We start from the raw sequence: 288,358 nt of genomic DNA, 5'->3' as shown, positions 1-288,358 counted from the left end.
ATGTAAATCCCATTTCCTTTAGGCGGTTTCTTACAGTTCGGTCACAGACGTTGACTCCAGTTTCCTCCCATTCGTTCCTCATTTGTTTTGTTGTACATTTTTCGATTTTTGAGACATATTGCTTTAAGTTTTCTGTCTTGACGCTTTGTCTTCCTTGGTCTACCAGTATGTTTGCCTTTAACAACCTTCCCATGTTGTTTGTATTTGGTCCAGAGTTTAGACACAGCTGACTGAACAACCAACATCTTTTGCAACATTGCGTGATGATTTACTCTCTTTTAAGAGTTTGATAATCCTCTCCTTTGTTTCAATTGACATCTCTCGTGTTGGAGCCATGATTCATGTCAGTCCACTTGGTGCAACAGCTCTCCAAGGTGTGTTCACTCCTTTTTAGATGCAGATCCACTTGGTGCAACAGCTCTCCAAGGTGTGTTCACTCCTTTTTAGATGCAGACTAACGAGCAGATCTGATATAATGCAGGTGTTAGTTTTGGGGATGAAAATTTACAGGGTGATTCCATAATTTTTTCCTCAGAATTGAGTGATTCCATATTTTTTTCCTCTGCTTGGTCTAAAAAAGTAACCGTTACTGACTGCCACAATCTTTTTTTCTTGATTTCTTATAGTGTTTCTTAAAGCCAGAAACTTGCCATTTGAAATTACTTTAGTTTTGTGTCATGTCTGTGATCTGCTTTTTTTCTACAAAACTAAACAACTGAATGAACATCCTCCGAGGCCGGTGATTCCATAATTTTTGCCAGGGGTTGTAACCTAGAAAATTGTTCACAGGCTGGCACCTCCCATACATAGCTGACCTAATTAAACCCTACGTACCAGCCCAGGCTTTGCGTTCTCAGGGTGTGGGATTACTTTATATCCCTAGGGTGAGTAAAAAGTCTGCGGGTCACAGAGCTTTCTCTTATCATGCACCTGTTCTATGGAATGATCTCCCTGCATCAATAAAACAGTCACATTCTGTAGAGACTTTTAAGTCCAGACTTAATATGCACTTATTTTTCCTTTCATATGGCTAGCATGTTACTATGCTTTTGACTCTTAATTAATTTTATTAGGAATTGATTTTGTAATTTGTGTCGCTATTTGTGTCAGTAGCATGGCCCAAGCAGATGGTCACCCCTTTGAGTCCGGTCTGTTTGAGGTTTCTTCCTCACAGGGAGTTTTTCCTTACCACTGTCGCCTGTGTGCTTGCTCTGGGGGTTGGTAAGGTTAGACCTTGCCTGTGTGAAGTACCTTGAGGGAACTTTTTTGTGATTTGGCGCTATATAAAATGAAATAAATTAATCGCGAGTTACATGACTAAGTGTGTGAATTTGTGTGAGAAAACTATGAATCTATGTGCACAGTACAGTAAATATAATGAGGTATGTGATATCGTGAGTCAAAAATTACTGTGTAGAGTTGCATCAGCGCCACTTAGCCCCAAAACTGTAAGCATTACCCCACAGGCCCAGGAAGTACCATGTGGTACAGAGCGCCAAACTGCAAAGAGAGAAAACATATAAAGCAATATGATTGCTATCCTGTGCTACCAGGAGGAGAGAAGCGACCACAGGTACCATAGAGCAGCCACCCAATGGTAACGAGAGGGTACACCCAACCACCCCACAGGTGGGTGAAAACAGCCTCTGGCATGTAATTTGGGACAGTGGACCCCACCAGACACCAGCCAGCGTTCAAAAACCAATACAGAGAGTGAGCCAATGTCTCACCTGAGACCACCACTACGCACCTCAGGGGTCGAACTCCCCACATATAGACCCCACATCAGCAGGCATACTGTGTACAGCACCATGGAAGGTGACACACACAGCCTGGAGGGGCCCCCAGACAGCCCACCACCCCCACAACACTATTCCAAGCAACCCTGGGCTGACCCCCTACCCCACCACCACCCTCATACAAAAGATAGAAGGCAAAAGCAAAACCACCAAACGACATCCAATCAAGGGTCCACACCCCCACTCTGAGTCATTACCCATGGGGTTGGATTATTGGATTGGATTAGTTGAAGTATTGGATTGGATGGGTTGGATTATTAGATTATCGGATTGGAGGGATTGAATTATCGGATTGGATGGGTTGGATTATTAGATTATTGGATTGGATTGGTTGGATTATTGGATTGGATGAGTTGGATTATTGCAAATGTTGTTGGCTATATTTGTGATCTCTGTGTTCACAAGTATTTTCTGAATTTAAAAGACATTTTTAGTTAATTGATGCAGGTGTATTTTCATATTTGTTCTTTCTGTATTTGACTGTGGTATCTTAATTTGGAAGCGGTGCTGCCTTTTTCAGCAACCGTAAAATACAAACTGATGGAACATTGTCTTTAAAAAAAAAAAAGATGCGTCATATATATACAAAAGTCTCAGTAGGAAGAGTCATTCGAGGTAAATCCTATGTTACCATCCAGGCGGCACATACCTGGACAAAAATGTGATGAGATGATCCAAAGGTGATCAAGTCAGTGTTTAAAAATGTTTGTCACTCAGCAGCAGCAACCTCACATCCCGACATGCCGCAGAAGGAAATTTAAAAGCATCCATGGCTTGGCTTTTGATTGTCCCAAAAGGCCAGAACAGCTCCTGTGACACTTTTTTTAATAGAAGTTCTTTTGATTCATCCTCACTTGGAAATTTCTTTCATTTTGTACTCTTTCTTTACTTTTGGATGTCAGCATCCACTGTGGAGACACAAAGCCAGCCCTGAAGATGATCAGTGTAAATATGTGAGAAAATCACATCCCATAGATTCTCACATTTCTCCTCTACATTTGAACAGTTGCCGGCCACGAATGTGCTTGCTCATCATCCACAGGCGAATATTAGAATCCCAGCCTGTGCCTTCTTCTCTACGGGGAGCTGAGCTTTCTCAACTTCACATTCCCTGGATCTGCAAGAAAATGCAAATACTTTTAAAAGTCAAAAAAAAAAAAAAAAAAAAGTAAGAAAAAGAAATCAAAGAGACAGGAGCATGTGAAAGTGTAACTTTGGATAAGCGTGTCGTTTGTTTACCGCTCATTCTGGAGGAACGTCCTCGACTGTTGTCTCCTGTAATCAGCTGGAGGTTGGACGCGGATATGAAGCCCTCTTGTCGACAACTGAGATTTTTCACAAAGCTGAAGGATGGAGAAGAAAGAGGAGATGGTGGAGATTTAAAGTGAAAGAAGATAAGAAATAACAGATTCAAACATTTATTCCTAGAATTTGGAAAAGCCTTCATAAAATACAGCGAGGGGATGAATGAATGAATAAATACATTCCACAAAAAGTGACCAGAATATCAAGCTTAACACATATACACCTATTCCGCAGTGTTACTACAAACACCACATCACATATATGTATATGACTGCAAGAAAAATGCAAATTAACTAATTATACAGATAATATACTTCTGTGCACATACATGCCACATAATTACTGAATATGTCTAAAAAAAAAAGAAGTAAAACTTATCTAATCCTACCCCTTCTCCATCATTTCGACCTAATCATGGCAAAGTCATCCTGTTTCCAGTTAGTCATGTGAGTTTCATGTGAGTCTCTCCAGATTCCAGGTCGACAGCGTGCAGGCGACCTGGCTCCTGGATTGCATCATCCACTCCTCGCTTTGGTACCAATGTCTTCCAGACTGTGGTTCCCTGCTTCCACCGCCATGCGGGCCCTGTATCCACTCTGCAAGGCTGCCGATCCATCCACATACACATTCCTTTGTTAATAAAACCAGTGTTCTGATCCACTCCACTCTCATTTCTGCTCCCAGCACTCGGGTCCTCCGTTCCACTCCATTCCAAACAATTCATCTAGTTTATATCATTTAGGTTTTATATAGGTATAGGTATATGGATATATCATCCTGGCATCCGTCCATCTGCAGCAGACGATGGTGTAGCATCCAATTTGTCTTTTCTTTTTGTTTTTTGTTTTTTTTTTGCACTTTGTCTTTTGTTTCTATGTGCACCTGTGCGAATGACTTATCAATCCAATGTGCGAGTGACATTTTCTGCTGCATTTGTCGCACGTGTACTGTGATGCCTGCTGAGGTTTCCACTGTTGCTCCTTCCTCCTGGCTCGTTGCTCAGCAAGGCATTGGTTCCTCTCCTGCTCAGCCCTCTGTGCACCTGTTCTGACAGTAAGGCACCAGGCTGCACGGTCCTCTGCACAACACTCCCACGTGTTGACATTGATGCTGCACTTTTTCATGTCCTTCTTGCAAACATCCTTGAAGCGCAGACGTGGTCGACCAGCCAAATGAGTGCCCTCTGCCAGCTCACCGTACAGTAGATCTTTAGGAACGTGGCCCGGATCCATTATTCTGACATGGCCAAGCAAACGAAGGTGTCTTTCACCAAGAATGGTGAACATGCTGCTCATGTCGGCATGTTCCATGACCTCTGTGTTGGGCACCTTCTCCTGCCATCTGATGTGCAGGATTTGTCTAAGGCAGCTCAGATGGTAGCTGTTGCGCTTTTTCTCATGTCTGGCATAGGCGGTCCATGCCTCACTACCGTAGAGGAGTGTCCTGAGCATGCAGGCCTGGTAGATGCACAGTTTTGTCTTATCAGTGAGGCTGGAGTTGTTCCAGACTCTGTGGCTTAGTTGTGTCATAACTGCTGCAGCCTTTGCAATCTTGATGTTCATCTCTGCATCAATGAAGAGTGAGTTAGAGATGGTTGACCCAAGGTATGTGAAGTGCTCCACGACTTCCAGGCTGTACCCATCAATGTCAATGTTAGGGGGAGGAACTGTGCCCTGCACCATGATGTTTGTCTTCTTTAGACTGATGGATAGTCCAAACTCCTTGCAGGCGTGAGAGAGGAGACTAACAAGCTGCTGCAGACCGTCTTCGGAGTGTGATGTCAAGGCTGCATCCTTGGCAAAGAGCATCTCACGGATGAGTGCCTCCACTACCTTGGTCTTGACGTGAAGTTGGGCGATGTAGAAAAGCTTGCAGTCGGCCCTGGTGTTAATGTACATGGGAACATACACACACATACATGCACAGGTTTCCCACTCTAATACTTCTAATGGGATCCTGTCTCTCCCCAGGGCCTTCCCACTAGGAAGGCAGTCAATGGTTTTTCCGAGCTCTTCCATGACCAGCAGATCTGGGATGTCCTCGAGGGCTGTAACTGTGACAATGTTCTGGATTGCGTACAGCTCGAGATAGTACTCAACCCAGCACTGCAGCTGCTTCCCCTGGTCTGTGATGACTTTGTGTGTCTTTGTGTTTTATGTATATACACACATACATACATATTATGTGTGTATGCATGGGTATATGCAAACACATACACGCACATATACATACATATGTACACCCATTTATACACACACAAATATGCATGTATGTGTGTGTGTATATATATATATATATATATATATATATATATATATATATATATATATATATATATATATATATATATATATATATATATATATATGAGGTCTGTTAGAAAAGTATCCGACCTTATTATTTTTTTTAAAAACCATATGGATTTGAATCACATGTGATTACATCAGCCAAGCTTGAACCCTCGTGGGCATGCAAGAGTTTTTTCATGCCTGTCGGTGACGTCATTCGCCTGTGAGCACGCCTTGTGGAAGGAGTGGTCCATCCCCCTCGTCGGAATTCCTTTGTCTGAGAAGTTGCTGAGAGACTGGCGCTGTGCTTGATCAAAGTTTTTTCAAAAACTGTGAGGCACATCTGAGTGGACACCATTCGAGAAATTCAGCTGGTTTTCTGTGAAAATTTTAACGGCTGATGAGAGATTTTGGATTGTTTCTATCGCTGTAAGGACTTCCCATGGAGCGGGACGTCGTGCAGCGCTCCGGGGACAACGTCGTCATCCTGTTTCAAGCTGAAAACCTCCAAATTTAAGCCTCTGTTGACCCAGGACGTCGTGAGAGAACAGAGAACTTTCAGAAGAGGTCGGAATCAGCAGTTTATCCGGACATTCCACTGTTAAAGGAGATTTTTTTAATGAAAGACGTGCGGACGGATTGGCGCATTGGCTCGCAGCCGGCGCGCCCGCCACAGGAAAAACACCTCCGTTGGAAGCCTTAAGGACAAGTTGGAACATGCCCTGCTGTTAAACAATTTCTCAGATACTCACTCAACTGAAAGCCACCAAAAGCCGCCTGGATTTTACAAATGGTTATCAACAAATGGTTATCAAAACAGCTCTCCACAATTTCACTGATACTTACTGGACTGGTAAGCATTGAAAGCCGAGATAGACATGTCCAAACTTGTCCTCTGACACTCCGAAACGGAGGTGTTCCTTTGTCTCGCTTCCAAAGCGAATCGGTCTTTACGCGCGAAGCCTCCGCACGGCTTTCCATGACAAAATCTCTTGTTAAAAGTGAAATCTGCCAGAAAATGGCTGATGTCCAGCTCTTGTGATAACCAGAGAAAGAGCACGATGGTCTCGTATCCACAGAGCCATCCGTTTAGAAATGGTCTGGTGGCTTGTGCCGTGTCATCTCAGCTCGGAGCACGGTGCGCCGAGCGTCCTTAAAGGGGTCCTTAAAGCTGTACTAACAGATGTTATTCTCTGTGAAGCCCGTAAAATTTTCACAGAAAGCCAGATAAATTTTTCGAATGGTTTCCAGGTGCCAGTCTCTAACAGCTTCTGAAAAAATTCTGATGGAAAAAAAAGTCCTTTTCATTCCGCCATTTCCAGACAATGAAAATCCGACAAGGGGGCGGGACCACTCCTTCCCAAGGTGTGCTCACAGGCGAATGACGTCACCGACAGGTGTGGAAAAACTCGCGCGTGCGCACGAGGGTTCAAGCATGTCTGACGTAAAAACATATGAATGAAATCCATATAGTTTTTGAAAAAAATAAAAAGGACCGTTACTTTATTGACAGACCTCATATATATATATATATATATATATATATATATATATATATATATATATATATATATATATATATATATATATATATATATATATATATATATACACACACACACACACACACACACATACATATTCTATTTCTACCTCATTTCTTATGTCTTGTACTGTTACAAGTATTATTATTATTGCTTATCTTGCACATGCTGTTTGATGAACATTTTCCTCTACTTGCACCCACCATGTTTGTTTTCTTAAGAGCTGACGTAACGTGAATTTCTCCTCTGTGAGATCAGTAAAGTTTATCTTATCTTACCATCACACCCAGAAATTTAATTTTCTTTATTTTTTCAAAATTCCCACCATCTAATTTAACTTGCACTTCACTATTTCCTTTATAATTTCCAAATAGCACAAACTTACTTTTATCTATATTTAAGGACAATTCATTTATATATCAAACCACTTTTTTTTTTATTTACTCATTTCTGGTGTGATTTCTTCAAAGAGCTACTATAAATTCTAACCTGTACAAAAAATATTTTTATCATCTGAGAAAAGAACAAACTTTAGTATTTTTGAAACCTTCCATATGCCATTTATATAGAGGAGAAACAGTTTTGATCCTAATTCTGACCCCTGGGGAACTCCACAAACGATGAATAAATAAATGAGGCCATGCCCAAATTTTCTACACAACATCTAAAAGATAGTAAAAGTCATCATCTTTATAGTCATCAAATTAAAAAAGACAAAGGTCAATAAGCATTTAGACAGTCCCTCTTTCTCTTTCTATTATATATATATATATATATATATATATATATATATATATATACACACACACCAGCAGGATGAGTGGGTATCATCAAACATGGGACTTTTTTTGCTTTTAGTCTGACATGAAAATTCATTTCGGTTTCATAAAGATGGTGACTGCTATCACATATGTTAATAATTGTTAATTGTGGAATGTTTTCTCTGGAATTTACAGTAAGTGTACAGGTAGGTGGAGTAACCTGCTGAGCATTACTACCTGTCGCACCTCCTCTGGTGCCCATGGATCAACTGCAGGGTCATCAGCCACGAACTCTCATTCATCAATGATTCACTCCTTTAATCCAGGAACATCTCCTGGTGGAAGAGCAGTGATAGGGACGTCTCCCTGTCACCCCCTGCAGCTCATAGATGTTATCCCTCTGCTGTGACTACTGTCAGGATGCACTGTATGTCAGGGTGGAGAGAAGTGGTGGTAAGTTTGGCGGGGAACTAGAGCTGCCTCATGGTCAACCCTCATGTTCCACTCCTGGTCAGAAGGGAACAGCCTTGTTGTTTCTCTAGGCTTGGTGTTACTTCTTCCCCCGCTTTCTGTGACAAAGCTGATGTGGCCTTCTGCTGGTGGTGGTCCTTTACTGCCCCGTCAATGCCTCTCCAGCACCTCGGCTACCTCTCTGAGGACTTGGTCATGGCACCATCTGTAGTGCCCCTGTGAGAGAGTGATCTTACAGCCCAAGAGGATGTGCTGGAGGCTTGCATTGGGAGCTTTGCAAAGTGAGCAGCATTTCTCATTTCCAAATCAGTGGTGAAGGTTCAAAGGACAGGGGAGCGTGTCATAGGTTGAATAGATTAGGAAGCTGATCTGACCAACTGATGTTTCGGTCGATAACTCCTTCCCAGGTAGTCCAGCTTCCTTGTCGGTCCTGCAACACAGCCTTGATCTTACAGCGCTTTTCCTCCATCCTTGTCACCTCTGCCACCACCATCTGCTTCCTTTCTCTACTCTTAGCTTTGGACCAAAGCCATGGTGCCGTCCCCCACCCTAGCCTTGCTCTTCCTGTCTGGATTCTGCCGATCATCTCTTTATGCTGCAGCCTACTGACTGCTTGGTCCACCTCAGTTTGGGCATTCCACTTCCAGCCAGTAAGGACCTTGGCATTTGTATTCCTCACCAACTGGTCAGTGGACTCTCTAAGTTTGAGACTCAGCCTGATCTTCTCCTGAATGTAGGACAAGCTGATTGATTTCAGTAGAAGCTGCAGTGTGTTCTGCCTAAAGAGGCCCATCTCTGAGATGCACTGTGGTAGCACCAGCCACTTTCGGATGAATGATTTGGCTTTTCCATCTATCTTTCTTGCAGTGGATGAGAGGATCACACTCATCTTTAGTGGCCACATCGCTCTCTTGTAGAGTATGAACTGTTAGCATCAGACCTTGTACTGTACTTCCCAGGTTGTTGGCTTTGGTCATTCCTTCATAGGCCTTCTGAGAACTGTTTCATCACAGTTCTTCCCATCTGTTTGTCAGACAGATCTGCAGCATACTGCCTCCCCAGGCTTGTGTTGGGTTGCTCAGACAGGAGTGGGATTTTCTTTCCACCTTCGACAAAGATGGTGCCCATCTCGTCTAACTCCTTTTCTGAGAGACAGGTTACGTGATTTGGAGGGCCCCTTGATCTTCATTCTTGCCCATGACATCAGCTCATCCACCTTTTTCAGCAATCTGGATGTGCATGCTGCTGTCTTTAGGAGGCTGGTGACATCATCGTTGTAGCTCCACAATGGGGTAGCCTCTGTCCAGACGGTACTTTGAGCCCTCTAACCATCTGTTTTGCTTTGATGTGGACTATCTCAAAGGCCTCCACAAATAGTACAGGAGAAATGGCACATCCGATTGCAATTCCTACCTCTAGCTGCTGCCATCTGGTGGTGAAATCTTGAAGGGTGAAGCACATCTTCAAATCACCGAAGTAAGATGCGACCAGGTTCTTGATGTAGGAGGACATGTGGAAGACCTCCACTGCATGGTCGATCAGCTGGCGTGGGACTGAGCCATATGCCTTGGTCAAGCCAAATGATGTGCAGGTCTTTCATCTCACGCTTGGCCTTCTGTATTTGGTCCCAAATCATAGTTGTGTTCTACACACCCTGGGAAGCCTAGGACTCCTGCCTTCTGGTAGTTTGTGTCAATGTACCCATTCTCTAGTAGGTAGCTGGTCATCCTTCTGGCTAGCACTGAGAAGAAGATCAATGTTTGTGAAATGGCAAATGTCTTTAGAATTTGCTTCCATGGGGATGAAGACCACTACTACTCTTTGCCACTGAGATGGAATGAGTTTTTTCCAGGCAGTTCTCATTAGGTACCAAAGCAGTTCTCGTACCCTGGGGCAGTTCTTATAGAGCTTGTAGGGAACTCTGTTGGGGTCTGGTGCTGATGAGGACCTTGCCTTCTGCATGACTTGCCTGACTTTACAGAGCTTGGGGGGGCATGGTGTTGAATGCGGCTGTCTGCGGTGCAGGCCTGGGCACTGACCCCGGTGTTCCTAATGGTATGTTCCTTCTGGGGTCACTGTATTGCCTTTCCATATGCTGTAACAGTTGCTCCCTGGTGGTTTCAAGCTTCCCGCTCTTCTTCTCCTGCAGCGGTTGTCTGACATGCTTGAACTGATCCTTGAAGAAGCTAGATCGTTCTTTAATTTCCATTTGCTGACCCTATGGATGCATTCAAACTTGCAAAGCCTGGATAGCCTTTGTCTGACCTCTTCCCACAAGGATTTAAGGCCCTCTTTCTCTGCCAGCATTGGTTTCCTCCAGTTCTTGCGGAGCTGTCAACGACTTTCGACCAGCTGGTCAATCTCCTTTTCTCTCCTCCCCTTCTCTATTGGAGGAGTCCTCTGTTTGGGGGGGGAGGGGTAACTTCACCAAACTCGTCTTTGCAGTTCTGCTGTAGGATGTCCCCATACAGATTGAGCTTAGATTCAACGCAATGCTCCTTCCAGTTTCTTGATCAGGTCTGTGTCCAAATGTGCACCATACCTCTGCTTCCTTTGCCTTTGGACATTTGATTTCTTGGTCTCTGCCTTTGGATCTGTTCTGTGTGAGTTGGTGGGGATTGGATCTTGGAAAACTCATGGGGGCTCACTTCCCACCAGTGGTCCTTCGTCCCCTGTAACATCTATGCCTTCAGCAACAATGGATCCATCAACACTGTGGTTTTCAACCTGGCTTTTGGTCCCTCTTGTCTCACCTGGCTGATATAGTGCAAGGTGGCCTATCTGACCTCACTTTGCTTTCCTCTGGTAGATTCACAACCCCTTGAACATGGTCACCTTTTCCCATCCACATACACACTTCGGGAGGGTTTTCTCCTTATTTAGTGGAGTTCTGATGTTCTCATAGTCTGTGTCTATTGCCATCTTTGTTGCATGGCCCGTCCTGGTATGCCCATCTTTCATCCCACCTCTCGGAGGTCCTACGGGTTATCTTCTCTTAGAATTCTTTGTAGTTAGGGTTGGGTGTTAATCTTCCGAAAGACTAGTGGGTTAACTAGCTGCCTGCTCCCAGTGTGGTCTTTCCCTGCTGTCATCCAGTCTTTCCTGGCTGTCCTCCAGTCTTCACTGGACTCCAACTGCTGTATTTACAGAAGTCACTGGGTTACGAGAAGTTCAGTAAGTGTACAGGTAGGTGGAGTAACCTACTAGGCAATGCTGCCTGTCACATCTCCTCTGTTGCCCATGGATCAGCTGCAGGGTGATCAGCCAGGAATCACCATTCATCAACATTTCACTCCTTTAATCGTGGAATGCCTCCTGGTGGCAGAGCAATGACAGGGATGTCTCCCTGTTATCCTCTGAAGCTGTTTTCTGGATTAGGTGTTCTTTCCCCAGCTCTTATTCTTCTTCCTCAACCATATCCAAAAGCTGCCTTTCTCCATCTCCTCCACCAATTCCTTTGTTGCCTTCAGTGATTTTTATTAATGATAATGTTCAACAGACCGAAAATAACAGCTTTTCTGTCATTTCTTTTTAACAAACTAACAAAAATAAAAAAAAACTGGTCTTCACTCTGAAAGGGTAATTACAGCTTTCATCAATGCTTAGACAAAACAATAAATAAATAAAAAAAATATATACACCACCACCCATGAAAATTCCATAATTAGTGGCGAGACTGCATTTAATTGTACTGCTTTTTTGTTTGTTTGTTTGTTGACATTATAATTTGTCTTGGGTCATTACTAATCCACCAAGGCCTGTTTACATCAGGCTTCTATCTCAGTCTGGAAACTTACCACAAACCCTTGTCGACTTCACTTTGAAATTGGATGACGTCTCCACAAGTGATGGTGATGCTGTCTGGTCCATTTTGAGGACTGTTAGCCGAAGCTCTGTATCTTCCTGGAGCCTAAAACAAACAGTATACCTCATAATGAGGTATACTCATCATTTTTAATTGATTTTTTAAGCAATACTGCACAAAGTAGTATTTTAAAAACCCAGCGGGTCTTTGTCTCACCAGCTGCACCAAAACCTCGTCCTCTACATCAGAATGATGGAAGGTGTCCCGACCTCCAGACCACTCCCCCAGGTCCTCACAAATATCTACTGAGTGATGCGCTCCGGGCCAACCTGCCACCATGCATACAACACATTACTCACAATTCTTGATACATGCAAACTTCAGAAGACTAAACCAGAAGTCACCAAGTAGATGCGTAGTAACTACACAAACCTTTATCTGTCAATTAACAAGAGTGCAGAATTAATGGCTAATATTAGTACAACAAAAGGATGATGTTAAATCAACTGATAGAGTTGTTTTAACACATGTTCAGAGTTAAATTAACATTATCCAGAGAGTTAAACAGTCAATGCTGTGCCAGAACTCAAATTTCAATTTATAAAAGTGTAATTTTCAACATAATAGAGAGTACTTCAAGTATTTAGATTTAAAAATGTAGTTGGTGTCCCACAGACTTTCAGTCAAACAACTTTCTAGTGGTAACAGCATGGTCACAACTCCACCACTGAAAACTCACAGGGCAAAATGTTCTATAAGCGATTTACCACCACTAGATGTCACACTAGCAAAGGTGCAATGGATCACAAAACTTACAGTTCGGATCATAGTTTTTAAGTCAAAAATCCAATCGTTTTTTTAGATCAGCAATAAAAGTGGTGATCAATGTAACTTCGCTTTCCAAGTGGCACACCACTCGGAAAAAGTTGGGGAAAATTATTTTATTCTGACATCAGTGGACTCTCAGCCACCATAGCTCTGCCCTCAGTTCCCTCAGAGAGCTCAGGATGGCACAAGGAAAACATGGTGCACACTCTATTCTAAACTGATATTTTGGAGTAATTCATTTTGTGCTTGGGTCCAGACATGTACTGAGCCTGCACCAGGCTGACTCCATTCTGAGCCAAGCACAAGGTGGCCAATTGTATTTGCTTTTAACATGCTTTTTTTTCACAAAAAACAACTGCTATTTCCCCACTCATGTGAACAAACAACTGTTTTGATTTCACTGCAATTATACATTCAGATTTACACAATTACTACTTTAAACACATTTAACCTTGACAACAAATCTGTATTTCACACTATTATGTAAACTTTGGTGTTATTCCACAGATCATATGCCTGCCGAACTGTTGGGATTGCAGTATGGATCAGCTACGGTCTGTTACACTACTAGCAGCAGATACTTAAGTTAAAACATCTTCGGACACTCCTCCCACCATACTTCGTCTACACTGAGGAAGGAACACCAGTTGGAGCATTTCAGCAGCCTGAAGGACCCTCTATATGGGAAAACCAGACCTGTGCTAATTCTACAGGCTTTTTTGGTCAGAGGGGGAACATGGGGCTGGGCCAGTTCTGAATCCATTAAGCAAAAAAGACCAAATTTCAATGCAAACAGAAGGAATGTTGCTTCATTCTCTGCAGCACATCATTACACCACAAAATTTTTTACAAAGAAAATTTGTTGGCTGCTATATTAATGTTTAAAATGTCATTCAAGCACCTTTAAAATGACACCTTCAGAGTTAAGTGACTCAACACTGACACAATCACCTCTGAGAAATAGGAGATTATATTTGTATTTACATTTTGCAAATTGTTTTTACTTCTACTTTTGATGCTCTGTGTGCTTGTTACCCTGTGTGCTGCTATACAATGCTGCTGGAGCCTCAATTTCCCTGAGGGAGTCTTCCCAAGGGATTAATAAAGTTCTATCTAATCTAATCTAATTTCCAGTAGTGTGCAAGGATCAATACTGAGTGTTCATACTATGAGAGTTAAAGTGTAGGTGACAACAACAACAACAAAAAATTAGGTCAAGCTGTTTTCGGACAATTTTTTTTTTCTAGTGTGGAGCTTTTTAAGTCCAGTCTGAAGGTTTTTCTGAAGCAGCCGTGGAGTACACAGCCTTATTTAGACCACAATGAGGGAGAGGAAACCTTGGAGGAAAACCTTCAGTCTGACAACATTTGATTATAAAATAAATAAATAATGCAGGCAATTCCAACATGTAGCAGATGATAAACTTTTTTCCCAGCTCTGTGGTCATAATTGACTGATTAAAAAAAAAGAAGTTTGTTTTACTGTCCTTGACATCAGAAAAACGTGATGACGAAGTGTGGATTTTTTATTTCGTTTTTTTTCTTAGAAAAAGGTACATACATTTCAAATCTGGAAAATGACAAGGGACTGAAAATATCTGTTATTTTTAAAATAAATATTGTTTAGTAGCATAACACGTTATTATTAAATATTAAAACCATTCACACAAGGACTAAATTATTTAGTCTTACCTGTCCATTTTAGTCAGATCATCTGAAAACTTATCTATGTTTACAAAACGATGTCTGAAAATAATTGAATTCCTTCTGTCTTGGCTGAAGAAAAGTCCATTTGTCACACTGGAGTTTGGTGCCAGGTTACAGCACAGGCTGTAATCTGTTATTGCGGCTGATGGACTGAGTCTTTGCTCTTAACAAACCACTTTGCACTGCAAGTTAAAAGACTCCCAGAGTTCCTCATCTGCCCATAACGTCTCATGCGACAAAATTATGCCATGATCCACAAAAGAATAAAATAAACTGAAAATACTCTGTTTTGCCTCCGTGTTGAATGGAGAAGCCGAGGACACTGTGCAAGTGCACACTGGGCAATATAAGTGTTTCCACCTGCCAATGAAAAGGATTCTGCTGGCGAGAATTAACCGTTCTCACACCGAAAACACGGTGCAGCTCCAGCCCGAACCATTTGGTGGAAACGGTGCTGCAAGTAGCCTGTAAAAGTCCATTAATTAATGGGGCTATTAAGACAATGCTTCTTGTTCTGATCTGATGTCACTTCCTCCTTCTTCTCCAATGTTGTGACTGGGTCAGAGGTTCCTGGTTTTTAGTTATGCGCGGTTCAAAATCCGAATATTTATCTCTTCAGAAAATGCGTACCAGGAAAGGATGAATTTCAACCTGCTGTTTAATTTTAGTCTCAAATATTCAATAAAACATGGCATAATGTGTCACCTACACTTTAAAATCAGCTTTGACATACACTACCAGCCAAAAGTTAGGACTTTTTTTTTTACTGTTACTGTATTCAGCTGAGATTTTAACACTCCACTTTTACTGTGTAGTTAGATCCCCCCCCCCCAAAAAAAGAAAACTGTACCTGGTTTTTCAGGTCAACTTAAACTTGAACTACTGAGGGAGAAAAAAGTAAAAATAAAATTGTTTGGGATTATGATAGGAAAAAAACATCAATGAACATTTGGTCTATTAAGTGTCTACTCACAACAGTGTTTTAATGTGATTTACTCACTCCTACGGTTGCGCAGGTGTTTTGGGGAGTGAGGCTGGAGGTCTGGACTGCTCCTCCCTGACTCTGTGTCCTCTGAGCTCACTGATGCCCTCTGCTGCTTGCTGCAGAAAGAAACGATACAAATCACAGCTCAACAAACACCAAAATCATCCAACTCCAAGGACAGAAGTCATCCTCAGCCTTACAGTCTATGGTCAGCTGTGATTTTATGAATCGATTTCATGATGGGGAAATGGTAAAGCTGGCCCCAGATCAGTGTCAAAGAACAACTCTGTCCTGGTGCTTATCGCACAGCCATGAGCCAGTCAGTGCCACACAACAGAGCAGCAATGTGCAAGCTGAGTCTCTGGATGAGACTCAAACCTCAAAACCAGACACATCAACACAAGAGAAGATCTGATCTCGACTTACCAAGATCCACATTTGCAAATTTAGTCTCTGTATTAACAGAAGCTAAGTAATGAGTTCTCAAATAAACAAAAAGCTGCTGTCATGAGAAAAAGCAAGAAAATTTATGGAGCAAAACCATTTTTTCTCTTTGTGATTTCTCTTTGCATTACATGCAAAACTGTAAGTCTGACATGCAGAAATGACAGCAGTTATTTCTGATATCAAATGAAAGAGCTGCTGAGATCCAGGCCTGTATCAGTTATGAACCAGAAAACAATCCATGAAAAAAATTATGGAATCACCACATGTAGATGATTTTCACCTAGTTTTCTTGCTTTGGAGCAAATAAACAAACCAAAGATAGAAATATATGTTCAACAGCTTATCATCGTGGCTTCTTGAAATATACTGTACTTGAAATAAATTTGAATTAATAATAAATTATGGACATACGTAATGTTGAAAATGTTGACATTTTTGCCTGGTGCTTTTCTAATGACATACTGTACTTGTCTGAATATAAGCCTGTCCCAAATATAAGCCAACTACCCCTTTTCGAGCAATATTTTTTGGAGAAATGTTTTCTGAAGACCAAGTCTTATTTATTTCTTTTTTCTTTTCTTTTTTTTTTTTTTTACAAAGAAAATGCTTTTATTTGAAAAGTATACTCATAGAAGTACAATGAGAAAGAGTGAGAAAATAACAGGCTGTATAAACTTTGCATTAGGTCAATACTGGCTCCTAAGATTATCATGTAATCAGTGAATTCTCCCCAGACAAAGGTTTCTGGACATGCTCACTGCCTTTGTGATGGTGCAAGTTTGGTGATATATTCGGACATCTCTTTAGATCAGTAAATACCCAAAAGGTCTTCATGGATTCCCATGACGGGATATGATAATAAACTATAGAGATTTTTAAAGAATTTAAAAAAAAAAATCTTGAACTGCTTCAAGGTCAGAAACAAACAGAATGAGGAGTTGTTCTTTAATGTGAAATAACCAACCGAGCTTCTGTTGTAGAGTCTGGTTCAAGGAGGAGAAAGTTGGCAGCAACAACTGCACAATGTGGTGTGATCCTGCTTTTCTCTCTATTAATATAAAATCTCTCCTGATGCAGTTTGAGCAGTGAAAACAATGCGGGTCCATTGTTAAAATAAAGTTTCAGGTGGACAGCAAGACCTGTTTTGTGCGTATGTCAAAATAGCCATATTGTCACATTCAGGGGGATATCACTGACATTGGAACAGGAGCACAACGACCCCTAGGAGGATTGTAAATATTTGTAATTTAATGAGTCATGCTGGTTCTTATGATGACCTCATAAAAATTGTGTAGATAACTGATTATGGTGTCAAAACACAGAGCATTGTAAGTGTAATAGAACCTGAGCGTTGAGTACTTCTACTCAGTGCTAACCACAAAGTGCAAGCCACTTTGCCAAAGGTCCTTGGATTCCTTCGCACCTGTTCCTTCCTGTGTGGAGTTTGCATGTTCTCCCCATGTCTGGGTGGGGTTCCTCCCGCTATCAAACACATGCTTATTAAGGGTCTGCTTATTCCCCAGCCCCTGACTAAGCTATCATCTCTACATCTGGAGTTGGTCCCCAGGCACTGGACTATGGCTGTCCACTGCTCCTAGTGGTTGGATTGTGTCTAACTGTAATTAGAATGAGTTAAATGCAGAAGGCAAATTTCCTTTTACGTATTCATCAATGACAATGAAGGCCCTTCTAATTATTATTATGCCTTGAAACAAGCCAGTCAGCTTCAAGATGAATCATGACCACAAAAAGGTTTGATTTGGATCAAAAAATAAAGTAAAAAAAGTGGACAAAAAAGGCAAAGGTACAAGACTGGATACATAAATACATTCATAATGCATTGCAAATCACAGGATCAATAGCGAACCACTTTTAACGTTCCCACTCTTCTTCTCAACCTTCTTCAAATCCTTTTCATTACTGTACTGTTTATATAGTAAATAGTAGTATATAATAATAGTTTTGTATTTATTTTGTAGGTTATCTTGTATGTATAATAAAATACAGTCCAGTTACCGCCCAGTGCTTCGTTCCTGACTGCAATAGCCCACCTGATTCAGCATACACTCACAAACGCATTACTGGTCACTGACGAGTTGCATATCACATCTCCTGCAGTAAATATGATCATTTAGTTAGTAGTAATTTACAGCGATACATGACCAAAAAAAAAAAAAAAAAATCAAAACTATAAAAACGGGAAAAAATTAAAAAGTGTGGAAACACCTGTCGAGATGGATTCAAACTCAGCGCAGCAAAAGCATTTACATGTCCACTATGTGAGGTGCTATTAACTGAGCACACCAGCAGCAAAACTGGTGACCTGCAGTTCACAGAGTTTAAAAAATAATTTATCTCGTAACAGTTACATCTACCAATCAGAGAAGTCGCTGTTTCACTTTAAGAATGTGGATGGTGTCCTTCTTTTAGTGACATCTCAAAGAAACCACATTTTTCTTAAAATACGGTGAATATCATACAGACTTGTGACTTCTACAAAAGCATGTATACTTTTAGTGAGTCTGTTTTGGATGGTAACAACCTTTCAGCCCATAATCTAAATTCCTGTGGATAACATGAATGGGATTTTTATTTCAAGGGCTGTACTGTTGAGCTCTTTACATAAAGATGGTTGCTATAAGTAAAGAAGATGCTTCCCTACATATGTATGTTATGGGATCACATGTCAGATGAAAGACCAGGGAACATAGTAATCACTACCTCAACAGTTAGTGCACAGATGTACAGTGGAATTGGTGTTTGGGAAGCAAGCACACTAACTCCTTGAACAAATGTGCTCAGAAAACAATGTGCCATTACTTCAAATAAGTGATTCCATAATTTTTAGCTAGGGGTCATAGAGGCAATAAAAGAGGGTGCAGGTGACAATCAGTGTGCAAACACAGCAGCCCTGGGTGTGGTTCCCCAAGCAGGGCCATATGGGTCATGCCAGGACGAAGCGAGATGAACCAAGCTGAGTTTACCACTGAGTGTTAGGGCCGGTCAGTGGCGCTGAGAGCGGTGGCAAGGGTGTAGCTGGGGCCGTTGCCGGGGGCTTTGAGGACGAGGGCTCCCGGAACGCAGACACAGAAACACTTCAGCTGATAGAGAGACAAAATCCAACCCCGGCAGACAGCCCCTGGGGACCCGTCTGGATGGCCGCATGCCCCTGCAGGTGGGGGAGGGGAGCAGGAATTGGCAACCTGACACGAGTGGACAAAGTGCAGCTCCACCCCTTTCTCGCACGCCGCCATATATCATACCTTCTACCAGGGAACCAGCAAATAACGCAGCCACATCCACACAAGGTGTGTGTGTGTGTGTGTGTGTGTGTGTGTGTGTGTGTGTGTGTGTGTGTGTGTGTGTGTGTGTGTGTGTGTGTGTGTGTGTGTGTGTGTGTGTGTGTGTGTGTGTGTGTGTGTGTGTGTGTGTGTGTGTGTGTGTGTGTGTGTGCCATGGTACATATGTTATCCTGGATGTCTGGAGGAGGCCGAATCCAAATCACAGTTTGTTTACCCAAAAGGCTTCTTCAGTTCAAATTTGTGTGGATAACTACCAGCATTGACCCATTTAAGGATAAAACATCGAACAAACCTCATAGTGATTTGGATTGTGTACTTATTAGCTGTGGTGCTGCCCGTAAGAAACAAGAACAGACTCTGACCTCTCAGAAAGTGGTGGAGAAAGCGACATGTGCTCAACCACTTGTCCGTGTTGATACACTTCATCTATGAGAAGAGACAAAGAGATAGAAAGACAAGTTTAGCTTTTAGGGAAGAAATAGATCTTGCAAGCATGAAGGTAACTCCACATCTATCCCATTTGGCCAGTATACTGGACAAACCCTCACTACCATCAATAATAGGTTTTCTAAAGTGCAGTTTTAAATCCCAAAATTGTGTTTCTTTTTGTTCAGTAAAGACTTTAAACATTTTTTTAAATCTTGAAGGTCAAATAGTGCGGCTCCATACATAGATAGGTAGAGCTTACCCTGTAAGTAAGTAAGCTTTATTTATAAAGCGCCTTTCACAGACCAGGGTCACAAAGCGCTGCATATGGCATACAAAAATAATCTAAAAATAACATACGAAAACAATAAAATACAATATTAGGCTAAAAAGCTAACTTAAAGAAATGCGTCTTTAGTTGCCTTCTAAAAGTATCTATACAATCCAGAGAACGAAGGGCACAGGGAAGCTCATTCCAGAGGCTAGGCGCCACCCTTCAAAAGATCTGTCCCCGCGAGTTTTAAAACGGGTCTGAGGAACCATCAACAGGTTCTGATTGGAAGACCTGAGGCTCCTGGAGGAAGCATAAGGCTGGATCAGGTCCCTGATGTACTCCGGTGCCTGTCCATGCAGAGCTCTAAAAGTCAATACCAGGATTTTGTAATGAATCCTGTAGGAGACGGGCAGCCAATGCAAAGTATTAAGAATAGGAGTAATATAGTCCCTCCTGCGGGTGCGGGTAAGAAGGCGCGCAGCAGAATTTTGCACAACCTGCAGGCGGGCCAACTCCTTCTTATTCAGACAGGTGAAAAGACTGTTACAATAATCCAAACACGATGAGATGAACGCATGAACAATCATCTCAAGCTCTTTTAAACCCTGCCTAAGTTCCGACAAACCCAGAAAAAGGGTAAAGAGATGGCGCACGGATAAGACCCTGAGTGACCTGGACGAGACAAATGAAACCCGAACATGCCCCCATCTCAGAGTTACCAAACAACACTTGGTTTGGAGGTTTTTGGTGGTTTGTACGAGGTCTATTAGAAAAGTATCCGACCTTATTATTTTTTTCAAAAATCATATGGATTTGAATCACGTGTGATTGCGTCAGACAAGCTTGAACCCTCGTGTGCATGCGTGAGTTTTTCCACGCCTGTCGGTTGCGTCATTTGCCTGTGAACAGGCTTTGAGTGAGGAGTGGTCCAGCCCCCTCAGCGGATTTTCATTGTCAGGAAATGGCGGAATGATTTGGGCTTTTTTTCCATCAGAATTTTTTCAGAAACTGTTAGAGACTGGCAGCTGGAAACCATTAGAAAAATTTATCTGGCTTTCGGTGAAAATGTTACGGGCTTAGTAGAGAATAAGGAGTGTTACTGTCGCTTTAAGTACGGCCCCCAGTGGCTGTGGGGCGCGCCGCGCTCCGAAGGCACCATCGACAGGCTGAACGACCATTTCATTTCTAAACGGATGGCTGTCTGGATCCTTGACCATCATGTGCCATTTCTCTTGTTATCACAAGAGCTGGACATCAAACATTTTCCGGCAGATTTCACTTTTAACAAGAGATTTTGTCATGGAAAGCCGAACGGAGGCTTCGCGCGTCACGATGGATTCGCTACTGGAGCGAGACAAAACCACCTCCGTTTTGGTCTCACAGGACGGCTTTGAGATGGCGTTCAGACAGCTGTCGGTGGTTTTTCCATCGAGTGATTATCCGAGAAATTGTAGATGTGCCTGGACATGCCAGAACATGTCCCGTGTGGCTTCATCACGGCGTTGCTGTGCGCCATGCAGCACCACTGCGACGTGCAAAGCCTCCGCTCCTCTTTCCATGACAAAAACTCCTGTAACAGTGGAATGTGCCGTTCATTTCCAAACTGGACGCTGTGTTTTATCCAGGACGTCGTCTGACTAGCACAGGAATTGTGAAAAGATGTGGACATCAGCACTTTTTCGGCACACTGAGACAGATGTGCGGAGGAATTCCGCGAAAATGGTTGATGTCCAGCTCTTGTGATAACCAGAGAAATGGCACACGATGGTCACGGATCCAGACAGCCATCCGTTTAGAAATGAAATGGTCGTTCAGCCTGTCGATGGCGGCTTCGGAGCGCGGCGCGCCCCACAGCCACTGGGGGCTGTCCTTAAAGCAACAGTAACACTCCTTATTCTCTACCAAGCCCGTAACATTTTCACCAAAAGCCAGATAAATTTTTCTAATGGTTTCCAGCTGCCAGTCTCTAACAGTTTCTGAAAAAATTCTGATGGAAAGAAAGCCCAAATCATTCCGCCATTTCCTGACAATGAAAATCCGCAGAGGGGGTGGACCACTCCTCACTCAAAGCCTGCTCACAGGCGAATGACGCAACCGACAGGCGTGGAAAAACTCACGCATGCGCACGAGGGTTCAAGCTTGTCTGACGCAATCACACGTGATTCAAATCCATATGGTTTTTGAAAAAATAATAAGGTATACTTTTCTAATAGACCTCGTACTGTATGTTAAGTAACTTGGGTGAAGATATTGAATTATGACTGGCTTATTGCCTCAATAACTGTGGAATAACAGGGGCGCTATCATCACCAAGCTACAACGCCAATGATAATATCACAATATTCTCAATGATATCGTTTTAAGACCATTTTAGCGTATTGACATAATACTGTATAAAAATGCAAGTACATTCTTTCAAAGTACAATGAACAACAATGAAGAACAATGAAGAATATTCAACATTGGAATTGAAATGTAAAAAAAAAAAGAATAATTAAATAAAATATCATAAATCAGTGATTCATATTTTAAAAAGGGGTGCTATGGGCTAATGGTCCCTTAGTGCTTGAAGTAATGGACCATTTTCCCCATATGATGGCCCCTTCTCAGACATCAGTGGGCCTATGCCAAGTGAAATAAAATGAAATAAATAATTCAAGATTTTTCATGGTTTTAACTATTGTAAGAGCCACAACTTGAGCCAATTCAAGTTAAAGTTAAATACAAAGACAAAGCATGTATGTTTTTCTATTAAACATTTATAAATTGGATGACATCTCATCATTTGCATTGGATGAATTTACTGTGCATTGCATTTTTTTTTTATGTTGCGCAATGCATCAAGCCAGACCGCCAAGGCCAGCTAAATGATCATGTTCATCTTTATTTATCAAGTGATAACTCAATATACAGTGAGGAAAATAAGTATTTGAACACTCTGCGATTTTGCAAGTTCTCCCACTTAGAAATCATGGAGGGGTCTGAAATTTTCATTTTAGATGCACTGTGAGACATAGTCTTAAAAAAAAAAATCCAGAAATTACAATGTATGATTGTTTAATAATTTATTTGTATGTTACTGCTGCAAATAAGTATTTCAACACCTGCCAATCAGCAGAAATTCTGGCCCTCAAAGACCTGTTAGTACAACTCTAAAAAGTCCACCTCCACTCCACTTATTATTCCAAATTAGAAGCACCTATTTGAGGTCGTTAGCTGCATAAAGACACCCCACACAATCAGTAAGACTCCAACTACTAACATGGCTAAGACCAAAGAGCTGTCCAAAGACACCAGAGACAAAATTGTAGACATCCACAAGGCTGGAAAGGGCTATGGGGCAACTGCCAAACAGCTTGGAGAAAAAAGATCAACTGTTGGAGCAATTATTAAAAATTGGAAGAAGCTAAACATGACTGTCAATCTCCCTTGGACTGGGGCTCCATGCAAGATCCCACCTCGTGGCGTATCAATGATTCTAAGAAAGGTGAGGAATCAGCCCAGAACTGCACAGGAGGAGCTGGTCAATGACCTGAAGAGAGCTGGCACCACTGTTTCCAATGTTACTGTTTTGTAATACACTAAGACGTCATGGGTTAAAATCATGCATGGCACGGAAGGTTCCCCTGCTTAAATCAGCACACGTCCAGGCCTGTCTTAAGTTTGCCCATTTGGATGATCCAGAGGAGTTATGGGAGAAAGTTATGTGGTCAGATGAGACCAAAATAGAACTTTTTGGTCTTAATTCCACTCGCCGTGTTTGGAGGAAGAAGAATGCTGAGTACCATCCCAAAAACACCGTCCCTACTGTGAAGCATGGGGGTGGAAGCATCATGCTTTGGGGGTGTTTTTCTGCACATGGGATAAGACAACTGCACTGTATTAAGGAGAGGATGACCAGAGCCATATATTGCGAGATTTTGGGGAACAACCTCCTTCCCTCAGTTAGAGCATTGAAGATGGCTCGTGGATGGGTCTAACAACATGGCAATGACCCGAAGCACACAGCCAGGATAACCAAGGAGTGGCTCCATAAGAAGCATATCAAGGTTCTGGAGTGGCCTAGCCAGTCTCCAGACCTAAACCCAATAGAAAATCTTTGGAGGGAGCTCAAACTCCGTGTTTCTCAGCGACAGCCCAGTAACCTGGCTGATCTAGAGAAGATCTGTATGGAGGAGTGTACCAAAATCCCTGCTGCAGTGTGTGCATACGTGGTGAAAAACTACAGGAAACGTTTGACCTCTGTAATTGCAAACAAAGATTACTGTACCAAATATTAACATTGATTTTCACAGGTGTTCAAATACTTATTTGCAGCAGTAACATACAAATAAATTATTAAAAAATCATACATTGTGATTTCCGGATTTTTTTTTTTTTTTTTAGATTATGTCTCTCACAGTGGACATGCACCTAAGATGACAATTTCAGACCCCTCCATGATTTCTAAGTGGGAGAACTTGCAAAATCGCAGGGTGTTCAAATACTTGTTTTCCTCACTGTAGTAATTATCGCAGCAGGCCTAGGCCTAACAAGACTAATTAACCTATAAGCTGCTAAATAATTAAAAATTGGCAAATCTGTGAGGAAGTGCTGTGCACCATCCTTAGATCTACAAAAAAAAAAGAACAAAAAGACCAAAAACTGACAAAGAAGACTTTTTTTTTCCTAAAATGTGGACCTAACAGTCTAATTCACGTATAAATTCCTAAATAATTAAAAATGGGCAAATCTTGGAAGATGTTCTGTGCACCATCCTTAGATATATAAAACAAAACAAACAGAACAAAAACCCATCAGGAATTGACAGAGGAGAAGCATTTTTTTTTTCTAAAGTGTGGACGACAGACTACGACGGAGTATAGACGATGAACCCCGTATTTCTTAAAAAATAAAAAAGACAACAAAATAAGAAGATGAAAGAAAAGGAAATAGACGAAAAGAAAGAAGAAAGATGAAACAAGGAGTAGAAATATGGTTATAACACAAGAGAATATCAACTTTAAAAAAGTTAATTACGAATGTTAAATTGAATTGTTCACACACCTCGGAGTAATTTCTGTTGGTTAATCAGGATTCTGCGCAGCTCATTGAGCCAAGCCATTTTTACCTCCACTGTAGGAGCCTGGGAGAAAACAAACATTACGTTCTGTCACAAACACAGCTTTTGCCACTTTTCATTTTAACCACAGTCCAGCTATTGTATAACCAGTGCTTCTTTTCCATCTATATGACACTGTATTCTAAATCAAACTGCTGAAAGTGTTTAAAGTGAAATAACTAAATTATCACTGAGGTAATAAGTGGTAACATTTATTATTCTTACCTGAACTATGTAGACTTCCTCCCTGCCACTGTACCAGATCTCAAATTTTTTAACATCCCCTTTGACGTTTTCTGTGATTCCTACAGCTGTCATCTACCAAGAGAAATACAGTGTTTATACACAGAGACATATGAGGAAAAAAAAACACACACACACACACAATTACAAGACACACATCAATTTGCACATCTGTCCTGTCAAAGCAGAGACATTCACACAAACACACCTCCGGTGTGCGGCTGCTTCCTGCCAACATCCTCAATAACAAATCAGCAGCAGGCAGCTGTTAGAGTGACGCCATTCATACCAACACATCCTGCACACAACCTTTAGGTGACTCATGGAAATGGATTTATAAAGAAAGAACGTGCAGCGGCAAGGTGCAACTCTCATGCACACTTTATGTGCACACATGGTTTGTTGTAGTGATCTGAGCACCAGCTAATAAGAGAGAATGAGTATGAATCCGACTGCTCGGATAGGCTCCAGCCATGACCCTTGTTTGGAGTAAGTGGGTATAGAAAATGGATGGATGGATGTCACCCTGTATGTATGTATCATTTGTTATGGTGCACCGATTATGATCTGGAATCTATCACTATTCTAAATCGAAGTAGCATGTCTGACTACACAAAATGGTAATCACAGGCTGATGCCAACCACAGTCAAGGTGACCGTATACAGTCAGGTCCAACAGTACTTCATTCAAAGAAGCAGAAATAAGTCCTGTATTGATCCCAGTGGTGGGCACAGTTCCGATAATCTGATAACCGATAATTATCAAAGCTAATGTTTTCATTATCGGATTATCTTTTTAGATAACTTTAATAACTATTATTGGACTAATTATCTTGCGATAAATTTTTGTCTGATAATTTTTAGACTGATAACGTGGTAAATAAAATTGAACAGCTACAAATATTTATAAAACCTAAAATCAGTTGAGCACCTACCTGTTAAATGTTTCATAGCTAATGTGTAGTTCTACCCTCTGCAAAACAGAGAAGAGCTGCTTTAAGAAGAAACCGTTCCATCCTCTGTAGACAAAGGAGAACTGGTCTAAAAAAAAATTAAAACTCATTTCTCTTAACCCAACACTGATATGTGAGCAATATCACCCAAGTCATCCAGAGGCATACATTTTTAACTTATGGTTCAACTTTTAACCAAACTAATGTTGGACAAGTTATTTAAATTAATGTCATGTCTGACGTTTAGTGAAAATATCAGATATATGTTTTAGTTTTAAAGTAATGCGCTAATTTTTAAGGTTTTAGTGTCCAGCAGTGCATTATGGGTAGGCTAGGGTAATCTCAGTACATTCACAACATGAGAAATGCATTTCAGACACTCTGATCAGGCTCCACGGACAACAGCATTAAACTCTAGTCTATTCACAAGAGTTTTAGGCACAATATAAAAATAGTTTTATGTTGCGATATTAACGGTGTTGTCTGTGTGCAGCAGTTAAAGTGCAGCCCGATCACAGCGTCTCAGTGCAGTTCTCAATGTTACTGAGATCTCACAGCGTGGCGACCTCTCCGAGGTTTTGTGGGATTTGAAATGTCAATAGGGCGAATAGCCAACATTTATGTGTCAAGACAATATTGAGTGCACGTATTACAATATCATAAAATGTGCGCACATTCTCTCCATATGCAAAACATTTTGCAGTGACACTTCCAGGGCTCTGTAAAAAGCCTATTTTTACAAATAAAAAAAATGGAATATTTTACAAAAGCACATTTATCTGTAAACACCAATACACAACACACATCACATTAACGTGTTGGTTTACATAATGAATGACTGAACCAATCAGTGTTTAGCAGAGGCACATTTTACCCAGAATCCTTTGCGATCTGTCTGTGTTTGTTACAAAACCTCAGAATTAGTGCATTATTCAACATTAAAAGATATATGTTATATTTTAATATATGTTATATTTTAACTTTGTACAAATGACAGAATTGACATTAATGGAGTTATTCTATCGGTATTAATGTTATTTATAAATCAAAACCATAAGTCAGCACTGCTTTATTTTCCAAGACCTCCGCCTGACCGGAGCATTGTGATTGGTAGAGAGCTGGGCTTTGTGGCTGCTCTCAGGTCTCATCTGTGCTGGAAGCCATGTGGTAAACAAAAGCTTCCAGCAGGAGGCAAGATGTTCAAAGACAGAAGGGTGGGCTCATGGTCACTTTTGTTGTTACCAGAAGCGATCGTGGTGTTAAATCTCAAATTCAGTTTATTAGTAGTTGCAAATGTACCAGAGACAATACTGGAATTCAGGCCCGGCGCTAGAAAAAAAATATTAAGGGGGCGATGAGTATATCACAGGGGGCGGGGTCGCCCACCCCCCCAAAAAAAAGTACGCACTGGAGTGTACGTGCCTCTGAGTGTGCGTAATGAATTGGGTGCGCTCCTAGAAAGCTCGTGTATTTAGGCTATACCATTGTAAGAGACTGACTAAGAGTTAAGAGTGATGACAGTATTTTTTAATTATTATTTGAACGTATAGACCCTCGGTCAAGTGATCTCCTGCATACCACAAAACCAAACCAACAACTGATCTGAGAAACAACACGAGACAGTAGATTAACCCCACATACAGCCCTCCATCACAAGCGCAAACACAGCGCAATTGGGCATGACAGTCACACAACGGGTCAAAGATAAACCTTTCATGTAGATACACAGTGGTCCCTCATTTATCGCGGGAGTTACGTTCTAAAAATAGCCCGCAATAGGCGAAATCCACGAAGTAGACAGCGTTATTTTTTACAATTATTATAGACGTTTTAAGGCTGTAAAACCCCTCACTACACACTTTATACACTTTTCTCAAACAGGCATTAACATTTTCTCACTTTTCTCTCATTTGTAAACACTCTCAAAGTTCAAACCTTAGTAGAAAAATAAGACCAACCTGTTTTCAGGCCCAAACATTTGTTTGAGAAATAAAAATAGAACGTTTTCCTATAAATAATTATGATGGCTTTTAGAACTAATGAATTTAATTTTAACGATCAACCTACGAGGTTGGACACATAAGAAATTATTAATAGTGACTGACCAGTATTTCATAGTTCCTCTGATCGTGCCTCTTCGTCGTGGCGCCGCTCCGCTGAAGGCCTCGCTGCAGGTGTCTTTTTAGGAGTGAAGAACACAGTTATGGGTAGTTGTTGGCGCTCTTTTTTGTTCTGGGCAAGAAGATTCTTATAAACAGCAAACCACAATGCGCGTACTCTCCCTTCGCGGTGCCGCAACAGGTGTCCCGTCATCTCGACAGAACACCGGCCTGCTTGATGAGGACGCAGAGCACAATGCACTGTAAAAAAAAAAAAAAAAAAACATGCAAAATTGGACTAAAAAAATCCGCAAAACTGCGAGGCGCTATATTTTCCAGTATTTCTTTTTCTTTCTTTTTTATTTTTATTTTTGATAACTCTCACATCCGAAGGGGTGAGGTTGATGACGTGAAGGGGCGTCGCCCCCAAACGCCCACTCGTGGCGCCGGGTCCGCTGGAATTTATCGGTTATCTGTAACTTCCGCTACATTTTTGGGTGGTTTATCGTTTTATCTTTATCCAAGATAACTTTTCAGTTATCTGATTATCTGTTATCGAAGTTAATTTTTTGGTTATCTGTGCCCACCACTGATTGATCCTGAGGCCTGTTGGTGTTGGTGCTTATTCCTGGATTTCATAGCGTGAAGCAGGTGAACTGGGGCACAAACAACATACATGAATATTCTACACACAGACAGGTACCCTGACTGGGAATCAAACCCAAGTCTACATGTTGGTCGACCAAATAGTGCATGAACCATTTTCTGTAGTATAAGTCGCACCTGCCAAAAAAAAAAAAAAAAAACACATCTTGAAAAGGGAGAACAAAAACATATACAAGTCACACCAGAGTGAACTTTTTCTGTGATTTTCTGTGCTCTTCAACATTTTTTTGTGTGTGCATTTGTGGTGTGTGCATTGTTTTAGTATATGTTTTTTTTATTATAGGCATTTATTCTTTTATCATTTGAGTTTATTTTTTTAGTGCTTTGATTCCTGGAAAAGTCTTATACAAATAGTTGTTATATAATAATATTATTACTAAAAAAAAATTGTAATTTTGCAGGATACAAATTGCACCAGAGTATAAGCTGTAGGGGTCTCCAAAATTAGTAAATAAAATAAAATAATAATAATTAATCTTATAGTCCAGAAAACGTGGTACTTCGATTTTGCACAAATACTCTCTTCATTTTCACAGCCCATGTAACTGACAAATTAAATGTGTGGATTTTTTTTTAATAAAAAAATCTTCACTTTCTCAGTGGAGTTGAGCTACCAATCTATAAACCTGGGTTTGACTCCTGGTCATGCTATCTGTCTATGTCCTGGGACAAGGGACTTCGTCTGCATTGTACCAGTCCACCAACCTGTCAGTGATTTTTGGTTTTGGCTGGCAAAGTACCGTGTTGTACACACTCATTCACTTCATGCTACAGAATGCTGGTGATAAGCACCATCTTGTTGGTCACTTTTTTCTAAAAACAAGTCGGAGAATGTATAAAAATGCAGTTTTTTTTCTGGAAACACGTAACCACGCTCAACCAAAATAAACACCAACCTTCAGACAATGCTTGAAGCTGTAAGATGGTGTCTTGTTAGCACTGTCTCCGTGCTCCTCCCTGCGTTTGCAGAAGAGCAGAGCTCTCTCGTACAAGAAGAGGTGCCTCTGCATAGGCTTGAAGCGAGCCAGGTCCTTCATGCGCGTGGGACCTTTTTTATGGCTGATCCACACACTGAAGGAACCCTGCATCAACACACGGCCCAGCTCGCACAGATCTCCCTGCGCACAGCGACAGGAACATTTCTTTCACATTTACTTCAAATGGATATTAGATCATGTTAGCACAAAATAACCACATCAGGAAGCTCCCCAGGACCCACTGTGTTCACCTCATATCCTGTGATGGCTATCTGATGCATGGAGTCATTTACTGATTTGAGTAGATCCAGCATTGCTGTTAGCGCCCCCTGCAGTTCAGAGGCCCCCTCACAATCTGTACAATATTTCAGGAGCTCCTGAAAGACAAAGGGCATGCACTTGCAAATAAATGAAAATCTGAAAGAAAAAAAACCCCTACCTGTCAGCAAGCAGCATCTTTAATCAACTCCTGATGCCTGAAACTACTCTGAGAATGTTATTTATAGTGGAGCACTCTTGTTTGTTAAATATTTTAATAGTGATGCAAAAATGCTTGACAGCAGACAGCGGTATTAGAAAAAAATGGGATCTGGACTGTGTTTTATATAGCGCTTTTCAATCTGCATCAGACAGAGTGCTTTACACATCAATGTTTCACATTCTGTGCTCACTGCAAAGCTGCTGCTATACAAGGCACCCACTACACACCGGGAGGAACTCGGGGATTAAGGACCTTCCCCAAGGGCCTAGTGATTTTCTGGTCAGGCTGGGATTTGAACTGAGGATCCTCTGGTCTCAAGTCCAACACTTTACCACTAGACCAGGGGTCGGCAACCTATGGCACACGTGCCACTGCTGGCACGCGGCGGCATAATCACTGGCACGCACAACACCGGACCAGCATCAGCAAAAAAAAAAAAAAAATCTGAGTGACAGCACGATCTTCCAACCGCATTCGCTCCACAGCGCTCTGCAACCAGCTCCCACCCACTTTTCTAGAGACCCATGTGTAAAATTAGCCTAACGTGCATCAAAATCAAAGTTACCTGATAGCGTTACAAGTGCAGAGATGACAGAGCCTCCGGCTAAATAAACTAAAGCTAGGGCATTCCAGCCCTCCTGGACGGAATAATATGGTTTTGTTTTCGTCAAAGATCGCACTGTATGTACCTTGTGCTGTGACAACATTGTGTGCCAAACATCCAGCTTTAAGTTGCATTTCGAGATGAAACATCAGAAGACATATAAAGACCCGGCCGATAGAGCCAAAACCATCAAACGTGCAGTGGCCAGGTATGGGAAACAATCCAGCTCTCTTAAAGTGTTTGCGAACACCCAAGGCCATGTCACAGAAGCCAGTTATAATCTGGCTAATTGCATCGCTAAACATGGGAAGCCTTTTACTGATGGGAGTACATAAAGGAGGCTTTTCTCAGCTGCGCAGAGACTCTTTTTGACAACTTGCTCAACAAAGACACCATCAAAACCCAGATAAAGGACATGCCCACGTCAGCTCGTACTGTTCAGCGACGCATCGATGAAATGGCAAGTGATGTTAAATCCCAACAAACGGAGGAACTGAAAGATGCTAATGTTTTTAGCCTAGCCCTTGATGAGAGTGTGGACGTTAATGACATCCCACGATTGGCTGTCATTGCAAGATACTGCGATACAACCGTGAGAGAAGAACTCTGCTGTTTGCAGCCCATGCCGGACACAACTAGAGGCGAGTACGTAGCCACGGTGATTATGCAACATTTTGAGGAGAGAGGAGTTGATATGAGGAAGGTGTTTGCTGTAACTACAGACGGCGCTCCCTCCATGGTCGGGAAGCAGAAGGGAGCCGTCAAACTAATTGAAGACAATTCGGCCACCCCGTCATGAAGCTCCACTGCATAATTCACCAGGAAAACCTGTGTGCAAAAATGTCCAATTCAGATCTCAATGATGTCATGGCTACGGTGGCAAAGGTGATTAACTTCCTCGTCAAACGATCTGCACTGACACACCAACAGTTTCGATCCCTGCTCGAGGAAATGGACAGTGTATACACAGATCTCCCTCTCCACTCGGCAGTGAGATGGCTGAGCTGTGGAAAAGTTCTGGAGCGCTTTGTCAGCTGCATCGATGGCATCAAGGTGTTTCTGGCTGAGAAGGGGCAACATTATCTGCAACTGGAGGACGAGAAGTGGATTGTGAAACTTTTGTTTCTTGCGGACATCACCGGGTACCTCAACGAGCTCAATCTCAGGCTGCAAGGTGCAGGACAAACTGTTTTGGACATGTTTGAAACACGGGCTGCTTTTGTTGCCAAGCTTGCAGTATTCTCAGGTGACATTGCGTCCTCCGCCTTCCACTACTTCCGACACTTGAGGGAGTTGTCCTCACAACGCAACATCAGCACCGCTGAAATAGCCGAATACATGCGTGAGCTGGAGGCGGAGTTCACGACCCGCTTTGTGGATTTTAAACGGTACGGTCCGATGTTCTCCTTCTTGATCAAGCCTGACAGCTTTGATGGACATGACCTGGACGCAGCTCTGATCGACTGATGGATGTACAGGACGTGGAGATGCAGCTGATAGAGCTGAAGAGCTCATCACTGTGGGTGACGACATTTGCAGAGCTCCGAAAGCAGTTGGAATCCACCCCTGTGCAACAGCATGGAGCCTGCATCCTCGCATGCTGGACGTCTGCACCAGAGAAGTTCAGCTGTCTCAAGAACATTGCATTGGCCCTCTTGTCAGTGTTCGGCTCAACATACCTGTGTGAGCAGGTATTTTCGCACATGAAAAGTGTGCTCAGCCCCATCCGCAGCCGTTTGACGACGGACTATTCTGAGGCATGTTTACAATTAAAAGTGACAAACTACGAACCCCAGATAAAAAAGCTCAGCCAAGAAAAGCAAGGACAGGGATCACACTGACTGGTAGGCAAGATATATTAATTGAGACATAGCCTATGATTTATTTTAGTCTCAGCCCACACTGATTAGTTAAATACGTTGCTGTTTGCTTATATAAAATGTGTGGCCGTTTCGTTTGTGATGCATTTTTATTCGTCATTGGCCTTTGTTAAAATGATTTATGAGAGGTTTATTTAATTGTTGATTCATAAGATGTTAATAATAAGAAGTTTATATATATAAAAAAGATTAATACAGTAAGATTATATGTGAGCACACACACACACACACACACACACGGGTGCATGAGGGTCCTCCTCAGCATCACAGAGGAGAAAACAGAGACAGAGAAGTTGAATCATTCAGAGAAAAAAACAAAAAAAAACAAATCCAACTATCAGTTCTATTGGGTTATAAAATCATCTGGTTATCATAGTCTTTGGTAGATGTATTTTTTGCTGTTTACTGTTTTTTTTACATTGATTTTGGAGCAGATTATAGACCTACAAGCAAAATGTGAAATTGTGTCTGAGCACAACAGTCTATCTGTAAGGAATACTCATATGCATGCCTATGTAAAATAAAATTCCAAATTTGTTGAACGTATTCTGAAACTCCTCAAATAGACCATTCCTCTGCAGATGATCAGTTAGCTTGAATGTATTCCTGTAGTTTGTGTCATTTTTACCATTATTGTTGATAGTGGCATGCTCATTGACTAGAAAATTTGAAATTGGCACTCAGTGTCTCAAAGGTTGCCGACCCCTGCGCTAGACCATCACCTTTTTTGTTTTGTTGTTATTGTTGTGTTGTGTTTTCTTTTTTTGGGGGGGGGGGGGGGGGGGGGGCTACAGTAGATGGGTGCTGCTGCAGATTGAATGAATGTCCATGCATCAGTTTCAAGGCATTTGGGGGCCCAAAGCAAAATGGACTTGGAGGCCCCCTGCCCCTCCACACCTCACCATCCCACCCTATCTGCCCAAAGCCTACACAAACCACAGCATAGACACACTGTTTATGCTCACACTTTATATCAATAAAATATTTCTTTGACAGTGCATTTGAACATTTGCAAAAATCCCATCACCATCCCATAATAACTAACATATAAAGAGAGCGCAAATTCTGTAGTACTACAAAATCCAAAATACTTCAAAAAATGTTCACAGTAACTAAATCAAACATACTTTAATAATGTTATTAAAAATAAGTTGTTAACTTAAGGGGGAGGAGATATCATAGATGATGTTTGTATGTCTACATGAGTCCTTGGGTGTTATGCTCATAAGACTCCAGCAGAGGGAGATGCGAGACCAAGGAAGTTGAGCGTGGTTCAGTAGATTACTTTTTGGGGAAACTACTTTTTGGGAAACTAAGTATGTACTTTGGGAAACGAGTGGACATTAATCATTTATGAAGATGCAACACTGTTAATATAACACAGCCAGGCAAGTAGCTAACATAAACATTATATTTGTTAACATGTAGGCCTAATTTATCCAATCTAAATTATCACTTACCACTGTTCTGTTTTTTTCTTACTCTTCCATTCTTTTCTTTCTTTTCTGGCTTCCTGATAGATAACTCCGCTTCATGATTGCTGAAGTCTTGTATTTTGCCGGTGTCCTAAGTCCTGTATCAACTAGTACCCGTCAAGATGAGCACAGAATTTAAAGTGGCGCTGCCACAGTTTGTTGTTGTATAACATTCATAACCAGTCTTTGTCTGGGGGTCCCAGGCCAGGTCGGGGTCTGAGGCAATTGATCACTTTGCTTGCCTTGTAGCAACGGGCCTGTGCATCAATGCAGCTGTGGAGTCTAGTGTGTGTGTGTGTGTGTGTGTGTGTGTGTGTGTGTGTGTGTGTGTGTGTGTGTGTGTGTGTGTGTGTGTGTGTGTGTGTGTGTGTGTGTGTGTGTGTGGGTGGGGGGGGGCGTAATAACCTTAAGCAGCAGCTGGTATTTGGTGAGGCGTTGGACTGGCTTTAACAAGTAGGAATCTAGGCCAAGTTTGTGCTCCAGCTTTTTTTGACACTCCTTAAAAAAGAAACATCACAAACAATGAGTGCAATATCTTTGAACAAGACATCAGCATTTTGTAACGTTGAATGCCAAACTCTGCTCTGATTTCATTAGGTCTGGTCAGGAAATGTGTGCTGCTCCATGGTGCCATGTGCCATCACATTCATCACATGGCAGAACCACCCTGGATCCTGATTGACAACTACCCAGGAAGACACCTGATCCAGCCCCACCTCTGAAGTAGCCTGGTGAAATGTGGGTGTTCCCTTGGCCTTTTACAGTAACTGGGATTCTCAAAACTGAGGCAACAGTCCAACAAAAAGAAAATTATCATGACATTTGATCATTTAATACCCTGATTATGTATGTGCGCTCAAGCAGGTGCCACCAGGGGGTGTTTTAAGGCTGTAGTGTAGTAGTGTAGACCGTACACCACTGTACCCAAAGAGTTTCACTCTACATGTGATTGCAAAATGTTATATAGATTTGCAGAACCTTTGTCTATCATTCATTAGGTGAAGGGTTCAGTGTGAAGTAGCTCCTTATATCGTCTGCTGGCTGGAAAAACTGGAAACCACACTTACAGTAGTGTTCAGAATAATAGTAGTGCTATATGACTAAAAAGATTAATCCAGGTTTTGAGTATATTTCCTATTGTTACATGAGAAACAAGGTACCAGTAGATTCAGTAGATTCTCACAAATCCAACAAGACCAAGCATTCATGATATGCACACTCTTAAGGCTATGAAATTGGGCTATTAGTAAAAAGAAAAAAAGTAAGAAAAGGGGGTGTTCACAATAATAGTAGCATCTGCTGTTGACGCTACAAACTCAAAACTATTATGTTCAAACTGCTTTTTTAGCAATCTTGTGAATCACTAAACTAGTATTTAGTTGTATAACCAGTTTTTCATGATTTCTTCACATCTGTGAGGCATGGAGTCAACCAATCTGTGGCACCTTTCAGCTGTTATTCCACTCCAAGATTCTTTAACAACATTCCACAATTCATTCATATTTCTTGGTTTTGCTTCAGAAACAGCTTTTTTGATGTCAATACACAAGTTCTCAATTGCATTTAGGTCCGGAGATTGAGCAGGCCACTCCAAAACATTAATTTTGTTGGTTTGTAACCAAGATTTTTCTCATTTACTAGTGTGCTTGGGGTCATTGTCTTGTTGAAACACCCATTTCAAGGGCATGTCCCCTTCAGCACAAGGCAACATGACCTCTGCAAGTATTTTGACATATCCAAACTGATCCATGATACCTGGCATGCGATATATAGGCCCAACACCATAGTAGGAGAAGCATGCCCATATCATGATGCTTGCACCACCATGCTTCACTGTCTTCACTGTGGACTGTGGCTTGAATTCAGAGTTTGGGGGTCATCTCACAAACTGTCTGCGGCCTTTAAACCCAAAAAGAACAATTTTACTCTCATCAGTCCACAAAATATTCCTCCATTTCTCTTTAGGCCAGTTGATGTGTTCTTTAGCAAAATGTAACCTCTTCTGCACATCTTTTATTTAACAGAGGGACTTTGTGGGGGATTCTTGCACATAAATTAGCTTCACACAGGCATCTTCTAACTGTCACAGCACTTACAGGTAACTTCAGACTGTCTTTGATCATCCTGGAGCTGAACAATGGGTGAGCCTTTGCCATTCTGGTTATTCTTCTATCCATTTTGATGGTTGTTTTCCGTTTTCTTCCATGCATCTCTGGTGTTTTTTGTCCATTTTAAAGCATTGGGGATCATTGTAGATGAACAGCCTATAATTTTGTGCACCTGCGTATAAGTTTTCCCCTCTCCAATCAACCTTTTATTCAAACTACGCTGTTCTTCTAAACAATGTCTTGAACGTCCCATTTTCCTCAGGCTTTCAAAGAGAAAAGCATGTTCAACAGGTGCTGGCTTCATCCTTAAATAGGGGACACCTGATTCACACCTGTTTGTTGCACAAAACTGATGAACTCACTGACTGAATGCCACACTACTATTATTGTGAACACCCCCTTTTGTACTTTTTTTTTTTTACTAATAGCCCAATTTCATAGCCTTAAGAATGTGCATATCATGAATGCTTGGTCTTGTTGGATTTGTGAGAATCTACTGAATCTACTGGTACCTTGTTTCCCATGTAACAATAAGAAATATACTCAAAACCTGGACTAATCTTTTAATCACATAGCACTACTATTATTCTGAACACTACTGTAGGTTATAGGTAACATACACATTAACTTAATTTCACACTTAAAAAAGACATTTTATCATCCGTAAGATGTGGGATACCTTCATTACGAACATTAATTTATGAAATCACCACCAGGGGGCATTCATATCATGTAAAAGCAGATGCCATCATCTACAGTTGTGCTCAAAAGATTACATACCCTGGCGGAATTTTTTTTTTTTTTTTTTTACCATTTTTCAGAGAATATGAATAACAAAAACTTTTTTTCACTCATGGTTAGTGGTTGGGTGAAGCCATTTATTGTCAAACAACCAGGTTTACTCTTTTTAAATCATAATGACAACACAAACTACCCCAATGACCCTGATCAAAAGTTTACATACCTCTGTTCTTAATAACATGTATTGCCCACTTTAACATCAATGACAGCGTTTTGTCTTTTGTGGTAGTTGTGGATGAGGCTCTCTGATGGTTAAACTGCCATTGAATATGTTTCAGACTTTATTTACATTAATTACAAAGAAATACAAACAATATGGCACTTTATGGTAAATCTGCATGGAGTAGACAGTTCTCAAAAACTGAGTGACTGTGCAAGAAGTAGAAGAGTGAGGAAAGCCACCAAGACACCCAGACAACCCAGAAGAAGTTATGGGCTTATGTGGCTGTGATTGGAGAAATTATGCGTCACCATTTTGTATCACCAGTTATCCATCTTCATGATGAAGTGGTATAGAGGAGGATTTTCTTAAAAAGAAGACCTGAAAGTTTAGCTACAAATTGCCAGAAGGTACATCTGAGATGCAAGTCTGGATTTGATCTGTTTTGGTGAAAGAAAATCCTTCTCTGCTCTACTCCACTATGAAGCTAAGAGCAGTGATGCAAAATGCAAAGCTTGCACTGTGCACAATTTCTCAAATCACAGCCACATAAGCTACTAACCATGAGAGAGAAAAAAGTTTTTGTGTTGTCATTCATATTTTCTGAAAAATGGCAAAAAAAAAAAAAAAATCTGCCAGGGTATGTAAACGTTTGAGCTCAACTGTATACAAGTATGTGAATTCTGTGTTTTTATTACATTATTTGCAAACTGTGACAATGTCAAATCCAAGGAACCATCATCTACAAACCTGGACTGTCAGAGGCAACACAATCACAGATGCCTCCAAAGTCTCACACCTGAGCATCACTTGGGTACACTGCTAGTCTGTTAATACAACCCTTGGCAAAAATTATGGAATCACCGGCCTCGGAGGATGTTCATTCAGTCGTTTAATTTTGTAGAAAAAAAGCAGATCACAGACATGATACAAAACTAAAGTAATTTCAAATGGCAACTTTCTGGCTTTAAGAAACACTATAAGAAATCAGGAAAAAAAAATTGTGGCAGTCAGTAACGGTTACTTTTTTAGACCAAGCAGAGGGAAAAAAAATATGGAATCACTCAATTCTGAGGAAAAAATTATGGAATCATGAAAAACAAAAGAACACTCCAACACATCACTAGTATTTTGTTGCACCACCTCTGGCTTTTATAACAGCTTGCAGTCTCTGAGGCATGGACTTAATGAGTGACAAACAGTACTCATCAATCTGGCTCCAACTTTCTCTGATTGCTGTTGCCAGATCAGCTTTGCAGCTTGGAGCCTTGTCCTGGACCATTTTCTTCAACTTCCAACAAAGATTTTCAATTGGATTAAGATCCGGACTATTTGCAGGCCATGACATTGACCCTATGTGTCTTTTTGCAAGGAATGTTTTCACAGTTTTTGCTCTATGGCAAGATGCGTTATCATCTTGAAAAATGATTTCATTATGCCCAAACATCCTTTCAATTGATGGGATAAGAAAAGTGTCCAAAATATCAATGTAAACTTGTGCATTTATTGATGATGTAATGACAGCCATCTCCCCAGTGCCTTTACCTGACATGCAGCCCCTTATCATCAATGACTGTGGAAATTTACATGTTCTCTTCGGGCAGTCATCTTTATAAATCTCATTGGAACGGCACCAAACAAAGGTTCCAGCATCATCACCTTGCCCAATGCAGATTCGAGATTCATCACTGAATATGACTTTCATCCAGTCATCCACAGTCCACGATTGCTTTTCCTTAGCCCATTGTAACCTTGTTTTTTTCTGTTTAGGTGTTAATGATGGCTTTCGTTTAGCTTTTTTATATGTAAATCCCATTTTCTTTAGATGGTTTCTTACAGTTCGGTCACAGATGTTGACTCCAGTTTCCTCCCATTCGTTCCTCATTTTTGAGACATATTGCTTTAAGTTTTCTGTCTTGACGCTTTGTCTTCCTTGGTCTACCAGTATGTTTGCCTTTAACAACCTTCCCATGTTGTTTGTATTTGGTCCAGAGTTTAGACACAGCTGATTGTGAACAACCAACATCTTTTGCAACATTGCGTGATGATTTACCCTCTTTTAAGAGTTTGATAATCCTCTCCTTTGTTTCAATTGACATCTCTCGTGTTGGAGCCATGATTCATGTCAGTCCACTTGGTGCAACAGCTCTCCAAGGTGTGATCACTCCTTTTTAGATGCAGACTAACGAGCAGATCTGATTTGATGCAGGTGTTAGTTTTGGGGATGAAAATTTACAGGGTGATTCCATAATTTATTCCTCAGAATTGAGTGAGTCCATATTTTTTTCCCTCTGCTTGGTCTAAAAAAGTAACCGTTACTGACTGCCACAATTTTTTTTTCTTGATTTCTTATAGTGTTTCTTAAAACCAGAACGTTGCCATTTGAAACGACTTTAGTTTTGTGTCATGTCTGTGATCTGCTTTTTTTCTACAAAATTAAACAACTGAATGAACATCCTTCGAGGCCGGTGATTCCATAATTTTTGCCAGGGGTTGTAGGTTTGACTGTCACTGAGCACAAATCCACTTTTTCAAATTCAGGAAGTCATTGAAAGCCTCAATCTCAGATCCAGGAAAATTACAAACTACATTGCACTATAAACCACAGATTACTGTACCAGTGATTAAAAACATCAGGGAGAACTGACCTGAAAGAAGGCACAGTTGGAAAATTGTCTCCAGAGGGCCTCAGAGCGCAGCTTATTCTGACAGTAGCATTCATACATTTGAAAATGCTCTTTCTGGAAAAATTGTGACAGAATAAGGGAAAAAACACAGAAAAATAAATAAAACAAATTTGCTCATAATATAGAATTAAATATTCAAGAAGATGTAGAAACAAAATCTTACCCTCTCTAAAAAACAAGCCCCCACATTTTCTGGAACATCCAGACATCCCTCCAGGTCCTGAAGAAAAACCCTGGAATTCCAAAAAAAGATGGTTATAAGCTTTCCATAAGCCAAAAACACACACACACAACAGAGTGACTGCACGCCTCGAAGAATGACACATCCTGGCAATATACTACATTTTTAAATAACAATAATAAAAAACACACCAAAAAACATTTCCAGTGACCTTGTCCTTCTGAAATAAAAATGATAAGGGTTCATGGTGTCAGGAGAGGTGATGCAGATGCCAGTTTGATAACACTGGACAAAAAAGTAATAATAATAATAATTTTCTTGCATGGACTTTGAGTACTAATGTGGGGTCATTTTGGGGTGCTGAATCCAAATCTGTGCTCAGATTGACTCCAACACACGTTTTTTTTTTGCAATTTGCGTGTTCTGTACTGATGGATTACACAAAAGTTGCTCATTCACTCATCAGTTTGATGTGACTAATCACACACTAAAGCAGCTTCAAAAGCATAGTTTTTAAACCAGGTTTGTGAAATTTGAACAAAGAGCCGTAATATCGTTTATGGTGCCGAAGAGGTGTGAGAGACTGCAGCTTTTGCTTCAATGCTTGATACGAGAAATATGTTTTCACATCTCAAAAACAAACACCAAATTACCCCAAATCCACTGAAAAACTCCATGCAAGAAAAATAGTGTTGACCAGTGGAATCAGGAATGTACAGTCGAACTTTATCAAGCTCACAAGCAATCAGAGGTGGGACGAAGTCACCATCAAGTCACTCTCAAGTCATCAATCAGCAAGTCCCAAGTCAAGTCTCAAGTTATAATGACCAATTGTTTGCAAGATGACTTGAGACTTGACTTGGTACTCGATGATTGATGACTTGAGAGTGACTTGATGGTGACTTCGTCCCACCTCTGCAAGCAATACAAGGCTCTTAAATTACCAAATTTTACAGGTTCTGACCTCTAGCTCAGGGATAAATGCCTTGAACACTACGGCGGGCCGGAATTTCTGCTCAGAAATGCATTAAGTAATTGAGCAACCCGACGTACCCGCTTTAACGCCACAGCGGCCCCCTTTGAGACTGGTGAGACAATGTCACTAATGCTGAAAATACATCTTTAAATTAATTTTTAACGAGACTGCTGCTATATGTAACATATTCACATTCTATGTACTACTAGTTACAGTTCCAGCACCACACATCAGCAAAAACAGAGAGAGAGAGAAAACAGGAAGAGTTGCTTGTTGAAGCTACTACGCTGAATAAATAAAGTTTAAACCTGCTGTGAAAGTTGTAGAGCTCCGGCATGTTTCCAAAGAGGATGTCTCTCTTACTGCGGAGGATGGGAGGCAGCAGACCCGAAAGAGCTGGGTTATCCATCTCAGCCCTGTATCCCTGCAACATTTGAAGAAAGAACAACGGTTGTGCAGGTGTTTACAAATGTATTCTGTAGACAATGAAAGCAGCTGTGGCAATTTCGCATTCAGTGTTTTTAATATTATTATTATTGAGCATCATAAGAAAAGTGACTTTTGTTCCTCACCAACAGCACTGACAGCAACTCTTCCACATAAATCCTCTCTGTCTCGATGAGTTCTCTCATCACACAGCTGTATACACACACACGCGCACACGCACGCACACACACACACACACAAGGGGTGCCAGAGGGCATCATTAACACTGAACAAAGAGAATCACAAACATCAAGAGCAGAGAGGACAGGCAGATGGTTCAGATAGACACCTCCTCCTAATCCTCACCGCTTCAGGAGATCTGGGCTGTCCTCCCCCTCCACACTGTAGGACACACAGCTCCTGCTCTCCTGGTAGTCGTGAATCACCTCTATCTGAAACATAACACACACACACACACACACACACACACAATACGAACTGTTTTGAGTCGTCAATCCAGATAGATACACACCTGCTCGACGAATTTAGCATTAGCCTAGGGTTTAGAATTGCAAGGAACTCATAAGAGATCATCTCTGTATGTTAGACAGAGAATTATATCTTAGTATTTGACATTTTATTGGCCTTTTATTTCTATATTCATCAAGCTGGTGTTCATCTATCTGGAATGAAACTGTGGAAGATTTGTCCCCCCTGACATTTCTGGGATATTATTGGTGTCCAAGCACAAATAAATAAGTAAAAACCAGGCATTAATATTGGCACTGATCCTGCTGCCTCACCTTTCTTTGGTTGGGGCTCTTACGAGATGTTTTCTTCCCAGGCAGCGAAATGTCAAATGTGAATTTCAATCCATCACCTGCACAATTCAACAACTCATCAAAACATCACAAATAGTGGCAAGAGTAATATATTACTGTGAAAATGTTTTAGGCACATAAAATAAAGTAAGACGTTTGACAACTTTTCCCAATTAAAATATATTTTTTTGAGTCGATCTTCTGCAACCTATGACAAAATCAGGTTGTATTTATTCAGGTTTTGTGGCTGAATGATGTAAGAGTGTTCCATGATGCATGACACAAAATGGCTGACGCACATCCAAAATGTCCTTGTAACTATCTGATCTTAACCTAACTGCCTTTCAAAATGGCTGATGCACAAAAATGTCCTTGTATTTGGTAAAACTATCAGATCCTTTTACAGCTGTCTAATTGATAAAACCATCTGATCCTTTTATATATGTTTAATTGATAAAACCAAAGTATTCATGTCTATTTGGAAAAAGAATCAGCATGATGGAACACTATTTTTATTGCATGAAACTACACTACATACATAAACACACATAAGATTTTTACATAGCAACCAGGAACACACCACAAACAGACACCACCCATTTTTCACCACTGCAGCCAGCTCACATAGACACTGACTCAAGCCAGGTTAAGGACTGCCCATATGGGAGTGGTTTAGGCTGAAGTTATAAAAGTTAGAGAACAAATGAAGTCTGGGTTCTTTGTTCCTGGTGTTTGCATGCGACCGGTTCAATATCCCAGCGCTGAGATAACTCTATACTCTTTACAATACAACATCTAAACTTTGAAGTCCGTTTCCTGTCCAATTCTTTTTGGAGGTCTCATTGTGATAAAAGAACCTAACAATGATCATTGGTAACTGTCTTTGTGTTGTCCTGTTCCAGGCATTACATCTGTGCAGACATCAAGTTTTTTTATTTTTATTTATACAGTCTCCGCCTTCCTAAACAACCATTTCTATAACATAGCAATTAACTCTTATTAAGTGAATTTTGGTCTGAACTCTATGAACACTGTGCCTTGACATGTGCCATGATGATTTAACTGGTTGCATGCATGTGTGTGCTTGCACATATGTGTAGAAGTGGGTCTCCTCCCAGATGGATGTGCCTGGAAAACCTCCCTAGGAAGGCACCCAGGGGGCATCCTTACCAGATGCCCAAACCACCTCAGCTGGCTCCTTTCAACGCGAAGGAGCAGTGGCTCTACTCCAAGCTCCCCACAGATGACGGGGCTTCTCACCTTAGCTCTGTGGGAGACACCAGCCAACCTCCTAAGGAAACCCATTTTAACCACTTGTACCTGTGATGTCGTTCTTTCGGTCATGACCCAACACTCATGACCATAGGCGAGAGTAGGAACGAAGATTGACCAGTAGATCAAGAGCTTCGCCTTTTGGCTCAGCTCCCTTTTCGACACAACGGTATGGTAGAGCGAATGCAATACCACCCCTGCTGCGCTAATTCTTAAGCCAATCTCACGCTCCATTGTACCCTCACTTATAAACAAGACCCCAAGGTACTTGAACTCCTTCACTTGGGGCAAGACTGCATTCCCTACCCGAAGTAGGCAATCCATCGGTTTCCTGCTGAGAACCATGGCCTCAGATTTAGAGGTGCTGATCCTCAACCCAAATTCTATCAAGGTTTGTTTGAATAAAACCAAAGCAACAGGAGTAGGTGAGACCATAACCGTCTTGGGAGAAATATTCCATCAAAGTTACATATTTTCCATTTTTCATGTGAAAAACAAAAACCTCAGCTCTAGTCTCCTGTGTGTCTTCTGGCAAACTGTAGGTGAAATTTCACATCTACCTTTTTTAAGAAAATTTTTTTCGTCTTTCTCTCCAAACCTTTATAACTGGAGATGCAACAGGTTGCAGTGTGCACAGCTTCTTCTGTCACAGCCACAGAAGACTGTAACTAACCTCTTGGGTGTCTTTATGTCTTCGCAGACACATTCATTGTCAAAAATATTCATATATCCATCTTCTGCCTTGTCTAAAGAAAACTGGTTGTAAAAGAGATGATTTGTAATAAATATAATCCTTATATTGAGTGTTTTCATATACGTATGGGCTCCAAAAATGGACAGACTGTGTGTACACATGGATGCAATTCCTAAACCTTTAATGGAATTTTTTTTTTTTTTTTTATTAAACCCCATGAATTAAAGCACACCCTGATCGTTTTATTTCAAATCTGTAGTGGTATGGGTTGGCACGGACTTTACACCAAGCGCCCTCTGGTGGCCATTTTTGGACAATGAAAACATCCTAGAGCTCAGCTGGTTTGGTTTTGTCTATAACTTGTTTCTAACAGCCAGCTGCTAACTAACATTGTCTGGAACGATGAGATTTATACACCAAGCTGAACTGAAATGTTTGAAAAACACTTGGGTTAGTGCAACCATGCATGGACACCACTTACAGTATGTACATCTCCATTTATACATGCACATCCTGTAGATAAAATTTCTATTTTAATTGTCAAAAATAATTTTGTAGTTTGATTATTTGTGATTGTGTGTTGGCACTGCACCGTGTTTTGGGGAGAAGAGTGGGGACTTGGATCGTGGTGGATTCTCGGGTCTAGGGGCCACCAGTTGGATGGGTCGCACGTGTTTATCGGCCAGCTTCCTCAGACAGGCCTGCCGGTTCTGGATCATCTGCTGCACAGCACCGTGCTTCTCAAAGGTTTTCACTATCTCAGCCTGACAGATGTGAGGAAAATCAAAGACAAAGTGTTAAAACATAGTTACAGGACATCATTTATGTTTTAAAACCTATGTTAACTGAAATTAACAGCACATTGAAAGTATATATATATACACGAGTATATATATGTGTGTGTGTGTGTGTGTGTGTGTGTGTGTGTGTGTGTGTGTGTGTGTGTGTGTGTGTGTGTGTGTGTGTGTGTGTGTGTGTGTGTGTGTGTGTGTGTGTGTGTGTGTGAGAACTTGAAATCACCTTTGAGTTGAATTATGAAAAAATTAGGAGAGCTGAAAGTGTTTGACCTGCAGCTGAGGGGTGATGACAGCCTCGAACTCCAGAACCAAAATGTCAATTCCTGAGCTCAGCATAGATGGTGCTCCCTCCAGGAACTTCTCAATGTCCCTCAAGGCAGCCTGAGCCCCCTCCTTGGACTGGAATTTATCCACCAGCTGATTGGCTAATAGATATGCCACATCGTCACACCAGCTCTGGGCCTGAAGGCAGCAAATGCACATATCTCAATACGTGTACACACACTTGTGGGCATGCATGCATGTGCACATGCAAACAGGTCTCTGGCTACCTGTCCAAGACAAAGGAGTAGCTGGTGCTTTTGCACCAGGTGACCACGTTTGCTCTTGAGTGCAGCGCTGAGCTTATCACAGTGGTGGCGAAGCTCATTGCAGCGTTGCATAATGAGAGCGGTGGCGTAGTGGTGACCGGCTGCCAGCTGGTGTCCATGAAGGATAATGATCTGGCCTCGACTCATTACCTCCTGAGGGTTCCAACGAAGAAAAAGAACATTTCAAACTGCTGATAAAAGAGCTATGCTGGTGAATGAAAGTTTTCTCATCAAGTTTAATGACCAAAATACATTTTGGGTTCATCAACAAGCAAGAGTTGCTTTTTTTGGGGGGGGGGGGGGGGGGGGGGGGGGGGGGGGGGGTAATCTGGTCAACTGATTGGTTGGCAGCATTAATGAGTTAGACATGTGGCTCCTGAAACACTATACTATATCTAATTATATATAGTAGTAAAACACCAAGAGGCATGCGCTTAAAACTTTACTCACTGGACAACGTTGACAAAATGTACAGTGATGAAGGTTTTCCAGGAATTTCACCAGTTGTAGTTGTCGAGTTACGGGTATTTACACAGTGTCTGATGACTTGTGATGTTAGAACATGTCGTACATTCACAGTTCATATAGGCATCAACCACGGTTAGCTTAACTGCACACGCCAACATCACACTGCAAAAAAGTGCTGTCTAAAAACAAGATAACACTAAATCTGAGGGAAATTTATCTTGCTGCATGGACAGATAATTTCCTAAGATTTGACAAGATGTCTTGAATCTAGAAATAAGCATGTCAAACTCTTAAAATAAGTAAAAATAGCAGTTGTGCGCACAGCCAATCCTAATTAAGCCAGGTGCAGGATAATCAAGAATAGTAGACAAAAAAGAAAATCCACACACTGGTAAAGCTCCCAAAATCTTTATTTGACCGAAAGCAACGTTTCGACCCTGAGGTCTTCTTCAGGCAACTATAGAAGAAGCATGACAGAAGCAGTGTATTCATAACCCAAATAATCCACACCAGCTGTGTCTTAATTAGCATCAGCTGTCTGTTAACACAAAAGCACCACACATGCACATAAGTATGCAGTAGAAAGAAAAAAAAAAAAAACTGCAAACACATTTCATATAAAAACATACTTCGTAATGTTGGTACAAGAATATATCATTTATCATGAAAAACCAACTGATAGAAATTAAAATAGCCCAATTTCTGAAAAATCATAGAAAGGGCTTGAAATCAAAGTCCTCATTTAAACCACTGGGTGATATTAAGAGAATAAATCCAGTATGTCTCCCTTTGAAGGAGTCTTCTCTCAATGTCACCTCCTTTGAAATGTGGTTCCACTCTCTTAAACTCTTAAAATAAGAAATTAACTAAATTATCTAGCACCTCAGACAACTTTATTGATCCCAAAAAAGGGCAATTATGTTTACACTCCAATTACCTCAGACAAGATACAGCAATTAATCCACAATTATTACTTGTTTACCGTAATAATGGCACACATCAAAATTAAAGACAACACATATACATTTGACATTGTTTATGTGCACTGAACTTGAAGCAGTCCGTCATCCGAATTGAGGCAAAGTGGGTGAAGGCTGCAGCAGGAGGGGCCCGCGCCGCCCAGCCTGGGGGTTGAAGGCTGCAGCAGTAAAAACTGCGCTGCCTTCAAGGTGGCAAGGGTGAGGGGAGTGGAGAGACATGGGGGGGGGGGTAATAGGGATGGAGACGTGTCGTGTGCAGATGAGTTAAATTTCTGTCAATTTCTGTCTGTGTGTGTGTGTAAAGTCTCACAGTTTCTGTCCGTGTGTGTGTAAAGTCTGATGTTGCTAGGCAACAGCAGGCTGGGGGGGGGGGGAATAGATGAGGAGGGGGAGCCGAATTCCTTCACCAAGGCCATAGATCCTTCTGGGGGAAGAGCAGGGAATTTGGCCTTCAGGAGCCGATAAGGCTGCCATGTTGATGTTTGGCGGAGAGATACAGAATTCTATTTACTGCACCCCTGACTGTTGAGAGTCCAAATTTATGAAGACTATTCTCTGGTCCTCAGCAGTACAATCCTTTGCAATGCAGTGATTTGCTCCTAGATTGAATCCATTTTGCGTTTGAGTTCAAGAGTTCATGCAGTCTGAGATTACACAGCATTGCCCAACTCATTAAACATGACGGACTGATGAGGGGACAAAATTCTGGAAGCAGCCGTCTTGCTAATATTCCTGTGGGTCAGGGCAGCGCACAAACCAATCAGCACCAAACCTCCCACCATAAAAGCGAATACGAATGAATCCTCAACATCTTCCACAGAGAGTGGAGCCACATGTCCCACTCCATTCTCTCAGGCGTCAAGAGCATAGCCCGCTGGGTAGATTCCATCAGGGCATGCAGGGTCCCCCAACCCTGATCTCCTTGTCGAAAACCAATGGTGTCAATGGCGTTGAGAGACCAGCTGATCAATTCCATAGTTAATCCAAATCATAATTTGAAGAATTCACAGTCTGGTGAAGCTGGGACTTGGAAGGTCGGATATAGAGATATAGAGAGCAGAAAGGAGGAGAGGAGAGGGGAGGGGAGGAATGCGACCGCCCTTGCCGGAGTCCCAAGCTGAAAAAATCTAAATCTAAATTGTTTTTATCTTGGTAAGAACCAAATAATTTGCAGTGCATTGATCATTTGTGTCATGTAAATAGTTATACCTGCACATCCAGAAATGTTGCAATTTCTTCACACTTTTGTTAACATTAGTGTATACATCACCCATGATTAGCTTGACTGCTTATGCTAACGAAAAATAAAGGCTTTATTTTGATTATGGGTGCTGAGAAGAGATCAGACAGCACAAATACATTTGGGGCGTAACTGTAAGTGAAAAGATTTTCATTGCGTTAATGTATTAGCACAACCTGTCACAGCACACAGTGGCCACCAAAGCTCCCTGAGGTGATGCAGTGCAGCAGCAAGATGAACTTTTGGATTTTTTTCCTCAGAAATGTTCCAGCTTATTTTAGTTAATGGTTGTTTTTGAGTCTCTTTCATCATGTATTTTATGTCTTATAATGTTGCTCATGTGTTTAGTTGGGGGAGGGAATCCGGTGTTTCCCATCAAGTACAATGTGCCTAATGTGCACAAGTGACATGCAGTATCTTTAAACATGTATTGCTAAAATATTTATATTGTCATTATTTATCATATGTATTTGCTGAATCAGTAATGAGTGAGCGAGTTAGCTCTCTCATAGGTATTTCTTTTGTCCATTCTCTATCTTTATTTCCCCCCTACAGTGCCCATAATGTATCACAGTAAAACTTGCAAAGCAAGGCTGCCACATTAATACTTCACATGTTTCCTTTCTTATGATGGCCACCACTAGGCTGAGTATCTGAAACCTAGCATATGTGAACCTCACAGATAGAAGTGATACTTGCTGCTGTGGATTCTACCATGCTAAATCCTTACACATGTTTGAGGTTGGGCTTGGTGACACAGGTTAGGGTCATTACCGCTCATGTTTACTCCAACTGTGATGTCCTCCAACTAAGGGAGTACTTGAGAAGGAGTCATTCAACTGATGCATTTTCATTATGGATAAAAGCATAAAATTAGTTCACAGAGTGGTGACTGTTACCTTCATACTTATTCAAAGTCCCTCTATCAGTAACAGGTTGAAATATGTCAACATGTAATGCATCATCAGGGCTTATATATGCATTTTTTTTTTTTTTTACATTACTGGACCATGATCACAGATGAATTTGATAAGTCAGGTGTTTTGTATGGCTGTCATAACACTGTGGCAGTCTACCCACAGAATAGCTTAATAAATTTTCTTATTTGCAGATGATGGCATTGTGTTAAGCACTGACCTGTGCATTTGATTCCAGACTTTCCAGTTTTCTGAGAGACAGTTCTGTTTGTGCCAGTGTGTATCCCGATATGGACACTTCTCTCTCTTGAGACAGCAAATGCTCCAGACACAACCCCAGCTAAAGACAGAGCATGAGCCATCAAAGGTACATAAAGTTTATAGAAGAAAAGAAAACTTGTTGAACCCTGAACATTCTACAGATATCATTATCGTGTTAATGTTGGTAATTTGGTTTGACAGAAGGCAAAGTGCAGGAAATTAGTTAAAAATATTTAAAAACCTATGTCCAACTGCCCACTTTTTTTTTTTTTTTTTACTTTTTTTGCATGCAGTTTTACACTATGATTGGTGGTTGCCATCTGGGATCCAGGACAGTTTTGTGGTACAGTGAATGTGTGTGGCACCAGTGCATACTCCCAGACTAGACTTGACATCAATATTAAATTGATGATCATTTAAAGCCAGGCAAATTGACAGATTACTAATTTTCAGAATGTACTCTGTTGAAAACCCCATTCAAACAATTTACTCAACAAAAATATAAATGCAACACTTTTGGTTTTGCTCCCATTTTGTATGAGATTAACTCAATGATCTAAAACTTTTTCCACATACACAATATCACCATTTCCCTCAAATACTGTGCACAAACCAGTCTAAATCTGTGATATTGAGCATTTCTCCTTTGCTGAGATAATCCATCCCACCTCACAGGTGTGCCATATCAAGATGCTGATTAGACACCATGATTAGTGCACAGGTGTGCCTTAGACTGCCCACAATAAAAGGCCACTCTGAAAGGTGCAGTTTTGTTTTATTGGGGGGGATACCAGTCAGTATCTGGTGTGACCACCATTTGCCTCATGCAGTGCAACACATCTCCTTCGCATCATCCGTGAAGAGAACACCTCTCCAACGTGCCAAACGGCAGCAAATGTGAGCATTTTCCCCACTCAAATCGGTTACAACGACGAACTGGAGTCAGGTTGAGACCCCGATGAGGACGACGAGCATGCAGATGAGCTTCCCTGAGACAGTTTCTGACAGTTTGTGCAGAAATTCTTTGGTTATGCAAACCGATTGTTCCAGTAGCTGTCCGAGTGGATGGTCTCAGATGACCTTGGAGGTGAACATGCTGGATGTGGAGGTCCTGGGCTGGTGTAGTTACACGTGGTCTGCGGTTGTGAGGCTGGTTGGATGTACTGCCAAATTCTCTGAAACGCCTTTGGAGACAGCTTATGGTAGAGAAATGAACATTCAATAAACGAGCAACAGTTCTGGTTGACATTCCTGCTGTCAGCATGCCAATTGCACGCTTCCTCAAATCTTGCAACATCTGTGGCATTGTGTTGTGTGATAAAACTGCACCTTTCAGAGTGGCCTTTTATTGTGGGCAGTCTAAGGCACACCTGTGCACTAATCATGGTGTCTAATCAGCATCTTGATATGGCACACCTGCGAGGTGGGATGGATTATCTCAACAAAGGAGAAGTGCTCACTATCACAGATTCAGACTGGTTTGTGAACAATATTTGAGAGAAATGGTAATATTGTATATGTGGAAAAAGTTTTAGATCTTTGAGTTCATCTCATACAAAATGGGAGCAAAACCAAAAGTGTTGCGTTTATATTTTTGTTGAGTATATATAAACAATCATTTCCCATCTGCATTGCATAACCTTACAAAACAATGTTATTTAGCATTCTCTGAAATTTCTCACTTACATATGGAAAAACACATTCACTGAAATAGCTGACTTGTTGCAGAAATAAAATAAGGGGTCATTTCAGAGTGAAACATCAAAACGGGAATGTCTGATCATTTTGAAGAAGCTGTTTAATTGACTCATATAGTATCTGGGATTTCTCTGGCTTCAGTGCTTACAAATGTCTTGCCTAGGAGGATGCCATCCAGGACCCACGGTGCTTCTGTAGTGTGGTGAATGCAGTGATGTGCAGCAATGCCGCAACCTCCCAGACCCCACCTGACCATGTATCGATATACAACCGGCGCCAGTTTCATTGAAAGTAAAAGTCTATACAGGTATTTCAGGGAAAATTCAAGAAAAATCTTTAATTGAAATACATAAAAAGATACATGAAAGCATCAAATAAGAAACTGTGAAATATAGTGCAGAACATGTCATGTTTCAGGTTGGTAAAGAGGTGTGTAGTTATTAACTGCACATAAGCGTGCACAAATAGAACATGATAGAAGTACACTTTACCTCCTGAAAGCTTTGCTCGTATCTGAGCAAATGGAGGTATTGATGAAGTTTCAGGTGATGCTTCTCGAAGAAGCCGTCAAAGGCTGACTCCATGTCTCGGAGTTGAGCGAGAAGCCTAAAGAAGAAAACAGCACGGCACTGGAGCTTAGACATGGAGCCGAAAGGTTATTTTCTCTATAGTCAGGAGAAAATAATGAGAGACTTTTTGAGCCTTATTGCTAACATAGGACTTATAGAACTTCAAATCAGAAAAAGTTGGCATGATATGAAAAGAAGGGGAAAAAACCCACTATAATTGTTACATGTACTTGGACTTCTATTTCACTGCATACTGTATGAACCAAAGATATTTCATGCTTTGTGTAATCAGTTTAATTTCATGTTAATGACTCACTACGGGCATTTTGTCTCCCAATTTTTTTCTGATGGAGGGTTGTAAAAGTGGAGTTTAAAATTGTAGTTGTAATGTTGAGAAATCAAAATCTTGAGGTTTACAGTTGAAATGCGAGTACTAGTCCCTTTTTAACATATGTCAGAACTCTAAAAATGTAGTATTTGATACAGCGTGAAAAGTTCTCACCTCTGTACGGTCTCCCAGTCCAATTTTATGTCCCAGTGAGAGTCATCCTCCTTCCCTGAGTTCTCCAGACTTGAGAGAAGGTAGCGACCCTCTTTTGACACTGACCTAATGGTCTCCTATCCCACAGAGGATTTGTAGAAAGACTTAACAACTGACCGTATTACTTTGACTGACATCATGTTTCAAAGTTCCTACTTCTCACAAAACTAAATAATAGATTCACTACAAGAAAGAATTTAAAACCTTGAGTTTGCTGTACTTTTCAGTGTGAGACTGGAGCAGATGTTCAATGGCTTTGCCCTCATTGGGCAGTTCTGCCTCTTCCAGCTCAGAGCCAAAGGCCTGAAGCATTTGAGCCATGTCTTTAACTGTTACAGCAAAACTTTCAATAGCCTGTGGAGGTGGAAAAAAAACACACCAAGAAATACAGGAAACTGATTTAGCAGAAGTACAGAAGGAAACTTAATGTGTGTTCAAAGGAGAATCAACCATTAATCAGTCAAGCTAGTTTATAGCTTGACTGATTAATGATTAACGTCCATAAGTGTTGATAAGTATGATACTGTCTATAGACAGTATCATAAATGTGTCATTTAAATCAAATTTAGGCTCAGCTCTCCCATGTGCCTTCTGGCAAACTGTAGCTGAAATGTACGCCTGTATGCATTAGCCTTGTGATTGACTGCTGATCTGCCCAGGATGCATCCCACCTCTCATCCAATCTATGCTGATTTACACATCACAAACACCCCGCGACACCCCCACCCCCCAAACAGGACAAGATGGATGAGTATGTGAATGAGTGGATCTGCCAATAGGACACAAATCACTCTGGTACAATAAAAAGCTCGATTTCGTAACACTGTTGGTGAAAGAGTTTTTCTACACTTGAGTTGATTCACTTTACGAAAATAACAGAATAATACTGGAATCTGGTGAACTAATCCAGTGCACAAAGAAAGCACTGCTTTGTGCATCTGTTATATGTACAATTATCGTCTGTCTGCATGAAAATAACAATGACACTCCACGGTTCAAAGAAACACTAAATTACCCTTTCCAAACAAACGCAGCGTACCGTTCGTAGAACAATCCAGTCACTGTGACAATAGTCTAAAGTGCCTCCAAACTCTGAGGTCAGCTGGTTCTCATTGATGTAGCGCAGCAGGTCTGTGACAGAGCTCAGCATCACCACCTAAACGTGCAGACAAAACCTTAGCACTCAACAACACTGTGCTTTCCAGAGATGTGCAGTCAGTGGTTTCATTAGGCAACTATCATTTGATTTATTATCTTTACTGACTATTATTTAGGGAAATCTGATATGATAGGTCAATTACAGACAAATCCAAATGCCTCCTGGGCACACTTATAGTATGAACATCACAGGGGAAGAAGCTTGCAAAAAGTAAAAGTTTTTGTCATGTTTGGTCAATTGTCTGAGTGACTCCCTGGGAGGACAGCACTGACAATTAGCAAGAGACCAAGAGCACCCCCTCTGTACCCCCCATGAAACCAAACCTACTTTATCAGGTTCCTGATATGACGCCAATACAGAATCTAGCAGAGCAGATATGTGAAATGATTGTGTGCTTTATGAATCCATTCTAACCCCAGTTACATTGATTTTTTTAAAAGAGCTTTTTTGAATGGTATCTTTTTTTTTATTATACAGTGAGGAAAATAAGTATTTGAACACCCTGCAATTTTGCAAGTTCTCCCACTTAGAAATCATGGAGGGGTCCGAAATTTTCATCTTAGGTGCATGTCCACTGTGAGAGACATAATCTAAAAAAAAAAAATCCAGAAATCACAATGTATGATTTTTTTAATAATTTATTTGTATGTTACTGCTGAAAATAAGTATTTGAACACCTGTGAAAATCAATGTTAATATCTGGTACAGTAGCCTTTGTTTGCAATTACAGAGGTCAAACGTTTCCTGTAGTTCTTGACCAAGTTTTCACACACTGCAGCAGGGATTTTAGTCCACTCCTCCATACAGATATTCTCCAAATCTTTTAGGTTTGGAGTTTCAGCTCCCTCCAAAGATTTTCTATTGAGGTCAGGTCTGGAGACTGGACAGGCCACTCCAGGACCTTGAAATGCTTCTTATGGAGCCCCTCCTTAGTTGCCCTGGCTGTGTGTTTGGGGTCATTGTCATGCTGGAAGACCCAGCCATGACCCATCTTCAATGCTTTTACTGAGGGAAGGAGGTTGTTTGCCAAAATCTCGCAATACATGACCCCATCCATCCTCCCTTCAATACGGTGCAGTCGTCCTGTCCCCTTTGCAGAAGAGCACACCCAGAGTATGATGTTTCCACCCCCATGCTTCACGGTTGGGATGGTTTTCTTGGGGTTGTTCTCATCCTCTAAACATGGTAAGTGGAGTTGATTACAAAAAGCTCTATTCTGGTCTCATCTGACCACATGACCTTCTCCCATGCCTCCTCTGGATCATCCAGATGGTCACTGGTGAACTTCAAACGGGCCTGGACATGTGCTGGCTTGAGCAGGGGGACCTTGCTGCCCTGCAGGATTTTAAACCATGACAGCACCATGTGTTACTAATGTAATCTTTGTGACTGTGGTCCCAGCTCTCTTCAGGTCATTGACCAGGTCCTCCTGTGTAGTTCTGAGCTTTCTCAGAATCATCCTTACCCCACAAAGTGAGATCTTGCATGGAATCCCAGACCGAGGGAGATTGACAGTCATCTTGTGTTTCTTCCACTTTCTAATAAATCATCATAAGTTATTGTCTTCTACCAAGCTGCTTGCCTGTTGTCCTGTAGTCCATCCCAGCCTTGTGCAGGTCTACAGTTTTGTCCCTGGTGTCCTTAGACAGCTCTTTGGTCTTGGCTATGGTGGACAGGTTGGAATGTGATTGACTGAGTGTGTGAACAGGTGTCTTTTATACAGGTAACAAGTTCAAACAGGTGCAATTAATACAGGTAAAGAGTGCGGAATAAGAGGGCTTCTTAAAGAAAAATTAACAGGTCTGTGTGAGCCAGAATTCTCGCTTGTTGGTAGGTGTTCAAATACTTATTTGCAGCAGTAACATGCAAATAAATTATTAAAAAATTACATTGTGATTTCCGGATTTTTTTTTTTTTTTTTTTTTTAGATTATGTCTCTCACAGTGGACGTGCACCTAAGATGAAAATTTCAGACCCCTCCATGATTTCTAAGTGGGAGAACATGCAAAATCGCAGGGTGTTCAAATACTTATTTTCCTCACTGTATATCAAACAATATCTTTTCAAAATATGGTGCTTTTGCCATAAAAAGCAATCAAATTGATATTTTAGACATATCTGCCTCACGAATTGGGTTGTTCAAAAGAATAAAAGCTCACTTGAAGCCAGATATTCAAGATGTTGCCCAGAATTCCACCAAGGGCTTAATTTTCAAAAATGTTTCTATGAGATGTTATAGGTTACAATAAATATGATTGTGCCTAAATATAATAAATATATTCATTCATAAGTTTTAAATTTAAAACACCATCCACAATGGCCACTAAACAACAGTTTTCTATTAAGATGGTCTTAAAATACATCATTGCAACCAAGAATAGCAACAATAATTACAGAAAATATTTTGGCACCGATTTTGGACGCCCCTTTGAGACCTGGCTTGAGGCCTATTTTTATTTTTGGGTACATCTTGATCGTGTTTTGGGGTCATTTAAGAAACCTGAAAAAATGTCAGTTTGGTTTAAGGGGTGCAAAGGAGGTGGACTTAGCTCTCCTACTAGACTGACTAGATGCTGTCTACTCTCCAACTGTGTCTTCAAAGTTAAAACTATTTGTGTTCATGGTCATGCCCAACAGTGATCATTAGCCTGATGGAGATAAAGGTCACAGTGAGTCAGAGGTTTATGAGTATCTTCCTGTTTATGTGGGACATGTTTGGTAGTATGTCTGAGGAGGCGCTGCTTTACTGGCATCTTCATCATGAAGTCCTCCTGGCTGAAGCGAAAGCCAATATCAGTAACCGTACGGTGAAAGAAGCTGGTAGGTCGAAGCACCAGAACCAGGTGGAGATTCCCAGGAAATGAAACCTTAAAATGGGGAAAGAAAAGTCATTGTGATATTGTTGCAGCATACAAAGTAATAGTCAATATTTTCTAAATGAAAAACAGGCTTTCTAAGCTCCTATTCATGAACACTGAAAGAGGGCTGAGGAACCACAAACACTCTCCTCCACATCATTCAAGATGTTCAGTCACTCAGACGATTTCTGTTAGGTGGACAGATTAAAAGTTCAGTCAGCACAATCATGTGGTTCATATCTTCATAATCCTTAAGATTTACAAGACATTTTACAACCTCATGTCTCATAGTTAGAGCTGAAACCATTATTCATAAATCATTCAATAACTACTTTATCAAATAATGGTTTAAGTATTTTACTCAGGTCCAAGGACACAGTCCAGAAAATGAAAAACTGAAAAATGTGTGATTGGTGAGGACAAATTCTAACAGAATTTCAATAAATAAATAAAACAAGTTGGAAGAACTGGCTAACGGGCGTCCTTGTTCTCTCTCAGTATAACAGATGTGCATCTCACACACAAATATGCAGCTTTTAAATCGGCAACTTTAATTTATTCACTATTTTACATACCCCAGATATGTGGCAGAAATTCCAGTGTACAACCCCAATTCCAATGAAGTATGGACGTTGTGCAAAATGTAAATAAAAACAGAATACAATAATTTGCAAATCCTCTTCAATTTATATTCAATTGAATACACCACAAAGACAAGATATTTAATGTTCAAACTGATAAACTTTATTGTTTTTGCGCAAATATTTGCTAATTTTGAAATGGATGCCTGCAATACGTTTCAAAAAAGCTGGGACAGTGGTATGTTTACCACTGTGTTACATCAGCTTTCCTTTTAACAACAATCAATAAGACTTTGGGAACTGAGGACACTAATTGCTGAAGCTTTGTAGGTGGAATTCTTTCCCATTCTTGCTTGATGTATGACTTCAGTTCAATAGTCCTGGGTCTCCATTGTTGTATTTTGTGCTTCATAATGCGCCACACATTTTCAATGGGTGCCAGGTCTGGACTGCAGGCAGGCTAGTCTAGTACCTGCACTCTTTTACTATGAAGCCACACTGTTGTAACACATGCAGAATGTAGCTTGGCATTGTCTTGCTGAAATAAGCAGGGACGTCCCTGAAAAAGACGTTGCTTGGATGGCAGCATGTGCTGATTCAAAACCTGGACACACCCCCATACCATCACAGATGCTGGCTTTTGAACTTTTCGCTGGTAGCATTCTTGGTCTTTTTCCTTTTTTGTCCAGAGGACACGACATCCATGATTTCCAAAAATGTGGACTCATCAGACCACAGTACACTTTTCCACCACCGTCCAGAGAAGGCGGGGGTGTTTCTGGATGTTGTTGGATCGAAGGTCATGGGCATTCAATGTTGGTTTTTGGCTTTGCCACTTATGTGTAGAAAGTTCTCCAGATTCTCTGAATCTTCTGATTATATTATGGACTGTAGATGATGGAATCCCTAAATTCCTTGCAATTGAACATTGAGAAACATTGTTCTTAAACTGTTGGACTATTTTTTCACACAGTTGTTCACAAAGTTGTGATCCTCGCCCCATCTTCAGCTTGGGACTCCGGCAAGGGTGGTCGCATTCCTCCCCTCTCCTCTCCTCCTTTCTGTTCTGTATCTCTGCTCTAACCTTCAAAGTCCCAGCTTCACCAGACTGTGAATTCTTCAAATTAAGTTTTGGATTAACCATGGAATTGATCAGCTGGTCTCTCAACGCTATTGACAACATTTTTTTCGACAAGGAAATCAGGGCTACCCAGTGGGCTATGCTCTCGATGCCTGAGAGAGATGAAGTGTGACATGCTTGGCTCCACTCTCTGTGGAAGAGGTTGAGGATTTATTTCTATTCACTTTTATGGTGTGAGGTTTGGTGCTGATTGGTTTGTGCACTGCCCTGACCCACAGGAATATTACCAAGATGGCTGCTTCCAGAATCTCGTCTACATCTCGATACCATCTTGGAGCATATTGCTGCATTGCAAAGGAATGTGCTGCTGAGGACCAGAGAATATTCTTCATAAATTTGGTCTCTAGACGGTCAGAGGTGCAGTAAATGGAATTCTGTATCTCTCCACCTAACATCAACATGGCAGCCTTATCGGCTCCTGAAGGCCAAATACCCTGCTCTTTCCCGAGAAGGATCTACGGCCTTGGTGAAGGAATTCAGATCCCCCTTCTCACCTATCTACCCCCCTCCAGCCTGCTGTTGCCTAGCAATGTCAGACTTTACACACACATGGACAGAAAATGACAGAAACTTAACTCATCTGCACACAGTGCATGTCTCCCTCCCTCCATCCCTATTAGCCTCTCCCCCCCATGTCTCTCCACTCCCCTCACCCTGGCTTCCTCCCTGCCACCTCGAAGGCAGCATGGTTTTTACTGCTGCAGCCTTCAACTCCCCAAGCTGGGTGGCGCGGGTCCCTCCTGCTGCAGCCTTCACCCACTTTGCCTCAATTCGGATGACAGACTGCTTAAGTTTAGTGCACATAAACAATGTCAAATGTATATGTGTTGTCTTTAATTCTGATGTGTGCCATTATTACGGTAAACAAGTAATAATTGTGGATTAATTGTATCTTGTCTGAGGTAACTGGAGTGTAAACGTGATTTTGTTGTTGTTGCACTCGTGTAATGACAATGGCAATAAATCTCATCTCATCTTTCATCTTTGCTTTTGAATGACTGAGCATTTTAGGGATGCTCCTTTTATACCCAGTCATGACACTCACTTGTTAAACAGGTGTTCTTTGAGCATTTATCAACTTTCCCAGTCTTTTGTTGCCCCGTCCCAACTTTTCTGAAACGTGTTGCAGACATCCATTTCAAAATTAGCAAATATTTGCACAAAAACAATAAAGTCTATCACTTTGAACATTAAATATCTTGTCCTTCTGGTGTATTCAATTGAATATAGGTTGAAACGGATTTACAAATCATTGTATTCTGTTTTTATTTACATTTTACACAACATCCCAACTTCACTGAACTGGGGTTGTAGGAAAACAGCTGGAAACACCAGCCACAGTTTCAAAGTCTAAAGCAGAGGTGTCACAATTCTTTATTTCAAGAGCCATAAATTAATCTGGAAGTAGAGCCATGGGCCAAAAGTAAAGGCTGACGTTATGTGAATTATACACATTTAATTCTATTACATTACACTGATTAACATGGCATGAGTGGCAGCACTTTTCCCTGAAAGTAACAGAGTCAGTGCCCTGATTTCCTCATACATCTGCAGTTGGGTCATGAAACATGTTTGGTGTTCAAATCAATAGATACATCCATACACAATCCACTGCCGTCAGCAAAGTAGAAGCCACAGAAAGAATCTTACAAAGTTAAATTAATTATAGAAAAGTAACATTCTGAATCTAAAACAAAAGGTCTGTGAAACTCACAAAATAACACCCGATCACAAACATCACATTAGTTGCTTGCATATATTACAAATGCTTCAGTAAATCTTTTGCAATGAAACATGCAGGTCAACCTCTGCATGTGCAATTGACAAATATGATGCAAAATTATTTTTTTAAAGTCTGCTCATCTTCTCTTCAAAACATCAGCCCAGAGTTTCATAGTGTGTTGCACATATGGTGATTCCTATATAACCACCAATATATATATATATATATAAAGTTAAAGAGTGAGACAAAGTGAGAATTTTCTTACGAGATACACACAGTTATTATTCGGAAACATTCTGATCAGGTGCACCAGATGTACATAAGTCACACTTCCTTATAGTCAGTGTATATATATATATATATTTCGAGGATTTTTGAAAGCATGGGTGTTTAATCATCATAAAAGAATATTATTAATTCTGTTTTCAGTGATGTATAAGACAGAAGAGTAGTAAATTATCATATTTGATCACGTGGAAACAGAAAGTACACAAAGAAAACAAAGTTTGATATTTTCTATACCAGTTGACTCCAATTAAGGGTCACAGGGTGGGGGAGCTGGAGCCTATCCCAGCAGATGTAGGGGATAGGGGGTACACCTTGATCAAGATGCCAGTGTATCGCAGGGCGACATGTAGACAAACAAACACATTCACACCTGCACGTACCCTCCAGTCAATTCAGAGTACCGAACCTGCACGTCTTTGGATGTGGAAGCCAGAGCACCCGGAGTTAACCCGTGCAAACATGGGGAGAACATGCAAACTCCACACAAAAAGGCCCAGGTGAGAAGCAATCCCATAACCTTCTTGTGAGGCAACAGTGCTAACCACTAAGCCACTGTGCTGCTCAAATTTTGGATTTACATGATATAATTATTGGTTGAATGCAAATCTAATAATTTTTATTTTTTAGTGCATTTGGTCTTTTTGTGGTTAGCACTGTTGCCTCACAGCGAGAAGGTCATGGGATTGATTACCATCTGTGGTCTTTCTGTGTGGAGTTTGTCTACATGGCGCCCCGTGACAGACTGGCGTCCTGTCCAGGGTGTACCCCACCTCACACATTATGACTGCTGGGATAGGCTCCAGCCCCCTGTGACCCTTAATTGGAGTAAGTGATTGATGATGAGTGAGTTTTTTTGTTGTTTTGTTTGTTTTTATGAGCAATCAATCAAGAATTAGAGTTGATTATTGATGTTTAACAAATTTATTAAACAAATTATTCCAACTCAATAAACAGCTTCTTTTATTTGCTCACTTTTATCTTTGAAAACTTGATTACATAGTTAGATTGATGTTTAATTTGTAAAAACATCAGTACAGAAACCAATATATTATCAACAAATTAATTAATACTAACCATTGATTTATGTGGTTGGTACTTTGTCCTGTTCATTGTATTTAACTTTGCATGTGCAAATGAAAGTGTTACATAAATAATAATTAGTTATTACTACATTATACAAATATTGCCACCCCTCCCCGTGTCATCTCACATCGAAAAAGAAAGCTAATAAATTAAATACAATTCTGAAAAAATAAAATAAAATAAAGAAAAGCTAAATATAGGAGTAGTGATTTAAATGTTTAAATTTTTCAGGCAGATGCAGACATATCTGCAACTTCAGCAGTAACGATGCATTTACGTCATCGTTGTGTTGGGTCACTGGGTCAGAGTCCTGACCTTGTGTGTACAAGGTCGCCGGGTGGATTCCGGGCTGGGACCCAGAACACCGGCACCCGATGCCTTCCTCAGCATCAACAGTGGCATCGAGCTTTGGTCCAGGACTGTAAATCTCCGCGGCACAGAAACTAAAGCCATAAACAGACCTGACGCTACTTTTCACATTCATTTGGCCTCCTCAGTCACTGCTGGGTCGATACCTCAAGCTGATACTTTCAGGATCACCATGCATTAAAAGCCGCGCATCGATCGGGTTCGGTTGCGTTCGGATTTTACGCGCACACATTACATGACTAAGCAGAAGCGGCTCTGCAGCGCCGCTGCCGCAGTCACCCACAAAAACTTCAACACAACTCTTCAGACGCTCCATGCAGCGAGCAGCGGCGGGTTACCGGACTCCTCCGCATCCTGGGTATGTTCCGCCGTTGAAAGGTCCCTGCCATGGTGCCGGGTGCCGTGTCGGTTTGGTTCTGGTTCTGTTTGCAGCTGGCTGAGCGCAGCCGCAGCGCTGCGGCCACACGGCGCAGAGAGGCAGCGCCTCCTTCACCCTCCTCATCCTCCACAGCGTCATCACGGACGGGAGCAGGCTTTTGCTTACTCATACATTTGCAGCAATACGCAACAGAATCGGCCGTCCTCACTGCGCACACTTTGGACTGAAGACACGCGAAACAAAAGAGAGATTCATGTTCCTTGTGTTTCAGCACCAAGGACAGCGAATCTTATTAAAACAGCAGCGCATTTACAAACCATCAGTGACATCTGACGAACACACACTAGCATTGAAAAAACCCACGTATAAAATGTATTACCAAGCGCCCCATTTTCGTGACGGTATCACGAACCGCCGTTAGACTGGTTGGTAAACCACTTAAGGGCCAAATAACATACTTGAGTTGGAGCATGCAACTAATTTTACTCATTCTTGACATGAACATTGGACATATACTGGAATATTTTTAAAGGGTCATAAATCCAAATAAATTGACAGGACAGAACATAATTTTAATAGGCAAGGTAACAGTGGCAGATTTAGGAGGAGAGTTGAGGGGGTTGTGACTCCACTGAGCCACTGACCAAAGGTGTGATAAAATATGAAAAAGGTCGTGCATAATCAAAAGCTGACTGATGAAAACGTCTGTACGCTGAATTAGACGATTCCCAGTGTTTAAAAAAAAAATGTATGTTAAAAATGATTACCAGAGAGTCAGTATTTACCCTCCCAGATTGCCTGAGAATGCAGCAAAAAAATTACAGGTTTTGCTCCCAGACTACCCTAAAGGGGAGGGCCTTTGGCACACACCCCCACCCCCCCCCCCCCCCCCCCCCCCCCACCCTCAAACCTTAAAGTAGACCAAGCCCTGAGAAATAAGGGGTAGGATTGAGTGGAAGACCAATAGATGGCTCAGTGCTGTACCTGACGTCCTCTGAATGCTGGACTAGACTGCCATGGTGCCTTAATGTGAGGCTCTGGATTTGTAGTCTATTTATGATCCTATCCTCCTCTACAGTGTGGTCACAAGCTTTAGGTGATGACTACAAGAAAATGGTCATGAATACAAGCAAATGAAATGAGGATCCTCCATAGGGCATCTGAGCTTAAAGCAGCAGAAAATTAATTAACTCCGCCAAGGAGGTTATGTTTTCAGTTACGTCCGTTTGTTTGTTGGCTGGTTGGCTTGTTGGCAGGATTACTCAAAAAATCCTCAACAGATTTCAATGAAATTTTTACCAGGGGTGTATCTTGGCCTAACTTAGAAGTCATTAAATTTTGGTGATGATCCAGAACACGATCCGGATCCAGTCATTGTTTTAAGGATTCTTTATCATTGCAGGATAGGGCCAATTTCAACATTTTTGCATCTAACTTCATGAAGACGAGTCACAAAGGCTGAACAAAAATTAAGTTACGTCACAACAATAATTTAGCATTTCTTTCTCCTCATTGAATAAACTTGTTATTAGAAAATAAAAACTTGTGAAGTTCATGCAGTTTCTCTTTATACAGTAATGTTCAGAATAATAGTAGTGCTATGTGACTAAAAAGATTAATCCAGGTTTTGAGTATATTTCTTATTGTTACATGGGAAACAAGGTACCAGTAGATTCAGTAGAGTCTCACAAATCTAACAAGACCAAGCATTCATGATATGCACACTCTTAAGGCTATGAAATTGGGTTATTAGTAAACAAAAAAGTAGAAAAGGGGGTGTTCACAATAATAGTAGCATCTGCTGTTGACGCTACAAACTCAAAACTATTATGTTCAAACTGTTTTTTTTTTAGCAATCCTGTGAATCACTAAACTAGTATTTAGTTGTATAACCACAGTTTTTCATGATTTCTTCACATCTGAGTCATTAATTTTGTTGGTTTGGAACCAAGATTTTGCTCATTTACTAGTGTGCTTGGGGTCACTGTCTTGGTGAAACATCCATTTCAAGAGCATGTCCTCTTCAGCATAAGGCAACATGACCTCTTCAAGTATTATGACATATCCAAACTGATCCATGATACCTGGTATGTGATATATAGGCCGAACACCATAGTAGGAGAAACATGCCCATATCATGATGCTTGCATCACCATGCTTCATTGTCTTCACTGTGAACTGTGGTTTGAATTCAGAGTTTGGGGGTCGTCTCACAAACTGTCGGTGGCCCTTGGACCCAAAAAGAACAATTTTACTCTCATCAGTCCACAAAATATTCCTCCATTTCTCTTTAGGCCAGTTGATGTGTTCTTTGGCAAATTGTAACCTCTTCTGCACGTCTTTTAGTTAGCAGAAGGACTTTGTGGGGGATTCTTGCAAATAAATTAGCTTCACACAGGCGTCTTCTAGCTGTCACAGCACTTACAGGTAACTCCAGACTGTCTTTGATCATCTTGGAGCTGATCAGTGGGTGAGCCTTTGCCATTCTGGTTATTCTTCTATCCATTTTGATGGTTGTTTTCCATTTTCTTCCACACGTCTCTGGTTTTTTTGTACATTTTAAAGCATTGGAGATCATTGTAGATGAACAGCCTATAATTTTTTGCACCTGCATATAGGTTTTCCCCTCTCCAATCAACTTTTTAATCAAACTACGCTGTTCTTCTGAACAATGTCTTGAACATCCCATTTTCCTCAGGCTTTCAAAGAGAAAAGCATGTTCAACAGGTGCTGGCTTACATAGGGGACACCTGATTTACACCTGTTTGTTCCACAAAATTGACCAACTCACTGACTGAATGCCACACTACTATCATTGTGAACACCCCCTTTTCTACTTTTTTTTTTTTTACTAATAGCCCAATTTCATAGCCTTAAGAGTGTGCATATCATGAATGCTTAGTCTTGTTGGATTTGTGAGAATCTACTGAATCTACTGGTACCTTCTTTCCCATGTAACAATAAGAAATATACTGAAAACCTGGATTAATCTTTTTAGTCACATAGCACTACTATTATTCTGAACACTACTGTAAATACATTTGCTGAAGATCTACGGGTTTAACCCTCTGGGGCCGACGTCATCATATACGATGGCTGAGACCAAGCTTTACTAAATTATAAATAACTTTTTAATGATATGAGATAGAAACTTACTCTTTTTTTTTTTTTTTTTTGACTGAAAAGTTAACTCTGCGGACTTCAAGCCACCGTCCACCATCTTTGTACTCCTCATAGAAGCTGTGTGATGACATGAGCAATGTGAGTGTCCAATCGGAATTGGTGCACCGTCACATGGTTTTCCAAAATCCAATCGTAGGGCAGATTCACCTCACGTGACACATCAAAGATTGTTTTTAGGAGTGATGTGTTACTAGTTTATTATAGTTTGCTGTGTGTTTTGAATAAATGTGTGTGGAAAATTATTTCTGCTTTACTTTTTCCTTTATTTCTGATCGTAAACCTTTGTTACACTTAGAAAACACAACTATTGCATATATATTTTGAAAGTACAGGCTGTCCTGAAAAAAGAGACATAAAACTTGATTGTGGGATGCAGGGAGAGCTGTTAACAGCAATAATAAAGCATTTATGCCATGCGAGTGAACTGTCCAAAAATGCCCTCGAACCCCAGAGGGTTAACCACTGAATCTGAAACATGACGGTAGATGTGTGAAACGACGTGGAATAAGTCTCTTTGCCAAAGGGTATCCCATGTGACGTCAGTGACCCTATGGCCTTGGCGGAGGTTTGCGCTCTCTGAGTGTTTCTAATTCATGAATAAATTGGGCTAATTTGTCATTAAACACTGTGAAAGTGTTGTAGAGATGGTTCTGCGGCATACAGTCGAATTTGAACGATCAACCTATAGACTAGAGTTCGAGTCCATGTGTGTTAGCTTAAGATTTGCATTGCCCCAGTCCACCCAATTGGCAATGGGTTCCACTCTCTGCTGGAGAGTAGCCTGCCATCCAGGGGGAGTTTTAGACTCATCTAGTACATAGTACACACACTAGGACTGAGCAGTGATCTGATGTGCCACAGATGGTGTGGAAAGCATTTACTCTTTTTGAAAAATGTTGGGTCCAACCTGCAAATGGAAGCATAATGGTGCGGTGCTAACATGGTTGCTGTCAATCAAAAGGGTCATAGGCTTGGTTCCCACCAAAGTGCAGTTCCTTTCTGGATGGAGGTTGGATATTATTTCCAGGTCTACATGAGTTTCCTGCTGCTTTCAGTACATTCACATTAGGTTCATCTACCAACAGGGGCTGGCAGTAGGATTGGCACTCCAGTCACTGCACCAGCTGTCATCTTTGGGGGCATCCTTGTTGAAGCATTGGCAGATCTCTCTAAAGTGTTCACTTGTAGTTAGTAAGTTTGACATTTGTTTTTTTTGTTGTTGTTTGTTTTTGTTTTGGTGGGTGATAGACATACTTCATTTAAGTTTCTAGCAAGACTGCAAAGTCAGAGGACAAAAAAAGAAGTTTTAATAATCACATTTAATAGCTTGTAAGTGAATGGACAGTATTCCTGTAACATTTTTCCATCTAGTGCAAAGAGCTTTACAATGACGTCTCACACCCACACACACCCACACCCACACACACACACACAAGTACCAGCATGCTGAAAGCTTCCCAACTGCACACCTGGAGAAACTTCAGGATTAAACACTTTGCTCAAGGGCATTATAGTGAGCTTCCTGTGCAACAGGGAATCACTGACCACAGACCCACCTCTTCAACCACCACTTCCCTGACCCCCATATACCAAACTGAACAACTGGTCAACAAAAGCACACAGGTTACAAGATCAAAATGCTGTGCAGCACCGGACAACAAAATGTGCCTTTGTCAACCTAAATTAGTTCCACGTGCATACAGAGCAAAGTGTTTAACATGTGAGAAAATATGCTTTTCTATAATATTTTAAAAGAACCACACAATAAATGAACTGAGCTTGTGATCTTTTATTACTCAGTAATATCAATGATTATATGCAAAAATGGCTTCAGTGAAAAAAAAGAAAGATGTAGTGCTCACCGCTATCCTGGCGAGTGCAGTTTTGATAGATGCCCATGTGTCCAGTCTCCGGTCTAATATGATGATAAATTTGACTCCAGGTTGTCTTGTTCTGAAAGCAAAAATTAGGTAATTGTATTTGTTATTTGTGTATATATTAATCTTAAAATAAGCAGATGAGAGCTGATAGAATAGCTGTAATTTGTCATGGCTTCACTGAAAGCAGACAATTTTTTAAAAAGCTCTGAATTTAAGCTTTCTTTCCCCATTTGGAGAATATTTTGCAGATCAAGGGCAACAGACATTTGACACTATGAGCCAGAGGACAAGTTGTGTTCAGCTTTGGTGCACAGGGAGAGACAAAGCACGAACAGACTAGAGAGGATACTTAGAGTTTGCAGCACTGGAACCTGTTTGACACAGATTAATGAAAATGATTTCTTTGAGATTCTGTGTAATATATGGCAAAGCAGGTGGCTCAGTGGGATGAGGAGTTGGTAGACCTGGGCTTGACTGTGGTCCCTGCCCTCCTTCACCAGAGCAGCCTCTGGGTTGGGGTTGGAACTTGGGAGTGTCCTAATTTTTGGTGACTGCTCTGGCACTGGGTGGCACATTGGCTTAGTGGTTAGTACTGTTGCCTCACAGCAAGAAGGTTGCGGGTTCGCTTCCCACCTGGGCCTTTCTGTGTGGAGTTTGCACGTTCTCCCTGTGTTTGTGTGCGTTCCCTCCAGGTGCTCTGGCTTCCTCCCACATCCAAAGACATGCCGGTTAGATGAATTGGAAACTTTAAAATGCCCATAGGTGTGAATGTATTTGCCTGTCTATATGTGGCCCTGTGATAGACCAGCATCCTGTCCAGGGCGTACCTTGGCGTGCGCCATATAACTGCTGGGATAGCCTCCAGCACCTCTGTGACCCTTGACTGGAGTAAGTGGGTATAGAAAATGGATGGCTGGATGAATGATGATGGCACTGGTGCAATCCCTGATTGACTGGTGCAGTTAGGACTCTTATCTTTACGTCCGGGTTGTCCTTCCAGATCTTCTGTCATTGTGACTGGACTTCACATGGATGACTGGGTTTGAATTTTATATCACTGTGTGTTCTGTCATTTTGTTTAATGTGTTACTATGGTCTGAGCAGATGCCTCCCCCACATAGTATGGCCTGCTTGAGGCTTCTTCCTGTAATCACAACTACTCCTGGAGGCATTTCGCCTTTCCACTGTCACCAATCTCAATCTATTTAGAAAGCGCTTTAAAATCAATGACAATGACCAAAGTGCTGTACACAAATAAGAACAAGCAAGTTAAAATACATAAAAATAAATAAATAAACCGCAGTTAAAACAAGAAATAATAAGAGCCAACATGTCAAGCTGAGTTAAAAGCCAAAGAGAAGAAATGTGTTTTAAGAGAAGATTTAAAAGCAGAGAGAGAATCAGCCTGCCTGACCCACCCCATGAGCAAGCACACTGGTGCTTGCTCATGCTTGCTCATGGGGTGGGTCAGGTTTAAATCATTCTTGTATGTGGCACCGTGGGGAGACTTTTGTTGTGATTTGGTGTCATCAAAATAAACTAAACTGAAATGAATTAAACATCACCTATTGGACCAAATTTTGACCTCGACATGTAGTTATTAAAAAAAATAAATAATCAAGTCACTTCGTCCTTGGCTGATCCTCAATATTTCCACCAAGTTTGGTCCAAATCAGATCAAAACTCTGAGTTGTGTTGTTCAAACTCAGACATGCAGAACCAAAAACTGCACACAAGTATAACAAAGAAGACACCTAGGAATAAGAGTGAGGTATGTAAAGACTTTGGCTAAAGCTTCCTCTGGAATGTCACTGAAGTCAGAGCACTCCGGGAGAGTGATGATGACACTGGAGTCTTCTCCACGGCCCCCTGGAACAATAAAATTCAACAATCACTTTTTCTGTCAGTAAGTACAGGAGGAAAACAGTCATAGTCCAAAAACAATCCCGATGACAATGTCAATAAACTCTTCAAACCCTGCCATATTTGCTTTTAAGCTAAGTGCCATCGCTGTTAGTGTGAGCATGCAGTGGTCGCACAAAATGTGTGGAACCAAAATTGCATGCTAAATAGAACAAAATGGCAAATGGTACGAATGATCCATATCACATGACATCCAAACCACCAATGAAATGACAAGGATCTACTTAGGATCTATTTAAAAAAAAAAAAAAAATCAACTCACCTGATAGGTACGCCACCTGTTTTTCAATGTAGCCGCCGACCTCCTTCATGCTCATCGGGACAGTCACCTCTTTAAAAAAAACAACCAAACAAAAAAACAAACAAAACAAAGATCAAGTTAGATGGATTAGACATTTAAAGGTGCAATAACATTCACATCAATGCACAAGTTAAAAGCACTTACATCACACCAGCATACTCAGGTGTGATGATCGAAAGTAACACTATCCATTTCCTCATGGAAGTACAGTAAACACAATGGATCCCATACCAAAAAGTAGTACATGCAAGTATGTTTCAAGTATACTTCCAGTTTACTTTTTATATACTTATCAGTACTATTTTTTGGTAAGGGTAAGTATTGTAACATACAATAGCAGGTTTAGCTATTGTATAGTATTTCAAATTTCAAATTTATTAATTTATATAGCGCCAATTCACGACAAAATCGTCCCAAGGCGCTTCACAACATAAACAATTAAAAATTTAAAACACAATAAAAACAACCATAAAGGAAAGACAGCAGTAAAAGAATACAAGATTAAAAACACATCATAACACTAATGATAAAACAGGAAAAATAAATGAGTCTTTAAACGTGATTTAAAGGTCTCCACAGTGTCCGACTGCCGATTGTGTGCCGGCAGATCGTTCCACAGAGCTGGGGCACAATACGAAAAAGCTCTGTGACCGGCAGACTTTTTATTCACCCTGGGAACACACAGAAGTCCTGCACCCTGAGAACGCAGGGCCCGAGCTGGTACATAGGGGCTTATCAAGTCAGCCAGATAGGGAGGTGCAAGTCCATGAACATTTTTATAAACTAAAATCAGTACTTTAAAATCCGATCTTGCAGAAACAGGAAGCCAGTGCAGGGATGCCAAGATTGGTGTAATGTGGTCAAACTTTCTGCTCCGTGTCAAAAGTCTGGCAGCAGCATTCTGAACCAATTGAAGACCCCTGATCCTGGACTACGGTAAGCCAGAGAATAGAGCATTACAATAGTCCAATCTAGAAGAGACAAACGCATGAATCAAAGTCTCAGCATCAGCCATAGACAGAATAGGACGAATCCTCGCTATATTTCGCAAATGGAAGAAGGCAGTCCTTGTAATGTCTCTAATGTGGAGATCAAAGGACAACGCAGGATCAAAAATTACTCCAAGGTTCCTCACTTTATCCGTATGATGTATAACACACGGACCTAAGCTAAGTGCTAGCTGATCAAATCGATGCCGATATCTCGCTGGACCAAAAACCATAACTTCAGTCTTATCAGAATTTAAAAGTAGGAAGTTACTAGACATCCAACTTCTTACTGATGCAAGACAATCTTCCAAGGATTTTATGTGAGTAAGATTACCAGCAGTTATTGGCATATACAATTGAGTGTCATCAGCATAGCAATGAAAGGGAATCCCAAAACGCCGCAATATATTCCCGAGGGGTGCTACATAAAGAGAAAAAAGCAAGGGGCCCAAAACGGATCCCTGAGGAACCCCAAACGTCATGTCTCTATGATTGGAGGAGGTTCCATTACACAATACACAGTAGGAACGACTGGACAGGTACGACGTCAACCATGCAAGAGCAGTTCCAGTAATCCCAGAGTGATTCTCCAGCCTATTGAGTAGAATATGGTAATCCACAGTGTCAAATGCAGCACTAAGATCCAGCAGCACCAGGACCGTAGTGATATCTGAGTCCATTGCTCGCAAAAGGTCATTCACTACTTTAGTAAGTGCTGTCTCTGTGGAGTGAAATTTTCTAAAAGCAGACTGCAGTGGCTCAAAAAGATTATTCTCAGTGAGGTAGTCCACGAGCTGTCGCGAGACCACTTTTTCCAGGATTTTAAAACAAAATGACAGATTTGATATCGGTCTATAATTCTTCAATACACTAGGGTCGAGATTAGATTTTTTAAGTAATGGTTTGATCACTGCAGTAGTATTGTATTTAGTATTACAGAAGGGAGACAAACATTTTAATTTTATTTGTTATTTTGTTTTCAATGCACTGAAGAGTAGACGTTCGTTTAAAAAAAAAATCTTCCGGGACAGAAACCACTGTGTTATCACTTCTGTTGTTGTGGAGCTTTGCAAAGTGCTCGAGTCTTTGGGTGTATTGTGTCAATTTTCAATAGAAGAATAATAAAATTAAAGTGTTGCATATATTGTAGTTTATATTTCTATACTCTGCAAGAGTTTTGTATAACAACTTACAGGGTGTTTTGCGATGCAGCCATTGTATGTATTTAAGAGGTTCTTGCACAGTCATTATGTTTATCATCAAAGTCTTACAACAAAAGAACAAGACAGGCACCACCAGAACCCTACATGCTTGGACTTCCATACTCCAACAAAGATATCGGCATCATCCAACACCTCTTTCCAGCAAACCCATAACTCATAAGTTAGGACCCAGAGACATGAACATTACTGCTGAGATAAGTGAAAGTCTCTCCAAGTTCAACACTTTCACTATGTACAGATTCACTCCTGATCGCAGAGTGCAGGAAGCCTTGGTCCTTCAGGACAACTGCAATCACAGATGCTGGGACTGCCCACTCAGCTTCTAAAGTGCTGCAAGGCGGGTATCCATTGATTCCACAAATTTCTTTTTTTTCTTTCTCGAAAACTATCCATTTTAATCCTTAAATAATATCCACAAATAATCTGAATCTGAAACTTTTCCTAAGACTGAGTAGAAGTGAAGCTGGTATCATGTTAGGTTCCCAGATGGCTGATGAGCCAGTAAAACCGGTCTGTAGAGAGTAGTTTGTGCAGATCAGCCTAGAAATCACTTTAGGGGAGGTGATGGTCTAGTGGTTAAAGTGTTGGGCTTGAGATCTCGGTTCAAATCTCAGCCTGACTGGAAAATCACTAAGGGCCCTTGGGCAAGGTCCTTAATCCCCTGGTTGCTCCTGGCGTGTAGTGAGTACATTGCATGGCAGCACCCTCACATCGGGGTGAATGTGAGGGATTATTTGTAAAGCGCTTTGAGCATCTGATGCAGATGGAAAGCCCTATAGAAATGCAGTCTGTTTACCATTTCACTCTGCTCTGAAAAGCAGCATTACATTATGCTTGCACGTTTGTCACATTTGCTGCACTGAATGCAGTTATCTTATGAAGCTGCAAAATAGAAGGTTTTCAGAGACTCATCCTATGCTTACTGGATATGTTACTTATACAGCTGGCTGCTGAGCAATTTCTTGACCAGTTGTGTGTAGTTACATTTTACTGGTAGATGAGCAGATAAAAGGTATGAGGTCTGACTGTGAGAATCTATAGCACATGGTAATACAGTGCATAGTGTTCAATTCACTCCACTTTACTGTTTATAGTCCAAGTGCAAAGCAAGGTGCAGAGTGCAAAGGGGTTTTAGTTCATCAACTATTCGTGTGTGTCAAAGGGGGCAGCTGTGTGAAAGTTATGTGTTTTATGGAGAAGACATGGACGTTGCTTTGTATCTAATAATAAAATCTGCCATGCTGAGTTTTATTTTTCCTCCATGTTTTTTTTATGCGCTTGTGGTTGGAATGGATTCAGCATGTAATAAAACAGAAAATTACTTCATTGTGTGAGCTTTGCATGATATCCAATTATTTTTATTGTTTAATTAGCTTACTTTTATTCAGTTTTAGTTTATTTTTTGTTCAGTGTTTTTGTTGTTTGAGGAGTGAAGTGGTGAAATATGACTATTGCACCATATTAATAGCAAATAAATAAATGAATAGCTCTGCGCTTGACTTTAGACAGCCTGTCGTTTGTGGTGCAGTCGTTTTCTGCTAGGTTATGCAGCACTGGCACCTTACTGCACTTCATTTTAACACCAACACTCAACCACTCCAGCAATGACACACTGCACTGCTTCACCCTTTATGAGTTAAGGGCCCCTTGAGTTGGTGAAGCAGTACTCTCACCTCCAAGCAAGAAGGCTTGGGGTCCAAAACCTTGTACATAAGGTGCCTCAGGACAGAACTTGTGGCAAATTGAAATGAGTCATTACTGGATCAAACAATGGAAAAATCATTCAAATGATGTCATAAGCATGGAGCTGGCCTTAAAATTTCACACCAAGGGGCTTTTCAAATTGTTCTGATGGGCCAAGTGAAAATCTTAAAGCCACCATTTTCAAGCTGGCCATCACATTTCTAGTCAAACTTCCATTGTTCCCCACATCGCTGAAGACTTGAAGGATTTGAATGATTAGATTATTAGAACATGGAAAATGACAACATGTAAATATTTAAATGGAAAAGCATTTTATCAGCATCAATTAAGAGTTAAATTTCTGTAATAGGACAGGTACAAAAACATTTTATGTGCAGTAATTATATGAACAGCTGGCATTAAAACTGAACAAAAACTACAAAGGACCCTGTTTCAGTTTAACATGACAAACTTTATTATTCATTCACTGTTACAGTACAAAAAAAACAAAAAAAAAAAAACAATAAATTTAGTGGGCAGAATCTTCCTTTAGTGCTCAGTCACTGACAGGTTAGATATGCAGTACCAGTCAAAACTTTGGACACACTTTCCCATTCAGTTAAAATGGGAATGTGTGGAAGAAAACAGCATCTATGACACCACAGAAGCTCCTTGGGTCCTAGATGGCAACCACCCAAGCAGAAAAACGGTCCACTCCCACATCTCTAATATAACCATTTATCTAGTTCTACTATCAATCTGCTGTGGTGACCCCAAAGAAACCAGAAGCAATTTTTAAAGTAATCAAAGCAGAAAAAAGTAATATTCCATGTGAAAGGTTAAAACACAGCTAAGCATAAACATGCAGTCTATGTCTGAAGCCTGCTTAAATGAAAACATTGCTGATGATTTATTCTTCTGTTGATAATATAGTCATGTTCCTCTCACAGCCCACAGGTTATGATAACTTGACACCCTGTTAGCTGTATGTGTAAATGTGAGAGCAGATGGATGTCCAGGGAGTTCCACCACCCCGAATGACCTTCAATAGCATGGATGTGAGGTCAAAACTGTACCATCTCATTGTCTAGAACAGGTCTCAGGCAAACAATTTGTTGCATTGCACTGAAATTCAGAAGCAAGTTAGCATGAACCTAGTGAGCATAGCAAGTTGGATTATTTTCATTTTTGCTGTTAATTACAATAAAAAAAAAAAGAAGAAGAAGTTTGCTGCTTAACATCTTTGTGATTATAATTCCAAGATATTAGTCTGCTGACATTTCCTGTGACATTTGGACCACCACCAGGTGGTGCTGTTGAAGTTTGAGAACTACAAATTTAAAAATGATCTTTTCTTTCTTACAACAGAAAGATCACCTGATCTAAATCTTATGCTGCATCTATTTCTTTATTTAAAAAAAAACCTACAAGTCCTCACTGTTTATAAGATTAATATTTTTCAAATCTGTTAGTTATAAGGTATAGTAAAGCATGAGGAACATTCCTGAGCATTTAATGTTACTTTGTAACAAATTCTCATGTTCATTCTTCTGTAGATCTTCACCCTCCTCAATTCTGAACCAGTCAAGCACAATTTTCTATATGATATAGGGGTGCTAAACTATGGACAAACATTTCCCACCTGGCAAAAAAGAACAACAACAACAAAAAAGTTATACCACAAAAAAATTTAAAAGATGTTTAAAAGCTCATTTAATTGCTGTCTCATAACTGGTTTTCTAAGCACTTTTGTCTTTGGTTGCATGCATTTCTTTTATGAGTATTTCTGTTGTGACTAAAGCAGAGGGTCACCCCTTTGAGTATGGTCTGCTTGAGGTTTCTTCCTCAGAGGGAGTTTTTCCTTACTACTGTTACTCTGGGGGTTAGTAAGGTTACACCTTACTTGTGTGAAGCGGCTTGAGGCAACCTTGTGATTTGGCACTATATAAATGAAAAATTAAAATTGAACTAAAGCTTCAACATGATTTTTATGATGCCTATGTGCATTTAATTTAATGTTTTATTTTGAAGTGGAGATTTTCTATATGCCTGTTGGGATTTCTGCCTCTCCCTACACTGTGTACCCACCTTTCTTTGTATTTATGGTATCTTCTAAAATGTGCAAAATAAATAAATAGGAATAAAAAAGATACTGCATGATATGATTTTCTTAAAACCACAGCTTTTCACTTGTCCACCTGTGTGGTTGGCACCTTAAAGGATAAAAAAATGACATTATTAAAACACAATTAAACAAAGAACAGAAAGAAAGTGTTACGTGTTATTTTCCACGAGTGGACTGTGGTAATCGTGAAATTAAGTCGGCTGGTACCTACTGAATATTTCATGTTTCTGTAACAGAGGAGCTGAGATGGAACAGGACTATGCACAGAAACAGAGTAAAGTTACTATCACACACGAATGGTTATATAACTATTTATGTTGTACACCACGAGACCTCCTGGAAGATGAGACTGACAGGAAAAACACTACACACATTGATTTACTAAATATTTGTAGTAGGGCAACATGTGGATGTTTATGGACAATATAACAGCATATGATAAATTACACAATATCTATTGCACTGATGTTGACATCACCACATCCAGACTACTGACCTTTGCTGAGTTTAATCAGGTGAATATCATTGCGTGCAGAACGCAATATCTTGAATAAACAGTTTGTGGAGAAACTCCAACTCCACCTCAGCTCGAATATCAGCTCATAGATGGGAATATCTAATGACGCAGTCACCAAAAAAAACAACAAAAAAAAAAAACAAACACCTCTTTTAGTCATAAAGGTTGTACTAAAATGGAGGTAGATCATCTTTAGCTTCTACGATGTGATGTTCCCAAAAGTAAATAGACAATGCTAAAATGTATTTGAAGGAAAATAAGCAAGTCAGAGTAAGAGATGTTAACCTTTAATTTGAGGGTGTTTGGTTCAACCTGATTTCAGTGTAATCACTCATGTCTGGAACTCAGACGTCACACCGTGCTTGTGTGACACAAGCATCCTTTTAAAGTAAAAAAAAACCTGAGGCTTTTTTACTCAGGTTTTTTTTTTTTTTTAACTTTAAACCCTGAGCTTTTACCCTTTTAAAGTAAAACCTCAGGTCACAAGCTTTTTTCTTTCTTTACTCTTGCCATCATTTTTGCTATGTCAATCTTTGTCTCATCTTTCTGCCACTGTGCACCGTGTTGAGTGTAGAGTTTTTCTACTTTTTACACAGTGCAACATTCAAGTCTGGTTGTCATAAGCAGTTCATGAAGCACATGATGTTACAGTGAGGAAAATAAGTATTTGAACACCCTATTTTGCAAGTTCTCCCACTTAGAAATCATGGAGGGGTCTGAAATTTTCAGCTTAGGTGCATGTCCACTGCGAGAGACATAATACTATGTAACAAATTTTTATTTTTGTTTTGTTCCTGAGTACACACTGTTTTCCTAACCTGTTATGCCTTAAATAAATAGAAAATAGCTGTTATTCCACAGAAACTTTGCTTCTATGATCAGGACAATGATATTTTGAAATTTGTCTGTTTTCAAGAATATTCTCGATTCGCCTTCACTACTACTGAGTAGTCTTCTAGAATATTCTTTAACTGCTAGAACTGTCCAGAATTTTGTAGACGTTTCCAGAATTATCTAGAAATTTCAAGAAACTTTTAGAACTTTCTAGAATGTTAAAAAAAATAAAATCAAAGTTTGTGCTGAACGTAATCATTTTTCCATAGACTTTAGACATAAGCAGTTGAAATATAACACTTAGAAGCCAGGAACAAATATTGTGTTACATAGTGTAATCTAAACAAAAAAAATCCAGAAATCACAATGTATGATTTTTTTTTATTTATTTGTATGTTACTGCTGCAAATAAGTATTTCAACACCTGTGAAAATCAGTGTTAATATTTGGTACAGTAGTCTTTTAGCCTTTCAATTACAGAGGTCAAAGTAGAGAAGCTTGAATCTTCGACTGGACTGGGTTGCTTGACGCGAGGACGTTTCGCTTCAAATCGCAGAAGCTTCCTCAGCTAAAATTCTTGCTGAGGAAGCTTCTGCGATTTGAAGCGAAACGTCCTCGCGTCAAGCAACCCAGTCCAGTCGAAGATTCAAGCTTCTCTACTATGGAAACCACCTGGACAACTGAGAGCCTACACAGAAAATACAGAGGTCAAACATTTCCAGTAGTTTTTCACCAGGTTTGCACACACTGCAGCAGGGATTTTGGCCCATTCCTCCACACAGATCTTCTCCAAATCTTTTAGGTTTGGAGTTTCAGCTCCCTCCAAAGATTTTCTATTGGGTTTAGGACTGGAGACTGGCTAGGCCAATCCAGAACCTTGATATGCTTCTTACGGAGCCACTCCTTGGTTATCCTGGCTGTGTGCTTCAGGTCATTGTCATGTTGGTAGACCCATCTTCAATGCTCTGAGGGAAGGAGGTTGTTCCCCAAAATCACGCAATATATGGCTCTGGTCATCCTCTCCTTAATACAGTGCAGTCGTCCTGTCCCATGTGCAGAAAAACACCCCCAAAGCATGATGCTTCCACCCCCATGCTTCACTGTAGGGACAGTGTTTTTGGGATGGTACTCAGCATTCTTCTTCCTCCAAACACAGCAAGTGGAATTAAGGCCAAAAAGTTCTATTTTGGTCTCATCTGACCACATAACTTTCTCCAATGACTCCTCTGGATCATCCAAATGGGCAAACTTAAGATGGGCCTGGACGTGTGCTGATTTAAGCAGGGAAACCTTCCGTGCCATGCATGATTTTAACCCATGACGTCTTAGTGTATTACCCACAGTAACCTTGGAAACAGTGGTGCCAGCTCTCTTCAGGTCATTGACCAGCTCCTCCTGTGCAGTTCTGGGCTGATTCCTCACCTTTCTTAGGATCATTGATACGCCACAAGGTGGGATCTTGCATGGAGCCCCAGTCCGAGGGAGATTGACAGTCATGTTTAGCTTCCTCCATGTTCTAATAATTGCTCCAACAGTTGATCTTTTTTCACCAAGCTGCTTGGCAATTGCCCCGTAGCCCTTTCCAGCCTTGTGGAGGTCTACAATTTTGTCTCTGGTGTCTTTGGACAGCTCTTTGGTCTTAGCCATGTTAGTAGTTGGAGTCTTACTGATTGTGTGGGGTGGACAGGTGTCTTTATGCAGCTAACGACCTCAAATAGGTGATTTTAATTTGGAATAATAAGTGGAGTGAAGGTGGACTTTTTAGAGGAGAACTAATAGGTCTTTGAGGGCCAGAATTTTTGCTGATTGGCAGGTGTTGAAATACTTATTTGCAGCAGTAACATGCAAATAAATTAAAAAAAAAAAAAAAAATCATACATTGTGATTTCCGGATTTCTTTTTTTTTTTGGATTATGTCTCTCACAGTGGACATGCACCTAAGATAAAAATTTCAGACCCCTCCATGATTTCTGTGTGTGAGAACTTGCAAAATCGCAGGGTGTTCAAAGACATTTTCCTCACTGTATATTGTTTGTTTGTGTAGCGTAGTAATGGTATGCAGCTTGTGGGAAACACTGGTGAAGTTTTTGTGATATGCTTCCATCCTGCAGGGTGGTCTTGAACTGACTGACTAATCTTGTTGTCTAATAGATTGTGTTCCCCAGCAAAATAATCCTGTCACACTAAGCATGAAAAGAATTACTTGGAGACACCAGGAGATGAGGATTGAGTGTACACCGTGCCCATGCTGTGCCATCCTGAGCGGAGTGCAGTTGGGGCCTAAGTGGCTGAGAGTAAACTGAGCTCAGAATATAAAACAAATTAAACTGAGCAACCCCCTGATCGCTCAAGAGCCTGATGGTCACTTTGTCAGAGCTCCAGCATTCCTCTGAGGAGAGAGAAGAACTTACCAGAAGGACAACCATCTCTGCAGCAATCCACCAATCAGATCTATATGGTAGAATGGCCAGACGGAAGTCACTCCTTAGTAAAAGGCACATGGCAGCCCACCTGGAGTTTGCCAAAAGGCACCTGAAGACTCTCAGACCATGAGAAACAAAATTCTCTTGTCTGATGAGATAAAGATTGAACTCTTTGGCGTGAATCCTAGGTGTCATGTTTAGAAGAAACCAGGCACCACTCACCTAGACAATACCATCCCTGTAGGGATGGTAACAAGAAGACTAGTCAGGATTGAGGGAAAGATGAATGCAGCAATTGTACAGAGACATCCTGGATGAAAACCTGTTCCAGAGCAGTGGTGGGCACAGCTAACCAAAAAGTTAGCTTCAATAACAGTTAATCCACCAACTGAAAAGTTATCTTTTATAAAACTAAACTGATAAACCCTCTAAAAATGTAATGGAAGTTACAGCTCAAACCTAAACTGATAACTTTTAGTATTGACTCCAGTACACTGGCAGCTACTGATACTGCTGAATAAATTCAAAGGCAATCTCAAACAAGAGCATGCCAGTGCTTCCGTCCAAGATCAGCCTTCTCTCAGCAAAAGAGAGCTGGTGAACACAAAGAAAAGAAGGGGAGCAAAAAAAGAAAATATTTATTTTCACAGCCATACAGTCTTGCAGACAGTCACAGGAGACATGCAGAGCAAGGCAGTTTTGACTTATGGCTAAAATTTTAAACAAACTAATTCCGGATAAGTTATTGAAATTACCAGTCACCTCTGTCATTTTTACAAAGTGAAAATAGCAGCTATACGCTTTAGTTTTAAAGTAATGCACGAATTCTTAAGGTTTGATTATGGGAACATTCAAATCACCCCCCCCCAAACGTCAAAATGCAGAGAACACTGCCATCTACTGTTTGTGAGTGAGTGGTTTCAAATCCCAGAAAATGTCACAAAATTTCAAAGAGTTCGCATTGAGACTGTCTGATCAGGCTGCAATTTAACCGCGACACACAAACAGCATTAACATCCCAACATAAAACTCTTTGTATATTGTGCCTAAGACTTTCCTGAATATATGATCTGGATTTATAGACGTTATTGTGTTTGTTTTATGTAAACCTGCAAGCAGCTCAGGTTGTTTCACTGTTATTTACAGTGGGCGGGGAATCACTCTGAGCTGTGATCGCTTAATGTTCATGTCATTCTGGAGGAAACTGAAGTTTGCTTTAATGTCCTGCTTATTGTCCTTTACAGCACTGATTGTTCCAAAGTAATACATATATAAAATATTTGAAATTCGGTTTGTGTTTATGAAGTTCTACGCAGGTTAAACGTAGCAGACCCGGAATATTTGTTTTAGCAAGTTTTCAGGGTCTCACGCAGACCCTGAAACATAAAATATGAAAGGCATAAAAGTTACATTTTAGTCGTATAATGTTCATTTGCAATTGTCATCATGTAGCTTCTCAGTGCTATTTTGACTGCAGCAACTCTTTGGTGTGCGAGGGATTATGGAATATCTCAGTGGGGTGAATTGTGGTACTTTAAAATGATTTACTGGTGTGAAACTGAAAAAAAAGCCAATTTTGGCAACCCCTGTAAATTTACTGTAACTTGTGTTACAGTAACTGTTGTGTGTCTGTTTTTACAATGCCTGTGATCTGTCAGATCCACTTATATTGAGACATTCTGAATATGTTGGTATATTTACACTCCCATCCAGTAGATGGCAGTGGTCTTTGCATTTTGACAGAGGGTGGAGGAGGATGAGATGAGAGCAGGTCATTTGAAATGTTCCCATAATGCAGGGGTGGCCAAGTTCGGTCCTCGAGAGCCACCTTCCTGACACTCTTAGTTGTACCTCATTAAAAGTCTGCTAACGAGTCTTTCATTGGATTCAGGTGTGTTGGAGCAGGGAGACAACTAAGAGTGTCAGGAAGGTGGCTCTCGAGGACCGAACTTGGGCACCCCTGCCATAATGCCTTTCGGCACGTGTCTGTTTAACGTCAAACCTTCAGAATTCATGCATTACTTTAAAACTAAAACATATAGCTAATATTTTCACTTTGTCAAAATGACAGAGTTGCCATTATTTTCCCTAAAGTGTCCAGCATTAGTTTAAATTAAACCATGAGTGAAAGGTGCTTTGCACTTCATGACTCCTGGCCACTCTGTGAGTAATGGCATGTTAAAAGTAAATTATTTTTTTCTTCATCTTTGCAATTGCAGCTGGTCCGCCCACTTTTACAGCGGGAGGACTGAGCTTCTCACAGCGGTCTGTTTATTGCAAAGCACACGACAGAAATTAACATGTCAGATTTCATATCAGATTTTACAGATATTACTGACCATTCAGCTTTATCTCTGCCAGGAAAAAGTCAGTGAATTGAAAGTTATTGGAACCAAATTAAAAAGTGGATTGAAAGTTATCGGAACTAAATTTAGCGAAGCTAAGTGGTCCACTGATGGTTTTCAAAGTTATGTGAAAAGCTAATCTGCTAACAAAATGTTAGCTTTGCTAATTAGCAGTTAGCAGATTAGCGGAACTGACTGTGTCCACCACTGCTCCAGAGTACTTTGGACCTCAAAGACCTCAGCACGGTATAAAAGTTCAGAGCGCACCATTAATGTTCTCACACTGTACAGCCCGATGCTCTGATGCGATCTGACTGCTCACATTGTACGTTCAAAAACCACACGTCAGACTCGTGTTTCCAGAAGCAAAACATAAACAGAAGCTTTTTTTTTTCCTTTTTCTTTCTTTTTCTTTTTTCAAACTTTATTTACATTTCGTATTTTTACAAAAACTCTCGATGGGAGACATCAAAGTTTTAAAAAAATACAAGACTTTAAATGAGTTGAAGAATAATGGGGAAAAAACAAACAGAAGCTGCTCTCCCAAAGAGATGATCACTGTATGCTCTCTCCGGTGTTTGCACAGGCACAGTGTGCGAGAGACGCTTGTAGCACTGCTTCCACCATGGCTTCAACAGCGCGGAACCCTCATGACGGCCGGCCAGAATATCAAACAGGTTTGATTTTCATCCGACCACACGATTGCCCATCAGGAGGTAGTTGTAAGAGGTTAAACGTAGTTCGTTACTCCATGTATACTACACGATGCAGGACACGCGATTAAACTGGAACTCGGCGTGATCCAAAAAATTCTCACACGAGTGAAAAATCGGCTGAAAAAGGGCCAAAACTCACACAGTGTATGCTCAGCTTTAAGGACAACTCTGTGAATGTCCTTGAATGGCCCAGCCAGAGCACAGACTTGAATCTGATTGAACATCTTTGGAGAGATCTGAAAATGGCTGTGCAGCGATGCTCTCCATCCAGTGGTGAGCACAGTTCAGCTAATTCGCTAACCGATAATTATCAAAGCTAATGTTTTTGTTAGCGGATTAGCTTTTTAGATAACTTTTAAAACCATCAGCAGACCAATTATCTTGTGATAAATTTAGTTCCGATAACTTTCCGCTAACTTTTTTTTTTTTTTTTTGCTGGTAAAGTGAGCAAAGTTTAATGGTCAAAAACATTTGTGAACCCTAAAATCAAACATTTTAGTCCTTGTCGTGTGTTTGTGGCAGACTGGCTGTCGCTTACTGATGATGTCATCATTAAGCGCAAGGTGTGATTGGCCAAACAACACAGGGAGCATTGTGGGTAGTGTAGTTCAGGTTCACTTTGGGCGTTACAGTGTTACCGTCTGCTCGACAAACAAAACAGACTCATTTTAGCATTATTTTATTTTATTTCTTCGTGGCCAATGGGATAATTTAATCGCCAGGACTCGGTGGGAGAGAGATCTCATGGCGCAGCTGTGTTACAGAGGGACTGTTTTGGATAATCAGGACACTTTGTGTATTATGTTTCTTCAGAATTTAATGAATCCCACTGAAACTAACAGGTAAGAATTTATATTTACTACGTGTCTTTTACTCTGCCAATCAATACATTAATGGACAAATTTCAGTTGTTTAAGCCACAGGGTTCAAAGCGTGTGAAAAAAGCAGCAGCTTTTAGTTCGTCAATGATGGTGTATATAATTCTGAGATAAACTGTGACTTATAATACTGTGTTTTACTGCTTTTGAAAGATGATGACAGTGTTTTAAGTTTTATTTTTTTATTCATTTATTTTTTGTGCCTTCTTTTTGTGTTTGTGATCCTGGGAATGACTTGATCTTTGAATCTACCCAGCAGTCCCTGCGGCGCTTAAAGTAAAACTGGTTTATCAGAAGCCGACAGTGTAATCTGATGTGGCCGCGTCTGAATCAATACTAAAAGTTATTGGTTACCCGTAACTTCCGATAAAGTTTTTACCAGTTTATCGGTTTAGCATTATAAAAGATAACTTTTCAGTTATCAGATTAATGGTTATCGAAGCTAACTTTTTGGTTAGCTGTGCCCACCACTGTTCCCATCCAACCTGATGGAGCTTGACAGGTGCTGCAAAGAGGAATGGGCAAAACTACCCAAAGATAGGTGCACCAAGATTGACATCATATTCAAGACTTGAGACTGTAATTGCTGCCAAAGGTGCATCAACAAAGTATTGAGCAAAGTCTGAATACGTGATTTCTTTTTAAAATTATTTTTAATAAATCGGAAAAAAATCATGTTGTCATTATGGGGTATTGTGAGTAGAACTTTGAGGCAAAAAGGAATTTACTCAATTTTTACAATAAGGCTGTAACATAAAATATGAAAAAAGTGAAGCGCTGTGAATACTTTCCAGAAGTACCGTATGTGAAAGTTAATAAAGCGTTATAATAACCCCTGAGACAGGAACATGACATATTTCTGTATATAAACTAGTGTAAGAAAAAGTGTGTCACATCTTTGGTGCATAAAGGTTTTCACAGAAAACCAGAAATTTTATGTCAGTATGACTGAAACAAAATGAATGCTGTTTTCAGTCCGATTGCAGACCCAGGTAATCCTCTTGAGAGTAAAATCCCTGCTTGAACATACAAATACAGTGACAGTACACTGAGATCCAACCTCATACTCATTTTAGGTCAGGAGATATTTGGCAAAACAAAGGTTCCAAAGCTAAGAGGATTATAGCTGCCGCTGGTTTCTGGTTGCAAAAGTATGTACGTATTTAACTGATTGAAACTACACTGTAAACTTGAACAATTAGGTAGGAAATAAAATTGATGTACAAACCCAAAACATGCTTACCCATTGGGTAAGCATCTCCAAACTTTTGACTGACACTGTACATCTATTCCTGAGGAATTAGATCATCACTTTTACAGCCAGTTTATTTGAAACAATTTAGGGGAACATGAACATTTTCAAGTGAACATACACCTAAAGTGTCAGGGTAATATGAACAAATGTTTTCATTTGATACTGAAATGATGTACACAATAAACAAATAAATGAAATAATTATAAGATAAAGAAGAAAAAAAAAATCTAGTTTGGATGAAACCAAATCAGTCACCAGTATTGTGATTTACACTGGGGAAAAAAGAAGATGCGATTTCAATACGTACATCGCTTGCACATAATTAGAATGTGAAAACTTAAGAAAATGATGTTATTTGGACACATTCTGATCATGTGCAACTGATGTACATATTGAAATTATTTCAATTCAACAGACTTTCTTCCCAGTGTATAACCGATGCCATTTGCTGTGTTATAAAATAACTAGATTACGTTTACTCGCCACTCCTGCTTCTGTACAGAAAATCACATTTGTTATGTGTATACTGCACCTGGTGGAATAGTACGATATGGCTTTACTTTCAATAAAGCAGCAGCCCAGTAGAGCACCGATTTTCTACTGGGATTTGAGGAGGGAAGAAAAAAAAAACAACAGCAGAGAGAGCTTTTGTCATGATCATGTAAATTCTAGAGTTACAGTTGTGTTCAAAATAATAGCAGTGTGTTTAAAAAAGTGAGTAAAGTTCAAAATTCTTTTACTAGCTTTTTGTATACATGCAAATGCTTTGTTAACACTGCACATTGCATTCTGAATCAAAACAAAGAATTTTATCAAATTTGCTGAAGGAAAAGTAATATTAAGCTTTTTCTTTCTGTGACCCTTATTACATATAGGTGGCACTTATTTGAGAACAAAGGCAGCAAACATTGTACATGCAAGTTGTAATGCATTTTTCTCTGAAAATCTAAGTAAAATGGGTCATTCCAGACAATGTTCAGAAGAACAGGGTACTTTGATTAAACAGTTGATTGGAGTGTCCAGAAAAATTTTGGCTGCTTAGCTATAATGACCTCAAATGCTTTAAAATGACAACCAAAACCAGAAAGACATGGAAGAAAACACAAAGCCACTATTCAAATGGATCGAAGAATAGACAGAATGGCAAAGACTCAGCAAATGATCAGCTCCGGGGTGATCACAGAAGGTCTAAAGCAGTGGTGTCCAAAGTATTCCAGAAAGGGCCAAGAGCGTGCAGGTTTTTTTTGCAGCCACTGACTCCAGCAGGTGATTTCATTGATTAACAACACGTTGAGCAGATGGGATGAGTTAAGAAAACCTGCACCCTCTCGGCCCTTTCTGGAATACTGTGGACACCATTGGTCTAAAGTTACCTGTGAGTACTGTGACAGTTAGAAGACACCTATGTGAAGCCAAGCTATGGGCAGGAAGCCCCCACAAAGTCCCATTGTTGAAAAAACAACATGTGCTAAAGAGATTACAATTTGCCAAACAATGCATTGACTAGCCTAAAGAGAAATGGTGCAACATTTTGTGAACTGTTGAAAACAATTTTGTTCTCTTGTCAGATGATCCCCAACAACTGAATTCAAGCCACAGTATACTGTGAATACTGAAGCATGGTACAGCAAACATCATGATACGGGGATGTTTCTCATACTATGGTGTTGGGCCTTTTTATTGCATATCATGGATTAGTTTGAATACATCAAAATACTTGTCATGTTGCCTTATGTTGAAGACGAAATGCCATTGAAATAGGTGTTTCAGTAAAACAAAAAGTGACCAGCCCAATCCCAGGAGCTTCAATCAATAGAAAAGTTTTGGGGTGACATCGAAAATGCTGTTTGAGGCAAAACCAAGAAATATAGAGGAATAGTGGAATGCAGTCCAATCGTCCTAGGCTGGAATACCTGTTCAGAGGTGCCAAAAGTTGGTCGACTCCATACGACACAGATGTGAAGCAGTTCTCAGAAACAGTGGTTATACAGCTAAATATTAGTTCAGTGATTCACAATAATGCTAAATGTTCATGCATTTTTCAGTTTATACAATAAATGAATTTGTAAAGAAGAATGCAGACAGCTTTTTTTTTTTTTGAACAGCCTAATCTTCCTTTTTCTTCACTGAAAGTAAATAAATTTCACTGTAAAGTAATAAATTTGACCAAATATTTCTTCGTGGTCTGACTTGAACAGAATGTGCAGTCTTCCCAATGCATTTGCGTGTATGGAAATAAAAGCTATTATAAGGATTTTGAGCTTTAATCACTTAAAAAAAAAAAAACTTATTTTGAACACAACTGTACATATTCAAAATCCAACAGACTTTCTTACAGTGTATACCTGACACCTTTTCCTGTGTTATAACCAGACTGTTCACTCACCACTCCTACTCCTGTACACAAAATCATGTTAGTTTTGTGTATATTGCGCCTAGAGGAACATTATGTTTATGGCTTTACTTTTAATAAAGGAGCAGCCCAGTAGAGCACAGATTGTCCATTGGGATTTGAGGGTGGTGGGAGCAAACAAAAACAACTGAGGTCCTTTTGATTATTATGTAAATTTCAGACAGTGTATAAATAGGAATAACAATTATTTGTAAACGACTGTTTCTTCTATCACTTCCCCAAATTGATCAGCATCCATGCTTATTCGACAGTCAGACTGAACCTAGCCTTTGGGAAAACCTGGACATGTACCCTGTAAATTTCAGTAAGTGAATAAATAGAGGAAGGACTCCAATCCCTTCAAGTTCAAAAAGAACTGGACAATAATAAATGATAATTGTGTATGTCCCCAAATCCAAAGAGTGTACAAATAATGAGGACAAAGACTAAAACGGTGTATTTTGATTACTCAGATCAATCTGAAGGAGCAGGGGGTTTTTTGTTTTGTTTTTTTATACGCATGCAGTATCCCTGCTTTTTTTTAAAGCACTGATTGCATTCTAAAACACAAACTAGGTCAAATGTGCTGAGATGCCAAGCCCACATTTCAAATTATCAGGCATATATAGTGAAAATGTAAAAGTCTGCAGTAGAAAATTAGACATTTCCTTATATATTAGCAAACTACTTGATTGTTGATCCGTATACCCCATCAAAATAAGTAGATTACGTGTTTTTAAGAAATCTTGTTAACATTCATAAGGTACCTTGACACTTGCACGAATGTGATTCCCACACTGGCACGTATTTAGCTTGCCAGTGAATAAACTTATCATAAACTGTTGTAAACTGTGCGTGGCTACGTGCCAGTGAACAAAGATTTTGAAATGTTCAAAATTTCTGGCATGCATAAATTTTGTGTCACTTGTGTGAACTAGCCATGAATATTGCACAACCTACAACCCCTGGCAATAATTATGGAATCACCGGCCTCTGAGGATGTTCATTCAGTTGTTTAATTTTGTAGAAAAAAGCAGATCACAGACATGACACAAAACTAAAGTCATTTCAAATGGCAACTTTCTGGCTTTAAGAAACACTATAAGAAATCAAGGAAAATAATTGTGGTAGTCAGTAACGGTTACTTTTTTAGACCAAGCAGAGGGAAAAAAATATGGACTCATTCAATTCTGAGGAATAAATTATGGAATCACCCTGTAAATTTTCATCCCCAAAACTAACACCTGCATCAAATCAGATTTGCTCGTTAGTCTGCATCTAAAAAGGAGTGATCACACCTTGGAGAGCTGTTGCACCAAGTGGACTGACATGAATCATGGCTCCAACACGAGAGATGTCAATTGAAACAAAGGAGAGGATTATCAAACTCTTAAAAGAGGGTAAATCATCACGCAATGTTGCAAAAGATGTTGGTTGTTCACAGTCAGCTGTGTCTAAACTCTGGACCAAATACAAACAACATGGGAAGGTTGTTAAAGGCAAACATACTGGTAGACCAAGGAAGACATCAAAGCGTCAAGACAGAAAACTTAAAGCAATATGTCTCAAAAATTGAAAATGCACAACAAAACAAATGAGGAATGAATGGGAGGAAACTGTAGTCAACGTCTGTGACCGAACTGTAAGAAATCGCCTAAAGGAAATGGGATTTACATACAGAAAAGCTAAACGAAAGCCATCATTAACACCTAAACAGAAAAAAACAAGGTTACAACGGGCTAAGGAAAAGCAATCGTGGACTGTGGATGACTGGATGAAAGTCATATTCAGTGATGAATCTCGAATCTGCATTGGGCAAGGTGATGATGCTGGAACTTTTGTTTGGTGCCGTTCCAATGAGATTTATAAAGATGACTGCCTGAAGAGAACATGTAAATTTCCACAGTCATTGATGATATGGGGCTGCATGTCAGGTAGAGGCACTGGGGAGATGGCTGTCATTACATCATCAATGAATGCACAAGTTTACGATGATATTTTGGACACTTTTCTTATCCCATCAATTGAAAGGATGTTTGGGGATGATGAAATCATTTTTCAAGATGATAATGCATCTTGCCATAGAGCAAAAACTGTGAAAACATTCTTTGCAAAAAGACACATAGGGTCAATGTCATGACCTGCAAAGAGTCTGCATCTTAATCCAATTGAAAATCTTTGGTGGAAGATGAAGAAAATGGTCCAGGACAAGGCTCCAACCTGCAAAGCTGATCTAGCAACAGCAATCAGAGAAAGTTGGAGCCAGATTGATGAAGAGTACTGTTTGTCACTCATTAAGTCCATGCCTCAGAGACTGCAAGCTGTTATAAAAGCCAGAGGTGGTGCAACAAAATACTAGTGATGTGTTGGAGCGTTCTTTTGTTTTTCATGATTCCATAATTTATTCCTCAGAATTGAGTGAGTCCATATTTTCTTCCCTCTGCTTGGTCTAAAAAAGTAACTGTTACTGACTGCCACAATTTTTTTTCCTGATTTCTTATAGTGTTTCTTAAAGCCAGAAAGTTGCCATTTCAAATGACTTTAGTTTTGTGTCATGTCTGTGATCTGCTTTTTTTCTACATCCTCCGAGGCCGGTGATTCCATAATTTTTGCCAGAGGTTGTATTCACAAACACTGCATGTAACTTCATTAGTTTACGACAAGTTTACTCCCTGCCACTCAACATTCTGTGCCAGTGTTGGGATCAAATTTGTGCAAGTGTCAAGGTGCATACCATCTAATGACACGCGCTGGCGCGATGATTTGCACAGCAGTGCGGGGCCAAAATTCGTGCAAGTGTCAACAGTGCACACAGACTTACACCAAGACCAAGGCCATCACAGAAGCCCACTAATAAAAAATGTCAATTCCACACAACTCCACAAGAAGGATGTATATGAAGCTACATGTAACATTTTCCAAAGTACAAATCAGTTATAATTTTTTTAAGTTTTGGAGATCCTGCAACTACAATATTGTATGCTAAAAACACCCAGGGAACCATTTATACAGGGCTTTCCTGGAAATTAAAACAACATAAACTCTAATAATAAAAGAATAAATGCCAATAATAAAAAAGAAATAGAAAAAGTCTCAAATTAAAGAGCTGATAACACACAAAAAATGTCCACCTTAAACACCAGAAAATACAATTGACATAAGCTTGTTAAGTTTTTTGTTTCGTTTTTTAATTTCTAAAGCCTGTGTTTCTAGTGGCCACTGGTGCTTCTAAATGATTACTACGGCTAAATGCCGATCCATCTGTGAACGTTAAAAATAACTGCTGACATAATACCTGCATTGGCCCACTACTACAACAAAGCCGACAGAAGTGGCACATCAATAAAACTGTAAATCCTGAGATACAGTGTGCAAATCTAAATTCATTTCAACAGTTACAGGTTACTTGAATGGTTGGCTGAGCACCAGCATCACGTGTACTCACGCTGCAGAGTGCTCTGGAGCTGGGAGCCGGCCTGCAGAAGGCAGCGGTAACTCTCCATCTCTTCCCTGGTGTCTCTGACTGGCTTTTCCTGCAGTGAGGCTGGGCCCATTCCCCTCCTCGCCGGGCCTCCTCAGCTCAGACACGCGGTCAGGCTACGTGAGGTGAGAACACAATGGGAGGTCCGAGCCAGACATCCTCCTCAGAATCCAGCAGTGCCCCTTTGGAGATCAGTAAGGGGAACCTTACAGCCACCTGCCTCTTCTGGGACAGACATCCAGTTGGGACAATTCCCTGAAGCTGGTGCAGAATCTTCCTGAGTGACCTTGAGCTGCATCGAGAATATGTTTAAAAAATTAACTATACACAAAGGCAAAAATCAGAGTTTTATCCTCATGTTGTGCAGCACCGGTGCACAACAGTCCCCTGCATGAACAGCAGCAGCAGTTTGCTACTTCAAAATAAACAAAAGCTCCATCTGGGCGCTACGATGTCTTTCGCCCCTCCCCTCCCCGCTCTCCCTGAGCTTTAGTGCGTCAGCTCTGCACCGTGCACAGCTCAAGAGTCCTGACATGCTGCCAACTCCCTCCCAACTTCTCTCCTTTCGCTGCCTTTTTCTTCTAATACACATGTACAGTGAACAGATCTATTGTGAGATTAAAATCTTCCGCACCCTCAGCCAACAAGTTTGGCCTCTGCAAAGCGCGCACACACACCCACACACACACACACACACACACACCACATTGAAAGAGGCACAAATATGAAAGGGTGGCATTGTGTACACAATCATAGAGGCTTTCTCAGCTCCTCACTGGTCAGCCCACAACTGCACTGAACGCATCGGAACAGTGCAGATTAATATGGATGCATGCTTTGAAGCATCCAGTAACTCCATACTGCGGTTCCCCTGCAGGGCCACACATGAAGCAGGACTCCGCGGTGACCTGCAGCTGCTCAGCTGATCCAGCTTAGCCTCCCTGGTCATCTTATTACTGCACAGCGCCTGTCTGCACTCCCGGCTGCCCACACATACAATAATCCTGAACTCAGACACAAACTGCTGACAATCATAACTGTTGCTGTAACAAAGCACAAAGAAGTTTAATTTTCAAAACATTCTGCTTTATTACATAAAACCATCAGAGTTTTGAGTACAATAGTTTCAAAATAGTACATTCAAACTTCTGAAGTCTGCAGTGTCAAGCCTGGAACACGGCGAGGCTCGCAACCGCAGAGCCTCTCATGATCAGTTACAGTTTTCACTGTTTTCTTATAAAAGTGGTTGGAAAAAGTTGCATTAAAAATACAATCCGTTCTTTTATACTTTTCATCTAAACAGGCAAATATATTAAAGAACATTTGAAGCTCTGAAAATAGCATCTGTGAAGTCAATTAAAGGTTTATTTTAAGCAAAGCAGGGTAGCCCCTCCCAGCCTGATATCTTCAAAACAGTCAAGCCCATATGGTTTTGGACAAGGATTCTTATTCATATTTCTTTGAGACTTTGCTTCTGTGCACCATCACAGTTGAGTTAAAAAGAACCAAGATGTTCTCATAGTATAGCAGTCCAGCTTTAATGCAAGGTGTTAAAAAAACAACAACAAAAAATACAATAACCACTTAGAAATTAATTATTTTAGACACACAATCCCTTTATTTTCCAAGCTACCTGCAAAACTAAGAAGAATTTTACACACCCACCACCACTTTTGTATTAAGATTCTGGAGCAGACAGTTCTCAAAAACTAGTATATGACATATGAAGGATCCACCAAGACATCTCTGGAGTTACAGGCATCTGAGGGTGTGGCTGGAGAAATGGTGCATAGTGCAATGTTTTTCTGCTGCATCACCAGATACACAGCTTCAAAGAAGTAGTTGTAAGTCCTGTACAGGCCCTGAGTTCACGAATTTATCCTCCAATTCCATATTGTGAAGCAAATGAGAGCTTATAACCTCTGCTGGATGAGACGCCACTCCACTGCAGGTTACTACCCCAAGCAAGACCAGTATCCATTTACAGCTGGGTGGACTGAGACAATGCAGATTAAGTGTCTTGTCCAAGGAGACCTGTAACAGGATCGCTGAGCTACCTGCTCTACAGAGAAGAGTGGACGACTATTTTTTTTTTTAAAGAACGTGAAATTTCTGCTAATTTGCCAGAAAACACGACATGCTCTGTTTTCCCTGTACCACTCCACCAATGAAGCAACAGACAAAAGTTGCAACATGCCGTTTCTCACAGCCACAGAAGCCTGTAACTACTTGTCATGAGTGTCTACTTATTGCAGTCACTTGTTAGTCCATTCGCCTGCTCCCTTGTTTTTCCACTTGGGGTCGCCACAGCAGATCTGATGTGGATTTGCCCCGGAAGCCCTTCCTGATGAAGCTCCACATTACGTGGAGAAACTGACAGGGGTGGGGTTTGAACCGGGAAATTTCCACACTGATACCAAGCGCACTGACCACTTGGCCACCACCCCCTGCCTTGTCACGAACATTTACCATACAGCACCATAAAGGTCAGATTTCTTAACTGATGTAAATGAAGTCCAAGACATATTCAGTGACTTGGAAATGCTCATTCATTCATCCCACGACTTGTCAAAAGAAAAGCGGCTGTAAAACTGATTATTTGCACAAGTAATAGTTTGTTCAATTAGTTATGGGCTCTGAAAATGGATTGATTGTGTATAAAAATGCCTGCAATTCTTAAATGGTTAATGTGAAATTTCTCTTAAAGGGCATTTCTACGGTAACTTATCTACGTAAAACTAATCCATGTAAAGCGTCCTAATTTTGGAAAATGGTGTTTAAAAATACTTTAGTTCATTGTCATGGCTGAAGAAATGTAGCGTTTTAAAAGAAGTCCCTCTATGTTTTGTGCATTTCTTAGCCTGAACCAGAAAATGCCAGCGCTTTGTGCGGTGGAAACGCAAACCGAGCCAGACTTAAGTGTTCTAACCTGTACCATAACGTGCCACGACGACCTGGGCCGCTCAGAGAAAACGGGGCTGTCAGCATATACTGGCTAAATTGTCATGAAGTGACAGCTGCATAACTTATTCGACATATCCAGTGTATTCTGCATATTTTTAATACATCGCCATATGTTAGCTAAATCGTTCCATTAATTAACAAGTCCATACTACAGGCACATCTCATTTTATTTCAACTCTATTGTTGTGGAGGCAAAATTACAAATATTGTCACTGCCCAAATATTAACAGACCTGACTGTCTCCAGCACAGTGCCATATGGCAGTTACATACGAATGCTACAGGTTAAAAAGCAGTCCAGTTTCTCCTTCCTGAAATCAGAAAGACTATTTTTGGTAGAAACTGATGTAATGCAAAAAAAAATTAACACTAACTTGTTATTATGGCTGGAATCCATAGATGCTACAAATCTTGAAGCTCTTGAGCTACAGTCAGAGTGGAGAAATACGACCACTTAGTGGAAAAATATGGGAGAAAACAATTTCATTGACAAATGAGTTAACCAAGTCTTAAGAAGCATTTCTTAAAAATAGCTCCTTTATGAATATGCATGCAAAAGGTCAACGTTTGCAGCATTTTCAAACACTGGTCAGAGACATGTTTGCTAACAAAATTTGGAAATACAGTGATGCACTGGACAATTACGGGCAAGAAGTGGTTGCTTCCTATCCCAGTGTACATAATATGAGACTACGTCATAACAATCGCACCATAAATTCTATTTATCTAAATAAACCTTGAACTGGGGCAGCACGATGGGTTAGTGGTTAGTGCGACAGACTGGCGTCCTGTCCAGGGTGTACCCCACCTGTCGTCCTACAACTGCTTGGATAACACCGTCCCAGCTCCCCCTCCAAAGTGATGACCCTTTAATTACAGTAAGCAGGTATAGAAAATGAAAGAAACGCTTGAACTACAACGGTGATTTAGGACAAACATTTTCGGGGCAGAGGCTACCCACCTTCGCATATATATAAAACTACTAAAGGGGGACTGGCAAAGGCTCATACTGACCAACTTAACAGATATAAAACCAATAAGTTACAATAAAAACAAAAGGTTTATGTAAAAAAAATGTAACACTTGTGAATAAAAGTTACACTTAATAAATATACCAAATACACAATACATGTTTGGAGGAGGAAAAAAACAATCATTCTAAACAGTAACTTGTGACATCATATGGCATGTTTAACTTGGAATGTATGAAGCAGTCAAAGGAACAGAATGTGATACAGTCTACACTCTTCATCGTGTCACTCAAGAGGTTTGACCAAAAACAAAGTTAATTTGATGGCGCTCACAGTGGCATTAACTCTGTTCACTCTGCACACCTGGAATCTTTTTTTTTTCTTCAGCTGGAGTGAAACAAATTGTACAAACTCAACAAGGAAAATACTAATGATTAAAAAAAAGCCTCATTTCAGTTCAGCATTTGAGTACATGGTGAAACTCATCTCTCAGATGTACAGTAGTGTTCAGAATAATAGTAGTGCTATGTGACTAAAAAGATTAATCCAGGTTTTGAGTATATTTCTTATTGTTACATGGGAAACAAGGTACCAGTATATTCAGTAGATTCTCACAAATCCAACAAGACCAAGCATTCATGATATGCACACTCTTAAGGCTATGAAATTGGGCTATTAGTAAAAAAAAAAGTAGAAAAGGGGGTGTTCACAATAACAGTAGTGTGGCATTCAGTCAGTGAGTTTGTCAATTTTGTGGAACAAACAGGTGTGAATCAGGTGTCCCCTATGTAAGGATGAAGCCAGCACCTGTTGAACATGCTTTTCTCTTTGAAAGCTTGAGGAAAATGGGACGTTCAAGACATTGTTCAGAAGAACAGCGTAGTTTGATTAAAAAGTTGATTGGAGAGGGGAAAACCTATACGCAGGTGCAAAAAATTATAGGCTGTTCATCGACAATGAATCAACTGGCCTAAAGAGAAATGGAGGAATATTTTGTGGACTGATGAGAGTAAAACTGTTCTTTTTGGGTCCAAGGGCCGCAGACAGTTTGTGAGACGACCCCCAAACTCTGAATTCAAGCCACAGCTCACAGTGAAGACAGTGAAGCATGGTGGTGCAAGCATCATGATATGGGCATGTTTCTCCTACTATGGTGTTGGGCCTATATATCGCATACCAGGTATCATGGATCAGTTTAGATATGTCAAAATATTTGAAGAGGTCATGTTGCCTTATGCTGAAGAGGACATGCCCTTGATATGGATGTTTCAACAAGGCAATGACCCCAAGCACACTAGTAAACAAGCAAAATCTTGGTTCCAAACCAACAAAATTAATGCCTCGCAGATGTAAAGAAATGATGAAAAACTGTGGTTATGCAACTAAATACTAGTTTAGTGATTCACAGGATTGCTAAAAAAGCAGTTTGAACATAATAGTTTTGAGTTTGTAGCTTCAACAGCAGATGTTACTATTACTGTGAACACCCCCTTTTCTACTTTGTTTTTTTTTTTTTTTTTACTAATAGCCCAATTTCACAGCCTTAAGACTGTGCATATCATGAATGGTTGGTCTTGTTGGATTTGTGAGAATCTACTGAAACTACTGGTACCTTGTTTCCCATGTAACAATAAGAAATATACTCAAAACCTGGATTAATCTTTTTAGTCACATAGCACTACTATTATTCTGAACACTACTGTACATCAACTTGCCTCTATGACCATCTATCTAAGGAACAAACTGCTTTATTAATAGTGCACAAAATGTCAAACAAGGTTTTTGTCACAAAGAAGAGTTCCTGTTGGACGCAAATTTTCCAACGCGTAACACACAGACATGTACCTTGATTTTCACACACCTTTCCATCTCTTAGGGTATTGCATGTCTCACTAATCATTTTGGCTTTCAGCAGGAAACAACTCTAAGCTATGCGTAAAAGAGCACATATATTAAACTTTCATCTTAACCATCTTAAATTACCAGGACTTGCAAGATTTAGGCCATGCGCAAAGCAAGCTTTCATTGCCTCATTAGCATCTAGAATCTTTCAGTCTCTCTCGCTCTCTCTTATACACACACACACTTTTTTGGATTGAGTGGTTATATGGCCTTCAACATACTTTATATTAAAGTACACATTTATTATAAAACTGTAAGAATCTAATCACAGAAACCGTTTAACTCTTTTCTGAACTCAGCTGAACTCAAACCACAGTCAGTAACTTTTATACTTAGTATCATTTGGACACTCAAGTGCAAATCCTTCAGATTATAATCACCTTCAAAAGAAGTAACCTTTAAAAAGATCAAAAAGCTGTGTAATAGAATAGCATTTTAAACTGCAACAGTTGATAATGGGCTCAGCTTGCTCTAACAAAGTCTTTGTAGAATTAAATACCTGAACACAAGTGGAGTGAACCATTCTTTTAACCTCCCATTTCATGCAGATGAACCATTCTTGGAGTGGATATGATGCGACCACTTGTTAAAACACAGCAGTCGGGGAGAGCTACTGACAAAGCAGCTGTGGCTCCTTTCAAAAATAGTCAAGAATATTTAAAAAGACAAAAAGAGACAAAAAAAAATAAAGAAAGGAAACTGATGAAAATCGTGCCTTTCTTCAAACAGTTTTTTAAAAAAATAATGTAGGGCACTGCTCTGCAGGCATGCTTTGAAGGGATGCAGCAGAAAGACGCTGCACCAAGTCCCCCCCCAAAAAAAAACAAAACAAAAAAAAAAACAACTGCAGCAGTGTTCTGTTTACTACAGATCAGACACAATAGCTGTCAGCTCTGGCCTGACTGACATTTGACCCTGAAAGCAGCTGAAGTCACTGCTGTGAGACCTTGCTGCCTTTTCACTCGCGTTCCTTCAGGTTCCTGTAAGACAGCGGTGTGACAGCTGCGATCTGGAGGCAGGAAAAACAAAAGAGTTTTACTTTAGCTTTTTAATGTCCAGCTCCCATCAAGGAAGATTAAAAAGGCACCTTAGACAAATCAACCAAAAAAAAAAAAAAAAAAAAAATCAAAGGAATCACACACACAAATAGGAAAACCACTAAAATGACACCTTCCCCACCACCACAAATGAGATAAATTAGCAAAACAGTTAATGCAAGCAGCCAGGACACTGACCAGAGAATGTACTGTTTTTTTTCTCCGTATGGTTTACCTGGATGTTTGCAGGAGACCACCTTCTGACAGCTACAGGGGGAACAGAAATGGAGATTAAACACTGAACGCTAAAAGTCTGCTTCTAGTGCTGCCCGTCAGATTTCAGCAACCCTGCTCAAAGGTGATGGGGAGGTGTGACACTCAGACCAAACTACTGGAGGCAGACAAAAATACATAAATAAATAAAAGTGTAGCAGGGTGCAATGCCACCGTTGGACATCAGGTCTTGTATGAGACTGCTATTAAATATGCTGAAACATTCTTTAAGCTTTAGAGAATGAAAATGCTTCAATTTCCATCAAATTCTGTCCAGGGGTCTCCAACCATGCTCCTGGAGATCATCTACCTTGCATAATTACTAACTCCACCACTAATTAACCAACTCAGGTGTGTTCAGCCAATCCAGAGTTAGACCCAATTCAGACTGGGGTTTTCAGTCCCGTTCAAGCCGGATAGGTATTTTTCTGAATCTCAACGGCGTAAATGTGGCTTGAATCCAGTGGCTCGTGGTTCATGAAATCAAACTTCCACACTACATCAGTGTGGCCACAGCGTCTTTTCCAATAAAGCGCTTGGTAAAGCAAAGAACATCCTGTATGGCGCCTTATCGCCACACACACACGTTCAGATGTTAGCATCAGAAAACCATCACAGGAGTCATTACAGCAGAATTTATGTCATCTGTGGTGACAAACTGCAGGTTGATGGTTTGAGCTTAAAAGGTTTACTTTCTGTGAAGTTATAAATTAATTCCTTTCTGAAATATCACACAAATTCACGTTTACGTGTTTCAAGCCAGGCGACTCTCTGCACTTAAATAATCCTTCAAACTGTCCATTATTCTGACTCAGTAAAGATAAAACACAGCTAGGTTGTGCTTGTCGCTATAGCAAGCAAGGTGCATAGCTTGAGCTGAATTGGGTTTGGACATGTCTGAACACTATCTGGCTAGAAAGCAATGCGGACTGAATTTCTCTCAAGTTGGATTACAAACCCCAGTCTGAACGGGGCCTTAAGAACCATCAGACCCGAATAATCAGTTGTGGCTGCAGCAGGCACACATGGAACACAGGCAGAGCAGGTGATCTCTGATTCAGACTAAACATTTTCATAGCAATTCTGGAATTCACTATTTAGTTGACTTTTTTTGTTTGTTTGTTTAAGGTAGAGACTAATTTTGACAGAACAAATGATTACAACTGTTTAGCAAAAACTGATACTGTCATGTAAAGTTGCCTTTGTCATAAATGTGAGGTATCACCTGAAAGCACTTTGGATCTTCTGCTTGCAGATTGAGTGGTGCTTTAGAAATGCAGTCCATTTAATATCTACAAATTTCAAATGATAACTGAACTTTTTTGGTCTGCCCCCTGCATAGAATGTAGCATTAACTTGAAGTTAAACCAAAGCCAAATCATGCAGTGAGCTAAAATCAACAAATAAAAATGCAGTAAGACAGTAAGCAAAGATTGACTGACAAGACCACAGAGACGTGCAAACCAGATCAAAAAGGTGACCAAAAAACAATACATTCCATGCACTATGAAAAAGCACACACCAGCACTGTTGTTTCACACTATGAAGTTCAAGCAAACTGATTGACATCCTCACACAAAGACAAACCAAAGCCACAAACATGTTTAAAATAAAACACTCATCCAAGATTCTTTAAAACATTTATGATGGGATTTTGTGCATGCAGCGGGCTCTATCCAAAGGGAGGCTGAAAGGAGCATCTGAGATGGAGTACATACACAACCAAAATCCAGGTCTGCCACAAAACACCTTGAGATGCTTTGGCATGTTAGTTAAATGCACCAACTGATGCATTTGAAAATTTTAATAAAATAAAACAATAATAATAATGATACTGACTGAACTTAATCCCAACATGAAAAAAGTGCATCTCTTCAGCCAGCCAATAGCAGCTCACACAACACATAAGACACTGCGTCTGTCTGCCACATGAACAATTAAGACTGTGCTCCATTTCCCTTCTTGTTTTGATTAACTTAGGCATTGTAGGTCCAGAACAGCGGAAAGGTTGGCTGGGATTTAGGGGGCAACCTTTTGTTCGGCTGATACCTGTTTAAATGACAGTATTGGACTCATCTGAAAAGGTTCTCATGAGCAGGGGCCTGGCTGAAGACCGGGGCGACTGGAGGCCCCCCATGCTCGACTCAACTGGCTTCTTCTAGAAAGGTGAGGCAAGAGACACCAATGACGTCACGACACCGATATACACAGACACACATACACAGAAAGACGCCTCACATGTATGTTCTCTGTCTCACACAGACAAGACACACACAGTTCAATATATCCACAAAAGACAACCATGGAAAAGGTGGACAGATATATGTCCTTTTAGGTGTTTCCTCACATTCATTTTCATACAGACACCTCTGTGAGAGAAAAAAGAAAAACACTGTATCAAGCTTAAAAACAAAAAATAAAATAATTTCCTCAGCGTGTCACTGAGGACGACTGTCTATACATTTACAAAGTGCACATGCAGACAAAGTACAGTAGCCTGCAGGTGTTGTGTTTGCAGTCCAGGACAAGGTTGTTGACTTTAGTCTCATGCAGTTACATTCTGCATCTGACTGAACATGCGGTGACAGCAGGCACTGAAGCAGCACAGGAAACTGCAAACACACCGACTGATACAACTGCACATTTAAGGATGGAAGACTGACTGCAAGGGCTCTGGAAACCTAGTTCTGCTCCACACACCATTTGGCACAAATGTTCCTCTCAATTTAATATGCTATTAAGTCACAATTTAAAGAAAGGACCTCTCAAGGATTATTGAAGCAATAACACCTATTCATCTATACTGTTTGGTACCATAGGATTGGAGGCTGATTTAACAAAGTGAACACCACCCTTGAGTTACTGGAGGCTAAGGAAGGAGTCATGGCGCTACATTAGGAGAGGTGGAAGACAACAGGTAGGAAACAAGCAAGATGGCACACAGGGAGATCTTTGGGAAGTGACGACAAGTAAAAGAGTCGACTGAAAGAAAAGGAGACCTCAGTCACTCCACGAGAAGCTCTGAGAGCTAGCAGTCTGCGACAGCATGAAGACAGTAGATGTCCCCGAGGAAGGAAGGCGATGTTTCATCTTCAGGGTCGCAGGTGGGGAAAAAGAAAGAAATAAGAGGGTGAGAGAGAGAGTGAGTGAGAAGAATTCCTGAAAGTAAAAGCAAGAAGACTAGCTTGAAAAACATTAAGAAATGCACAAAAAGCAACTGAAAACAGTTGAGGAAGAGTCTGACAGTTAGATGATAGCACCCAGAGCAACTGTATGAAATGTCAAAATCAGCATGTCTGAACTCGCTGCAGTACATTAAAATCCAAAGGCAAATAATGGTAAGGTCAAAGTGACAGAGTTTAACAAACAAAGAATTGTGAAAACTTACAGGAATACAAAAAAATCAGACAGAGACATTCTCAAATCTAGCTGCCTTAAATACTAGCAGACGGTAAATCTGGACGAGGTGGAGAAAGCATTTGGAGCCATCTAAAAAGTTAAGTATTTGCAATATTTATATTGTAATGGCTCGGTAAAAGTCAGTTTGAGCAGCGTAAGCCCCTTTCACACCGGGGCTGTTTGAGTTGCTTCCTGTGGCGTCATGACAATGCAGGAATGTCTGCGTCAGGTGCGCGCAGCAGGGGGCAGAGAGGAGGTGACAGCGCAGAGTCTGCCTGCAGGTCCTCTGCACAGAGGAATCAGAGTGCACAGTTTGGCTGCAGCCAGACTGTGCACTCTGATTTCTCTTCTAGTTTATATTTGTTCTTGTGCAGGGCTGCGCTCTGATTTGTTATAGTTTATCTTTCTTCCTTTGACTGCGAGCTGTGTGCGTGTGAACAAACTGTCCGTGTGTAAATGTGGCCATGTCTGGCGTTATACTTGATGTGGACACATCCTGTCTCTGGCAATCAGTCTGTGAGCAGGACTTATGTCCTTTTTTTTGTCCTTTATTTAACACAATTATGAGAGAGTTTGAGGAGAGAGCGAGGAACTGCCTGCAGCCAGCCAGATTATTTTTCTTTTAATTGTTCACATGTGCATGTGTGAACGAATCGTCCGTGGACATGTCCTGTCTCTGGCAATCTGTGAGCAGTCTGTGAGCAGCACTTTTTATGGACTTTATTTAAACACAATTGTGAGAGAATTTAAGAGCGAGGAGCTGCAGCTGCAGTCAGGCTGCAACCAGCATTTTTTTTCTGTGCTTTTTCAGCATATAGTTTCACTGCATTGTGTACATGGTATAAAAACAATCCTGTGTGATTTATACTTCGGGAACAATGGAACACAGCAGGAAACATAAATTGGCACCAGGTAACGTTGTACTCTGAGGGAGTGGCTTCCAGTCACGTTGAGTACCGTCACGTTGCCCTGACTTGTGCTGAAACCACTTAGGCTGAGTCTCAATTCTACCCCTCGGCTCTTCCCCTTACCCCTTCCCCTCCGTTTTGTGCGGGCACGAGAGACGGAGGGGTGTCTCAATTCTCTTTTTGGAGCAAGGCGGAGGGGCAGGCGGAGGGCTTCTAACCCCTCCGTTTGGAGTGAATCTGGATGCACACTCCATTTGGAGGGGTAGGAGGAGCTTACCACTGTCTCCGAAAAAACAAACATGGCGCCGAAAGAGCCACACAAATGAAGCGGCTTTCATTACAAATTACACTGTTTAGAAAGTTATAACTTGCCAAAAAACTTTACAGGCAGTTGTCTATGACAGCAACATGTATGCTGCTGGATGCATGTTGTGTATATTGTCGTTCATATCGTAACTTCGCTTGTGCGCTGAGGCGTTATAATGCGCATACACACGAACGCTACGATAAGACACTTTTATATCTCACAATGGAGAAAATCATGATAAAGGATAAGCACATTAATTTGTATGTTCATAAATCTTTGGATAATATCGATCCCTGCTGTTGGATTTCAAGGTCTGTAACGTGTGTGTATTTTGTAAACAAACAGGGAGCCCTGAACACACTTGCCTCCTAATAAGCTTTCAGGCAGAAAATGAGGAGAAGTTTCACCAATGTTGGAAAATATATACACACACATGTATATGTGTAACACATAACCTGACGTCCTAATAGACTGCTATTATTTGTCAAGGAAATTTCTAAAGGAAATAGTGCTGGATGCAAAAAATGGGAGAATTTGAATAAGAAATATAAGGTTAACAGAACTAGATGCAGCCCATAACATACATACAGGTGCTGGTCATATAATTAGAATATCATGAAAAAGTTGATTTATTTCAGTAATTCCATTCAAAAAGTGAAACTTGTATACATTGATTGGACACAGACTGATATATTTCAAGTGTTTATTTTAACTACTAATTAATTAATTACTAATCAATTAATGATTAATCAAACATTAATTATTACTATTATGGATTAATTATTATTAGTATTATTAACATGGATTAATTACTAATTACTATTAATTATTATTATAAATTACAAATTAATTACATTAACATGACATGAATGCGACGCATCAAAGAAATCTGCGACTTCTTCTATTTCTTTGCATTTACACAGAAAGGTGAGAAATAAAAATAGCAAACAGGCTACTGCAACAAGTTGCATTTCAGTTGCCATGTTAACAAACAGTGAACACAACAGTTTGACACGGACAGTTTTTTTTCTCCTAAGGCGGAGGGGTGTCTCAATTCATAGGACGAGAGACATACACCTTCGACTTACCCCTTGTTTTAAAGGGGTAGGGCCAAGGGGAAGGGGAAGCGGTACAAAAGAGAATTGAGATCGGGGGTTAATTTCTGTGTCCTGTGCTCAACGTAGAAAAAATTAAACGCTTAATAATTAGCGTCTGATTCGCTTCGTCCTTTGCGTCCCTCGTGCTGTTGTGGCGTTGAGCTACATCGTCTTGGCACTGGGTTGCTTCCACGTGGCGTCATCATGATGCCACATGACGCAACTCGAAGTGGGCTCAGTGTGAAAGAGGCTTAAGGAGCTTCCCTAAACGCCCTTAAATTAATCCCTTAGTTGCTCCTGGTGTGTGTACTGTGCGCCTTGACATCGGTGTGTGAGTGCGTCTGTGTGAATGCGAGGCATAACTGTAAAGCGCTTTGAGCTTCCGATGCAGATGGAAAAGCACTATATAAATAAAGTCTATTTACCATATCCAATGGATGCTGGGATAAAACCCAGCTCTGACTGGGCAAATGGTCACAAAATGGAAGGACAGATACGTGGAAGAGAAATAAGGTGATTTTCACAATGGTCTCCTTTTTTCCATCTGTGTGTTTCAATAACATCAAGATTCTTAAGATGGAGGAAATCAATTATTTGTACAATCTGTAGAATGAAGTTTATGACACATTAGTGAGTGCCAAAGAATACAAATGTATGTATCAGCCATACCTGTCGTGAGTGAGGGCCACAGGGTTTGCGGAACACGACTATGAGGATCTCTGGCAGCAGGCTGACCACGATGAGGAGGACAATGATTAACCAGCCTGTTGAGGACCCCAATATGGTGGCAAACACAAAGTACAGACGCTGCTGCTGCAAGAAAGGCCTACAGCATAAGAAACGCTTACGGTTACACTGGCTGGTAAAGCAACATGACATAAAATTGTCCAAAATGAAAACAAACTAAAAATGTGTGTGTGGATTATTTTATTCTGTCATCTTCTGACCATATGATCCCTCCCCAGAAGAAGCTGAAAACCACATAAAAAGCCAAGGACCCCCAGATTACAAAGTGGTTGAGCCATGTCCAGTGCCTTGTATCTAGAGCAAGCTAGAATGAGAAAGAACGGTGATTAAATGCACATTTATAGTTAACAGAGTTTTGTAGTCAGTGCTGACTATGACAACATATGGCAGGACTAGTTTACCTTCAGTGTGACAGTGAAGACGAGGACAGTAAACACAATAGTCCCATATGACCAATTCCCAATTACCTAGATCGAAATAAGACAAATATACATGTATATACATACATATTAATATTATACAGTGGCTATAACAAATACAGACACTTTTGACTCCTCCATGTTTCTGTGTTTTCACGTGAATTAAAACTTCAGGATTCTTTATATAACATGAAAAATTATGCTATTCAATGTCAACCTCAGAACAAATCTTAACATGACTGACTAAATATTAATTTAAAAATAAAGAACTGCACAAGTACTCAATAGCAGGATAATAACATAAATCACTTTTACAGCTTGTTAGCTTTAACTTCATCAAGTTGGAGAAACAAAATTTCACAAGTCAATGAATGCTCATTGAGTCAGTTAAACCAATTATTAATGAATGGACAGACTACCGCACAATTTGTAAATCAAACCAGAGCAGCTCCCCCAATGACTCTGCAGGAATCAAGTTAATCACAGAAACAAAGACACAAATCAAAAATCCAAAGGAACTGAGATCTTAAATTGTTGCTATTAGAGACTATGCTTAATGCTTAATAATGTTACTAACTGCCGTGTTATGATACGTTGACTTCAGAGAGCACTGTGAAACCACTTGCCTGAACATGTTATCTAAATAATAAGAATAAAGTTTGACAGTTGTGTCACCAATCACAGCTTTACAGTGAAGTGTCCAACAATTTTACAAAAGACATGAAGACTAGGCTACATTTACCCCTCAAATCTTCTGGTAAAAATCAGGCTCTATATTTTAGGTTGTTTTGAATGACTACACACACTATATTTTGCTGAGTAAAATTTACTCTGCTGGGATAACATTTGATCCCACTCTACTGTAGAGTGAAATCAGCTCTACCAGTGTAGCCAGCCAGCCAGCCAACCAACCAAGCACCCCCCCCCCCCCCCCCCCCCGCTTCACATGCGTCATTTCAGAGGTCAGACGATCTGTGGATGGACTGTCTTCACCCAAAGCAATCAAATGTATTAATGGGATTATTAACCATGAGATAACAAGGTAAAACTTCTGAAATCATTCTAAAGTCAGTTTTAAGAGAAACAAGGCAGTTTTAAGCAGGAACAAGGTGATAATCCGTGACGCTTTGAAATGACGGACGGTCAGTGAACGCAACAGCTAGCAGCCAGCAAAGCTGCAGTGCTGTGATCACTTCCTCCGCCTTTTCTGATGAAATAATGCTGAATTTATGTGGATATGACTGTTGTACAAACGCTTTAGATATCTGTCGCTGAGACAGATGATGACTGCAGTGCAGTTTTAAGAAGAAACGAGGTGATAATCGGTGAACCGTAGCTGATGATGCATGTGCAGTAAAGGCAGGGTGGTCCGAGTTTTAGGGCGGACCATTTTTGTCAGTGACACTGTCTAGCCAATGCAAGTGGTTTTGAGTTTGAGTTGATAAATCAACTCAACACTATGTTGAGTTGATTTGTCCCTATGGTAGAGTATATTTAACTCTATTTAAACTGGGACCAAATGTTATCCAGCAGAGAAAATTTTACTCAGCAAAATTTTCTGTATACCATCAATCTGGCTTCTGACATGTAACTTGTACCCTGGGTCTGCATTGTTGATTTACACTTTGTTTTATGCTGTTGTTGCTGTTAGAATGGCCTAAGCAGTGGGTAACACCCGTGAGTCGGGACTGCTCAAGGTTTCTTCCTCAAAAAAGGCCAAAAGCCATTTTTTTCCTTACCACTGTTGCCTATGTGCTTGCTCAGGGGGGTTGGCAGGGTTCAACCTCACCCATGTGAAGCACGTTGGGGTGACTGTTATGATTTGGCGCTATATAAATAAATTAAATTGAATTACTGTTTACAGATACTGTAGATACTGAGGTGAAGTAGATTAGACAGCCAACCTGGCCATTATCCTTCAGCGTCGGATTACCAAACAGAAGCCGAACACCAAAGAAGAAGATCAACCCATGAACCACTCCAAGTAAAGTCCAGTAGAGGAAGGGTCGCCATCGCAAAGTAGCATTCTTAGCTATCTCTCTGGAAAACAAAAAAGACAAACATGTTTAGAAGAATATAACAGCTTATTTTTAAATTTAAACAAAAGTGATAAAAAGCAAATGCCTATACAGCTAATGAGGAACAGGCCTCTGCTACAGTTTTTATTTTAAACAGCTAAAGAGTGGGCATGTTCTATCTAATTTGTATGCCCTGACCCTCTCAGATGCTCTGGCTTGCTTCTATAAAGTTCACTATGTTCAAGTATGAGCTTTCATTGGAATTTTGTGAAGATTTGAAAAACTACACATCTTTGAAAAGTACATACAACAGCTAATCAGAAAATAGATTTGATTTGTCATGCCAGCCATCTTGGAGTTTTAAAAATGGTATCTTAAAATATGAGTTTTTCAATTTCTCTGCTTCTACATGAACTAGGATCTTTATGCTGCCAGTGGATAAATACACATTTTCAGGGCCAAGGATCCCAATGGTAAGAAATACAAAATTGCATATGCGGGACAAGTCACATTTGTGGATGACCTCTATCTACTGTATTTGTGCATCCAAGGACATTGGGTTGGGCATAAGCCCAGCCCCTTTTTTGAAAAAAGTTGGCGAAACACCCACCCAAAATGTGATTTTTTAAAAAAAATTAAAGTTCAATAAACGCCCAAAAATGGAATGCATTTTCCATCTGCATCAGACACTCAAAGCCCTTTACAATTATGCCTCACATTCACACAGACACACACACACCAATGTCAGGGTGCTGCCATGCAAGGCGCTCACTACACACTGGGAGGAACTCGGAGATTAAGGACCTTGCAAAAGAGCCCTTACTGATTTTCTGCTCAGACTGGGGTTTGAACCAGGGACCGCTGGTCTGAAGCCCAATGCTTCAACACTAGACCATCACCTCCCCATCTAAAATAAATCAATTAAATAACCCCAACACATTGCAAAAAGCAAAATAAATAATGTTTTCACGATCTTTTTTCTTGTCTCTTCCGCATTTCACTTGTGATGATGTCATCTGTTTGACCTGTGCTCTTATTTTGAAAGACTTGTGCAAGAAACAGGAAGTGTTCTGTGACAATGGCTAGCTTTGTAGCCCCAGTAATACGGTGACTGCTCAAGGAAAGTTACCAGTATAAGGAGCTGCGCTGATACCATCAGTTTGTGTTCATTTGTGTCCAAAGTCCTTTTTCCATCTGCAAAAAGAGTTCTTTGTCCTGCTGATAAGTTTTGTGCATGTTCAAAACTTTGAGAGGAGATCAGGCGGAGAGCGTTCCTTCTGGCTGGATGCTTGTCTGCTGTTTTGAGTGAGGGAGTGGGACACAGTGAGCACACGCAGTGCTTCTGGACAGGAACATGGAGAAAACTGAGTTCACCTGTTAACAGTGACAGACTACATGTTCCACTGTTTTCAGTGAACGGCTGACTGGAAAATTCCGGATGAGAAAAACTAGACAGCAACAAACAGATTGTTTAACTGCAGAGTCGCCCGGCAATTAAACAGGTAGGAGCTTTTGAAGCTTCTATGAGTCCCGGAGTTTTCTTCTTTGAATGAATGAATTTATTAGGCACACAAATCAACAATAACAAAAACTCACAACAACACAACTGAACAATGATACCGTGGATCATCATATTCTACTTGATAGGCTGGAAAATCATTTTGGGATTACTGGGAGTGCCCTTGCATGGTTGATGTCATACTTGACCAGTCGTTCTCACTGTGTTTTGTACAGTAACACTCCCTCTAACCTTAGTGACATGAAATTCAGGGTTCCACAGGGGTCCGTCTTAGGCCCCCTGCTTTTCTCCCTGTATTAAGCAGTCCTTGGGCACATATTGCGGCGTTCTGGGATTACCTTTCACTGCTGTGCAGATGATACTTAGTTTCATACATGCTGATAACTGCTGGTAATCTCGTTCACATAAAATCCTTAGAAGATTGCCTTGCATCAGTGAGAAGCTGGATGTCTAGAAACTTCCTACTTTTAAACTCTGATAAGACTGAAATGATGGTTCTTGGTCCAGTGAGACATGGGCATCAATTTGACCAGTCAACGCTCAGCCTAGGCTTGTGTGTCATACATCACACTGACAAAGTGAGGAACCTTGGGGTAATTTTTGATCCTACATTGTCCTTTGACCACCACATTAGAAATATTACGAGGACTGCTTTCTTCCACCTGCAAAATATAGCGAAGCTTTGTGCCATCCTGTCTATGGCTGATGCTGAGACACTGATCCATGTGTTTATCTCTTCTAGATTGGACTACTGCAATGTTCTATTTTCTGGTTTACTGCAGCCTAGCATTTGGGCTCTCGAATTAGTTCAAAATGCTGCAGCCAGACTTTTGACACGAAGCAGAAAGTTTGACCACATTACACCCATTTTGGCATCCCTCCCCTGGCTTCCTGTTCCAGTGAGATCAGATTTTAAGGTTCTGCTACTAGTCTATAAAATTGTTCATGGACTGGCACGTCCCTACCTCACTGACCTAATTAAACCTTATGTACCGGCCTGGGCTTTGCATTCTCAGGGTGCAGGACTACTTTGTATCCCTAGGGTGAATCACAAGTCTGCAGGTCATAGAGCTTTCTCTTATCGTGCCCCTGTTCTGTGGAATGGTCTCCCTGCATTAATTAAACAGTCAGATTCTGTGGAGACTTTCAAGTCCAGACTTAAGACGCACTTATTTTCCCTTTCGTATGGCTAGCGTACTGGTATAGTTTTGTTTTACACTTTTTACTCTTAATTCATTTCATTAGGAAACGGAGCATGCCGCGGCCTCAACTTTACCTAAATTCTGTGTCTTTTAGTGAAGCTTAGGACTAGTGGCCGGTGATCACCTTAGTATTTCTTATGTTTTTCTTGTTCCAATCCAATCCAGTTTATTTATAGAGCACATTTAAAAACAACAAAGTTGACCAAAGCGCTGCACAATGACATAAAATAAATCAATAAATAAATAGATTGGCAACAATAAAAGTTTTTAAAAACAATAAAATCATCAACCCTCTAGTCAAAAGCCAAAGAAAACAAGTATGTTTTAAGACAAGATTTAGATACAGAGAGGCAGGTCATTTCACAATCTGGGACCAACAACAGAAAAAGCTCTATCACCTCTACGTTTGAGCTTTGTCTGAGGAACTACAAGCAAAGCTTGACCTCGTGACCTAAGAGAACGTGATGAGGAATAAGACACGAGCAGGTCAGACAGATACCGTGGAGCAAGATCATTAAGACATTTAAAAACAATAAAATTTTAAATCAATACGATAGCAAACAGGCAGCCAGTGAAGGGAAAAAAGAATGGGCGAAACATGGTCATACCTCCGGGATCCAGTCAAAAGACGGGCTGCAGCATTCTGGACCAGCTGCAGTCGTGCAAGTGAGGCCTGGCTAATACCAGCGTACAGTGCATTACAATAATCCAGCCGAGTCATAACAAAAGCATGGATTAAAATCTCCCAGTGATGCCTTGAAAGTGAGGACTTAATCTTAGCTAGCTGCCTCAGATGAAAGAAACTTGCCTTCACAACAGCACTGATTTGTTTATCAAGCTTAAAATCTTTATCCATTCTCACACCAAGGTTGCAAACCATAGATTTAATACACTGTGTCAATGGTCCAAGGTTTATTGAACCACAACTACCTGATTTACTTGGCCCGACCAGAAGAACTTCAGTTTTCTTTTCATTAAAGAGTAGGAAGTTTGCAGACATCCAGTCTTTAATGTTCTCAATGCACTCCAGAAGATGATTGGCACCAAAAGCATTCTCACGCTTTAGGGGCACATAGATTTGACTGTCATCAGCATAAAGGTGAAATGACACCCCAAATCTACGAAAAACTGATCCCAGCGGAAGCAAATACAATGAAAAAAAAGAAGTGGCCCAAGAATGGACCCTTGTGGTACACCACATGACAGAGGAGCTGTGGAGGAAACAAAATCTCCAAGTCTTACACAAAAACTCCTATCCGTTAAGTAGGATCTGAACCATTCTAGAGCATAGCCCTGAATGCCGACCACATTCTTAAGGCGATCCAGGAGGATCTCATGATCCACTGTGTCGAACGCAGCGGTCAGATCCAACACCACCAAAACAACAGTGTGACCAGAATCAGTGGACACCAACATGTCAATAAAAACCCTCATCAAAGCTGACTCAGTACTATGAAAATTCTTAAAACCAGATTGAAAGACCTCAGGGATCTCATGCTCATCTAAAAAAGCTTTCAACTGATTAAAAACAATTTTCTACAACACCTTTGACAAAAATGGTAATTTAGAAATAGGGCGAAAGTTGGATAGATCACTAGGATGAAGACCAGATTTCTTTATCAACGGTTGAACAACCGCATGCTTCAGGCAAGCAGGCACTACCCCATTTATCAAGCTTCTATTGACACAGTGTAGGACAGAGGAAGCCATTGTGGGAAACACTTCTTTAAACAGACATGGAGGAACATGATCATTGGGTGAGCCAGCAGGCTTCATCTGACACAATACTTTTTCTAAACAGGAGAGTGTCACAGGCTCAAACTGATACAACACGGCTTTACAAGTGACAGAATCAAACACATCAACAGATGGAGGGCTAATAAGGGCCCAAGTTGACACAACCTTGTTGATGAAAAAATTTAAAAAGTTTTCACACGCCACAGGTGAGGCTTCAATGCTCTCAGGCTGGGGAACATTAAGAGCCATATTCACCATGTTAAAAAGAACACGAGGGTTGTGTCTATTAGCTGTAACCATATCAGTAAAATAAAGAGCCTTAGCAGATTTTACACATTTTTGATAGCTGAACCAACAGCCCTTTAACATTTTAAAGGAACTTTGCAGCTTATCCTTTTTCCATTTTCGCTCAGCTCTCCTGCACTCGCGTCTTGCAGCATGAGTAGATTCATTTAGCCAGGGCTCAGATCTGGGTCTGGGGCATCTCATTTTAAATGGAGCCACACGATCGAGAATAGACTCACAGGTAGAGTCAAAGCGTAAGAAAAACTGTTCAACATCACAATCAAAGTAAGAATGGTCCCTAACCAACAGAGAATCGTTAAAAGCCACAGAGAACTGGGCAGCAGTGGTTGAATTAATTACACGACAGCGGCGCGCAGGAGCGCACGGTTTGACAGTGTTGCATAAATAAGGCACGTTAAAAAGAACTGGCGCATGGTCAGCAAACACAGCACCACAGACTTCTAAATTACACACGGAAATACCATAAGTTAAAACAAGGTCCAGTGTATGTCCATGTACTTGTGTGGGTCCAGAAACACACTGCACAAAGTTAAAAGAGTCAATAAGCTCCAAAAAGTCTTTGGCCATAGGTTTATCAGCACAACATACATGAACATTAAAATCACCCACAATCAAAATACAATCAAACTGAGGCATGATTTTAGCCAAGAGGTTAGAAAAGTAATTTAAGAAGTCTTTGTTGTATTTAGGTGGCCTGTAAACAACAGCACACAACATGGGAGGATCAGCAGTCAGAACAAATGCGTTTAGCTGAAAGCTTGATGCTGTAAATGTTGAAGCAAACTGTTTACACTTAAAACTTTCTCTGTAAACAGTTGCTACACCGCCTCCACGATCCAGAGCTCTCGGCATAGAAAAGTAAGTAAAGCCAGCAGGCAAAAGTTCAGAAAAGGCGCTCGACTCACAAACACCAACCCAGGTCTCAGTTACGCAGAGGAAATCCAGTCCATGAGACACAATAAAGTCCTTAATAACAAAGGTTTTATTTGCCAGCGATCAAGCGTTTACCAGCGCTATCCTTGCTGGGGTCTCAGTGGTCGCCTTCACACGAGCATTGTTGATTCATGCTAGCAAATTATCCTGTATTTCTTGTCTTTCTGATGCCTGATTCTGTTTTTTCCTCTCTGCATGGACCAAGTAGAGGGTCACCCCTTTGAGTCTGGTCTGCTTGAGGTGTCTTCCACAGAGGGAGTTTTTCCTTACCACTGTTGCTCTGGGGGTTAGTAAGGTTAGACCTTACTTGTGTGAAGCGCCTTGAGGCAACTCTGTTGTGATTTGGCGCTATATAAATGAAAAGTAAAAATAAAAAAAAAAACAACGAACCCGTGTGACCGAAATGGTGAGGGCAGAAGCCAAGCATATAAATACCCACCACCACACATATATACATGCATGCACACTTAAACACAATTTCATAGATATATATGCACACACACACACAATACCTACATATACACACATACATGATGACAAATACCAAAAAGCATGCAAAATTAGTCAATGAACAAAAATTTACAAAACACAAGCAGACAAATGATAGCACACAACACACAAGCCTGAAAGCAGTAACAAAAATCAACAAACTTAAGTCTTCAAACTATAGCAATCAATTGTATTACTCTTGTTATTACTTTTAAAGCCTACTAAAGTACCAAGTACTTCAATATTGTCAGGACAGTTAGTCCAGATGTTAACACCTTTAACAGAAACAATGACTTTTTGCAGTAGTTCAGATCCTTAATTTCTCAAAAAGTAATGTTCCTCTCAAACAATAACTGGAGTCCATCATTTAAACAGATCCTGGACATGACATGTTGTGGCAACAGTTTATTTTTAACTTTATACATAATTTGTATTGTGATGTAATCAACCAAGTCACAGAATTTTAGAATATGTAAACAAGCAAATAATGGATTCGCTGGTAATGTGGTTTATTACAAATAATTCTTATAGCTTTCTTTTGCAACAAATATATTTGATTAGTATTCATTTTTATATGTATTTCCCCATACCTCAATACAACAGGTCATACATGGAATGAGCAATGAATGATATAAAATAGTTAATGAGCATTGGGAAATGAAATCTTGTGCTTTATGCAAAATTGCAATGGCTTTTGACATTTTAGGTTTAACAAAATTAATGTTTTCCAGCTCAGTTTATCATCAGTAATGACACCAAGAACTTTTGTATCAGTTAGAATTTTAATTTCAATGTCATTTAATGATAAATTTCTGCAGAAATTCCCGAACTTGTTTCCAAATATGATACACTTTGTTTTACCAAAGTGGAGCTATAATTTGTTTGAATCAAACCATTGTTTAAACTTCTGTAGCTCCTTCTCCATCATGTCCAAGATCTGTCCCAAATGATCCCCACTACAACACACCGTTGTGTCATCAGCAAACAAAACACAACTGACGAACTTGGAAACTGCACATATGCCATTAACACCTTCTAAGCCTGTATATCCCATCAATGGGAAATTTCACTTTTTATTTTTGAGATACAGACAAGCCAAAATGAGGCAGGTGGTAGGGGGTTAATATATAAAAAACAACAGCCCCAGAACTGAACTCTGAGGCACCCCACAAGTAATTATCATGAATTCAGAGTTTGTTCCACCAATATGGACATACTACTACCTATTGTATAAATAGCTAGCTATCCAATTCAAATTTCAAATTTATTAATTTATATAGCGCCAATTCACAACAAAATCGTCTCAAGGCACTTCATAACATAAAAACAGTTAAAAATTTAAAACACAATAAAAACAACCATAAGAAAAAACAGCAGTAAAAAAGTACAAGATTAAAAACACATAACACTAATGATAAATCAGGGAAAATAAATGAGTCTTTAAACGTGATTTAAAGGTCTCCACAGTGTCCGACTGCCAAATGTGTGCCGGCAGATCGTTCCACAGAGCTGGGGCATGATAGGAGAAAGCTCTGTGACCGGCAGACTTCTTATTCACCCTGGGAACACACAGAAGTCCTGCACCCTGAGAACGCAAGGCCCGAGCTGGTACATAGGGGCTTATCAAGTCAGCCAGATAGGGAGGTGCAAGTCCATGAACAATTTTATAAACTAAAATCAATACTTTAAAATCCGATATTGCAGAAACAATCATGTGTCAATCCCAGGATACTATACCTCTGTAGTTTATCCAATAGCACAGTATGATCTATAGTATCAAATGCTTTCTGTAAATAAGCAATATAATGTTTTTTTTTTTTCAATTGCATTTGTAATCTGTTCAACAAAATCAATTACAGCCAGTGAAGTCATGCAATTTTTTTCTGAAACCATATTACTGTTCACCAAGTATACGATGTTTAGTTATGAAATCATTTATCCTCTTCACAAATACCTTTTTCCAAAATTCTTGAAAATTATGGTAAGAGTGAAATTGGTCTATAATTTGAGAAGACATGTCGCCAGATTTAAACAGCGGTATCACTTTAGCTAATTTCATTCTGAAAGGACATTTTCCAGTCGTTAGTGACAAGTTACAAATATATGTGAAAGGTTTAACAATACAATCAATAATATTTTTAATCAAAAACATATTAAAATTATTGCTATCAGTCGATTTTTTTCACTTGAGTTCACGAACAATGTCAATTATTTTGTATTCATCAGTTTCTTTAATGAATATTGAATCCTGAATTTCTTGTTTTACTGTAATCCAAAGAGCACATTTTAGAAGATACAATTGAATTTGTTAGGTTTTTACTCACATCAACAAAGTAATCATTAAAGTGATCTGCTATAGCTTTATTTTCATTAATGACTGTACCACTATATGGGTAAAAAAAAAGGCAGGATATTCTTTAACACCTTTTTTCTTATTTATGATTTCATTTGAAAGCTTTCAAGTTATATCTTTTCTCAGCATCAAATGTTATCTTTAAAAACTGCTTATACAGAATTTTTTTCTTTTTACATGCTTTTTGCAATCCCTCAGTGATCCAAGATTTGTAAACATTTTCCTTATTTCCAACTTTTAACAACAAAAGGCAATGTTTATCATATAAACTGGAAATAACAGAAATGAATTATTCATAAGATTGATCAATGTCCTCAAAACAAATGTCACTCCAGTTTTGATCCCTTAAATCCTTTCTAAGATTTTCCAAAGTTCCCTCTGTTATTTTCCTTTCAATTTCAGCATGGTCAATTTTATCATCTAAAGAACTGAAAACTACAACCCCAATTCCAATGAAGTTGGGACATTGTGTGAAATGTAAATAAAAACAGAATACAATCATTTGCAAATCCTCTCCAACCTATATTCAATTGAATACACCACAAAGACAATATATTTAATGTTCAAACTGAGAGACTTTTTGTTTTTGTGCAAATATTTGCTCATTTTGAAATGGATGCTTGCAACACATTTCAAAGAAGCTGGGACAGGGGCAACAAAACACTGGGAAAGTTGATGAATGCTCAAAGAACACCTGTTTGGAACATTCCACAGGTGAACAGGTTAATTGAAAACAGGTGTCATGATTGGGTATAAAAGGAGCATCCCCAAAAGGCTCAGCCATTCACAAGCAAAGATGGGTTGAGGATCACCACTTTGTGAACAACTGTGTGAAAAAAATAATGCAACAGTTGAATGCCCGTGACCTTCGATCCCTCAGGCAGCACTGCATTAAAAACCGACATCTTTGTGTAAAGGATCTTACCGCATGGGCTCAGGAGCACTTCAGAAAACCATTGTCAGTTAACACAGTTCGTCGCTACATCTACAAGTGTAAGTTAAAACTCTACCATGCAAGACGAAAGCCATACATCAACAACATCCAGAAACGCCACCACCTACTCTGGGCCCAAGCTCATTTGAAATGGACAGACGCAAAGTGGAAAAGTGTGCTGTGGTCTGATGAGTCCACATTTCAAATTGTTTTTGGAAATCATGGATGTCGTGTCCTCCGGACAAAAGAGGAAAGAGACCATCCAGATTTTTACCAGCGTAAAGTTCAAAAGCCAGCATATGTGATGGTATGGGGGTGTGTTAGTGCCCATGGCATGGGCAACTTACACATCTGTGATCGTACATCAATGCTGAAAGGTACATCCAGGTTTTGGAGCAACACATGCTGCCATCCAAGCAACGTCTTTTTCAGGGACGTCCCTCCTTATTTCAGCAAGACAATGTCAAGACACATTCTGCACATGTTACAACAGCGTTGCTTCATGGTAAAAGAGTGCGGGTACTAGAATGGCCTGCCTGCAGTCCAGACCTTTCACCCACTGAAAATGTGTGGCGCATTATGATGTGCAAAACATGACAACGGAGACCCCGGACTGTTGAACATCTGAAGTCGTACATCAAGCAAAAATGGGAAAGAATTCCACCTACAAAGCTTCAACAATTAGTGTCCTCAGTTCCCAAACGCTTATTGAGTGTTGTTACAAGGAAAGGTGATGTAACACAGTGGTAAACATACCACTGTCCCAGCTTTTTTGAAACATGTTGCAGGCATCCATTTCAAAATGAGCAAATATTTGCGCAAAAACAATAAAGTTTATCAGTTGGAACATTAAATATCTTGTCCTTGTGGTGTATTCAATTGAATATAGGTTGAAGAGGACTTGCAAATCACTGTATTCTGTTTTTATTTACATTTTAAACAATGTTCCAACTTCACTGGAATTGGGGTTGTGCAAAAGCCGGCAAATGATCATTGACGTCACTAATAAGTAACCCCCCCTCCAAATTCCCTATGGTAACACTTGTCGATAAGTGATGTGTTTGCAATTATCCTAGTTGGATGGGTAATCACTGGATACAATTTAACACTGCGCAAAAATGTTTCAGTGAAGTAAATTAATGTCCGTGTGGTTAATACTGAAAACGTTTTTGCTGCTGAGATGAGAAAATGCCAGACATCAGTAGACAAGGAGCACATTTAATAAATGATAAAAGGATAGGGGGGAAAACAGACAGAAAGGTGGTTAGTCTTTATTTGTGAGGAAATCAGGCATTTTATTAAAATGGGTGGTCCGACAAACAGAATATTTGGGGGAGTTTGTGCAAACACCCGTCCCCCAGGTAGAATTTTGTATGGAACGCTCAGGGCGTTCAGAGGCATGAATATGGAAAATTTGTTCACACGGCTATGTTTGTTATTACCACCACTGGATTCCTTGGCCCTGAAAATGTGTATTAAGCCACTGGGATCAAAATCCTACTTCATCCAGAAGAGCAGAAAAGCTGAGCAATTGAGGAGAAAAGTTTAAAGCACCATTTTTACAATCCAAAATGGCCACCAAGGTGGCTTGTGGGAAATAGGAATCATCTATTTTTTGATTGGCAATACTTTCCACAAATGCACAGTCATATTTTACATTCAAATGAAATGGCAAAATGAACCTACCCACTAGATGAAAAACTTCAATGTCTGACCTTTTAAACAACATTTTTGTACATGAACTCCACATACATGTTCAAGGCCTATTGAATAGGCACTCGTAAAATAGCAAGCAAAACTATTAATGTAAAAAAAAAAGGGGGGGGGGGCAATCTATCAATTTAAATTTCTATTTAAACAAACTATACAACTTAGAGAATATCTCCAAGATTACCTGTAGAGCACAGCACTGTCCAGGAGAACCTCAATGCCAATGTGCTGTTCCAAAAGGCTGTAAGCCAGGATGGGCATAGAGGTGAAGCAGATGTTGTACATCGTCAGATAGGCCGCATCATACAGAGGCTGAGGAGGATGGGGGTAGGAGGAGGAGGTGGGGGAGTGATGGGGCAACCAGGGGTTAATATCACAGCGAGGATAAAACTCAAACATACCATCATACACACAGTAATGTCATTTAAGCAAGTTTACATTTATCTTTCATATATAATCACAAATTTTCCATATATAAAAGATGAGAGCTGTGGGCCACATGAGACATAAGCTGTGTATGACAAAGACTCACCCTCAACTTTCAGAAACTACACAAGTCAAAGTGTAATTATGACTGGCACAGCAATGCATGCATTTTAAGCTGTGTAAGGCCCTGCCAGTAATGACAAGCATTTATTAAATAAGCTATTTGAAAGTCATTTGGATCCACAAACAGCCACTAATTTTGTTATGTGTTCATTTTATTGTTCACAAGGATGCATCTACACATACATACACAAAAAGCTATAGTGTTCTATGTATAACAAACCATAATGGATAATGTGTCCATCTTTAAACTTTAAGCTGTGCTTTGTCTAAAATCAGGCATCCCAGGGGGAGAAAAGGAGGGACAATCCGAGGGGAAAAGTCTGGCTTTCAGAAGGATGGGGAGGTGTGGATAAAAGAACATCTTGAAACCTCAAAGGATTCAGCACATACTCACCTGCTGGGAATAACCACAGAAGAACTGGTACAAAAACTGAGGTAAGATGAAGCAAAGGTTCTGTAAACAGAGAGAACAGTCTCCATGTGATATTCAAACATTAAATAACACCAAATGCAGTGAAAGTGGTTAATTGGGCAATATGACACTGAGCGAAACTAAATATGGTGAATGCCACAGTAGGTCCTCATAGAATGCCCTACCTTGTAAAAGAAATATTGCACCAGGTGAGCAATGCGCACATAATACAGATGACCATGAGCCAACAAAAGTTTCTTGAGGTGCTTGAGTTTTGGGATAGCATAATCACTGTTCCTCACAGCCTGTCGGCCTTCTTTGCCCTTAATACCTGTTGACCCAGAGACGTGATTATTTCAAAACCACTGAAATTTTACCTTTACATATGACATGAGAATTCTCACCAATTCCAACATGAGCCTCCAAAATCATGCTGACATCATTGGCACCATCTCCAATAGAAAGGGTGATTGGACTGCCTTTCGAGTTCTTCACCATTTTAACAATCTACAAATGGAATGGGATAGAGTGCAATTGGGGAAGTAGCTGCTTACTGTGAATACTTTCACAAATACAGTCAATGGTTCATCTGTGGCAGCACCATTCAGAGCATACAGGTATGAGAGCATTCTGTCAGACAGCATCAGTTTCAGGTGGACAGATGCTTTAAACATATTCTGCAGTCACCCGATGGCACTGACCTGAGCTTTCTGCAGAGGTGCCATACGGCAGCAGAGCACGGCAGTGCAGTTATGACAAATCTGAAGGAACAGGGTCTTGTAGCGGCTGGAGTTGGAGTCAGAAGAGGAGTTGAGAACCATTGACAGAGTGGCTCCATCAATGATAAACCCATATTCATGGTTTGTTGTAGCCCAACTTCTACAAAACAGAGGGTTGGGGGGACGGGGAACAAAAAAGTTCAATGATGAAACATGTTTGGATTAAATTATTTTGCTGATACAAGTAGAGAGCACTGAATAATTCATACACATACAATGCATTCAAAAGATTATCAAAATCCTTACAATTCTGTTTATGCTTTAAGTTTATGGCATATTGGCTGTTGCTTGTTGAAGGGGAAAAAGTATTCTGAATGTGTAGATGAGACCCTGGTACTCTAGATACCAACCTCGTGACTCCTGTTTTGACTGGTGCTGCGTCCTGTACAGCTTTCTTATGATATTCAAGCAAAAGCTCGTGCAGTCGCTCCTCTCGCTTCCTTCCGCCTTCCTCCAGTGAGCGTACCGTTAGCTCCAATAGTTCTGTGGTCCTCTGGAACAATCTACAAGCATAACAAGTGGACTTTGCTGTCTCCATCTTGTCACCTGTTAGTACCCAAACGCTAATACCGGCCCCCTGCAGAGCCTCCATGGTCTCTGCTGCCTGCTCCTGAAGTCTGAGAAGCGAGATTGGAGGAACAAAATACAAAGAAAGAAAAACCAGGTCAAAAGGCTATGACACTGATTCTAAAACATACGAGTAATGTGACAACGTGACGTACCATTCAACAAGGCCACGTTGAATTTTTATGAAAAGCTAACAGAGGTGTGCAATAGAGAGAAACACATGGGACAAAAATGCACTAAATAGTACAAAAATGTACTGGAGGGACATCACAATCAATGGGACAAAAAGAATGTCACATGACTTACAACCTACCAATCAAATGACAAGGACCTATACTCAACAAAAATATAAACGCGACACTTTTGGTTTTGCTCCCATTTTGTATGAGATGAACTCAAAGATCTAAAACTTTTTCCACATACACAATATCACCATTTCCCTCAAATATTGTTCACAAACCAGTCTAAATCTGTGATAGTGAGCACTTCTCCTTTGCTGAGATAATCCATCCCACCGCACAGGTGTACCATCCCAAGATGCTGATTAGACACCATGATTAGTGCACAGGTGTGCCTTAGACTGTCCACAATAAAAGGCCACTCTGAAAGGTGCAGTTTCGTTTTACTGGGGGGGGATACCAGTCAGTATCTGGTGTGACCACCATTTGCCTCATGCAGTGCAACACATCTCCTTCGCATAGAGTTCATCAGATTGTCAATTGTGGCCTATGGAATGTTGGTCCACTCCTCTTCAATGGCTGTGCGAAGTTGCTGGATACTGGCAGGAACTGCTACACGCTGTCGTATACAATGGTCCAGAGCATCCCAAACATGCTCAATGGGTGACATGTCCGGTGAGTATGCCGGCCATGCAAGAACTGGGACATTTTCAGCTTCCAAGAATTGTGTACAGATCCTTGCAACATGGGGTCGTACATTATCCTGCTGCAACATGAGGTGATGTTCATGGATGTATGGCACAACAATGGGCCTCAGGATCTCGTCACGGTATCTCTGTGCATTCAAAATGCCATCAATAAAATGCACTTGTGTTCTTCGTCCATAACAGACGCCTGCCCATACCATAACCCCACCGCCACCATGGGCCACTCGATCCACAACATTGACATCAGAAAACCGCTCACCCACACGACGCCACACATGCTGTCTGCCATATGCCCTGAACAGTGTGAACCGGGATTCATCCGTGAAGAGAACACCTCTCCAACGTGCCAAACGCCAGCGAATGTGAGCATTTGCCCACTCAAGTCGGTTACGACGACGAACTGGAGTCAGGTCAAGACTCCGATGAGGACGACAAGCATGCAGATGAGCTTCCCTGAGACGGTTTCTGACAGTTTGTGCAGAAATTCTTTGGTTATGCAAACCGATTGTTTCAGCAGCTGTCCGAGTGGCTGGTCTCAGATGATCTTGGAGGTGAACATGCTGGATGTGGAGGTCCTGGGCTGGTGTGGTTACACGTGGTCTGCGGTTGTGAGGCTGGTTGGATGTACTGCCAAATTCTCTGAAACGCCTTTGGAGATGGCTTATGGTAGAGAAATGAACATTCAATACACGAACAACAGCTCTGGTTGATATTCCTGCTGTCAGCATGCCAACTGCACGCTCCCTCAAATCTTGCGACATCTGTGGCATTGTGCTGTGTGATAAAACTGCACCTTTCAGAGTGGCCTTTTATTGTGGGCAGTCTAAGGCACACCTGTGCACTAATCACGGTGTCTAATCAGCATCTTGATATGGTACACCTGTGAGGTGGGATGGATTATCTCAGCAAAGGCGAGGTGCTCATTATCACAGATTTAGACTGGTCTGTGAACAATATTTGAGGGAAATGGTGATATTGTGTATGTGGAAAAAGTTTTAGATCTTTGAGTTCATCTCATACAAAATGGGAGGAAAACCAAAAGTGTTGCGTTTATATTTTGTTGAGTGTATTTAGGTGTCATACAAAGAAAACACAGAAGAAGACATGCTAAATGACCCAAAGCCACAACATGCAAGATTGCCCACAGGATGCACAGAGATCCTCTAAAGTGTGTTTTTCAGACTATATTACAAGCCCCTCTCACACAGGTGTGTGATGTGCTCTGTGTAAGCCTGATCCCGTCAGATCTCAGAAGCTAAGCACTGCAGGACCTGGTTAGTACTTGGATGGGAGGCCTCTTTGGAACACCAGCGGCTGTGTGTTTCTCCAGGTTACACTGGAGTTGCGTCAGGAAGGGCATCCGGCGTAAAACTTGTACCAAATACCAATGCGGAACTGGCTGTATCTGCTATGGTGACCCCCAAAAAAAAAAAAAAAAAAAATGGGAGCAGCCAAATGGACAACAACACAGAAGGCATGTGTGTGTTTAGGGGCTTAAGTAGCACTCGCCACTATCTGCCACAAAGGAGGGGCTGCTTACAAACACTGGAGACCGAAACCAGCTTAATACTGATATTTGGTCTAGCAGGCTTACTTGAGGACAATGCTCCACACTCACTGAGAAGCTGATTGCACTGACAATATTATGGCCAAAATAGAAAGACCAACATTAGAGAATGCATTGAAACCATTGGCTTCTCTGTGTTTTTGGCTTTGGATCCAGCATGGACTGGATGATGATTTCAACCAAAGAAAAATTTCCATACCTTGAAACTACACCAATGACCCATCAAGGTTAAAAATTTGAGTCTTTGAATATAAATGAGAAGACAAAGACAGCCACAAGATGGCAGCATATTCTTTGGTAAAAACATAATCTATTCCATCAGGATTTATCTTTGATCTTTCGACATATTCTGCAGGAAAGCTTTGACATACACAAGCTCTGCATTAAATTTATTTGAAGTCTACCTTTAGCCAGCTACAGACAAGAAAAAAAAAACTAAATTCTCAGTAGATTTTTAATGAAAGGAGAAGAGGGGTGTGGTAAACAAGGGCTCTATGCAATATTCCAAAATATCACTTACTACAAGGCAGACAAACCTGCCTTCAGGTTTCACCTACAGGGGGAGGTGATGGTCTAGTGGTTAAGGTGTTGGGCTTGAGACCAGAAGATCCTGGGTTCAAATCCCCGCCTGACTGGAAAATCACTAAGGGCCCTTGGGCAAGGTCTTTAATCCCCTATTGCTCCCGGTGTGTAGTGAGCGCCTTGTATGGCAGCACCCTGACATCGGGGTGAATGTGAGGCATTATTGTAAAGCGCTTTGAGCGTCTGATGCAGATGGAAAAGTGCTATATAAATGCAGTCCATTTACAAACAACTGAATGTTGTACCCACCTATCTTCTACAGCAGTAGCTCCTATCAGAGTCATGCCCGTTTCCACCTGGTTGTACAACGCCAACAGCTTCTCATCTCTATCCTGCAGAGCAAGTCTGGCTTCTATCAGGGCTCTGTCTGCTTGGGCATATTCCTCTGCGCTCAGCTGTTTGTAGGCCACACACAGTGTCCGGTAACCCTCCTGCATAGTGACGCACAGAGTGCTGCTGTGAAATTTTTACAGCAAACTTGCCACAAAACATATGGTACACAATATGTTTGTGATTGCAAATTTAGTTTTAAACCCACTGTTGCATTGCGCTCCACATGTTTGCGAATCTTCTCGACTTCATCCTGTCTGACACGAGGGAAGATGGAAGAGTCCGCTCCCTTGCAGAAGAGCAATATATCGCCTGGAGTAGTGTGCACCAGCAGGGAAAAGCCCAAAAACACAACACAGTCAGAGATGAGGGTCATCATTATATCAGGGAGAACAAACTTAATTTTAAGCTGACCTGATTTGGTTTTCACAATTACACTCATTCTCCTCCTCACAGGGTCAAAGTTCAAAACATGTAGTTGGTCATACCTGGGGAAAGTTAGAAATAAAAACTTCAGTATAAATGTGCGTATTTTTTTTATTGAAATGGGAAAGAAAAACTACATTTCAGTTGGTCTTAAATCACTGACTTACATCTCGACAACATTGTTCCTGTTCAGAATTTTTAGAGTCTTGCTTTCAAGACCTAAAAATCTGAAGCCATATCTGTAGGTAGGGGAAAAATAGCAAGTTGTATAACATACAGCATGACAAACTGTTCCAATCAAATGTATACCATTTCACTGATACTTCTGCCATGAGGCTGCATGCTATATATAACATTTGATATAGCATCATAATGATTGTTGTCACCCTACAGCCTTCTCATTCTGACAATTTTGTTGTTGCAAGATTATATTTTTCACTTGACTATTCTACAAAAGTCTGTGATATAATTTACTAAGATTTAAGTGTTCTTATAAACAGTGAGTTTGTTGCTAGTGAGCGACATGTAGGCTTTTCATTTCAAGTTAACTCTGTTGTTTGTCTTTGCCTGTCAGTCATAAACTCTAGAAGCACAAACTCGCGCGCCAACCATCACATAACACTGATGTCAAATGTATGATATTGTCAGCTATTCTAATATGAGCTGTCAATCCACCCCAAACACACACACACACCCAATCCATACAAATCACAATGTCAATTCTAACATTGTGCAGCCCATTCTGCCAGTGGTTATGTTTTCATCTGCGCCCATAGCACAGACATTTAGCAGTTTAGTTAAAAAAAGAAAAATAAGAAAATCTAAAGCACAAATAAATTGAACTGTGACAAAGTTGAGCCTACCCTGGAATAGATATGTTTTATGCAGGAACCAGACCACTTTAAAAGAATGACTAAAACAGGGCCCCTTGGGCCTTGGTACATAAACAGATACAATGTCCTTTGAAATCTTGATCAAACTCTTTCTTTACAGTCCAACCCTTACCTCATGGCACCTTTGACCAAAGCGACTTCATCAGGTGAAGAAGCTATAAAGCCTCTCTGCTCCTGTGGCTGAAGCACCGCTTCATTCAGTCCCATACCATCCACTTGGTCGAACAGTCCATCCCGCTGGTCCTGACCCTCGTCTGTAGGCTCTTTCACCTGGACTGTGTGGCAGAGACACAAGGCACGCAGAAACAGCTCTTCTCTTTCCTAATAATAAAGCAGAAGCATATATCAACACAGTGAAATATAAATCAATTTACATTAATAGGTCATTCATATTAAAAGATAAAATAACTTTTTTCCACACCATTAAACAGGAACCAGTTGCTTGTGTTAAGAACATACAGTCACTGGTTCTCCCTCCATGTTAAGTACATGCTGACAAGTCAAAGAAAGCACACATGGGTGCCTTGTGCAGGGTTTTTCTGGGCACTGAGCTACAGTATGTAATGACCATATGTTTTGTCCATGTGATTATAATTTTTCTTTTTTTTAAACAACAGATGGAGGGACACCGCAACACTCACCCTGCCAGCTTTCTGCTGTAGTTTATTCGCAGGTCCGTCTGTAACACAAAATCCATCCAACTCTGAACTTGCCTCCCAGGACTTATACTGGAATCCGTCGATGCAGCACTCTATGAACTCCATGTTATTCTCAGTGAGAGTGCCTGTCTTGTCTGTGAAGACGTAGTCTACCTACAAGGTAACAATAGAACATCACAAACTCCATGAAACCCATGAAAAATAACTTCAACACAACATGTTACAACAGTCACATGACCAGGGTTGGTGCCTGACGCCTCTAGCCAATGCATCCAAGATGCTTACAACAGAGTGTGGGACTTGCCAACTAACCCATTTATTACAATGATATAGACAAACAGCATACAGTTTCACTGCAATAGCAGACAAAAAACACAAGGGGGAACTCCACCTACACCACACATAAATGGTCAACTCCAGTTTCTGTGAGGTCCACCCCCACTCCAGTCACATTTTTTTTTTTTAACCTGCAAGTCCGACACCTCTGTAAATGTGCTTTCATGTTTATGGACCAAGTCTCTCCACTGTATTTTTTTTTGCAAATTTTTAAATGAGATACATGGAATAAAGACATTTTTGATTAAATATAACTGTTTTAAACTTTTTTTAAAAAACATGACTGATTAATTCAAGGGTTGCCATGAATCTGAACACCAAACCTGTTCTATTTTATAGTTTCTGGGTATAAGAAATGTAAATTTTGATGATTTTTAAAAGAAAATATATGTTTCAAACCCACCAGCAGATTGTGGGATTTAAAGTTTTGAAAAGGAAGCCCAGATGATTGCACAATGACATTTTCATAATGGCGAACACCTACAAACATAACTGCATAAAACTGCTGTTATGTTTATACCTGCATAAAAGTGCTATGAAAAAGGCTTTGAAATGTTTATTTACATCATAGAGTAGTTGTCATTGTACATTTAAAGGACAATGTATACGCGCGCCAGAATGCAGGCCCTGCAACATCCGCCCACCCTAAATTAAAGACATTTTTTATGAAAACACCCACACTAAATTAAATTATGAACCCCAACACTAATGCGTTTTTCCTCATCGCTTCTACATCTTACTTGCAACCCCTTGTTGTGCATGGGGAATTTGTTTTTAAATTCAATAATTATCTTATGCATGCACACATTTTTTTTTAATCAGTAGTAGTCACATGACAATGGTGTCAATTTGATGAGAGTTTGCAGTGCAACAGCTGCCCAAAAGGAAGAACAGATCTAGCACCATCTGGCAGTAAATGGGTAAGTTACTTATGATTAAATCAGACAATTTATTGAAATATATGGAGGGGTGGCCTTGCAAGGAACATAATATTGGCTGCACGCTCGTACATCTGCCCACTCCCCTTCAGGCAGAATTTTGCACAGAAATTCATTCATTTATTTATTTATTAAAGCTCCAGGTGGCCTATTTTTTCCTCTGCAGTGTGTGCCTGCTTTCAAAACATCTTTGTACCTTCTTTAAGACTGAATAGAACCCTAATTATAGGCAATGGCTCAATTTTCAAACTTTAGTTCATCACCAAGTAATTGCACGTGTAGAATTTTTTAATTTTTTTTTTTTTAATCTATTTTTTTTTTTTTTTTGTCATTTCTACATTTTGTAACACACTGGAATCTATTCAGAGTTTACAGAAAACACACCCATAACAATGTATTGCACTGTAATTCAAACAAACAGTCATGTTAATCCATCTGTCTGACCTGTCCCAGCTCCTCATTCAGGTCAGATGTGTTAACCAGTGCTCCTTCTTTGATTTCAGGATCAAAGAAGTCCTTGTCCCAAGTGATGAAGAAAGATCCTAAAAACTTCTGCATCTCAACGGTCACATACATGGATACAGGAATGATGAAATTGAAGAGCACCATGAATGACAGGAAGTCAGTGAACATCTTTAAGTACTGTTGGACAAAGAAAAAAAACACACAAGTAAGATTTCACGTGGCATTCTTAAATCTGCATCTCACAGAATTTAAAATACTATAAAAGCAGATGTGAAACTCGTTGGTAGATAATCAACTCTGCGAACCTACACTAAAATTCAAGAGTGCCAGCTGAATGCTATCACTAGATTACTCATAAACCCCAACATAAAAACATTACGACCATGAAATGTTGTTGTTGTGTTCACCAAGGACAGAACGTGAGCAACCAGAGAGAGAACTCTCCCAGCCCCCAAAGCGGTGTTTATCAGTGTGAATTACAAGTGGGGCTTTTAAAATGGGGCTGCACCATCAGACGTTAAAACCCTTCATGTGATACAGTATTCACTTTAAGTTTCTATCAACAAACATTAAAATTATACAGCTTCAATGTTAAAATCGACAGTCATTCTTTTTATCACTTTGGTGATATCACTTTTGTCACTTAGTTATTTTGCAAAGTACTGAAATCTTGTGCACGATACGGTGAAAATATTTAGCATATTTAACTGATAGCAGGTATCAGTTTTCCATGCTATTAACTGATTTGCTTTGACCTCCACTTTGGCCAGGGTTCAGTGTTTTAAAAACAGTTTATACTGACCACATTGGCATCTTTTTCTCTCTGGGTTTTCTGGTTGTACCAAGGCTCATCCTGCCCAGGCTTGTTCTGCCACACGTACTTAAGTGTAGTGCACACAAGGGCCTTGCTCAGTAAAATACAAAGGTAAACCAGGAGGAAGGCATTGATAGACCTAAAACAAAACAAAATGAGTCAGTACTGTGGACACTTCTTAGAGGTGTTTAAATTTGAGGGGAAAAACAAAACAAAAATCTTACTTCTCCACGACTGAGCGTTTTTGAGACTTGCCCTGATAGTTGAGAGCCATCTTGGTCTCCATGCCAGTGTAAACAGCAACACCTAGAGGACAGAGAGAAGGAGCATATCAAGTGGGGATGTTTCATGAAATGAGACTTACTTTGCAACAGTAAAATATCATTGTTTGACTTACCAAAAATTCTCTGAGTGTTCTTCAAAGTTGCCCCTTTCAGAAGTAGGTTTTCTGGGCCCAAAGATCTACAGAGTTACATATTAACACAGGCTTAGTCAGTCATCCACTAATTGACAACGTGGCATGCAAGAAGGCCTCAAGTTTAAAATATGCAGCAACAACATGGGTGGTGTCTGGGTCTACACTGGACTTTGTTCTTAATGAACTACACTACAATTTTGTTAATGTGCCGTTAAAAATCAAACAATGTTAATTGGCTATGTGACTGTGACAGAAGCAGTGGCCATCGCTGTGGCAGCCTGTCCAATTTTAATGCTCATCTTCACAGAAGGATCAATAAAATAATGATTTGTTTGCAATACAAAGGGAAACAAATGAGTGTGTAAGCAACTATGTTTTGATTTGCTCTCACTGAGTTGTATGTGCTTGAATGGACTCACCTGACCACAGGCTCCTGATCCTTTTTGTAGATATGCATACGGCCAACGAACCTACAAGAATCAAATTTCAAATATTTTTAGAAACTTAATAAAAACAATTCATTCTAGTCAAAACTATGATATGGTCTTGTGTGATTACGTACTACCAAAAGGTTGTGACTTCACTAAATAGTCACAATATACTATCATAACCCTGGGGCCCATGGTCACTTCAGTCCTTCCCAGACCATTTTTATGTAAAGACAAAACTCGATGGGTGAGGTATGCAAGCGCAGTTGTGCGATAGAGCCATCGTGATGAGCTCATACACTGAACAAAACCCACGCAAGTTTTGTCTTTACATAAAAATACAGTAACGTATCTTTTCAAGTTTAAAAAAGTAAAGACTTGCATGTACATGCTGTCTTTAAAGCAGAATATTGTCATCAGATGATGGGGAGATTGTCTTGATGGGGAGATCGACAATTATGAGATTGTCGATTTGCGCTATGGGGAGTGCAACTCAACAGGGGAGCTCATCTCGAGAGGACACCGGTCCCAAGCCCGGATAATTGAGGAGGGTTGCGTCAGGAAGGGCATTCGGTGTAAAACATGTGAAAATTAAAGATGCAGATTACAAATCGAATTTCCATACCAGATCAGTCGAGGCCTGGCTTAACAACAACCGCCATCAGTGCTGTTGCCCAACAGGGTGCTAGCGGAAATTGGGCTACTGTTGGGAAAAGAAGGAGAAGAGGAGGAAAACCTGTCTAGAGACAGCAGGATTTTCTCCTGCTGTCTCTGGACAGGTTTTCCTCCTAGTGGAAAACCTGTCCAGAGACAGGTTTAGAAACTACAATAGTGAAAGTCAGGACTTTGAATGTTGGCAGTGTGGTAAAGGGAGAGAAGTTGGCTGATATAATGGAGAGGAGAAAAGTAGACATATTCTGTGTGCAAGAGACCAAGTGGAAGGGAAGTAAAACCAGGCGCATAGGCTGTGGGTTCACGCTGTTGTAAAGCAGAAAGTTCCCCCGTCATGTTCAAAGCACAAACGTATCTAGGGATGGGCATTGATAAGATTTTATCGATATCGATACCATTATCAATTCTGCTTATCGATCAGATTCCTTATCGATTCCCTTATCGATACTACTTGTGAATTTTCTGTGTACTAAAAATAGGTTTTACAGGTTTTCTTTGTCAACAACATTATTGAGTCTTAAAGTAAATAAATATGAAAATGGTCACTGGATCCTTAACTCTGGGCATAAATAAACCCTACATGGTGGATCCTTGATCTCTGGACATTAATAAACAAAATCTGTAGTTTTTGTCAAAAGCATTTCCTTTCAGACATTATTGGCATGAATGTCACTCCATACATCTGAGCTGAGCTCTTGCAGCTGTGCTGTGCTGCACATCAGGATGTAATTCATGAAGAGCGCAGGACGTCTCATTTTGGGAGGAAAAAACGTTTTAGTCGATTGTAGTTTATTGTCTGTATTACAACGTTTGGAAAGAGGTGTCATTTTATTTAAAGCGGCGATTCGCTTTGAAGTTATTAATTCTGACCAGACTCTAATGTGATTCGACAGAGAGTGGCACAGCGTTTGGAGCTGTGCGAATGGAACAGAGGATGATTCTCATTTCTTGACTGCAACAAGACAAGAGTCCCAGTTAGTGACTTTAATCCACACAAAAGTGACTCACAATCAACATATTTTAATGGCTTTGAGAGGGGTTAAGAAGCGGACTTGCCCCTTCTGAAAAGCGCCGAAGCAATGAACCAACGATGCAGCGGTTTGAAGCACTGCTTCATTGGTTCAACCTTCTAAGTGGAGTAGCGCTGCAGAAGCAGTTGATTACAGACCCTCTGCAGGGTCTGTAATCAACATAGAGAAATTATCATTTTCCCGACAAACACCCTCAAAAACAACGGCCCCTCTGAAGAACCGATAAGGGAATCGTTAAGCAAAAAAAGCTATTGATATCGGTGGATTGAATCATTTCTTAATGACACCCGAAAAGAACCCATCCCTAATAGCAGATCATCATATTGGAAAATTTATCCGTCAAGAATTTTTGGCTTCTCATGTCAACCTAAAGCTTTATATAGTGGCTAAATAACTTGATTATTTTAATGGTGAGACCTGATCATCTCATCAGTACTTGCTTTGGGTGTAATATAAGCAAAAACAACCCATTCTGCCGATTGCCATCCATCCATCCATTTTCTTCCGCTTTATCCGGAGTCGGGTCGCGGGGGCAGCAGCTCAAGCAAAGCCGCCCAGACCTCCCGATCCACACACACCTCCCCCAGCTCCTCCGGGGGATCCCCAAGGCGTTCCCAAGCCAGCCGAGAGATGTAGTCCCTCCAGCGTGTCCTGGGTCTTCCCCGGGGCCTCCTCCCAATGGGACGTGCCTGGAACACCTCTCCAGCGAGGCGTCCAGGGGGCATCCAGAAAAGATGTCCGAGCCACCTCAACTGACTCCTTTCGATGTGGAGGAGCAGCAGCTCGACTCCGAGCTCCTCCCGAGTGACAGAGCTCCTCACCCTATCTCTAAGGGAGCGCCCAGCCACCCTGCGGAGGAAACTCATCTCGGGCGCTTGTACTCGCGATCTCGTTCTTTCGGTCATGAGCGAAATCTCATGACCATAGGTGAGGATGGGAACGTAGATCGATCGGTAAATCGAGAGCTTTGCCCCCCTACTCAGCTCTCTCTTCACCACGACGGTCCGATACAGCGACCGCATCACTGCAGATGCTGCACCGATCCGTCTATCGATCTCACGCTCCATCTGTCCCTCACTCGTGAACAAGACCCTGAGATACTTAAACTCCTCCACTTGAGGCAAGGACACTCCACCGACCTGAAGAGGGCAAAGCAGCTTTTTCCGGTCGAGAACCATGGCCTCGGATTTGGAGGTGCTGATTTTCATCCCGGACGCTTCACACTCGGCTGCAAACCGCCCCAGTGCACGCTGAAGGTCCTGATTTGACAAAGCCAACAGAACCACATCGTCCGCAAACAGCAGAGATGAGATTCTGTGGTTCCCAAACCAGACCCTCTCTACACCCTGGCTGCGCCTAGAAATTCTGTCCATAAAAATAATGAACAGAACCGGTGACAAAGGGCAGCCCTGGTGGAGGCCAACGTGCACTGCAAACAGGTTTGACTTACTACCAGCAATGCGAACCAAGCTCCTGCTGCGGTCGTACAGGGACCGGATAGCCCTTAGCAAAGGACCCCAGACCCCGTAATCCCGGCGCACTCCCCACAGGGCTCCCGAGGGACACGGTCGAACGCCTTCTCCAGATTCAAAAAACACATGTGGACTGGTTGGGCGAACTCCCATGAACCCTCGAGCACCCGATGGAGCGTGTAGAGCTTGTCCAGTGTGCCGCGACCAGGACCAAAACCACACTGCTCCTCCTAAATCTGAGGTTCGACCATCGGTCGAATTCTCCTCTCCAGTATTCTGGAATAGACCTTACCGGGGAGGCTGAGGAGTGTGATCCCCCTATAGTTGGAACACACCCTCCGGTCCCCCTTCTTAAACAGAGGGACCACCACCCCGGTCTGCCAATCCAGAGGCACTGTCCCCGATCGCCACGCGATGTTGCAGAGGCATGTCAGCCAAGACAGTCCCACAACATCCAGAGACTTAAGGTACTCAGGACGGATTTCATCCACCCCAGGAGCCTTGCCATCGAGGAGCTTTCTAACCACCTCGGTGACTTCGGCCTGGGTAATGGATGAGTCCGCCTCTGAGTCCCCAGTCTCTGCTTCCTCTTCGGAAGATGTGACAATGGGATTGAGGAGATCCTCGAAGTACTCCTTCCACCGCCCGACAACATCCCCAGTCAGGGTCAACAGCAGGGTCAACAGCGGTCCCCACCCGCACCGTAAACAGTGCTGGTGGAGAGCTGCTTCCGCCTCCTGAGGCGTCGGACGGTTTGCCAGAATCTCTTCGAGGCCAACCGATAGTCCTCCTCCATAGCCTCCCCGAACTTCTCCCAGACCCGAGTTTTTGCCTCTGCAACCGCATGGGCTGCAGCACGCTTGGCATGCCGGTACATGTCAGCTGCCTCTGGGGTCCCACCTACCAACAAAGATAAGTAGGACTCCTTCTTCAGCTTGACGGCATCCCTTACTTCCGGTGTCCACCACCGGGTTCGGGGATTGCCGCCGCGACAGGCACCAGAGACCTTGCGACCACAGCTATGAGTGGCCGCATCGACAATGGAGGTGGAGAACATGGTCCACTCGGACTCCATGTCTCCAACCTCCCCCGGGATCTGGGAGAAGCTCTCCCAGAGGTGGGAGTTGAAGACCTCGCTGACAGAGAGTTCCGCCAGTCGTTCCCAGCAGACCCTCGCAATACGTTTGGGCCTGCCAGGTCTGACCGGCTTCCTCCCCTCCCAGCGGATCCAACTCACCACCAGGTGGTGATCGGTCGACAGCTCTGCCCCTCTCTTCACCCGAGTGTCCGAGACACGTGGCCGAAGGTCAGATGATACGACTACAAAGTCGATCATGGACCTCCGGCTCAGGGTGTCCTGGTGCCACGTGCACTTATGGACACCCTTGTGCCGTGAGAGACCTGTCCCCGACCCGAAGGCGTAGGGACGCGACCCTCTCATTCACCGGAGTGAAATCCAACACATGGCGACTGAGCTGGGGAGCAATAAGCAATGCGACCTTGGCTCTCCGCCTCTCCCCGTAGGCAACGCCAGAAAAATGAAGCGTCCAGCCCCTCTCCAGGAGTTGGGTACCAGAGCCCAAGCTGTGCGTGGAGGTGAGCCCGACTATCTCTAGTCGGTATCTGTCAACCTCCCGCACAAGCTCAGGCTCCTTCCCCCCTAGCGAGGTGACATTCCACGTCCCAACAGCCAGGGGCTGTGAGCATGGACCGGGCCGCCGGGCCACCCGCCCTCGACCGCCACCCAATCCTCTCTGCACCTGACCCCCATGGCCCCCTCTGCAGGTGGTGAACCCACAGGAGGGCGGGCCCACATCGCTTTTCGGGCTGAGCCCGGCCGGGCCCCAAGGGCTAAGGCCCGATCACCAGGCACTCGCGCGCGAGCCCCAACCCCCGGCCTGGCTCCAGGGTGGGGCCCCGCCTCCGCCATACCGGGCGACGTCTCGGTCCTTGATTTTTTACTGGTTGAGGTTCTGATTGTCATCCATTCCACCTATAGTTCCGGTGATTAGTAGCTCTCTGAAGAAAGCTGACAGGTTTGACTACGAGCCCAAAACCGCCAGCAGGTTTCATATTTGGGCGACACCGCAAGTTTGCATTTTTAGATATATAATAGCCATATAACTAACAAATTATTAACCTTGCTTGTTCGGTCTGTACGAGATTATCAGACCTTTGTGTTTTTCTAATAGACCTTGCTCACGCTCAGTCCATACTGTCAACACCTCAGTCTGATATTTTCCCATACAGACTTCACGCTAAGTTAATAACCTTTTATTATTATTATCATTATCATCACGACTGTGATTTTTCAGCACGTAAGTCGCGCTGGAGTCTAAGTCACAGGACCTAACAAAATAGTATATATATATAAAAAAAGGCCATGACTTATATTCTGAAAAAATGGTGGCTCTTTGTATATTTTCATTCAGTCTGATAATAATAGATTGGGTATGAACTCGAGGTGTCCTTTGCAGAGCTCATTTACGTCACGAATTGCAATTACTCATTGACCTAAAATACAGAGCAGGGAATAAGCATCTGCAGATGCATGGTGGCACCGTAACTTACTTAACATGTCTCAGAAGACTACACCAATAGAGACTGAAGTGGCCCAGATTCAATATTTACACTACCCCATCTTTTTCACCTCTCCCCTCCCTGTGAGGCCATAAAATCTCAACCCATAACCCCTCCATCAGATATGGGAAAGTATCATATGAAGCTGTAGATCAGCTCAATATCTAATTTCTGGTCAAACAGTGAGGGCCAGGGTGGATATTGTGTCAGGGATCTCCAACATCTGAATGATACATACTGCTATGTCACAAGGCGTTACATGGACCATTACTAACCTGTATTCCATTTGGATAGAGAACAATTTTAAAGGTGGGATCCAGAACTGAAAACTTTAAAATAGCAACTGAAAAGAACTGTGGCTTGAAGCTCTGTTCGAGATATGGCTTTAGTCAAGTATCATCTGTTCATATTCACTCATCCAAATATATCACTTGACTTATGCAGAAAATATTCCTTGATATGTATACTGCATAGCTTTGCTACCATTTTTTATTATGTTATAAAGGTTTCTTTTTTATTGCGGCTCATGACCGCATATGACTGATGTGTTTCACTGCACATTTGTGAGCTTAAACTGTTATGAGTTTAAAAAAAATACACAATTAGGTGGCCTGTCTTCACAGAACATCACCCTGATTTATGCAAAAGCCTTGTGGAAATATCGCAAATAGATTTTTCCCCAGCCAGTTAAAAGACTTTTCATTGTCAGTTCAGCGAATACATTCCCCAACCAACCACAGGCAAAGCATGTATGTCGTGTAAATCTGTTGGGACTGCACGGAGGAGTGCCTACTTATAAAGGTCAGGCTGTGGCTGTTCACACTCAACAGTGGCGCTGAAAGAATCCAGATCCTTCTCCATGTCTGGCACTGTGTAATGTGTCTGAAAATTGAAGACACACAGAGGCAAGTATTCCTTAGCTCTCTTTCTATCCAAAATACAGCCAGCCAGCCAGCCAGCCAGCCAGACAGACAGAAATCTACACAACATTGAAAATGGTGACAAACGTGGTTAAATTGCCTTAGAAATTAACTGGAGTTTTAAAAAAAATTCAAGGCAAGGACAGACAGTAAATTATGAAAAAATTCATTTGCAAATCGCAAAATAAATTATTCCTAAAGTTTATGCAAACAAATACCATGATGATACTGTACACCATATAGCAAATTTAGAGGAACAAAATACTTTATGGTTGGATTCTCCATCCAGACTAGCTGTGGTCACAAAGCACGTTTCGTCATCTCGACTGGACTGCAGCAGTATTAAATCACAGGGAAAGGTCTCTTCCTCATCCACCTCCACAATATCTCCAACCTGGTGAGCAGAACAACAAAAATGCTACCTTTTAATGAGGTTTCACGGTTTTGCAATTACTACAAAGAGAATCTAAGCCTTCTATCCAACTTTAACTCATGTTGACACCAAATCAGTGTGATTTGTATTTTGACAGAAGGTAAAATTACAACCAGAACTACTTACAGAAGTTGTGGCCTAAAGGTTGAAGAAGCAGCCTCATAACTATTGTGTTGTGGTTCAAACACATGACTGATCAGATAAAATCAGGTGGAGGACGAAGAACAGTATTCCCTTCCCCTCATTATTTAAATTTCCAGCTCCTGAGTGGTCAAAACATATGTTCAGGTGTACTGAGAAGCAACCAGGGGAAACTGGAAATTTACACGTGTAAATAAGCTGTATGAAAAATAAAGTACTACTTTTAATGCAATGTCCCTGTGTAAATAAAATATCAAGTTTCCTGATCATGCGAATAGGATATCTATAAGTATACTAGGGTGTTTCACAGTTATACAGTAGGGGGTGGGAAGAAGAGACTACTATTTTTTATATCCAAAGGTAGGAAATAGGTCAACTTTATAATAAAAGAGTGAAAATTTTCGGCAGCTTCTTCAAAACTTTAAGCAGCTTCTTCAAATTTACATGACTTAAGTACATGAGCGTTAGAACAAAGTTTGCTTCTAAGTATTTCTGTCCATTTTTTTTTCTACAATGAGGTAAAACCTTTTGTAGAGTATGCCATCTGTGTACCTGGAAAATAAAATGGAAAAATTGTAAATGCAGGTTACAAGGATTACAACTCCTACAGTCCTTTAGCAATGAAGGTGTCATTTTAAATTGACTTTCAATGAATAATAAGTTACATTTTCTACAAATTGGTTTCTGCTTCCGATAGGAAATCAATAGCTCTACACTGTCCAGTATTAACACTCAAGCCCACAAATTACTCCAATTTCAAGGTAAGGAGTGATGTGATAATGTCACCAAAGACCAACCTCGAGAAAAAAAAAAACTAAACCTGGAAAGACTATTTGGTCACACAGTAGCCTAAAGGACATAAGCTAAATATCACTAGTCGCTGCATTTCTTGTTTTCATTGTACTGAAAACATACTAAACTGTGGTTTTTGTGTACAGTTACACATCTTTTTCTTTTTACACATACAAGTCATTTTGGATTATAAATTGCAGGACCTCCCATGCTAGTACAAAAAAAAAACAAAAAAAAAAAACTGCAATTTATAGTCCGGAAAATACCATACAAATGCTAGGAGAGAGCTTTTATTGTATTTATGTAAGCTTCCTTTGAAAATTGTTAAAATCTACTAGTCTACAAAAGCTCATAGGGTGTGCTTTCCTTGACAGATTTGTGAAATATCAACCTTCTTGAGGAGCGATGAACGGGCCACATTATAAGTGGCAGAAACATGGTGTCTTAGACCTTTCCCCAGTTGAGAGTTTTTCCAAGTTTACATAGACGATTTCATTTATACCGCTCTCAAACCATCTCTTCTGTCTGTTTAAAATGTGCATGTTATTGTCCTCAAAAGTACAAAAATTAAAGTACAGTGCAGAGTTCTGACCTGAGGTGTTGCTCAATCTATGCTGGACCATAGTTGTGTAGTGACCGTTTAGGTTCTCCAATGCAGAAGTCTGAGCACTCACCATAGCAACCAACAGCATTATCTATATTAGAGTCAAATGCTTTGGATAGACAAGAATCTGTCTTAGTGGGTTAACTGGTTTGAGTAAAAACTTTTCCAAAGATTCTCTTGAGCTTCTTATTTATACTATATATAAATGATATAAGTTGGGTGTCAAGAGTACTGAGGTGTGTCCTTTTTGCAGATGACACAACTGTGTTTTGTAGTGGTGATAATCTTGAACAGCTTTTGGATACGGTGGAAAATGAATTGGATAAATTCAAGGCTTGGTTTAACGCTAATAAATTGTCACGTCACCTTGGAAAAACTAAATGTATTATATTTGGAAATAAATTTGTACCTAAATGTAAAAATGTAACCATTAACAATATGGAAATAGAGACAGTGACTGAGAATAAATTCCTTGGTGTTATAATTGATAATAAACTCAGCTGGAAACCGCATATAAATTATATAAAATTGAAAATGTCAAAATCTATCGCCATCATGTACAGGGTCAAGTACACACTGTTACAGGAAGGATTACTCACTTTATATCATTCTTTAGTAGTATCATATATGACATATTGTGTGGAGTCTTGGGGTAACACTTATAAATCAAATACCAATCAAGTATTTCTCTTACAAAAACATGCCATTAGAATTATTTGTAACAAACATTATCTTGAGTCAACGCATTCTTTGTTTATGATTTTAAATTTATTGAAATTTAGAGATTTAGTGGATTATATCACAATACAAACTTTGTACAAAGCAAATAATCAAGCCTTACCACTTTATGTCCAGAACCTGTTCAAGATAAGGGATTCTGGATATAGTTTACGAGGATGTGCTGTATTTAAGAGGCCTCCCGTACGCACTAATATAAAGGGTTTTTGTGTTTCAGTTAAGGGGGTGAAGATTTGGTATAAATGTCCTGTTGAAATTAGATTATGTAGTTCTTTAGTTTGTTTTAAGAAACGTTATAAAAATCTATTAATTTCTGGATATATTGGAAAAGGAAATTGAATTTAATGTATAAATATGATGTATAAATTTGTTAATGTATGGTATGTATCTGTGGGGAATGTATGTATATATAGGAGTGTGAGCAAAAATGGATATGTATTTATGAGTCCTATTTTTTTTTGAGTATAAGTGTAAAATGTGTTGGACTGGATTTTTGGTATAGGGGTGGGTAACTTATAAGCTTTGCTTCTTCCCACCCCTTTTCAGACACACAGTGCAAATTTTGGTTTTGGTTTTTGTTTTGATATGTTGTGTCTGTACTGTGTTGATGCTGAAATAAATTTCATTAATTCATTCATTAATTCATTCATTCATTCATTGCTGGATCTAGATGCTGAATTGTCAAAGTTGCAATTGGAATATCCACAACTGCATTCCATTTTCCCAGTGGAAGGTCACGCACAATTAATTTTTATGAGTTTGATGCTAAAGTTTGGTTCAGTCAGTCTAATGACCTAAAAAAATGAGCTGAACAAACAGATATGTGCTGAGCTGTACTTGCAACAGGCATGTGACTCAAAAATGTTACCACAAACACATTTAACCTTTTGAAATAGACATTTTACTGAAGCAACAAATATACAGATTTGCTACTGCAAACAGGATTTCCACTAGGACCACCTTGTTGGTCTGGTAGTGACCATGCAGACCATGCAGTACCGTATGTCCTGCTATTTGTGAATTCCAAACACGTTCATGTTAGACTACACCACGTACTGCTATTTATTTCAGGAAGTGGCATTTTTGAATACAAGCTGGTAACCACTCTTTTTGGATAGAATAAACTGTCCTGAATCTTGAAAAAATGGATACCAAGCTCAAATAAAAAAAAAAAAAATTCTTTGGAAAAATGTACTTCGAAATGTATCCTTAAATAGGCAAAATTTCATAGTACAACCCCTGGCAATAATTATGGAATCACCGGCCTCGGATGATGTTCATTCAGTTGTTACATTTTTTAGAAAAAAAGCTTTTCACAGACATGACACAAAACTAAAGTCATTTCAAATGGCAACTTTCTGGCTTTAAAAAACACTAACAAATCAAGAAAAAAAAAAATTGTGGCAGTCAGTAACGGTTACTTTTTTAGACCAAGCAGAGGGAAAAAAATATAGACTCACTCAATTCTGAGGAATAAATTATGGAATCACCCTGTAAATTTTCATCCTCAAAACTAACACCTGCATCAAATCAGATCTGCTCGTTAGTCTGCATCTAAAAAGGAGTGATCACACCTTGGAGAGCTGTTGCACCAAGTGGACTGACATGAATCATGGCTCCAACACGAGAGATGTCAACTGAAACAAAGGAGAGGATTATCAAACTCTTAAAAGAGGGTAAATCATCACGCAATGTTGCAAAAGATGTTGGTTGTTCACAGTCAGCTGTGTCTAAACTCCGGACCAAATACAAACAACATGGGAAGGTTGTTAAAGGCAAACATACTGGTAGACCAAGAAAGACATCAAAGCGTCAAGACAGAAAACTTAAAGCAATATGTCTCAAAAATCGAAAATGCACAACAAAACAAATGAGGAACGAATGGGAGGAAACTGGAGTCAACGTCTGTGACCGAACTGTAAGAAACTGCCTAAAGGAAATGGGATTTATATACAGAAAAGCTAAATGAAAGCCATCATTAACACCTAAACAGAAAAAAACAAGGTTACAATGGGCTAAGGAAAAGCAATCGTAGACTGTGGATGACTGGATGAAAGTCATATTCAGTGATGAATCTCAAATCTGCATTGGGCAAGGTGATGATGCTGGAACTTTTGTTTGGTGCCGTTCCAATGAGATTTATAAAGATGACTGCCTGAAGAGAACATGTAAATTTCCACAGTCATTGATGATATGGGGCTGCATGTCAGGTAAAGGCACTGGGGAGATGGCTGTCATTACATCATCAATAAATGCACAAGTTCACATTGATATTTTGGACACTTTTCTTATCCCATCAATTGAAAGGATGTTTGGGGATGATGAAATCATTTTTCAAGATGATAATGCATCTTGCCATAAAGCAAAAACTGTGAAAACATTCCTTGCAAAAAGACACATAGGGTCAATGTCATGGCCTGCAAATAGTCTGGATCTTAATCCAATTGAAAATCTTTGGTGGAAGTTGAAGAAAATGGTCCATGACAAGGCTCCAACCTGCAAAGCTGATGTGGCAACAGCAATCAGAGAAAGTTGGAGCCAGATTGATGAAGAGTACTGTTTGTCACTCATTAAGTCCATGCCTCAGAGACTGCAAGCTGTTATAAAAGCCAGAGGTGGTGCAACAAAATACTAGTGATGTGTTGGAGCGTTCTTTTGTTTTTCATGATTCCATAATTTTTTCCTCAGAATTGAGTGATTCCATATTTTTTTCCCTCTGCTTGGTCTAAAAAAGTAACCGTTATTGACTGCCACAATTTTTTTTCCTGATTTCTTATAGTGTTTCTTAAAGCCAGAAAGTTGCCATTTGAAATGGCTTTAGTTTTGTGTCATATCTGTGATCTGCTTTTTTTCTACAAAATTAAACAACTGAATGAACATCCTCCGAGGCTGGTGATTCCATAATTTTTGCCAGGGGTTGTATTTCAGTATTTCAGCCAACGGCCTTTGCTAATGATGTCTAGCATGTACAATGTGATGTTATATTGCTGTGTCAGTTTTGAATATTGTTTAATAATGTAATAATAAGTCTTGCATTTGTGCAAAAGCAGCAGGACATGGTCGACGTCTGAATGACAGCTCATAAAATGTGTTCTCTCACCAACAAGCATGCACGTTGTTATTATGTGGATGTTGAATATGTGTTTTTAATTCTTATTTTGGTCTAATGTTCATTTATGTTCTAGGGGTTGGTTAGGTTAGACCTTACTTGTATGAAGTGCCTTGAGGCAGCTTTGTTGTGATTTGGCAGTATATAAATGAAACAAATTGAAAAGAATTGAATTACGTGTTGGTCACGATTTCAAAAACATAACCTGGACATCAGAATACATGGACCGTTTAGTTAGTAGTTTGTTCCTCATAAGCTTTATTCCCGTGACCACTGTTAAATAAGTTACAAACATCAGTTATAACTTCTTAATGAAATGGTATAGAACATGTAGAAGTGAAAAATTAAGATGATCATTGTGTTTACTCAACATTTTAAGAGTAATATATTTGTCATGATGTTATTCAGGAAAATACATAGAAATGTTGAATGTTTTACTTAACATTTGATGTTTATCTACTGTTTACGTTTCTTGTCCATTTAGAAGATAAAAATAAAAATGTTAGCTTAGTATTTTTTCATGAGCTGGACCATTTGAACAAGTTAAAAACAATACGAATATACTTCTACTCAAAAATGGCAGTTAACCTTTTATAAAGCCACTTTTCATGAATTCTGTCTAGACTATGTCACGCAGACAGCAAATTTTCTTTGGCCATGTCTCCATTCACATATTTATTCAAGTGGTGTTTACTACACAGAAAGCTGCTGAAACGTACCTTGATCTTCTCACTCTCTTTACGTATCCTCCGGCCTCCTTCCAGCACCGTCACTGGGTACTTATTCACCTCTTTGTCAGCTTTATGTCTCAGCCAGTCCTCATATCCCTGCAGCAAAATATTGAAATTGTAATTGCTTTATTTTTCAAATGTAACAAAAGCACCTTTATCACATATACAAGTACACATGGAACACATGGCAACTCCCAATAATGGCATGTGAGAGGTCTGTTGGGTTCTCACAATTTACAAGAGTGCAAAATGAGGATCTCTACAGTAATTTAGTGTGTGCAATTAGCACATCAGCGGGATCAGGCACAGTATCTACTGTAGTACAAGAGGACGATGACAGACTAGCAGTTTATAACAATAAAATGGCAAGAATTTTACAGATAATTAAAAAAAAAAAGTTAAAAATGCTCTGGAGATGCCATGCAGTGAGACAAAGTGTAGTGTAGACTTCAAAAATATCTTAAAATAGCAACACTGATAAAGAAGATGGTGCAGTGATGCAGAACTGAAGCCAACGTGTGTGCCAAGGCAGCTAGAGCCAGAAAGCAGGTTCACAAGGAACGGTGATGGCAGAGATAGCAAATGTCTCCTTGCAAGATCCAGAGAAATGTTGCCAGGAAGATGGAAAGGAGAGGCATTCCATGTACAATTGGAAGAACTGTATACTTCTTCACAACATGACTATGTCAGGCCATTTTAGCATCCCAATTCAAAAACTGGCCAACAGCACTGTAGCAGTATCAATGTGTCCCACATATTTTGTAAAGGAAGCCCACCCATTATTGTACATTTCAAAGCCCTGTCAGCGGGCTAACGAAAAGTACAATCCTAAAACAATACATCTAAAGCTGGGACATGGTACAAAACAAAGACACACTCCCCTTGATGATATGCATCTGTGTAACAGAGTTGCTCTCTCTCTCTCTCTCTTCATTTGCTCAGACTCCCAGAGAGCCCATTTCCTTTTCACCCAAATCAGAATTCACCACCGAAGCACATTAATGTAGAACCAAAGAGAGCTTTAGCCACAAAATTCACAGCAAGGGAGTTACTATATGAAGGAAGGGTAAACTTATGTGTGATATAAGAGGAAGATTATAATACACTCACTGAAAAAATGAGGATATGAGGACATTAGAATTGAAACAAAAAAATGTATATCAACATCCATGTGGTGCAGTGTCATACCTGCTTGATAGCTGTCACAGTAATCACAAAAAATAAAGGTAGACCACTGGTGACTGGGCTGGTGGGGGTGTCCACTATCACCTAGGGAAAAAAAAACAGAAAAATCACTTCTGAGAAATGCTAAGAGGACAAGACAAATTTTGTTCTGAACAGGGAGGGGGTGAGGTTCTACTACACAGGAGTTTTAATCAAGGGGCCAAAAGATCAAGCGATTAACCTCCAGGTCAGCTATGATGTGTGTCAAGAAGTAAGAGCCAACACAGAACATTTTTGGACTCGCTTCACCAAGCTGTGTGTGTAGATAGTGTGAGGGAATTTAGTGGATGGCGTGCATGTGGTCCATATCTGTACTCAGCAGGGTTGTAACAATATGATCAGCTAACAATTAATTTCACAGCTGTATGTTTTTCATCAAATCTTGAATAGAGGGAGGTGGGGAAAAAGTGTTCATATTTATTCCTCTCTTTCTACAAAATGGGCAAACATGTTTTAATATAGATTTCAGTGCAAAATGCAAAAAAAAAAAAAAAAAAAAAAAAGGATAATTGGCAAATAATAATAAAAAAGCCTTTTAAATAAAGTATTAAGAGTAAGAGATCTAGTAAGTGAAGTCCAGTCAGAGCATGCTCTGGTGCTGCACTTTGTCCTAACACCATGGAACCCTCCCAGGTCCTGGATGGCAACCACCCTTACAGACATCAATCTTATCTAGTAAGATGAGTTCATACTAATCATCCCCCACTGGAATATTAATTTTGAGCCTAACCTTATGCCAATATACACACAACCATATATACACGTCCTCTATTTGATCCATGAAAAACATACTTAGAAATGTATGTATCCCTAAAGAGGCAAAAATTCATATTTCAGTGTTTCAACCAATGCCCTTTGCTAATGATGTCCAGCATGTGCAACGTGATCTTATATTGCTGTCTCAGTTGTGAATATATAATTGAAATGTAATCAGCGTGCAGACCTCAAAAACTTTTAAAATATGACTGGAGAGGAAGGAGTAAAAGCGACAACTGACCAATCACAGCCCTTGCGGTTTTGGTCGTTTCGAGAGGGTTCGCAGCCATGCAGAAGGCTCTGATGTAAAGTAAAGATGGGGCAGATCAGATCCAATATCGGTATCGGCGTCCGATACCAACATATTTCACACATCGGGAATTTCCGATACAACCTGCAGAGTTTTCCGATATAGGAAAACTCTGAAACATCTGTGACCACAAGTGTTGCTTTGCTGCAGAGTGCGGGGAAGAGAATTTCTAAACAGAGGTGTGTCTCTCACTGAGACGCAGTGCTGTAATGTGAGACATCTCTGTTTGAGTCTCTTCCGCAGTTAGCAGATAGCTAACAGGCGAACATTGAGGAATTCTGTCACCGACATGTCAGCTGAACACCGCAAATTCAAGACAGCAACATGAAATGTTTGCAAAGCCTTTGAACTGAGAAGCGGATGCCCCGTTGTGACCTGAATCAAACATTTGAGAAAGCGCCACATTAAACAATGCAAGGATTTTTTAACCAGAGCAGAAAGACAAAATCAGCCAGGGTACAATGATTTACTCAGACTGACTTCAAAAATTAGTAAATTAAGTACTTTTTTTGTGTGTGTGTGTGTGTGTTTTTTTTTTTGGGGGGGGGGGGGGGGTAGAAATGAGGAAAAGCACTCTGTGACCATCCTGAAAATGCCTCAAGTAGTCAGAGAGGGTGTGCCATCTCGTGTTTAAGAGATGAAACTTTAGCCACTGACCCAACAACAAATAAATGTACTTATTTCTTTCACTAAAACATCAAATCTAGGCTTGCATCTTAGATGTGCTTTCTGGCAAATTGTCGCTGAACTTTGAGGTCTCCTTTTTAAGAAAATCCTTCTCTATACCACTTCATCATGAAGCTGTATAACTAAAGATACAAAATACAGTGGGGAAAATAAGTATTTGACCCCTTGTCAGTTTTGCAGGTTTTCCCACCTACAAAGAATGGAGAGGTCTGTCATTTTTATCGTAGGTATACTTCAACTGTGAGAGACAGAATCTAAAAAAAAAAAAAAAAATCCAGAAAATCACATTGCATGATTTTTAAATAATTAATTTGCTTTTTATTGCATAAAATAAGTATCTGACCCCCTACTAACCAGCAAGAATTCTGGCTCACACAAACCTGTTAATTTTTCTTTAAGTAGGCCTGTTATTCTGCACACTTTACCTATATTAATTGCACCTGTTTGAATTTGTTACCTGTATAAAAGACACCTGCTCACACACACAATCAATCACACTCCAACCTGTCCACCATAGCCAAGATCAAAGAGCTGTCTAAGGACACCAGGGACAAAACTGTAGACCTGCACAAGGCTGGGATGGACTACAGGACAACAGGCAAACAGCTTGGTAGAAGACAACAACTGTTATGATTATTTATTAGAAAGTGGAAGAAACACAAGATGACTGTCAATCTCCCTCGGTCTGGGATTCCATGCAAGATCTCACTTTGTGGGTTAAGGATGATTCTGAGAAAGCTCAGAACTACACGGGAGGACCTGGTCAATGACCTGAAGAGAGATGGGACCACAGTCACAAAGATTACATTAGTAACATGATGCTGTCATGGTTTAAAATCCTGCAGGGCAGCAAGGTCCCCCTGCTCAAGCCAGCACATGTCCAGGCCCGTGGTCAGATGAGACCAGAATAGAGCTTTTTGGAATCAACTCCACTTACCATGTTTAGAGGATGAGAACAACCCCAAGAAAACCATCCAAACCGTGAAGCATGGGGGTGGAAACATCATACTCTAGGGGTGCTCTTCTGCAAAGGGGACAGGGTGACTGCACCGTACTGAAGGGAGGATGGATGGGGTCATGTATTGCAAGATTTTGGTAAACAACCTCCTTCCCTCAGTAAGAGCACTGAAGATGGGTCGTGACTGGGTCTTCCAGCATGACAATGACCCCAAAAACACAGCCAGGGCAACTAAGGAGGGGACATGTAAGAAGCATTTCAAGGTCCTGGAGTGGCCTGGTGAGTCTCCAGACCTGAACCCAATAGAAAATCTTTGGAGAGAGCTGAAACACCAAACCTGAAAGATTTGGAGAATATCTGTATGGAGGAGTGGACCAAAATCCCTGTTGCAGTGTGTGAAAACCTGGTCAAGAACTACAGGAAATGTCTGACCTCTGTAATGGCAGACAAATGTTTCTGTACCAGTTGTTAAGCTCTGTTTTACTAGGGGGTCAAATTCTTATTTTATGCAATAAAATGCAAATTAATTATTTAAAAATCATACAATGTGATTTACTGGATTTTTTTTTAATTCTGTCTCTCACAGTTGAAGTATACCTATGATAAAAATTACAGACCTCTCCATTCTTTGTAGGTGGGAAAACCTGCAAAACTGACAAGGGGTCAAATACTTATTTTCCCCACTGTATCCTCATATGAAAATAACAATGACAATAATATTAAAGGAAACAGAGCTCTGGTATAGGAATAAAATCATATTGGCAGATATACAAATTCATGTTTCGGGATCAGATCGGAAGTGAAAAAATGTGGATCGGTGCATCCCTATTCTAAAGCAGTTGTCTTTGGTTCTTCACACTGAGGGATATGTGTGAAACTTAACACCATATTACAGTGCAGACAGCAAGCAGCATTTTGTTAATAATCACTGGCCTTGAATAAGAGCCTGCCTCATTTAGATGCAGTGTCTGAGCACGATTTGAAAAAATAAACCATATGTCTATTAATCAAAGAAATACAGTATCCACTTTTCTCAAATCGGCTAGTGTCAGTGCTGAACTTGTGATCCTACTCTAGAAAGGGTTATTTTAGAGTACAACAACGACTGGGGTATCACTGAGATATTATTTGTTCCATGCGCTGAGAAAGGTGCATGCCATGATTATTGTTAACATTGTTGAGTCCCAGTTCCTAACAGGAATGGTCTGGCTTTATGCCCAAGAAGTCAACCATCAACTGGATTCTAGCTCTGAATACTCATTGAATGCAAGCACAAATACCAGTTATGCATCTTTGCACCCTAGGCTGATTTTCAAAGCATTTGACTCTGTTGACTGGGCTGGAAATTCACAGGATACCCACTAAGTTGCTTGACATCATACAGATGCCACACACAGACACTGCGAATACTGTGCAGAACAGGGCAGAGTAGTAGTAGTTTGATGGATGTATATGTTGTGTGGCACAAGCACATGCTCCCAAACCCTTGCATGACCATTTCCCAATGAAGCCTATAAAAACAACATTGAGTCATGTTCTACGACATAATCTGAAAGGTTTCAGACAAGATTACAGATTACCTTTAAAGCATTAAAGAAGTTTTATTTTACTACAACCCCTGGCAAAAATTATGGAATCACCGGCCTCGGAGGATGTTCATTCAGTTGTTTAATTTTGTAGAAAAAAAGCAGCAACTTTCTGGCTTTAAGAAACACTATAAGAAATCAGGAAAAAAAATTGTGGCAGTCAGTAATGGTTACTTTTTTTTTTAGACCAAGCAGAGGGAAAAAAATATGGAATCACTCAATTCTGAGGAAAAAATTATGGAATCATGAAAAACAAAAGAACGCTCCAACACATCACTAGTATTTTGTTGCACCACCTCTGGCTTTTATAACAGCTTACAGTCTCTGAGGCATGGATTTAATGAGTGACAAACAGTACTCTTCATCAATCTGGCTCCAACTTTCTGATTGCTGTTGCCAGATCAGCTTTGCAGGTTGGAGCCTTGTCATGGACCATTTTCTTCAACTTCCAACAAAGATTTTCAATTGGATTAAGATCCGGACTATTTGCAGGCCATGACATTGACCCTATGTGTCTTTTTGCAAGGAATGTTTTCACAGTTTTTGCTCTATGGCAAGATGCATTATTACCTTGAAAAATGATTTCATCATCCCCAAACATCCTTTCAATTGATGGGATAAGAAAAGTGTCCAAAATATCAACGCAAACCTGTGCATTTATTGATGATGTAATGACAGCCATCTCCCCGGTGCCTTTACCTGACATGCAGCCCCATATCATCAATGACTGTGGAAATTTACATGTTCTCTTCAGGCAGTCATCTTTATAAATCTCATTGGAACGGCACCAAACAAAAGTTCCAGCATCATCACCTTGCCCAATGCAGATTCGAGATTCATCACTGAATATGACTTTCATCCAGTCATCCACAGTCCACGACTGCTTTTCCTTAGCCCATTGTAACCTTGTTTTTTTCTGTTTAGGTGTTAATGATGGCTTTCGTTTAGCTTTTCTGTATGTAAATCCCATTTCCTTTAGGCGGTTTCTTACAGTTCGGTCACAGACATTGACTCCAGTTTCCTCCCATTCGTTCCTCATTTGTTTTGTTGTGCATTTTCGATTTTTGAGACATACTGCTTTAAGTTTTCTGTCTTGACGCTTTGATGTCTTTCTTGGTCTACCAGTATGTTTGCCTTTAACAACCTTCCCATGTTTGTATTTGGTCCAGAGTTTAGACACAGCTGACTGAACAACCAACATCTTTTGCAACATTGCGTGATGATTTACCCTCTTTTAAGAGTTTGATAATCCTCTCCTTTGTTTCAAATGACATCTCTCGTGTTGGAACCATGATTCATGTCAGTCCACTTGGTGCAACAGCTCTCCAAGGTGTGATCACTCCTTTTAGATGCAGACTAACGAGCAGATCTGATTTGATGCAGGTGTTAGTTTTGGGGATGAAAATTTACAGGGTGATTCCATAATTTATTCCTCAGAATTGAGTGAGTCTATATTTTTTTCCCTCTGCTTGGTCTAAAAAAGTAATCGTTACTGACTGCCACAATTTTTTTTTCTTTTTTTCTTATAGTGTTTCTTAAAGCCAGAAAGTTGCCATTTGAAATGACTTTAGTTTTGTGTCATGTCTGTGATCTGCTTTTTTTCAACAAAATTAAACAACTGAATGAACATCCTCCAAGGCCGGTGATTCCATAATTATTGCCAGGGGTTGTACAAGGTATGCCATAATCACATGGTACTTCAACCTTTAACCAGGTCGGAGCAGTGTGGCACCATCAAGTGCACCACTAGTAAAGACTTTACATACCTGTGATCAAGCAACTGCAGTTCAGTCCATACAGAGGACATAGAGAGGAAAAGACATTACTCTGTTTCATTATCTGCTAAAAATCTGCTTGTCCAAATAATGGACACGTGTAGGTTCATTTCAATCCGGAGTCACTTTTCCTGTTTAAAATCAGTGAATGTACTCCAGCATCTGAAAAGTGATCCTCCAGAGTCCTCATTTAGAGTTGCAATTACTTAATGTTCTTTGCCACATATATGTATTTTGTAGAGTGGCTGTTTCTTCATAGCAAAACTTCATGATACTTTTTTATCAAACTAATGTTAACCCCCATTAGTTTAACATTCACCAAGTGACATAGATAGTCACCCTTCACACTAAAGACGTGCCACAGCTTTGACCACAGTATTTTTACTGTGAAGCAGAAACAAGAAACCATTCCACAATTTCCTTTCTTCCTGCAACAATAAAGTTGTAAAAGGCCAGCTGTCTGCAGGACACACACACACACACACACCCATTTGATAGTGTACGAGTGCCGATTTTCATACTCAAGCCCCGGCAATGGTTGCTGTACAAGGGGAAATGGTGAAAAAAAAAAACTAGACAAATGGCTTCTTGCTGCCATATTTTAACTTGCATAGGTCAAGTAAAATACAAATGAAACTATGATCACATTGTTTATTAGTCAAGGTGATTTTAGATGAAACTTCACGCCCAAGGTCATCCAAGGCCCAAGGTAAATATGGCCACCAGGGGGCCAAGTCTTTGAAACCTTGTGTCTGTGGTAAAACCAATAGAATAGAATAGATCCCTTTTTTGCCCTCTGCATTTAACCCATCCTAATTACAGTTAAGCCCCTTTCACACCAGCGCAAACGTAGAGTTGCTCATTGTGGCGTACCTACTACACCGAGTTATGCAGCTCTAGACAGCTCAGCGCCAAGGTTTTGCTTCCCAACGCAGCAGGAAGCGGATGGTTAAGCAAGGTGGACGAAATTAAACATGTTTTTTCTGCATAGAGCAGTGGACACAGAAAGCATTTCGTTTTAAGCAAGTCTGCGCTTTTGCATGCAAGTCTGCGCTACACTGAGCTACTGCATCCAAATCTACACAAGTGTGCACTGTAGAAACTGAGTCGGTGGCTCCAAATGTTGTGTGGCAGAAATGGAAGCCAGTTTGTGAGCGCTGCTGTGGAGGGAGACACGCAGCTCCTCCACGGGCAGTGCTGGTGTGTGGTGTGGGGCTTCTGCCGCTGCGTGTGATGGGGCGAGTGCAGCTGCTGTCATGCCATGGTGCTGGCCGGCCAGGAAGAATTTGTCAGCGTCCTCTGCCAGCGCATGGCAGTCCGTGATCGTGGTATTGGCCAGCGCTGAATGTACCTGAGGGAGTTGGTTCACAAAAAAGTCTGGCTGGTGTCCTTCCAGGAGCTGCAGCATTCTGTCCATGAGCTCTGAGGGCTTACTGTCCTCCAGTTTGTGCAGAGAAAAGAGCCTGCTAGACCTTTCAGCGTCTGACAGCTCAAACGTTTTGAGGAGGTGATCCATGATGGCTGCGTATATCTTCACAGCGGGTGGGGGGGGGGGGGGGGGGGGGGCTTTGCCTTGTTGTCGTGAAGCTCCTGAGGGCCAAGACGATATAATAATATTTTGCGTCATCTGCAGTGATCTCTCAGAGCGAAGTGCGCCTCGGTGTGTGCAAACCAGGGGGCAGTTTACATAAGCGTGACTTTGAGCATCAAGTGTAAAAAGGTTTCAGATTCATGTGTGAACAGGTTTGATCCACGCAGCCCGCAGCGTGTGTGATCCAACGTGCACGCGAGTCTGTGATAAAATGATCCACACAGCCCGCAGCGTGTGTGCATGAGCAGGCAGGGATCCATCCGTTTAAAATTCACATCAGAAAATATTCTTTCAACTCATGAAATGGATTTATTTCGAAATCCAAAGAACACAAACAGCAGGTCTCTCTCTCTCATGGTCAAACAAGAAGCGTAATGTTTAAGTATGAGAGTTTAAATGGCAATATTTTCCTTTTAGGTGTGGGGAACACACAACAGACTCTGAACTTTGTGATCTGATGTTATAAGCCGTGACGAGACAGCAGTGTTTTCCAAGCACAGCAATGTGTTCTGCATAACCAGTAGGAGTGAACTGAAAAGGAGTTGAATTGGTTTTACACACCGGCAAGGGCTACACGTGACAGTACGCATACATTAAAAGCAAAAATACGCAGCTGCAAGCAAATCTACGAATGCAACAACACACGATTACACAGGAAAAATGCTGAGTATGCGCACATTTACAGTGTACTCTAAATACAACACAATGCAACTCCACGTTTGGGCTGATGTGAAAGGGGCTTTAGACACAATCCAATCACTAGGATCAGTGGGCAGCCACAGTCCAGTGCCCGGGCACCAACTCCAGATGTAGAGATACTGCCTTGGTCAGGGGCAGAGAAAGGAGCAGACCCTAAATAAACATACTTTTGATTGTGGGAGGAAACTGGAGTGCCTGGAGGAAACCTACACAGACACGGGGAGAACATTCAAACTCCACACAAAGGGCGGGAAGCGATCCCACAACCTGCTTGCTCTGAGGCACCAGTGCTAACCACTAAACAACCGTGTTGTGAGGGGCATAGATTGTGCTGAAACTTGTTACTGTAGTTTATATGTTGCCAAGACCCTGCACTTGTTCGAATCAGGCTGGGTAATGCAGGGCTAGGATCAATATAGGGCTTGTTTTTACACATTTTTGTAGTACACTGTACCATGGTACTTCACGGTTTATTTATGAAGGCCTATAATGAGAATTGCTGTAAAACCAATGACCACGTAATCAGAAGTAATATTTCACCACTTGGCCTGACAAACTTGCACATTTGTGAGCCCCATAAACCACTTTAAGATGGATTTAACCTGACACTTCCAATCCTGCAGAATGCAGGCTGGTCGGCCCCTGAACCACAGCGCATATTACAGTACGCTCAGACATGACACTTCTGGCTTGTTGGTATTCAGACCAGAGCATTACAAGGTGCCAGACATTAGCACAAGGCAGAGGAGAATTGTCTTTTAAGGCAGTTTTCAATATTTTCCAGACCTGCGCTCAGAGAAAAAAATTCTTTGCACCCTCAGAGACACACAATCAAATATACGAGTATATTCAGTATCCATGTTGTTCATCCTTCCTGTGGGAAGATGACCATCTTCATCTAGAAACATCAGTGGAAAGGTGTGTGCAAAGATGACTGATTAGGCCCATCTGTGCAAGAAAGGTTCAGGCACAATGGTGACAAGACAAATTCAGCATCCATCCATGTTCATATCACACATCTGCAACTAGAGGTGTGAGAGCTGATGATTTCATATTGCAGATTATTATAATTTGGCATACGATCTGATGTTCAGAGGGATTGTACAAAACACAAGAATAAATAAATGCATAAATAAATAAAAACTGACCAAGCCTTCCTGCGCCATATGAAGTAAGCAAAAGCATGACTAAGCAAAAGCATGAATGGTTGTGAAACAATTAGGAAGCTGCTCTTTAAATGCACTATGCATCTCAGAGGTGTAACATCTTTGGTAAACAGAATAGAATGAGGAATAGAGACAAGGGCACAAATATCCTAAATGCAGCAATACAGCAGAGGAGCGACAAATCGCTTCAGGGCACAACCTTCAGAAAAAAAATCAGTGCAAAAATCTGTCAGGAGAACTGTAGAGCTGCAATGATTAATAGATTACTAATCAACTATTAAATTAAATACAGTAATAGTTTAGATTTTTTTTAATCCAAATTCTCTGATTTCAGGTTCGTAAATGTGAATATTTTCTGGTTTATTCTACTGCGATGTCTGTTAGAAAAGTAACGGACCTTTTTATTTTTTGCAATAACCTTATGGATTTGAATCACGTGTGATTGCATCAGCCAAGCTTGAACCTTCGTGCGCATGCGAGAGTTTTTTCACGCCTGTCGGTTGCATCATTCGCCTGTGAGCACGCCTTGTGGGAGGAGTGGTCCACCCCCCTCGGCGGATTTTTATTGCCAGGAAAATGACGGAGCGACTGCCGCTTTGCTCCATCAACATTTTTTCAGAAACTGTGAGAGACAGCCAGGTGGAAACCATTCGGAAAATTCAGATGGCTTTCGGTGAAAATCTTATGGGGATCACACAGATTAAGGAGCATTACAACCGGATTAAAGATGGCCAACAGCGGCTGAGGGCGCGTCGCGCTTCGAGCGGCCATCGACAGGCTGAAACGACCAGATCATTTCCAAAGTGAAGGCTGTGTTGATCCGGGACGTTGTCTGACTACCAGAGAAACAGCAAGAGAGGTGGACATAGCACTTTTTCGGCACATTACACTGTTACAGGAGAATGCAAGAATTTGTAATGAAAGACGTGCAGTGGAATTCGCGAGTCAGGACAGAGCCGCTAATGGCGCAGAACAAAAGGCACCTCCGTGTTGGAAGTTTCACGGGACATGCTCAGGTCTTCCACCATTCGGAAGATTCAGATGGCTTTGGGTGGCTTTTCAGCCGAGTGAGTATCCGAGAAATTGTCGAAGAGCTGAGCATGTTACAACATGTCCTGTGAGACCAACACGGAGGTGCTTTCGTTCTGCGCCATTAGCGGCTCCGTGGCGAATTCCTCCACTCCTGTTTTCATGACAAAATCTCCTTTAACAGTGGAATGTGCCGGGAAAGTGCTGATGTCCACCTTTTCTGCCATTTCTCTGGTAGTCAGACGACGTTCCGGATCAACAGCATTCAGCTTGGAAATGATCTGGTCGTTTCAGCCTGTCCATGGCCGCTCGGAACGCGGTGCACCCTCAGTCGCTGTGAGCCATCTTTAATCCGGTTGTAATGCTCCTTAATCTGTGTGATCCCCATAAAATCGTCCCTGAAAGCCATCTGAATTTTCCAAATGGTGTCCACCTGGCTGTCTCTCACAGTTTCTGGATAAATTTGATGCACCGCTGCTCCAGCCGTTCAGACATTTCCCTCACAATGAAAATCCGCCGAGGGGGCTGGACCACTCCTCCCACAAGGCGTGCTCACAGGTGAATGACGCAACCGACAGGCGTGAAAAAACTCACGCATGCGCACGAAGGTTCAAGCTTGGCTGATCCAATCACACGTGATTCAAATCCATAAGGTTAATGCAAAAACTAAAAAGGTCCGTTACTTTTCTAACAGACCTCGTACTTTCTTGAATCCTCTCTGTCAGTGAAGTGAATATGTTTGAGCTCAGCTGTGGACAAAACAAGACAACTGAAAGAGTCATCTTCGACACTGGGAAACATTATCACTTTTCACCATTTTATAGACCTAAACAATTAATCGATCAATTGGTTTATTTGTTCGATTAACCAAATATGAAAATAATCAGTTGTAGCCAGAGAGAACTGTGATTCCATCCCAAAGGATTGCCACATGATCTTTTTGCCAGCCCCGCCCCAACATGCATGCAGAAAATACAAAGGTAATGAGATGCACGCCAATGCAAGTATTACACTAATTACAATTGAGTGGGGGGGACAATTTAAATGCTGTAAAAATGAACTTGTGTACACTGAACATTTGGACAAATGCAAATTTCGAGGGGAGTGCATTATATTTGCAGTAGCAGGTGATTCCTTTTAGACAGAAAGCAAAGTAACTGCTTTGCTGCAGCACATATAAAATGCCAAAGGTTAGATTACTTGAAAAGAACAGCATGTGTACGGCAAATGATAAAGGTCACAAAGCTTTCTCTGAAAAACTCACTACACTGGGTTAATTACAGTACAAACACACACACAAATAAAAAAAAATCATCTAGCTCAGTGATTTAGCTACATGATTAGTGAATAACAATTCCTGGTCAGTTGAACATGCCTTTATGCACAGAGACAACCAACATGGGAGAAAGAAGAACATTATTAATAGTAATTTCATTCTCCGCCATCTGGTGACATCTTTTGAAGGCTATATGATTACAAAAATTAAAATAAGAGCATTAACTGAGGACAACATGCCTCTCTGATGCAGCAGAACGATGGCGAAATGTGATAATGTAGTGATCTTGACCTTAACATTTTAATTTTGATCCATTGTTGCCACTTCAATGATATTTTTTGTGTAAAGTGATAAGAGCTGCATCTTATAGCCCGGTCACATGGCACTAATGAAGGACACCAAAGACAAACTGAAACAAGAAATCTGGACTTTCATTGACTTTCTGAGACACTGTTTAGCCATCGTCCAGCTTCGTTTCTGTAGCTGGCACTTCGTCAGAATTTTTAAAACTGTTGAAAAATGTGAACGAATCCTGAAGACAACCTCAATTCATCTGTATTCCATTTTGCTTTCTGTGTTGACAGTTCCTCAATGTTTGTGTAGTTCCCATACAGTCAGCGTTCCGTTTGTCATCCAATATCTTGCATGAACATTGACGATATCTGAACGGTTCAATAACTAAAGATACGACGTGCTGAACGTGACCCATCCATATTTGGGATGAAAAGCAACATTTTCATACAGAAACAATAGCGGCAAGGTTTTATCAACTATTTTAACTATTTACGCGGGTACACACATACGTTGTCAAGAGAACTACAACCCCAATTCCAATGAAGTTGGGACGTTATGTGAAATGTAAATAAAACGGAATACAATGATTTGCAAAATCCTCTCCAGCCTATATTCAACTGAATACACCACAAAGACAACATATTTAATGGTCACGCTGACAGACTTTTTGGGGCAAATATTTGCTCATTTTAAAATGGATGCCTGCAACACATTTCAAAAAAGCTGGGACAGGGGCAACAAAAGACTGGGAAAGTTGATGAATGCTCAAAGAACACCTGTCTGGAACATTCCACAGGGGAACAGGTTAACTGGAAACAGGTGAGTGTCATGATTGGGTATAAAAGGAGCATCCCCAAAAGGCTCAGCTGTTTACAAGCAAAGATGGGCCAAGGATCACCACTTTGTGAACAACTGGGCGAAAAATAGTCTAACAGTTTAAGAACAATGTTTCTCAACATTCAACTGCAAGAGATTCCATCATCTACAGTCCAGATTATAATCAGAAGATTCAGAGAATCTAGAGAACTTTCTACACACAAGCAGCAAGGCCAAAAACCAACACTGAATGCCTGTGACCTTCCATCTCTCAGGAAGCACTGCATTAAAAACAAACATCATTGTGTAAAGGATCTTACCGCTTGGGTTGAGGAACACTTCAGAAAACCATTGTCAGTTAACACAGTTGGTCGCTACATGTACAAATGCAAGTTAAAACTCTACCATGCAAAGCGAGAGCCATACATCAACAACATCCAGAAATGCCGCCGCCTTCTCTGGCCCCGAGCTCATTTGAAAAGGACAGACGCAAAGTGGAAAAGTGTGCTGTGGTCTGATGAGTCCACATTTCAAATTGTTTTTGGAAATCATGGACCTCATGTCCTCCGGACAAAAGAGGAAAAGGACCATCCACAGATTTTTACCAGAGCAAAGTTCAAAAGCCAGGATCTGTGATGGTATGGGGTGTGTTAGTGTCCATGGTATGGGCAACTTACACATCTGTGATGGCACCATCAATGTTGAAAGGTACATCCACGTTTTGGAGCAACACATGCTGCCATCCAAGCAGCGTCTTTTTCAGGGACGTCCCTGCTTATTTCAGCAAGACAATGCCAAGCCACATTCTGCACGTGTTACAACAGCGTGGCTTCGTAGTAAAAGAGTGCGGGTATTCGACTGGCCCGCCTGCAGTCCAGACCTGTCACCCATTGAAAATGTGTGGTGCATTATTAAGTACAAAATACGACAACGGAGACCCCGGACTGTTGAACAACTTGGGGTTGTAGCTCTCGCAGCTGCGGGTGGCTGTGGTGAGTACGGACTCACTGCAGAAATGTTCACAGGCTTGTGCTCTGTCTGATACCCGCTCATGTCATCATGAATGTTTCATTTTGATTTTGTTTATAAAGCGTCAAGGTCGCTGTTCGCTTAGTTTTCCTTTTCTTAGTTTCAGTTTCGTTTCGTTCTTTTATGCGCTCTGGACTCGGAGGCTTTTCGGTGATGGGAAAAGTCCACTTTTTCTCGACAATTTGTGGTTTTGTGAATTTTTCCTTCGTTCAGCTAATGCCACATGGCGGGTGACCATGCCCTTACATTTGACAAATGTTTGATGTGTAACCACATCGTGCAGCTGCTGTGAAGAAAAAATAAATAAAAAAAAATACATGCTGCGACAGGAACACAGCAGCTTTCACTCAATGACTGCTAAGATGGGGCCTAGGCCCCATTACCCTTAACAGGACTAACCGGGTTCAGAAACTGAATGAATGAATGTTTTAGAGACTAAACATATCAGGCACAGCACTGTATTTAGAATGGGATAAATGCCTTTTGTTGCCTCGTTGGTGCAAAGCAACATTCGCCAAAGGAAATTAAGAAAGTAAAACCAACATAAGAACTTTGGCTACTGCCACACAAAAATAAGTAAAAGTCCCTTCGGCTGCTCCCTTGTTTGCGCTCGAGGTCGTACCGCAAATCCTAGGTGGATCTGCATGTTGAATTGGCACAAGTTTTACGCCAGATGCTCTTCCTGATGCAACTCCGCATTAAACAGAAAAATGTGGTAGGGGTGAGGTTTGAACCGCAAACTTTCTGCACTGAAACCAAGAGCATTAACCACTTGGACACGACCTCTGTTCACTGTCATAGAAAAATAAATAAGGTTTCTTGGGGAAATTTTTTTTTTTTTTTTTAACTCATTCATGTTATGAATCCATACTGACAATAATTCACATTAATCCCACCAGATTTTCAGATGACAGGTCACCTAGCCTCCTCTGCACCAAATGCAGAGTCTGAAATTCATGACAGTGTAAGTTTGTGTTGGTGTGGTATCAGAGCAACATGAAGCCCTTCATCTGAGCTGGCAAGTATGTCAAAGTGATTGGCAGACAGCAGATCTCCAGGGTCACCAGTCATCCCCCCCTCTCATTTCATCCTCTCTCGCACTGTGCTTGATTCCTGTGTTCAAACTCCAGTAAAGAGAGACAGAGCTATTTATAGAAAACTGGAGGAATTTTTTTAACCAGCCTGTGTCTATTTGTGGCACTCAGAAGTACAGAGGGCTTCCTAGCTGTGGGCGTCAGCAGCGCAGCGCTCCAGAGAGATGGGTACACGATAAAAGGAAGGAGGGGGGAAATAGCAAAGAACAAGTGACAGAGAGAGAGACAAAAGAAGGGTAACAGAGAGATGGCAGATCCGTGACATTTTGTTACTGGCAGAGAATTTTCATGAAACCTGTGCACACTGGGTATGCACCTCTCTCTCTCTCGCTCATATATATAATAGAAGGCTGCATGTGGGAAAAACCTGAGTGCTTAGGATAAGGAGCCCCTCAAGAGAGACTAGATTAGTGGACAAATGCCAACCACACTGCAGCTTGGGTAAACACAGTCAGCAAACAGAGAACACCCACTGATTCATGCGAGCATGCAGAGCCACATCTATACAGAATATATTAGTACAAAAATATTCTATACTGCACTCATCCCACACACCTAATCCTTGATTAAGTTTACAGCAGATTAATAATGGATACATGGATTGATCACTGCAGCTCTAACAATTATGTTAGTTTCTCTTACTACTACTGAAATGGCAATTCTAACTCAAGCTCATTCTATCAAGTCTTATAACCTCAACCATGAAACTGCTCTTAAAAATATACACGATTGTTTTGTTAAGAGCACACCGTGTACAATCAATGCTCCATACCTCAGTTTATTATACACTCAAACAAGAAAACTGACTTTCTGATCATACACTATAAACCAGACTGATCAACTATACACGCAAGCATTTGGGTGGAACAAGTACTTTTTTTTTTTCTTTTCAAACACCATTAAACTGCCTGTGAGAGCACATAGTTTGTGGATTTTAATGCCAGTAATATAGTGCCAGATTTAAACCCAAATAATATTTATGCAGTTAACTGAATCTACTCCACACATATGCATCAACTGAAAATATAGTCAGGTTTGTAACTAGATAGATAGTAAGAATTTTTGCAATTATGCCATCTGTAATGAAACAAACACACAGCTAATTAAAAAACTTTCAAGTAAACATTTTCACAAAATTGCCTTTTGAATGTTAGCTCAGGACTCATGACATGACCATTCAATGCCATAGAACACATTTACTGATATCTAAAACAGTCATACAGGGAAAAGCTGCAGTATCTGTCATGCAATTCTAGACATCTGAAATGTTTTCTGACACCAATTTTAAACTGCTTGATAATTAACACCATTTTAAATTATTCTGATTATGTGCCTCAACTTGTCAATGTGCAGACGCATTTGAAAATACCTAAAACATAAATCTGACACACACACACACACACACACACACACACACACACACACAAAAGCATGCATAAAGTATTCACAGCGCTGTACTTTTTCCATATTTTTAATGTTACAGCCTTGTTCCAAAATGGATGAAATTCATTTTTTTCCTGAAAATTATACACACAATAGCCCATAATGACAATGTAAAAAAAATGTTATGAGATTTTTGCAAATTTATTTTTAATAAATTTGCAAAAATCTCATAACATTTTAAAGTCTAAAGTCCCCATCACACATAGCAAGAATGTGCAAGAACCAGGCCGAAACGGCAAATATTACCATCATCAGACAGTCAGGAGGGAAAGAGGCATGGTCAACAGTGTCAGATGACATCCAAAACGCATGTAGACAACAGTTTAGATGACACAGACTGCGTCAGATGGCCATAAAAGGCACTGAAGACAGTCCGATCTCCAAACGTCTGGATGGCAAACACTGGAACGGAGTGGGAGGCAGCCCTGTGTTCCTCCTGAGGACAATCGTGGGGCTAAAATGATCACTCAGCTGTGCGTGTGGCTGCATGAGCCACTAAGCACGCGCGTGTACACCCCGTGTGTGCCACTGGACACCTTTGCAGAAAGTTTGCAGGCAGTGGGCCAAGCAGTCACACTATGCGTCAGATGCAGCCTTTCCAGCGAACTTTCATTTCATTTTACTTTTTGCTCACTTCAGGAGCACAACATAACTTTGTGCACCGGGATGTCGGTTGAATTATCACATGGGATTTTTTTTCCTGTGGTTATTTGCAGCACACAGCAGCCAGGTGAGAGGCTTTTCACCACAGGCTGTGGTTTGGTTCCTGTGTGCTCTGTGCTGTGAAACGATCGTGGTTCTGTGCTGGAGGTGAGTTGCATTTTTAGTAGTGTTGTCATAGCCTAGCGATACAGTTCCACGTCACACCTCCTACAGATGGTGATCAAGCAATAACATGTATATTACAGTGGTGAGATCCGTTCAGCTCATGTCTGACGTGCGCTATGATACATTACTGCGCATGTGAGCACGGAGTGGCGAAGCGGCACACTGTGCTTTTGGTTTGATAGCGCGCTGTTCACGTTCACTGTACATGATGAATGTGTGCCACATACATGTTATTACATATCAACATTTCCTTTGCCCTCCCTGGCCGGGGTGGACATCCCACAACATGCCGGCAGGCTTTGCTGTGACCGATCAATCTCAGAGCTCAATCAACTATGATCAGATAGATTCAGATGCTGTTTTGATGCCGTCCAAATATGTAGACTGCAATAAGATGATGCAAAAACTGCATATAGACCGCTGTCAGATGTGTGTCCCATCTCGATGGTGCCAAGAGTGTTTTGAACATCTGCAACACACTCAGGACAGCTGAGCGAATGGGACCAAATATGTAGACTGCTCATAGACTGTCATCCGTAGGTCTTCAGACCGCACCTGAGTACTTCCTGATTGTGGCCGGATGTGTCATTCTGACGCCATTCGGCCTCAATAGGCGTATGTGTGATGGGGGTATAAGAAATCACGTATACGTAAGTCTTCACACCCTTTGCGCAATACTTTCACAGCCTTTGCCATGAAGCTCAAAATCGAGCTCAGGTGCATCCTGTTTCCACTGATCAATCTTGGGATGGTTCTAAAGCTTAATTGGAGTAAATTCAGTTGATTGGACAAGATCTGGAAAGGCACACACCTGTCTAGATATAAGGTCCCACTGTTGACAGTGCATGTCAGAACACAAACCAAGCATGAAGTCAAAGGAATTGTCTGTCAACCTCTGAGATGGGACTGTGTCAAAGCACAAATCTGGGAAAGGGTACAGAAACATTTCTGCTGCATTGAAGGTTCCAATGAGCACAGTGGCCTCCATCATCTGTAAATAGATGAAGTTCAGATCCACCATGACTCTTCCTAGAGCTGGCCACCCCTCTAAACTGAGCAATCAGGTGTGAATGCCAGGTGTCTTGTTTGGAAGAAACCAGGCACCATCCCTACAGTGAAGCATGGTGGTGGCAGCATCATGCTGTGGGGATGTTTTTCAGCAGCAGGAACTGGAAGACTAGACAGGATTGAAGGAAAGCTGAATGCAGCAATGTACAGAGACATCCTGAATGAAAAGCTGTTCCAGAGCGCACTTGACCTCAGACTGGAGTGACAGTTCATCTATGTCCCTAAACACACAGCCAAGATATCAAAGGAGTGGCTTCAGAACAACTCTGAATGTCCTTGAGTGGCCCAGCCAGAGCCCAGACCTGAATCCAACTGAACATCCCTGGAGAGATCTGAGAATGGCTGTGCACCGAATCTCCCCATCCAACCTGATGAAGCTTGAGAGCTGCTGCAAAGAGAATTGGACAAAACTGCCCAAAGATAGGTGCACCAAGCTTTTGACATCATATCCAAGAAGATATGAGTCTGTAATTGCTGCCAAAGGTGCATCAACAAAGTATTGAGCAGAGTGTGAATACTTACACACATGTGATTTCTTAGTTTCAATTCATGTCATTATGGGGTGTTGTGAGTAGAATTTTGAGGGGGAAAATAATTTACTCCATAACAAAATGTGGAAGAAGTGAAACCAATAAATCAATAATAGTTTTTTTAATCAAATTACAGCCCTCTAAATCATAATGTGCCTAAAGTTTCCCACCACTAATATATAATTTCTTTTACTTTGAGAGACTGACAATTATTAAATATTATTTTATCATATACCTGTAAATGATACGTCAATATAATTGGATAAAACACTAAAGAATAAATAGCAATATACCCTTGTGATATTTTTCGCGGACCGGTAATATTTTTTATACCACCAGAGTAAAACCCACAAAATGAATGTTGCCTTGGTAATAATCCAATCCATACATATGTTGTGACGTCACGGCATGTGCGATTGTTGTTCTTTACTCAGACGACATGTTGGCCACCGATGAGGGCGGACGCCCTCAGCGATTTGTCTTACATTCCTGTGAAGAAATCGCTGATAAAATACACCAAATAACTCCTAAAAACACGTTAGCTGCAAATAAGAAAGCTGCGAAGAATTTTCAGTACAGCAGCCAAGTTTAATACACCTGTTTCTGTTCTATTCAATGACATTATCAATGTGTTTGTCCTAGATATTTTCAATGTCTTATTACAACTATTTAGAAATGTTCTATTTAATAAAATTCTGATTATAATTGACACAGCATTTATTACTATTGCCTTTAGTGTACAAAATCGTTATCAAGTTGTTCCCCAATGAATATGGCTTTTTACACCCTTCAAAAACCATACAACATTTATAGGTACAAGTATATGATATCATTTATAGGTATTCGGCCTTCGGCCTCAGGGTGTATGGTTTTCTTCAGGGTGTATAAAGCCATATTCATTGGTGAACAACTTGATAACTGATAATATTTTTGTTAATATTATTGTTGTTATTGTAATATTATTGTTATTATTGTTATTGAAAATTTTGAATAGCCAACTTATTTATACTCATGAATATGTGCGACTGTGACAAATCGTAGCAGCATACTTTGTTAACAAAAATGTGTGCCTGGTACAAAAAATTCATACAGGTTGGCAGGTCTGAATTGTGAAATCCATTTTGAGTAGAACTTTGACAACAGGATGCAGAGACTTCCCGGTTTAGAAAAGATGTGCACTGGGCTTCAGGGTCCAGTAACTCAGTGAGCTCACCGAGTCAGTATGTGACGAGAACATACACATTCATCCTGAGGAGGCCCAGTGCCAACATCTGTTTACACTAGAGGGCTGTCTTCCTGTTTGGTTTAGATTATGGCTGGAGATGACAGAAGAGGAACATGGAAAGACACAGGCAACAACCATTCTTCATTTTTATTCCTCTCTCAATCAGCCAAAAAACAGTTCTGAGGAAAGGTAATTTTCAGCCTACAGAGCAGAAGAATAAGGATGCCAGTGACTGCATTTTAGTCAGTGCTCTTAGCCAGCTCACAGCTTCCACTCAACAGGGACACAGTAGCATACTCAACACCAGCCAACAATCAATGCCAAAAGAATTTTATAAAACTGAAGAGATGAATAAATAATATTTCTTGGGGTTAGGTGATCTGACCTAAAATATCACAGCATTTCTCACTTTTTTTTTAATGATTACTGTATTATATGAGATTCATTTTTCTCATCTTCCACTTGACAATACTCCATTGGGAATCTATGGGATACTGTCCATAGGGCCAATCAAGTACACAAATACCATGGTCAGTAAAGCAGCTACTCAGTTTTGGCACTGTGAGTAGGTGCCAAGTTCTAGTGGAAAAGGAAATCAGCCTCTCCATAAAAGTGATCTGCAGACAGAAGCATAGAGTGTTCTAAAATTTCCTAGTAGGCTGCTGCACTGACTATGGACTTGAAACACAGTGGACCAACACCAACAGGTGACATGGCATCCTAAATCATCACTGACTGTGGAAACTTCACACTGGACTTTAAACAACTTTTCTGTGTTTCTCCACTCTTCTTCCAGACTCTAGGTGTCATGGTCTGCCCCTGTCCAGACTTATGTCATTGTTTGTTCCATATCTGTGTCCTCTTTCCCTCCTATCAGTCTCCTACTTGGTCCCAGCCTTTTATTATCTTTTTGTTATACTTGAGCCACAAGTTGAGTTCTGTCTTGGTTTTTTTATCCTAAGGATTTCTTTTTCAGCTCTTACCTTGTTTCCTAGTTTAATTCTTTGTTCCTTCATGTTGGGTTTTCTTTATTTTATTTTTCATTTATTAGGTCTTGGCTTTTGCTCATCTTTAATCATTAGTGATCGATCTCTGCTCCCCTCCACAGCATGTCTTTTTCCTGGTTCTCTCCCTCAGCCCCAACCAGTCCCAGCAGAAGACTGCCCCTCCCTGAGCCTGGTTCTGCTGGAGGTTTCTTCCTGTTAAAAGGGAGTTTTTCCTTCCCACTGTAGCCAAGTGCTTGCTCACAGGGGGTCGTTTTGACCGTTGGGGTTTTACATAATTATTGTATGGCCTTGCCTTACAATATAAGGCGCCTTGGGGCAACTGTTTGTTGTGATTTGGCGCTATATAAAAAAAAAATTGATTGATTGATTGATCTATGGTTCTGGTATTTTATTTTGATCACTGTTGGTTTTGGGTTCATCTTTTAGTCAGGTCCTATCCACTTTGCATTTGTCTAACTGTACGCTCTTATCGGGTGTTCAGGGTTTGGTATGGGTGTGTCTTGTTTCTTCCGTTTGCCACACCCTTTCCTGTTTGTTCTCACACACCTGTGTCCCTAATGACCACCTGTTATTTAAGCCCTTTGTGTTCCTCATATCTCCGCCAGTTCCTTGTGCTTGTTTTTTGGACTATGCCCCTGTCTCATGGCTGCTTGTAACCGCCGCCTGGCTGACTGACAAACTGTGTGCCGAACCTTTGTCTGATTGCTATATAAAGCCTTTTTCTTACTCAAACACCTACGTTTGTGAGTTTGCATTTGTGTCCAATTGCTTTTAGAGCCACGCTTCTGCGTAACCTGACATTAGGACCTTGATTACGAAATGTGAAATGTGATGTGACAATTTACTTTCATCTGAGAAGAAGCGTTTGGACCACTGAGCAATGGTCCAGTCCTTTTCGCTCCTTAGTTCAGGTAAGACGTTTCAGACATTGTTTGTAGTTAAGGAGAGTCTTGACGCTGTGGATGTAATACTTGTAACCCATTTTCTGGACATGCCGTTGATGCACTGACTTCAACCTCAGTCCACTCCTTGTGAAGCAACCCCAAGTTCTTGAATTGGTTTTACTTGACAATCTTGTCAAGGCTGCTATCATCCCTGTTGCTTGTGCATAGTTTCCTACCACACTTTTCCCTTCTTGTCAAATTTCCATGAATATGTTTTAATACAGCACTCTTCAAACAGCCAGCCCTTTCAGCAGTGACCTTCTGTGATTTACCCTCCTTATGGAAGATGACAATGAGTGTCTTCTGGATAACTGTCAAGACTGCAGTCCCCCCTCCATGACTGTGGTTGCAGGGGTCGACAGTAACACTTGTCCGCTCGACACTGGCAAGTGAACGACTATCAGGCTCATGCTCCATGCCCCTCTCTTAAGTTAATTTTCAGGTGCATTTAGAATGAAAATTGACAAACATGACTATGTCTCTAGTCAAATACTAAACATTACTGTAGAAACATGACTTAGTCTTTTTAATTGCTAAGTCAAGCTTTGTATAAAAATTTGTTAACATCCGAGTTCCTCTATTAGTGCAACTGAATACTGAAGAATCTTAAGTACAAGCTTGATAATTTTACTGCTGTGCACATGATATGCCTTCCATTGGGGAGAAAAGAATATTATTTACTGGATTGTCACCAGATATAACTTTGCTAGTAAATTGTCAGACTACCGTATTAAAAAAAAAAAACCCTCAAATTTCATGAAATTTATTGCTCTAAATTGGGGGTTTTCAAAGTGTGGGAGAGTGAGCCTCCCCCTCGGAGAACAAATGAATAGCTGCACCCCCACCCCCAACGACACACATACACACAGTATCAACATCTTTGTGTGTTTCTTTTTATTCTTTTACACACCTTAAAAACACTTTAAAAGTATTTGTGCCTTTTAAGGAACTGTCTATGCATTTACACATTTTAAACGTGTTTTTAAAGAACTTTCTATTCTTTTATTTTTACCTTTTGTCATATTTGTCACATTGTGTTTTTAAACATTTAAACAGCTGTGTGTTTTTAAATGTCTTTGGCATAACTAACATTTTAACATAAAAAATATTAATTCAACTTCAGAGATGGGTATTGATAAGATTTTAATCAATATCGATACCATCATCGATCCAATTCCTTATCGATTCCCTTATCAATAGTTCCTGTGAATTTTCTGTTTACTAAATGTAGGCTTTACAGGTTTTCTATGTCAATAACATTTTATTGAGTCTTAAAGTAAATAAAACTGAAATTGGTCACTGGGTCCTTGACCTCTGGACTGAAATAAAAATAAAAATCTGTAGGTTTTCACAAAAGCATGCAGCTTTCAGACATTAATGGCATGGATGTCACTCCATACCTCTGAGCTGAGCTCAGCTGGCTGCGCTGCACATCAACATCAATGTAATTCATGAAGAACGCAGAATCTCTCATTTTGGGAGGGAAAAAAAAACATTTTATTCTTTTGTAGTTTGTTGTCTGTGTTACAATGTTTAGAAAGAGGTGTCATTTGATTTAAAACAGTGATTCACTTTGAAGTTATTAATTCCGGCAGGACTCTAACATGACTCAGCAGAGAGCGGCACAGCTTTTGGAGCTGTGCGACCAGAATGGAGGATGATTCTTGTTTCTTGCCTGCAACAAGACAGGAGTCCCAGTTAGTGACTTTAATCTGCACAAAAGTGACTCACAATTGACATTTTTAAACGGCTTTGAGAGGGGTTAAGAAGCGGACCTGCCGCTTCTGCCGCTTCTGAAAAACAGCGAAGCAATGAACCAACAAAGCAGTGGGTCAGAGCACTGCTTCGTTGGTTCAAGCTTCAAGAACAGCTGCTGCAAAAGCAGTTGATTACAGAGCCGCTGCAGGGTCTGTAATCAACGTAGAGAAATGATCATTTTCCCGATAAAACACCCTCAAATACGGCCTCTCTGAAGGACCAATAAGGGAATCGTTAAGCAAAAAGACTATTGATGTCGGTGGATTGAATAATTTCTGAACGATTCTCGATACCCATCCCTTGCACCCCCTGAAGAACTCTGGGGCGCGCGCCTCAGTTTGAAAACCACTGCTCTAAATGAAGGAAAATGTATTTCAGATCATCTAGAATGCTTCAGGACCCCTGGTCTCTGGGTTTACTTTCCCTCAGATTTCTGTTACTGAATCACATCCCTGAGAATAAATGAAACCCGATTCTCTAAATTTGTGCACATTTCCATCTCACCTGGTGGAAATGTGCTCACAATTCAGCACAGAGCACAAGCGTTTTAAAAACATTATCACACTGCTTCATATTAAATACACAACACACTTCTATTTTAATCATCAGCAGTGCATTGATTTAAAATATATATTTATTTCACACTTCTTCAAATATGACACGCGTTTCTCTTGGATACCATATGATGGAAACTTCTTATCGTAGCGATTTACACATAAGAAAATTTATCAGTGTGGGGGGTCCTACCTGCTCACAGACTGTGACTGTCTGTGACATGAGCATAGGCAGCGTGGCAAAGGGTGGGAACAGCCCCCAACCCACTTGGAGAAGTAAAGATCTAATTTTGAAGACAATTTGCACATACTACTATTACTACTGCTGCTGCTAATAAAAAACTTTAACAACTGAAACATTCCAACAGTATTACGCTGTGTCCTCCTACAATTCTGTGATAAGTGGAATTGAACAATATAAAAGGTTTACTTACCTTAGAAAAAACGGAAAGGAGTAGCTTTTATTAAATGTGATTTTTTTTCTCACCTTGGCAGAGCCATTAACTTGTCAAACATGCACAATGGATTGATTTTTAATGTGCTTGCAATGTTTCTGTACAAGTGCAATATCTAGGAAAAAAGTACTGAATTATGTATTCTTAAATTTGTTTACTTGCCATGCGGCAAGTAGGTTTGACCTTCAACTTTCCCAGCATGGCAAGTGACCATCTCGGGCAAAGTGTAGAGGCCGTGGTTGTGTGTACTGAACCACACAGATTCATGGTATTTATACTGTACAGTGAGTTAGTCAAACTTTAAATTAAATATTTTAACATATCTTCTTTTTTTGCTGTAGGCTTTAATGATCAAAAATTAAAAACAAATTCTTGAAATATTTAGTTTGTAATAAATCTGGAATATATCAAGTTTTCACTTTCTGAAATAAAAAAAATTAAAGATCTTCACAGTATTCATTTTTTTAAAGCACCTGTAGGACAGGGTTAAAATGGTAAATGGACTGCATTTATATAGCGCTTTTCCATCTGCATGAGTCGCTCAAATAAATATTCAAATAATGCCTCACCCTGATGTGAAGGTGCTGCCATACATGGGGGTCACTACACACCGGGAGCAATAGGGGATTAAAGACCTTGCCCAAGGGCCCTTAACGATTTTCCAGTCAGGCTGGGATTTGAACCAAGGCTCATCTGGTCTCAAGCCCAACACCTTAACCACTAGACCAGTGGTCTCCAAACTATTCCAGAAAGGGCCAAGAGGGTGCAGGTTTTCTTTGCAGCCACTGACTTCAGCAGGTGATTTCAATGATTAACATCCCTTTGAACAGGTGGGATGAGTTCATCAGTGAAATCACCTGCTGAACTCAGTGGCTGCAAAGAAAACCTGCACCCTCTCGGCCCTTTCTGGAATAGTTTGGAGACCACTGCACTAGCCCATCACCTCCCCAAGGTAAAGCTTTAGTTGGTTAAAGCTAGAGTTGGTAGTCCTGGAGAGCTAGCAAGAGAGCTAGGAAGATTTGAAGGTAGCACCGAATCTAGGTTCCCTTCTCATCAGTGATCCAGCCAAAGCCATGCCCCCACACATTTGAACGTGCATTTGACTGTGGGACTCAGTGGGGCAGAGGAGCGGCTGGACTGAAAGGCGCAGGAGGCACAGGAGCCAAAAATATCACAGGAGACCTGAAAAAACCCACTTGTGTGCCGTGGTGGCTGCTCTATCACTGTATTACGTTACTAAGCCATATATATTGATTTATAACACAAAACTGTCAAAAGGGGTAATAAATAAAAGTGTAAAGATGATTGAATATATCATCACAGCAGTAAATTGATCAGTCCTTTTGAATGCTGCACAGATCGCTGCTGCTGTGTTCAGGTACCGTTGGAAATTACACCGTTTGCTTGGAATTTTTTTTTATGTGGGTGGGGGGTCAGTTTCACTGTGCTCAGGGACCTTATATAGGCAATAACTAATCTTCTGTGTGGATACAATGAATTATTTTATCAAAAATAAAATGAAAACCACACTCCTGCCACGATCAACTGCTGAGTTTGAAACGACAAAAAAGTCCTGTAATTTCCAACAGTACTTGAACGCAGCAGCAGCGATCTGTGAGGCGTTCAAAAGGACTGCTCTGATGATATAGCCCCCAAAGCAAAAGTAATTACTTGTCCAACAGAAAGAGAGCAACCTCTGTCTCTCTTTTCAGGCCCTTCAGATGCCTCAGTTGTTTCCACCGAGAAAATGCTGCACCAGTGTTGACTCTCATCTGACCTCTTGCTTTATCCCGAGCCATTTTCATTGCAGTCTTTTCTGCCCCCGGCTTTCTTTTCCTTGGCTTTTTATCGGGGTGAGCCGTTAAACGTAACGGTGGAAGTGGTAGTTTCGGCTGTATTTCTTCTACTATACAAAAGTGAACTACTTTTGTGAAACAAGAAGCGTGTGCACGCGCAGAGGAGAGAGGGACGGGGGGGGGAGCGGGCGTTGAGCCTGGTGACACGAGCGGGAAGAACTAGACATGAAGGCATCTGATTGTTTTTTTTTTTGAGAGCGCACCGCTGGGCTTATATTGGTCAGAGTTTTATCGATCCTACAGCTGCTACAGACATCTGATTTTTTCGTTCCTTTTTCTGAATACATAATGTATTGACTACTGTTAGGATAGATGGACCATTTCACCCAATATAACAAAAAGTGTTTCTGAACAGAGTTACCTACCCTAGCTTTAAGCCTAAATTACAGTTTAAATTACTGTTAACATATGTCTTTGTGTAACAATTACTTTGTATTCAGTTACATCTACAAGAAAAGTATTTAAAAGGCGTTTTGATTCATGTCGAGCACAGCAGAAGAGAAAAACATACAGCTTCAGTACTACAGTCCTGATCCAATTTCAATTTCAATTTATTTTGATTTATATAGGACCAAATCACAACAAAGTTGCCTCAAGGTGCTTCACACAAGTAAGGTCTAACCTTACCAACCCACCAAACTAGCACACAGGCAACAGTGGTAAAGAAAACTCGCTCTGAGGAAGAAACCTCAAGCAGACCAGACTCAAAGGGGTGACCCTCTGCTTGGGCCATGCTACTGACACAAATTACAAAATAATTCACAAAACAAATATACAGGAAATGTTGCCGGTGCACAGGACAGGAGGGTTTCAGAAACGGACATCACACCCATCTCTGGATGGAGCCGCACCTCAAACAGAGAGAGAGAAAAAAAAAAACAGAATCAGACATCAGAAAGACAACAAATACAATATAAATTGTCAGCATTAAGCAACACGAGAAACAGAAGAAATACTAAGGTGATCGCCGGCCACTAGCCCTAAGTTTTAGTAAAAGACCCAAAATTTAGATAACGTTGAGGTTGTGGCCCGCTCCATTTCCTAATGAATTTAAAAAATAATAATAATAAATAATAATAAAAAAAAAAATAAAAAAAAAAAGTAAAAAGCATAGTAACATACTATGCCAGTATGCTTGCTATACGAAAAGAAAAATAAGTGCATCTTAAGTCTTTACTTGAAAGTCTCTACAGAATCTGAGTGTTTTATTGACGCAGGGAGATCCAAGTTGCAAATGGCATCATTAAAATTAGGGAATAACCTTGTTGTGTTTGATGATTTGTGGATGTAATGCTGAATTTTACAGTCACAATCGTAATTACAACTGCAACTACTGCTTACGCGATATTTTATGGTCTGAAATCTCACACAATTAACCAATCAGATTTGCGGAAAAATGTAAATGGATTAGAATAAATATTTTTGTACCATTATAGGGGAAAAACCTATTTTCGCAGTGTTGACAGTATTGTGCAATCCATGTTGTGTGTGTGTTTTTTGTTTGTTTTTTGTTTTTGTTTTTTTAAATGGTGGCCACAGTGTCATCAACAGTGATAAAATATTTCAGGACACAATAAAAGTCAGTCAGCACACACAGACCCTTCCACTAACAAGAAAGTCATTTAATTACAAAGTGGAAAGAACCTTTTGATTGCACCACTCTAAGCCCCATTCACACCGGTCCGCTTCGAGTTGCGTCGTGCAGCGTCATGACGACGCCGCGTGGATGCAACTTAGTGCCGAAATAATGTAGCTCAACGCCACAACACCACGAGGGATGCAAAGGACGAAGCCAACTGGACGCCAAATACTAAACATGTTTAATTTTTTCTGCATCCTGTGCTCAACGCAAAAAAGAAGTGGTTTCAACTTAAGTCAGGGCACAGCAACGGTACTCAATGTGACTGGAAGCCACACCCTCACAATACGTTAATCGATGCCAATTTATGAATCCTGCTGTGTTCCATTGTTCCCGAAGTAAAAATCACGCAGGATTGTTTCATACCGTGTACACAATGCAGTAAAAACTACACGCTCAAAGAGCAGAAAAAAAATTGATTGCAGCCTGCAATCAGCTGCTCGCTCCTTAAATTCTCTCAAAATTGTTTGTGAATAAAGTCCAAAGTCCTGCTCACAGACTGATTGCCAGAGACAGGACATGTCCACAAAATACAGCATAACTCCAGGCATTTCCACATTTTCTCATGGACGGTTCCTTCGTGCGCGCATGCAGCTCGCGGTCAGAGAAGATAAACTGACAGAACTCAGAGCACAGACCTGCAGCTCAGCACAAGACATACAAACTCGAAGAGAAATCAGAGCGTACACAGACTGGCTGCAGCTGAGTCTGTCTGCAGATTCTCCTCTGCATCCTCACCTCCTCTCTGGCCCCCTGTTGCGTGCACCTGATGCAGACTTTCCTCCATTATCATGACGCCACATGAAGCAGGCCCGGTGTGAAAGGAACTTTAGGCACCAAATGAAATGATAAAATGTGTAAAATGAATGTTACTGACTTTTCAGATTTCCATATAATGGGTTTATTATTTAGCCTTTATTTTAGCTGTAACCCCCACCACAAATTTTAAATGGTAACACTGTTTATTTTTACTAACACAAAACATTTGGTTTCCAAATGGGTAATAATTACAATATTAATCACATCTTCTTTTTTTTTTAGATCTATAGTATGTTAGTGATCAGGATGAGATAATGTAACAAACACTACAGGTAATTGAAAAAATGTGGGCCAAGCTTCAACAAACTACAGAAACCACATATCAGCTATGTAAGCACTTTTCAAACATGCATGCATGTCACAGTTTCAGCTGCTGTTTTATACACACCATGTTATTAAAAAAAAATTCTTCCACTTTTACAAACCATGTTGCCAAACCAGTATGGAATGCATTAACAACACCAATAAATTACACTTTAACCCACATCTTTATTAAACTACAGGAACTATCAAATACACACCAAAGCTATGGCTATACAAGAACCAAACACACAACGTTGCAACCATAAATTAAAAATGAATCTGACAACCGAATTAAAATTATGTTTGTTTGTTTGTTTGTTTTTTGCCAAATGAATAAGGTTTGCCCTTACCTGCACCAGGAAGATGATAAGGAAGTAGAAATTAGCAATTCTTCTAAACTGTTCAAACAGGTTCTTTGGTAGAAAGTTCCACACTGTATACTGTTGGGAGGGAGAAAATATAGATTAATGTAAGTCACAGAGTAACAGACTTACTGCAATGAAAGGATTACTTATTTCAGACACCCTTTGCAGTTTCCATTTTGGTACGCTATGTTTCAAACCAACTTCAAAAAGGAGGTTAGAGAGGCTTGCCTTAAAAAAAAAAATAATAAAAAAAATACACATTCATTCACAGTCAGACAGCATATGTATATTCTATCGGAGCTGGTAAAGGGAAAAAGTAAAACAAACAGCTTAAATAGCTCTCATGCCGCGTTCACACCGGGCGCGATCAGACGCTACAAATTTGCAGGGGTCGCATGGCGATGGACGCACCTCCTTCGCCTGGTGTGTCGCTCTGCTTGGGTAGACTTTCGCTGCGAAAATTCGCCCCGGTGCGTCATCAAATAGGAGGAGCTTCCATTCTGCTCGGCGTCAAGCCATCATGACGGACCTTTCACACTGAGTGAGTTGTTGTGAAAAGCTCCCAAAACAGAGTATCATTATTTGCTCCAGGAGCTGCGTCTGGATGACGGCTGCTTTCAGCGGTCCTTCCACATCTGCGGGACCCAGTTTGAGGACCAACTGTCCCGTTCACGCGCGCACATATAAACAATTTAAAAAAAAAAAAAAAAACTCCGCTGCTTGCTGCAGCTCGCTCTTCCCCCAAACTCTATCATAATTGTGTTTAGAAACCAGTCACCATTTGTTTTATTATACATCTGTGTAGTTAATTAATAAAATATTCTCCACACAGACGATTCGCTCGCGCGCGCATGTAAAAAGAAAAGAAAGAAAGAAACTCTGCGGCTTGCTGTGAGGCTGCTCCTCGCTCTTTCCCCAAAAACCTCTGTCATAATTGTCTTTAGAAATCAGTCACCATTTGCTTTATCATAAATCTGTGTAGTTAATAAGTAAAACAATCTCCATGGATGATTCCCTCGCGCGCGCACATAAAATAAAAATAAAAAGAAACTCTGCTGTGGTGCTGCTGCTCGCTCCAAAAACTCTCTCATAATTGTGAAATAAAGGACAAAAGAGACAAGTCCTGCTCACAGGCTGCTACCAGAGACAGGACATGTTCACATCTTCAGTCAAACGCCAGACATCTCCACATCACTATATATCCAGTCCCTGATTGGTCATCGCGGCGCGAAGAGATGAAGAAGTTCAGATTTTTCAACTTGGGGAGGAGGGCAACACGACGTGACGCAACGCAACGCAATATCGCGCTACAAATGCGCAAAACGTTCAAAATCGCTTCACTCGCGTCACTTCACTCATGTCCATCGCGTCGCCCTGCGTGGTTTGGCGCCAATACGCGTCATTACATAGGAATTACATGGCAACCTGTGGCTGCAGTCAATCGTGTCGCGCCCGGTGTGAACGCAGCATTAGAGTCTCTGCTCTAAGGAAAGAAATACCACAGGTTCTTGCTTCACATTAGTACGTCATTGTCTCCTTGGTCAGACAGTCATGAATTAAATAAAACTGACCCCATTAAACTGCTGACTGTTGCAATGACTGACTTTTTTTTCAATTTCAATTCAATTTATTTTAATTTATATTGCGCCAAATCACAACAAAGGCGCCTCAAGGTGCTTCACACAAGTAAGGTCTAACCTTACCAACCCTCAGAGCAAGCACACAGGCAACAGTGGTATGTGAAAAACTCCTTCTGATGATTTGAGGAAGAAACCTCAAGCAGACCAGACTCAAAGGGGGTGACCCTCCACTTGGGCCAAAAGCAGAGGGTGTGGTTTTGTGTGGTTTTTAAGTAGTTTATTTACTGACAAGAACTGAAGCAAAACTTTCTTCAGCACAAATCTTTGATAGAATACACTACTAATTCCCTACTAGTAGCTCTGTGGCACATTACAGAGTTCTAGGGTGAACACAATCACACACATCCTTAAACACACACTGATACTACAGCAATAACTTACTGTTTATGAAAGGGAATATCTGCACAGAGAGTATGCTGAAATGCAGTGGCAGCAAAATGGTCCACCTCGTTTTGCCAGAAAGAGAAAAGTAATGAGAAAAGGGGGAGGCAGTCAAAGCATGAGTGTGATCATGCTGTAGCAATGAGAGAGGGGGGGTGAAGATGGTTCCCTGCAGAGTGTAAAAGCAACAAGATGATACGTAGAGGGCGAAGGCATAGAAAAGCATAAATATTACAGGCGGAGCAATTAAAGCCTGTTCACTAGGCATCCTAACGAGGCAACTGAGTGGTCCATCCTCATTGGGACTCCATACATAACTATAAATCCAGTCATCTCACTGATCCCTTTTACACTCATATCAATAAGACAGCATGTCACCCCTTGGGGTCCACAGCTAATACACAGAGAAAAATATAGGGGAGGGAGGGGGCACGGCCAATCACAGCCTGTGGTAAAAGGAAGAGTTCCACACCCTGCCGGTACATTAAAGCAGTCGTGTATTTCACTGCCAGAGTCAGTGCTCCCCTGACAGGCAAATAATCACCTTCCGATGGGAGGGACGAAAACCATGTGGAAAGGCAGCAGTAAGAGGAAGAAAGAAAGGAAGACACAGGGATGTTCCCAATTGCACAACAGTATTGCAGTTGCAGAGTCCTGCTAGCAGTTAAATGTTATATACCGCAGAGCAAAGAAAGATGTATACGTACATTTATGAATGAATTGTGGTGTATTTATGCAGACTGCTTTGTTTACCTTGGAGGACACAATCCTGTTATCACAGAACTTGGGTGGGATAAAAGCTTCAGTTGCAGGACAAAGCCGGTGTCCAACATAGATGGTCCTGCTGTCTACTCTTCTCTCATCACCACCAAGCTAGAAGGAGCAACAAAGGAAAGGGGTGGTGGACAAAAGGGGAACAAAAATAAAGGAAATAAGAACATGTTAAACTATGTACTGTTATGTGGACACGACAGCAGATAACAGTGCATCTGGAAAGTATTCAAAGTGCTTCATTTTCCCCACATTTTATGTTACAACCTTAGTCCAAAATTGATTAAATTAATATTTTTCCTGAAAATTCTACTCACAACACACCATAATGACAACATGAAAAAAATGTTTTGTTTTGTTTTTTTACATTTTGTAATTTTATTAAAAATTTAAAAAAGCTAAAATCACAAAAATAAAACTAAGAAATCACATGTGTGTAAATATTCACACCCTTTGTTCAATACTATGTTGATGCACCTTTGGCAGCAATTACAGTGTCATATCTTCTTGAATATGATGCCACAAACTTGATACACCTATCTTTGGGCAGTTTTACCCATTGGTCTTTGCAACACCTCTCAAGTTCCATCAGGTCAGATGGGGAAAGTGCAAAGCCATTATCAGATCTCTCCAGAAATGTTTGATCGGACTCAAGTCTGGGCTCTGGCTGGGCCACTCAAGGACATTCACAGCGTTGTCCTGAAGTCACTCCCTTGATATCTTGGCAGTGTGCTTAGGATCCTTGTCCTGCTGAAGAGCATGTTCACAACACTTGGTCCCACAGTGTCCATTCGTCACATGTACAGTCGGGAACTCAGTCTAATATTATTAGTCATTATGTAACAGCTGAGTGGATCCTTGTCCTTGTTGGTGCTCTGTATGTGACATGACATGGATTAATTCATCCCATTTGTGTCGCATTGCATTTACAGTGCGGCTTGGTTCCATTTCGAGTGCAAATTTGGTTCCAAACATTTGGTACCGTTGCACTCTGCACGTGCATGCACGTGATTGCGCGATCACATGCGCATGCATGTGTACATATGCACACACAAAACAAATTCACTGTGCTGCCTGTAGGCTGTTAGCAGGAAGAGAGAAGAAAAGCTGGACTCATTTCTGATGTGATTTTTTTTTCGCTGCACTGAGGACGTACACAGTCTTTCTTTAGTAGTACATGCACACACAAGTGCCGATCAGGTTGAATGTGTGTGCGCACGCAGGGGACAACAAATCTCCGGAGACATAATTTGATTGAGCTAACTGACACTGCTAATTCTTGTAAGTCACACACACACGTGACTTTTTTTCGCTGCACTGAGGACATACAGTAGTGTTCAGAATAATAGTAGTGCTATGTGACTAAAAACATTAATCCAGGTTTTGAGTATATTTGTTATTGTTACATGGGAAACAAGGTACCAGAAGATTCAGTAGATTCTCACAAATCCAACAAGACCAAGCATTCATGATATGCACACTCTTAAGGCTATGAAATTGGTCTATTAGTAAAAAAAAGTAGGAAAGGGGGTGTTCACAATAATAGTAGTGTGGCATTCAGTCAGCGAGTTTGTCAATTTTGTGGAACAAACAGGTGTGAATCAGGTGTCCCCTATTTAAGGATGAAGCCAGCACGTGTTGAACATGCTTTTCTCTTTGAAAGCCTGAGGAAAATGGGACGTTCAAGACATTGTTCAGAAGAACAGTGTAGTTTGATTAAAAAGTTGATTGGAGAGGGGAAAACTTATATGCAGGTGCAAAAAATGATAGGCTGTTCATCTACAATGATCTCCAATGCTTTAAAATGGACAAAGGTGGAAGAAAACGGAAAACAACCATCAAAATGGATAGAAGAATAACCAGAATGGCAAAGGCTCACCCACTGATCAGCTCCAGGATGATCAAAGACAGTCTGGAGTTACCTGTAAGTGCTGTGACAGTTAGAAGACGCCTGTGTGAGCTAATTTATGTGCAAGAATCCCCCGCAAAGTCCCTCTGTTAAATAAAAGACGTGCAGAAGAGGTTACAATTTGCCAAAGAACACATCAACTGGCCTAAAGAGAAATGGAGGAATATTTTGTGGACTGATGAGAGTAAAATTGTTCTTTTTGGGTCCAAGGGCCGCAGACAGTTTGTGAGATGACCCCCAAACTCTGAATTCAAGCCACAGTTCACAGTGAAGACAGTGAAGCATGGTGGTGCAAGCATCATGATATGGGCATGTTTCTCCTACTATGGTGTTGGGCCTATATATATCGCATACCAGGTATCATGGATCAGTTTGGATATGTTAAAATACTTGAAGAGGTCATGTTGCCTTATGCTGAAGAGGACATGCCCTTGAAATGGGTGTTTCAACAAGACAATGATGCCAAGCACACTAGTAAACAAGCAAAATCTTGGTTCCAAACCAACTAAATTAATGTTTTGGAGTGACCTGCCCAATCCCCGGACCTAAATCCAATTGAGAACTTGTGGGGTGACATAAAAAAAAAGCTGTTTCTGAAGCAAAACCAAGAAATGTGAATGAATTGTGGAATGTTGTTAAAGAATCTTGGAGTGGAATAACAGCTGAAAGGTGCCACAAGTTGGATGAGTCCATGCCTCACAGAAGAAATCATGAAAAACTGTGGTTATACAACTACAACCCCTGGCAAAAATTATGGAATCACCGGCCTTGGAGGATGTTCATTCAGTTGTTTAATTTTGTAGAAAAAAAAGCAGATCACAGACATGACACAAAACTAAAGTCATTTCAAATGGCAACTTTCTGGCTTTAAGAAACACTATAAGAAATCAGGAAAAAAAAATTGTGGCAGTCAGTAACAGTTACTTTTTTAGACCAAGCAGAGAGAAAAAATATCAATCAATCAATCAATTTTTTTATATAGCGCCAAATCACAACAAACAGTTGCCCCAAGGCGCTTTATATTGTAAGGCAAGGCCATACAATAATTATGTAAAACCCCAACGGTCAAAACGACCCCCTGTGAGCAAGCACTTGGCTACAGTGGGAAGGAAAAACTCCCTTTTAACAGGAAGAGTTTTTCCTGTTAAAATATGGAATCATGAAAAACAAAAGAACGCTCCAACACATCACTAGTATTTTGTTGCACCACCTCTGGCTTTTATAACAGCTTGCAGTCTCTGAGGCATGGACTTAATGAGTGACAAACAGTACTCTTCATCAATCTGGCTCCAACTTTCTCTGATTGCTGTTGCCAGATCAGCTTTGCAGGTTGGAGCCTTGTCATGGACCATTTTCTTCAACTTCCACCAAAGATTTTCAATTGGATTAAGATCCAGACTATTTGTAGGCCATGACATTGACTCTATGTGTCTTTTTGCAAGGAATGTTTTCACAGTTTTTGCTCTATGCAAGATGCATTATCATCTTCAAAAATGATTTCATCATCCCAAAACATCCTTTCAATTGATGGGATAAGTGTCCAAAATATCAACGTAAACTTGTGCATTTATTGATGATGTAATGACAGCCATCTCCCCAGTGCCTTTACCTGACATGCAGCCCCATATCATCAATGACTGTGGAAATTTACATGTTCTCTTCAGGCAGTCATCTTTATAAATCTCATTGGAACGGCACCAAACAAAAGTTCTAGCATCATCACCTTGCCCAATGCAGATTCGCGATTCATCACTGAATATGACTTTCATCCAGTCATCCACAGTCCACAATTGCTTTTCCTTAGCCCATTGTAACCTTGTTTTTTTCTGTTTAGGTGTTAATGATGCCTTTCGTTTAGCTTTTCTGTATGTAAATCCCATTTCCTTTAGGCGGTTTCTTAGTTTGGTCACAAACGTTGACTCCAGTTTCCTCCCATTCGTTCCTCATTTGTTTTGTTGTGCATTTTCGATTTTTGAGACATATTGCTTTAAGTTTTCTGTCTTGACGCTTTGATGTCTTCCTTGGTCTACCAGTATGTTTGCCTTTAACAACGTTCCCATGTCGTTTGTATTTGGTCCAGAGTTTAGACACAGCTGACTGTGAACAACCAACATCTTTTACAACATTGCGTGATTATTTACCCTCTTAAGAGTTTGATAATCCTCTCCTTTGTTTCAATTGACATCTCTCGTGTTGAAGCCATGATTCATGTCAGTCCACTTGGTGCAACAGCTCTCCAAGGTGTGATCACTCCTTTTTAGATGCAGACTAACGAGCAGATCTGATTTGATGCAGGTGTTAGTTTTGGGGATGAAAATTTACAGGGTGATTCCATAATTTATTCCTCAATTGAGTGAGTCCATATTTTTTTTCCCCTCTGCTTGGTCTAAAAAAGTAACCGTTACTGACTGCCACAATTTTTTTTCTTGATTTCTTATAGTGTTTCTTAAAGCCAGAAAGTTGCCATTTGAAATGACTTTAGTTTTGTGTCATGTCTGTGATCTGCTTTTTTTCTACAAAATTAAACAACTGAATGAACATCCTCCGAGGCCGGTGATTCCACAATTTTTGCTAGGGGTTGTAAATACTAGTTTAATGATACACAGGATTGCTAAAAAAGCAGTTTGAACATAATAGTTTTGAGTTTGTAGCGTCAACAGCAGATGCTACTATTATTGTGAACAACCCCTTTTCTACTTTTTTTTTTTTTACTACTAGACCAATTTCATAGCCTTAAAAGTGTGCATATCATGAATGCTTGGTCTTGTTGTATTTGTGAGAATCTACTGAATCTACTGGTACCTTGTTTCCCATGTAACAATAAGAAATTTACTCAAAACCTGGATTAATCTTTTTAGTCACATAGCACTACTATTATTCTGAACACTACTGTACACAGTTGACCGAGCTGGTTGCGTGTGTGCACACGCGCGGGGGACAACGACATGATGATTTGACTGAGCTAACTCATGCTGCTACACACATACTAGATCCACTCCGCTGTAAGCTGTCTGGATGCATGAAGAGCTGTTCAGATGAAACCCTGATGTGATTTTTGGCTGGACTGAGGAACTACACAAAGTCTTTTTTTTAATGGAAGTCCAAAGTCAGTGCGCAGCATCACTGTACTACATGTTACAGTGGAACACCAAAATTTAAGTCCCTTTTCTGTTGTTTATAAATTAAAATATCAAATGCAGGGGTGGTGGCCAAGTGGTTAATGCGCTTGGTTTCAATGCAGAAGGTTCCGGGTTCAAATCCCACCCCTGCCACATTTCTCCATGTAATGTGGAGTTGCGTCAGGAAGGGCATTCGGCGTAAAACCTGTGCCAATTCTACATGCAGATTCACCTTGGATTTGCTGTGGCGACACCGAGTGCAATCAAGGGAGCAGCCAAAGGGACTTACTACTATCAAATGACAAGGATCTATTTTAGCCATTATATAAAACAAATGAATGTTTTTATATTCTTTCACTGGAATGAATATTTAATTCAGTGAAAGCTGGAACATACCATTCAACTTCGCCTCATTGAATGGTATGTTCCAGCTTTCACCGAATTAAATATTCGTACCATTGAACTCAAACATTCATTATTTGTATAACTAACCTGCCTTTTAAAAATGAAATTGATCAAGTACTGATTACATGTTTATGCTTCATTGAATTTAGGGCCCCTCAGATTAATTACTTGCAATATATCACTTTAGAATGAAGCAGCAATGCAAGTGCAGAAGCACCAAGTGCAGTTCAATAAGTGCATGCTAAGTGCAATCAGTGTCACAGGGTGCAAGTTGTAAGCAACATGTTTATTTTGATCGGTGGCTTCAGAATCCTCATTTAGACTGGAAATCTTGAACTGTACAGATATAGCCCTACTTTATAAAACTTTCTGAAGGTGAGTCACCATGAGTTTCCTGATTTCCATCAATTCACATTCTTTCAAAAGCTGTTTGTCAAATTCGACTTTTGATAAGTAAAAAATGCATGTGTCAATTATTCTAGGGTGTGCTGAGGTTGGTTTTAGGATGATTCCTTTTATGCACATCCTGCTATGATTTTCCTTTAAATTCACATCCCACTCTGATAAATCAAGATGGCTACTACATGCATGGCGGCCATATTGATTTTAGTTTCTGCCTTATAAATCTTAAAAATGCCCAGTACTTTTGTTTTCATTTTTTCAGGGTACTAAAAGTATGTTAGGGTGGTAAGGATGTTTCATATAGATCTGTGGCATGCTCCAATAATCAAGATGCCCCCATGGCAGCCATCTTGATTTTGGGTTCCACTAAATAACTTGTTAATATCTTGTCAATTTGTTTTCATTTCAACGTATGTTTGGGTGCTTAAAGGGACACTTTACTCATCAATGTAACCCTAAATTAGAGATTATATATTGAAATAGTGACATCTTAAAAACAAGATCTGCAATAGATTAGCATAATTTTTAAAAACTGACCAGCCTTCCATGTGCTACATGTATAAAGTCACAAGTGCTGATTTTGCACAGCCTAGTGTACATACATGTATAGATACTGCAGTAAAACATCTGAAAATCTTACACTTAAATTATGTGACATCAGAAAGTAGCAAATTATATTTCTTGCACTTATTTATGAATATTAGTCAAATCATTAGCCTATTTTTGAGATTTGTAAGGAGTTTTATGGATATCTCTATACATGTGTTTACATTCAACGGTGTGTTAAGAGAACTTGTGATGTCATATCACAGGCAACTGAAGGAAAATTCATTTGAAAAATTCTCAAAAAAATGAATTCCAATAATTATCAGAAACTGTATTTCAAGGCTGACATGATCATTATCTTTATCTTTTAGAAACTGCTTTTTTAATATGAGTGGAGTGTCCCTGTAATACGGCATTTTCAATTACATGTAAGCCTTAGTTTGTTGGCAATTTACGCTTAATAACATTATTACAGTAAATATTTGGACTATAATTTCACTGATCAGTTTTTACGGTCTATATGTCCCACAGTGTCTGTCCGTCACAGATATTTCAGACATTCTCTCCATAAAACTATTCCCCTTCCAGCAAACCTCTTGCATGAGGCTTGGGGCACTACAGAAGCCATGTTTCAGTTTTTTTTCTTCTTTATTCTGGTTTTGTTTTTACAGCAAGTGAAATAATGAACCTGTTTTAAAAAAATAAATAAATAAAAAATAATCAAACTTAACACACTGTTTCTCACACTGCTGCATGGTGCAACAACTGGCATCAATGAAACTATGCAGGAAGTTAGCATAGTTCCATACATATTTGGAAATGTGTCTTTTGATCATCTGTGAATAAAGACACTTTTGTGGGGCAGGGATCATTATTTTGGCAAAATATTCCAGTTTTTGGGCCTTTTCATGCAAAAGAGTGACCAGGATTTTATTCAGAGAACAAAGATCATTAAAAAAAAAAAACAAAACTACATTCTCAAGACCCTAGTGGTCCATAATTAAAAACTAATACATGTTCAACTTGAAGAACTTTTTTTTCCACTGTGGCTGTTACATTTTGATGCCCAGCTTGGTGAACACGCTCTGAATTATTAACTGTCAGACTAGTCTGAGGGCAAAAGCACTCTGTAGCAGGTTTTCATCCAGGATGTTTCTGTACATTACTGCATTCATCTTTTCCTCAATCCTGACTAGTCTCCCAGTTCCTGCCACTGAAAAACATCCCCACAGCATGATGCTGCCACCACCATGCTTCACTGTAGGGATGGTGTCTGGTTTCCTCCAAACATGATGCCTGGCATTCATGCCAAAGAGTTCAATCTTTGTCTCATCAGACCAGACAAGACCAGAGGTCTGAGAGTCCTTCAGGTGCCCTTTGGTAAACTCCAGGCGGGCTGCCATGTGCCTTTTACAAAGGAGTGGCTTCCGTCTGGTCATTCTACCATACAGGCCTGATTGGTGGATTGCTGCAGAGATGGGTGTCCTTCTGGAAGGTTCTCCTCTTTTCACAGAGGAATGCCAAAACTCTGATAGAGTGACCACTGGGTTCCTGGTCACCTCTCTGACCAAGGCCCTACTACCCCAATTGCTCAATTTAGACAGGCAGCCAACACTAGGACAAGTCCTAGTGTTCCGAACTTCTTCCATTTACAGATGATGGAGGCCACTGTGTTCCATGAGACCTCCAAAGCAGCAGAAATGTTTCTGTACCCTTCCCCAGATTTGTGTCTCGAGACAATCCTGTCCCAGAGGTCTTCAGACAATTCCTTTGACTTCATGTTTGGTTTGTCCTCTGACATGCACTGTCAACTGTGGGAGCTTATATGTATACAGGTGTGTGTCTTTCCAAATCATGTCCAATCAACTGAATTTACCCCAGGTGGACTCCAATTAAAGTGTAGAAACATCTTAAGAATGATCAGTGGAAACAGGATGCACCATGAGCTCAATTTTGAGCTTCATAGCAAACTCTGAATACTTATGTTCATGTGATTTCTTAGATTTTTTATTTTTTTTTAATTTGCAAAAATCAAAAAACCTTTTTCACATTGTCATTGTGGGGTATTTGTGTGTAGAATTTTGAAGAAAACAATGAATTTCATCCATTTTGGAATAACGCTGTATCATAAAACATGGAAAAAGTGAATCGCTGTGAATACTTTCCAAATGCACTGTATAAATAGTATAATATAACTTAAAGCTACAGCGTGTAGGATTACATGTTACCTACTGGTGAGGGTGCAGACTGTATTATGCCATCTCACGATCATGACAATGTCATTTCCCTTCAGGTTTTCACATTTTTTTCTGACAGGTAATGTGGTTCTCTATTAAAATGAGGGTTCTCAAACTTGCTAGCCTGCACTAACCAGAAGACAGCATACAAGGAAGCAACCACTGATTCCTCTTGTTTTTTTCTTCAGTGTACAGACTACACTATAAAATGCCAAAGACAGAGTTATCATATGTCCCTTTAGTGTAACTTTATCAACATTGCACCTTCAATGAGAAGGACTGCTCCAATGTTGGTATCAGGTACTCATTCTAAACTCATGAAAACACATTTACTTGTTGTTACAGGTAACTGGGCAGCCTTGTTTGAGGGCGGGTGCTAAAGGGGTAAAATAAGACAATTTTTCTACATCCGGGAACAGCCCTCGTATGTCCCCATCAGAAACATGGCACTTTCTTTGAATTTCTGGGCAAATTACATGCAAAAAAAGAAAAAGTGATGTTGCAGTGGAAAGTGGACATTTGTTGCAGTTTGTTTATGACCTGGAGCTCAAAGGTGTTGAGGCAATTGTGCAGGCAAGAGAACACAGCTACTCTGTCAAGGTGTGTACTCTAAAACTTACTGACAGGACCTCTCCCATTTGCCTCGTCTATCCTTCTACACTGGGAACCAAAAAAAACAAACAAACTGCACTTTTGCGACTGCTTCGGTGATAGCAGCTGAAAACAAAACTATACACCATTTTCCCGTTACAAGTGATGCTGTTTGTGGGAGGAGACTAATCCCTGGGTGGAATGTAAGAGTGTTAGCACGAACCATTTGGTCGATGGGGTTTCAACGGAAATCATTTTAAACTGGCACGTCCGCTAGGTGGCAGCGAGTATGCTTTTAAGCTTTCTGAGACAGGCCGAATGGTTTGTGCTGAAACTCCCACACTCTGTCCAGAGATTAGTCTCTGCCATGTTTGTGCAGGCTCTCTCTGATGTGGTCAAATTCCACAATATCACGCAGGGGTTCAAACGAGACTCTGCTGCCCTATTATTCCCCAATGAAGAGACTGCTATTAATGCTATATTCCATTTCTACCAATAAACACTCCTAAAACCCTCTACCCCATTACTTTAAATTAAAACCAATAAAAAAATTAAACGAGAGGATTTAATATGGAGAGATGGGAAACTGACTATTTCTGTAATGCTTTTTCATTGGATGCAGCCACTGGAGAAAAAAAAAGAGAAAAAAAAAACATTGGAGCTGCAATGATTAATGATTATTATTCACCAACTATTAAATTAAACACTAATCATTGTGATAATCAGTCTGATTCTTTTAAATTCTCAATTCTCTCTTCTCCTGTCTCACAGCAGACAATACATTAAGACATCACCCTGGGTTATGGAAAGCGCTCACTTTTTCATTATTTTATGGACCAAAGAACTCATTGCTCAATCAAGAAAATAACTGACTAATCGATAATGAAATTAATAGTTGCAGCCCCACTTTAGAGTGATGACTTACACTCATTCACACTGTCAACGTGCTGCCATGCAATGCAATCAAATGCACACAAGGAGCAACTTCGAGCTTAATGACCTTGTTCAAGGGCAACTTAGTAAGTTTACCATCTGACAAGGAATTAAACAGAGGAGCCTCTGGTCACAAACCCACCTATCGAAGCTCCAAGCCACCACCTTATAGAACTTTTCTGGTTGACGTCGTCGGAATTACACACAGTCAGGCTTCTCAATATCACATTCTTACCCTTATTAGGAGTAATTCTATTTATGCAGGTCAGCAATCAATAGAATTGTATAGGAGGGGGTGTGCCGCTTGCTGTAGAAATTTTGACAGAATTAATGCCCATTGGTACATTCAATTGTTTCTTGTAAAAAAATTTCTTGAATTTAGTTAAAATACAGATATCTACATGTCTGTATTTTAAATGAATATGCTCTCTGATCCAGAAAGTGCATATTTTTTGTCTGTTTCACCTGTTCTGCTTTATCATGCTTTGTTATTCATGAAATGCAATCAATTCTGGACATGCAAGGTTTCTAAATGTCGTCATAACAGTAAGTGTTACTGTGATAACGGTCAAGTCTATTTAAATAATTAAAAAAAACATCAGCTGAGACTCTTTAAGATTGTGCAGGGCACTGCACTTTCACAGCAAAGCACTTTAATGTGCTTGTTCTTTCATGTTCAAACACTTGTGAAGCAGTTCAAGAAAGCATGTTATCAGTAGTAACTTGTATTTCACTTGTTGCTCCATGCAGCAGGGACACAGATTTATTTGCAGCAGCTGTGACTGCAACTGTCTGCAAGAGTGTCAAATGGGTGCTGGTTGTGGAAAATGTGTAGTAGCTGGTAGGACTGCATAAAGCAAAAAAGTCATTAATATTTCCACTGAATTGCAGAAAACGATTTTAAAAATACTTCCACACAACACTTTTTGAACATAATGCAAAGAAAGATTATAACAAGGGTCCAACAAAGATAATGTGAGGAGGCAATAGGGCTGGGCCAAAAAAAAAAACAATGTCAAATTGGGATGGATCAAATTTATGTAAATGTGAGCAATAATGCAACTACAATTTTAGGTAACATGGACAGATCATGTTGCATACGTTGTGTGGCCACTGTGAGCACTTTCATTTGAAAATTAGGGATGCCCAGAGCTGACTAAAGCAATCATTATCAGGCCCAATCAACAATTTCTGATTGATCACTATCGTATACAACCCCTGGCAAAAATTATGGAATCACCGGCCTCGGAGGATGTTCATTCAGTTGTTTAATTTTGTAGAAAAAAAGCAGATCACAGACATGACACAAAACTAAAGTCATTTCAAATGGCAACTTTCTGGCTTTAAGAAACACTATTAAATCAAACTCTATTATTAAACTCTTAAATCATTCTAAAGTCAGTTTAAACAGAAACAAGGCAGTTTTAAGCAAAAACGAGGCAATAGTCACTGCTGACTCTCTGAAATGGCGCATGCGCAGTGAAGGCAGGGGCGACCAATTTTTAGAGGGGACCGTTCGGGCTGCGACACTGGCATGAAACTGAGCAAAGCCCAATGCAAGTGTCACTGTTAACTCAAAGCAGTCATCGTGTATATACGAAGCACCTCCATGCTCCAACTCACAATATCACTTATGTTCATATGGGCTTGGGTGCACAACTGACACAAAAATATCATTTATCAAAAGGAATTTGCAGCTTTGTCCAGCAAAAAACTTGGTCTGAAGTTCAGCTAGTCAAAGAATGAAAGAGTCGAGCATACCTTACACTGGCAGGGTTACAACGCATGTACATTTAGTTTGCCTGTACACATCATTGCAAGTTGCCTGCGAGAATATATTAATATGGTGGCACAGAAAGAAAAATCCTCTCTCTCTCGCTCACACACACAGTTAAGTGAAATGAAATTCACCAGTAAACATCCCTGAGGTGACAAGCTGTTACCTGCTGTATGTTCTGATAGACTGGTGCTAATTCATTATTGCATGACAAACTGTTTCAATTGTGCCAGCTTACTCCATAAAATAGCACCATGTACATACCTTGTGCAAACCAGTTTAAAGGGAAGGAAAGGCACCACTCTTATTTTCCCTACTGCATATAGTCACATCCAAGGCACTGTAGGGGGAGCATTTTTATTATCATTTGCCTTATTTTGAAGACATTTGCTGTCAACTGTTCTTCCTGTTGCACTGTAACTGGCACAGTCAGCATTACAATACACCCAACCAAAGTAAACTAGGTAGGACATATTAAGCCACTTTGACACTTGCACAAATTTGATCCCCACACTGGCACGCCATGTTGTGTGCCGATGAGTAAATGCGCCGTAAACTGTTGTAAACTGTACGAGGCCCTGCGCACAGTGACACGCAGTGTTTGCGAATATGTTGCACAATATACACAACTAGTTCACGTAAGTGGCACAAAATTTATGCGTGGCAGAAATTTTTAACATTTCAAAATTTTCTTTGCGCACTGGCACGCAGCCTCGCAGTTTCCGTGACAAGGTGGCTTAAATAAATACATACATACCACAAAGAATATCATCCTGTTGCCAGATGCTGCTTTGGGCTATACACCGCTTCATAAGCTTTGATGTTTCCCAGTTCATGAGCTTGACATGACAGTCATTAAACATCTGATTGCTATTGTCATATTTCTGTTTCTTGATTCTTTCATATGTCTGGCCACAGTCAATAAGCTGGTAAGCATAGACCTCTCTAGCAGCGCTAACTGCTTGAAAGTCCTGTCCACACCACAGCTGTCCTGTTGAGATCCCAAACCTGACGTTGCTTCTTCACCAAGCCTTCATGGTCACACTCTTGCAAAACCGTGGCTCTCTCATAGGCTCATGCGAAAATAAAATATTGACATCAAAAGAAAAACAATTTTACTCTCATCAGTCCACAAAATATTCCTCCATTTCTCTTTAGGCCAGTTGATGTGTTCTTTGGCAAATTGTAACCTCTTCTGCATGTCTTATTTAACAGAGGGACTTTGCAGGGGATTCTTGCCAATAAATTAGCTTCACACAGGCATCTTCTAACTGTCACAGCACTTACAGGTAACTCCAGACTGTCTTTGATCATCCTGGAGCTGATCAATGGGTTAGCCTTTGCCATTCTGCTTATTCTTCTATCCATTTTGATGGTTGTTTTCATTTCTTCCACATGTCTTTTGTTTTTGTCCATTTTAAAGCATTGGCGATCATTGCAGATGAACAGCCTATAATTTTTTGCACCTGCATATAAGTTTTCCGCTCTCCAATCAACTTTTTAATCAAACTACGCTGTTCTTCTGAACAATGTCTTGAACGTCCCATTTTCCTCAGGCTTTCAAAGAGAAAAGCATGTTCAACAGGTGCTGGCTTCATCCTTACATAGGGGACACCTGATTCACACCTGTTTGTTACACAAAACTGACAAACTCATTGACTGAATGCCACACTACTATTATTGTGAACACCCCTTTTCTACTTTTTTTTTACTAATAGACCAATTTCATAGCCTTAAGAGTGTGCATATCATGAATGCTTGGTCTTGTTGGATTTGTGAGAATCTACTGGTACCTTGTTTCCCATGTAACAATAAGAAATATACTCAAAACCTGGATTAATCTTTTTAGTCACATAGCACTACTATTATTCTGAACATTACTGTATATACCAGCTTTTAAATTGATTGTATTGACAGGCCAAGTAAAAGGTGAATCATGATTAATAATTTACACTATGCTTTTTCCTGAAAATTATAGTCATGTTTGGTGCTTGTTTTCTGCAGAAATGCGCTCCAAACAGGAGTTTCTCTTCCTTTTTCCTCTCCTCTCTTGCCAGAGCAATTTCAAGGAAAAAAAAACAGGACATCCCCTTTATCATTGGTGGAAAAACGCACAACCTAAACAAATCAAAAATCATCAACGCATGTATTTGGTTGCTGAGGAAGAGGAAAATTTTGGGACTGACTGCACGGAAAGAGAAACACCGTTTTGAGATTTGAGAGATTTGTGTTAGTGTGTTTGGAGTGTATATTTAGTGTGTCGTGAAGTACATTTAGCATGTAGTGTAGTGTGGTTAGTGTGTAGTGTTTTTTTGTTTTGTGCTCCAAAACAATGAGACCAAATGCATGTGGCGCAGGCCCTTCAGTTATTTTTTGATACGACATTGACAGGACTAATACTTTTGGAGAAACTACAGATATTAGCTAACAACACTGAACAATGGACATTGACAATTACATTCTGAACTCACACGCCATTGCAGCAGGGGACAGTAACTCATCTATATATTGAAAGCCTGTGTGTGATTTCATTTAGCAAGTTCAATGTAAGTACATAATGTAACTGTAAATATATTAAAAATACATGAATGACACAAGAAGGTGCAAACACTTATTTCCATTACGGTCCATTTAAAAAAAAAAAATCAAATGCCAAAATAAGCAAGAATAAAATATAATTACAATGATATAATGATAATAGTGTGTGTATGATAAGAACCTAAACAATTTATAAAAAAAAAAATACTTAATTACCAGGAAAAAACGGGGTTGAGTTCTTCCTCTCAAAACTGTTGAGGTTTACGGTTCTAAACATTCTGGCCTCACATGCCATTCCAACTCATTATAGAAACTTTGCAGAAATTATTACCACCCTTGAAAAGTGTCAGCTACCTATTTTATAAACACTACCCAATTTAGAGTCCATGCAGCATTTCCACTTTGCATCTGTCCATTGCGCAAAATCAAGTACAGACCTCTGTGCACCAGTCCTTTAAAAGCAGTTTTATTCACAGCTCAAGTCAATGCTGTACGGCCATTGCTGTGCTTATAAATTAGTTTCATGCAGATAGAGGTTCTGCTTTATCCAATAATGCTGACAAAGTATGGCCAGAACACTGATCCTGGACCAGTGCCACAAAATGAGTGAATTCAGGAGTAGGCATTACAAGACGTTCAAACTAAATTTGATCAAAGCATTGTTGAAAATTCTACACATGTAGACGAACAACAGACAAATACAATTACACAATCATTTTAAAGTCTAATTTCTGACCTTTTACGATCTCTGTAGTTCACAGCCAACAGTCTTACATAATGGTTCTTAAAGCATGAAGAGCTGTGTTAACACCTCAATGTGACTGTCAAATCTATTATCTACCAGCAAACACGAACACACTCTCTTTCAATACAACTGGACAAACCTGGCTGCCAGAAGATGAAAGTGAAGAGAAAGAGAAAGAGGAGGCATAGCAGGATCCAAGGACATAAGCACATCCATGTTTTCTCAAACTGAAATGAGCCCTAAGAGGAGCAATAAGCCCAGTACACCCCCACAAACCACCTTATAGTACATTATTAGTTTCAGTTATTGTGTTTGTGACCCAATCCCTCGTCTATGCACTGTGAAAATGCCAGACAAGTTTAGTCAAAGAACACATAAAATGCAAGCATAATTTGCACAACTGCTGTAAAACTTACAAATCAGCCCACTGTCAAATGCCTCCAGTTTGTATTTTGTAGCAACAAAGAGGAATAGCCTTCATTTGTGCTAGTGTTAACCTGTGTCCAGGTAGGGTGATTGTGCTCACAAACATGCTAATGAAACACATTTTCAAGGTCATACAGACTGCCAACATACAAGGACCAAGGACTTTTTGTGCAGTCTAAGCCAAAGCCGTTTACTGAATTGCTGAACATCATCCTGCAACTGTGAGATCAGAGCCTCAGCAATGGTTCTTTCAGCATTCACACGCAAGCAAGACAAACTTCATCCTATGAATTCTAAATAAGATATGAAAGCAGGGCTGTGAAATGAAAATTGTGAAATCTGAGGAAAATTTGCAGGGGGGTGGAGCCGGTTTAGGGCCCGCGGGGCCCCAGAAACTAAACTAATTTTGTATCTAATGATACATTTTCAGCATCTCCTGGAAGAAAAAAAAATATCAAAGGAAGTGCATATTTAAATGATCCTAGACTCAATTTTTCATTTGAACTGTCAACAATATAATGTTGAAATAGAAGAATATGATGTGGAAGTAGGACCTGGAATGATTTTCCTTTTAATTGTGAACTAAACTATCCATTAATTCAGAACAATTAACCAACGTGAAATTCATGAAGACTGAAAAGACTGTTAAAGTATTTCAGAAACCACAGCTAAAGCTTGTGGAATATTTTGAAAATCAGGGTAAAATATCAATAACATACCTTATTGCAAAAATGTCACAGTGTAAATTCAGTGTCTTTTTTCCCATGAAAAAAGTCTCCATTAAAAAAAAAAAAAAAAAACTCATTTACATTCTTGTGTAAATTCCTGTAAATCCATTCAAAGCCACAATGTCTTTTTCCAAAGAAAATGTCTAAATTAATAATAAAAAAGCCACATAATCTTGTCTAAAAATCCTGTTTGAAAAGCACAATGTTTATTTTCCAGGGAGAGAAAAATTGTTACCGTTTCTTGATGGTACAGTTCACTTTTCCCGTTTATCTTTCAGGTGTGTTTATGAAGCCAGCGTCAATTCCACAGATTCTTGTCCTTATCAAACGGTCTTTATCACCATCTTCGCTCTGTCTGATGTCACTCCGTGACACAGACATGCTGCAAAATTGTTCTTTTAAAAACTTGAGAGCTCTAAAAGTTTGCTATATATAACCTGCAGTATCGTTCCTTCTTGCACTGAGGGTGCCTCAGTCTGTCACTGAAGGAGCTGCTCAGCTCCACTACAGTCCGGTGCAGAGGGTGAGAGGAGTTGTCCATGATGGATTTGAACTTGGCTAACACCCTCCTCTCAGCCACCTCCTCCAGAGAGTCCAGAGGACAGCCCAGGACAGAGCTGGACTTCCTGATCAGCTTATTCAGTCTCTTTCTCTCCTGCTCTGTGCTGCCCAGGGCCCAACAGATGACAGCATAGAGAAGAGGCAGAGGCTACAACAGTCATAGAAGGTCTAAAGCAGAGGCCTGCTCACTCCAAAGGATCTCAGTCTCCTCAGGAGGTGGAGGCGACTCTGTCCTTTCTTGTACAGGGCGTCAGTGTTGTGAGTCCAGTCCAGTTTGTTGTTGAGGTGAACACCCAGGTATTTGAAACTGTCCACAGTCTCTATGTCCTCCCCCTGGATGTTCACAGGTGGGTGAGGTGGTGGTTTCCTCCTGAAGTCGATCGCCATCTCCTTCGTCTTGCAGGTGTTGAGGCACAAGTGGTTGTGCTCACACCAGTCCACAAAGTCTGTGATGACCTACCAGTACTCCAGCTCATTCCCCTCAGACACATGACCCACAATGGCGGAGTCAGAGAACGTCTGAAGATGGCAGCTGTATGTGTTGTAGGTGAAGTCCGAGGTGTAGAGGGTGAAGATGAAAGGCGAGAGGACGGTGCCTTGGGGGGCCCCGGTGCTGCACCTTACCACCTCAGACTGACAGCCACGCAGCCGCACGTACTGTGGGCGGTCAGTGAGGTAGTCGATCCAGGCGGCGAGATGTCCATCCACATCTACGTCCTCCAGCTTCCCCCGCAGTAGCGCCGGTCTGATGGTGTTGAAAGCGCTGGAGAAATCAAAGAACATGACTCTCACAGCACTCCCGCCGGTCTCCAGGTGTGTGAGCACTCACTGCACTGAGCCTGTAGGCGAACTGCTGTATGTATGTATGTATGTATGTATGTATGTATGTATATGTATATATATATATATATATATATATATATATATATATATATATATATATATATATATATATATATATATATATATATATATATATATATATATATATATATAAATATATATATATATATAAATATATATATATATATAAATATATATATATATATATAAATAAGAGAGAGAGAGAGAGACTGCATCCAGAAAACATTTACATCTACACATTTTCCATCTTTTTTTTTCTTACAATGTGACAGCCTTATTCCAAAATTAATGAAATTCACATTCCCCCTCAAAATTCTACACACAATACTCCATAATGGCAACGTAGTAAAAAGTTTGAGATTTTTGCAAATTTAATAAAAATAATTTTAAAAAACTAAGAAATCACATGTACATAAGGATTCACAGTCTTTGCCATGAAGTTCAATATTGAGTTCAAGTGAATCATGTTTCCACTGATCATCCTTGAGATGTTTCTACAGTTTAACTGGAGTCCGCCTGGGCTGAATTTAGTTGATTGGACATGATTTGGGTAAGCACACACCTGTCTATATGTAAGGTCCCACAGTGGACAGTGCTTGTCAGAGCACAAACCAAGCATAAAGTCAAAGGAATTGTCTGTAGACCTCTGGGAAAGGATTGTCTCAAAGCACAAGGTTACAGAAACATTTCTGCTGCTTTGTAGGTCCCAATGAGCACAGTGGCCTCCATAATCTGTAAATGGAAGAAGTTTGGATCCCCAGGTTCTCGCTAGCGTTAACAGCGTAGCGACCCGTTACGGTGCTGCCTGAAAAAAAATTACGCTGCAGCTGAACCATTACACTGTTTTCGGGGTGTGTAATGGGGAAATGATTATTTCTCTGCGTTGACTGTGGACCCGCTGGTTCTAATTCATAAGCAGCGGGTACACAATTTATTCATCAACCTCTGTCAAAACCATTTAAAGATTTTAATTGTGACTCAACTGTCTGCTGATTAAAGTTGCTACGGGGACTCCTGTCTGTTGTTGTGGGCAAGAAAATAGGATCATCTGTCGTTTTACACCGTACAGTTGTTTTTGTCGTTCCTCATAACGTGCCTTTTTCGTGGGACAGCATACACAGTTTCTCTGGTGTGGACTGGGGGAGAATGTCTCCCCCTGCGCTCTCTGCTGACTATGGAAAAGGTTCTCCTGAAGCAGGTAAACTTTTCCTTTAGCCACGCGGCGAGCGCTGGGAGAAAAGTTCTCCTGGAGCGCTCGCTGCAGGTGCGATAGGGAGGTCCGGGGGCATCCTCCCCTGTAACGTTTTTAAACTTATAACCCTCTGAAACACTATTGCCTGCATTTTGAGGGCCAAATTTGTAAAGCGAAGCCATATTTTTTTTGTTGTTACAGCCTTACTTTAAAGCCAAAAGAAACAAGGCACCAGGCCATCAGCAGCATCAGAACTGCTAATTTATACACAGCAGTCTTCTAAAGAAAATTCTTACAAATGTTTTTTTTTTTTTTTCTTTTTACTTCAACATTAATTTCTGGTGACTGTACATTTTGATGTAAAAAAAAAACCATTTCTTACATTTGTCAGGGTCAAAACACATTACCCCTTACGGACATCTATAAATGAGTGAACACGAGACCAGCAAATCTTTTGTCAACTGCATGCAGCGGGAAGAGCAGTCTCAGAGCAGTCACCACCTCTCTCTCGACTCTCGTCAAATTGACTTCCTGTGCACAGTGTTTTTATTAAGCAAAAGTGGCATACAAGCTGGGCGTGATGACATTGTCGGTTATTGTGAATATCATGAATAAAAGCAATGAATAGGAGCAAAACATCCTGTGCAGCTGGTGGGCTATTGCAAGCTAATATGTGTTTCCGTGGGTTTGCTGCTGTCTGCCTGTACTCCTTTTCCCCCATCAAACAACATGTCACCCGACAGACGTGAATCCAGCCGGTGTACATCAATTCCATTGTTTCGCTGTCCTCCCACAGACACTGTCCTTGCTTCAAGGCCGTAATCCCAACAGAGACACTACATGGTGCGAAAGATATATGCATGCATACGACATGTGATGCAGAACAAACGATAATATACGTTGGGACAACATAATATGAATATAGTAGTTGTGCTGGTGATAATACGATGATATCATGGTTATTTTGTGATGATATATAGTCAGGTGCATAATTTCTCTAACATTTCCCCCCTGTTTATCGTATGTGAATGCAGAACATCAGATGCTTATCACTTGTATTTGACACATTTTCAATAAGCACATCATTAAGGCATCACACATTTTCATATACCGCACTGATACCGACAAGCTGCACAGGTTCAGGTTCACGGGATTCTTCTCGCTGTTGTTGCTTTAGGACCTGGTGCTGTAGGAAGGAACGAGTCATCACTTGAGAGAACATGCTACGAATACATGGAAGCACACAGAGCATTAGAACACAAGACATAATCAAAACAACGAGTGGTATACACGTTTTCAAAAGGAGGTGCCACCAAGTTCCTGATGTGAACCAAGACCAGATGTCCCAGCTTTTTGAGTTCATGGTAGTCAGCACAGCGTTCCTGGTGGTGGTCATTTCAGCGATGGCCCTTTGGATGGTTCAGCTGTCTGCAGTGTTGTCCGGTATGAAGGTGCAGCATGCAGTTCCCACTAGTACGCACACACCTCCCTGTGGTGCGGTTAGGTCGAGAACCATGCGATTCTGGAGCACCAGTCGTAGAGCGGTGAGTTCCTCCGAAGTGGCCTTTGCGAAGGTCAAGGATGAATTCCTGAACTGCAGGAATTTGTATCTGGTGAATTCCACTTCTCTTCTTACAGCGGAGATCCCAAAGTTGGGAAAGAGGGCCATGGCGATGTCTTGTCCTGTGGAGAAGATGTGGTGATCCTTCGGAATTTCTTCATAACCTCGCTTGGTCCGGCGATGAGCTGGGGTCTCGGGTTCACTCAGGTAGTCAGGTGGAGTTGGTTGGAGCTGGTTGGGTAGTTTGAGAAGACGGTCTCTCAGGATGTACACCAGAGCTTGATGTAATATCACCAAACTGCAGACTCCAGACCAGTTCGGAGGTAGACTGGTGTATATGTTCGTGCCACACTGCCAAATGTGGTTCAACAGGACTCTGGTACCCTTTTGATGATGGAACAGTGGATGAGCAAAAACATCTATACGGACTGTCTTTACACCACGCTCTGTCTGACAGCCGAACCCTGCTGACCTTGTTGAACAAGGCGAGATCTTGCCAGTACAGAGCAGCCGTCTCATTAACGTATGCACAATACGTGTAAGTGAAGTTACAGAGAGAGGGTGGTATTTTTCCTACATCGTTTGTTCCACGTCCTATTACACACCCTTCATAGAAGCCATAGTGGGCGACACCCTCCATCACCTGAGGTGAGGTCGCTTGTGGCCAAGCCTGGTACACAGTGGGACGTGGTTTCTTGCACTCGAGGTTGAGTAGAGGGTCCTTTGTCTCATATGGCTCAGTAGTCCGCTTGTGTCATTGTCTTACCCCTGCCGGGGTACGTAGCCATCGCCATCAGGCATTCTAGCTCCGCGGCCTTGGGGGCAGTCGTATGAACGTTGTGGTGAGATGTCGATGTTGGCATACGAGCACAAACATAGCAGTTGCATTTTGGCAGCGTAGGATGGAATCCACGCTCTGCAATAATTACAAAGGCCCAAAAAGGACATCATCTGTTTCTTGGTCACAGGCTTGGGAGTGTTTACAATTGCCAACTTCCTCTGCTGCTGGATTTGTCTCCCTTCAGCAGTAAGTGTGTGTCCCAAATAATCAACACTTGGCCGCACCCACTGCATCTTCTCCTTTTTCACTTTATTTCCTGTCTTTGCTAAATGAGCCAAAAGGGCTAGAGAGTCAGCTTTACAGCTCTCAGCAGTATCAGATGCAATCAAAATGTCATCAACATACACAAGAACTTGACTTCCACGCGGGGCATGAACGTGGATAAACAACTAGTAATAGCCTGTGTGAAAATAGTTGGGCTGTCTGAAAAACCCTGAGGCAGTCTGGTGTATGTATACTGTTTGCCAGCATGTGTAAATGCAAACCAGAACTGAGAATCTGGGTGAATTGGGACTGAGAAAAAAGCATTACTCAGATCGATCACTATAAAAAACGTGCTGCTTGGCCTCAGAGAGTTTAACAACGTGTGCGGATCTGGCACTAAAGAAACTCTTGTTTCAATAGCTGCGTTTACAAGCCTGAGATCTTGTATCAGACGCCAGTCGACGCCATTTGCCTTTGAAAATCAGAAGCACACACTGCTCGGGTCGCAAACTGACCTAAATCTTTCCACTGCAAAGTTTGAGGCTTGCATAACGACACATGTGGGCTCCCCGACATAAACAATGGGGAGACGTCAGGAGATAACACAGCATCAGTACCCACAGTGGATTTCCTATCTGTGTACAGATAAGGAATGCGGAGGGCGGCTGGGTCATGTGACATCAGTTTTTCTTGGTAAACACAATCAGGCTGCTGCGTGACGCACATTGTGACATGTAACTTTTCTGCCACCATAATGTCTTCTGGTTGTTCCAGTGTGGCTTGAGCCATTGTTAACAATTCACTGGTGATCCCAGAAAATGAGTTCAAATCAAGCGAATAATAAACCCTTTGATTGTCTGTTTCTGCCTGAACCCATTGTCTGGGTTGATCCTGACTGCCCTCATGCCCTTTGAAGTAGGAACAACAGCAATATGGAGGAGCTTCATTAAATCTCTCCCCAGCAAATTAACTGGACAGTCTGGTGAGAGAACCACTGAAGCTCGAACGTTTTCACCACTCTCAGGATCAGCAACACACATTGGCTTGGATATGCGCCATTGTTCAATTGCACCATTAGCTGATTTAACCCAAATTACTCCATTAGACACTTGGACATGAGGTACAGTCATTTTGAGAACAGTCCTACACGCACCTGAATCACAGAGAAACTCCACCACTTTGCCATTCACTTTCAAACAGATGTTTGGTTTTTCCTCCAATGAGTTTAACAAATTCCACGCTGCACAAACATCCACACAAACGTCTGGTGACGTGGATGCAGCATTTAGTCACTTTGGGTTGTCGTACTCGTCATGGCATGGTGGTGCAGAGGGTTTGGGGTCAGGGCATCCCCAGCTTTGTTGTTCATTGTCGTTGTAAGGGCAGTTTCTGGCATAATGCCCTATTTTGCCGCATATCCAGCATGCATCTGGATGCAGTCTGCTTCAGTTCATTTTTCCATCACGGAAACCACTCCAGCCACGCCCTCGGCCGCAGTAGTGACCCTGGAGTCGGTCCTCCCGTTGGAAAAAATGCTTCCCCGCTTACTGATGGGGCATCATCGGACCAGAATATGTTAGCGCCAGATTCGGATTTTGATTTGGGTTTCGCGCTTTTCTTTGTCTCAAGTACTCTGGAGGCGTGTCTGGCCCACTGCATAACCATAGCAACAGACGCCGTATCTAATTCAATCATGTGTTTCCTTATCCAGGCACTTAGACCTGGTTGGAAACCGTTCACTAGCGCCTGTTTTAATTGTTGTTGATATGGTGTTTTTGCCTCCTCCTCAAAAGGAATTCCGCTATGGATACGGAACTCTTTTTGGAAACGAATTAAAAAATCGTCTGGTGTTTCATCTATCTTTTGTTTGACACTCGCTAAATGTGCATAATTAGCGCGGCGTTGGAAGGTTTCACAGACTCTCACAAAAACTTCCTTCAATTCTGCGAGATATCGGCCGGTCAATTTGCCATCGGTCGGATAGGGGAAAACCTCGCCGCTGTCTCCTCTACCAGTGTACTCTCCCCTTACTCTGGCCCAATTTTTCCCTAATGAACAATGCATCGCTTCTCTGGCTTCCTGGCCATTCAATCTGTATGACTGTATTATCCCCAGTATGTCCTCTATCCACGCTTCTGGGTCCTCCTGTACGTCAGTTACTCCCGAAACTGCATCTGCCGCCTCTTTCAAATTCCATGGTCGGAAAACATACATAATGGGTTCACGGCCCTCCGTTGGGTCAGGATTGGGGACCTCTATTAGGGGAAATGAGTCAGCGCGATAACGCTGTGGTTTTGTAATCTGCTGTCTGTCTCGCAGCTCCATGTGAGCGCCGGCAGTCTCACTTGGCTCTGGAGACGTTGGCCTGTCAGCTACTTCTGGTTCCGAATCGTGTGAAGCAGCAGCAGGTGGTTCTGTCTGCGGTTCCTCCATCTTTACTTTTTTCTTTCTCCTAACCACAACCACACCTTCATTGTCCTCCTTCCTCACAAACATCGCCTTAGCCTCTGCAATCCCTCTCCTTTTCACACATTGTTCCAGCCACAACCTTGCCACCTTTAACTCTTTCTCCTTCTGTCCCTTAGCTACTACACTTACTTCCAACTTCCCCACAACATCCTTCCAGTCCTCCAGCTTCAACTTTCCAGAAACACCATATTTCCTCCTCCACTTGGGTAATAATTTGTAATTATAACAGTTTTAAGTAAAAAAAAGATTCTTTTGAAATCCTTGATTTTTGTCTGTAAATTAAAATCATAGCTTATCTGCTGTTTCAGGTCAGATGATTTCTTGGTTAACATAAGGAACCTTGGGCAGTTATTTTTAGAGAAATAAAATAGCATGAAAAGTAATGTGTACATTTTAAGCCTGGTAGATTCATTCATTCATATCTGCATTTCAACCAGGAAAAAAAGACACTATAAATAAATATAAATATTTATTATAAGCACAACAGGAGATGATGTAGCAATGACTGCAGTGTGTGAGTGTGTGTTAATTAGGACTTCTCAATGTGACATAAACCTCATGATCTAGTAAGTAAGTCCCTTCGGCTGCTCCCTTGTTTTGCACTCGGGGTCGCCACAGCAAATCAAAGGTGGATCTGCATGTTGATTTGGCACAGGTTTTACGCCGGATGCCCTTCCTGACGCAACTCCACATTACATGGAGAAATGTGGCAGGGGTGGGATTTGAACCCAGAACCTTCCGAACTGAAACCAAGCGCATTAACCACTTGGCCCTAATTTAGTAATTTTAACACTTAATTACATCCTCATTGACTATGTGAGTGTCCCGATTACAACTAGGGCTGGGTGATATGACTTAAAATTCATATCGCAATATAAACTGAATCCCTACACAGTAACGGTATATATCACAATATAAACTTAAGTGTAAAAATTTTAATGGAAGACAGAAGCCATTCCTTAGTAAAGGCACATGGCAGCCCACCTGAGTTCGCCAAAAGGCACCTGAAGGTCTCTCATACCATGAGAAACAAAATTCTCTGGTCTGATGAAACAAAGAATGAACTCTTTAGTGTGAATGCCAGGTATCATGTTTGGAGGAAACCAGGCACCACTCATCACCTCGCCAATACCATCCCTCTAGTACAGAGGTCTCAAACCGGTTCCAGAAAGAGCAGAGAGGGTAGGCTTTCTGAGCAACCACCCACTCAAGCAGGTGATTTCACTGATTAACTGATTTCACCTGCTCAAAGTGATGTTAATCAGTGAAATCACCTGCTAGAGTGGGTGGTTGCACAGAAAGCCTGCACCCTCTCGGCCCTTTCTGGAACCGAATTGAGACCTCTGCTCTAGTATATCATGGTGGTGGTAGCATCATGCCATGGAGATTTTTTTCAGCAGCAGGACATGGGAGACTAAGCAGGTACAGAGACATTCTAGATGAAACCCTGCTCCAAAGTGCTCTTGACCTCATCTTTCAGCAGGACAATGTCCTTAAGTACACAGCCAAGCTATCAAAGGAGTAGCTTCAGGACAACGCTGTGAATGTCCCTGAGTGGTCCAGCCAGAGCCCAGACCTGAATCCGAGTGAACATCTCTGGAGAAATCTGAAAATGGCTGTGCATCAACACTTCCCATCCAATTTGATCGAGCTTGAGATGTGCTGCAAAGAGGAATGGGCTAAACTGCCCAAAGACAGGTGTGCAACCTTGTGGAATCATATTCAAGAAGACTTGAGGCTGTAATTACTGCCAAAGGTGCATCAACAAAGTATTGAGCAAACAGTGTGAATACTTATGTACATGCGATTTCTTGGGTTCCTATTTTTAAAAGCTAAATATGCAACAATTTAAAAAAAAAAAACTTTTCATATTGTCATTATGGGGTGATGTGCGTAGGATTTGAAGGTGAAAAATGTACGCTATTTTGGAATAAGGCTGTAACATAACATGGAAAAAATTAAATGCTATGAATACTATACATTGTTAAGTGCCAATAATAGATAAAAATAAAGCCAAAATGACATGTGTCAGTATATCAATTCCAAACATCAAAGTTGGCCTAAAAGCATCAAAAACAAAACATGAAGGTAGGTCAAGCCACCCAAAGAGCAATTAAGACAACGCAGTCATTTAAAAATGCATCAGTGAACTGTAAAAACTGTACACTACATATTAAAACAACTACACACACAATGCCCAATGAGGACAAACTGGAAAAGCAAAGGAGGTGCTCGACAGAGGAACTGCAGTAATGCATTCATTTCTTGCCAAACTGCTGATGATGACAGTGCATCCTGTCACAGCATCTCACTACTCGCTGACAATTCCACTTTGTCACAATCACCACATTGACAGCTGAACACGGAAAAACATCAGAAAACAAAGTCCTGCACAGAGTAATCATGTAACAATCTAATATGCAGACAGAACAATCTGTAATCATTACACCGTCAATTAATGTAACTGTTACCATCTAGGTATTTATTCATTTTTGGTGCTATACGAGGTCTGTCAATAAAGTATAAATAAAACACCTCCATGTTGATAACCATTTGTAAAATCCAGGCTGCTTTTGATGGCTTTCAGTGGAGTGAGTATCTGAGAAATTGTTTAACAGCTGGGCATGTTCCAACTTGTCCTTAAGGCTTCCAACAGAGGTGTTTTTCCAGTGGTGGCGCGTGGCGACAGCTGCGAGCCGACGCTGCGATCCGTCCGCACGTCTTTCATTAAAAAAAAAAAAATCTCTAAGTGGAATATCCGGATAAAATGCTGAAACCAACTTCTTCTGAAACTTCTCTGTTCTCTCACGACGTCCTGGATCAATAGAGCCTGAAATGGAGGTTTTCAGCTTGAAACAGGCTGACAACGGCCCCTGGGAGAGCTGCGCGACGTCCCGCTCCGTGGGAAGTCCTTAAAGCGACAGTATCACCTCAAAATCTCTCAGCCGTTAAAATTTTTTACCAAAAACCAGCTGAATTTTTCGAACCGTGTCCACTTCGATGTGCCTCACAGGTTTTGAAAAAATTTTGATCAAACAAAGCGCCAGTCTCTCAGCAACTTCTCAGACAAAGGAATTCCGATGAGGGGCTGGACGACTCCTCCCACAGGGAGTGCTCACAGGCAAATGACGTCACCGACAGGCGTGGAAAAACTCACGCGTGCGCACAAGGGTTCAAGCATGTCTGACATAAAAACATATGAATGAAATCCATATAGTTTTTGAAAAAAATAAAAAGGACCTATACTTTATTGACAGACCTCGTACTTTGTGTTGAGGAATTGAGGATGGCCCAGTGGTTGTTCCAGCAATAGCAAAGATTTCATGTCTGCTACCTACAACGCGCATGGAATGTCTTAAGCCCCGTTTACACACAGATGGTAAGAGCTCCCGGAAGCGTCCCGGAAGAGTTTTTGGCCGTCTTAAGGATCACACGTTGTTGTTAACGCCGGCACTAGGGGGTGTGGCTTAGTTCCGGCTTTACCGGGAATAGTCGAAAAAATTATAATATAATTATATTATAAAAGCCAGAGGTGGTGCAACAAATTACTAGTGATGTGTTGGAGCGTTCTTTTGTTTTTCATGATTCCATAATTTTTTCCTCAGAATTGAGTGATTCCATATTTTTTTCCCTCTGCTTGGTCTAAAAAAGTAACCGTTACTGACTGCCACAATTTTTTTTCCTGATTTCTTATAGTGTTTCTTAAAGCCAGAAAGTTGCCATTTGAAATGACTTTAGTTTTGTGTCATGTCTGATCTTTTTTTCTATAAAATTAAACAACTGAATGAACATCCTCCGAGGCCGGTGATATGTGTGTGTGTATTTTATATATATATATATATATATATATATATATATATATATATATATATATATATATCTCATGTAGGGACCAAGTCCACCAACATAAAAAAAAAAAAAAAAAAAAACTCAAAATGGTTAAATTTTACAATTGGGGGGGAACAGAAAGCCACATCCCATCGCCATTTCAGCAAAAATGTTAAGACTTTGGCACAGTGACATTTGCTTAGGGAGAACCCTGGTCTATTGATGATGTTTAAAAACGCAAAAGTACTTTTTATCCGATTATTCGGCAGAATAATCAATAGAATACTTGATTACTAAAATAATCTATAGCTGCAGCCTTAATGCAAATATCATGCAATTCCGTGCACATTTTTTGAAATTATTCTTTTTGCATTTATCGTACCCCTATTGGCATATGTTTACCAAATTTGTTACACAGCCTTTGCTTGTTCTTCTGTATCCTTGTAGTAAGACCTTATATCTATTGTGTGTGCTGCTTTGTAAAGTTCTAGGTTGTGCTGCTACATTGATTAGCTCCTTACACCAGATATGCGCATGGTCCATGGTCATCTTCTGTTTTTAGTGTAAGTGTTGCAGCACCAGATGCAGGCCTGGCATATGTACTACAGCGTTTTCAGCCATTTGCAGTGGAATCATGTGGACACAGATAGTTTTGTAAATGGTACCATGTTTACAGAACACTTTCTGAAAATGACAAAAAAAAAAAAAAAAAAATCAGGCAAAATTCAGTTTCTGTTTCCATACACAAAGCTGAGCCTCTAGCACAGACTGTTTTTAACAGGCTAGATTCATGGTGAACATGTACTAACTCATATCACAATGGAGAGCAGCTGCTGTTTTTATCGTGACTGCATCAAAATTGACAGTTATCACTTAAAAACAAGTCATCGTAACATGACATCACACTTATGTAAACTTTGCCATTAAGCTGTGGCTCCGTTCTTAACACTAGCAGCTACATTCCATTCAAGCACACGCTGGGAAGTTTTCCTCAAAGCTACGCAAATGCTGTCAGTAACACTCAGAGAAACGAGTACTCATGAGTATTTTGTTTTTGGCAGTCTTCGTAGCTGGTTGTTGTGAATGCCGCATACTTTGAGACCAGTTACGGAAGTGCACAAAGTAATCCTGGTGTATCATTGGATGGTCATTAACAGCCTAAATCTGTTGCTATTATTTCAGTACGACATGTCCTTTAAAATAAGGCCCTTTTCACACTCTATAGGGGGAAAAAAAAGAAAACGACAGTGGCAGTAGCTGTGGTGGAAGGGGCAGCCAAAAGCAATGTTATGTGCTAAGCTTTGACCAGATCAGCCGGGTATTATGGTTTCATAAGTTGAACACTGGGGCAAAAACAATGCTTATTCAGTGCAATGTGGATTGACTTTGGCTTGCTCAGGGACCAAAACTTCAAAATCCTCACTATGTTTGCGCACTGACAGTCTTCTCAACGTGCCAGCATTCAGTCTGGCTGCAGCAGCGAGGACAGCAAACAACTCTATGGTGCCCTCTCAGTAAGAGAATCTGCTATGTGCTTTGAAGTACAGATTTAAAAAAATAAAATAAAAAAAGCACACAGCCATGCTGTCTTTTTTTTTTTTTTTTTTTTTTTTTTTTTTTTACAGTTAAGTCTGACTATAGCTAAATGAATAACCACGTTGCATGATGCTGCATCGGGTCCTCTCTCCACATGTGCAGAATTCACATGACACACATTTGGCCAATCAGAAGCATGAGACAGCACAGGATATAAATGCATGAGTACGGTAATAGTAAAATACAAGTAGAGGACAACTCAGTAAACAAACATGCAGTCACCAGGAAAGCACTCCGCCTGATGTCCACTCCATTTTTTTTTTTTTTTTTTTTTTTTGAGCATGCATAAAATTTGACAGACATCAGCTGACAAGGAAATCGATTAGCGAATGGGAAAGTACAAAAGACATATCCAAAATTTATATCAGATCCTCCCTCATGTTTCCTTGATCTGTCATGGTGTGACAGGTACACTAAATTTTACAGTAGGATTTCAGGCAGGGTTCATTACTGGCCAATTTCAAGCAGGTCATCCTTTCCTTTTCAACCATTTCCTTGCTCTGTTGGATGTGTGGTTTGGTTCGTTTTCCTGCTGACCCAACACCTTCACCTTAAACCTCGTGTTCTGACACATTTTGTACCCAAGTTCCTCATTAATCTTCTTGTTTTATTCATTTATGTGATCATTTCAGTACCAGAGGCAGCAAAGTACTCTTAGAGTATGCTCAAAATCCAAGAGGGATTTTTTATTAGATGCGTTCCAGTTGGCTGAAATGGAACTGTAACTAGGATTAAATTTCCTGTTTTGTAAGATGGTAAAGCTAGTCTGGTTACCGTTATCATGTAAATGGATTTTAATAGAATAAAATGTGCGAGAAGGCACCAGAAAAATGTTTAGTTATACAGTGGCTCTGGAGAAGGATCAACACAGGAAAAAAAACTCAACCAGCAAAGACGGTGAGCTATTTCAGAGGTACCCACCCCAAAAGATTTTCTCAATGGATTCACACTTATCTTAAAAAACGGTCCAAATGAGGGTGAAAAAGTCAGAAATCTGCAGGTCCATGGAAAATTCTCTTGCCTGATTAAACTGATGCACCTCCTTTTCACAGTGCTCTACACAGGGAATAACCTGTTGTGTTTGATGATTTGCGGACATTCTTGCTGGTTATACGGTTGCCGGTAAAACGGATATTTGCGGCTGTAATCCAGCATGAATGTTCTCAAATCAGACACAAGGGGGTTATTCCCATTCTAATCCAATTCCGTCATTTGCACGGTTTATTTTACTGTAGGTAATTCAGTTGGTGAGGCTTACTGTTAGCAACAGCGTCTTAGCATCGCTACACCAGCGGTCAGGGTGCGGAATAATCCATCAAATGTGACATGGTAATTCTGTATCAGAATCCACATCAGTACTTTCATAAGGCATCTTAAATTCACCCATGTTGGCATCATTGTCACAACGCCACTTTCTGTCATTCTCAGTTAAGAGCGCCACTATTGACATCTGTATAGCAATGCGCGCAGTCAGGGCACGGAGTAATACATCCAAATGTGAAACAGTCGAATATTTTTCACCCTACACCCGATATTTTTTTATGGTCTGAAATCTCACACAATTAACCAATCAGATTTGCGGAAAAAAATGCAACTGGATTAGAATTTGGTTTAATCTGTCGATAGAACATTTTCCAAGTAACACTGTCTTATGGATGAACATTCCTGCAAACATTAGAATTCTGCTTTTTTGCCTTTCAATAGTGGCATCTTCCTTGGCCTTTGTGCATCAAGGATTACTTTGTTAAATGTAGCACATGTGATAGGCAGAAATTGCCAATCTTGACTGCTCATTACAGATAATTACAAATACTAACTTGAAAAGTAGCAAGAGTCACACAGGGAGAAAAAAGTCCTATATATAAAAAAAATGGTTTGATAATGTTTGATGACTGAATCGCAGTCCTCTGAATCATAACTAAACAGAATCATGAGGTGCTTAAGGATTTCTGCCACAAATTCAGAACATGCATCCAATTAAGAGAGATTATGAATGTTTATACAATTCTGAAAGGGGGAAGGAAAAGAGATGGGGGAAACATCTGGATTATATTCACAAGCGCATTGGTGAAGGTTTTAAGCTTTAAAAGTAAAAGTTTCTGATTCAACTAGCACACCCGTGCACAGAAACATTGTTGAATCTAAACACATATAATTAATTTAGTCACAATATTTGTTCCTTATAAAGGGACCAACTTGTTTTAACATAAGTCATCAACTTTGCAAATTTGCATGATATGGCTTTACATCAACGTCTTCTATTTAAAACAGTAAATGAAGTTCATGCACCAACTTCAAGTAAAGTGGTAATAATAAGAGCCAAAGGAACAGCAAAGAATGCCACATAAAGGCATTAGTATTCAAAGGGGAACAGACTGAATACATTCCAGGGTATATAACACAATTGCTGTAAGGGTTTCAGGAAATGCTGATCAAGGTACAAGAATTTTAACTGCAGCAATGTCATGAATACAGCAGGTTCAATAGAGTTGAGTGGTGAATAACTGGATGCAAGCAGCAATACATACTACATGTTGAGTCAATGCTACTAGTCACTATGGTACTCTATTCGTTTCTCCCTTCTCTCATCTCGTTTCTTGACAGCCCTCTTACTGGTCCTCTCCAAGCATGCAATTTTGATTATTTGCAGTGAATTTACTAAACCAATATTATGGGCCCGATTTACTAAAGGTTTGCATATGTGACACCATTCCCAAATACCGTATCACTGGTATAATAAAAAAAAAAAAAAAAAAAAAAAAAAAAAAAAAACACACACCACAACAACTTGCATGACGATTTATTAACAGAATGCAGAGGATTGAGTCTTTCAAATATGCAAAATAGCTTGAAATACGAGGTCTTTTAGAAAAGTATCGGACCTTTTTATTTTGTTCAAAAACCATATGGATTTGAATCACGTGTGATTGCATCAGCCAAGCGTGAACCTTCCTGCGCATGCGTGAGTTTTTTCACGCCTGTCGGTTGCGTCATTCGCCTGTGAGCAGGCTTTGTGTGAGCAGTGGTCCACCCCTCTCATCGGATTTTTACTGCAAATAAAATGTCTGAACGATTTGGAGCTTTGCTGCATCAATTTTTTCCAGAAACTGTGAGAGACCTCCAGGTGGACACCATTAGGAAAATTCAGATGGCTTTCAGGGACGATTTTATGGGGATTACACAGATTAAGGAGTGCTCCAGCCGGTTTAAAGACCGCCCACAGCTGTTGAGAGCGCGCCGCGCTCCGAGCGCCCATCGACAGGCTGAATCAACCAGATCATTTCCAACGTGAAGGCTTTGTTGATCCAGGACGTCGTCTGACTTACATAAAAATGGCAGAAGACGTGGACATCAGTACTTTTTCAGCACATTCCACTATTACAGGAGTTTTTTTCATGGAAAGAGAAGTGGAGGGATGTGCCACGGAGCCGTTCATGGCGCGGGACAAAACCACCTCCATGTTGGTCTCACAGGACGGCTTTCAGATGGCTTTTCAGTCGTGTGACTATCCGAGAAATTGTGGATGAGCCTGGACATGCCAGAACATGTCCTGTGAGGCTTCATGACGGCATTGCTTTGCGCCATGCGGCACCGCCGCAACGCACGGAATTCCTCCGCTTCTCTTTCCATGACAAAAACTCCTATAACAGTGGAATGTGCCGTTCATTTCCAAACTGGACGCTGTGTTGATCCGGGACGTCGTCTGACTAGCACAGGAATTGCGGAAGACGTGGACATCAGCACATTGAGACAGACATGCGGAGGAATTCCGCGCGTTGCGGCAGTGCCGCATGGCAGCATGAAAACCTGGACAAATTTCTGATTTTTCGCTGGACTGAAGACACAAACTTTTTTTTTTTTTTTTTTTTGGAAGTACACGAAGTCAATGAATTATTTCTGAACTATCTGTTTTTCCAAATTGACTGAGAACAACTTTGGACTCCTATTTAAAGTTCGTGTTGGGCTGTTGACATCAAATCACCAGTGACGTAAGCCAAAATATAAGTCCCTTTTCTGTTGTTTATACAACCCCAATTAAGTTGGGGCGTTGTGTAAAATGTAAATAAAAACAGAATACAATGATTTACAAATCCTCTTCAACCTGTATTCAATTGAATACACCACAAAGACAAGATATTTAATGTTCAAAGTGATAAACTTTATTGTTTTTATGCAAATATTTTCTCATTTTGAAATGGATGCCAGGGACATCCCTGCTTATTTCGGCAAGACAATGCCAAGCCACAATCTGCACGTTTTACAACAGCGTGGCTTTGTAGTAAAAGAGTGCGGGTACTAGACTGACCTGCCTGCAGTCCAGACATGTCGCCCATTGAAAATGTGTGGCACAGTATGAAGTGCAAAATACGACAACAGAGACCCTGGACTGTTGAACAACTGAAGTCGTACAGAATGGGAAAGAATTCCACCTACAAACCTTCAACAAGTGTCCTCAGTTCCCAAACGCTTATTGAGTGTCGTTAGAAGGAAAGGTGATGTAACACAGTGGTAAACATACCACTGTCCCAACTTTTTTGAAAGATGTTGCAGGCATCCATTTCAAAATGAGCAAATATTTGCACAAAAAACAATAAAGTTTATCAGTTTGAACATTAAATATCTTGTCTTTTTTGGTGTATTCAGTTAAATATAGGTTGAGGAGGATTTGCAAGTCATTGTACTCTTTTTATTTACATTTCACACAACGTCCCAACTTCACTGGAATTGGGGTTGTAAATTAATAAGATATCAAATGACAAGGATCTATTTTAGCCATTACATAAAACAAATAATGAATGTTTTTGTTTTAATCTCAATGGAACAAATATTTAATTCAGTTGAAAGCTGGAATGTTCCATTCAACTCTGTTTCGCCTCGCTGAATGGAACATTCCATCTTTCACCTCATGAAATATTCGTACAATTGAACTCAAACATTCATTATTTGTATATTGTCCAGCTAGTGCATTTGCCTTCATGAATCAAGCAATTGAGGGTTTGTTTACCTGACTCCGCAAAATTTTGTGAGAGAACATGCAAGCAGGCGAGGTTTGCACATGCAATGCAGTTTATTCAACATCAAAAGAAAATTTAGTGAGTGCTGATAGTGTCTGAATTTTGCACATTTGAAATCTTGGCATTAACCTATCGTACTTTACAGACTGCTGTGTGGAGGGGTGGTGGCCAAGTGGTTAATGCACTTGGTTTCAGTGCAGAAGGTTCCCGGTTCAAGTCCCACCCCTGCCACATTTCTCCATGTAATGTGGAGTTGCGTCAGGAAGGGCATCCGGTGTAAAACTTGTGCCAATTCAACATGCAGATCCACCTTGGATTTGCTGTGGCGACTCCGAGTGTAAACAAGGGAGCAGCCGAAGGGACTTACTTTACAGACTGCTGTTCCAGCAGCTGAGACCTGCCGCCACCTCATACACAGAATTTAAGAACAACTCATGGAAACGCTTTTATTCAAAGAGTTAACAGTTTACTTCATGCTTGTTTCTTTAAGAATAAATGATGTGTCAAATATATAGCCACTATTTGTAGTCCCAGGCAGCAATGAAATGCCCTATAATTCAGTATGAACATAGAAAATCCAATGCTGAAAGTTTTGAGAAGCGAGATTCCCAAAACACTTAAATTTGAACAAATTAACTTTCATTAAAAAATGATTAATCAAGAAAATAAGACAGATGAATCAATTAGTTGTTGGGTCTATAAAATATCTGAAAATTGTGAAAAAAGTCAAGTATTTTCCAGAGGCCAGGATGATACCTTTAAATGTCCTTGTTTTGTCCCAGAGATGCTCAGTTACTGCCAGAAAAAATAAAGAAACTAGTAAAAAACTATAAAGTAGTCACATTTTAAAGTGAAATCAGAGATTTCTGATTTTGTTTTAATGATTCAGATGATTAAATTAATTGTCAAAAGAGCTGTCAATACATTTAATAGCTGATTGTCACAGCTCTATAATGTGCATAAACAGAGAAATAGGCTGATCACATTACCCCGCCCCCCTTTTGTCAGCTAATTAGACCACCACTTAAAATAAATACATATCAAATTGGCAAGAATGAGACATGTCTGTTTTAAATAATTAGCAAACAACCTTAGCTCATTCCCAGCACAAGAAAAGGGCAAAAACAGACTTAATAACTCTGCTAAAAACTGTTAGACTGAAATGTTGCTACAATAACACAGAAAGAACTTCCAAGTGGTAAAAGTTGAATTTAAAAAACATTTACAAGTACAATTAATGCCACAAAAACTGTCTGGAAAAAAAAATTAAACAAGACTGTCAAAATGTCCTATTGCTTCAACTTCCATTTACTGTACTGTGTTCTAATTTTGACATTTGACAGAACAGGGCAAAGTGTTACGCAAAAGAATGTGGTTAAAACACGTTAAAGCTTACAAACTATGAATTACAACAAAACTAGAGCTTTTAACCATATCAAAACTATAATAGGTGTTACCTCCATCACGGGTTGACTCACAGCAGCTTATAACACTACAGAACGGCCCCATATCAGAGACTAAAAGAACAGTCCAACTTGAAGTGAAGGCTGATGCTAAGAAGCTGTTGTGGACAGCCAAAGGCTTATTGTTCCACAAGCTTCTCTGCAGCTGTAAGAGACAGTTCTGTACCACTGACTGGTACTGGCCTACATTACACTGTCCCTCAACAACAAGGAGGAGAGAAAACAGAGCTGCTTCATCAATCATCCGGAAAAATTAAAAAAATAAATAAATAAAAAGAGGTTCCAGTGATGTCACCACACCAAATGGCAGCCTAAACTAGCACAACAAATCATTAATCTCGCCTCGTATAATAGCCAAATAAGACATTTTCAAAAAATACTAGAAAGTGTTGATGAGGCAAAGATGGGGAAAAAAGATGGCCAAAAGAAATACTCAGCTGCAGAGTCTAAAGCCCCTTTCACAATGGGGATGCTCCCAGTTGCGTCGTGTGTCGTCATGACAACGCCACATGGAAGCAACCTAGTGCCAAGACGATGCAGCTCGACGCCACAACAGCGTGAGGGACGCAAAAGACGAAGCAAATCGCACGCCAAAAATTAAACATGTTTAATTGTTGTTTGCGTCCTCTGCTCGACGCAGAATTAAGTGGTTTCAGTGCAAGTCAGAGCAACAGGATGGTACTCAGCATGACTGGAAGCCACACACTCACAAGACAATGTTACCCGACGCCAATTTATGATTCCTACTGTGTTCCATTGTTCCCGCACTATAAATCACGCAGGATTGTTTTTATACCATGTACACAATGTAAAAACTACACGCTCAAAAAAAGAGCACAGAAAAAAAAAATGTTGATTGAAGCTCCTCGCTCTTCTCTCACAAAAGTGTTTAAATAAAATCCATAAGTCCTGCTGACAGACTGATTGCCAGAGACAGGACATGTCCACATCCAGTAAAAATTCCAGACATCTTCAGTCCACTCACGGACGATTCGTTCACATACACACATGTGAACAATTAAAAGAAAGAAAGAAAAAAAAAACTGTCTGGCTGCAGGTAGTTTCTCACTCTTCCCTCAAACTCTCATCACCGTGTTAAAAAAAGGACAAAAAAGGACATAAGTCCTGCTCACAGACTGACTGCCAGAGACAGGACATGTCCGCATCAAGTACAACTCCAGACATCTCCACATTTACTCATGGACGGTTTGTTCACACGCACGTGCATCTCGTGGTCACAGGAAAAAAGATAAACTATAACAGAACTCAGAGCGCAGACCTGCAGCTCTGCACAAGAACAAATATAAAGTAGATGAGAAATCAGAGTGCACAGTCTGGCTGCAGCCAAACTGTGCACTCTGATTTCTCTGTGTAGAGAGCCTGCAGGCTGCGTTCTCACCTCCTCTCTGCCCCCTGCTGCGCACACCTGACACAGACATTCCTGCATCGTCATGACGCCACAGGAAGCAACTCGAAGCAGGCCCGGTGTGAAAGGGACTTAACGGACAAAATACAGTGAACAGGTCCCCTACACAGGTACGCAATGAAGAAGCTAATACTGAGTGACATGTGGCTAGCTTAGCAAAGGTTTTGGAAGAGATACATAACTTTCGTGAAGACATGAGACAGCAACTGGATGAAATCAAATCTGAACTCACTAACATCAGTCTTAAAACAGCAGAGGTGGAGATGCGAACTGAAAATGTGGCAGACCATGTTAAAAATATTGAACCGATATTAAGCAAGATGATAAAGGTGATTAATCAGCAAGAAGATAAAATGCTTGATTATGATGGAAGATCCCGACGGGAGAAGATACGGCTGTATAATGTTCCTGAGGGAGCCGTCCATGGTGGACTATGTGAAGTTATTACACGAGACCCTGGAGGTCCCCGCCACCACAGATGTTGACACTGAAACAGCCCACCGGGTGCTTGCCCAGAGACCCTCTGGAGATACAACAAACTGCAGTCAATAATAATCAAGTTTCTCTGCTACACAACCAAAGAGGACATTCTGTGGAAAGCATGGGGGAAAAAGAAGGTGTTTTTGAACATGAGACAGATGTATTGTGATCAGGATTACACTCCAGCAGTTCTGCCGAAGCATAAACATTATTCTGAGGCAAAGCAAGTGTTAAAGCAGAAAAACATTCGCTTCCAGACCCTGTTCCCTGCAAAACTACGTGTATTCTATGAAGACGAGACAAGACTGTACCAGACAGCGGTGGAAGCGACCAAAGACATGAAGGACAGAGAAGTACCTACCTCTATCGTCACACAGAGAGAGAGCCTGGCAGAGCAGCTGTCCCGTACTGCGTGGGACACGGTGGGAGGTCACGGACAGAGGCACACAGGGGAGGCGTGAGACAAGACTATTGGAGAGAAACTGCGTGTGTCCCACCCTCAAAAAGAAAAATAATATAGCACCTTCAACTGCACCACAGACAAACAGTTAAATGTGGTCTATTAAACATTAGGTCTGTCTCTTCTAAGTCCCTGTTAGTAAATGATATAATAATTGATCAACATATTGATTTATTCTGCCTAACAGAAACCTGGTTACAGCAGGATGAATATGTTAGTTTAAATGAGTCAACACCCCCGAGTCACACTAACTGTCAGAATGCTCGTAGCACGGGCCGGGGCAGAGGATTAGCAGCAATCTTCCATTCCAGCTTATTAATTAATCAAAAACCCAGACAGAGCTTTAATTCATTTGAAAGCTTGTCTCTTAGTCTTGTCCATCCAAATTGGAAGTCCCAAAAACCAGTTTTATTTGTTATTATCTATCGTCCACCTGGTCGTTACTGTGAGTTTCTCTGTGAATTTTCAGACCTTTTGTCTGACTTAGTGCTTAGCTCAGATAAGATAATTATAGTGGGCGATTTTAACATCCACACAGATGCTGAGAATGACAGCCTCACCACTGCATTTAATCTATTATTAGACTATTGGCTTTGCTCAAAAAGTAAATGAGTCCACCCACCACTTTAATCATATCTTAGATCTTGTTCTGACTTATGGTATGGAAATAGAAGACTTAACAGTATTCCCTGAAAACTCCCTTCTGTCTGATCATTTCTTAATAACATTTACATTTACTCTGATGGACTACCCAGCAGTGGGGAATAAGTTTCATTACACTAGAAGTCTTTCAGAAAGCGCTGTAACTAGGTTTAAGGATATGATTCCTTCTTTATGTTCTCTAATGCCATATACCAACACAGTGCAGAGTAGCTACCTAAACTCTGTAAGGGAGATAGAGTATCTCGTCAATAGTTTTACATCCTCATTGAAGACAACTTTGGATGCTGTAGCTCCTCTGAAAAAGAGCGCTTTAAATCAGAAGTGTCTGACTCCGTGGTATAACTCACAAACTCGTAGCTTAAAGCAGATAACCCGTAAGTTGGAGAGGAAATGGCGTCTCACTAATTTAGAAGATCTTCACTTAGCCTGGAAAAAGAGTCTGTTGCTCTATAAAAAAAAGCCCTCCGTAAAGCTAGGACATCTTTCTACTCATCACTAATTGAAGAAAATAAGAACAACCCCAGGTTTCTTTTCAGCACTGTAGCCAGGCTGACAAAGAGTCAGAGCTCTATTGAGCTGAGTATTCCATTAACTTTAACTAGTAATGACTTCATGACTTTCTTTGCTAACAAAATTTTTAACTATTAGAGAAAAAATTACTCATAACCATCCCAAAGACGTATCGTTATCTTTGGCTGCTTTCAGTGATGCCGGTATTTGGTTAGACTCTTTCTCTCCGATTGTTCTGTCTGAGTTATTTTCATTAGTTACTTCATCCAAACCATCAACATGTTTATTAGACCCCATTCCTACCAGGCTGCTCAAGGAAGCCCTACCATTATTTAATGCTTCGATCTTAAATATGATCAATCTATCTTTATTAGTTGGCTATGTACCACAGGCTTTTAAGGTGGCAGTAATTAAACCATTACTTAAAAAGCCATCACTTGACCCAGCTATCTTAGCTAATTATAGGCCAATCTCCAACCTTCCTTTTCTCTCAAAAATTCTTGAAAGGGTAGTTGTAAAACAGCTAACTGATCATCTGCAGAGGAATGGTCTATTTGAAGAGTTTCAGTCAGGTTTTAGAATTCATCATAGTACAGAAACAGCATTAGTGAAGGTTACAAATGATCTTCTTATGGCCTCGGACAGTGGACTCATCTCTGTGCTTGTTCTGTTAGACCTCAGTGCTGCTTTTGATACTGTTGACCATAAAATTTTATTACAGAGATTAGAGCATGCCATAGGTATTAAAGGCACTGCGCTGCGGTGGTTTGAATCATATTTGTCTAATAGATTACAATTTGTTCATGCAAATGGGGAATCTTCTTCACAGACTAAAGTTAATTATGGAGTTCCACAAGGTTCTGTGCTAGGATCAATTTTATTCACTTTATACATGCTTCCCTTAGGCAGTATTATTAGACGGTATTGCTTAAATTTTCATTGTTATGCAGATGATACCCAGCTTTATCTATCCATGAAGCCAGAGGACACACACCAATTAGCTAAACTGCAGGATTGTCTTACAGACATAAAGACATGGATGACCTCTAATTTCCTGCTTTTAAACTCAGATAAAACTGAAGTTATTGTACTTGGCCCCACAAATCTTAGAAACATGGTGTCTAACCAGATCCTTACTCTGGATGGCATTACCCTGACCTCTAGTAATACTGTGAGAAATCTTGGAGTCATTTTTGATCAGGATATGTCATTCAAAGCGCATATTAAACAAATATGTAGGACTGCTTTTTTGCATTTACGCAATATCTCTAAAATCAGAAAGGTCTTGTCTCAGAGTGATGCTGAAAAACTAATTCATGCATTTATTTCCTCTAGGCTGGACTATTGTAATTCATTATTATCAGTTGTCCTAAAAGTTCCCTAAAAAGCCTTCAGTTAATTCAAAATGCTGCAGCTAGAGTACTGACGGGGACTAGAAGGAGAGAGCATATCTCACCCATATTGGCCTCTCTTCATTGGCTTCCTGTTAATTCTAGAATAGAATTTAAAATTCTTCTTCTTACTTATAAGGTTTTGAATAATCAGGTCCCATCTTATCTTAGGGACCTCGTAGTACCATATCACCCCAATAGAGCGCTTCGCTCTCAGACTGCAGGCTTACTTGTAGTTCCTAGGGTTTGTAAGAGTAGAATGGGAGGCAGAGCCTTCAGCTTTCAGGCTCCTCTCCTGTGGAACCAGCTCCCAATTCAGATCAGGGAGACAGACACCCTCTCTACTTTTAAGATTAGGCTTAAAACTTTCCTTTTTGCTAAAGCTTATAGTTAGGGCTGGATCAGGTGACCCTGAACCATCCCTTAGTTATGCTGCTATAGACGTAGACTGCTGGGGGGTTCCCATGATGCACTGTTTCTTTCTCTTTTTGCTCTGTATGCACCACTCTGCATTTAATCATTAGTGATCGATCTCTGCTCCCCTCCACAGCATGTCTTTTTCTTGGTTCTCTCCCTCAGCCCCAACCAGTCCCAGCAGAAGACTGCCCCTCCCTGAGCCTGGTTCTGGTTCTGCTGGAGGTTTCTTCCTGTTAAAAGGGAGTTTTTCCTTCCCACTGTAGCCAAGTGCTTGCTCACAGGGGGTCGTTTTGACCGTTGGGGTTTTACATAATTATTGTATGGCCTTGCCTTACAATATAAAGCGCCTTGGGGCAACTGTTTGTGATTTGGCGCTATATAAAAAAATTGATTGATTGACTGATTGATAGGAGAAAAACAATAAACTCTGATTACGTGGGAGAAAAATTATAAGCTCTGATTAAGTGGGTGAGCTGAACAGAATCAGATTTAGACCATATTAAGTTAAACTTGCTAAAATGCATGGATCAGTGTGAACTGTATTATTGTTACATCTATCCTTCTCCCTCATCCAAATGAGAATATATACATACAACTGGAAAACGCTACAAAGATGTACTTAAAGCCTCTCTGAAGGGCTACAGGATCGACCCTGGGTCCTTCGAGAAGATCGGCAAAGACCGTGCTCAATGGCGCAGGTCCTGCGACAAGGGATGCAAGCTGTTCGAGGAAGCAAGGACTACCAGGCTGAATGATCAGCGTCAACGTCACCATGCTGCTCTTACTGCCCCACAAGAGTCAGTTTGTCTGCAATGTCTGTCAGCAGCTTTGCACTTCGCGCATCGGGCTGATCAGCCATCACAGACATTAAGTGGCTAGGGACGGAGAGCCATCGAAACAATGGCTCAATCCATCATACTTGTTACATCTATCCTTCTCCCTCATCCAAATGACAATATATACATGGGAGGAATATAATGTTCCATTTCTGGATGATGGACAAAGACTACTTTGGGGGCACTCGTCCTACAAGAAGCAGAGGCTTTCTCCCCCACAGCTAAAGGTTCTCTTTAGCTTAGTTCAGGGTCATTTCCTAGAGACCTTGGAGCCACACTTGTTCTATTTTCTTTTCATGTATGTTTTTTGTTTTGGACTGTTCAGGGAGCAGACCTGTTAATTTTTGTTTTGATAATATCAACGTTACATATGCAGATTAACTCATATGACTACTGGCACAGTGAAATTCATCTCATATGATGTCAATGGGCTGTTGAATCCAGTCAAATGTAGTAAAATCCTGTCAAAAATGAAGAAGGAAAAAGCCTATGTAGTATACCTACAAGAAACTTGCTTAAATGACAATGAACATAGAAAACTGACGTGCATGGGTGTCACTAATTTATGTTTTTCATCCAATAAAACATGACATAGAAGAGGAGTTGCTATCATTATTTCTAACAGGCTAAATTTTGAAAAGAGCTTTGAAATGAGAGACAAAGACGAAAGATTTATTCTAGCAAAAGGAAATATAGAGGGTAACTTGGTTACTTTATTAAATATATACGTACCACCTGAAGTGATGTTAGCTTCTTTAAAAAAAAAATAATAATAATAATGATATGGTAACAGCAACAGAAGGAATTTTGATCTGTGGGGAGATTAAAATATACACCTACAACCCCAGTTAGATAGTTTCAATAAAAACACATCGTAGAAAAGTCCCTTCATAAAAAAGTAAAAGGCACTGTTTGAGGACATTGGATTTGTAGATATATGGAGAAACTTCTTCCCCAACAGAAAAGACTATACACACTACTCTGCCCCACACTCCAATATAGAAGAATCGATTACTTTCTAACATTTGGATCAGATAAAGATAAAAGACTGCGGAATTGGGACAATGGATCAAAGTGATCATGAACCTATTTACTTATGTGTCAACTTTAACCTGCAGGTGAAGAATACTACATGAAAACTAAATTCAAGTTTATTAAACAATTCTCAATTTAAGGAAATAACATGTCAAAAAGAAAATCAGCCTCTACTTAGAATTCAATGATAACGGTGAGGTCTCACCCCCCCCCCCCCCCCCCATCCTGTGGGACGCCCTAAAGGCTGTATTAACAGGCAAAATTATTGCATTCTCATCATATTAGAAAAAAATAATGAATTAAAAAAATGAAGAACTGCAAAATAAATTAAAGGAATTGGAGAGAGGGTTAGGGTTAGCGAAAATGTATTAGAGGATATTTAAAAAAATAGTAATGAAATTAATAATCTAGCCACACAAAAAAAATTTAAAAAAATAATCTAATGTTTTTAAAAGAGACATTATGAAAGTGGATCTAAATCTATGAAGATATTAGAAACTGGAAACTGAGGAAAAAAATGACAGAAAATAGAATTCATAGTCCCAGTTAGTGACTTTAATCCACACAAAAGTGATTCACGATTGACATTCAGGGATGAAAGTGGTGAAAAACAAAAAAGCTGGAACCCAAAATTCCACCCCCACCCCCCGCATGAAAATTTTTGAATTCTAGAAGCTCTGAAATGCAATCGGGGGCTATTCCAGACAATAAACTGCAGTGAGTGCAGCATCCATTTTGGTGAGGAAAAAAAAACCTGAGCCTGACCGATATGGATTTTTTGAGGCCGATGCCGATAATATTTGGATGAAAAAAATGTTGATAGCCAATAAATCAGCCGATTTGCCAATAGCCGATAAATCAGCCGATATTTTTTTATGAATAAAATGTTCTTTTTGGGACCCTTAACAAAAAAAGGTATGAGCTAAAAGCTGAAGCGCTGTCCTCAAATTGATTAACTTTATAACAGAGAAGAATTTTCAAGTTCAACAAAATGCAAAAATGCAATTGGAGCAGTTAAGGGCTATTCAAACGGGCCAACTATTAAGATATTACTCCTGAAAACGAGCTTTGGTTTATCACATAAGGTAAATCTGCCCTACGATTGGATTTTGGAATACCATGTGACGGAGAACCAATTCCGATTGGACACTCACATTGCGCACGTCATCACACATCTTCTATGAGGAGTACCAAGATGGCCGACGGTGGATTGAAAGTACGCGGGGCTAACTTTTCAGCAAAAAAAAAAAAAATACAAAAAGAAAAAAATGTAAGTTTGTATCTCATATCATTAAAAAGTTATTTACAATTTAGTAAAGCTTGGTCCCAGCCGTCGTATATGACGGCATTGGCCCCAGAGGATTAATGGCGAACGGCAGTAATTCCCAGAACCCTTCCGGACGGCCAGTGAATCTGGCAGTAAACGAAAGTTTTTCATGCTGGATATAAGGTCTACACAACATGGGCTTAAGAAAAAGCGTGACCGAAGCAATGAAGCACATTTGACACATTACTACATAAAATGAGTTAATCAAACTGAGTTGAACTGAAATGGGAGAAATGTGGGGTGAATGTAATCGCAAAGTTATTACAAACAACATCCTTATAAACTTACTTGTATGCTTTTGTCAGCTTTTGTCATCAGTGCAGTGTGACAGCGAACTACGGGGGCCGGTGATGAACACATTTAAGCAGGGGTGTAAGCAGCTATCAGTTGAATGGATTTCTCGCAACACAGATAAGAACAGATTGCTGGTGCAATCCTATAACTCTCAATGGAAAAGTATAGAAGAGAAAACATGTTCTACTCCCATACAGGCAATAATCTACAAAATTACATAAAAATTATTGACAATCCACGGGTGAAAATGTACTCTTAAAATCTGGAAAGCTACCATAAAAGAACATAAATTAGAAGGTGATATAATAGTTCTTAAATAGTCTTTTAAGTCTATCAAAATAAGTCTATAATTAAAAGTAGTTAATTCTTTCACCAAAGCATCAAATCTAGGCTTGCATCTTAGATGGTACCTTCTGGCAAATTGCAGCCCGACTTTCAGGTCTCCTTTTCAAGAAAATCCTCCTCTAAACACTTAATCATGAAGCTGTATAACTAGGGATGCAAAATATCCTCATAAAATCAACAATAATAAGAATAATAATATTAAAGCAAACAGAGCTCTGGTATCGGAATAGTATTGGTATTGGCAAATATCCAAATTCAGGTATCGGGATCGGATCGAAAGTGAAAAAATGTGGGTTGGTGCATCCCTAATCTTGGTATCCCTTCAGATGTCTCCACCATTCTGTTCCCCACACTGGTCCTGGGTTTGGTGTTGTAGGAGGATGAACAGCAGATGAAACAGGTGTTCCAACTTTCAGAAGGCTGTCCGCTTTGCACGAGACATGCACCTTCCATGGGTACGCCAGTGGGGCATGCTTTCATTTTGTTTGCCACCCACCTTCGTCAAAGACAGAGCGTTCATAGCCACATGTCCAACCTAAGCACGACTGCAAAATCTCTTCCTACTGGCCTTCTCCAGCATTTCCCAGTTGCCCCTTGTTACATTTGTCAGTGGATTTTGTCACTGGGTTACCTCCTTCCTCCTCATAGTGGCCGACAGATTCATTAAGATGGTTCATTCTGTATCCATGCAGAAATTGCCCACATCCAAGCAGACAGCAGAGGCACTAGTCCAGCATGTGATTTGTCCGCACAGACTTCATAGGGACACTGTGTCTGATCATGGCCCTTAGCTTGTTTCCTAATTTCGTAGGGGGTTTTGCAGGTAAATTGGTGCCAGTCTGCAAGTCTGCCTTCTGGGCACCGCCCCAGTGAAATAGGCAGACAGAACAGTACAGTCAGGAGTTAGAGACAGTGTTACAATGCCTTGTGGCCAAACAGTTCTCATTGTGGGCTTACATTTTGGTTTGGGTTGAGTATGCCCATAAAGCCTCGGTCCCACCGAATAATGAAGGCTGAAGAAGGAGCCACGCATGGGTGTGGGGTGATTATTTGAAGAATGACCCACGTTTTCATCTTAACAAGTATCCACTATGAAGGTGCCACTATGTGCCTCTCTGTACCCCGCATGTGCCGCGTAGCAGCCTCTAGTGAGCCACGACTGACCTGTCATTACAACCTCGAATGGCTCGCATCAGCCACACTAAGCCACGTAGTGCCATGATAGCGCCATGTTGGCGTACGTTTAGGCATGAGTTTGGTCCAAACCTCCAGCCCTCCCACACCTGGTCCCTTCAAAGTGTGGGTTTTCAATTCAGATTCACAGCAGCATTTAAAGATGTCCCTTTTTTTTTTTTTTTTTAACGCAGTCCAAAAATAGACACTCCATCACAGTTCCGCAGTTGTGCGCCAGGCTGCAGTCCACCTGTAATGCACCAGACCAGCTAGACCCGAACCAGGGGTTCCTGGAGAGCCGCCTCTGTGCTCCTTGCTGGCTCCGCGGCTCTCTGGCTCTTTTTTTTGCGGCTTTAAACACACAAAACTATGTTTGTCTGTTTATTTCTGCAAAATCGCTCTTTTGCGCACGCACTGCTGTTGTCCTTTCATGGACTCTCTGCTCTTTCTGGCTTCCGTTCCATTCATGGCTTGCTGGTTTTATTGTTTCACTGGCTTTAAGCACAATCATTTTTACAACGTGATTCCACTTTTGACTTTGTGTTCGTCTGTTTATTTCTGCAAAAGCGCTCTTTTGCGCGCGGTGCCGTTCTGCGTACAGAATGAGGTGGCCGTTTTATTATATACACCTGTGGATCATTTTCAATATATATATTTCTTTATTTCTTCCACAGCTTACAAGTCACCATGATACAACTTTTAACTTTGTGTTATGTCTTCAAAATCACTCTTTTGCGCGCTCTCCACCTGTGCTGCCGCACAGCTCTTAGCTGCTCCACTGGAGTTATTATCTTCCATGGCTTTAAACACACATTCACTTTCACGCAGTCACCCAAATTTTAACTTTGTGTTCGTCCAATATTGACTGAAATATCACTCTTTTGTGAGCTGGCGTTCTGCCTAAATGCTCGTTTGAAGCGTGATGAGGAGTCACTACTGCCTCACTGCGTCAGTGCGCACACACAGCGGAGGTCATGTGATACATTAATTCCAGAAGTGATTACAGGTATTTTCGGCATCCAAGGTTTGACAGAAAATGATTAATCCGCTACAAAATAATTATTTTATATAGAGTCCAGCGCACAGAGCAGGTGGAATTTGGTGCGCAAAGAGGAGACCTGCTCCAAAAATAGCCTCTCGGGTCCTGCCTCAGTGCGCACACACAGTGATCCATTAACAAGATATTAAATCAACATACAGACATACTTTTATAGCAAGGAACTGTTTTATCAAGCTATAAAAAAAAACATTAAAAATAATTACCTTAAGCTGCTCAAAATACATTCCACATGGAGCAGGAAAGAGGAAAAAAGTGTCCAGATGAAACAGTCCTCTGTGATGCCAGAAGTGATTAGAAGTGTTTTCATCATCCAAGGTTTGGCAGAAAATGATTAATCCACTACAAAATATATAGAGTCCAGCGCACAGAGTAGGTGCAATTGTGTGCGCAAGAGGAGGAGCCGCTCCAAAAATAGCCTCTCAGGTCCTGCGAAGGTGCCAGGCGCACGGATAATGGACTTTTTGCAGACTCGTAAGCACCACACAAATGCCTCTAAGCCGTCGCAGTAACTCGAACACAAACTGCGCCACGCTGTTGTTGCTAAATTTTGAACATCTTGAAATTAGCGCCACGCTCAGAGAGGAGCCTCGTTAACTGAAGATAATGCCTCTAAGAGCCACTCTGAGCCACTATAATGCCACGATAGCTCACCAAAAAAAAAAAAAAAAAAAAAGGGTGCGTGGCTCCTTCTTCACTCCTTCACTCGGTGGGACCGAGGTTTAATTCACCACCAGTCATTGGTCACATTCTGGTGTTAGTTCTGTGAGCACTATTTTTCTGCTCCTTTTAGTGTTGCCTTCTATGTTTCTGTGGTTTGTCTCCTCGTGATCTCTCGTGTGTGCTGTCATGCTCCTCGCGCTTTTTAATGTTTTGCTGCTTATGCATGCGGTTGGCTTTACTTCCTGGTCATTGGGTTTCACATACACGCTCACTTCCCAGTTAATTGAGTTATACTACTTAATCATCACAAACCCTTCAATTCCTGGTGTTGAACTTTTCATCAGTGTTTTCTGCTCAGGGGTTTTCTGCTCTGCTACAATAATTACAGGGTACTGATAATTGTTTGCAGTTATGCTAAAGATGCATATAGAACAGTACGTCAATAGGACCAGAATGGGGGGGTCTGCATTTCTGAATGTTTTAGCATGTTATCTAGTGCCTCTTAAAGTCTCATATGGTCTTTATTGCTTTTCTCTTTTGTCAGCAAGTATTGTATCATTTCAGGTGGCAATGACAAAAACATCAGAAATATCAGCTTCTCTCCTGGGGGGGGGGGGGGTTTAGCCACACAAGTTGCAGCATTTTCTTCATATCTCACTGCAAACAGTCCCTGGGTAAAGTTAGAGCCAGAGTATAGCACAGAATAATCTTTGGATGAGCCATAATGCATATATTGATGATCAATCAATCAATCAATCAATTTTTTTATATAGCGCCAAATCACAACAAACAGTTGCCCCAAGGCGCTTTATATTGTAAGGCAAGGCCATACAATAATTATGTAAAACCCCAACGGTCAAAACGACCCCCTGTGAGCAAGCACTTGGCTACAGTGGGAAGAAAAAACTCCCTTTTAACAGGAAGAAACCTCCAGCAGAACCAGGCTCAGGGAGGGGCAGTCTTCTGCTGGGACTGGTTGGGGCTGAGGGAGAGAACCAGGAAAAAGACATGCTGTGGAGGGGAGCAGAGATCGATCACTAATGATTAAATGCAGAGTGGTGCATACAGAGCAAAAAGAGAAAGAAACAGTGCATCATGGGAACCCCCCAGCAGTCTACGTCTATAGCAGCATAACTAAGGGATGGTTCAGGGTCACCTGATCCAGCCCTAACTATAAGCTTTAGCAAAAAGGAAAGTTTTAAGCCTAATCTTAAAAGTAGAGAGGGTGTCTGTCTCCCTGATCTGAATTGGGAGCTGGTTCCACAGGAGAGGAGCCTGAAAGCTGAAGGCTCTGCCTCCCATTCTACTCTTACAAACCCTAGGAACTACAAGTAAGCCTGCAGTCTGAGAGCAAAGCGCTCTATTGGGGTGATATGGTACTACGAGGTCCCTAAGATAAGATGGGACCTGATTATTCAAAACCTTATAAGTAAGAAGAAGAATTTTAAACTCTATTCTAGAATTAACAGGAAGCCAATGAAGAGAGGCCAATATGGGTGAGATATGCTCTCTCCTTCTAGTCCACATCAGTACTCTAGCTGCAGCATTTTGAATTAACTGAAGGCTTTTTAGGGAACTTTTAGGACAACCTGATAATAATGAATTACAATAGTCCAGCCTAGAGGAAATAAATGCATGAATTAGTTTTTCAGCATCACTCTGAGACAAGACCTTTCTGATTTTAGAGATATTGCGTAAATGCAAAAAAGCAGTCCTACATATTTGTTTAATATGCGCTTTGAATGACATATCCTGATCAAAAATGACTCCAAGATTTCTCACAGTATTACTAGAGGTCAGGGTAATGCCATCCAGAGTAAGGATCTGGTTAGACACCATGTTTCTAAGATTTGTGGGGCCAAGTACAATAACTTCAGTTTTATCTGAGTTTAAAAGCAGGAAATTAGAGGTCATCCATGTCTTTATGTCTGTAAGACAATCCTGCAGTTTAGCTAATTGGTGTGTGTCCTCTGGCTTCATGGATAGATAAAGCTGGGTATCATCTGCGTAACAATGAAAATTTAAGCAATACCGTCTAATAATACTGCCTAAGGGAAGCATATATAAAGTGAATAAAATTGGTCCTAGCACAGAACCTTGTGGAACTCCATAATTAACTTTAGTCTGTGAAGATGATGAGGATGCATTTTCAGTGCAGATACAGAAGTCAGAAGAGGAGGAGGAACGTGAAGAGAATTCAAAATAAATGAAGTGCACTGAATTATTTAGATGTACAATATGAGAATTCAGCCTACCTTTTAAAATGAAGCACAAAATAAAGCCATGATGCATCCACCCTGACCCACCCACTCTACCAATAACCACTACAGGGAATCTGAAAAGGTCTGTGCATTAACTGATCAATGCACAGCGAAACAGAGGTGCAAAAGAGGTTATGGGTTTGCCCCTGTGGTATCACTTTAGTTTCTCAGGCATGAGTCATGCAAATGTTTCCGGGCTCCCCTACTATATTTTAATCATTCTGCAATCCCACTACCTGCCATTCATTCCTTTACACTGCGTTACCTCACTAAATAAATTCATTAGCCTGCTGTGTCTTGTGGATGACTTGTTTTGGCTGGGTTTCCATTACTGGGTAGCCAGCAGGAGAATAGACAGAGAGAGGGGAAAGAAAGAAATCGGACTAAGCAATTGTTTGCCAGCCAGTATGCAGTACAAGACTTATGGTAGTACAGCTAAGCACAACTCTGATCAATATGCATTTCCCCTAATCAAGCAGGGCTGATAAATCAAATAGCACTACATTCCTTATATGGGATCTGTGCTCTCCAGATGTACAGTTGTCCTAAATGATTACTCATGAGATATTTGCATGTCATCAGTTGGGGAGAGCAGTTACTGTTATGTTTCCAACAGGTGCTGCAAGTCCACAGAGGCATTCAAGCATAACAAATGCCGGTGTTATGCTACCACTACACAACTTCAGTGCCATGTTATGTCAAAGCTGAGGGCCCCGGGCCTGAAGTTTTCATTATGCTGTTTATACACTGCGCAACAGAGCGGAGGTCCCCCTAAGTGGTCAAATCATGCGATATCAGGCAGGGTTCAAACAAGACGACGGTGCCTTATTATCCCCTGAATGTGTACATGCGGAACAAAGCATAAGTTCCCCTTCTTCTCAAAGTGTTTTTAACCAAAATGAATAAACTATATTTACACAAATTTACTTGAAACGATTAGTTATTTATTATTGATAACTTATTTATTCTTGAACATTTTAAATGAAATATTAATATGCATTTATTGACTTTTTAAATTAATATAAATAATGAATTAAATATATAAAAGTTGTCTTTGACTGCAGCTACAGAAAGTTTATATGCAACACTGATCAAGCATGCAAGATTAGGCCTTCTGGTTACAATTAGAGTTTCAATGATTAATGTATTATTAATCAAATACCAAGTTTGTTGACAATTTGATTATCAAATAGACATTTTTTAATATCCAATTCTCTGATTCCAGCTTCTTAAACTTGAATAATTTTTGGTCGATGTTATTGCTTCTTTACTTCAATCTGACAGTAAACTGAGTATCTCTGGGTTGTGGACAAAACAAAACATTTGAAAGAGCCATCTTGAGCTCTGGAAAACACAGATCAACATTTTTAACCATTTCTGACATTTTAAGGACCAAACGAATAATTGATTAATCATGACTATTATCAACAGATTATTCAACTATGAAAAGAATAATTTGTTACAGCCCTAATTACAATTTTTATAATAATTCAATGAGCAAATATTGATCACAAAGAAAATAAAAGATACTGAGCTGTTGCTTTGGCAAATGTATTGTCATGAGTCTGTGATGTTCTCTCACTATTCAAGGCAGGGGCTTCCACACAATATTATCACATTTCTGCCAGTCTCCACCTCACAGATCACACTGCTACGTTCAAGGGCTTGAACGAACATCAAAGCAAATTGTAATTTCGCATTCCTGTCACAGAGTTACAACCTCTGGAGCTTCCCCCTGATGAAAAGCCCAACCCAACTCATTCCCACAGCTTCCTTGAATGATTTTCCAAAGACACACTCATACTTTAGTAATACTGTCTCCCATAACAAGAAGATCAATGAAGACATGCACAACATCCTTACACCTTTGGTATGAGCAACATACATTCCCCTACACTGGGGAGACCACATTTTCATTACTGAAAACCAGGACACTCGGCCCGGCAATGAGACACTCAAAATATACTCGACGTTAACTCAACGATGTTCAAAGATGAAAAACAATTTAAACCAGGACATTTTCATCACTTTCTAAAAAAAACAAAAAAAAAAAAACGGCCAGGACATGTCCTGGGAAAACAGGTTGTTTGGTCACCCTGCCCTACATCCTTTTCATGTGCAAATATTTCCCACTCCTATGAGCAAGGAAGCTGGTATGAATCAGTTGGCAGGGAAGCAGCGAGCCAGAGCCTGAGATAACGGCAGTGTGCATTGATGACAGGGTGGCTGGCTGCTCTGCACAAAATATTATTTACAGCTCCCACTGAAGAGAATTTACAGCAGCAATCCTCCCTAAAAGATGAGAGGAGAAAAAAAAAGCTGATCTGGCAACACAGAGTCCAGGAGGAGGGTCAAGCACTATAATTATGATATTGATTCTGCTTATTCAGTATCTCCATTCATACTGCCCACATAAACTGTGTGGTAATTAAATCCAGTTTGAAAACAGTTTACTGATGTGCAATAGAGAGGCTTTAGTGGCAGCAAAAGTGGTTTTGCCTTTAGAAAACTGATTGTGCAGATACTCCACTTAAGTAGTCTCCTCACAACAGAATGGTATGTGGAGCACAATCAACTTTCCAATGGCAGCCATTAAGGTGACTGTAAAATATTATATCGTGGACCAAAAAACTAAAAAGAAACAGCACAAAAATCTGAACCAAGTACATACTGACAAGCCAATTGGCACCAAGTGGTCGGACACAAATGCAGGATTCAGGTCTCAGCTTTACAGAGTTTTGTCAGGGCCTGTGTGGGTCAGTACACAAAAAGACAGTGCAAAACTAGCAACAATAACCAAAGCAATAGGCAGAGACAGGATCCAAAAACAGGCAGACAGGGCGATACACGGTAAAGCAAAAACTGGACTGTGAAAACAAATGCTCAAAAGTGGCACAAGGCACAACAACCTCGCAAGTGAGAGAGGGAGAAGGCGTAATTAATAAAGCGGACGTGATCAGGGAAAATGCACTGCAGGTGTACGAGGGAAGATCCAGAAAGAGGCATGGCCAACAGGGAGAGAAGACAGGAGGAAAACACCCAGTACAAAAAAGAAATCCAGCCACCAAACCCCACTGCAAAAAACTAACAGCATACCCAAAATAGCAAACAATAAACCCCACAGACCCAATCATGATGCATACTATTATATCCTGAATGCAGTGTGTTCCGTAACAGCAGTGGCTGATGGAGTTGCCATGTACGCCACATAAAGCAGCCTGCTATCCGGTTGTTAAGCTCTGACGTAACGCATCATATGATAAATCTGTTTCTGGGTCCAAAGACCTGCAAATTTACAATTAAAGTTACATCTGTGTGATCCTTTTAAGGATCTACAGTTTAAGTTTAGTTTGTGTTTACAGTGTGCGCAAACCTCCGTCTCTCCCTTCTCCGCCTCCACCTCCGTTAACCGCATTCATCTCTTTCTAAGGTAAGAACCCTTAATGAAACTTTTTATCCCCTATCCTTTTACTTTACATATTGTATTATGTACAGGTAAAACATACATGTCTGTTTGTGAATAAAAAAATTATTTATTACAATAAACAGGACGTTAAAGTGCAAACTTCACTCCCCCCCCGAACGACATGAACAGGAAGCGATCGCAGCCCACAGCAACTCCCACTGAAAATAACAGAGAAACAACCTGAGCTTCTGGCATTTTTACATAAAACAAATGTGATAACTTCTTGGCCAGGACTCCCTTGAAAAAGAGATTGGTAATCTCAATGGAACTTTCCTGGTTAAATAAAGGTTTAAAAAAAAAAACAACAACAACAACAACAACATCTAAAAACCCAGTTAATAGATCCAGGAGAGTTTTAGGCACAATATACAAAGAGTTTTATGTTGCAATGTTAATGCTGTCGTCCATGTGCAACGGTTTAAGTGCAGCCTGATCAGAGTGTTAATGACAGCGCGCACCTTTTTTTGTTTGGACCTGGAAGTAGAAAATCACATGATGCATTATGGATTACTGCATATCTAACATGTAAGTTTAAAAAAATGCTGCGACTTTATCCTGTGTGTGTACGGGAGCATGCACAGCAGCCTTGGTGTCAGTCTCTGTGACTGCATTCTCTACCCTACTAGGTAATTTGTGGAACAACCTGGCAATGATGGCTCACATTCACCTACTCACACAATAATGTCAGGGTGCTGTTATGCAATGCCCTCCACTGTACAACAGAAGCAATTTGGTGATTAAGCACCTTTCTCAAAGATACTTTAGTGATTTTAAAGTCTTTTCTGAAACCTGAGCTTATGACCTTTTCTGGGCACAAGTCTGTCCTCTAAGTGGGCTGCCACGCAAAGCGCTCACCTGCACTCAGGGGAACTAACCTTTAGGCCACCACTTCCCTATATAGTAGTTCTGTATTTTTTTTAACCCACCCTAGTCCTAAAGGTTTAAGCATATGGAGGATTATGGTTTACACGACATGAGAAACATGACAAAATTTAACTTTCACAGCAACTGCACATAACATTAACATTGCTGATTTCTGATATTGAAACAATATTCAAGAGAAAACAAATTCCATCCATCCATCCATTTTCTTCCGCATTATCCGGAGTCGGGTCGCAGGGGCAGCAGCTCAAGCAAAGCCGCCCAGACCTCCCGATCCACACACACCTCCCCCAGCTCCTCTGGGGGAACCCCAAGGCGTTCCCAAGCCAGCCGAGAGATGTAGTCCCTCCAGCGTGTCCTGGGTCTTCCCCGGGGCCTCCTCCCAGTGGGACGTGCCCGGAACACCTCTCCAACGAGGCGTCCAGGGGGCATCCGGAAAAGATGCCCGAGCCACCTCAACTGACTCCTTTCGACCTGGAGGAGCAGCGGCTCGACTCCGAGCTCCTCCCGAGTGACCAAGCTCCTCACCCTATCTCTAAGGGAGTGCCCAGCCACCCTGCGGAGGAAACTCATCTCGGCCGCTTGTGCTTGCGATCTCGAGCCAAATCTCATGACCATAGGTGAGGATCGGAACGTAGATCGATCGGTAAATCGAGAGCTTTGCCCCCCTACTCAGCTCTCTCTTCACCACGACAGTCCGATACAGCGACCGCATCACTGCAGATGCTGCACCGATCCGTCTATCGATCTCATGCTCCATCCGTCCCTCACTCGTGAACAAGACCCCGAGATACTTAAACTCCTCCACTTGAGGCAAGGACACTCCACCAACCTGAAGAGGGCAAAGCACCTTTTTCCGGTCGAGAACCATGGCCTCGGATTTGGAGGTGCTGATTTTCATCCCGGACGCTTCACACTCGGCTGCAAACCACCCCAGTGCACGCTGAAGGTCCTGATTTGACGAAGCCAACAGAACCACATCGTCCGCAAACAGCAGAGACGAGATTCTGTGGTTCCCAAACCAGACCCCCTCTACACCCTGGCTGCGCCTAGAAATTCTGTCCATAAAAATAATGAACAGAACCGGTGACAAAGGGAGGCCAACGTGCACTGGAAACAGGTTTGACTTACTACCGGCAATGCGAACCAAGCTCCTGCTGCGGTCGTACAGGGACCGGATAGCCCTTAGCAAAGGACCCCGGACCCCGTACTCCTGGAGCACTCCCCACAGGGTGCCCCGAGGGACACGGTCGAACGCCTGAAACGCCTTGAAAACAAATTCAACCAAACAAATAGCAACAACAACATTTTAAATCTTAAGTCTTGTTTTAAAGATTGCTGTTTAACATGACCGCCTAACTTCATTCAGTAGGCTATTCCATAACATTGCACAAACTGAAAATGCTGTATGATCTGATATCTTTTTCTTAACCTGTGGTATAGGGTGGGCGCTAAAGGGGTTAAATGAAAGAGTATAATTCTACTTCTGGGGAAAGCCCTCGATTATCCCCATCAGAAACTTGGTACTTCCTCCGAGTTTTTGGGCAAATTACATGGCAAAAATGTAAACCAGATGTAGGGCTGAAACAATTAATCGAGTACAGTAAAAGCTGCATTTAATGGATTCACAGACAAACAGAGCATAGCTTGCATTTACTGTTTGGCATGCTTATGTATTTTGGGTCAAGGATGAATGGCGCCAAAACAGAACACTGTTATTATGACTAATAGTTTTGGAGAAGCTAGGAATATTAGCTAACGTTGCTAATTAAATTTTAGACTAACACCTTTCCAGCAGGGGGCAGTAAATCATTTTATATTAAAAGCGTAACTAAGTGCATATAACTGTAAATAATGTTAAAACTGTATGGATGACACAAGAAAGTGAAAACACTTATTTCCATTGTGGTCCATCCATCCATCCATTTTCTTCCGCTTTATCCGGAGTCGGGTCGTGGGGGCAGCAGCTCAAGCAAAGCCACCCAAACCTCCTGATCCACACACACCTCCCCCAGCTCCTCCGGAGGAACCCCAAGGCGTTCAAGCCAGCCGAGAGATGTAGTCCCTCCAGCGTGTCCTGGGTCTTTCCCGGGGCCTCCTCCCGATGGGACGTGCCCGGAACACCTCTCCAGCGAGGCGTCCAGGGGGTTGAGTTGCCCGAGCCACCTCAACTGGCTCCTTTCGACCTGGAGGAGCAGCGGCTCAACTCCGAGCTCCTCCCGAGTGACCATTGTATCCATTGTGGTCCATTAAAAAAAAAAAAAAAAAAAAATCAAATGACAAAACAGAAGTAATAATAATATAAAAATAATAATGGTAATAACAATAAGTGTGTATATGATAACAACAACCTAAACAATTTATACATACATTAAGACAGTAAATTACATTAAAAATGACACAACAGGAAAAAAGGGGTTGAGTTTTTCTTCTAAAAATTGTTGAGGTCCAAGGTTCTAAAAACATTCTGGACTGACACACCATTCCAACTTATTGCCACCCTTGAAAAATGTCAGCTATCCATTTTAGAAACACTACCCAATCTAGAGCCTGCGGATTCCCACGGGCAACACACTAGTATGTATAAAATGGACAAAATCCGTTACGTATAACAAACAAAAATCTTTTTTTCTGTCCACTGCGGAGTGGTACCTTAAAATCCTAAAGACTGTTAAATGCTTCTGCAACTCTGTAACCCGTGTCCATGAAATGACGTCGATGTGCGCGTGACCCTTTAAAATTCTCCATCTTTATGCAATTTGCCACAGGAACAGTGGATTAATTTGTCCCTCATCAAGCTCCACTTCTTCATACAATCATCAACCCCCAAAACAACAATATGTTTTGTACAATTTCCTCCATGAATTGTGGGTCATTTGAGCATCTTTTTCTGACTCCTTGTTTTAAAGTTGGTCATATTTGCGGAGTTTTCTGCCAAACATATTTGATCCATGATCGAAATGTAATTGGCGGGGACACTGCAAAAACCTTTAAAATATGAAGGGAGAGGAAGAAGTGAAAATGTAGAAGTGACAAATCACCGCCCTTGCGGTCTCAGTCATTTAGCAGGTGCACGTCAGGCTCCAGGGAGGGTTCGCACCCATGCAGAGGGCTGTGATCTAAAGGGCCTGTCACAGTGGCATATTCGTAGAGCTGCTCATTACAGCGTATCGTCTACGCTGTAATGAGCAGCTCTCCGCCCACTTCACGAGTTCTTTCTCAATACGCAGCAGTATGTTGAGGGCTACATGCGTAGGACGGAAAAAATTAAACCTGTTTTTCTTCAGCGTACAGCACAGCATGGAGCCTTCACACGAGTACTCGCAGCACCGTGCTACTGTCCGCTATTGTGAGCCCACCCACGCTTCAACATGGTACTGTGCGCCACTTCACCTCTCCCTGTTGTTCTTCTGGAACTATAAATACTGCAAGATCGTTGCTTCACTTTATCATTGTGGACTGATTATATGAGGACTGTTTCACTGTGTGTCGCGCGCGCTCTCCCTCCCTCCCTCACTCACACTCTCTCTCTCTCTCTCTCTCTCTCTGTCTGTCTAATCAGAGCTGTGACTCTTTAAAATAAACTCGCATTCGCTGCATTAAAAAAAATAAATAAATAATAATAATAATAATAATTTTAAATGACTGTTTTTGAGCCTCGCCACACCATGCAGTAGAGAACAGAGCGCACTTCCGCAGAGGCAGAAAATAGCACTGAAACTGGTACAGCATGGCACACGCGACTGTGTGCACACATTAAAATGCGAACACATGCAGCGGCAAGTATGAATGAACACTGTTAAAAGCCGAGTATGCGCGTATTTCGGGCGTATTTAAATGAAACAACGCTGCAATGAGCAGCTCTACGAATACGCCACTGTGACAGGCCCTTAAAGCGGTTTGGTTCGTGACACCCAGGGATATGTGTGAAACTTCACACCATATTACAGCGCAAGCAACAAGCAACATTTTGTTGTTAATCACCAGCCTTGAATTACGCCCTGCCTTGTTTAGGAGCCGGGTCTTGAACACAGTTTGAAAAACGTAAATGGCCGGGCTTTTAATCACAGAAATACAGTACCCACTGTATATTTAACCATTAAAAAAAATTATTTCTGTCTACTTCTATCAAACTTTTAAATGATGTTGCCTGAGGCTGTCGGAACTGTATAATGATCCTCTGATGTTTACAGGGTGTGTGCAATAGGAAACCACAGTCTCGTTTGAATCCCTTTGTGATATCATGGCATTAGACCATGTCCAGGGACAGCCTGCACAAACACAGCATCAGTTCTAAAAGAAAAATGGTGTACCGTTTTGTTTTCGGCTGCAATCATAGAAGCAGTCGCAAAAAGTGCAATTTTTTTGGTTCCCAGTGAAAAAGGGAAGACAATGCAAATGGGAGAGGTTGTGTTGATAAATTTTAGCATACACACCTTGACAGAGCTGCGGTCTCTCGCCTGCACAACAGCCTTGACATGTTTAAGCTTTGTATCATAAATCTTCACTTTTTCTTTGCATTTTCACTTTGTTTGTAGTGTAATTTGCCCAAAAACTCAAAGAAAGTGCCATGTTCCTGATGGGGACAGTTGAGGGCTGTCCCTGGAAGAATTATACTCTTTCATTTAACCCCTCTGTGCCCACCCTCAAACGAGACTATGGTTTCCGATTTGAGTTAATGCGTAATGCTGGGGGGGGGGGGGGGGGGGGGGGGTTGTGACGTAAGTCTGTTATGTGTTATTTATGCTGTTATGCCCATCTATTAGTCCGCTATATAGATTGCTTTTACTGTACAAGACAAATTTTCCAATGGGACAATAAAGCATATGTAGCAGCTGCATTCTGCGTTGTGTTGTTATGACTGCCCATTCGCTCCCCTCAGGACACGAACTCACGATCTCCGGCATGGGAGTCGGACTCTCCAACCAGAAGGCTAAAACCCAGTGCTCTTGCCTTGTGACCAGAGAATCCTTTTAAGCTATTGGGAGTGAGGTTTATTACTAAGGATGTGAATCGTATAACAACTCAAGATTCAATTCAATTCCGATTCTTGGGGTGACGATTCGATTCAGAATCGATTTTCGATTCAAAGAGCGCTGAGAAATAGTTATATTACTTAAAAATGTTTATGTTTAAGAAAATGCAGATTTACAAGGTTAATCAAGTGATTCTAGATGTAAATTTACTTATCTGCTTTGCTCGTTCACAGCTGGCTGGCAGTTTAGCGCAGCGCTGGTCAGTAGTCGGCAGATACCGCTGCTCCCCTCTTTTAGCTCCGGGTGATGGCGTAGCATGTGGGCTTGCGGATTTGAAGTGTTTCCGAAGTACTTGACTTTCATTTTGCAGATTTTGCACACTGCATAAGTCATGTCAAGCTCCTTCTTACGCAGCAAATAATAAAATCCAAAATGCGCCCAAACATTTGTCTTCAGCAAAGACGGTGCTGGCTGAATTAGCTCTTCGTCCGCAATGCTAAGCTGCAGCTCACGAATGTTTGAAGCATGCCTGACCCCCCCACGGGCACGCTGTAGTACGGAAGAAGCCGTTGCCTGACAAACAGTACACGTAGCGAGTAAGCAAGAAAATGTTTAAAAAAAATGCTTTTTAAAAAATCCATTCTTGGACAGTTTGGATGGATTCAGAATCGTAATAAATAAGAATCGCGATTCAGACGTGAATCGATTTTCTCCGACACCCCTATTTATTACCTACATCTGCACAGCGACACCTGCTGGCCTCCGTTACACTCACCCCCCTAAACTCACTCCCATCTGGGTCACAGCACCATTGTAGCAGCTCTGCAATCTGTGTTGTGTTTTTATGACTCCGCCCATTCGCTCGCCTTGGGACGCGAACTTACGATTTTCGGCATGGGAGTCGGACTCTTTAACCAGAAGGCTAAAACCCAGGGCTCTGGCCTTGTGAACAGAGAATCCTTTCCAGCTACTGGGAGTGAGGTTTACTAACTACATCTGCACAGCGACACCTGCTGGCCTCCGTTACACATATCCTATAGTACTCTGTCTTCTGTACCTGTAAAGTCCCTTCGGCTGCTCCCTTGTTTTACACTCAGGGTCACCGCAACAAATCCGAGGTGGATCTGCATGTTGAATTGGCACAAGCGCCAGGTGCCCTTCCTGAGCAACTACACATTACATGGAGAAATGTGGCAGGGGTGGGGTTTGAACAGGGATCCTTCCGCACTGAAACCAAGTGCACTAACCACTTGGCGTACCTGTAGCCTGTGCATATGTGTGAATGATCTGTAGCAAACCAGACAATAGTATCATACAATTATCACTTCTGTAAGGCACACACCAATCAGAGGAATTACAGTAACATTCCATCCCTTACACTTCACAAATCAACCCCTGAGGACTAGATTAGGTCACAAAAACTTCTCTCCCCTGACTTCATGGCTTTTTACAATTTACTCTATGCTAACAACAGCAGAAGTTAGACAGGACCTTCCTGGGAAAGAAAGTAATGTGTTCAATCAAACTGGATTGTTTCTCAAACATTTGCATCTGCTTAGAAGAGAAAAAAATACAAGCTTAGATTCTTTTTAGGCATCATCACTGCAGCTAAAAGGCTAGCATGGTGTTTGCGTTTCGTGTTGATGCATGCGTGGCACACATACCAGCCGGTTTAATCCTCTCCGCAGCATCTTGGTGTTGTCTTCTTTGATTTGAGGCCAGTGATGAAATGTGACGTGTCCGCGCGGAGACTCTCCTCTCTCCTCCACGGCGCCTCCAGAGAATAACTTTACATGTATGTTAGTAAGCCCGCTAGCTCCTCGGCTATCTACTCTCTATTCTACGGTTAGTTCTAGCTATATGAAAATCCGCAGCGGCACTACATCGTTTCCATTTGTTATAATTTGGGGATGTCAGCACCGTTCGCATTCTTTTTCCGCCTCGCGCTGCCTCTAGTCGCGCTTCCCTCCGCTCGCGCCTGAAACACTCCCTGACATTTCCCACTGCGCCCTGTTGCTGAGACTCACGCGAATCATTTGTGGCGCCCGAACACTCCCTGCGCCATGCCAACAAAAACTAACTTCTCCCTTGAAGTGGCCACCAACAGGTCGCTTCCTCCTGTCAAAGAATTTTCCACTCTAGAGCAGCAGCACCAAACCCCCCAAAACAAGCTACACCCGACGAAGGTGCGGCAGCGACTCCTACTTCTTCTTCTTCTTCTTCTTCCTTTCTTCCTCCTCCATCTCCTCCTGCATTTTCTTCTTCGAGGGTTTATTGCGACCGATTATCTTAAATGTCACGTTACTGCCATCTTCTGGATTTAATTGCAGCGGATTTGCCCGACCAGTACGAGGGGTTTCCCCAAAAGTTTTTTTTTAACCCTCTTGTCATATTTAAACATCACTAGCAATCAAACCTCTCAGTGCTTTACTCAACTTTTCATGATAATGATAATTTTCATGAATGTTTTGTCTGTGAGAAAAAAAAAAACCTTTATGAAAATTACTTTAGAAAGAAATTAACATATTGGACACAAAGTATAGAAAGCAGTAAAATAAAAGCAAACTCAGAAATTATAAGTAACAGGTAGAACATAAAATGTAAGCCTCTTATATATGTTTATACAGTGCTAATCAGGTAACAGCTAATTAGCAAAGCTAACTGTTTCATTAGTTGATTAGCTTTTTGGGTTAGTGCTTAGCACTATTGCCTCACAGCGAGAAGATCTCAGGTTCCCTTCACACCTGGTCCTTTCTGTTTGGAGTTTGCATGTTCTTTCCGTGTTCTTGTAGGCTCCCGCCGGGTGTTCCAGCTTCCTCCCACTTCCAAAAACATGCTAGGTGAATTGATGACTCTAAATTGACAATATATGGCCCTGTGATTGATTGGCTGCCTATTCAGGGTGTACCTGCCTCTACCCTTATGGTGGAGCATCTCACTCATGCTCTGGTCTCCTACAAGAGGCCAGGCCCAGGAGGTTGAGGGTCCTACGCAGTGTCTTTGTTGTCCTATGACTGCACTCTACTGAACAGAGACCTCAGATGTACCTGGAATCTGGTGGGGGTCATTCTCCCAGTTTGAGGGTCACAGCCCTGAAAGCTTAGACTTTGGTACTTCCGGTCTGTATTCAGCAAAGTTGTTACCAGACACAATCCCAGGTACTGCTCCTGTCAAAGTATGCTGTCCCAGCTAGCATCTTGCACCCTGCCACTACATGCAGAAATGTCTCAGGTGCGTCTTTGCACTTCACCTCAGGTCCTGTCTGCTTTGGTAAACCCCTGCTTGTAGACCTGGTGCTCAGGGTGTGTTCTTGTGCTGCTGTGTCCTTCAACCTTTGCGGGTCATTGGTAGGATTTCTTGATGTCAGACACCTTTTCTATCTACCAGGAGCACATGCTATTGACTTTCTCTTCTTCTTCTTTACCACCCTCAGCCTACTATAGTCTGAGACACACTCACCTAGCAGTCTGTCTCCAGGGGCCAGCTTCTTGATGTACTCCTGGATGCAGCTACACATGTGCCATTTTATCAGACATTATGTGTGTTGAGTCCATTATGTCTGCTGTATCTCCAAGAAACTTATGATGAATTTATTTCAGTTTTTATTCACAACACTCACATCTTTACACACACCAAGATAAATGCCTATTTTAAACAGCAGGAAGATTCAAGAAATTGATTACCTTATTTTAGAATTCAGTTGTTATATAGCCCATTTATTATGCTGCTAAGAGTCAAGCAAAGCAGTGTGTGTGTGTGTGTGTGTGTGTGTGTGTGTGTGTGTGTGTGTGTGTGTGTGTGTGTGTGTGTGTGTGTGTGTGTGTGCGTGTGCGTGTGCATGTGTATGTGTGTGTGTCTAAGACAGATTTCCTTCAAACCTGGTGGGAATATTACTTGGACAGATATCTAAAGGTGATTAGATGTGAGTAGTTTGGTCACAGGTCAAGGAAAACATGGTAAGAAAAAACCCCAAGACAAAGCATTTTTTTTGTATATCTCAAGAACCAGCAAACCTAGGTGGGTGATCTAAAGCACTGATCATCAGAATATTTAAAAAAGCTTTTAAAGCAAGGGTTTATTTACTTAAAGCAGTTGTAAAAGGTTGAAACGGTACCAAACATAATAGCGAGGCCTATAACAGATATTGGACATGATTTGGAAAGACACACACCTGTCTACATATAAGGTCCCACAGCTGACAGTGCATGTCAGAGCACAAACCAAGCATGAAGTCAAAGGAATTATATGCAGACCTTCGACACAGGATTGTCTCGAGGAAAAAATCTGGGGAAGGGTACAGAAACATTTCTGCTGCTTTGAAGGTCCTAATATACACAGTGGCCTGCATCATCTGTAAATGGAAGAAGTTTGGATCCACCAGGACTCTTCCTAGAGCTGGCCGTGCGTCTAAACTGAGCGATCGGGGGAGAAGGGCCTTAGTCAGGGAGGTGACCAACAAACCGATGGTCACTCTGTCAGAGCGTCAGCATTCTTCTGTGGAGAGAGGAGAACCTTCCAGAAGGACAACCATCTCTGCATCAATCCACCAATCAGGCGTGTATGGTAGAGTGGCCAGATGGAAACCATTCCTTCGTAAAAGGCACATGGCAGCCCAGCTGGAGTTTGCAAAAATGCACCTGAAGGACTCTTAAAATATTAGAAATAAAATTCTCTGGTCTGATGAGACAAAAATTGAACTGTTTGGTGTGGATGTCAGGCGTCATGTTTGGAGGAAACCAGGCACCGTCGCTACAGTGAAGCATGGTGGTGGCAGCAGCATCATGCTGTGGGGATGTTTATCAGCAGCAGGAACTGGGAGATTAGTCAGGATTGAGGGAAAGATGAATTCAGCAACAGAGACATCCTGGATGAAAACCTGCTCCAGAGCGCTCTTGACCTCAGACTGGGGCAACAGTTCATCTTTCAGCAGGACAGTGACCCCAAGCACACAGCCAAGATATCAAATCTGATTGAACATCTCTGAGCAGATCTGAAAATGGCTGTGCATCAACGCTCCCCATCCAACCCCATCCATGAGAGGTGTGGCAAAGAGGAATGGGCAAAACTGTCCAAAGACAGGTGCACCAAGCATGTGGCATCATATTCAAGAAGACCTGAGGCTGTAATTGCTGCCAAAGGTGCACTAACAAAGTACTGAGCAAAGGGTGCAAATGCTTTGTACATGTGAATTTGTATGTTTTCATTTTTAATAAATTTGCAAAAATGAAAAAAAAAAAAACTTTTTCACGTTGTTATGAGATGTTTTGAGTTGAATTTTGAGGGGGAAAAAATAAATTTTCGCCATTTTGGAATGAGGCTGTAATGTGGGAAAATGTGCAAAACATGAAGTTGTGAGTACTTTCTGGATGCACCATATAACCTGGTACAAGACAAATGACATAACGAGCTAACGCACATACAAAGGGGAAAATATATGCTAACCAAATGACAGAACAAAATGAAAACTGAATTCATAAAAAGTGAAAATGAACTGAATCCCAAATCCTCCTTGGCACATGAAGAGATCTGGTAAAACATAACGAGGTAGCTCCCAGATTTAGGTCTCCCCAGCCCCCAGCCATGTCTTTTGCCTAATCAGGAAGGGACCACCCCAGCACTGCAGGTAACACAAGACAAATTAGAAACCAAAAACAGTTTGTGTAAGCCTACAATGTTAAAATGTGTACACACCATATTAAACAATGTAAGGTTAAAGCAAAATATCATTTTAAATTAAACAAACTATGTGATGGTTATTTGAACATAATGTAATTAACTGCAAATTATAATATGCAGCAAACAAATGAAATGCAAGAGAAGAATGTTGGGGGATATTACCCTGTGTGGCTGTCACAACTGGTATGAATGACTTCAAAATGAAGTCATCCAGAAGTCATATAATGAAATCAAACATCAAAAACACCATTACAGACGTATATATTTACATGTACATTTATATTGTTGTGTGTAGAGCACCCATGCATCAGCGCCCTGATCCCTTTCATTTTACTGTGGTTTTGTAGTAGACTCTAAATACACTCTTCTTGTCCCTGTGGAATCCGGAGATAAGCATCAGCACCAACATGTCTCAGGGCCTATAGGACTTACTCCTGTGTGATGTGTCATGGATGGCAGGGAGGCACAGATAATCCCCTCCAGTTTGGACCATGTGTCACAAATATAAATATAAAAATGTTTATGTTTGGTTGTGACAATGAGGGTGGACGAATCAGGGAGGTTGCACAATATTTTCTACATGACTAATGTCTGGATAGCTGAAGAATAGCAGAACTTGGTGGAACAAAAAGTGTCAGGGAAGGGGGTGGATCCTGAAGAGGAAATTTCATATGACTGTTGTTCTGAGAAGCACATTTATATTTCTTTGTGAAATGGTTTGAATGACCTTTGCAGTTATTTGAATGTGGCAGCAGTTTTTGCATTTGTGGCTCAGTTACCTTCATGCTGCCATTTTGATATCTGAGATAGGTGGAGCATGTTATGTGTCGGACGCGGGCGGAGAACCGACCCAGCGTTTGACAGGACCCAGCATAAAAGAAGCAGAGCACGGTTCAAAGGAAAACAAGTTTTAATTAACATAGTGTATTAAGTGATAATAACCCAAAAGTCAACGGTCTGGCGAGGTGGAAAAACGGCGCGCTCCCAGCAGCGCAAAAGGACCGGAGCCACAGCATTTCTGGACCCAAGGACCCCGCCGACACCCCCAGGTGGCCGCAACAAACCGAGTCTGTGAAAGAAGAAATCGTAAGGTGAGTCCAACACTCTCCACACAGAGAGACAGCTCAAAGGTGCACACAATCAGCAAAACACTTCCTGGCCTAAATGTACGAGGTCTGTCAATAAAGTATAGGTCCTTTTTATTTTTTTCAAAAACTATATGGATTTCATTCATATGTTTTTACGTCAGACATGCTTGAACCCTCGTGCGCATGCGTGAGTTTTTCCACGCCTGTCGGTGACGTCATTCGCCTGTGAGCACTCCTTGTGGGAGGAGTCGTCCAGCCCCTCGTCGGAATTCCTTTGTCTGAGAAGTTGCTGAGAGACTGGCGCTTTGTTTGATCAAAATTTTTTCTAAACCTGTGAGACACATCGAAGTGGACACGGTTTGAAAAATTAAGCTGGTTTTCGGTGAAAATTTTAACAGCTGATGAGAGATTTTGAGGTGATACTGTCGCTTTAAGGACTTCCCACGGTGCGAGACGTCGTGCAGCGCTCCCAGGCGCCGTCATGAGCCTGTTTCAAGCTGAAAACCTCCACATTTCAGGCTCTATTGATCCAGGACGTCGTGAGAGAACAGAAGTTTCAGAAGAAGTCGGTTTCAGCATTTTATCCGGATATTCCACTGTTAAAGGAGATTTTTTTTAATGCAAGACGTGTGGACGGATTGCAGCGTCGGCTCGCAGCCGCTGCGACGCTCCGCCACAGGAAAAACACCTCCGTTGGAAGCCTTGAGGACAAGTTGGAACATGTCCAGCTGTTAAACAATTTCTCATATACTCACTCCACTGAAAGCCATCAAAAGCCACCTGGATTTTACAAATGGTTATCAACACGGAGGTGTTTTTCCTGTGCCGCCGCACCGCGCCGGCTCCGTCCCGACGCGCGGACCCGTCCGCACGTCTTTCATTAAAAAGATCTCCTTTAACAGTGGAATATACGGATAAAATGCTGAAACCGACTTCTTCTGAAACTTCTGTTCTCTCACGACGTTTTGGATCAATAGAGCCTGAAATGTGGAGGTTTTCAGCTTGAAACAGGCTGATGACGGCGCCTGGGAGCGCTGCACGACGTCTCGCTCCGTGGGAAGTCCTTAAAGCGACAGTATCACCTCAAAATCTCTCAGCCGTTAAAATTTTCACCGAAAACCAGCTTAATTTTTCGAACCGTGTCCACTTCGATGTGTCTCACAGGTTTAGAAAAAATTTTGATCAAACAAAGCGCCAGTCTCTCAACAACTTCTCAGACAAAGGAATTCTGACGAGGGGCTGGACGACTCCTCCCACAAGGAGTGCTCACAGGCAAATGACGTCACCGACAGGCGTGGAAAAACTCACGCATGCGCACGAGGGTTCAAGCATGTCTGACATAAAAACATATGAATGAAATCCATATAGTTTTTGAAAAAATAAAAAAGGACCTATACTTTATTGACAGCCCTCGTAAAATCAGCTTCTCTCCCCACAGGCACGGAAGAACTCAGTTCAAAACTCCACTGCAGTAGAAGCTGATTTAGACGATTAGCATAGCATAACAGCTCAATATAACAAGGTGTGAGGGACACCAAATTTACTGACTTTACTTCATGAAAGTCACAAAAACCAAATTACCTCAGGAAGTGTGCTGAAGAGCGTGAGACCTCACCCAATCCTCTTTCACAGACCGTGGTGTCAAACCTGGAGCGGTCTCTGCGTCCGTGGTGGTGAGATTGTTCTCCCAACGTCGATCTCACACGTCTGGTCACAAAGTCGAGTCTCTGGCAAGTACACACTGTGTATTCCAGGTTTAAATGCAACATGCCCTGATCAAGACAGATGCACCACAGCTGTGAGTCCTGATGAACTGCACGTGATAACAAGCCTCAGGTGATCAGGGTGAGGTCCTCAAACTCAGCCCCACGTCAGTTAACTCAGTCCTGAACGCATACCACCTGGTGGGAGAAACAGAAAACAAAAACAAAGCCAGCCAAACACCCCATCACACAACAGAGCAGGCGTATAATGTCTATGGGAGCAGGTGTCATTTCGTGATTGCAAAACACTATATCATCACTCACATGATGGGAATTAGGACCATGTGTGGCTCAGATTACATTTAGTATAAATTTACCTTGTTTATCACCTTTTTTTTTCATTTTCAAAGCCTCGGTCTGGTGGTCACCAAGGCCACTGCCGCTGCTTATTATTATTTTATTATTACTATTTACTTATTTATTAATGACAAAATGATTCACTATTCAAAACAATAGAAAAATTGTATAAAAAAAGATTCATATTTTCTAAATGATTGAAACAGTGAATAAAAAGAAAACTTCAGGCAATAAGTCAGCACTCTGAAACACTGAACTGAGAACACTGTTTTTAAAATACTCGAAACATAAAAACTCAAAAAGTTATTCATTGTGCCAAAAAAGCATGCTAACATGTATGCGCGCGCACGCACGCACGCACACACACACACACACACACACACACACACACACACACACACACACACACACACACACACACACACACACACACACACACACACACACACAAATTGTAAATTGCTTCTGAACGTTATTTTGGTTGAAACACTCAAAGCCCCAAATGAAAAATTGCTTCAGTAAAATTATCACTGTTTTGAAAGTCTTAAATTATATGATGAACTGGTTTAAAATGCGGAAAATGCTTAAGAATATGTTCCATTGTTTCCAAACATAAAATAACAAAATAAAAAATTGTTTCAGAAAATGATTCACAGTTTCAAAACGGATGCACAAGGGACCAACCCCCAAATAAATTCCTGGCTACGCCCCTGTGAAATGCTGCACTAATTCTTAATATTAACTGCATCACATTTACTTTACAGTAACACCTTAAAGCATTAATTTTGTTTGTTTTGGCAGATAGATCACTTGGTTAGTCAACAACTTTTAGCTTTTCATATTTCTGACTGTGCAGTAACTACAGTCTGTCACTGTTTTCTCCATCCGACAATATTTGACAAAGAAATGTTATCCTTTTGTACAGAAAATTTAACATCAAATTAACTTCTCACTGAAAGGCCACGTCAACTGGCCTCTATCGCCACCGTGTGGCTCAATGAAAATGTTTGTATTTATACATGAAATATAAACGTATCTGAAATTGACTTAATATAATCTTTGATTGATTGATTGATTGATTTAATTTATTTAGTAAAATGATGCACAAAATACATATGCATTTGCCTATTAAAATACACGGATAGCACAAGAAAGTGAGAAACGCTTGTTTCCAATTTGGTCCGGCAAACCTTAAAAATACAACTAGACAACACAACAAAAGCAGTACCAAATCAATAATTATGACAAATTATATAAGATGAAATACACAAGGTAGTATATAACATAAGGCAACAATAATACCAATATTTAAGCTAAATAATAATGACACAAAATATTGATAAAATAAGTAATACTAATTAACAATACTGATTACCTAAATTTTTATTTATATTTAGGTTAGGTAAATATTTATAATATTTATTTATTTTATAATTTATAAAATAAATAATTAAATATAATTTATTTATTTATAATATTTATTTATTTATTTATTATTTATTTTCGATATAGCCGCCAAATCACAACAAAGTTGCCATAAGCGCTTCACACAAGTAATGTCTAACCTCGCCAACCCCTAGAGCAAGTACACAGGTGCCAGTGGTAACGAAAAACTCCCTCTGATGATTTGAGGAAGAAACCTCAAGCAGACCAGACTCAAGGAGGTGATCCTCTGCTTGGGCCATGCTACTGACACAAATTACAAAACAATTCACAAAACAAATATATAGGAAATGTTGCTGGTGCACATGACAGGATGGTTTTAGAACCAGACACCACATCCATCTCTGGATGGAGCCACACCTCAAACAGAGAGAGAGAGAGAGAAAAAACAGAATCAGACATCAGAAAGAGGTGATGACCTAGTGGTTAAGTGCTGGGCTTGAGACCAGAGGATCCTCAGTTCAAATCCCAGCCTTACCGGAAAATCACTAAGGGCCCTTGGGCAAGGTCCTTAATCCCCTAGTTGCTCCCATTGTGTAGTGGGCCAGTATGGTATGCCTGTATGCTAGCCATACAAATGGGAAAATAAGTGTGTCTGGCTCCTCTCCTGTGGAACCAGCTCCCAATTCAGATCAGGGAGACAGACACCCTCTCTACTTTTAAGATTAGGCTTAAAACTTTCCATTTTGCTAAAGCTTATAGTTAGGGCTGGATCAGGTGACCCTGATCCATCCCTTAGTTATGCTGCTATAGACGTAGACTGCTGGGGGGTTCCCATGATGCACTGTTTCTTTCTCTTTTTGCTCTGTATGCACCACTCTGCATTTAATCATTAGTGATCGATCTCTGCTCCCCTCCACAGCATGTCTTTTTCCTGGTTCTCTCCCTCAGCCCCAACCAGTCCCAGCAGAAGACTGCCCCTCCCTGAGCCTGGTTCTGCTGGAGGTTTCTTCCTGTTAAAAGGGAGTTTTTCCTTCCCACTGTAGCCAAGTGCTTGCTCACAGGGGGTCGTTTTGACCGTTGGGGTTTTACATAATTATTGTATGGCCTTGCCTTACAATATAAAGCGCCTTGGGGCAACTGTTTGCTGTGATTTGGCGCTATATAAAAAAAATTGATTGATTGATTAAGTCTGGACTTCAAAGTCTCTACGGAATCTGACTGTTTTTTTTTGACGTAGGGAGATATTCTACAGAACAGGTGCAAGATAAGAGAAAGCTCTGTGACCTGCAGACTTTTTATTCACCCTATAGGGACACAAAGTAGTCCTGCATCCTGAGAACGCACAGCCCGGGCCGGTACATAGGGTTTAATTAGGTCAGGTAAGTAGGGAAATGCCAGTCTGTGAACAATTTTTAAAGCTAGAAGCAGAACCTTAAAATATGATCTCACAGGAACAGGAAGCCAGTGAAAAGATGCCAAAATGGGTGTAATGTGGTCAAACTTTCTGCTTCGTGTCAAAAGTCTGGCTGCAGCATTTTGAACCAATTGGAGACCCCTACTGCTAGACTGCGGTAAACCAGAAAATAGAACATTGCAGTAGTCCAATCTAGCATGGATCAGGGTCTCAGCATCAGCCATAGACAGGATGGGACGAATCTTTGCTATATATCGCAGGTGGAAGAAAGCAGTCCTAGTAATATTTCTAATGTGGAGGCCAAAGGACAACAAAGGATCAAAAATGACCCCAAGGTTCCTCACTTTGTCAGTGTGATGTATGACACACGAGCCGAGGCTGAGCGTTAACTGGTCAAATTGATGCCGATGTCTCACTGGACCAAGAACCATCATTTTAGTCTTATCAGAGTTTAAAAGTAGGAAGTTTCTAGACATCCAACTTCTCACTGCTGCAAGGCAATCTTCTAAGGATTTTATGTGAACGAGATTACCAGCAGTTATTGGCATGTATAACTGAGTATCATCTGCATAGCAGTGAAAGGTAATCCCAAAACGCCGCAATATGTGCCCAAGGGGTGCTATATAAAGGGAAAAAAGCAGGGGGCCTAAGACAGACCCCTGTGGAACCCCAAATTTCATGTCACTAAGGTTAGAGGTAGTGTTACTGTACAAAACACAGTGAGAACGAGAATGCTTTGTGTCAAAAATCTGGCAGCAGCATTTTGAACCAATTGGCGATCCCTAATGCTGGACTGCGGTAAACCAGAAAATAGAATATTGCAGTAGTCCAATCTAGAAGAGACAAATACATGAATCAGGGTCTCAGTATCAGCCATAGACAGGATGGGACAAATCTTCACTATATTTCGCAGGTGGAAGAAAGCAGTCCTCGTAATATCTCTAATGTGAAGGTCAAAGGACAATGTAGGATCAAAAATTACCCAGGTTCCTCACTTTGTCAGTGCGATGTATAACACATGAGCCTAGGCCAAACGTTAACTGGTCAAATTGATGCTGATGTCTCACTGGACCAAGAACCATCATTCTTATCAGAGTTTAAAAGTAGGAAGTTGCTAGACATCCAGCTTTTCGCTGATGCAAGGCAATCTTCTAAGGAGTTTATGTGGATGAGATTTCCAGCAGTTATCTGCATGTATAACTGAGTATCATCAGTATAGCAATGAAAGGTCATCCCAAAACGCAGGAATATGTGCCCAAGGGGAGCTATATAAATGGGGGGAAGCAGGGGGCCCAAGACAGACCCCTGTGGAATGCCAAATTTCATGTCACTGAGGTTAGTGGTAGTGTTATTGTACAAAACACAGTGAGAATGACTGGTCAGGTACGATGTCAACCACGCAAGGGCACTCCCAGTAATCCCCAAATAAAAAAATAATATCAATAAGTGTTAAAACAAAGAAAAATAGTAAGACAATAAAATTAAGATAAATGCACGAAGATAGAATAAAAGGGTTACATGACTGTTGACAAACCTGATCACATAAAAAAATTCATTGCTTTTTTAAAAGCGCATTCGGACTCAGTCTTTAATTATTTTTATGGATGTAAGATTGATGTCTTCGCAAGAAAAAAATCTATCATATTATTAATAAATTAAATATATTCCCATAAAAAATAGATAAAAAAAAATTATGAGTGAAGTTGTTTCTTCAGCTGGTTTCAAAGATGCACAATTATCTGCTAACGTATGATCAAGAAAATAACATCATGTATGCTCATGGCACAAGGAAACAAAACAAAAAGATCAAAGAAAATTAAAATAATTTCGCTGTCAACTAGTTGGTGTAATACAGACCGGAACCGCATGGTGGCAGCCTGGTAACATCAATGAGTTTCACACACCTGTTACCCTGAACTCTGCAAAACTTTCTTCTGAGTTAACAGGTTGGAATACAATCAGAATATTGCGAAATGTCACTCAGTTTTTTGAAGATTACAGCTTTTTCAAGTGATGGCTGCCGCAGAATTTGAAGATGTCACAATATGTCAGAATGTTTGCAACTCAGTTTGATGGGATTTTACCCCAAAAATCTCAGTTTACATGAAACATACTAGAAAAATGGAACACACGTCCTAATAAAATAAAAAGGCAGATGTCACCAAACATTTTCTCCCTAAAAAAAAAAAAAAATCTCTGGCTCTCTACTTTCATTCCCTCCAATAGTTTCTAAGTTATGAATTATATTGGAGACATTATAACAACAACAACAACAACAACATAATTTACAGCTTTGCACAACTTACCTTATCAATATATAAATATGCAAGCTGGAAAATTCTTTTATGAAACACACAAAAATGAATAACAGGAAATGAAAGAACAAGAGCTAAAGAATCCTACTTCTTTTGAAAGGATATATGTTTCATGTATTTAGAATCAAGACATGTTGGACTTGATGTTACTTTTTCTCTTTGAATAAATTTTGCTGACCAGTGCCTTGAGCCTGGAGCAGGGTTATTTATTGTTGCCACAAAAATCAAACGTTAAGCAGTTTGCAACCACCCCCTTTACTCCCCCCAAACGGGACCACCCACACCCCAGTTTGGGAACCACTGGTATAAAGGGACCTATGCATGCAAACGTGTTATTAATTGTAATTATAACTTCAGTATGTCAAAGTAATGTCATAAATATTAAAGTGAGGCTAAAATGTAAGCATAGGGTTAATGACAGTAACATTTATTTTGACCCCTTAATGAGTTTTGTCATTATTGTACAACACAACAAATGCATATTTGTGAAGCAGCAGGACCTTCGTGACCAGGACGACAGTGGGGGGATCGAACCCACGAGGCTTGCACCAAAAGACCGTTCTTCTACCAGGTCAGCCAAAGGGGAACTCCCCGTTAGCCAAACTAGCGGGAACGTCTTTTCAATTGGGACCCGGAACTTTCATCCCGCTACACATCTCCCCACCATTTTTGACTTTGTCCCGAAGTCACAGGTGCATGTTAGCATACTCTGTGACCCACATCCTGTTCGTGATGCCAGATTGAAGCAGCAGGACCTTCGTGGCCAGGACGACGGTGGGGGGATCGAACCCATGCGGCTCGCACCAAAAGACCGTTCCTCTACCAGGTCAGCCAAAGGGGAACTCCCCGTTAGCCAAGCTAGCGGATACGTCTTTTCAACTGGGACCCGGGACTTTCATCCCGCTACACATCTCCGATTGAAGCAGCAGGACCTTCGTGGCCGGGATGACAGTGGGGATCGAACCCACGCGGCTCGCACAAAGGACCGTTCCTCTACCAGGTCAGCCAAAGGGGAACTCCCCGTTAGTCAAGCTAGCGGGAACGTCTTTTCAATTGGGACCCGGGACTTTCATCCCGCTACACATCTCCCCACCATTTTTGACTTTGTCCCGAAGTCACAGGTGCATGTTAGCATACTCTGTGATCCACATCCTGTTCGTGACGCCAGATTGAAGCAGCAGGACCTTCGTGGCCGGGACGACGGTGGAGATCGAACCCACGCGGCTCGCACAAAAGACCGTTCCTCTACCAGGTCAGCCAAAGGGGAACTCCCCATTAGCCAAGCTAGCAGGAACGTCTTTTCAATTGGGACCCGGGACTTTCATCCCGCTACATTTGAATTAGGAGGGCATTCAGAGAGAGAGAGAGAGAGAGAGAGAGAGAGAGAGAGAGAGAGAGAGAGAGAAAGAGAGAGAGAGAGAGAGAGAGAGAGAGAGAGAGAGAGAGAGAGAGAGAAAGGTATTTTATCACAGTTCACTAAGCCATCTGATTATGTCTCTAGACATTTTCTTGAATACCTCTCTTTTTTCATAGTGAGAAGGTTATTTGTTTGACCTCGTCTTTAACATTCTTACATCCTGCTTGCTCATCTTCGATCCTGGGCTTGTTTCTGAACATTGGTCCTGATTGCTAACCTTTGATATTGATCACTCATTTTTTTTATCCTCATCTTGAATCTGACCTTTCACTTTGGTCACTCATCGTTGATCTTAACTACAAACCCTGAATGATGAGCTTTAATCCTGATCATTCTTGTTTGATCCTGATTACTGGTCTTTTGACCTTGCCAAAGAAATTATGAATGCAGAGTGCATGGTGCCGAGGCTCAACAATTTCTCTGTTTACGTCTTTGACATTTTTCTTTGATCACTTTTGTTCCATTTTGAGAGGAACAAAAGTGATCTCTTCTCTAGCATTCTAAGATTTCACTTGCTCACCTTTGATCCCAATCCCTCATCTTTGATATTGATATTGATTATGAGCTATGATCCTTATTTCTCACCTCTGCCCCAGTTGTTCATCTTTGTTCCTGATCTTGATTCTGACCTTTAAATGTAATGACTAATCTTAAATATGAATCCTGATTGGTGAACTTTGATCCTGATCATTCTTGTTTGATCCTGGTGGTTGATCTTTGATATTTTAACTTCATCAATAAGGTTATGTATGCAGAGTGCACACATCTGCTAAGATTCAACAAGACCTCTGTTTCCATCTCTGTTAATATTTTACTTTTATTGCTTTCTTTTGATTGTGACAGGGTTATTCCTTTGATCTCCCATCTAACATTCATAGAGCTCGCCTGTGTTCCTGGTCAGTAATATTTGATCCTGGTCTTGCTTCTGAACATTGATTCTGATTGCTGACCTTTGACAATGATCACTCATCTTTGATCTTCATCTTGAATCTGACCTTTCACTGTGATCATTCATCTTTGATCCTAACTATAAATCCTAAATGATGATCTTTAATCCTGATCATTCTTGTTTGATCCTGATCCTGCTGGTCTTTGAACCTTGCCAAGGAGGTTATAAATGCCCAGAGTGCATACCCCTGCCAAGGCTCAACAATTTCTCTGTTTACATCTTTGACATTTTCCTTTGATCACTTGCTTTTCATCTTGAGAGGATTATTCTGAGTGATATTTGAACCCCATCCATGAGGTTATGTATGCAGAGAGTGCACGCCTCTGCAAAGATTCAACAAGTCCTTTGTTTCTAGCTCTGTTAATATTATCTTTTGCTTGCTTTCTTTTGATTGTGACAGGGTTGTTCCTTTGATATCTTCTTTAAAATTAAAAGAGTTCATCTATGATCCCGGTCACTCATCTCTGATCCTGATTCCTGGTCTCATTTCTGACCTTTGATCATGATCACTCATCTTCGGTCCTATATTCCAAACCCTGATTGATAAACTTTCCTGAACTTTTATCCTGATTATTTTTGTACACTCTTGATTAGTGATGTTTGAACCTCAACAAGGTTATGTTTTCATTGAATTTTGCCTTTGATCCTATAGTCACAATAAAAAGAATCAACATCAACAGGTCAATTCAGATCCTGCTGAATGAATCAGGATTCCTAATTCAGACTCATTGGAACCAAGGTCAGAGATCAAAGATTAAATGAATCAAAGGAATCAGGATTAAAGATCAAAAATCAAATATCAAAGGCAAGATATAACCTGTGGTCTGAATCCAAGAATTTATTCAACTCTACGTTGATGTAACACCTATTTCTCTGCCAGATATAATTGAAATTTGTCCATTTGAAATATTGACATATGAGGTGACTGAGATGAAAATATAATCTCCTTTAAGTAAAAACAAACCACTTGATAAAATTAAATAAAAAAAATCTAACATGTAAAATGTTGGTATATATCTCATTAAAACTCAGTTTGTTCTTGTGAATGAAGTGTACAGTATGAATCTAGAGAGCATTCCTTCACTGGTTCTTCACTCGGTGTTCTGAATTTAAACTGACAGCCCCTGTGGAGGAGTTGGGAGACTTCCCCAGCCATCTGTCCTGGAGTGCCCCCTCCTCTCTAACACCCCCTTCCCTCCTTCCACGCATCCCTCATTCCCATACTGGGTCTTTGTCAGCAGTTCCTGTCCCTGGACTAGGCGTGGCGTGCGCAGAGGCTGGGGCAACCGTGGGTGCTTTCAGAGGCACCTGCAGATGGGACAAAGGGCCGAGGGTGCTGGGACCGAAGACAGATTGATGCTTTGTGCACTGGGCCCAGAGAGAGCAAGAGAGGGAGTGATGGAAAGAGAGGAGGAGAGGGTAGTGGTGGTGGCGGAGGAGGGGGGGATAGTTAGCTGAGAAGTTTTCAGAGAGAGGATTTTTTTTTTATGGGAGCAGGGGAGGGTTGAGGTAGGGGATGGGGAGGTGGTAGTGGCGGGGGGGGGGGGGGGGGGGGTAGGAGGTCTGTCACTCCAGTCTGTGTGAGTCCAAGCTTTGGAGGACCAGGAGAGATTGACAGCTTTTGTGGACTGCATCTCTCCACAATGGTGGTGCTTTAATGGGCGCTAACGCAAGAGTAGAGCTTTGGGGAAGGTTTGGGAGGGGAGGTGGTGCTCGGTCCTGGTTGTAATGGTGGCAATGTGGGAAGCCTTAGGGATGGGGGACGGTGTGTGTGTGGGGGGGGGTCCAAAGGCTTTACTGCTTTGGTTGGTGGAGACCAATTCATGGGTATTCAGTCCAAGACTCGTTATTCAGTGAATGCATCCAGTGCAGGAATGCTGCAGCATCAATTAGAATGTGTTAGCAGATAGCAACGCAGGGAAGAAAAACCTTTCTCTCCCTTTTGCTCACGGGACAACACAGCCCCACTATAGGAGGTGTCAGAGCCACAAAGCCTTTTTTGTGCCTCTCTCTCCATTACATTACCAGTGCAATATGTAAGGTGGGGACTCTTTTGATTTAAATTAAGTGGAAAAAACACTAAATCCTATTTTTATTCAGCAGGGATAATGGTGTTATACTCTATAAAGGTCTTTAACTACTTATCTGTGGCTTAAAATCTTCCCCAGCTCCCTTTTCACTCCACCTCAGTGTCTTACTCTCATTGGGGGTATTATATTTTTTCAATGGTGGAGGGTCAAAGACAGACTGTTAAACAGAGTCGCTTGTAGCCTTAACTGCCGCATCACTTCTAATTGTGTATCAGTGGGTCAGCGGTTTGTTGTGTTGTCCCCCAGGAAGAAAGGACGAACGGATATGAATTTAAACAGTATCTTGTAAGGCATTGTTTGGAGTGGACTCAGGCCACCACTCTAAACTCAGAGGGCTGTTTTTTTTATAACTCACCACACAGAATAAAAGAAGAGGAAGCGCACAAAACTCTTTGATGGTGATCACATGACAAGGCTGATGCAACATTCTGTTTTTGAAAACAGAGAATGGCCATTCATGACCTTTGAACTAATTACACTGAAAGTTTACACACACACACACACACACACACACACACATATATATATGTGTGTGTGTGTGTGTGTGTGTGTGTGTGTGTGTGTGTGTGTGTGTGTGTGTGTGTGTGTGTGTGTGTGTGTGTATTTTGTTTGGTATGCTTGTCTATTTTGAGTCAAGGATGAACACTGCAAAATCAGAAAGTTGATAGGACTAATATTTTTGGAGAAATCAGCAGTTTTAACTAATCAGTAAACAATGGACATTGTGCTGCAATGAACCATGGGAATTTGGGGCTTTAAATGTTGTTATGTGGCTCATGTTCTTTTAACAGTGTTGTTAGTATTATTGATTTACTGTGTTTTTGTTGTTAAATTGGTTTAGTTAGGTTCTCTCTCTCTCTCTCTCTCTCTCTCTCTCTCTCTCTCTCTCTCTCTCTCTCTCTCTCTCTCTCTCTCTATATATATATATATAAAAGAAAAAATTAAGTGCGTCCACATTGTTGCAGTCTTTGTGCCACGTTTGTCTACACAGATTTTTACCAACCCAGAGCTATCGGCGGCACTATACTTTCTTCTGTGTTGCACCTGTTGCTCCCCACTGGCCAATATTTTTGAAGCAAATCGGTTGCCATATTACCACTTGCATGTACTGCTCCTGAACAGTTTTTTCTACCCATCTTTAACCTTGCACAAGCAATTTTATTCTTTGTGATTTTGCAAAAAAGTGCCTTTATGTGCAGCTATAAACTGCAAATCATCAGTTCAAAGGCTGTAGATGAACATTTCACCTGTGAGTATGACTGAAATGGAAAGAAATGAACAATAATTTGAAGAGTTCTACCCCTTATTCCAGTATATAGGCATTGATGATAATAATAATAATAATAATAATAATAATAATAATAATAATAATAATAATAATAATAATAATAATAATAATAAGCTGCACTTATTTTGGACTTCAAACTATTATTCCAACATGTTACCCAGCTTCATTTCAAAACTGACATCAGGTCTGTGTTTTTTTCAGTTTGTCCTGACATGATTTGTTGTTGCACAATTCTGGAATTTGTGATACGTTATTAGCGTTAGCCACTCCTACACTGACGCATGCAACACTCATTTGTTGTGCCTATGCAGGTTCCAAGTTTTGTGTGATCAAAGTTCCACAAATTTGAATTTTAAATGCGGTTTGCAGTGCTTCACTGCAACAATGGAGGAAACATAAACATAGCATGCAAGGGTCATATTGTGCAAAAGTGATTTTAATCTATTTTATCCATTAAATATGAACACACTGAAAAAAAAAAACACTTTTTCTTTTAACTTGGTTCACTGGAAGGAGAGAGAAAATTTATCAGTGACCAAAGTGATTGACTGGACTGACAACACAGAGTGGCATAAGGAGTCTTCTGAGGATTCTTTGGTACCACTGGAAAAAAACTTTGCATCAAACAAATGGCGATTTCAGGAGATTCAGCTTTGAAATTTTGGCCATGTGGCTCATTTCGCTGGGTATAATCCTGTGTTATGGGTGAAACATAGTTACTGTTAGGAGGTGTGAAGAGACCCGCTGGCTGCACGGTCAGCTGACGTGAGGACCCAAGGCACGACCAATAGTCTGCTGGATAACATGAAGCACAGCACAAGTGGATGTTCCCAAACCCAATCTTATCAATTTTAACTTTAAAAAGTTAGTGTCCAGGTTGCCTTAATAATTTTAGATTGAATGAATTTAAAAAGAAAGAACAGCAAGAGTGTTTATTTGTCATTTGTACATCCTAATTTATAGATAAAGCACAATCCAGCCAGTAGAAGCAGTGGGTAGCCCTAGTCCAGCACCCAGGAACCGGCTCCAAGTCTAGAGACACTCTCTTGGTCAAGAAAAATGAAAGTAACATAAACCTCTACAGCATGTTTTATCTCAGGTGACTTCAAACCATGGATGTTTGGCATTGTGAGGAGTGTGCCGGCATGCTGGTATGTTTGCTAAAGATAGTCACGTATGGGAACATGCACTAGTGTTACACATCACTACATCAAGACCATCATGGAATTGCCTTTGGTCCTAGATGGAAACCACCCAGGGAGACAACCAGTCCATCCCCATCCCTTGAAAGCAAACATCCATCTGCCAGAGACAGGTGAAATGTTGGCATCCCTTGGCCTTCTCCAGCCACAGCGGTCCTGAACACTGAGGCACCTGTGTGCTGGATCATGCCCAGAGAAACACACCACAAGGGCAAAATGCCACATGCTAAAGTTTTGTTAAATACACACAATAGTATTTAGGTAATATACACTTATTTGTAAGCTTATTTTTATTATCAGTAACAGCACAGTGGTGGGCCTACTTCCCAACAAGAAACTCTGCATGTCAAACCCATGGGTGGTTGGTGCTTAGTATTAAGTACATGGTGTGAAGTGACATGATCAGAATGTGTGAGAGACTTGAACTAACCTGGTTTGTTGTATTTTGTACTGTGGTGCAGCGCAAGTATTATTAAACTACATGTCACTCAGCAGAAATCAATGGACCAATATTTGTCACTGTGAGACGTGATACTGTGTTGGCTGAATTATAAAAGTTATCTCAACTTGCCTTCTCCTGTTCAGTGAACTTATAATTTAAGGCAGCTCAAACCCTAACTTTAAAAAAATTTAAACAGCAAAAAAGTTATTTGATTGTTTGTTTTGTTTTAAATGTATGGTGGCTGAGAAGTGCAAATCAAATTTACGAGACTGGTGCCAAAATGAGGAAAGGGCTAAATTTAAAGAGAAAAAGTTGGCAAATGGTCTTACTTTGTCAATTTGGGTGTGCTGATTCCAAATCTACCATTTGCCAAACTGTATCTGTCCTCTGGTGATCTTGAGAGATCATTGAACTTTGTACCTGTTGACCCGACTAAAAATCCCACTTTGAGCATGAATTATCAGTCTGAGCTCATTCAAAATCCACAAAATGCTTACATAATTGTCCAATGTTCTAGATTTAAATATTGTGAATTCTAATCACCAACTTTCCAGGATGTGCTTGACCTCTGTCGACCTTGAGAGGTCACTGACCTTTGAATTTGCTCCTTTGAACTTTAATTTGAGTTCCTAATAATTTTTCAAAATGTGTCTAAAGTTTAGATAATATCTTGTTTTGCTGGGAATTTGCAGTAAGCTGCAAAATAATCCCTGTGCACCATAAGGTCAATAGTGACCTTCCCATTTGTGACTCAATTTCACTTCTGGAAAATCCCCATGGACTCTGCTGCTATTGTAGGTACACCACGAGGGATCAACTGCTCTGAACATTTTCCAAAATGTACATGGTAATGCATGGTAACTGCTTTCATTGAGTAGCTAAGAAATAGCTGAGTTCCGAAGGGCTTTTGATTATCACTTCATAGCTACACTAAAATCTTTCACAATAGTAGAAATGAGAAATGAACTAGTCAATATGGGCATGTGACTTTCATTCTGCAGTAGTACTGTGGATATTTCCCCCCAGTACTCTTCATATGTAAATATGTATATTAAGGCTTTGTTATTAGTTTGTGCAGTAAATAGCTGCTGTGTATGATATATATATCATTGTATGTATATATACATACAGTAGTGTTCAGAATAATAGTAGTGCTATGTGACTAAAAAGATTAATCCAGGTTTTGAGTATATTTGTTGTTGTTAGTTTTTTGTTGTTAGTTTTGTTATTGTGAGTTTGTCAATTTTGTGGAAGAAACAGGTGTGAATCAGATGTCCCCTATTTAAGGATGAAGCCAGCACCTGTTGAACATGCTTTTCTCTTTTAAAGCCTGAGGAAAATGGGATGTTCAAGACATTGTTCAGAAGAACAGCATAGTTTGATTAAAAAGTTGATTGGAGAGGGGAAAACTTATACACAGGTGCAAAAAATTATAGGCTGTTCATCTACAATGATCTCCAATGCTTTAAAATGGACAAAAAAACCAGAGACACGTGGAAGAAAACAGAAAACAACCATCAAAATGGATAGAAGAATAACCAGAATGGCAAAGGCTCACCCATTGATCAGCTCAAGGATGATCAAAGACAGTCTGGAGTTACCTGTAAGTGCTGTGACAGTTAGAAGACGCCTGTGGGAAGTTAATTTATTTGCAAGAATCCCCTGCAAAGTCCCTCTGTTAAATAAAAGATGTGCAGAAGAGGTTACAATTTGCCAAAGAACACATCAACTGGCCTAAAGAGAAATGGAGGAATATTTTGTGGACTGATGAGAGTAAAATTGTTCTTTTTGGGTTTGTTTGTGAGATGACCCCCAAACTCTGAATTCAAGCCACAGTTCACAGTGAAGACAGTGAAGCATGGTGGTGCAAGCATCATGATATGGGCATGTTTCTCCTACTATGGTGTTGGGCCTATATATCGCATACCAGGTATCATGGATCAGTTTGGATACGTCATAATACTTGAAGAGGTCATGTTGCCTTATGCTGAAGAGGACATGCCCTTGAAATGGATGTTTCAACAAGACAATGACCCCAAGCACACTAGTAAATGAGCAAAATCTTGGTTCCAAATCAACAAAATTAATGCCTTGCAGATGTGAAGAAATCATGAAAAACTGTGGTTATACGACAAAATACTAGTTTAGTGATTCACAGGATTGCTAAAAAAAAAAAAGAAGCAGTTTCAACATAATAGTTTTGAGTTTGTAGCGTCAACAGCAGATGCTGCTATTATTGTGAACACCCCCTTTTCTACTTTTTTTTTTTTTTTTTTTTTTTTTTTTTACTAATAGCCCAGTTTCATAGCCTTAAGAGTGTGCATATCATGAATGCTTGGTCTTGTTGGATTTGTGAGAAGCTACTGAATCTACTGGTACCTTGTTTCCCATGTAACAATAAGAAATATACTCAAAACCTGGATTAATCTTTTTAGTCACACAGCACTACTATTATTCTGAACACTACTGTAAGTCTTTCACAATAGTAGAAATAAGAAATGGCCTAATCAAAATGGGTCTGTGATTTTCATTCTGTTGTAGTAGTGTGGGTATTCTGTCCAGTACTGTACATGTGTAAATACGTATATTGGTAGTTAGGTTTTGTTTATATGTACTTTATAAAGGCAATAGCTGGTGGTTATAATATATAGCATTGTATATCTCATATTCAAATTGTTGTTGCATCACTCACTCACTTACTCACTTCAACAAGATGTCCTGCAAGAAGGTTTGGATGAAAACAGAAACAGAGAAGAAACTGAAGTACATCCCCATTCATGCACTAGAAGCAAGTCTTGGAGATGATGTACTCACTGTACTTCTAGCATTTCATGCTATCACAGGTTGTGACACCACATCATTTCTAGCTGGTCACAGCAAAAAATCCTGCTTCAAGGAGTGTTACAACCTACTGTCAAACCTTGGCAAAGGGAATCTCAGTGACCACACCTGTGCAGGTGCAGAGGCATTCATCTGCAAAGTCTTTAAGAGTGACTGCATTTCATCAGACAGAGCACAGGTAACACTCTTTGCTCACACACATTTACTGGAAACCTTACCACCAACTCATGATTCCCTGTCTTTTCACATACAGAGAGCACATTACCAAACATCTGTGTGGAACCAAGCAGACCAACAGCAACCTCTGCTGCCTCTACCACAGACCATGGGATGGAAAATTGAGAGTGGTGCACTGGTGCCAGTACTGACCTCAATACCTTCTGCACCACAAGGGTTTGTCAGTTTGGTTACATGTCGATGTACAACTCATTGCATATTTGGTAATTGTACATGCAAGAAAACAAGCTTCAATGCACTAACGCATGTAGTTATGCATCAGTATGTAGAAACAAGGCAGAGTAAATGTAACATAGTCAACTGCTACATGGATGACCTCTCAAGGTCACCATGGGTCAAATAGGGTTCCAAAATGATGAAATGATATTTAGATTGTGTGTTTAAAATACATGATACTAAAATTGTGTGACAGGTAAACAACATTTTGATAATAAAAATATTTTACTGTCGCAACCACATATTAAAGTTTAACGCGGCAATCTGAAAGGTCAGTGACCTCTCAAGGTCACCATAGGTCAAGTACATCCTGGAAAGTTGGCAATTAGAATTTGAAATATTCAAATTTGTGGATTTGTGCATTTTGTGGATTTTGAATGACCTCAGATTGATAATTCATGCTCAAAGTGGGATTTCTAGTGGGGTCAACCGGTCCCAAAGTTTGATGACCTCTCAAGGTCACCAGATGACAGATGCAGTTTGCCAAATGGAAGATTTAGAATGAGCACCCCCAAATTGACAAAGTAAGACCATTTGACAACTTTTGCTCACATTTTCCTGTAGGTGTTAACATTTTCAATTTTGATACCAGTCTATACATGTTAGAAAACAAAATTTCCAAAAGCTTAAAAAAATGAAAATGTAAATTTGCTTTTACTTTTGGATATATATTTCTCAAATTGTAAGTTTGTTTCTAACATGTAAATTTGGTTTGTATTTCTCAGCCATCGCAAATTTACATTCAACATTCTCAAAGTCCTACAGTTCTTTGGCTGTGTCCCAATTCAGGGTGTGCATACGTGTAACATCTGTGATCCACAAAAGTCTTCAGGCTTCAGGCCATCAGACACAACGGAGACTGGAACAAATAGTTCTGAAATGAGACGGCCTAGCCCATGGAACATTTTAATATTGCATCATTATATTTACCCCCCCCCCCCCCCCAATTGCCTAGCAACTTTGACAGCTGCATGCAACAAGCTAGCATTGTGGATGTAAACCACAGTTTACTAATAACTTTTCTGTACTTATTTATACTTACATATATTACTTATTTACAATTGCAAGTATGAAGCCTATGTGTCCTTTTGTCTTTTTTTTTCAATCAACTGTTTTGTCTAGAGAGAAAAGAAAATCACTCAGTGACTTATGCAATTGTTTGTGCTGTGGAAAATACACCTGTTGTATCCATTTGGGGGGGGGGCTGCACTTTTTAAGGAGCCTTTGAAATGGGACAGTGAGTTAGTGTCACTTATAGTCCATGAGCCAGTCATCAATTTTGACCTAATCGTTACCACTTAACGGGAAGAAACGACACTTAGAATCCAGCCTCAGTGTATCATGACCTACACAAAAACGTAGGATAGCCCAGGGTGGTAGCTGTACCCAGGTAGGGGTCAATGAAGAATTCCACAGAGGTCAAACTTTAAAAATGCTCCAATCATGTTGAAAGCTATATCACATCACTTGTCTGATCATGACAATTCCAAAAAGGTATAGTTTGGACTGCCTATGATGAATGTTCTGGAGTTATGGGGTAAAAATGGCAAAAATGGTGATAAAGATCAGTTTCAGTTTGTACAGGGGTCAAAAGTTAAAGCTGTGCCAATTTCAGTAAAAAATAAGGCAAATTATTGGTTGAAATAAAAGGATTAATAAATGGAATAGTTTTGACTGTGTTGAATGTTTGGTCTCCAAAGTAAAGGTCAAACAAGGTCAACATCTATAGGATTCTATGACATGTGACATATGTTACCCTGTAGCATGAAAACTAAGCATGACAGATGGTGCAAACTATTCCTTATGAGAACCCTACTAACCCAAATAATAATTTTCATCATTTTTTACTGAAATTGGAGCAACTTCAAATTTTGACCCCTGTACAAACTGAACTTGACCTTTGTCACTATTTTTGCTATTTTTACCCCATAAATTCAGAACATTCCATCACAGATAGCCCAAACTATACCTTTTTGGAATTGTTATGATCAGACAAGCAATGTGATATAGTTTTCAACATGATTGGAGTATTTTTAAAGTTTGACCTCTGTGTAATTCTTCATTGACCCCTACCGGACTACAGCTACCACCCTGGGATGGCTATCATGCATTTTTGTGTAAGCCATGGTACACTGATGCTGGATTCTAAGTGTTGTTTTGTCCCCTTAAGTGGTACTGAAAACCTGCTTGGCCCATGGACTATTATGATGCAAGCAGCCGACGATTGCGTGTAGCGGTTGAATTCTCATGACTGCATATATGAAAAATCAATCCGGAATGCATTCCTTTGCTAACATCCTTTTTTCCTCTCTCCCCAGTCAGACGAATTCCCAGTCTCTGATTTTGTAAGAGTGTGACCACGAAGGCTGGGAGAGAAAGCGACACCGAGTTATCGCTAAAGAACGACTGTGGTGTGGACACAGGACTTTGAAGCAGTTAGTGCTGCTAGCTGTTAGCGACTTCTATGCTTATCGGTTTATTGACTGTGGTTGGACAAATGAAAGAATCAAGAACACACAAACGTGATGATGGCAATCACTTTTAATGACTGCAAAGCCAGAAGCAGTATCGGACAGCAGGATGATATTCTTCGTGACTGCTTTGTGCCTCATCGGGAGAAGTAAAATCAGTGGGAAGTGGTTGTTATTTGTTATTTATTTTGCCCTGTCTGGTTTGCACTTATTTAACATATTTAACACTGGCTGCACCAGTTACACTGCAACCAGAAGAACAGCTGGCTGTAAATCTCTTCAAAATAAGGCAAATGATGATCATGCTCCCCCTACGGTGGCTTGGATCTGACTAATATGTGGGAGGAAGAACTTTTTTCTAAAGTGCCACTGCTTGTGTAACGTGTCACAAATGTACACACCTGAATTTCGTAAGATGTGAGACTCACCCACTGAAGACTCTGGTGTCATTCATGCTTGAGCTGATACATTCTTCCTGATCTGCTTGTCTTTTCAAATTTGGGGCATGGCTAGGACCAGATTATTTCCATTTAAAACAACAGGTGTGGAAACAGTTCATTTCTTCAGAACCAGAAAGTGTTATTGGGATGCATATCCTCTATATCTACAACCCCAATTCCAATGAAGTTGGGACGTTGTGTGAAATGTAAATAAAAACAGAATACAGTGATTTGCAAATCCTCTTCAACCTATATTCAGCTGAATACACCACAAAGACAAGATAATTAATGAACAAAAAAAGAGTTCTCTGCACTTCTGTGCAGCACAAAAAATCACGCACAACCAGGTAGGACTGACTTGTAAAGGAAAAAAGCAGCTGGTGCAACACAGAAATAAGTGCTGAAAATGTATTAAGGTGTTGAACAAACAAGAGGGACTAATGTTTTGATGTGAAGATGACGTCTACATCAAACCCCTGAAGAATCATAGATGGTACAGTCTAAATGCTAATAAGAGCCAGGTGTCATAATGCTTAAAGGGGGGCGTGACCATCCTTCAATCAAGGCACTCACTCCATGTGTAATCAGTTCATAATTAGAGACACACTGTCCCAAAAAACAAACAACATGACAAAACAAAAACCCAGAATAAAAACAAATATTAAGTAAATTCCAATTCTTCATTCAAACCAAATGGTTCCAAAGTAGCCAAAGAATAAATCCAAAATGCTTCTCTACATAAAAGTTTTTTAATGATGTCACCTCCTCTGGGTGGAACTGTGATTTTCTGAATCCCCCAGAATTTTAAAGATGCTGAAGAGCCATGACCGGCCTGTTTATAATGCCTTGCCATGGCATAAGTTAGATTCTGAATACGGATTGTTGTTTTATGTTCAGTTATCGTCATTTAAGTTGATGTTTCATATCTGAGTGAACAAGTCGATCACAAATATTACAGGCACGTCTAAATATAAATTTGGGCGGTTCAGCACAGATGTCTTTGTCGGCTCACTCTTAAGAATATGCCAGTGTTTGTAAATTATGTTTTTTTTCTTTCCACCAATGGAGTATAGCGGGTAGAAAAAAACAATTTAGATGTTGAAGAAGATTTAGTTTAAGTAAAGAGGCACAATCAGTATTTAGAGCTGTATCCCATGCTTTACGAATATCAATTTTATCATAGCCACGTTGTTCAAACCAATGTGCTAAAAGAGCTGCTTTTGACATGAAATCAGTAATAGTACTACAATTTCTTCTAACTTGCAAAAATTGAGCCACTGGTATGTTACGAACTAAATGGGGTGGATGATTACTGTCTGCTCTCAATAAAGTGTTTCTACTGAGGGGTTTATGGTAAATAGTCAATTGCAAAAAATGTTTATCATCCTTCTAAATAGTAAGATCTAAGAAGTCAATGGAATGAAGATTATAATTCATAGTGAAAGAAAGATAATCTGTAGTGAAATTGACAAAATTCAGAAATTGATGTAACTCATCAGATGTGCCCTTCCAAATTAAGAGGACATCATCAATATATCTCACTTGCACAATTGGAATTGTGCAAGTGATGATATCCTTGTGTCTTTGGATGTACAAAGCTTATATACATGTATACCTCACCACGTAGGCTTAGAAGCCATTTCCTTCTATCTTGCTAAACGTCCTACTGATGTGTTGCTGCCTTCAGATTTTTTGGATCGAATTGGTTGAGATTGTTCTATCTAATAATTTTTTAAATATTCTGGTAAATGTTATTTACAACTACAGGGGACTGCTATGGGGAGTGCTTTTGCTCCATCGTACTGTTTAGTGATGGGTTTTTGGGAAGAGAAACATATCTTTAATATTGAAAATAACCCTTTTTACTCCAAAATATTATTATGGCGTAGATATATTGATCTAGACTTATGCTGACTTTCGAAGACATTGTTTAACTGTCATCCAGCTTCGTTTCTTTAGCTGGGGCTTTGTCAGAATTTTCAAACTGTTGAAAAATGCGAACGAATTCCAACAATAACCTCAGTTCATAAATATTAACACAAAAAGTACCAGTGATGAAATGGGCAGAACACACATAGCAGTGACCAGGCTTGGGACTCCATCATTTCTTTTTGCTGATACTCCCATCAGTGTTTACAATAGCCCTATTGAGCCATTTCTCACACCTGCATTTCTAAGATGGTGTTATATAGAGCTGCCTTTCGGGATAACTCTTTTTGTTGCCTATACAACCTGGAACACAACAACTTTTGGGCATTTTCATGCTGCTTTCGATGTTACCGAAGTCACTCGATCCCCCAAACAAAGACGGCGACTCGCTTCCGGCTAGGAAGTTCCTGGATGTCCAACTGTGAGGATGATTGGGTATAAAAGGAGCATCCCCACAAGGTTCAGCCATTCACCAGCAAAAATGGGGGATCACCACTTTATGAACAACTGCATGAAAAAATTGTCCAACAATAGTCCACAATGTTTCTCAATGTTCAGTTGCAAGGAATTTTGGTATTCCATCATATACAGTCCATAATATAATCAGAAGATTCAGAGAATCTGAAGAATTTTCTACACGTAAGCGGTAAGGCCGAAAACCACTACTGAATGCCCGTGACCTTTGATCCCTTAGGCAGCACTGCATTAAAAACCGATATCATTGTGTAAAGGAGCTTACCGCGTGGGCTCAGGATCACTTCAGAAAACCATTGTCAGTTAACACAGTTCGTCACTACATCTACAAGTGCAAGTTAAAACTCTACCATTCAAATCAAAAGCCATACAAAAACAACATCCAGAACCGCCGCCGCCTTCTCTGGGGCAAAGCTCATTTGAAATGGAAAGACGCAAAGTGGAAAAGTGTGCTGTGGTCTGACGAGTCCACATTTAAAATTGTTTTTGGAAATCATGGACGTCATGATGTCCGGACAAAAGAGGAAAAAGACCATCCAGATTGTTACCAGCGCAAAGTTCAAAAGCCAGCATCTGTGATGGTATGGGGGTGTGTTAGGGCCCATGGCATGGGCAACTTACACATCTGTGATGGCACCATCAATGCTGAAAGGTACATCCAGGTTTTGGAGCAACATATGCTGCCTTGCAAGCAACGCCTTTTTCAGGGACATCCCTGCTTATTTCAGCAAGGCAATGCCAAGCCACATTCTGCACGTGTTACAACAGCGTGGCTTCATAGTAAATATTGTGGGTACTAGACTGGCCTGCCTGCAGTCCAGATCTGTCGCTCTTTGAAAATGTTTGGAGCATTATGAAGCGCAAAATACGACAACGGAGACCCTGGACTGTTGAACAACGGAAGTCGTACATCAAGCAAGAATGGGAAAGAATTCCACCTACAAAGCTTCAACAATTAGTGTCCTCAGTTCCCAAATGCTTTTTGAGTGTTGTTAGAAGGAAAGGTGATGTAACATAGTGGTAAACATACCACTGTCCCAGCTTTTTTGAAATGTGTTGCAGGAATCCATTTCAAAATGAGCACGTCTATCAGTTTGAACATTAAATATCTTGTCTTTGTGGTGTATTCAACTGAATATAGGTTGAAGAGGATTTACAAATCATTGCATTGTTTTTATTTACATTTTACACAACATCCCAACTTCATTGGAATTGGGGTTGTACAAGATATTTGTGGCTGAAAACATTAATATCTCTTTTTAAGACACCACCTGGTGACCTGTATTATTTCGCTGAAAAGGTGCAGAACATGACTCCTGTAAACTATGTTTATTATTACACTAAAATATACAAATTAAATGTTTAATTCATGCTACTTGTGAGATTTGTAGAAAACAGCTTTCCAAATAAATAAATTCTACACTGACTAACTTGGACAAACTGATTTTTAAGTTTTCCATCGTCACACTCAGCTTCCATTTTGCCCCCAATTTCCTTGCTTTTAACATAAGATGATACAGATGGCATGTGTGCTCGAATGGCATTGGGAACTTTTGTTCTCCTTAGGTCTAATGAGAACTAACTGGCAGGAACCTCTCGTCGAAAGGTGTAGATTTCAATGTGGGCAATTATGCTTAATTTGAAGCCAAATGAGCCAAATTTGCATCCTGTGAAAGGGAAACCAGAGTTAAACTGTATGAAAAGTGCAGTAAATTGGGGCAAACATCGCAATGTGCAGAAATGCATCTCCGCTGTAATTGTGTAATTGTAGAAGAGCTCTAAATGCACGGCCCAATTAAATGTGCTTCTTCTGCACCACAAAGAATTGGCAGGTTATTATGCAGGAAAGTGTCAGCACATCTAAATAGCTGCCTCCTTCATGGGTGGGGATGGAGGGCAGGATCATTTGCAGCAAAATGGAATATCTGATCAAATATGGACAGATGTCTTCATACATGTGGAGCGGCTGTGAATTGGACTGGAAGAGTGGAGATGGATAGATGGCCTCCGCTAAGAGATAGAGCTTCCTGCCCTGAGTGGCGAAGGGGGCACGAGAGGAAGAGGGTGAGAGAGGGGGAAGGTTAGGCGCTCAGTGGGGGGAGACGTTTCCCTCAAACACCAGTTGATGGGTTTCTGCCTACAAAGGGTGGAGTGACGCAGTCTGCGCTGCAGCAGAACAGCCTGGTCTCTGTCTGGATTAGGCCCTGCAGCATACAAAGGAGAGCTCAAGTAAACGGTTCATGAATGTTGATTAATTGATGCCATTTTTTTGCGGTGTGCCATGGAGATTCAGAGGGTAGGGGTGTGCGCATGTGTAAGCAGAGGGAATGTTTGGTCTGAAGCTGGGAAATGAGTGCATTTTTTTGGTTTTCTGTTATGCAAATCTTAAATAGTTGCTATAGATCATAAACTGACACAAGTTTGATTTATAGCTCCTGCACAGATTCTTTCACCTACCTGAATTCACTAAGCGAGACAGTTTGCCATTAAAAAGTTTTAAGAGCTCAATCAAACTGGCACTCTGTGGCAGTCTTTGGCCTCCCAGCGGTTTCTGTCAGATGTGCTGGAGTTGGCACGGCAACTCACTCAGGTGGCACAGTGGAGGTTCCCACGATGGGCTTTAAGGGGTACAGGTGTCCTGGGAGAATGAGGGTGGCCTGGGGCGAGCAGGGGCGAAGCACTGGCCCATAGCCCACCTGAATGGAGGGATCCCAGGGGCTGACTCAATAGCCAGGGTTCCACTTGATGGAGAGAGAAAGGAGCGTTTCAGCCGCTGCCCAGCAGGAAAGATCTGGTTGTGGGAGACCTCTTTCAGGACTCAGTGTTTGTCTGAAGGCTGTCACAGCAGATGAATACTCAGCAAACAGCGTGAACAAGGATTTGAACCAGAAAACCAACAGAGCCTTGACAATATTATGATTTGGCCTTGTCTCTTTAGAGGGGACTGAAAGCCGAACTGAGAGCAGTAACAAGTGCGCATTCAGAACAAGACTAGGATGCCGTTGGGTTGTGTTTTATGGCTTTGGGGACTGTATGTGTCGGATAAAGCAAAATCATGTTAATCTCTCTTTTCTCTCATCTAAGAGCAGAATGAGCAAGAACCTGTGGCACTTTGATGGCCTAACTAAGTCCTCCAGAGTCATTGTTGAGTCTTGTAATGTCAAACATGAATGAGACCTCTGTCGTCTCTTGACCTGAGACATAAGAAAGTGGGACCGTTCTTTAAAAATGTAAATGAAAGCACACAAACAGTGAACAAAACATACTGATAGCATTTGCCTCCACCAATAATCTCTCAGCCTTGTGTGAACTTTGACAGATCTTTGCTGATGTTCCTGCAACGTAACTGCAGCGTGTCCTGCATTCTTGGCCACTCATTCTGACTCATTTACCAAAGCACACACGTGCTTTGTCACAGAATTTCTGCTCAGAAGAGGGATTAAAAAAAACAACACAGGTTTTTTTTTTTGGGGGGGGGGGGGGGTCCTTACTGTGCACTAGATGTCACTAGCGTAGTCGACATAAATGCTGAAGTTTTTGTTCTTTGAGTGGTTTCAGTGTTTAAAAGAAATGAGTGTTTCTGAAACATTGCATGAATTAATTTTTTTTCAAGTATTTTGAAACTTGCTGAAGCAAATGTTTCATTCAAGTTTTTGAGTATTTCAACACAATGAATCATTTTCTGTACTAATGCAGCTCCACTATAAACTTCATGTCACCATCATAGTGCTTTGAGCATGTTCAAAGCACTGAGTCATTTGTTTTAGTTTTGCCAATTTCAAAACACAAAAATCTTTTTTCTTTCACTGGTTCTAATGTTTTAAAGCAATTAATTGTTTTTCTGAAGCAATTGCTTCCTGTGTTCCTTTAATTTTTTTTTAGTGTTCATTGTTTAATTTAGGTTTGAGCATCTCAAAACAGTGAATCTTTTTCTGAATCAGTGAATCTCCATTGTCAGCTTGTCACCTTCATAGTGATTCGAACATTTTTGAAAAGGTCATTTGTCTGGGTCACTTGGTTGAAGAGATTGTTTTAGATACACTCAACAAAAATAGAAACGCAACACTTTTGGTTTTGCTCCCATTTTGTATGAGATGAACTCAAAGATCTAAAACTTTTTCCACATACACAATATCACCATTTCCCTCAAATATTGTTCACAAACCAGGTTAAATCTGTGATAGTGAGCACTTCTCCTTTGCTGAGATAATCCATCCCACCTCACAGGTGTGCCATATCAAGATGCTGATTAGACACCATGATTAGTACACAGGTGTGCCTTAGACTGCCCACAATAAAAGGCCACTCTGAAAGGTGCAGTTTTGGTTTATTGGGGGGGGATACCAGTCAGTATCTGGTGTGACCACCATTTGCCTCATGCAGTGCAACACATCTCCTTCGCATAGAGTTGATCAGGTTGTCAGTTGTAGCCTGTAGAATGTTGGTCCACTCCTCTTCAATGGCTGTGTGAAGTTGCTGGATATTGGCAGGAACTGGTACACGCTGTCGTATACGCCGGTCCAGAGCATCCCAAACATGCTCAATGGGTGACATGTCCGGTGAGTATACCGGCCATGCAAGAACTGGGACATATTCAGCTTCCAAGAATTGTGTACAGACCCTTGCAACATGGGGCCGTGCATTATCCTGCTGCAACATGAGGTGATGTTCTTGGATGGCACAACAATGGGCCTCAGGATCTCGTCACGGTATGTCTGTGCATTCAAAATGCCATCAATAAAATGCACCTGTGTTCTTCGTCCATAACAGACGCCTGCCCATACCATAACCCCACCGCCACCATGGGCCACTCGATCCAAAACATTGACATCAGAAAACCGCTCACCCACACGACGCCACACACGCTGTCTGCCATCTGCCCTGGACAGTGTGAACCGGGATTCATCCGTGAAGAGAACACCTCTCCAACATGCCAACCGCCAGTGAATGTGAGCATTTGCCCACTCAAGTCGGTTACGACGACGAACTGGAGTCAGGTCGAGACCCCGATGAGGACGACGAGCATGCAGATGAGCTTCCCTGAGACGGTTTCTGACAGTTTGTGCAGAAATTCTTTGGTTATGCAAACCGATTGTTTCAGCAGCTGTCCGAGTGGCTGGTCTCAGACGATCTTGGAGGTGAACATGCTGGATGTGGAGGTCCTGGGCTGGTGTGGTTACACGTGGTCTGCGGTTGTGAGGCTGGTTGGATGTACTGCCAAATTCTCTGAAAATCCTTTGGAGACGGCTTATGGTAGAGAAATGAACATTCAATACACAAGCAACAGCTCTGGTTGACATTCCTACTGTCAGCATGCCAATTGCACGCTCCCTCAAATCTTGCGACATCTGTGGCATTGTGCTGTGTGATAAAACTGCACCTTTCAGAGTGGCCTTTTATTGTGGGCAGTCTAAGGCACACCTGTGCACTAATCATGGTGTCTAATCAGCATCTTGATATGGCACACCTGTGAGGTGGGATGGATTATCTCAGCAAAGGAGAAGTGCTCACTATCACAGATTTAGACTGGTTTGTGAACAATATTTGAGGGAAATGGTGATATTGTGTATGTGGAAAAAGTTTTAGATCTTTGAGTTCATCTCATACAAAATGGGAGCAAAACCAAAAGTGTTGCGTTTATATTTTTGTTGAGTGTAGATAGATAGATTTTATTGTCATTACAACAAGTGCAACGAAATTATCTTCACATCCAGTCACCTCAGACAAAAATACAGCAATCAATCCACAATTATTACTAGTTGAACGTAATAATGGCACACATCAGAATTAAAACAACCATACATATATATTTGATTTGGCTCCGGGTTCAAATCCCACCCCTGCCACATTTCTCCATGTAATGTGGAGTTGCGTCAGGCATCCAGCATAAAACCTGTGCCAATTCAACATGCAGATCCACCTTGGATTCGCTGTGGCGACCCCGAGTGCCAACAAGGGAGCAGCCGAAGGGACTTACTTACTTACATATACATTTGATTGTTTATGTAACCTAAACTTTAAGACAGTCCGTCATCTGAATTGAGGCAATGTGAGTGTGGGGTGGCCACAGCAGTATCCTACACAGCTGCAAGCTCAGGGGGAGTGGCAAGGCAGAGGCAAGGGGGGGGGGGGGCATGCGCCATGTGTGCAGATGAGATGAGTTCATATCAGTCAGATGAGTTTGTACCAGTTTCATATTGTCTAGATTGCCTTGACAACATCAGACTGTAGGGGAGGGCAGAAAGATAAGAGGGGCAGCCGATTGGTTCACCAAGGCTGTAGAGATTCTTCTGGAAGAAAACAGCGGGGCGTTTTGACCTTCGGAGGCTGATAAGCCTGCCATGTTTAGGGTTAAGCAGAGAAACAGCATTTACAGCTCCTCTGACTGGCCAAATCCAATTTATGAGTATTCCCTGGTCTCCGGCATCTTCCTTTGCAAGGCGTACATTTGCTCCGAGATGTTTTCCAACTTACGTCTGAGTTCAAGGGTTAGCGCAGTCTGAGACTGTACTGCCCAACTCATTTATCATGATGGACACGTGAGGGGTCGTGGTTCTGGTAGCAGCCATTTTGCCAATTCTCCTGTAGGTCAGGGCAGCACATAAACCAATAAGCACCAGCCCTCCCACTATAAAACCAAATATAAAAAAGTCTTTGACGGCCTCCACAGAGAGTGGTACCAAGCACATAATGCGCCACTTCTCCTTGGCATCGAGAACATAGCCCACAGGGTAGATTCCATCTGGGCACGCAGGGTCCCCAAGCCCTGAGTTCCTTGTTGAAACAATCAATAGCGTTCAGAGACCAGCTGATCAATTCCATGGTTAATCCAAATATAGTTTGAACAGTTCACAATCCGGTGAAGTAGAGACTTTGAAGGTTGGAGCAAAGATAGAGGAGAAAGGAGAGAGAAGGAGACGTGACCGACCATCCCAAGCTTATTAAGTGTTTTGACCTCTTCAAAAGATCAAATCTTTGTTTTGTTCAGTGGTTTGAGTGTTTCAAAGTGGTCCTTTTACTTTGTGTGAGACAGTGTTTTCATTTAATTTTTGAAAGCAGTATCAGAAGCAAGTTTTTAATTTAGGTATTTGAGAAACTCAGAATATAAATCTTTCTGAGCCAATGAATCCCACTGTCAGCTCAGTGTCATTGTAACAGTGCTTTAAGCACTTACAAAAAACAGGTGAACCTCATTAACTCGCAGACGTTGGGGTCCACAAAATCGAACCGCAAGTTATCTGAAACTGTGAGCTAATGAGGTTGACCAAAAACATACAGTAGTCTTTATACAGTAGTCTAAATTTTCGGGGACCACAAATCGACTATGAGTAAAGCCGAAACATGAGTTACGCATACACGAGTTAGTGGGGCTCACCTCTAGTGAGTAATTTGTTTAAGTCACTTGTCTGAAGCAAATGTTTCAATTAGATTTTTGAGTGTTTCAAGACAGTGAATCATTTTCTAAAACAGTGAATCCGCACTGTCAGCTTAATACCACCTCGGTTTGGGTGTTGATTAACTCATATTTTTAAGGACTGCACAGTGGTCTTTACAAGTTACTTTCATGTGGACATTAAATGTTATGGGCCACTTATTTTCTCAGTAATCGTGTATTATGGATCAGGGTACCCACTCCTGCAAAAAGTGCTAAGGCATTAGCAAAAGAGAGACCAAAACTGTTTTTTGTATCAGGCTGTAAACATGTTTATTTCTGCCCTGAGGTTGAACATTTTTACAAGGACTCCTACGTGAATGTGCTCTTTTTTGGAGCCAGCCTCAAGCAGCCAATCAAATAACTGCAACTTTTTCCATCTTCCAGTGGGGCTTCATTTGAAGGCATTAAAGTTTACCACTTGGCATTTTATTTAAGCAATTATTTAAATTTGTCTTTTGAGCATCTTAGAGCAACACTGTATTCTAAAACATCTTTTATAGCTGCATGCTTTTTCTGAAGGAACTGATTCATTTAGCATTATTTTTAACTGGAAATCAAAGTTGATTTATAGTTTGAAAGGCTATGCTCAATGCTAAATGAATCAGTAGTGACTTGTGGTGAAACAGCCCAGACTCACATTTTTTATTTTTTTTTTTTGTGCTCCCGTGACGCAATGAGTCAAATTTTTGTGATGGGTTTTTTTAAACTCACTATTACTAACCCTATTGCTACCCCCAACCCTAACCATAACCACCCCCGACCCCTCCGCTTCACTTTTAATTTCATGCAGCCATCACAGAATGAATTAGAATGAATTTGTGCTGCCGTGATGAAAATGAGGCGCTTTTCATCATAATATCACGAACCAATAGATTAATGTATATTTCGTGCTGCTGAATCATGATTTGCCGTGATACTGGGTTTGGAGAAACTTGTGGAAGACCAACAAGACCAACAGTTGCTGTAGAGGAAACTTCTATATACGTTCTATCTAGATGACCAAGAATCTATATTGACATATTTTACTTAATATTTTGGTTATTACAAAACAGTGAGTCATTTTTCTGAAGCAGTTGGTTCATTTGTTGCATCGTTCTCTGTGTGTAAAATTCCAGGTTGATATTAATTCTTAAATCCACCCTTCTAGCTGCCCAAACTTTCTGTTTTTTGAGACTATGTGATGTTTTCAGTTTTAAAATCTGCTGCATTCATTTTGATTAGCATCTTTTCCCACCAACAGGTCTGACAATATCCATCGGCCGCTGGCAACAAACTAAAAGAGGAGTGGGAATCAGTGAAATCAGATTACACATAAAACAAACTGATTATATGCTTCAGTTTTGTTTCCCTTCTGACTCTGTATACATTTATCGACCTATTTATCCATGCGATGGCGAGTGAGAGCGCCGTACAAAGACCAATGTTGTCTGGTTGAGAAGTTGGGCTGACTTTGAAGGTTTGTGAAGAGAGAGGCTTGTGATGGAACGGGCCGGGAAGGACTGTGACTTCTCTATTGAGAGTGGAGGGGCACGCTGGATTAGCTTGATTTGCCTGTGAATGGGCGCCTTCCATTATTCTTGTTAGGGAGCTGTCACATCGAATTGAGAAAGTGAAAACCTCCTTTTATCAACCTTTTCCAAGTGAAACTGAGCAGGCAATCAATAACTGAATTCAGGCCCAGGGGAAAGTCATGCAGAATGATATGGGGCTGTTATAAAGGGGGTATTTGTCAAATTGCTAATGGGGAAAGCGGATAATTGATGTAATTTTGGCTGCAGATGCTGTTAAGTATATCAGAAAACTGAAAATAAGCAATGAAATCATTGCTGCACAAATAAAATTAAATGTTAATGATAGTAATAGAAAAGCCATCACTATTACATCACTCCCAACAACAGCAATTCATAATAATAAAATACTCATAATAGCGATAATGTTAAATGTTTTTGTTTGCTTACAAAGTAAAATACACAATTTAATAAACACACGTGTCAAACAGGTGCATGTGGTTTTGCTGGAGTTATAACAACGGATAAGATATTACCTCAAAGTGTTTTTTTTTTCATTAAAAATCAATTTATCGCATTATAATTAAATCCATTCCACACAGGGTTCAACATAAACTAACTACTGTTACAAGCGCAAACAGTCGGGAGTGGCTTACTTTTATTGTACGAATGACACCATATTGTTTTGGAGTTTCATTATATTGACCTTATTGTGCCATTGTGCTTGTTCTGACACCATGATAATGCCTGAATACAGAGGGAATTATGCTCTGAATAAATAGATCCCATAGTCAAGGATCACCTCAATTATCCCTCTACACATTGACAACATGCACAGAATAAAAAGTAAAGCCTCAGTCCAAGCTGGTCTCAAGGCGCTCTTCAAACATTGTTTTGGCTATTGTTCAACGGCCCAAGCAACATCATCCGCCTCAATAGATTCAACTGATACATTAACTTGTTTTAATACTTGTAAACAGCTTTATGCTTTTTTTTCATTTCATAAAAATGCATTTTTGTGAAATTCATTCCATCTTTACAAAAAATAAATACATTTAAACGATTGTTTCCTATCTGACTGAGAAGCCTCAAATGACATGCATGTGGCTTTCTGTTGTCCATTTTATATTTTTTCTGCGCAAAGGTTTTAAGCACGCAAATATTTCAAAAACGTTCGCAAATAAGGAAGAGCTGCTAAATATCAAATAGGTTGAAATAAATAATTAAAATCTGTGATGGAAAAGTATACCATTATTTTCAATGACAGAACTACACAATGTTCCTCGCATGCTAAAATTGCATAATTTATTGTAGGTTTCCTGCAGTTTAAAAGAATGTCAGGCTGTAAATATGGTTTTTCTAATTTATTTATTATTATCAGATGAGGATTGTTTTTGGATTTTGTCATGCACACTTACAAATACTTTTTTGTCTTCAAAATTAAATTTATAACTTGGTAGCTGATTATTTTTCTACTAGGGAGAAAAAGCAGCCACATTGATTTCTGGTTAAACTGGTGAAGGGGGAAAAGTAAAACACTACATTTTAATCAACACTGTGGAATGCATTAACGTTGTGCACAGCCCTGGCCTTATGTATGTGTATGTGTGTAAGGAGGTTATGTTTATTTATTTATCTATCTACACAGTAAAATCATCAGTGTTAAATTAACACTGCCAGTGTACATATGGTCCCACAGGACCATATGTACACTGGCAGTGTTAATTTAACACTGTCAGTATTAGTTTTACACTGGTGACTGTGTATGTTTTCTGAACACACAGATGATATACCTATAGGTGGGGGGGGGGGGGGGGGGGGGGGGGGGGGGGGGTTTACAAATGGTGATCTGCCTAAACCTTTTGCACAGCATGATACATTTATGCATTGTGCGTTTGTGTTTTTTTAGCATCCACCAAGGACATTAGGTTTGTTTGTTTGTTTGTTTTATGGACATATTAATGATAGGGGATCAAAAAGTACATTTTAATCCAAATGTCAGGGTGTCTAGATATTTGCACAACACTGTACATTTAAATGTGCTTTTGTTTTTTTAGCATCAGTGAATGAGGTAATTTTTTATTTATTTGGTGATTTATTTATTTATTTTTTTTTTTTTTTTTATATATTTTTTATATATTTTTGTTTTAAGGGCACACTGATATATATATATATATATATATATATATATATATATATATATATATATATATATATATATATATATATATATATGTGTGTGTGTGTATATATAAAATTTCTATTGTAACTATTTTTCAAAAGTGTTCACAGATAATTTTTTTCACATGAAATCACCTCTTACACATTATGAAGGGATGATTGGGATGTGGAGAACCACATCCCAATCATTAATCAACAAATTTTCTCATAATGCTGCTTTCAATTTTTACGCTGGATGGAGAAAATGAATCGGATCATTTAGCCTCATCAATCAATTTGGTAATTGATGTCTTAATCGTTACACAGTTAATTGAGCATCTTGATTGTTGCCTGTCATTGCTCAAATGCATCTCCTGGGAAGTCGCCTGCAGCAATCAAAGGGAATTTGCAGGGAAAACCCCCCCAGAAATTTTGTTACCTTCTAGGTTTATAATGCTAGTAACACAACAGAATATGGTAAAACATGGTCAAACAAATTATTGAACTCAAATATGTTTCAGATATTAAAGTCAATCTCATTAATTTTGATAAATTGATTCAAAAACATTAATGTAATAATCTGCTGCGTATGCACAGTTTCCACGCATGTAATTGTCATCCATCCATCTTCTGCGCACAGTGAGTTGATAACAAGCGATGAAAAATGGCTCTTGGTGGTAATGAGCGTCTCACCTCTGAGTGGAAGCCAGGTTGACAGCGCTGCAGCGGAACAGCAATTCTCCACATTTATTTCACTTTGGTGTTTTTACTCCACATCATATATGCCTTACCTTTCGTTTCCCACAAGACAGAGCTCTCACCCCTTTATTCACCACCTAAAGGCCCCGGGTCAGAGGCTGCATGCTCTGGCACAATCTTAGTGTTGATAGCAGTAAAGGGAAGAATCCCTAATTGAGTTACAGAATGCTCTAATTACAGCTGTTTCCTGCAATCTTGCTCTTATGAAATGCTCTGAAGAAGAAGAAGAAGAAAAAAAAAAAACAGATTTCCAGCCCCGGCGTGTAGCTGCGAGGCAATTATCATCAGTGCTGCTGCATCTGTGTGCAAACAATCCCACAGCTGCTGGCACTGAGACTGTACATACAAGAGAAAGGCCAGACTGACCCCAGGACCTCAGTGTCGCCTGTGATCATTTCTCCTGAGAACTGCTCGTGACACCTCTGAACACTCCACGCTGCTTAGCATTTCAAATGAGCTACATCATGCTGTTTACAGGTGTCATGCTGCTGTAGTGTTGCAGAAATGTTTTTGAAAAACACCTGGGCCAAATATTTGAATATTAAGCATGGTATTATAAATCAAGATATAATACACAAAACCTTTCTTACCACCCACTCACATGCTCGCACACACGGCGGGTATATGGCAGCAGATTCTGCAAATCCCAGACTTGAAACATAAAAGAAAAAAATTGCAATATTTAGCGTACAAAAAGACTGCATAAGTATTGTATGCTGCATTGTTTCCATTAATCCATTATTCTGCTATTTTGAGTTTTGTATTCTTATTTAACTTTGATGTTGACAAAATTTGTTTTTACTATGAGATTAAAGACCCTAACTTAAAAAAAAAAATCTGCTATATTTGTTTTCCTTTAAACTGATGAAAATAAAAATAGAAAAATGAATAAAAGCCAAAGGGTGTGTAGGATAACTGAAAAGTTAACTGTGATAACGCTAAACCAATAAATCCCTAAAACATTAAGGGAAATCTACCCATAACCACTAATGGTTAACTTTAGTCATATGAATTTTGCCTTAGCTTGTTTTTGTGCTCCAACACTATGAAAAACAGACCCAAAACCTGAAATTTTCATACTATGTAGCATAAATATTGACATCCCAAAAAGGCTTAGCAGGCAAAGATCAGATGATCAACAGGGACATAAATAATAACAAATGAAATTAAACGGCAGTTTCCATTCAACATACAGTCTATTCACAGTACAGAAAGTATTAAACAAATACGAAATATTAAGTAGTAAAAATACACACGGAAAATCATTTTGATAATCAAATTGATGCATTTACTCTGGCCTGACCTCCTGCTTCTCCAGCTCCTCAAGGTGATGATGCTTGCTGCCTTCAAACTGTGTTGTTTTTCCTTATTTGATTCATAAGCATGATTTTCAGGTTTACAAATGTTTTGCTCATCAATCTTCATCCCCCCACTACATTTAGTGGAAGTTAATTGGTCTGCTAATGGTTTTCAACATTTGCTGAAAACTAATCTGCTAACAAAATGTTTAGCTCCGGTAATTACCTGTTAGCTGAATTGTGCCCACCTGGAGTAGGGTTTTATAACCCCTGTAGTATTGTACATACATACAGCATATAAAGCATGCACGGGCATGTTCCTGCAAACATTTGTCTCCTGCAGTTTGACCGGAAAGACTCTGGAGGCAAGTTAAAGCTGATAAATTAAATATATTAAGATAATGGCCAAATTGTTACAATAGTCTTTGGTGTACAGTCTTTGGCATAGGTCGCCATCATGGTAGAAAATGCAGGTGAGATGATGACAAATGCTGCTGTTAGAAAGGCAGAGGCAGAGCCAACCCCCAGGTAGCAGACAAAGATCAGCTGGTGGCTGTGGGGTAGAGGAGGTAGCATCTTGTCAGTGATCTGTAAACAGTGAAAGGTGATTGAGAACTGACTTCTTAAGGAATGTGTGTGTTTCCTTTTGGTTGAGAGCTGATGATGAACGGACACCTCTTTCCATTTAGTGATTATAGTTGTCGCTCATTAACTGATTCTGAGTGAATACTTAAAAATGTGAGTCTTCTGGCACAACTCACTCTCCACTGCATTTCTGGACCTGCATATTGACATAAAGTCACACTCAGTAGAAAGCATTATTCAACCAAAGATCAACAGATCCCTCCTGTTCTCCTTGATCCATCTTCTAACTTTTTGTGTCCATGTATAATTTGTTTAAATTTGAAGGTCATGCAATGATGGTGAAGAGGATGGGAATCTAGACTTTTATTTAAAAATCTATGCCCTATTCTGCCACCAGGCCTCATGAAAATCACTTCGTTTGTGTGTAATTTTGCAGAGAAACAGACAGAAAAACATGTTCCTTAGTGGGAAAACATTCCATTAGGAATGTATTTATTCCTTTTAAAAAGGGATTTAAAAAAATGTTCTTGAGTTTTGCCCTCATTGCCGGGGAGAAATGAATGTGTGTGAGCAAAAATGTGAGTGGGTTGCATTCGGTCATGAGTGGGTCGATTTGTGGGAGAAACGCCACAGTGTTGGATTGAGGGGAGACGGTGGATGACTTTATGACACAGAGCGGACAGAATCCGGAGCAGAAACAGAAAGAGTTTGATGGGGGTGGATGCGGTGTGAGGAGAGGGGCAGTCTGAGCTGTCAGCACTGAGGGGCTGCTGGAAGGCTCAGTGGGAGCCCAGCGTGGCCCCCAGGATGCCTTGTCACCACGGCGAGGCCCTGGAATGCACAGGCACACAATGAGCTCCTGGGGCTCTGAGGGCACTCCGATTTGATAACCACATTAAAGTCCCAGCAACATCTGTTGGGGTGCAGGAGAAAGGCCTACTAGCAGGCTTTAACCCCCCAAACTGGGATCATTAACCCTCAGCCCTGTGAGAGGATTGGGACAACAGCCCTCTGTTTGTCAGCCACCCCGCACAGGACCGCAGGGACTAATATTTTACCAAAAACAGCGTGAGAAGAGAAGCAGCTCCAGGCACCATAGAGAGCACCGATTCACACTTCACCAACACGGAGGAAAGTACAGTGTTTTAGTCCCGCGAGCATTCGTACAGCCTGCACTGATGAGGATCTCTGAGCATGTCTCTGATTTACATGATATTGATCAAACACCTGTCTCAAAACACTAATTATCAAACGTAGGTCCTTCAACACCTCCACGGCACAACATAACACATCCAACAAACAGAAGAGACAGATGGCCACCATCATCTTAATGTCATATGTAATACATTAATGAACACAAAGATTATTTTGTCTGTTCACGGGTAGAGACCGGAGGGGTGAAGTTGATCAAGGATGGAGAAATAACAGGTGTCCTATCACAAAGACGCATCTCAGGCTCTGGGATGCTCTGGTGCTTCGTGGGTCAGCGCCAAGCCTCATCCACCTCCACAGGTTTCAAAGCAAAGGCCACCTATCTGTAATGAATAATTAACTAAACAAAAAGCCCCCAAGGAAGGCGGGAGGCACTAATACAGCAAGGCCAGATGCAGTGAGGAGCTCTGAGGGTTTTTTTTCCTTTTTTGCCCTTGTGCTTCATAGAAAACACCATCCTAAATGTATTCCCTGGAGATGAGGGTCTGCAGGAGGTGCACCCCCAATGCACTGGGTCCTCAAGTGCCTCCACACAAGTAATCCTTTTCACTGCAGCTCATTACATGGGCAATTAAGTTGTGGGGTGGAGGAGCAAGGTGGGGGTGTGGGGCAATGGTGAAGAAGTGCATGGGTATATATATGTGTGTATGTGTGTGGCAGTTTGGACATGGGGGTATTGGACACCCATCTTTGGGTAGCGTTCACTGGATCTCCCCACTGAGCTGATCCGGTTCCGTTCTCTCAGTGTGCCCACCCCCCTCCCTGCTCCTTCACCTGGACTGGGCTCTGCAGACACCTGCCTCTCCTAATGAAGATCCATGGCTTAATTTCCATTTCTGGAGTCATATCAGAGACTGGCAAGCACAAAAAAAAAACAAAAAAAAAAACGCCTGTTTCCTCGCAGGCCTGGAGAGCTAGATAGAATGACACGGCTAAGTGCTCTGGCAGAGCAGGGCAGCTGCGGAGCCTGAAAATGGGATTTGGTTGGCGGTTCTGAAGTGGGGGGCTCTGATAGAGAGGACCTGATGTTTGGATTGGCCACAATGGCAGCCGTGCACTACCTCAGCAGCTCCTCAGCACTAATGAGGCTTTCTGCAGAGATGGAGGAGGAGAGGAGAGGGCACGAGGAGGAGAACAGAGCAGGAGCACAGCACTACACACCTACCTCACACACTGCTCTCACCTGGTAACAGCTATTTAAACTCTTCAAGATACAGTACACCAACAATACTTTACAACACAGGTCTAACAAAACTTCAGATTAACCCTTTATAGCCTATTTGCCTGTGTGAGCAATTTCCTTCTAAACGACGTACCCAAAAGTGAAGGTTGATTATATGTGATAAAGGGCTCATTTATGTTTGGCAACTTTGTTGTGATTTGGTGCTATATAAATGAAATGAAAAAAAAATATATATATATTTTGGATGGAAATGACAGAAATTCTTTTAAAATTAAAGGAAAATGAAAATGGCATCAACTTGAACATTTTCAGGTTCAGCCATGATGCCCAAAACACAAAGGCAGTTGATTTCATTTCAGTTATATGTATTTGTTTTTTATTTTATTTGAGAAACACAATAAGGTCCTTAGACTAACTTCTGCGATGTTCCTTAATACATAAATTCCAAATGCAAAAAGATTTGTAACTATTAAACAAACTGGAAGCCAACAATCCTGAAAGAAATATAAATGCAATTTGGCACCAAAAATACGAGGTCTATTAGATAATAAACCGACCCTTTTATTTTTTTTTTAACTATATGGATTTGAATGACGTGCGATTACACCAATCATGCTTGAACCCTCGTGCGCATGCGTGAGTTTTTTCACGCGTGTCGGTGACATCATTTCCCTGTGGGCAGGCCTTGAGTGAGATGTGGTCCCGCCCTCTCGGCTGAATTCCTTTGTTTCACACGCTGCTCGAGACGGCGCGCGTTGCTTTATCAAAAATTTTTTCTGGACCTGTGAGGAATATCCGAGTGGACATTAAATTAAGATGGTTTTCGTGAAACGTTTAACAGCTGATGAGAGATTATGGGGTGTTTCTGTCGCTGTAAGGACTTCCCACGGAGCAGGACGTCGTGCAGCACTTCCAGGCGCCGTCGTCGGCCTGTTTCGACCTGAAAACATCCTAATTTAAGGCTTAATTCACCCAGGACGTCGTGAGAGAACAGAGAAGATTCAGAAGAGGCCGGCATGAGGACTTTATGCGGACATTCCACTGTTTAAGGACAATTTGTAATGAAAGACGTGCGCGCAAATTCGCCGAGTCGTTTCCGTGACGACTCGGCGAATCTGTGTGCGCCGCGACAGGAAAAACACCTCCGTGTTGAAAACCATTTGTAAAATTCAGGTGGCTTTTGATGGCTTTCAACAAGTGAGTAACTGAGAAATTGTTTAACAGCTTGGGCATGTTCCAACTTGCCCGTTAAGGTTTCCAACGGAGGTGTTTTTCCTATCGCGACCCCCCGCGGTCGGGTCCGGCCCGACATGCGACTCTGCCCGCACGTTCATTCATTACAAAATGTCCGTTAACAATGGAATGTCCGAATAAACTCCTCATGCCGACTTCTTCTGAAAGTTCTCTGTTCTCTGACGACTTCCTGGGTCAACAGAGCCTGAAATGTGGAAGTTTTCAACTTGACGGCGAGACGCTGCCGCCTCGAAGCGCAGATCGCCGTCAGGCGCCATGGGCCATCCTTACGGCGACACTACCAGACCAAAATCTCTCATCAGCCGTTAAAATTTTTACCGAAAACCAGCTGAATTTATCGAATGGTGTCCACTCAGTTGTGCCTTACAGTTTTGAAAAAATTTTGATCAAACAAAGCAGCAGTCCCTGAGCCATTCCTAAACAATGAAAAAATGACGAGAGGGTGGGCGACTCCTCACTCAAAGACTGCCCACAGGCGAATGACGTAACCGACAGGCGTGAAAAAACTCTCGCATGCCCACGAGGGTTCAAGCATGTCTGATGTAATCACACGTGATTCAAATCTATATGGTTTTTGAAAAAAATAATAAGGTCGGATACTTTTCTAATAGACCTCGTACATGTTACGTGCTACAGCTAATTAGTCAAGTACAGTGTTTTCTCACTTTTGATTGGCTGAGCACACCTGACTTAGTGAATTAAGAGTGTGGTGGAGCACAAAGAGTTGGAAAACATGCAGAACCAATGGTCAGGATTGGTGAACCATGGACTAAATGGTGAATTTTATGTTTTTGGCTGTTGCCATGGTGTCACTTCAGTTTGTTGTATGAAAGTTGTGAAAATGTGCCGATACCAGTTTCAGAGAGCTGAAGAAGAAGAACTGTGACATCAGATCCTGAGATTTGGTCATATATTTAATGTATTTGTTTTTCTGTCTTCTCTTTATTTTAATTGCCTGTTCTTCACATTCTTTAGGTTTAATAATAGGGAGATTGCATGCCAGCATGCATGCCCGGTGTCACTCCTGTAGGTCACCACAGAACGTCTCATTTTGGGAGTAAAAAAACATTTTGATCGCTTGCAGTTTATTGTTTGTATTACAACGTTTGAAAAGAGGTGTCATTTGATTTAAAGGACTATTCACTTTGAAGTTATTAATTCCAACCGGACTCTAGACTCAGTAGAGAGCGGTGCAGCGTTTGGAGCAACGGAACGGAGGATGATTCTCGTTTCTTTCTCACAACAAGACAGGAGTCCCAGTTAGTCGCTTTAATCCGCATAAAAGTGACTCACGATTGACATATTTTAATGGCTTTGAGAGGAGTTAAGAAGTGGAGTTGCTGCTTCTGAAGAGGAGCGAAGCAATGAACCAACAAAGCAGCAGATTGAAGCACTGCTTCGTTGGTTCAAGATTCAAAGCAGAGCTGCGATGCAGAAGCGGTTGATTACAGACCTGCTGCAGGGACTGTAATCAACGTAGAAAAATGATCACTTTCCCGACAAACACCCTCAAAAACAACGGCTGCTCTGATGGACTGATAAGGGAATCGTTAAGCAAAAAGGCTATTGATGTCGGTGGATCGAATCATTTCTTAATGATATCCGAAAAGAATCGGTTCTCAATACCCAACCCTAGTAGCGACTCACCAATTATCAACTCATTTTTGCTTAAAACTAAATTTAGAATGACTTAAGAGGTTTTACTTTGTCTTGTGATAGTTAATAATCACATTATTCTCTTTGATCGCTTTGGGTGTAGAGAGTCAGTCTCAGACGTGCTGCTGTGGTCCAAAATGACACATGCACAGTGAAGGCAGGGCGGACCAATTTTTAGCGGGGACTCTTTGATTGGCGACACCGGAAGTGGCCCTTGCACAATGCATCATGGAGTCTGTATGCCTACAGCCGGGGTCTGTGGATGTAAACAAAGAGAGACGTGATACTTTGAAGCCAATTTAGTTTTTTTTTTGTTTTTTTTTAATTTGCACATATTTAGATGTTATATAGTAAATATTCATAAAATGCTTAATGTTTGGCCTTTATCCATGGAAAAAAAAAACTTGTAATGGAGATAATCTTTACTACGCATCTTTGAGATCATTCAGATCAGTAAATGTTTGCTGCATTGTCTCTGTGTTGAGTTAAATACACATTTTTCGGGAGGGATTTACTAAATTACGCATCAAAAAGCGGCTGCGATTTTTCTGCAAGTTGTGGACAAAACTACTATATTGGTGGTTTTGATGGAAGTGGTTTGATAGTAAGGTTTCATTTTCAGACAAGAAGCTTGTATAAGAGTTGGGTTTGTAAGAGTAGAATGGGAGGCAGAGCCTTCAGCTTTCAGGCTCCTCTCCTGTGGAACCAGCTCCCAATTCAGATCAGGGAGACAGACACCCTCTCTACTTTTAAGATTAGGCTTAAAACTTTCCTTTTTGCTAAAGCTTATAGTTAGGGCTGGATCAGGTGACCCTGAACCATCCCTTAGTTATGCTGCTATAGACGTAGACTGCTGGGGGGTTCCCATGATGCACTGTTTCTTTCTCTTTTTGCTCTGTATGCACCACTCTGCATTTAATCATTAGTGATCGATCTCTGCTCCCCTCCACAGCATGTCTTTTTCCTGGTTCTCTCCCTCAGCCCCAACCAGTCCCAGCAGAAGACTGCCCCTCCCTGAGCCTGGTTCTGCTGGAGGTTTCTTCCTGTTAAAAGGGAGTTTTTCCTTCCCACTGTAGCCAAGTGCTTGCTCACAGGGGGTCGTTTTGACCGTTGGGGTTTTACATAATTATTGTATGGCCTTGCCTTACAATATAAAGCGCCTTGGGGCAACTGTTTGTTGTGATTTGGCGCTATGTAAAAAAATTGATTGAATTGATTGAATTGATATAAAGTGCCAAAGGCATTTTCTGTTAAAAGCAGTCAATAGACTGATTCCTATGCATTTTGACCTGCCAAGTTCAAAAATTTCTGTTAGCATGCTGTATCTTTACCACTTCATCCCCTAATTTGCATAAAGCAAAATGGCCACCAATTACATCAAAATTTCCACAGTTTTAGTTGTATATGTACTGTAAAAGCAAACTAAATATCCTTTCCTATGTATTTTGACCTGCTGAATTCAAATGTTATCGGAAAACTGTATCTTTACCCTTTCACCCCTAATTTGCATAAAACAAAATTTCATTTCATTTCAGAATTTCTCATTTCATGAAGCTTTTCAAAACTCTGTTTGTGTTTGCATTAGAAGAGAAAATAAAACTTCTATTTTTATGTATTTTGACATGCTGAGTTCAATTATTATTTTTGGCAAGCTGTATCTTTACCTCTTCACCCCTAATTTGGATAAAACAAAATTATCCACTCATTTGATGAAGCTTTTCAAAGTCTGCTTGTATTTGCATTAGAAGAGAAAATAAAACTTCTATTTCTCAGTATTTTGACATGCTGAGTTCAACTATTGTTGTTGGCAAGCTGTAACCTTACTCCTTCACCCCAATTTGCATAAAACAAAATGGCCGGCCACTTCATCAGATTTGTCAGAAGTGTGCTGCTATTTGCTTTGGATGAGAAAATACAACTTATATTTCATGTAATTTGATCTGCTGAATTTAAATATTGTTGTTGGATAGCTGTATCCCTACTCCTTCACCCCATAATTAGCAAAAAATTTATTAATTTAGTGACTGCCTGGTATTGTTACCGGTAAAAAAAAAGTAAGTCATCTTTGATTTGACCAAGGCAAGCTACTGCTGCTGCTGTTGAGTCACTGTGGCACCATGTGCCTGGCCACTGGCCAGGGAGGCCTGCCCTCTGGTGTCCAAAGCAGTAGCCCTCTGGTGTTGAAGCTGTATACATTATCTGTGCTGTACTGAGCCAATTATATAGGTTTTAACATAGTATTATCATTATATTGTTTAGCATTTGTGATGAAAAAATACACGAGTCATTCACATGCCATCAAGGAATGAATATAATGATACTGTGATTTTTAAATCCACAGGAGACATTTTTCAACAAGCCAGTATAAGTAAGATTGACAAATACAGTACATGCATTTGTAGGCCTGATTGCGCAGCAGAGGCATCCCAGACAGCAAATAGATCCGGGCCGGATGTAGTCCAACATCTGGTACCAATCCTGAAAACAGATCCGGTCCAGACAGTTTTTGCACCCTGGCCCAGATCCGGCACGGCTCCGCTTTACGGTTCTGGAACAGATCTGGACCAGATCTGAACTTGATCCACAAAACACCAACCGTTTACAGACCATATCTGGCACGGATCTGGGACAGATGCGGTCCGCATCACAGCACCGTGGCAGGAACATGGGGCATAACGATAACCAATTTTATCTGCACTCGGTAGAAACTATCCATTAGCGGTTGTAAACTCTGTACTCTGTAATCGTGATCGTCACTGAGGCTTTTTAAAATGCTTATTGCAAAGCGGTTTGTTTCTTTACGACAATCAAGTTTTATAAGTCCAGGGACACTGATCTGTGTGTTATAGATACAAATCAGTTTCCTTGGATCCACGGAACTTACCCCTGTAAAACTTGTTCCTGCCACCGTGCTGTGATGCGGTCCACATCTGCCCCAGATCCGTGCCAGATATGGTCTGTAAACGGTTGGTCTTTTGCGGATCCAGTTCAGATCTGGTCCGGATCTGTTCCAGAACTGTAAAGCGGAGCCGTGCTGGATCTGGGCCAGGGTGCAAAAACTGTCTGGACCGGATCTGTTTTCATGATTGGTACCAGATGTTGGACTACATCCGGCCCGGATCTATTTGCTGTCTGGGATGAGGAATAATTGGTTTGTTACCAATTTCTTTTGTACAAGCTTCTACAAAGTATGAAAGCAGGTGGCCAAGTTGTTTCATGCATATTAGGGATGAAGGAGAGAAGACACAGCTTGCAAATAAGAAACTATGAACTCAGCAGTTCAAATAACACAAAGATAAGAATTTTCATTACCTTTCATAAGCAAAAACAAGCAAACTTTTGGAAAATGTGAAAAACCGAGTGGCCATTTTGTTTTATGCAACTTAGGCAGTGAAGGAGTAGAGATACAGCATGCTAACAACAATATTTGAATTCTGCAGGTCAAAATACATAAGAATAGAACTTTTATTTCTGTTTCTAATGCAAATGCAAGTAAACTTGTGGGAAATTTGATGAAATGTGTGGCCATTTTTTTTTGTCCAAATTAGAAGGTGAAAGATTAAAGATACAGCATGCCATCAGCAATTTTTGAACTCAGCAGGTCAAAATACATATGAATACATTTTGTCTGCTTTGAACAGAAAATGCCTTGGGTAGTCTTCTTATCTGAAAATAGAACCTAACTATTGAGTGGAAAAAGTGTTGGTGTGTCTACCATGTAAGTTTTCTGGCTGCTGCAGACTCGGTGTGTTGATGTCGGCTTGAATTTACTAAACTTTCTCTTATTTCCAGCCCTTCCAATATTGTAAATCCACTTGTTTCAAAAGGCCCTGTCACACTTAGCAAGTCAAGCCGACCCAGTCCGAATATCGAAAACACAAAACCCGTGCCACATCTGGGAGGAAATAAGGATTGCAGAAGACAGCCATCTGATCACACAGGCTGTGCCTCGACCCCTACATGCAATGCGCGTTAAGCCTCCGAACACAGTACAAATGTATGTGAAACACATTAGGATTACTCAGAAACCTGTCGGTATGCAGTGAGAATATG

At 40.8% G+C, this 288,358-nt stretch overlaps 2 protein-coding genes and 2 long non-coding RNA genes across 15 annotated transcripts in view; all 4 read right to left on the bottom strand.

The window, feature by feature from the left end:
- Nucleotides 1-2,447: 2,447 nt before the first annotated feature.
- Nucleotides 2,448-90,686, bottom strand: mcf2a (MCF.2 cell line derived transforming sequence a). Of its 3 annotated transcripts, none has more exons than XM_034181662.1 (30): nucleotides 90,301-90,686; nucleotides 69,437-69,505; nucleotides 69,006-69,120; nucleotides 67,234-67,324; nucleotides 56,514-56,633; nucleotides 53,647-53,763; nucleotides 52,812-52,961; nucleotides 52,569-52,684; nucleotides 51,989-52,103; nucleotides 49,759-49,878; nucleotides 45,895-46,086; nucleotides 45,614-45,805; nucleotides 45,139-45,310; nucleotides 42,563-42,639; nucleotides 42,126-42,211; nucleotides 41,906-41,972; nucleotides 41,642-41,757; nucleotides 40,340-40,409; nucleotides 40,138-40,230; nucleotides 34,826-34,918; nucleotides 30,232-30,357; nucleotides 29,900-30,121; nucleotides 25,268-25,360; nucleotides 24,988-25,066; nucleotides 19,604-19,667; nucleotides 15,508-15,608; nucleotides 12,190-12,302; nucleotides 11,966-12,078; nucleotides 3,039-3,142; nucleotides 2,448-2,935 (listed from the first exon to the last, which is right to left on the bottom strand). In XM_034181662.1, exons 1-30 carry the CDS (start codon nucleotides 90,407-90,409, stop codon nucleotides 2,832-2,834), a joined length of 3,399 nt encoding a protein of 1,132 aa, XP_034037553.1. In that variant the 5' UTR covers nucleotides 90,410-90,686; the 3' UTR covers nucleotides 2,448-2,831. The 3 variants fall into 3 exon arrangements, with proteins under 3 accessions (XP_034037553.1, XP_034037554.1, XP_034037555.1); XM_034181663.1 differs by having other exon boundaries at nucleotides 2,448-2,916; nucleotides 90,301-90,684; XM_034181664.1 differs by lacking the exons at nucleotides 67,234-67,324; nucleotides 69,006-69,120; nucleotides 69,437-69,505; nucleotides 90,301-90,686 and adding an exon at nucleotides 62,148-62,374.
- Nucleotides 90,687-97,032: 6,346 nt separating this feature from the next.
- Nucleotides 97,033-237,243, bottom strand: atp11c (ATPase phospholipid transporting 11C). Of its 10 annotated transcripts, none has more exons than XR_004563607.1 (31): nucleotides 236,985-237,243; nucleotides 175,691-175,810; nucleotides 172,902-172,991; nucleotides 143,021-143,101; nucleotides 141,821-141,928; nucleotides 135,550-135,678; nucleotides 135,158-135,246; nucleotides 128,601-128,651; nucleotides 128,161-128,225; nucleotides 127,988-128,069; nucleotides 127,752-127,902; nucleotides 126,929-127,126; nucleotides 125,193-125,363; nucleotides 124,664-124,872; nucleotides 123,826-123,897; nucleotides 123,647-123,720; nucleotides 123,441-123,544; nucleotides 123,152-123,333; nucleotides 119,651-119,917; nucleotides 119,223-119,400; nucleotides 118,926-119,028; nucleotides 118,707-118,852; nucleotides 118,504-118,563; nucleotides 117,745-117,872; nucleotides 106,264-106,399; nucleotides 104,342-104,407; nucleotides 104,141-104,244; nucleotides 103,863-104,019; nucleotides 99,532-99,640; nucleotides 97,445-97,600; nucleotides 97,056-97,181 (listed from the first exon to the last, which is right to left on the bottom strand). XR_004563607.1 is itself a non-coding variant. In XM_034181655.1 (31 exons), exons 1-29 carry the CDS (start codon nucleotides 237,009-237,011, stop codon nucleotides 99,536-99,538), a joined length of 3,453 nt encoding a protein of 1,150 aa, XP_034037546.1. In that variant the 5' UTR covers nucleotides 237,012-237,243; the 3' UTR covers nucleotides 97,070-97,181; nucleotides 97,445-97,476; nucleotides 99,532-99,535. The 10 variants fall into 10 exon arrangements, 8 of the variants coding, with proteins under 8 accessions (XP_034037551.1, XP_034037552.1, XP_034037546.1 ...); XM_034181655.1 differs by having other exon boundaries at nucleotides 97,070-97,181; nucleotides 97,445-97,476; XM_034181658.1 differs by lacking the exon at nucleotides 99,532-99,640 and adding an exon at nucleotides 100,482-100,572 and having other exon boundaries at nucleotides 97,097-97,181; nucleotides 97,445-97,476.
- LOC117520336 lies at nucleotides 183,271-194,560 on the bottom strand. The gene is made up of 3 exons (XR_004563610.1): nucleotides 194,418-194,560; nucleotides 186,585-186,590; nucleotides 183,271-183,281 (listed from the first exon to the last, which is right to left on the bottom strand). It is a non-coding gene; the product is annotated as an uncharacterized LOC117520336 (long non-coding RNA).
- Nucleotides 237,244-285,843: 48,600 nt separating the features above from the next.
- The window catches only part of LOC117520803, a 7,126-nt gene continuing 4,611 nt past the window's right edge, over nucleotides 285,844-288,358 (bottom strand). The window contains exon 3 of the long non-coding RNA XR_004563768.1: nucleotides 285,844-285,969. This is a non-coding gene — a long non-coding RNA (uncharacterized LOC117520803). The remainder of the gene's footprint in view (nucleotides 285,970-288,358) is intronic.

The sequence above is a fragment of the Thalassophryne amazonica genome, chromosome 11, assembly GCF_902500255.1.
Source record: "Thalassophryne amazonica chromosome 11, fThaAma1.1, whole genome shotgun sequence".
NCBI classification, from domain to species: Eukaryota; Metazoa; Chordata; class Actinopteri; order Batrachoidiformes; family Batrachoididae; genus Thalassophryne; species Thalassophryne amazonica.
Note: the sequence above shows the minus strand (reverse complement) of the source record. Positions and strands in the feature narration are given on the sequence as shown.

Bases quoted from the DNA above. Each gene is read 5' to 3' on its own strand.
- mcf2a (XM_034181662.1), bottom strand. From the start codon at position 90,409: ATGGGCCCAGCCTCACTGCAGGAAAAGCCAGTCAGAGACACCAGGGAA. The intron at 53,764-56,513 runs GTAAAGCAGCGC...CTGCACGTTTAG, and splicing joins ACTTCATGATGAAGATGCCA to GTGGTGATGCTGAGCTCTGT. The intron at 12,079-12,189 runs GTGAGACAAAGA...TGTTTGTTTTAG, and splicing joins ACGAGGTTTTGGTGCAGCTG to GCTCCAGGAAGATACAGAGC.
- atp11c (XM_034181655.1), bottom strand. From the start codon at position 237,011: ATGCTGCGGAGAGGATTAAACCGGCTG. The intron at 143,102-172,901 runs GTAAGGGCAAAC...TTTTTTCCCTAG, and splicing joins TTATCATCTTCCTGGTGCAG to GTGATAGTGGACACCCCCAC. The intron at 141,929-143,020 runs GTATGACACTGC...ATTTTGCTGCAG, and splicing joins CTGTGACAGCTATCAAGCAG to GGATATGAGGACTGGCTGAG.